We start from the raw sequence: 288,358 nt of genomic DNA on the forward strand, positions 1-288,358 counted from the left end.
ACTAGACTTTGGCAATTTGTAGTAGCAATTCGAGTTTTAGTTCTTTTTTTTGAAAGCAGCTAATGTTTGAACTTGAAACAAAAGATGAAAAAGAAAAAAAACAACATAACAATCACCAAACAAGTTCATTTAGGGTACACACATTAGAACCCTTGATGTTAGCAGAAGCAGCTGTTTGCCTGCAGCTAAATAAGCTCCACCATGAAGGTTCACTCCGGACTAAAGTCAGGTGGATAATAGGGGCGTGGGGCGATGCGCAACACTTACTGAGAAATCCACGGTGCCACTCATTTTGACCCGATGAACTGTCTGGAAAAAAGAAAAAAAAAACGAAAATTAGTTAAAGAACAGTGCAAAGACTATTCTACCATTCAGCTACATTTTTTTGCATCTAAAATAATAGCATTGAAAAATAAATTCAACCAAACGATTTATTTCATTTAGAATTTTTAAAATACATATTTCGATCATTCATCCAATATTCCCTAAATTAACTGACAAAGCAGCTTATTTGCAGAGGCACATATATTAGGCGCAATAGGGTTAAAATGAATCAGTGTCTACAATATTTCGTTTGTGCTCCATTTAAAAGAGCCACCATGCAGTATAAAAATATTGCTATTGATTTTATTCCAAACATTGTCTACAAGCTTCCTACAGTTCATCTCTCGCTGTTCCAATTCAGAAAGGAAACATTTTGATATGTCGCGTATTATTTCCTCCTAATAATCCTTCAGTCTGTCCCTTCGCCACTGAAATCCTGTGCTGAAGGCAGCCTGTCCTAGAAAAGGCTTTGACATGTGTGCTGCTCCTGCAGAACTGGGACCGAGGACGGAAATTTAGGACGGGTCATTTTCAGACAGTAAAACTAAATTTACAAGCATTTTTGGTATTTCCTTGGGCAAAATGTCCTATGAATAGAAATCCCTCGACTTCAACGACGCTGACTTATGGTGAACAGTCAATAAAAAAATCACGACTTTGTCTTCACATTGTAAATAAATTCGCGCTGCGTTCAAAAAGCGATGTAATGGGACTTTATGGTTCTTATTTGGGCTCAGACAAAGGGAAGTCTGTGCTCACCCGGATATGACCTCGGCGGGTTGAATGATGGCAGTGTCAGCTCCACAGGTCAGAGAAAGGAACACAACTGCACAGAACATGGCACTGACATCGGATGTTTAGACAGTTTCACTTTTAATGCAGTGGTAGTGGAGCGTTTTACGCACGAGTGTCTTCAATTAAGCGAGATTTAAAATATATAATAATAATAATAATAATAATAATAATAATAATAATAATAATAATAATAATAATAATAATAATAATAATAATAATAATAATAATAATAATAATAATAATAATACAATATCCCCATGGTTGAAAAATCAAGAAAATAGAATTATTTCGATTAGAATAGCAATGCTGTACGTTCTAGGAAGATGTTAAAATACGCATAAAATTAGTTTCTAATTCAGCAGAAAAGAGAAATTATTCATTCATGCTTTTTTCTGCAGGGAAACAAATCTTTTCATTTTGGATTTTATTTATTTTTTTCTATTTTATTCTGGCACATGATAATTTTCTCCCTCCTCCATCACTTATTATAGCAAAGCTACGGCTTAAAAAAACAGAGGAAAAATAAAGCACAACGTTGGGTATAAGGTGCAATTACAGATGCCCTGGTTTTGGACACGTTGCCCCGACAGTGAATCACCCACACAGCAGCGTGTTACACAGTGCCCCCTATTGAAAGTGCATAATTGATCCTGAACACCTGAAAACAAACCTGCAAACACTTTAAACAGAGCATCCAGATTACATGTTAGAAAATACAAACAGGGTTAAAGCGAGCCAGTCAGTGTTTACATTTCACTGGAACTAAAGCCTGGAGAAGCTTATGATGACAGCTGAATGGAAAACTTTGCCTTATTTATCAACCATATATGCCACTGATGCTGCACCACAGTCAACATGCACATTAACAGATACATACACACTTGTAAGATGAGCTATATTCACTCAAAACCTAACATTAAAATGAGCAAAGCCGTACATTGATTAAGAAAAAAGCAGCGTTTCTAGGTTAAGCTGCTTTCTGAGACATGCGGTCAATTTAAATGATGAGCTTTACAGAGCAACAGAAAATTATTGAGCTTATAAGATCACATCATCAGTCTCCAAACCGATCAATTCAGTAATATCTGCAACGAGGACGAGTTAAAAGGCTGCCACGAGGGTCTGTGCGCAATAAACACACATGTAAATACGGTGCAAGAAACGTGCTTTTTAGTGCAACGTGCCTCCAGATGACTGTGTGTGTGTTTGGATGAAGCCACAACTGAGCTGCAAAGTGCCTTTGAATCAGAGCTGCTCCTTGGCCCAGACATGACCCCATAACAACAGCAGCTCATGAGCACAAACCTCGAGTCAAGGTGAAACAGTGAGATGAAGCATTTTAATCAGCTGCTTTCCTTAATTGTTTGCCTCTTTTTTATGGACGAGTGCAATATTTTAAGCAACAGAACAACAATTTAGCACCGACAGAGCACAAGTCACATTATATTTTCAACACACAGCTGCAAAAATACACGATTTTGGATCAGAGCCACTGCAGGAATTTAGAGGGAATTAAACTAAATAAGATGTTTTACAAATTACATAAAAGTAGATGCGTAAAAGAGTCTGAGTGTGTGTCTGTGTGTGTGTGTGTGTGTTTGAGAGTGAGGCTGGACGCCAGATGATTTTTAGATAGTTCTGGTTGACTTTTCAGTTTTTCCTCAGTCATTTTTTTTCTTCAAATACTTTCTTTCGTCCTGCTCACAGCACAAACATACAAAGCAAACTGTTGAATCAGACGAGCTGCTGCGGCTCGAATCTGTTGCACTGAATTAAATATTCCCTCATATGTATTAAAATACAGCATCAACATGAGGATGACGCTGCGTAAAAACTACTATCGTGACCACAAAATCTCCAATATCGACATGCACTGCAGTATGATTCAGGCTTCAGGCGAACCAAATATGCAACAGCAAATATCTCAGCTTTTTACAATAAATATTTTTCAGATTGCTTTCAAAACATCCATGAACATTCACTATAAATTAACAGCGTTCATTCGGAGGTGTAATCGCTTTAAACAGCCGTGCATTTAAAGTCACACTAACACACAACTAAATATTTTTTTTCGCTATGAAATAAGTGGCAGGCCTGTAGTCAAAGTTAAAAGCAACTTACTGCAGCAGCTCTCAGTCCTCCACACCACCGACTACACAGTCCGGAGAAAGGTACTGCTTCCTCACTGCCACAAAGCCCTTTCTTCCTCCGATAAGGGGAAGCCAGCAGCTGCGAATCCGGACAGTTAAGATTATATATGATGTGTATATATCGAAGGTTTGTCAGCTCTTCCAGGCCATAAAACCCACTTAAATGACACCACGTGCTTCCTATGCACCATTCACAGGCCCTGCTTGGGGCAATTGGCATATGTAACCTTGTAAACTTTAAAATACCCTAAAAGAAAGACATACAAAAAGGGATTGAATACATTGTCCACGCATAGGTTAGGCCTAACAGAGCGCAGAGAAAGTGGACGCTGCGCTGACCGGTTCACATAACCGTCAAGGAAGTTCAATAGGAAGCTATTAGTTTGAGAGGTGAGTTGATTTTTATTTTCTTTAAGTAGTGCTAGAGAGAAATTACCTCATAACCTTGGGCTACACCGGCGTCATACTGCCGCTTGTGCTAAAGCTGCAGTTGAATGCAGATGCCCGGCAAACTGGCATGATTTTATGTCCTGTCTACTGGCAGATAGTGTTGTTTTAACTGCTGCGTAATGATGCCAGGATTGAAGAGCAACGCGATATCATAAAGTGGCCATATGGCAACAGCAGCCATGACGCGTGGGTCTGCGGCCACAGGAAACCCAAAGTTTTGCATCTATGTTGTGTTGTGGGCCAGTGTTATCACAGCCCAGTGTGTCCCTTCCTTTCCTGACAAAACAGGAAGCGGAGTGCGCCTGTGGTGGAGTGGTGGAAAAGGGGCAATAAAGTTTTATGAGGGCCTTAAACTTCAGAGCGCGTTTGTCCGTCAATGAAATCCCGTAGATTCCGAGCCAAGCTACAGAAGCGAGAGCAGCTAAGAAAAGCAAAAAATAAACTCCATTCTTGGAAAAAAAAAAGACGTGCATGCTATAAACAGTTTAATTCTGTAGGCTCGTAGTGCTAAAAATAAAACAGCTGTATTAATCCACTAGCTACTGTCATAAATGGGAAAAAGAAGAAAACAAAATGTGCATCGTGACAGGAAATTTCCTCACTGTTAATGAGACTTTATTGGTTACAATCAACAAAACAGGCCATCTATCAGTTATTCCAGGCCTTGTGTTAACCAGGCACCTTTAGTTTACAAAGGGGAAGAGAAATAGCTCCATTGCACATTACAATATTTTCACATACAGTCACTGAAGTATACATCATGATTTAGATTCACAGAGATTATGACAGACATGGATGAAATCCACTCACAGAGACACATCACACATTCAACAATATCCTAACTGCAACACATTGGAGGGAGATTTGAAAAAAAAAAGAAGTAAAGAGGGTGAGAAGGAACTATTTTCAGTCAGAATTATTATTTTTTGCCTTTGATTTGATTCACTGACCTTAAGGGTTTTCTTACATGGTGATACAGAGCTGGGGATGATGCAGGCTATGCCCAGCCGCCACTATCCTAATTAAGAACATAGATTATTGGTGTATTGTGCAGCTTTTTTTTCCTCCCCTCAGTGCACTGCAGACCAAAGCCTCGCAGCGTGAAGGACCCAGCTCCCCCTCAACCTCTTGTTCCCTTCGTGCAGCAAAGTGAGGTTATCATCGCATGGGCGGCAAATTAATTTAAAAATGTAAACCGATTGATCAAAGTGAGTGATATTCAATACATTAGGTCCCAAACTGCAGCAAGTGACACATAATTGGTGATGAAGCACACAGAGCGGTGTCATGATGTCATTGCTCCTAGCAGTTCATCCGAAGGTCAGGCGGCACTCCAGCACCGTGCAGAGTGGGGCTGAAAACGTGCTGCAATGCACCCCGTTTCACCGGTGCACCTTCTACTCCTTCACTTTGATCTTTGAGTCCTTCTTCCACTTCATTCGTCTGTTCTGGAACCAGATTTTGATCTGCCTCTCGTTTAGACACAGAGTGTGGGCGATCTCTATGCGCCTGCGGCGGCTCAGGTACCGGTTGAAGTGAAACTCTTTCTCCAGCTCCAGAGTCTGGTAGCGGGTGTAACTGGTCCTGGATCTCTTACCCTCCGATTCTAAAGTGGTATTAAAATGAGTTAGCTTTCAGCAGCATTGTAGTGGTAAATAAATAGAAATAATAAGGCTAAAAATTTAATGACATTAAATAAGATCGATGTGTCCATACAATAAGCATTGGAAGCAGGAAAATCTATTAATTTATATCCCCTTTCCACCCTCATTTAAAAGATCAAATATCTTTACATAACCTAATTTAACCTGATATTACTTACAGTGGATTTGTGCAATAAAAATTGATATCAGGCTGATAAGGATGGTTAACTAGATCCTATAAATATCAGTGTAAAACGGAGAGAGGGCCCTCTTCATTCTTTCCCACCAAAACATAAAAAACACTAAATGATGGCTTAATAAATCTTACCGTAATCTGTAAAAATGTGATAACTAATAATATGTGGGCCCTCGTCTAAACACTGGCCTCGGCCTAATAGCGCTGCACAGAGGGGTGATGTGGTGGGAGAATAAACAGATGTGCAAAATGTAAAGATTAGAAAAGTGATGTTTTCCAGATATATTTACGCATTAGCAGGCGTGCTAGGTAAAGCAACAGGCCCGTGCATTTGGATTGAAATGATTTCCCTGCTGTGTGCTGCTGGACATTTGCATATGGAGCAACACTAAACAAGAGCAGCTACTTATTGTTTTGCAGCAAACGTGCTCACTGTCCATGTTGCAGCCTAAATAGTGCAGCAGTGGTTTGAAGGCACGAAGAGGGAGCATGCCTATTCAAATGTTTTAGAGGTGAAAAGTTCATGATTGGGTCAGGGCATTGGTGTTTCCCAGAGTTCAATTTAAGGCTAAAGCTTCTGTCTCAACACAGTCTGATGGAGTAAAAACATGTAGCCTGGCTCGACTAAGACTATAAACGAAGCAAGGCAAAGAAGTACAACTTAACGGTTGAGTTTCGTAATATTATTTCATAGTTTTTATCACAGTTTTGTTCTCTTATCCAATTATACCACCATAAATCACACCACAGATCACCTCTTCACCGTAACAGAGCAGGTTTACGAGCAATGGATGCCTTTGTCATAAAATTTATGACCGCGAGTTTTTATTATTTCCTGCGTTTGGCCTATAAAACTCAAGAGGGACACTGAAACGGGCGAAAAGAAGTGTTGCAGCGTTAAGAGTGAATAAGGGAAAGCATCTTAGCCGCACTTTAGAAAATAGGCAAACTTTACCGTGGTTCATGTGCAGTTTTGTCATCCAGGGATAAATCTGTGGCCGCTGCTCACTGTCCTGACGCTGGCTCACGTTTGTGTTTCGTCTCACCGACTGCGCGTTATCCGCGTTTCTGTCGCTCTCCTGGCTCTTGTTGCCGCCGGATTTTGCGCTCCTCTCCGGGTCCCTGTCCGCCCCTCGTCCTAGCAGCTTGCTGCTGCCGTAGTTGAGCCCGCTTGCGTCCACAGACGAGCTACTGGAGACCATGGTTATCTGTGGTCCTGACGGGAGAGGAGTATCCGTGTTGCCACGCAGGCTAGTTTTCATCTCCTCCCGTTCAACAGAGGTCGTGGGGACGGGACAAGAGAATATCCCGTTCACATTAACACCCTCGTAGCGGCTGGACCTGCGCCCAGAGAGATCGAAACTAAACATAGTGTTAGGAGAAGTTGTCTCGCTTGTTTGCCTGAGACTGGAGATGTCAACATACGAGCTCATTTTCAAACTACCACGGACACTTTAAACTAGACAGGGCTCTGCGGGATGTATGTGGCGGTTATTTCCTTGTTTTTGTTGATCATTGCTTTTCTTTGTTGCCGCTTTTGGAAAATTCAGAGCTGTCTGCACTAAAAAAAATAATCCACAATTTATAGGTGGAGTGCGCTTTGGTATCTTTTTTTAATTCTTGATCCGACGTGCGCTGCCCAAATATGGGGTATTTGTGTGGGATCACGTGCACGTGTTGGCCAGTCATAAATTGGCTTTGATACTCAATGGGGATATTGATGAATAGGAGAAACGTGTCCGGTAAACTTTGAGCTGTTGGTTGTCGAGGACCAGGCAGGGATCTTCTAGCGCAAAAAAGGGGCAGGACAGTAAGACAAGAGCGTCATCTGGTGTCTGGTATGGTGCAGGACGGTCAGGACCGGCCAGAGCTCTCTGCCCTCTGATGCAGCGAGCCAGCCACCAGCCCATAATACTAATAATAATAATAATAATAATAATAATAATAATAATAATAATAATAATAATAATAATAATAATAATAATAATAATAATAATAATAATGGAAATTTCCAACGTTCACTCGGCTAAAATATCTTTACGCACAGAACTTGTGCGTCGCTGGGAGTTTATGTCATGGTAACGCCAAGCGTACGGGAATAATATAGTGTTTAATAAGATACTGGACTGTATCTCATCCCCGTGCACCAAACAATACCAACCAGGAGGTCAACAACTCAATATATAAGAGTTCAAACCTCACTCCAATTAGCAATGTCAATGAACACGTGTGCCCCACTTGGTTTTACAGTATCTTGACCAAAAAAGTCTTTATGACATTAAAAAGTAACTTCCACTCTCACGTAGCCACCAGATTTTGGTGCGTAATTGAGAAACCAGCTTTTACGCATACAATGTGTCCAAAAACACACAAGACGATGGCGAAAGTTTTACAAATATTTTATTCCATGATACACAATTATGACAAAAACATGACTTTGTAACTCTCAAACAAAAGTGAAGAATTACTAGTGTACAAATCTATCTCACAAGGAAGCCTATTGTGTCAAATGATTCAAAATAAAAATAAAAACAAGGAAGAGAGGAGGGGGCTAAGCGCAATTGTATGTTTTGCAGCGTCTATCGAAGCGGCTAAATGCACATAAGTGTTCACTGGATTTACATATTATACTGATACTTTCATTATATACAGGCATTTCACGTGTGTTTTGTGTGTGGACTGGAGACTCTCCGTGCAACTTTGAAGGTTAATGCAGGGCACTTTTTTTTAAATTCTTCTTCTTCTTTTGCGAACAATTCAAGTAGTAGATTATTACTGTGATCAAGTGTCCGGCCGGTTACCTTTTCCTCCCGGGGAATGTGCATGTACAATAATGGGTAAAGTCAGACCAACACTGTATTTAGTGGGTTGATCAAAGAGTTCACAGTGATGGATGGGGTGTAGGGGAGTAAATACACACATTTTCCTGGTATAGGAAATAACGTAGAAATTAATACTTCTTTTTATTTTCACAATACAAGTGTGACATCGCAATAATGTTATTAATAATAAAAAAGAAAGTCAATGCCCCAAATGTCACAAAGGGGGATATACTGTGGTTGAAATAATTCGGATTTCTAAGGCTCAACACTCCTCAACTCAACATGAGATAAAAGTGGGAGAGCTGCGGGGTAGCATCATGCAGTGAAGTCGCTCTCAAGTCCATATAGATTTTTAGGTAGTTATGTTGGGTTTTAATGGTCACCAAGGTGTGTTTTTTTCCCTCTACTCTTCTTTTATTCTTTCTTCTTGTCCTCATCCTTCCCTTCTTCCATTTCGCCATTGCGTTCCTCCTCCTGAGAGGCTCCTGTCTGTTCACTTCCAGTCACCGTGGAGGTCAGGTTGCTCTCTTTCTTCCATTTCATGCGTCGGTTCTGAAACCAGATTTTGATCTGGCGCTCCGTTAAACAAAGCGCGTTGGCGATTTCGATGCGTCTGCGCCTGGTCAGGTAGCGATTGAAATGAAATTCCTTCTCCAGCTCGAGCGTTTGGTAACGAGAGTATATCTGACGTCCTCTGCGTCTGTCTGTCCCGTAGCCGACTCCTGCTGGGATACAAAGTGAAGTCACTAATTTACTCGTGTGCACAACGCGAAGTCAACATAAAAGAGAAAATAAAACATGTCTCTGCCTGTGACTATGCTTCAAGGCGCTTTAGCACAAGTTTGGCTTCGTTGTTAGAATCTTAATTGTAATCTAAACCCACAAAGTTAAATAAACACATTTTATCTGCAAGACAAATCCTCTCTTACAGGCCAGCTTTTGTTTTATCGTCTACAATTATAAAAGCATCTGAATGCAGCTTCTGTCTGAACGCTGCTGATTATCACGACTAAATCATTCTTAAAATGAAAGCTGTTTGTTTGCACATGTAAAGGCCCATCTACAAGTCGAGGGGATACAGTAATGTTTTATGGGGGCCATAAAAAGTAACTTACTCTCTTGGTAAGACATATCGTAAAACTGGCCCATTTCCTTAATTTATTTGTCGTAGTAAAACTCACCGCTGTGTGAGTTCATTCGCTGCATCCACGGGTAGATCGGGATGTTAGTTTTCTGCTCCTGAGCTCCTGCTCTTCCTTGATCCAGACTGTACTCTTGAGCAATGTGGCTTTGTGTATTGAGTCCCATGTTTGTTTGCCTGCAGCTGGGCAGCACGTCTTTGTCTTGAAGAAACACGTTTGATCCATATTCATACTGTGCCCTGCCAGAGCCAAAAACGACATTATCTTGAGGGGAGTAGAAAGGTGCATATATCCGATTCTGGGTCACAGCTGCACCGTACGACGAAAAATGTCTCACTGTGTCATAGGTGGTGGAGTTTAGGGGCACGTTAGGCAAAACATCTTGACCACCGGATAAATGGCAGGAGAGCGACGGGTTTGCGAAATAAGAATTCATACCTTGCTGGTAACCCTCTCTCCAACTCTCCCCACTTCTTTATCGAGTCTCTTTTCAATCTCCTTCTCAGTAAATCTCCTTCCCGTGAGTGTGTGTGTCAACCAACCACACCTTTCTCCAAGGTCTTCTTTTTTTCCCTCGACTTTTCTGCCTCTCTTACTAGACCGTGGGCTACTTTGAGGATTCAATATTATTAATTTCCAATCTCCGGTTAAGACGCACAAACCCGAGTGTTATAGCCGAGGCTTGGCTCGGTGAGAGACAATATGACAATGTCAGCTGACCGTTCTCCACCAATTGAGAGGCAGGAGTTGAGGAGAAACTGTAGCTTTTAGCTCAGAGCTTGAACATTAGTGCTAAATGCCGATAAACACAGCGTAGACTTGGAGTGGCACACTATATACGCAGCTTGGCTGGATGAGAAGTTTTTTTCTTTCTGTATTTGGCTTTAGTTTTAAGAGCATGTGGCGTTTTAAGGAGAAAGCACGATGCAGGATGTGGCCAATGTCATCCAGAATACAGTGATTACATTCAAGGGGAGGATGAAATTGGATTAAAAACACGTGGAATCAGGTCCAAATTTGTCTTAAAAGAGAGCAACTCGGAAACATTTAATCCATTTACGCAGAGAGAATGCAAAAACCTCAACTGAAGTTACTGTGTGAGTGATTGTGTGTGGGTCTGTGTGTGTGTGTCTCTCTCTCTGTGTGTGTGTGTGTGCGTGTGTGTGTGTGTGTCCTGTACTCAGTTTTTATTTCACAACACCACTGCAGACATACATGCTGCAACAACTACAAGCTCCCATCCGCTTCCCTTGTACGAGGATTGAGATATTTTGGCATTTATTTGCTTATCTCAGTCTCTGCTTCCCTAAATACCCCTTAATAAGGTTCCCTTTGAATTATCAGGGCATGTGAGCAATTTCCATGCTTTTGCAGAGAACTGGGGGAGGGTGTAGGTGGTAAGAATGCGTTTATGGTCTCTCTTCTGTGAGGGCAATAAAACAAGTGACGTTCCCCAGCTCACCAACAACTATCTCTGCAGCAAAGCCTCGCAACACAGGCGAGCAATTCTCCCAGGCTCCCCAATGAAAGCACTGATCAGCATGTGGAGGGCAAAGCCAAAAAATAAAAAAAGGGGGGAGGATCGCGCAAAGGTACGGCCGACTTAGTTAAATAATGCGTCTGAGAGGATGACTTTTGCCACCATTTTGAAAAATCTAATCAATTGTGCGAGTGTTCAGCCAAAAAATAATAATGTAAATTCCTCCACAGGCCAGCTGTGGCCGGTGAGCGGCTCAGGTACAGTCAGTCTCTTTAACTCGTCTAACAATAAAATGCACACTTCAGGTGCTTTGTTTTTCAGAACAGAAAAAAAAATGCAGCGTGTTAAAATGCTTATGCAGATGTTCCCCTCGTTCCTTTTTTCTGATCATACTTCAACATTCCTCTGACACACACAGAGGAAACGAGAACCGATAATTATCTGGGCAGCAAATGATGGGTTTGAATATTACTTACTTTGGAGGTGTTTTTGCGCAAATCTAGCAAAACTTAAACTCCTCTCTGAGCGAAATGTTCTGCCTCTAAATCTAGCGTTTGTGATATTCTAAAAGACAGCGTCACCCAGTCTGAGTTTTCTGTCTTCAATATAATTAAATCACTTTTTAAAAGCTTGACGCATTTTATCCCAGCAGCCTTTTATCCTCGGGAAAACGTTTTTAAAGCCAAATGGAATTTTAAACTTTATATGCATGCACTTGGAACTATATTTCACATTATCTTGGCGTTTTGCAACAAGCCATAATAGATACCAATATAATAATCAATGAAGCTATTGAACATGTCTGTGGAGTCGCTGTGCGCTGCAGCAGCCTATTGGTTCGTCACCTCATTGATTTCTTCAATAGAGTGAATACGTGCAGCCTAAACGTGCAACACTGTTTGGTCTGTTGTTTGGGATCCTGAATGGACCATAAAAGAGACAACAACAAAGAGGAGGAAGTAGCTGGTGCTATAAAAGTTTCCCCTTCGTGGCCATATGTGACATCCGCGTCGCACAGATTTGGGGCAAATAAAAGCGCAAAAGTTGCAGCCTGTAAAGTCTCAATATTGCCGCCCTGGGATTGTTTTATCCCTTATCTTCTTGATATTAAGTAACGAATCAGTTGATTAAGACCGACAGCAAACAAATGTTTCAGGAGAGGAGTCCTAAATCCTAAAAAAATAAAAATAACTTCCATCCCTCAGAGTATTTTAATGCCACGCAGAGGTGATTATGTTACTAAAAGCTACATTTTGGAATTATTTTAACTTTAACTGCAACATTAAATTTGAATTATAATATAAATGAGAGCCGAAATGTGATAGATTTGCTGTTTGGTGCGGTTAGTTTCTTCATTTGTCATGCTCACGATGTCAGAAACAGCATGTGCATCGGATTTGTGAAAGCTTTTTGTTTCATTAGAACAATTCCTGTTGTCGTCAGCACGCAGTCGGTGGATTAGAATTTACTCCTCTTAAGAAAGCACTTCAAGTTATTACAATTTATCATAGTGTTTTGCTAAATTAAAATATAATCTGATTACTTGGGTTTCAAAACACGAGATTTTGCCCCCTTTTATTGTTGTTGCTGTTCACACGCACAAGAGAAACACGGCGCTCCGTAAAGTTTAGGTGGTAAATAAAGGCTGAACAGTGAAGCCAATGTGTGGACTGAAGAGGCAGGAATGCAGCGGAGGTTTGTGTCAGTGTGCAGAATTAGAAAGGTCATTCTTTCCCCCGTGTTTTAGTGTTTTATTGCGGCCCGTGAGGCAAATCACATGCACGGCTTTTGATGCACGCAAGGAAGAAGGAGCCGTTTGGTTGCCACGACTTGGAAAAGGACATTATGGCCACCCATGAGTGGAAAAACCAGGAAGGTCTGAGAAGAAAATAATAAATTATTTATAAAAGGCTGGCAAGAAGAAAGGAAATTAATAATTAGGATTAATAATTTATTAATGGATGGTATATGCTCTTAATTTGTAGTAATCCACGGTGATGCGCAATGAGGGCGCAACCTAACCTGTCACCATTATTATTATTATTATTATTATTATTATTATTATTATTATTATTATTATTATTATTATTATTATTATTATTATTATTATTAATATTATTATTATTATTATTATTATTATTATACTATGCAGTGTTGGGTTTAAATTTACGCCTCAGCTCTCATGCTGAAGGCCCAAACTTTCACAGCCTGCTCCCCTGCAACACAAGGGCCCATCCACGAACCCACAGCTTCTCTTCTCCTCGTTTGCCTTCAATAGCCAGCATCACAACATTACTCAGTATTAGTTATAAGGAGACCTTTAAAAAATTCTACATTATCAGCCATGATTAAAAACACAGCGAGGGGAGGCAAAGTCTGGTCAGCCCCTGATGCTTTTTCCTCTCCCCCGCTTTCTAACCTTACTAATAAGGAGTAATTCACATACTAACAATGTAAAGCCCTCTATAAGCACTTTACCATCGCTGGCAAGCCCAATTAATGTCCGGAAGTGTTCGACTTTATGCTCGTTAAGCACTCAGGAAGCTGTTGCCCAATGAGCGCATGTTGATCCACACATCATAAATTATGACCATTAGTAGGCAAAATTTTTTGCCCTGTCGGGATTTGTAAGTGAGGTTCTAAATGTGGTGATGCGGACAGATTCATGACTTCATGGAGTTTTATGCGAACCTATCTCTGGTTTTAAAAACACTGCAGGGCAAAACAATAGACTGTGGTTTTCCCCTCTTATTTTAAACCAAGATTTACCTTACGGCTCAAATGGCATATATTAAATGTTTTTTCTTTCTCTGTCTCTGCAGGCACAGTGTTGGGCAGCAGCGGACACGATCCATTGCAACGGCAATGTTTCATAAGGGAAAAGCAAACAACGTGCCTAACAGTAGGTTATAAGACTTTAAAGGCTTCCACGACGAGGCTTTGCCAGTAATTGTATTTTACAAGATTGAAACGCGGGACTGCTGAGCTGCAGCAGGAGACAGAAACACATCAAACCCCCCTTTTGATTACATAAAACCAGACTTTTTTGTCTCTGCACAGACAATAATAAAACACACACAGGGGGGAGATTTCACCGAGAAGAGCTGTGATAAAAAACAAACGCTTTCAACTTCTAAATGCGCAGAAAGAAAGTACTGCAAACACACACACACACACGCACGCACACAGTCAGTGTTATTTAAGATGTCTTTGGATACTCCTGCAATAGAAACTCTCTGTATATACTTTGTCTTACAGTGCTGGGCCAATTTCGTGTCCTGTCATTTATATTTTATTTTGTACATTCTTGGTTTCTTTTTGGTTTCGAGCCAAACTCGAGTTTCAGTCTCCTCTGTGTGCTGCTGGGAACATTTTGGAACTGATCTGAAAAGTGTTTTGGAGGGTCAAATGTTGAGGGGAGGAAAAAAAAACTAATTCTGTTTGATGCAGCTGTGCAGCATTCCTGCAAAATTCCCTCATGATGTCTAATGCCTGACGTTATTGCTGCTGGTTTGGATGATAATGGTGGATTATCTGTGATTATTTTTATTTCCTTATGATGTAAATAAAATGACGTCCAAACTTCCCCTAAATGTCGTCAGTGATTATGTCACAGAGCAATATATTACACACACATACAATAACAACAACAACAACAAAAAATCACTGCATTTCAAAAGCGACAAAACAAAGATCTCTCGTTCCCCAAACGACAAATCAGACACTCAGAAACACTCCTCGGTGTCAGCTCTGGCAGATACTCGCAGTGTATCAGCTGGGTCAGCTGACATCCGCAGTGAACCGCCGCCGAAAACCAGCAGCCATAAACAACAAGCCTCAACACCCACCCACTTCCACATGCAGCCCTGCTGGTCGCTAGGGGGCACTGCCGGGAGCTACCTCAGTGTACACACTGTAGCCTGTGTGTGTTTGCTGTGTCTGTATGTGCTGAATGTGTGTGTGGCACAGGCGTGAGTGAAATTGCTCATAGATGTTATTCAGGCTATTGGCACAAACACGTGACAACAAGCGTGGAAACAAGACACAATTAGAGCGCATCAGCTGCCTCTCAATGCAATCCGTCACTGGCCGGTCAGAAAGGGCCTGTGAGTGATGAGAAAGTTTACTATCAGAAGGCAATTTATGACACCAGATTGGCACAGCTACCTCTCATATGCTCGGCTAATGTGGGCTAAAGCGCTCAGTGCACACGCAGGTGCTCCAACAGCAGCCAGAGAGGAAATAATGACGAGCGCTCCGGGCATCAGCAGAAGCTTCCCAGGCTACAGGTCAGGTCACAACTGCACAGAATCCCTCAACTTCCACTCGTCACACACACTCACCGCTGTGCATCACTCGTCACATCAGCTCAGCAGAGCACAACCGACACAGAAAGAGTGATAAAGAAGTGTCTTACCTCGGCAGACTGTCCATACTTTGTGGCGTCCAACGCAGCAGCTCGAGGGGTGGGGTGGGGGGTGGAGGGGGTCACCGATGGCGAGAGGGAAATATCAACACAACGCACATCTCCCGTGCTGCCTCGTCCTCACATTCCGTCGACAAGCAGCTCGTGGTGTCTGTTTGCCGGAGAAAGTCTTTTCTTGCAGGCTTGCTTGCTCCTTTTGCCTTCCCAGTCGCGGTTTTATTGCCTCCGGTGGGGGGAATAAACGCAGGCAGCGGCTGGTAGAGGCGGTGACTGTCCCGAAGATCCCTCTGTCAGGAAGTCGGAGATAGAGTGAATATCACAGAGACAAAAATGAGCGTGCAGCATTTTCTTTTTATACATTAGAGTAAAGAAAAATAAAGACGTTTCTACGCCCCAGCAGAGTCTGCTGCTGATACAAGGGAAGGACCAGAGAATAGACAACAGCATAAAGTTCATGTTCATAGAGCGTGTGCCACGTGGCTCGCTGCAGCCAATCGCAGGGAGGATTCAGTCGTAAACTTTTATTACTCAGCTGTAAATTTCTCCCTTTAACAACCAGGAATGTTTGCACCCATCTTTTCCTTTCTTTTTTCCGATTGCACTAAACTAAAAAAGAACGGCCACACGATATTAAGCGCAACGCTCAAATCCCTAATATGTCACCAAATCAGACATGCGTCAAAATATGACAGTTCCCCTGGTGGACAAGCAGTGTGCCATGATGTACCCAAAAGCCAACGAGGAAAAAAGAGGAAATATGAGTGTGTGAGTCAGAAACAGAGGGAGGGGAGACAGACAGAGAAAAGTGGAGAGAGAGAGACGTCTAATTAAGCCTCAATTAGGCTAAACTATACTTCCATATTAGGCCTTGTGTCTCACATGACAGTTAGCAGATGTCAGGTTTGGCTGCTCCACACATCCAGCATCAACTACAGGCTACAGGTGCAATAATAACAATAAAAAACACAGAATTTAACTAATTGCGAACCAATTTTAGTTTGTCTTTTACTTGAAACCAGGTAAGGTGGCCTGCAGAGAGGACACACACACACACACACACACACACACACACACACACACACACACACACACACCAGAGCTACAAACCATATGACAAGCAACATACATACACTGTAAATTTGCTGCAAACTTCCAAACAGCTTTGAGTAACACAGACAAACAAAAAAGGGGAAAGTGACGCATTTGGAAAATATGTGCGTAAATTTTCCATTTTACAAACAAGGAGAACATAAGGCGCTCACTGGGTTTGTAAGACGATTTCTTCAGCTTCATAAAATACACCGTTTTGATATATACGTGTGACAAAATACGAGTAAGAGGCTTCAAGAAGAAGAGAACAACTGAGGACAAATCATTTAATCTGAGCCCAATGCGCAGGGTTTTATCCCGTAAATTCCGCTGGAGGAAAAGCTCTCGTCTTTCTTTAAAAGGAACCTGTCACATGCAGCCCGAGTGACCAATAAAATTACACTTCCACGCACAAATAATCAAAGAAATTTGTGCTACATACTTGGATGAGCGGTGCAGCCTGTCCTCCACACTGAGCCGCCGCGCACGGAGACAGAAGATGCAGGCCCATCTGAGCCGCGTCTTTACACCGCCAATAAAGTTTACAGCAGGTACACTAAACTTTATTGGCAATGTCAACCCTCTGGTAAAAGTACACACGCTCACACACATATAGGGACAATCCCGGGGTGCAGAATAGCTGTGACTTGGGGACACATCCGGAATTTTCTAAAGACTACACGCACTCGAATTGGGAAATAAACACCCAGAATGAAAAGGCTGCGCTCTGGGGCAACATTGCTTCATCCAGGAAAAAAAATAAGACACTCTTTGGGTGTGAAGAGTCATAAAATGCAGACATGCAAGTCTTGACCCTGTTTGTCTTTCTGGTCTGAGTTTAGATTAAGGGAAAAAAAATAATGACAAAAACAGCAGTGTGCAAATTTTTTTAAAAATGCAGGTCAATCCTCGTTTTTACGCTTTAAATTCACATCAAAAGCAGGAAAAAAAGTGATTTCGCCTTTATTCGTTGGGCTTCACTATGCTGCACAATACATATTTTCCTAGTATGTTTATATTTATTGTGTTTAAATTCATTTTACTGAACTGATGTGAATACAACGATTAAAAAAAACAACAATTAATTGAAGAAGCTAATGCAAGTTCGTTCGTTGTTTCCATATTAGTAAAGAACTGACAGCATGACCTTCATTTTACAATGCCTTCATTTTCCAGTGTCTTTCAAATAAATAAATTTTTTTAAAAAATGTTTAAACAAAATTAAAATCTAGAAATTAAACTATATTTACTGGTGGCATAACATTCTCCTAGCACTCACACCTTCTAGCACTCTCCAAGGTGAAGTATTTGCATCTCATATATACATCGAATGGATCACTTGAGTTTATTAAAACAGTTATAACTGAACGGATAAAAAGCAGACAGAGCTTTGAATTATTTAGCTGCCCGACACTGGAATTGCTACATAGAGACACTGCTGCTGCTACGCTGTGTTATTACTACACATGCTGGAGGTAGATCCAATATTACAATAATTAAAGTTGTAAAAACAATCTAAATAAAACGTCTTTTATTGGGGCAAATTTCTGTGAAACTGAAAATTAGGGTTTTTATTATTATTTTGGAAAGGAGGAATCAGATTTCCATAGACTAATACAATCGAATGAGAGCTAGTACTTTACCAACATGGATGCAGTTCTAGAGTTACATTGCAACGTCTGTGCTACTCCAGTGTTCCTCAGATTTTACGCAGCAGCAGCAGCAGCACCTGGGCTGAAGAAGTGGAGACAGAAGGTGTTACTGCACTTGGCCTCCTGTTCGCTTTGATTTCAACGCTCCGATGCGTTCCGGAGGTTCGTCTGGACACTAAGTTTCACACAACACCTTGCATCGTGTGGACAGGATAAAGCCTCCCTCAAGCTTTGCCATTACTTACTCAGATTATTAACACAACGCGCGAGATGTTTGTTCATCTCATCTCAAGCAGCCATCACTCATCCCGAGATTCATTAAGAAAAGCTTCGAGTTCCTCCCTGAAGAGAGGAAGTTTCTTATTAAGAGGATGAATCAAATACGACTCAGGCTTTGGAGAGGACGCATGCTGTGAATGGGATTCGCAGCTTTTCCTTAAAAGGTAAAGGAGATACATCTGCAAACGCGTGCCTGGCGTTTTTTGTTTAATCGAATAAGTTGGAAAAGTTTAAATTGGGTTAACTTTTTAGTCAAGAGATTATTCAATATGCTTGCGCCTTCTCCTGCCCTCCTGCCGCCGCCAGTAAATGTATCGAGCGCATATGGGACGAAAATCAAAGCCTCATCGAAACACCAACATTGTTGCATATTAAGCCATTTCCTCGCTGAATTGTTTTGATTATTTGCAGCAAATGACTTCTGGAAGTGCTGCGGGATGAGAACTGGGGTGTCATATTGAGCTCTGAGTGCTACATTTGAAAATACAACTTGTTAAATAGAGAGAGAAGAAGAAGAAGAAAAAAATCTAGTGGCAAAAGCGCAGCAGCAGAATGTGTTCGATGCTCCATATTTTCACTTCACTTCTGTATGCGCCTTGGTTTTATGTGTGTGAGGGGAGGGGTAATGTTTCCAATAACCGAGGCCGTAATATCAATAAAAAAAAGCAGAAATGATTGTGAGCCATCTTGTTTATTTGTGATTTTACATCAACAATGGCGGGGACACACAATTCCGTCTTTCACAGGAGAAACACCAGGAAACGAGCATATTGTTAACATCAATATATAACAAGACGTACATAAAGATTATATTCAGTGCAAAACAACTACGCTATATCACCAGCACATTAAAATAAAAATTCCCTTACTTTAAAATCGTTGTAATTGTAGCAGGTATTATCATACACAGTAAATGTGCGTTATAGGCAGTTTTAGTTGTTGGGGAAATAGCTTGCGATCAAGTCAGAGCGATGCCACAAGTGTGGAATATAAATTCTGCAAAGGCAAAGCTCTGAGTTTAGGTAGTGCCGTGGTACAATCTCAAAATTGTTCGCTTGGCTTTGAGCTAATTGTCTTCCCAAGACTCACAAATTGTCTTCAACAAGTGTATATTGTATATTGGGTAAATGCTACATACATAACTTAATAATATAAGGTCGATATAGAACACTTTTAAAATTAAAACCATATGAAATCTCTATATTCAGAAATCTCTATTGCAATTTCCCCAGGTTTAGGTAGCATCAAAGGATTTCAAACGATTGCATTTCCCTGGTAATCCTAGAAAAAGATGTCTGAGGAGCTAATGGCTATCTTTGTCTAGGCCATTCACATGAAAACGAGTAAAACAGTAACAGTAACAATTAGAATAATAAAACTTGTGGTTTATACATGGGCTGTGAGCCAATGTAACTGCTGCGATGATGTCTGAACACTCACTACTAAGTTACAGGCCTACATTTCGTTTACAATTTCGGAAAGGCTACTCTGAAATGTTGTTCTTTTTTTAAAATGTAGGCTATAATCTATTTACAACACAGGTCGGCGTTGGTCATGTTTTTGATCTTATTTGGCTACTCTTCTGATACAGTTATTATTAAAAGCAAATTGGTAAAAAATAGCTAAGCCATTTTCCATCTAACATGCGTTTTAATTTACCCTCTCTTTTTATGTTTGCAGGGGTGGAGAGTTCTATGAAAGGAAAACAAAAATCGCTACAAGCGTGTGTAGCCTTCTACAGAAATCCAAATGCGCATCATGTTAGGATAAATCGAGAAGAAGGTGGATTTTTTTTGTCTATTTATGACAGCAATATTGGTGGGATTCCTGTTCCCTCTTGGACAAAATGGAAGGGTGGTCATAAAGTTGACGCTCTCTGCCTTCTTGTGACTCTTCGTCTGTTTATGGGACCTCTCTTTTTTCAGCCATATAACCATAAAAAGGACCATAAAATCACTCCTTGGTCTCCTCTTTCTCTTCCGCTTCTTTCTCCTCTCCCTCTTCCACTTCACCGTCCTCGTTGCCCTCTTCCTCGGCCTCGGCTTCAGCCTCTCCTCTCTGACCCGGAAACTTGTCTTTGTTGTTCTCTTTTTTCCACTTCATCCTTCTGTTCTGAAACCAAATCTTCACCTGCCGCTCGGTGAGGCTCAGGGCGTGGGACACCTCGATCCTCCTCTTGCGCGTCAGGTAAGGGTTGAAGAGAAACTCCTTCTCGAGTTCAAGAGTTTGGTAGCGACTGTAGGTTTGTCTCCCGTTCCGTCTTCCTGGGGCTTGAACGAAATAAAGCCAGAGGTTAGCTGGACTGACCAAGTTCTTCCATAATAAAGAAATATTCATTCTGTATCCACTCCCTTTACGCATTCAGAGTCACATTCACTCCAAAAGAGCGGGGAATCCCTTTTTTAAAGTGGCAACATCTGCACACATTCCAACCACACACACATACAGATCGTTTCTTGCATCAAATCTTTAAAAAAAATAAACTTCTAATTAATTAGTGACAGTCATGTGTGACATTTACAATTCTGTCTAAACACAGCAACTTTGTTTTATCCCCCAAAGAGTTGGGTGAGTGAGATGCTGTGTTTATATTTTTGAGATCAATTATTAATCCAAACAGAACGTGTTCTGAACTTATATTGACGTAAAATTCCTGCAGAGTAATTTTAGTTTAGATTTGACGCACAGACATTGAGAAGTGTGGCTTCCCTCTCTGGCAGTAGGGCCTGTACAAGCCTGACTGTGATTTTCAGTCACACACTCACACACAGAAGAGGAAAATAAGCAGAGAGGGGGAAAATGACAAGAAAAGGAGGAGAGATCAAGCTGAACTGCATCAACAGATGGGGACAGCATAATGATATATCTCCCTCTGTGCAGGTAAAAATGAAGCTTACACCTGTGTGGAGTTAATGTAGCCTGATAGCCTGGACAGAATGATCCTATGAATGGAAGAGCTGATGTACAAAGCCTTTATGATTATGTCTGTATGAGTGTGATCCACACTGGGCCTGTGGGTCAAATTACCCACTAAACCTGGATTGTGAATAATCGGGGGGTAATGTTGTGTTTTCCAAGCTAACCCTCCTCCCTGTCACTCTGCATGTTGCTGCTGCTGCTGCTGTGTGTGACGCCATCATACTTGAAAACTGTGACTTATTCATCACTCCCCCAAGTTTGTGAAATATCTTACGTGAACGATAATTGACTTCAAAGAGCTGGTGTCATGAGCCAGCAACTCGGCGTTTTGAAGGCACTTTTGAAAGACACCACTCAGCCCTGTATGGACATGTGCAGCAGAGTTAACATCAGCCTGCAGTTCAGCTCGTATGTGCCCCATCATGTCCTCTCACTTATTTTGTTTTATACTTTTAAACACATGCATACTGAGCACGCATACACACACACACACACACACACACACACACACACACACACACACACACACACAAAATCACACACACACACAATCACACACAACGTTGACGCGCGCTACACAGCAACACAGAAACACAGAAAGAATATAGGAAATAATTGTATGATTCTGACCGTGGGGTCTCATCCAAGGAAACATAAGACTGGGCGAGGAGTTTTGATTTAAGTGGCCTTGTCCTTCTCCGGGGTTAGAGCTGCTCGACGATTTACAGTCTGGGTATTGCGCTAGGCTTGCGTCTTGCTGGGTACCATAAAGCGTTTGCCTCGGAAGGGCTTCATATCCATAAAATTTCGTTGCGTCTCCGTGGCAAGCCAAAGCGCACGGGTTTTGCTGGTATCCGGGGTTGGAGATCCCCGTGGTCCCGTGGTGGAAAAAGTCCTGCACATGATGGGACGGGTGCTGAAAGCCCGGTGCGGCTGCTCCGGGTCCGTAAACCAGCGTGTGGCTGCGGGCAACGCTTTGTGGAAACCTGCAGTCGTAGTAAGTTGGCTCCAGTGACTCGCTGCCTTTGTATTTAGAAAAAAGAGGGTTAACAAAATAGGAGCTCATGTTTGGTTAGCATCAAGCAGTCGGGCTCTCTCTCGCAGCGGAATATCTCCTTTAGGATGATGGCAGCCTTTTGTTTAGGGTCCCAACTCGCACAGCGCACACAGGCAGACAAACCGGAACTAGGAGAAACGCTGCCCCTTTGGACAATCTACGGCAGCTCACTCTCTCTGAGCCGTTCCTCTCATCGGGTTTCTCTCGCAGTCGTGGGTGTTTTTTTTCTTCCTCGTCGCCCCCCAGGTTTTTTTTTTTTTTTTAAGCAGTCTTAAACCCGGCTCATGGCATGTGTGCTTTTGGGTGTGCTAAGGTTAAAAAGCTGGCTTGCTCGACCGGCACAGTGCACAGACGCTGCTCTTTTCTTTCCTTTTCCTTTTTTTTTTGAAAGCTTCCCACCCAACCACCCCCACCTCAGGCACCCCCACCCTCCTCCTCCAACACCCCCACCCACCCCTTCATCTTTCCATGACCGGTCATACGTGGGCCCTATACATATATATCCACCTTGAGAGGAAGCTTCACTAATCATAACCAACAATCTAAAGAGGCTGTAAACATGATCAATGCTATGTTTATCGGCCCCTAAAAAGACTTAGGTGACCAAAGGAGTTGTGGAATGATAAAAAATAGAATTGTACAGAGACTGTGTAGCATGGTGCGTTTTCACTGTGGATTTATAGTTGAGCTTTTTCACGAAGGTTATGAGGTGTTTAAAAAGCAGGGAAGATTTTTTTCTCTCTTTATAAAGCTGTTGCCCTGTCACTATAACCCTAAAGGTTATAAGCGTTTCTGGAGAACAGTTGACCTTTCATTGGCTCTAGGTCAGCATTGCATTTGGGAGTTCCTGAAGACCAAAGTGTTGTAAAACAAGAGGGGGGGAGAGACACAAAACTAACTGAAGCTATGACATGCCCTCCCAAAAAATAACGAGTTTAAGGCGAAAAACATCCTCCTCGGCGTAATCAAGTAAAAACAAAATAAAAGAAGACTCAACGCGACACGCTTGCGCCAGGCGCTATAAAACACCGACACACGCAAATATAAACACGACCTATGAATACTAGGTGCCACTTACTGACCCCGTAAAACCGACGAGGATAAGCAGTAAATCTCCCCACGTGGAAGAGTTCATAAAATTTAACATTGGATGTTTAGCTGCAATCAACGCGCGCACAATTCCCAGCTCAATACTTGTATGGGCTCTCTCTCTCTCTCCAAATATGCCAGTGTGGTTTTTGTGGGGTTACTGACGTTTTATACACATCATCGTAAAATATGAAAGGCGCACTGGGCGAATTTATAGACCTTTCACACTCTATAAATATGCATATTGCCAATCACTTCTTGGAGACTTTGAACTCCTGCTGGAGCAAACCGACAAGCACAAAGGATACAAACAAGATGGTGACTCTATTTATTAATCCAACTAATTATTATGATCATTGTTGTTATTATTATGAGTATTATTATTGCTGTTGTTAGCATTGTTATTATATGTTTCAATTTGTGTTGCTTTTCCTGCCCATGTTGCTATTTATTGTGTTGCTATTTATTGTTATATTACTGATTGTAGTAGTTGTTTACATTGTTTACAAACTGTTACCAAATAAAGCCTTTACTAAAAGTATGGTTTCTGGCTCTTTATTAATTATGGATTGTGTTGCTTCTTTGTTTTTCATCAACTGCAGTATTTAAATGTTTTTTCTTTTAATTTTAAATCATAAAAAATGAAGCAAGTAAAAGAAAAAAATATGTACACACATTTCACAGAATTATGTATTGTCCCATACGCATGTAAATGGGATAATACATCATGTATCCAGTGTAAATGCAAATATTGTTGTCGTTTTGTTGAAAAGACAAATTATTCCTTTTTTAAACGGGTAGACAATGTGTAGCATTTAAAATTAGCATCCCCTATAATGTATAAAAATACATTCATAAATTCGCAGACAATTAACACGCTTTTTAAAACAAAAAAAACGCGACAAAATTAGACAACAACATAATTAGGATTCTGAAAAATAAAAACACGACATAATGCATCTTGTTTATGCGCACACTCTGCGCACACACAACAACAAGCAGCTCGCTGCATTGCAAAGAGCTGCTCTGTGGCCTATTACACAAAATGCGGTGGTTGACCATATCTGTCATTTTGTCATCGATAGGTTACTCTTCATTCTCCAGCCAAGCCACAGAGCTGTTAAAAAAAGCCCCTGGACGCAGAGACCCTGCTCAAAACGTGGACCAACAGCGTCATCTAGCGTTGAGATGAGTCCCTAAGCATGAATGAATCCACCAATCAGAAAAATACTGCCTGGTGGACAGAACAGTCTCCCCATTTGTCCAAAGCTTCTATGTACGTATCCTGTCCTTTACATTTAAATAAAGCTGAGTTAAAGCAGCTATTCATCACCAAAATCTATAACCACGTGAGTACTTTGTTTTACTGCGTGTTTGAAGTAGTCGCTGTGCAGCATCGTTCCCTGTCATGGCTACTTTTCTAGAAGCGATAAGAGCGTTCTGCAGCACTCACATTTATGCATAATAACTATTGACTTTTTCCTGTCTAATTGTAGGCTAATAGACCACACTCATGTGATGAAGTGCAGGGGGGCTGCGGCAGGCCCATCAGGCAAAAGTAACCCCCCGACCAGTGCGCATGACTCTCCTTTGAACGAGTCCACCACCACCGTCCATTAAAACCATAAAGTAATTTAGCCCAGACGTCTAGCCAGTTAGTCGAGTTTGCTTTGTTCGTCTGCATTTGAGACAAACAGCCGAGCTCCAACAGGGGCTGTAAAAGTGGCATTTTTGTCCGAGCTGAGCGGAAATGCACTGGATTGGGGCTTTGAAATTACAGCATCCTGTCCGTATTGTTTGCCACCACAAAAAGGCAATTTAGGGCCTATCCCAGGAAACAAATGCGAGACATGGGAGATTGTCTTCTCGCTTGAAAACTCAGCTGTTCAAAATTTGTCCCCAGATCTAGTGACCGCCTTGGCAAAAGTATGCAATTAAAAATGTGCAAGATGAATGAGGACGTTTTGAAGTATTAATATTTAAAAACAGGCAGATTCTTGGAAATAGTGCGTAAATGTTTGGGGCATGAACGCATCCAGGGCAGCATGTATTTATTTTTGCTCTTATTGGAATGTTTTGTGAAAATTTTACATGAGCTATGTTGTTGTAGCTCCACATAATTTTATCACAAAACAGCAGAAGGAATTCTAGTTTTTGAAGAAATGTGTTTTATGTAAATAACCAACACGCGGATGTTTGTGTTTATTCTATGTCTGTATTGCTTCTAAAATGCTTAAATGCAAATTGAGATGGCTGGGATTTAATTAAGGCAAATAAGACGCGTATTTATAGCAATCCAAAGCAAAACTGAACCAAAGTTGTCCTGCTAAAGCCTTAAATACGCTGCCAACCTCCAGCTTTCGCAATTATTTGCAGTGGCAAAGCGCATTTGGGCCTTAGCTGTACTTGGAGGAAGGCTAAGCGGCCAAAACATAGTCAGAACTGGAGGAGATTAAATATCAAAAAAATTTTTAAAAATAAATAAAAAAAATAAAAACATCCATCTGTTTGCAACATGTAGCTTAGCCAATAGTGATTTGGTGACTCAATTTCCCTGTGGTTTCTTTAAAGGCAGAGAAAAACTTTCCCTGATTATGAATAATATATTGTTTTTTGGGTACTCTCTCTGTGTAGCCATGTTGCTTCTTAATGCGCTTAATCGCAAACATGTTACCCACAAAGTCACAATGAACACAGAATACAAGCACTTGTGATTATGGTTATATTTGCAGAGGTCTATATCTACACTTTCTAATTAAACTCGAAGGCTACAGTCAAAAAAAAACAAAAACGGGCGCACAAATACAGCAACAACGATCACAAAAATACAAGACAGACGCAGATGTTTCTGTACAAAATACTACACCTGCACAACAACGTACAAAGGAAATAAAACATGAAAGAAAACATTCACATCATAAATTATGGGTTTTGTGAAATTCAAAAGAATTCAAGTATTCTCTTTCCTCGGACAGTTTCACGTATCCAAACTGCGTTTCTTTAATTTTGTCTTACAAAAAAAAACCAAAAACAGAAAAGTATTTAGAAGTGAAAGCAGAATGTAATTATCTCCTTAGAAGTTTTTTTTGAACACTGGACACATGAATGTGCACTAGAAAATTATAATCAGCATCAGTCTCGAAGTTAAATGTGAATACAAAAAAAAGAAATCCAACAAAAAAGTGATAAATATGACGAGTAGAAGGGGGCTCTTCGTGAGTTTTGGTACATCTGTGCTGTCCATGTGACTAGTGGTTATTATGGTTTGTATTTTCTCAACTGCAGTCCACATTATTGTTCTTTGCTGTCGGTCTTTTCTTTGTTCATTTTCTTCATCTTCATTCGCCGATTCTGAAACCAGATTTTGACCTGCCTCTCGGTCAGATTCAGCACCCGAGCGACCTCGTATCGGCGGTCTCTTGTAAGGTACATATTGAACAAAAACTCCTTTTCCAGTTCGAGAGTCTGGTATTTTGTGTAAGGACACCGCTTCTTCCTCGTGGAGCGGGCATGTATCCAATTTGCCACCGGGTTATCTGCAAATAAAAGAAGAAACCATCCTAATAATGAAGTCTGAATAACAACAAGAGGAAACGCTGTGGCATTTTCAAAACAGAAACAATGACAAATGACTCCCACATTAAGGTTTAACCCTTCAAATAAATATGCCTCTGGATTTACTGCAAGCCTTATCAGAAGGTGCCACGTCTAAAAACAATCATACAAACGTTTGGCGTTCAACATTAAAGCTTAACTGACAGAAAACATTTTAAATAAAGATTCTCAAGCCTTACACTCATCCAAGCCTCGACTGATTTGTTTCCTTGTCCCCTTAACTTGTGAGTAACACCGTCGTAAAATACTCAATGCGCTTATTCACTTTATTGGCCCATAAAATGGCCCGTGGTTCAAGCCTTTACAGGTCCGTGGTAAAAGTCGTCGAGTATGTCCCTACATTCCCCAAGTTGGCTGGAAGAGTCATGCGAATTTGTTTTGGACCCAGAGAGGGAAGCAAATTGACATATGCAGGTTATATGTATATAATCTTCTCAGTTATAATGTGGCCGAATTATGCATTTTACTACTTGGGGTCAAACTGAGCCAAAATGTGGCTTTTACCTCACAGGATGGGCCTACATAAAAATATTAGACCTTAAAGTTGCCTTACACGGTTTAATGTGCCGTGTTTAATGGCACGGGGTCAGAATAGAGTGACAAAAATGCACCATGTGGCATTTTACTGATGAATAGTGACTCGTATAAGTTGCTCACTTTCCAGGGAACACCTTGCGTGTTTTAACATGATGAAACATCCATCCAAATTCAACGTCTTTCTGTCGTTTTGAGTCCATGTTTACAGCCCCCGTCTGGTTTTACAGCCCCAATATTAGCCTAGTAGCATTTGTCTTTTGTAGTTCCTAAAGCTTTCCACCTAGCAGAGGCGACTGGGAGCCGAGCTGAAAAAGGCATGGAAGAAATCGCTTATAATCCCACTTTACGCACGGCGTTAAAATGCCTCTAAACGAAAGCAGTTTTACACAGACTTCACTTCCCACCCGCAAAAAAGACCGTAGGAGAGCTTGAACTTACTCGGATCTAGCTCCGGCTTGTCGTCTTTATGTTTCCCTGAAGCCAGGAGCTCCGACTCTGGAGAGGGGATATTCTGCTGCGTCTTGTCCCGCATGTCAGTGGCTGAGCAGTACAGATAATCCGTGTAGGTCCGTCCGCTGGAGCCGAGGCACTCGCCGGCTCTGTGCTCCTGAAAGGCGTCGGGCTTCAGCCCATAATGCCTGCTGTTCCCCGGATAGCCATGGAAAGGCACGGCGCCTGATATCGGCTCCAGCCATGACCGCATATACCTCGAGTCTGTGCCTAAGTGAGGTTGGTGACTGTATGGATGGTAAACCACTGATGATTGAGAGTGTACAGGGGCCCAGGAGGTGGAGAAGACGGGTGCCTTGGGTGCGAAGCTGCAGGAAGGATAGTCAGCACACTCCGGTACTAGGGACGTCGGACGAGGGCCGGCTGGGTGCGAACCGGGCGCCGAGAACCGAGTTGCAGCAAGGACATCCTCGTTTTCATGGTTAATCAAGGAGTCCACATAATAATTACTTATGGGACCCGTGGTCGACATGACGAAGCCTCCCCGACTCTTTTACATGCATCCGATTATTATATGGAGTGTATGTGTACTTTTTTATCTAGCCATAGAACAATCAAGGCAGGTAATTATTTCTCAACGCTTCCCTGGCTGCTATTGGCTGCCTCCGCGACACGTGATTATATTTACCCCCACAAAAATTGTACAGTGGATCAATGCGCCACTTATCCCGGGATACCAAAGCACATTAATCGGATTAACGAATGTGCTCTTTTACTCCTTTTCTCGGACGTTTAGAGGTAACTTTAACAACAGTGTTTCTTTGTAAAGAAATTTTGCATCTCTAGCGCGAGTAGTGGAGCTTTTCTCTCGTCGCACTACAGACCTGCGCACATTACGTCTGAAACCAAGGCACTATTTGATGGTGTAATCAATCTCTGTCTAGCAAAATCTACCGTAGCCTCCATGCTATTGCGATGGATAGTATTACAGCATTCAAGTGTTTATTGAATAGTTGGCTCGTTTTATCTTTATCAAACCTGCAGCACATTTGATAAAGTGAAGCATTTATAACTTCCTCAGGAATGCTGTTTATTTCTGAACAGAGACAGAAACCTTCTCGGTGCATATACAGAGACTACACAGTTGACAGAGAGAAGATCATAATAAGGGATGCAGGACACAGCGATAATAAAGTTTGCACTGTTTTAACGAGGGCAAACCAAACATTTCCTAAATGGGATCTGCAGAGATAGGAGAGGAGGGGATTCAGATTCTTGACAAGCAGCCCACTACAGCGGGCTATATTCGGCTGGTGACCGTTCATAGTTTTATGCACATCAATAAATTTTAACGAGGACCATTTGATTGTTCATAAACGTGTCGTTAATAAGACTGCACCCGAGTTCCTAGCTCGACATAAAAAAAAACCAAACTTCACCACTGGGCTACATGTGAAACAATTCAAGGCCGAAGACAGCAAAGGGGGAAGCATGGCATGCAGAAGTAAAAGGGTTCGTTAAAGGGCTAACTCGATGAAAGCTTTAATAACCAGGATAATGTTACTGTTGTATCCAGTCACTTGAGTTTGCTGTTTTGCCCTGCAATATACTTGAGTAGCTCGACAGTTAGTGAGCTGTGAAACAACCCTGAACTCTTCAGCAAGAGATGCAGCGACACAGCAAATAACACAATGCTATATACGGTGACAAGGAAGTAACCAAAGAAGCCACCAGCGTCACACGGAACGCAATTAGGCATCCATACTGAAAGAGCAATGCATTCGTGCACACTGGGTGAGGTGGATAACAAAAGCTGATGAATTATTAAAGCCCAAAACCTGCAGACGTTTTAAATATGCATAAATGTTTGAGCTCAAGTGTTTTATTTTTGGTGGACTTCAGGCTATTTTGTGTGCGTATTTACGATTCTGTGCGTAATTCCTGGTTGTTGGTTTCAAATACTATTCTTTAATACATTTATTGTGGGCGGGTAGTTTGCAAAATAAGTTGGATTGTGAAAAAAGTTGAATTATTCCAACCTTTAAGAGAAGAAATCTCAATAAGGACGTGTTGAGCTGATAGTTGTCAGGTGCAAAAGTGAAATTGTAGCACTGTAGCCGAACAAACCACATTTTATTGTGCTAGAAATGAGCTGTAAGTGGGCTAAAACTGAAAACCATAAATTCCAAAATAAGAAACGTCAGACTAAGCAAAGAGACGAAAGGCAATATTTTAGAAATAAATCTCAATTTTGCACTGATGGGTACAAATGAGTGTAGTGCGTCTGTAGGAAAATAACTAACAAGCCTTTGCCATCGCCAAATTACAGTGATTAAAGTGGCACTATTTATCCTAGAATAAATTCAGCTTTGGTCAAAATAAATTCTTAGGCATGGACATTAGCTGAGGTAATGTCCATATCTGGGCTTGGTGGAGTAAAACTAAATGTAATCAGTATGCATTAGGTGGTGCCATGCTTGTCCTGGCTGCTGAGTTCAGATTCAACCATGAAATTTAAAAGGCCAGACGTCAGACCTTAACCCGGATAACGCCAAACGGTGTCCTGGTGTGTGCTGATGAATGCGCGAATCTGAGCCGAGTTAAATATTTCCCCACATGTTCACAGGAATAAATCAATTTACTAGATTTACTGTATTCTAAATCAGCTCTCTTTAAAGTTGCTGTTTTCTGCAGGTTGAGGGTTTTACTGTCTGTTTGTTCCACTGTCGCAAATAAAGCTCAAACAAAACGGTGCTCACTGGCCATTTATTACCATAACATATGGTCACATAACCGCATTATATATCCGGTATCGATGTCAACAATAATCCAGTCTGATCATTTATACTGTTTTAGCTGTACGCCTGTGCGCCTGAGTCCACGTGTGCATGTGTGTGTGCGCGTACGTGTGAGACAGACTGTGTGTGTGCCATTAATGAGAAGTAAATAAATTATTTTTACATCTTAGTCACTTGTTTATCTGCCTTAATGTGCTATAATAAAAAGATCACATCACAAAATAATCCTGTGTTGTTATCATTTCTTATTTTTGCAGTCTCTGTCATCTTTATCTGTTCTTCTCTGACACATTTCCAAATAGGCTATTTGAGATGATATTGCCGAGAGGATCCCACTTTGTTGAATTGTAGAATACATTTCAAATATTCTATCTTAGTTCCTCTTTAATACTTGGCCCAAAAACACGGTCTGCGATGGTAAACAGAGTATAATAAGTGTTTCTGTTCGACCATACATGCGCGAATATCCCCAATATACAAATATAATGCTGGTAATTAGTAAATAAACACATTTAAGAGTTCAGACGGAGACTAATTACACCCAGCTACTGGTGTGACTTGCTTTTAGATGCCTCTGCGCTCGTGCATGGAAAAAAATCCATTTTAGCTCTGTGCTCCAAAACTCACACATTTGTCTTCGAGGTTTATACAACATATGACAACCCCAAACCACTGCGAATAACGGAGTCTATATGTTGTGCTCAAATTTAGCTGTAGCTTAGGGTTATGCTGGATCGGCCTGAGCGTCAGAAGCAAAAAATCATGAATCAGTTGTGTTGAAAACAGTAGTGCCAAACACTGATGCTATCTAGTTCAGTATGACGCAAACGACAGGCTAACAGCAGTATGGCGATGCTTACTGGTGTGGACAATGTGGGTTTTGTTTTAGATATAGACCATTTGTGTGCAGCCAGGACTAGTCAGACTGCAATTGAACCCGAAAGAGCAAAAACCTAACAGCGAGACAAATTTCAGCTGTAGCCTGATTTCACCACCCAAGTGCACTGACGCTTCATATTAATTTTCTTCTGCGTAAAAATGCAAATAAACAGACTGTTCAACAAAGGAGCTCTAGTTAGGAGCATCAATTCATCCGCAAGTAACTAAAAGATTCCAGAATGGCAAAATGCTGAGTATACATGTATGAATGGCAGCCTAGGAGACTGATAGACTGCATGTAAATCCTTATTATCATAATAGCAGAGCTCGGCGTGCTGGTTTAGATCAAATTATATTGTGCAGGGTTAAAAAAAAAAAACAAAACAATCTTCATTGACAAGAGAGTTGTTTGCGCTTACTTCAATCAGCACAACTCGTCTGCGCCATTGCTGGGGGGCTGCATAATAAACGAACGACGTACGCAATGCGTTTTAACATGACTTTCTTCTTTAGCACTGTGGTCACAAATTGCAGGCTTCTGCGTAATGCGAAATGGCAGAGGGAGGCACGCTGTTTATTCTATTTATAAGGGTGACACTGAATATAATTATAACCTAAGAGAAACACTTACAACATATGATAACAGCAAATTTGCAAATGAAATTCCAAACTTCTCTCTCTGTCTTTCTCACACACACACACGCACGCACGCACGCACACACACACACACACACATACGCACAGTTCAGTTTCTCCAGATGAGTGGTTTACAATATGCAATATTCGGACAATAATCTCCGTATATGTGGACATTTCTCTGTATATATCACAAGGTTTTTTTAAAAGCCCATGTGCTGAACAGGAAGCACTGCAGACAACAGCTCAAACTCCAAAAATAATCCGTATTTCTCATCCTGTATCAAAGAGTTCTCTGACCAATAATAGCTGCATATACCTGTTTCTTACAATCCAAAATCCAACCAATCCAGACCCTTAGTTCATATTCTAATGAATTCAACTTCCATCTCGTATAAAATGCTCTTTTATTGCAACCACTTTCTCAAATCGCAGTTTTCAGCATTAATTCAGTGAATTATTGCTGATCAATATCGATATTCTCATGGTGAGTATAGGCCATGCGACAATGATATGATGCATTCCCGTAGTATAGCAAAGTTTTATCGTGGACAAAACGGTGAAGTAATTTGTGTGAGATAATTATCACGATCGCTTGAATTTAAAATAAAAAATGTTTTAAATATGGCTTAATGTAAATATTGAAGTTTAGACTGAAAATCCATATAATGACGGACAGCAGTCACTCCAAATTATGAACTGTCATGAAAAAAACTCCCAACAGAAGCCACATTTTGAGTTTCATTCTGCAAACGCTGTACAAAAAAAATCTTCACATTTTGCCATAGAAAGAAAGTTAATGTTCCTCGTCTTCTGAATTTAATCTTTAAGCTCTAAAAAAAGCAGCTCAGAGGTGCTAATTTATCCTGCATCTCACAAGAAAAACCTAATGTGAGCCGAAAAAGACGAGGGGGAAAGGAAAAGCCTTTAGTTAGCATATTTGGTTCATGTCTGATCATGCCAGTGGCAGTAACACTTCTCGAGCTGTCCCAAGGAAGTGGCTGTCTATAGGCTTCAGTTCCTGTGCGCCACTACAAAGTGAAATAAATGACTTTATGTGTATATGGTTTTAGGGTGAATCTGTGCAGCTCTCGGGGCTGTTTCCAGCGCTGTAAAGTCTTTGTCAGTGATGCATTCCAAGGGAGACACTCATTCACTGAGCTGAATGAAAGTGACTTTGGATTCCAGACTGTCTCTTCCAGTGGTACTGCAGCCAAAAGGAGGGGGCTGAGAAAACAAGGGGAGATAGTGACCAGTACAAACACTGGACTCCTTTGCAGAAAAGACGCTGACTGTAGCACAAAAATAAACTATATCATAGATAACGTATTGTTTTTCTTACATAAGATAATCCTTTTGCAAAAGATTTCTATTTGCCCCAATAAGTCTTGGTTTATTTGAATATGTTTACAGTAACAGTAAAGAAATTATTGACTGCGCAAGGAAAAAGATAAATAAAGTTATGGTCGAAACCTGTGATGGTCAATGGTTTACTAGCGTGCAAGAATGGCTTCTAATAATAATAAATGTGCTAGAAATAAATACTAGTTAAAATTAATTATTAAATATAAGTGTTATAAGACAAATATATAAAGCTGAAAGTATTTCAGTTGAAATCTACAGAAGATAAAAGCATTCTAATCTGTAATTTTTATCCGAAACGACAAAATCTTCTTTTCATTGATTTGCCGAGGAGAAAAATAAATCCACTTCAAACTTTGCAATAAAACCACATGAAGAAAAGCTAAAGCGTGTGATAAAAGAGATGAATTTTTTAAGACACAAATAAATCGTGTCTGAGTGATTTTAAATTGGATTTTAAAAACCAAAACAGGCCTCAATCACAAAATGTGGCTTCTAACTGAATGATTTCTGTAACTTCCAGTGCAGATTTTATTTTTTTGTTGAAGTTTCTGGAAACACTCATCTTCAAAGTCAGCATTATTTCACATCATGTAGCCAGTGGTGTGTGTTTTATTATCAGGCGTATTCCCATTGTAAAACTTTACAGCAATTTGGAGATTGCACGGCATTTGGGAATAAAAGCTTTGCAGCAATGGTGCATTAGCAGTCATTAGAAAGAAGACTGCTCAGATCAAATAATGGGAGTGTCAATATGCATCCATTTCCTGCCCCAGACCCAGCTTCATTGGTCAGATGAATTCACGAGACAAATAAGTGACATCTCTCTATCAAAGCCATGCGTGCATCCATGTCATCTCTCCATCTATCAATCCCATGATAACACAGCTGAAAACACGAACTGAAACCGAAGCCGGCAGGCCAGCGATGACAGATGCAACACAACGCAGTCTAAAACTTTACCCCAGGTTGTTTACAACCTATTCTCCTCCTGAGAGCCTCAGAAGGTTTTACAGCCCACCACAAAATAACAGCAAAGAAAGAAAACGTCTCTGTCCAAGGTATTGCAGCTCAGTTCATTTACAATGCCATTTGCGGGGACCTGGGTGACTATAGGGGGTAATTCAGCGGAAATTGTGCCCTTGATGAAGACGAACTGACGTAATCAAGGCAGTTTCTTGTTGCCGAGCCAGGAAGCCAACCCCAACAACATGAAACTACCTAAACCACGCTTCAGCTTCGCGCAAAAGGGGGTTAAAATCCATGGAAAGGAAAAATGCATGCAAAAGCCAAGTGAGGATTAACACTACCCAACACAAAGAGGAAAAGGCGAGTACCAACACATGAAACACACTGTGCTCTGCTAGGCTGCAATCAAGCTACTTTGTTTTAAACACTGCCTGTGCATCTCAGATAGACACGCATGCCTGGACGTGTTTACTCATAAATACCATGTCAATCTAATTTTAGTAGCAATTTTAACCGCAGCATGACACAATAATTTATTCAGCTGTTCAGCAAAGTTGCCTTAAAAAAATCTCAGTTCACAGTCAATATGCAGAATGCCAAAAATAACCAGCAACCAAGCTTATAATTCAAGTGAGAAATAGTAGTAATCAGCTGCAGCAGCTCACTGATTAATACACAACAACTTCATATAAACTATCGACAGGAGCAGGCGTGCACCATGCGTGCCACGAGCTGTCAAATACGCTGCCCTGACATCTGTGGCATGCTTTCCGGAATAGGAAATAAAAAATATTGCAGTCCTACCTTCCTCTTGCATCCTGCAGACGCCTCCCAGGTACGCTTTGTTATCCACGTGTTTGCCTTGTTATTGTTCCTGCGGCCGCCGCGTTCCTCCTTTATCCACCATCTTTCTTATCTCCTGCTCCCATGTAGCTCCATTATCCCGGGTGGAGGCAGGCTGCTCCTTCCAGCCCAGCGCGCCTCGCCTGGATCCTGCACATTGCAGTCTCTGCTGTGTGGATTAGCCCTCCTCCACACACACCTTTAAACGCATCTTTACTGCTGCAGCACATTATATTTGCAGATCATAAAATCCACCCCCAACGCTTTCCAGGGCGAACCTGACATTAGAATTTTATGACCTTGACTTACTGTGGTCACCTGGATAATATTTAAATCAACGTTATGGTCTCTCACTTCTATTAAAACTGCCATGATCTCCTTCTCTCATCCGCAGTCTCTCTCCCTCCCTCTCATTTTCACCACTATGTCAGGGGAAGGACAAAGTTGGTAATACCTTTCCATTTCCTTCCTCCTTTTTTTTTATTGTTTTGGAATCGTTTGCCATGACATAGCTTAAAATCATCTTGTGCATGCACATTACACTGCACGAAAAAAATGCCACAGCAACAGAGACCAGGGAAGAAGCAAGTGGCAAAACATTCATTACAGCTTAGCAAAGTGAAACTGCTCACATGCCACTTGTTATTTATAGACTACTTGAGAATTGCCTCCTCCTTTCCTTTGGATCATGTCATATTATAACTATAATTATATGGTAACACCTCACTGTTCCAGTGCTGCTGCAAGTGTTCACCCAGAAGTTAAGTTTGGTCTGCAAGTTGCACCGTTTTTATAAGGAAGGCACGTTGTGTGTAGCTATGTGTGTGTTTGTGTACATATGAAGAGAAAAATGTATAAATGAATGGCTGATTGGTTTCATTACAAAAATGACACATGCATGTGTGTATCTGTCGTGTCTATGCATATGCATGTGGTAAGTGTGTGTATGTATGCGTGTAAATGTATGTGTGAGTGTGCATATGTGCGGCGATTTAAAAAAAAAAATTCAGGAGTAGTTGTAAACTGCACTGTGCTCCCTTTCTCGGTTCTCCCTGCTGAGCTTTTTGAGCTTCATGCGTCTGTTTTGGAACCAGATCTTGACCTGTCTGTCGGTCAGGTTAATACTCCGGCTGATCTCCAGGCGGCGCTCCCGAGACAGATACATGTTGAACAAGAACTCCTTCTCCAGCTCCAGCGTCTGGTGCTTTGTGTAGGGACACCGCTTCTTCCTTCCACTTTTGGCTTTTAACCAGTTCCCCGTTGTCTTTTCCGCGGATAAGTCACCTACCGGAGAGAGATAAAAACAACAATAAGAAACTGCGGCCAAATCATCACAGTACATTTTTGCGCAGAGATCGTTTGCAGCATTACAACCTGCTTCCTATAGACTGGATGCTGTGTACACACCCATAGAACAAATGCACATTCAACACCGTCCAAGTAGGTTAAAGAACTAGTAGTTTCTAAGTTCAGCTTTACCTGCGTGTGGACTCTTCCTTCTCTTGAACAAAATGAACAAATGCCGAGCATCGCATCTTTTTTGCACCAACTCCTACTGCTTGCAAATTGCTTTTGTGTGATGTAGAACTATAATTGGATCAAATCAAAGTAGGGTGTGTAAGCACTTCTTTTGTCTATGCTGGACCTCAGACTCCCATAAAATTTTATTACCTTTGCACACCGGTGCCAAATGAATTTTTCGGAGGTTCATCTCAAAATAAAAGGGAAGTCTCTGCAGCATAATAACAGACTTTAAAATAAGAAGACAAAGAAGGAAGACATCTCCACAGTAGCAGTAGGAGGGGGGAAAAAATCACACTGCTGCACATTGAGTTAATTTCTTGATTAGCTTGCACACTCTGGGGAATAACACACACACGCACACTCACACACACAGGTTACAGTATACAATAATTACCCTAATGTGAACACAGTGTGGGGCCCACATTTAATCATTACCAAAACATTTAATTCAGTAACATGAGATTAACAGGACACACACACACACACACACACACACACACACACACACACACACACACACACACACACACACACACACACACACACACACACACACACACACACACACACACACACACACACACACACACACACACACACACACACACACACACACACACACACACACACTCCAATTAAATTAAAAATAAAAGAAGCGAATTGGTTATAATGTATGAAGCTATCACCTAAATCCACAAATAACATAATGAAACTAATTTTAAATAAAAGCTAAAGAAAAATATGCATAAATATTAACTGCATAGCTTGAATCAGTTTCTGAGGGGACAGAAATATTATTACTAATAATTCTTGTGTTTAGAGTATGATCAACTGATGGTCATTTTTCCATATAAATTCAGTTTAAGCATTTAATTCAATCGTGCATATTCGTGGTTTCGCTAAACGGATGGGGAAAAAAGGCCAAATTCATTCGCATCAGCCAGCCACTGTCAATGAAAACAAATGCGCTCAAAAGTGGGTTTTCGCTTGAAATAATTACGCAGTAAAAACTCGAGTGGATTATCATGAATTGCGTCGACGCAGAAAAGTGCAAATTTATTATGGAGCTTTCTCAAATTTAATATTTAGAAATGTCTCCTGGCGGCTGTAATATTCGGGGCGCTGTGACCAGAGGTTTTCAACTGGAGCAGCAGCGGAGAATTTAATGTTGGCTCCACACCAGAATTTTGAAGCATAAAACGATGCTGTTGAAAATGGTTAGGTCTCACGATGGAAATGACCCCTGGAAGAGAGAGAGAAAGCGACAGCGTGTGTGTGTGTGTGTGTGTGTGTGTGTGTGTGTGTGTGTGTGTGTGTGTGTATAAACGTGTGTGTGTGAGAGAGAGAGCGTGTTTATTTCAATGATAACTGCCCATCTCACATTCTCAAATTAATGGAAAGGTGTTAAATGCCACGGGCACCATAACCCCCGCTGGGCGAGACTGTCAAAAGCCCATACAGCCCATATGACTGCTATCAAACACAAGCCTGCATTACACCACTGTGACACAAACGCAACGTGCGCAGGCTCAACTTATGAATAATGCACGTGTGGGCTAATTTTATTGAAACTGTCAAACAAATGGTGTGTGTGCGTGTTTGTACTGTATTTCTGCGCAGCATTATGTGTACATGTGTGCATGTGTGAGGAGGAGGGGGATGAGGGGCGTATAATCTACCTTTTAATTCCCCGTCCGAGTTATCTGAACAGCTGTCACTCTTGGCCTTCTCTTCCCTCTTGCTCTGACTCTCATCTGCTTTTGAAACCTCCCTCGTTGTGTCCTGCGCCGATTTACTGCAACTTATTGTCGATTCTGCCGCTGATTCAACAGATGTCGCCAAGTGGGTCAGAGAGAAGCCGGAGGGGAATTGCTGGTCGTCTTGCTGCGGCCTCTCTACGTTGTACACCTGGAAACAGCCGCTGGATGAGGCGGCAGTTTGCTCAGACCGACTGCTATTGTCCCCAAGCCGGATGTAAGTGGCTGACTCTGTTGTCTGCTTCCCCTTATTGCTGTCATCCTGATAGAGGCAACAAAACGCCTCCTCTTTGACGCTGCCCGCTGGAAACGAGCAGGGTTGTAAACACTGGGCAACAGGTTGTTCGTCCCTACTGGTTTTGGAGCCTGGGGTCCACGGAGCCAGCTGTGTTGACAGGTAGGACGCATCCTGGAAGCCGCTGAGCGGCAGAGCGCCCGGAGGAAGCTCGTCTCTTTTGGAGAGGGGAGACGGTCCAACCTTGCCATTGTTTCTCATCACTGAATATCCGTACTCTGCAGCTGAGTGGATGTACATTCCGGGGTTGCTGGAATAACCCTCACCCCTGAAGGAAGATGATCCTCCCATTAAGGAATCCATGAGGAAGTTACCGGGAGCTATGTTGTTCGGACATGACATTTTTGCATGTGGTAACTCAGGAATGGTGTGTTCCACTGCTCTGAACTACGGGATTTCTCCAGGAGAACAAGGACAGTAGGATGCTGACATCTTTTGGAGGGGGGTGCAAAAATATCAGGAACATAATTATGGATGCTCGGAGACATGTCATGTGAGTTTCAGACCAATAGCGGCGTGGAAGTGGCCTTGATGCTCCAGACTGACGTGACGTCAGCGCGGTCAAGTTGGGAAACCTGGAGGCTTTTTGGTGGAGCAAGAGCGCCGCCCAGCGATCATCCACCGGTCACAACAGCAGGCCACACCAGGAAGAACAAAGGACGACTGCTGCTGCGGCAGGGAATTTTTTTGGAAGGGCACTTACTACGCCGTTTTTGAACATTTTAATTCCATTTCAGTTCAAAACTTTAAAATACTTGAGAGAAAATTAACTTAGTCGCCGTTTGACTTGTTTTACGCGCTGTGGAGATGAAGCCATCGAGGATTTGTCAATAGAGTGCATTTTGTGTCAGTTCATTTTCTGTTTTCATCGGTTTGCTTTGTTGTTGCCACAGATTTCGCAGGTAAGCTGTGCGTAGGTGTGTTATTTGTTCGAGAAAACCACTGCAGAAAAGCCAGGACGTGTTTTTACGAGCGGTAAACTGAGGAAAAAACTAGTCTCACTGATGTTGTGAAGTAGCAAAGGAAGTACCATGTTCGTTTTTGCATTTGATCTGTTAAACCTAGAACTGTAGGATATCTCCTGAAGTAATAATGCATTTGTAGAATTACAGTCACCTAAAGTTGATTTTAAATGTGGACACTCAAATTTCGTATTTGCACTTATCTTTATATTACTGCTACTGCAGCAAAACTGCACCAAATTTCAATTCGTTAAATAAAAACAAGTTTATCACGTTATTTGACCAGTTACATAATTTAACTAACTCATGAAACAACACTTGGCTATTTAATTGTTTCTTTTGATGAAATGTGCTACAAAATTTAAACTAGTCGCTGGAATTTGTGCGCAAATGATGGCCTAAAATGATAGTTATTATTGTGGTGTAAAATAAAATGAAAACTAGCACAGTGCTTTTTCTTTTCTGTTTTTCCGGTTAGCACAGAACATCTTACAGCCTAATAAATAATTCATTGCTTACCTGAGCTACTGTTACACACAGTCCTGCATTTATTTCCTGGTATTTCCTGTTGCTTTGCATGTGGTTTCAGTGTGTTATATATTCAACATTAACAGTCTTACTGGCGTTTTTGCTGTTTAGTTGTTAGCGTTTTAAGTGTCAGTCTAAATGTGGCCAGAGGTGTTTAAAAATAAGGCTCTCTCTTCCAAATGAATGTGAGTTTTGTACGTACTTCTGCAGAAAGTTTGTAAAACGTTGATTAGTGTCAAATTTTGTTCTCCACTCCAAACTATTCAGATGTTGAAAGATAATGGAAATGGATTGATAAAATGATGTCAGAAGCAACAACGTAAACAAACACTGTTCTGAAGCTAAAAGCAGCCAATGAAAAAATACTCTACAAAACAGTAACATCAGTGAGGATTAAAAACGTAAGAATTAAATTCGTAGCACATAATTTAAAATCAAAATACTAAGGTTTTAATTATACTTCTACTGCACAAAGTCAAAATGTTGCTTAAAAGGAACGTCTTAGTCGGTGTTTTGGTGAATTGTGCACGTTAATACGGAGAAGTTAGTGTCGAACCCGCATTATTTATTCACTACACAGCCTGTTGTCTTCAGTTGCCATCGTTCGGGTATCAGTGCAGTATTAGGCCTGTGATTTTTGTGTTGCGCGCTTGAACGTTCATTCAGTCCAAATAAAACTGCAGTTACATGAAATAATACAAGCAGTAAATACTCAGAAACTGCAGAAACTTCACAAGATCCTGATTCTCGATGGTCTAATTGTTGTCATTTACTTTAAAATCCACATTTAGTTCTGAATTAGCCGCGTAAGTTTAAATCAAAATAAACTGAACTAAGTCGAAAACTGCTGGGTTTTCTTACATCTAAAATTTAAATTCCTTAAAAAATTATTTAATGTGTGCAAATTTTCTCATTTCCGTAATTTCACAGTTTAAAAGAGCCACATGATCTTGAGTGGGGAATTGATGTTATTTAGTATTCCATAAAACCATGTCGCATCAGCACTTAAACAACTGGAGTCTTGGGCAATTATAAAACTACAAATACGGACTGTGATGGCGTGCGCAAATCTGATTTTCAATGTTTTCAGAAGGCCTGAACATAACAGTGGTTGGGCGCAGTGCACGCCAGCCTGCCGGTCTGCCTGTCTGTCTGTGCAGTTCAGAATCATTTTCAAAGACAAGGCCAACATTTTTCATGAATGCTTGTTTACTGAAATGTCCCTGCGTGCATTTAGAGATGGACAGTGATGTTTCAGGAAGAGACAGAGCCTTTGTTTGTCAGTGATACACTCAACGTAAGTGAAATAAATACCAGAACTAACTTGATCTGTGTTTTTCCTTCTGAAATCCCCAACATTCCTCTTAACTGAAAAGAAAATGTGGATTCTCTTAGCTGCATGCTGTGGATGTTAGAGGAACAGAGAACATGTTGGATTAATGCAACTCATTGGAAGATTCTTATTCGACAAGGAGCTAAATGTTACAGATATTAGGTATTTTCAGACTTGATCATTCCTTAATACACTTGCTGCTTCAAGAAGGGATATATTAACCACGCCTAATGCGGTTACCCCCTTTTTTCACACATCCCAGAAAAACACAAAGAATGCTTTATGACACAGTCACACCTAGCCTGAAGGCTACCACCAAGTCTGCCTACAGCACACAAAAGAGTCATGCACATAAAAGAAAATTAAACATGCACAACTCTGAAAGGAACACAAGGTAATCGCATCTAATAAATGCTAAAAATTGACAAAAGATGCTGAGAACATTCCGGCCTGGTATTTTTCTCCCAGACAGACTTGGCACGTAATGATGTCATATACCTGAAATGGTGAAGAGGAACAGCAGCCTTGCTGGAATGCCACACATCTGACAGAATAACTTTTAGAATGCAGAATGTGTATTAAATGTCACAGTTGGGACAGTGGCGTGCAGACATGACAGCGCCATGGGAAAAATATTGTAATGTCTCACATCGAACGGTGCGAAAATGTGCGTTTTGACACCACAGATTTGACTTGGAAAGATGAAATCTGCAAGAATCACTGCTGAACATAATGACAGAATAGCCTGGAGTGTTCGTCACCACGCAGAACTGCATTATTTTCTGTGACTGTTATTGCTGCATTGGAGTGAAAGGAGCAAACAGAAAAACAACTGTGCTCCACAGTCCAAAGGGCAGGTCATTAAAGCACGTACACCACAATCATCAGCTGCAATTATACTGGAGGCAATATCTGGAGCATTAACAAAAAGGCTATTCAGAAATGGAAGAGTATTTTCTGTGCTTCAATAACAAAATGCTGATTGTTTATTCAGGTCTACGTCTCTCAAGGAAACACGAGTTTAAGATGTTCCAAGACGTCCCTGCAGATATCATGCTGTGCTGCAGACGCCTGGAAAATACGCAAAAAAAGAAGAAGCTCACTTTGAAATGAGGCTTGATTAACATTGTCTCTTTAGCGTGTGCTGTATTTTTGTATGCATTAAACCTTCAAGAATTCCCTCACTGCTGGCTACACACACACACACACACACACACACACACACACACACACACACACACACACACACACACACACACACACACACACACACACACACACACACACACACACACACACACCAACAGTTGACTGTGACTGTATTTTACTACGGTCTTTACACTTGTCTAAACTACAACCAGCGTTGACCACTAAATTATCGTCCAGTTGATTCCAAACCTGGAGGCTGTTCTCATAACACGCACAGGTATGAGGTGTGGAGCGCCGCCGGACAGGCTGCATGGTTGCAGGTCTCCTTAGTGGAGCCGCTGCTGCGCCACAACTAATTTGCTCCTGGCAGCCACTTAAAACTTAAATATCTTTCCAGTTGGATGTGAGAAGGGTTCTGCTTTGTGTCCTATTTCATGCCGCTTGTCCACTCCGTGCGCAATTTACGGTGCCAGAATCATGTAAGTCCTTAATTAAAAAACCAAAGTGACAACCGCCATCAAAGTGCAGCAGTATTCCATTATTAGCACTGACCACCGCGCCCAATACGCACACTCGCTGGCATGGAGAAAACTTTGGATAAATTTTAGGAAGACTCAACAATAAATAAATGACAACATCCACCCCCGCCCTGCAAAAAATAAATAAACAAAATAAAATAGGGAATGTAAATTAAAAGCGTTTTGAGAGTTAGTTGGTTGCAGCAAAAGCAGCAGCTCGTTTTACAGCGACGAACTGTTTTATGGCCCCATAGAACTGGTTAGGTGCTGAGATATGAGTAGAATATTTGTAGTATAAAACCATTCAACAGCCTACGCCTTCATTAGTATTTGTATTAAAAAAAATCAGTAATATCCCCACATTTGTTTCAAAATTAAAGACAAACGCAATAATGATTTATAAATTGTAACTGATTAATGGTTGCCTTTATTGTGCAACAAAATAGCAGGACATGTTGCAAAACAGAAATTTAAAAAAATGAATGAGGGCATGTAAACCTTCAGGATTTTTTTTAAACATTTACACATTTTTTTAAATTCTATGTTTTCTTTTAAGCTGCTGATTTTATTGCAAAGAAACACATGTTTTATAGTGTAATTTTCGTCCCGTTTATATTGTAGTTTGGTTTATAATCTTATAACTGTCAAGTGAAACACACAATCTATTTGTTTATAGCGTAAATGTGACCCAAAATAGAAGAAAAGCAACTGATGGTTGTACAGCACCAAGAGATTGTTTAAAAAATATTGATTATTATGTAGCTGAACTAATTAATGTCCCTGGTGCATTTTAATGGCACCAGGCTATATCTTCTCTCTACCGGTTTCCCCTCATCTACATAAAACACACCGCCATTTTCCTTCCCCACAACACCCAAGTGCAATAAGCCAGACTGACTGAGACCATGGCAGGAACTGCATTCCAGCAGAGTGGACCGTCCTTCTGCCACAGCAAACGCACCAGCAAAGAGGATTTGTCATCTACGACTAATAATATTACTTTGTTGTCACAGAGGCATCCCTGTCAGGAAGCGGTTTTTTAAGATCCCGTAGAGGAAACAAAACAGAGCAGAGGCCGAGAGGCTCTTGGCCCCCGTGTGGCTGATGGACAACATTTGCAGGAGCCTCTGCAGCGCTCTCTGTTAGTGACGTTGGGTGTTGGAGAAGCCTACAAATTACCCACGTCACCGTCCCAGGGCCAAGGTTGGTGGGTGTGGCGAGAGAGGGGCTCCTATAGCCTTGATCTCGGCAAGTATGCATCGTCTTTCTTTTGTCAGAACGGCCCCCTGTCCTTTTTTCCTGATAACACACTAACATATGCAGATTAAACCAGATTTCAGCTCATGCGGATGGCCACGTTTTTCCCGAAGAAATGCGTGAAAAAAGCTCCGATTACATGGATGCAGCCAAAGGGAATTTCCCCCTTCTTTGATTTCCTTTCCTGACATTTAACCATTTGAAGCTCTGATTTAAACCTGAACCATTATCCACCCGTGTCCAGCCTAACCAAAAATACACCAAGCTGATCTCAACGCTTTACTTGTGAATGCAACAGCAGTGCAGTCTAAAAAAAAGTCTGGCCCTTTGTAAAGTCAAGAATCAAAGGGTGGGCTAGATTTCCACACCCATGCAGGTACAAACAGTCATGTTTGCGCTTCCACAGCCCCCCATGACGACAAGCATCCTTCACAGCAACAGCCACACGCCAACACGTTTTCTTTTCTTCGAGAATACAAATCCGGGCCTACAGTTTATACCAACATGTTTTAAAACGTCTCATGCGTGAAAACGTATACATTTTACAAGGACAATAAAGTGTATTTACTGGGCGTGCTAAAGCTGGCAAAGTTACCTGCTGTAGTTTAATGCGAGGGGTCAAAGTTGGTCTCTGTACACATTCCATTTTCTGTTCCCACTCATTCTCATTGGCCCATTCCGCCGCTGCACACATTTCCGGGCTAAAGGGGCTCCTTGATTCCACTTTATTGCAGCGGGTTAAAGGTGAAGGCCTTGACATTATTGAAGTTCAAAGACCACATTTAATTATAAATTGTACTTAATGCACACGTGCAATCATCATGCACATATGTTGAGTGCACGGGAACACATAGGAAATGCACATGCGCTCGCGTAAAAGTACACACACACATTTGGGAGAAAAGAAAAAGGAAACGGCAATTATGATTTCCTTTCCCCTAGCTAGCTGTTGGTACAACTCCTAACACATGGCCCAATTAGTCAACAATTATTTATTCATAACTCATGTGTTGAAATAGGCTGGTTTGGGGTCAGTTTAAAAGGATTATGCTATAATCTGTGTCAGACAGAATTCAATTATATAGACACAATATATATACACACACACATGTATTTTTATATACACATGTATATATAAAAATACACATATTCAATAATTTAATTCTAATTTCTAACATATAAATACACACACATACAGATAGATATTTCCAGTATATATTTTTGGTTTGCCTTTACGCATACCAATGCCCAACTATATACAATAATTCATATATATGTATATTCACGCACTCTCTCTCTCTGGATATACTGGCGGTTTTCCAGCTTACTAAGAGAATGCTGGACATGGAGGACATGACGGTTGCGCGCACCAGAGAGAGAGAGGAGAGGTTGGGGGTCGGTTTGACGTTGCAGACTACACAGACCGAGTTCATGTCGAAACCTCTTGGCAAGATTTCTCTCCCTTCGGACATCCAGTCTTGCTTGTTTACTATTTACTGCGGAAGTGAACGCCATTTCCCCCCGAACAGACGGTGCAATTAAGAGAAAAAATAGCCATTTAGTGCCTCTGTCTTTATGGCAGTGTCTAGACTACAAGAGTGGCGATTCCATTTAGTGGGCACTAAAAGAGGTTATCATTCCACTCTGTTTCTCCACATTTCTAAGATCTGGGCTCTATCTTCGTTTAAAACGTGTGTGAAAATTCAAACATGATCTTTGGGAGTTGTGTAACCTTAAAATAGACAAGTGAAAAAAAAAAAATCTGACAAGTGTAGGCCCGCAATAACGACTACTCCTTAGTTTCACAATCGCCGCCAAATTTACCATGGCAAATGTGTGTATCCTCATGTCGTGGCCTATTAACACAAGTTTAAACTGTGCACGCTATCTATGTAGGCCAACAGTTATAGGCTATACACACATTTATGAGCAGCACCAAAAAGGCGCCTGTGAGAATAAATGCATCGTCAGAAATGGGAATTGTGATTATGGAAGCACAAAAAGCACAAAGTCGTTGACGTTTGCCTATATGTTTCTGTTTATTTCATAGGTATTATGTTAATGATACACAGGCCGACAATCTGCTTCTCCACTCTGGAATTCCAAAGCACCAATGTTTTAAGCAAATAATTTAACGAGTTTTGGTGTTAAAGCTGCTAAAGTTGTATGGGCAGTGTACTGAAAAAAATAGCAGCACAGGATAGGGGAAAGGAAATTCAACATACGCCTATTTACAGTCACGAATGCACATTGCATAGGCTAGCTCTGTACAGGGGGGGTAATACTTCACAGATTGGACGTCACAGTTCTCAATGGCGAAAAAGAAAAATGCAGCCTGGAGATTTTCTGCAAGGTGTTCGTACTCTGGTCGAGAAATAATTAGATAATGATATGCTATATACAAAGACCAGCGGGGGGGATAAGAGCTAAAAGTTGTCTGCGCAATAAGGATTTAAACTGTTTGTTACATTTGATATTTTAACAAATATGTCTATATGAACAGTAGAGTAAACACAATGGGCGAATCGTGATAAATAGAGGGACATATTCAAGAACAGCATATAAATGATTATTCTAACCATGTAGGCCTTTTTGAGGAACAGCTAGAAATTCATCGCCGCCCGTATAGGAGCAATAAGAAAATGGCGACTTCTTCCCATGCAGGCCTATTTCTTCCACTGTCCACTTTAACATTGCACTGTTGGTGATTATGGGCTCCTTTAGAAAAAACGGTTATGCCCACGATTACAATTCAATGAGATAAGAGGAGGCCTTTTAATGCCACCCGTCCAATGACTGTGACACTTTCTGCTCCTGCTCACAATAGTGGGTTTCCAGAGAAATACTGGAGGCGATCTCTGCTCAGCTTCTTCTCTTTCATTCTTCTATTCTGAAACCAGATTTTAACCTGGCGGTCGGTGAGGTTTAGCATTCGGGAAAGCTGAAGCCTTTTCTCTTTGTTGATGTAAACGTTAAAGAAGAATTCCCGCTCCAGCTCTCGAATCTGAAACTTGGAATATGGACACCTCTTCTTCCTTGTTCGAGGAGCGCCTGAAGAAAAAATAAATACAATTTTCAAAAATAAATGGAAATATCAGTAACGCCAAATGAAATCCCAATAATATATATACATTTTTTAAATAAAAATGAGAGACAACGGGAGTGCTGAAATGGCGAGAGGACTGGCTTTAAGAATTCAGTTTCAGTGGCATTAGTAATGATAACATTTCAGTCAACATTCATCAAGCGAAGTAGCTGAGGCTATCAGATAAACCAGTCATAAAGAGTGTTAAATATCCGAATCGCTTGGAGTAAATAATATCAACTTACAGCCTCTAAGTACGTGTTTATCTGTTATAAATATACAACAACAAAAGTATTTCACCGCATTATGTGCGAGACATTCCTCTGGAGCTAAACTAACTATTTACACAATCTTCTGGCAGTGAGCTGTAATGCATCGCCCTTGTCTGCAATGGCCTACGAGGACCTCTGTGGCCCTATAACTTCTTATCAAACAGGTGACGGGGGAAATGGATAGTTTTATTGTTTTTTGTGTGGAACTGGGGCAAACACTAGTCTCAGTTAGCTTGTATCTGCAGCCTAGCTGAGCTGATACAGTGTACATGAGGCTGGACGACAATAATGACCTCTGTGCCTTTCAAATCAAGCACATTAGTATTATTATTTTTCCACTTCATGCTTGTTATTGATACTAACGTCAAAATAAGGCATGCGAGTGTTTAGTGGGCATGCAGGAAATAACAAAACAATGAATTTCAACTTTTAATCAGCGGATTCTGGGGGAATAGTATAATATGCAGAGCCATGCAGGAAGAGGCAAAGCAATCGATTGTGTGATACTTATTCATTTAGTGACTGTTAGGAAATGGAGCCAGCGGCTCTTTTCTGTCTATAGATACACATTCCTAGATAGATCTATCTATACTTCGATAGATGGATAGATAGATGGAAAAGAACGCATTTAACCGTAAAGTGTGTAATACTCTTTGCAGCATGTCTTTTGCGGGCAAAGCCAGTGCTAAAAGACAATTCACAAGACGCCAAAAGCAATGTTCTGCCCAATTGGTTTTTACTCTCGACAGCCCAACGAGAAAATCCCTTAAAATGCCCAACGCAAGTTCATGATCAAAGTTAACATTTGTCACAATAGCTCTCTCTTAAAAATTTCACAGACTCTCACCATAGAGGCGTCTGTGTATAACATCCCCCTTTTTTCAAAGCGCTTTCCCATCGTAAAAATTCTTCTCGTTGCAAGAAAGAGCTTTGTAGGGTTATAATAAAATCCTTTGAATGCTTATAAAACTCCACATAAAATCTGACCGACAAAACACCGGGCTAGTCCCCTTAACCTTCCCCCATTTTACAGCTTCGGTATACCTACTCGAGTGGCTGTTCTTGCTGGCGTTGCCGTCCTTGGTTGTTGCGGAGGAAGAAGTGCATGAGCCTGAATTTGTATGCTCCTCCTCGTCTTCTGGGTCTTTTTCCTGCTCCGAGGCTCCGGGTACCGAGGCTGTGGGCTGCTGCTGTTGTTGCTGCTGCTGTTGGGAGTCGCTTTCCAGCTTCCCCCCCTCGCCCTTTTGTAAACAACTGTCTGACTGATTGTCCGTGCTGCTGCAGTATGCGGTCTCAAAAAAGCGGTCGAAGCCTTGCGGGAGGACGTTGTTTTTCCCCACGCCGGAGTAAAAACCTGTGGAGGGGTGATTGGAGCCCGCGTGGGTGTGATGGTGATGGTGGTGGCTGTACACGCTCTCGTTCTTCATAAGCATTTCTGTCATGGTGGATGGTGGAAGACAGTCCCTATGCACCAGATCCTCTCCCGAGTAGCACGATGCATAATTGCTTCTGTGGTGCCATTTACTGGCGGGGTCCAAGCCGTATGAAACTTCCCGTACCGGCTGCACTTGAGACAGGTTTGTGGAATAAGGGTAGCTGATTTGCCGGGACGGGGCCTGTGGAAGGAACGAGGAGACGGCAGAAAACTCGGGCACGTAGTAGGTGCAGCTGGGGAGGTAGATGTTGGACGCGCAGCCCGTCCTGTCCCCAAACTCGGATGTCCGGTCTTTGCGCGTCTGAGAGCAGAAGTTGCCCAGATTCACCGAGTTAAACATCTTTCTCTCTCTCGTACTCCGTACTATAGATAGATGTTTTGGATACGAGCTGCAGCAGAAGGGAAAAATTTGGGAAGGCGAGATGACGCGCAATCCGTCTAAGTCGCCCCGGAGACACGTGATCGAAAGTAGATATTGTCATATATCAATTTGGAAGAGTTGGATGTGTAGGAGTGGTTGGCTTTAGGTAAGATCGAGGAGGTTCAAACAAATAATTTTCAAACACCACAGGCGCACTAAGAAAACCAGTATCGTTTGCTGCCTTATGACAATTACAGAGATATGCTGTGTGTGTTTATGTTTATGGGCTGCTGGTAGGCTAACTAGACAGCTACAGCTCCTTAAAAAGGCACAGCACAAACTGCAGAGTGCACTCACTGACATGCATTTCATAGTGTTATGGTGTTTAACAGGTAAGAATATTATCATTATTACTACTATTATTATGAATATTAATATTACTATTATTAATACTGCAGTGACTGGGCTATTTCTCTCACAAATTCAACTCCATTGCTACTAATGTTCACGTTTTAATGAAAAAAAAGACAAATTATCATCACTGATGGTGCACACATGCAGCACAATAGAAAACAGCTTACAATAAGGCAGCAATCGCTGAGAATGGAGCCCAAATAAGGTACGAGCCCGTTAAAATGCAATCCCATGAGCTCAGTCATCGTTTCACTATCCACAAAAAGTTCACAAATCACAATAAAAGACACAGAGTGTTCTCCTACAAATCGCTCAAAGGTCAGTTTTACACACTGATTTGTGAAAACAAAAGAGACAGTTTGAGAAAGACTATATGTTTCTGTCCTCCCTTCTTTTTTGATTTTGAACAGCTGTTACACAAGTGTACTGCACGCAGGATTAATAAACAGTGGTGTGAATGTTGCGGGTGATATGTTTAAAAAATCATGCGACATTAGCTCGTCATCCTTTTTATTTAGTTTTTTCTCTTCCTGTGCGTCTCACTAAATGAAAAACTGCTACTTCGGACTGCTGTTGGACGACTGTAATTATGCTGTAAGGTGAAGCTGAACCAACTGTTAGGCAACACAGAAAACGCAGCACGCATGTTGACTGAGCAAACTTGAGTAATCGAGCCACTCTCATTATTTCCTATGACTTTGGATCATTACAGAATCCGTGGAAGGAGAGCTACGCAGCTCAAGATTCTGTTCCTGGAGTTCCTGCAGGCACACAATAACAACTGAAGCCCCTGGATCTCGCATCTCCTTTTGGAGAGAAAATAAGCCTTAATTACATAAACACAAATTCAAAAACATATAATTACCCTCCTCAAATTCTTTGATTGCGTTTTCTTCCTGTTTTGGGTTTGCAAGTGGCAACACCGCCCAGGACATTTACCCTGAAAATATTAACATTGACATGCAGGGGTAAAGTGTGTCCTGTAGGGCTTTGTTGTACATAAAATGGATTTTTCTTTAAGATTAAAAGCAGAGCCTCAATTAGTCGTCTTAGCAACGGTCTACTTATAGACATGCAGACTGGGCCTATTGACCAAGCACTATGAATGTATCCGACATTTCCCCCTAAAACTAAATAAGTCCCAGCTGATGTTCCAAGCTGCTGTGATCATTTTATTTTCTACCACAATGTCGACATTTATCTGTGGGTGACAGACACAGACATGTTCCCCGGACTTTTAAAAAATTGCAATAAAATGAGTGGTTTGCAGAAAAGATGCGCCTGCGTGTGATTTCCTGCGTCATTGTAAACTTTTAATTGTACTGTTGAGGCCCATCTCCGAATCTTTATAGACTAACTGATACTATCACAAGGTGAAATTAATATGATAGCCCATTGTTTATGATTATAGTCTGCTTCCTAAATGTTGCAATAGACTCTCGAATTATTACCCAGTATTCTGAGAACGCTTACACTCTTACACTCACTTGCGGGACACCTGTGTTGTTTAAAAATAATGGAAAACAAAAGTTAGTGTCTTTGGTGATTCCCAACAGCAACTGCAGGGACGAAAACCAGAAGCATCATCAGACAGAGGCATTGGAAATGAGAGTCCATTGCAGGCCTATTTGTGAAAACGTGGCAATGGCATTAGCTTGTTTACTACCCTTACAGACAAAAGGTTGTCTCACATGATGCATCCTGCATCCAAGTACAAAGAAAGCAGACAGCTGTCCAGACACAGCACTTGAATTTGACCACTAAAATCCTCTCTACGTCCACCATAAAACTCCGAATGGCTGTAGTAACGCTAAATCCCTTTGTTCTATAGAAAACTATAAACGTTGAGAATGAGAGGAATTTGGATTTCAGCAACTAGATATTCTGCAACTTAAAAAACGACCTGAGCGACGGATTTTCACGCCGAACGCCCCCAACCCATTTTCTACAATTTCAGTTTAACTGCACATTTAACATATGCAGACATATGAGCCACTCTTAATTAAATAAAAGTTTTAAACTATCTATTTTTGCTTGCATTTAAAGACACCATTTTACTGAAATTAATTAAAATAAGAGAGATTATGCCAAACCGCAAGAGGAGGCAATAAAGTGAGTTTTTTTTGTGCCTTGCAATGCGCAGCTGCTGATGTAATTTTTTGTAGATTAACAGTCGCAGCTATGGAAATATTTGTGTAAACATGCTGGCCTGTAGCCTGTACGGACACATGCTCGACACATGCTGCTGTACTACTGTTGTGCAGTTGCATAACAACAATAATAATTCGCACATCAACATGTCAATGCCTATTTTAACAGTTTGAAATATTTAGCACACTATGTAATTTAGAGACAAAACGCAAGACTTTTATTGGAAGTTTTAGAAAACCTGAAAACGGGCCATATTAATTGGTCTTGCCTGTTATAAAGGGTCTGAATTATGGATACATATGGATACCCTCGTGCCAACATTACTCTAACTAATTAACTCTGAGGAAATAATAATAATAAAAAAACTGGCAAGAAATAAAAACTACAAACTTTTCTTTCAGCAGGCAATAACAGACCCAAGGCAGACAGCCCAATATTGTCAATTCATTTCCTCTTCGTAATCTTTTCAATGATGCGTATTAGCGCGGCATTAATAAATAATGTGAGTGTATGAATAAGCGATGCACTAATAAAATTCAAAAGGTAGGACCGCTGATCAAGACAACAGAAAAAAGAAAACACTTCACAGTGCCCAAGAACAACTGAGGCGTTTAAACCAATGGGAAATTGGACTCTTGGCTGCGTTTAAGCCGGAGTATTTGTTATTATGTGGCAAAATATGACCCGTCAACGTCCATCACTTGGCAATAACCGCTTTCTGAGTGTTTTTAAGCTCTGCCTTTTCTCGCCTTCGTTACGTCCAGACCATCAGTCAAAGAATACGGTTTACAATGTGTTTGTTTGCCTGGATGGGCGACTCGCAACCGAAATTCCGCTAGCAGTAGGACCCAGGAAAGTTTGATTAGGCTGCACCAAATGAGCAGGCTAAGCATATGCACATTTTCGAGCGAAACTGTCTGCATCAGAGTTATCTGCCTCCTAATTCTGTACTATAACGACGCACAGAACGACACAAAAGAAGGTATGTGCAGGGTCAAATATTCTAAGCAACAGTCACAATGTCGTGTTGACTGCTTTGCCATTCCTTGCTTAAACATCACTGTTAAAGCACAAACTTTACGACTGTGTCTGAGGAATTTAAGCTATGTATTGCTACCCAGCACCATAATTACAATGGTTAACCTAAATGTCACCCTCTTGTAAAGGAGAAAACTCTCAAAACTGGCGCTCCTAAATATTACAGTGTTTTTGCCCCTTGTCGATAAATCCTGTGTCAAATTATACAACAATCGCCACAGACACAAACACAACACAAACACACACACACTCTCTCTCTCACACACACACAAACACACACAATAGGCGCAGTTCACCAAGACACTGCTGCACAGTTAGCTGAAGTCAGGGCTAAATGTGGGAAGCCTGTGTAATCATATTACTGTCCCCTCATGGCCTAGATAAGTTTAATTGGATGTAAGTCGGGCAGTTAAACTCGGCTGTATGAGCTGCGAACAGTTTCAAGCAACACTAAAGAGGCCTTGTTTTTTTTATTTTTTTTTTACTGAGATCTCAGTGAATGCACCTAGCGTTAAGCGTTTGTGGTGGCAACAATAGCTCACAAGATAAGATGTGTGTTGCTGTTACATTTAGAGCAATCTCCAGAGTGTATTTCACTTTCAACCACTAGGACATAAAGCTTTCACAACAATGTGTTAACTTTTTTTTTATTAGAAGTATTAAATGATTTCACATCATAAGAAACTGCCTACTATACCGACTCCTGGCTTCAGTCGCTGTGTTATTTAGATGTCCTACAAATACCTGAAAACTCTTTGAGCAGAGGAACAGTAAACACTGATATGTATCTATTTCTGATCAAAATTCTTCATGAGCTAAATAAAGAACATTTCTGTGAGGAAAGTACTCCAGGCTATGGTCCGTCACATGCCGACGTTTAAAAAGGGATATTAGGCACCGCCTTCATTAGACAACCATTACTTGCGGAAATATATATATATATATTTTAAATATATTAATCTTTGTTGTAAATATTTGTAAGAATAGGCCTAATGTATGAAAACAAGCCAGCACTGACTAACTTTCGCAAATAGGCCGTTTTGTCAGATTTTAGACATTACGCACGAGTAAGAATAAAATTAGGCACGGACTGTGAATCATTACGCATTTGTTTGTTTTGAAATTATTAACTTGGAGGTAAAATATTCAATTAGTTTTAACATATTTCAACATAACCTGAGCATGTGCCGTAATATCGAACATATATTTGGCCAGAAGACGGGTTGTACAGGATGTTATTTATTGATTTATTTGTTAAATATCTGATTTAACTATGCTTGTTATGTGCCGAAAAAGTGCTTGATTATTTCCATGCAGAGAAACAATCAGCTAACAGTCTGAAGCGCTGTAATGTGTTGAACATTTATGTAAAGTGAGACAAAGTCGCACTGGTTAGCTGTTTAGGCATCGGGGGTCAATATGTATTATTTTTGTTTGTGCTGCCCTGGCAAAGGAGCGGTTCAGTGTGTGGGCCCAAAATAGAAGCTCCGAGCTTCCCACTACAGACTCAGATATCGTTGAAATGCCTGCTTAAACACTCAGTGCTAATGTTTGCTTTGCCGTCTGTGCTGCAGCTTTCCCTCAGAGCACATATCTTTAAACACAAGAATATTGATGTTAATATAAGATGGGAAAAGCTATACTGTATATGCACTGCGCAGATGCTGACCGAACCTGAACAGGTGACACAGAAATTCCCTTCAAGTATCAAACAGCTTTAAGCAGGTAGCACCGGTTGTGCAGCTCTATGCCGCATACTTGACCTCCACTAGGTGTGTTAAAAGTCGGTTTGAAAAAAGACACTCCTTATCCAAAATACTAATCATTTGTGTATTTGGAAGACAGAGATCGGTGTATTTACTCAAAACACAGCAATTGTACAGCAAAGATTAAATAATACTGTGCAAATATATTGTCCCTATGCTGTCACCTGATTTCCAAAATACAGCATGGAAAGCAGCAATTATGCTAAAATGGAATAAGAAAATAACAAATAAAAGCAGCTGCTGATTTGCTATCGCGACCTCATTCAGTTCTGAAATGTTTTTTATTTTTTCTTTTCTTCTCACCAGAGAGAACTGGTCGAAGAGGAATTCGGCTGTTTTGAGGCTGCAATGTAACCTTCACACCCCGCAATAAGGGTTGTTGTCTGCCCAATGCAATTGAAAAACATTGATAAGAAGGCACGTTTCAGAAAAATGGAGCTCACGGAGAACCCATTTCAAATCATGTCAAAATCAATATATAACAGTTCTGAAAGAACTAAAACGATATGGATCTTTCACGTGAAGCATCCTACCTATCTCTCTTTATCGCATTAACACTGTCCTTTAAAACACACGCATTCACTGGACTCTCACTTACGCACACTCACGCACGTCTACACACTGCACTCCCTCCACATGCACACACACTTTAGTAGGAATAACATTGTTTTCTATTTCTCTAGCCAGCTTTGTACCATAAACGGCAGAGGGGCGGCGGGGGACGTAGACCACATGCCACACAAGTTCTCTGCGAAGGGCACTGTGAAGCTCACTGACCTTTGGGACGCGGAGACAGGCTGCCATAAACAGATTTAGCCAGTCTCAAAGTCAAAAGTGCTCAAGAGCAGTGAAAGACCTATTGTAAAAACCTGCTAAGCGAAATATCCCGAGTTGGTCGGCAAGCTACCTTGTGAATTCTTTTTCAAAATCCCTCCTTTAATCCAGCATGAAACGAATTTTACTAAATTAGAATGCGGCAGGACAAATAAGGGCAAACTAATATTAGCAGGGATCATTTTTAGCTTCGGAGGAGAAGGGATGGCAGGTAAAGGCGTCGTGTTTTGTGGCTTGTTGGGGGTGAAAAACGCTTCCAGCACAACAAAAGGAGAGGCAAAACAAAAGATAGAAATGCCTGAATAAAGAGGGTGCACAAAAAAGTCATACATTACTTCAACTGATAAGTCTGGTTTGAAGTTCAAGTTAAAATTATACGTTCAGCTGGTCGTTGGACGCAGTTCAAAGACCAGACTGCTGTGTTATTAAGCCTAAATAATACCAATAGATTCCCCTCACCAGCCGACAAAATACAAACCTGTTTCTGCTACCATTTAATCATGGCAGCGAACACAACTTGCTGTACTTAAAATTGTTTTGAGGCTCATAATTTGCTCACTCAAAATGCATTTGGGTCAGCAAATTGTGGAAATTCTCGCTGTGAAATGCAATTTACACTTCTGACTGGAGAAATCATGAATCCTGTTTTCCTGTGTTTTTTAATCTATTCTCTCGCCAGATTGTTTCACGCATTTTACAAGCTCAAAAGCATAGCTACCACTGGAGCCTAAGTGTCCACAATTGTTGGCGTCTAAATTCTATCAGAGCATCATGGAAAGAGTTTTCTGAATCCTGTAGACATTGTTTCGAACACAGCTGACCTTGAAGATTTGTTTTACGGATAACAGCAGAGGTAATGCAGCAAAGTAAGGACCGCCGTGGTGCATTTTGCATACGTTATTATCCTCTAACCAATTTAACAAGGCAACACACAAACAAGTTTATCTCCTTTCATGGTCAACAGCGCGTTTGATGACCTGAAAAGACTGGAGCTGTTATGAATAATGTCCTCTCGATGATCAAATAGAATGAACGCAATTTAAGATCTCCTAGTATTATTTCATAGTGTAAGTTAATGTTATACTGCAACAAATACTTGGTACCCATAACTGGTTACACTTTGCATCAGACTGACGCTATTTTGTGATGCGCTGTGAATGCTGTCCTCGGTGCGTAAAAGGGAACATATGAAAACATCACGCTTGCTTTTCTTTTATTACGCTGAGAAAATTATTCAGATTCTGATGCTGGTATGTCGTCTTAAATCCATGTTAAAAATTTTGGAAATCCATGACATGAAAATATTCTTTCAAATCATGTTTTAATCAGATGCGTAAATGTATTTGGAGAGCATTTTTCCAGAAACAGAGCCAGCGTGTGTCATTCATTTATTTATCATTTGTGTTGACGCATATTGAATCTCACAATCAGTTTGAGAAAAATACACTATGAATCAACAAAGGCAATTTTGGAAACCAGCAATTACAGTTAAACTGTTTGTGCTATCAGTAATTTGAAGCATTGTGCCCGATTGGGTAGCAGCGCGTCCAGACGGCCCTCTAAACTCACCTAGATCCTTGCAACGATTATTTTCTATTCATACATGTACTCTCAATACAAAACAAAAATAATTATACATTGCGGTGATGGATGCAGAAGTATGCTATTCGTTGTGTGTTCAGATATTGTCAGCCAAACCTAGAAAGGGTGGTTCTTTGTCGTAAGCATTCACAAACCAGAGGCCTCTGCAGAAACAGCAATGCAGTTTAACTATTATAAAACAGAACAGTGTACTACAGCAAAGCTTTCATCAACCCCAGACATGTCTTGTCAGAAATACACCGAACCTTCTATCTCAAATGCTAAATCCTCAAACAAACAGCAAGAGGACTGGATTAATTAATACAGGCAACGTCATCTGACATTTGTGTATGCATGTGCTGTGATCAACGCACAGCCAAAGTCAGGAATGCCATTCAGTGGGTCGGTTGCAGGAATGGCTGTTCACAGTTCACTGAAAAGGCAACATCTGATCTCAACATTGAGACAGCACAACGGTTTCCAGTGAACATGCTTCACCCAACTGAGACTGGAAGCTGCTGAAGAGAAACGCACTAACGCTTGGTTAATTAGCTGATAGGAAAATACTGCACAGCCCTGTATTGCTTTACACTTCACTGCCAGTAGGGAGAGCCTTGTGGATTTCAGAAATGGTATATTATAAAAGCTGTTGTGTAGTTTGTAACTCTGAATGACATGTGAGAAGGAGTGTTTATCTGATATGTGTGCGTGTATTCATAAACCGTGTTTTGATGTGTGAATGGAGCTTTAACGCGAGCCAGAGGAGAGGATGCACAGGGAACAGGCAGTCCAAAAGGCTCGCCTATATGGAGCACTGGGGTGTAACCCTATTACTGCTTTACAGAGATATTGCGTGTTTAGCTGCGCCGTTATAGGCTTGTAGCATACCGGTGACACTGATTAGGTCGAACTTCAAGAGAAGCCACAGAGGCTGCATGGGGGGGAACAAGCGAAAGGGGATTTTTACTTAAGACTAATGCAGTAGTCGTGTAATTGTGGTGAACTCTATAGAATACTATTCAATCCAAGATGGGGCTGAGAATACGTACCTGGCCGCCATTTTGCACGGTGAGCTACCTATAGCCTTTACCTTTGTATCTGTGGCGGCCATGGTGAAACTAGGCCAGCCTGTGTGGGCTCCTTTTGCTTAGATCTCACAGCATGTACAATTATGTGCCAACAAAACACCCTCTCAAATGCTTCCAAATGTCTCATTAATGTTCAGATCTTTATTTCACTGTGGTGGACACCTGTATTTCTAAAAAAGTGTTACAGGTCACGGCTATTAAAGTAACCCCACCAGTCAGCACTCACAAAGCCTTATTTTGAAGACGCAACCCCTAATAACAGACTGAGGTAACACCAATAAACGTTTCAATATTTTGTTTATTGAAGACCTTACGCATATACATTCATATCATTATTACTTTTACAAGACAAGGTAGCAATCCTTATAAGCGCAAAGAAAGGAATGCAGTGGGGGGCGACATAAAAGAACGATAAACAACTACTACACTGAAAGAGGGTTTCTTTAAATGTCATGAATGGTAAAATAAAATGTAAAAAAAATTACATACCATTTCTTATACCCATTCTTGGCAGTATATAGTTTTGGCCTACATCCCCAACTCTTACAACCACAAATAGGAAATATGGAATGCGATATTGTACAAGACGACCAATAAGAGAAAAGCACTATTACATAGCGATAAGGGCTCCTCAAACAGGATGCAAATACTAACATATGTAATTTCATTTTACAAAGTTATACACGAGTACAAGGTAGGGTAAGGGACAACACTGAGCACATTGCAAGGAGCAAGTACATTAAGTAGGCCTAATAGACCTTCCGTCCTTCCACCCTAATAATAATAATAATAATAATAATACATTCTTTCTAGACGTCTGTGTCAAACCGTTTAGGCTGTTGACTTTTGATTTGTTCAAAAAAAGGGAAAAAAAGTATAAAAAGTCACCTACAGAAAAAGTGGCCCGCAGAACATGACTTATAGCTATTTCACATCAATAACATGCTGCAAACATTTCACTGCTATAGCTTACTCATTATACATGACAGATAATGCACTGCATCGCCCCGAATTAAGGGGGCACATACGTAGGCCTATAATTAAAATCTCTAAATTTCTACATATTTATTTTTATCATAAGCACCATGTTTCAGAAATGCTCTTTCAGGCCTAAAAAACTTACTGTCGCAACTTTAGGCGATTCCCTTCTTTAGTTGAGTAATACTTACAGATAAACTACTGTAGTTATACTGTTGAGTCTTTCCATTACAGATCCTTGTGATCTTTGTTTATTGTGGATTACACGATTCTTTTTTTCACTGTACGTGAAATTTTTAATAGCAGCTCCAAGCCGTTTTCAAACGGTGATCTCACTCAACGAAGAATGAAACCCATGCAGGAATCAGTGGTTGTTGATAAGACAAGTTGAAAGGTAATAAAAGTAACACAAAATACCTTTAGAAACTTGTTTGCACATGGGCCGAGTCATGGCAGTTAATTTTTCAATGCGCAGTCATAAAGATATCATATAGATTAGATTGTGGTTTGAGTCCTCCCTCTCCTCATGCTGACTCCAGACTTCCACGTTTCCTGCCCGTGACCGTGAACGTGCTCACAAACTTGGTGAAAACTATAGAAACGAGATAAAGATTATGCTCCTTTAACGCAACAAATAATGGATGTGGAAGTTAAAGCAACTGAGAGGGAGATTCTTCTTATTCTTCTTTATCAGTTCGTAACTTCAGAGAAAATGTTGCGCGGATGCGCTCCACGCTTCTTTTTCTGATTTTTATTTTTTAAACCCTACTTAACCCCGCTTTATTTTTTTCTGACTAAAAACAAATAACAAAAAGCCCACTGTCACTATGCGTCATCCCAAAAAGATATTTTCTGGCAGACACATTTCGCGTGATCTACACATATGGCGTACAATCTCTTAACAGATCATAAAAATCAACCTACACAGAAAACACATTCTCACAGCTTTTTGTGCGATTATGCCAAACATGAAGGCTCACTGACATATAGAGTGCGCCTTTGGATGACAAAGTGGATTGTTTTGGGCTTTTTCAGCCCGCACCTTTTGAGAAAAAAAAAATATCAGAAAATGGTGTAATAATCGCCTGCAATGTAAAAGATGGATATGAGTGCATGCATTGAAAGAAGACCTAAGGGAGCGTAGAAGGCTTGGCTTTTACTGCCTATTGATTCACCTTCTGCCGCATCTCTAAAAGTAGGCCAAAGCTTGCTCCCTCAGCATGAGTCTCTTCTTCTTCATCCTGCGGTTCTGGAACCAGATCTTGACTTGCTGGTCGCTGAGGTTCAGGCGATCGGAGAGCTCCCTCCGCCGCTGCCTGGTGATGAACTCATTCAGCATGAATTCACCTTCTAGCTCAGCCAGCTGAAGTTTGGAATAAGGTTTGCGCTTCTTTCTGGTCCGAGTGTGCATCGGGTACCACGGGGCACCTGGGAGAGAGGGAGGAGGAGGGGGGCACACAACGGATCAGACACCACAGTTGCAAAATCACGGTCACCTCCAAGGTTATGGTGAACCCACAGGGGCATCAGTGGTCCCTGGCAAGTTGGGGTAATTAATTACAAGACTAAGTTCAGCTAGCATTCTTTTAAACTACATACCGGGGAGCAATTCTATCTAGATAAATATATGTTTTTAAAAAATACTCTAATAACAAAGAATCTCGCTTTTCTAAAGATGTCTGCGGGAGTGGAAATTTAGGCATGATTTCAGTAAATCAGAGAACCTTCATGTATGTTGGAAAACCTTTAATGTAGCATTTCTGCTTTAGACTGAGATAACTGACGCCCCTAGAAGCTGTCACTTCCTCCACAAACAGCCAGACTAGATTTATTTTGCTGTCTGACTGGACATGTCTGATCTCAAATCCAGTATCTGGACAATCGAGACTACTACTGCACTCCAACTTTGGGCAAATTTTGACCAAACATGTTATTTTTAAAAAAGAAATTTCATCCACCTTTATGAAGACCACTACTATAGCGCAGTTTGTGTCACATGAAGTTTTATTGTTGCAGTTAAAGCTGCATTAACGTGATAATTAAGCCGTGCTTGCAAATACCCCTACTTATTTGCGAGTTTCAGAGCATATTAAATGACTCTTGAGTCCACAGCGACAGATATTAATTCTGTTTACGAGTCATTAAAAAGAAAATTCTCTCTGTTCGATGCAGTCAACCAAAGCGACTCACCTCTTTAAATCACTGCACTAATTTGTGTGTACAGAGTGCAACAATAGAGCAGAATCAACCGTTTATGTGCCAGAATAACAGAACCTAGAAATGCGATGACACAATTTATTGTTTATTCAAAAGCTGTAGGCAGTAAGGTTTGCTGAGGTTATCTGTAACTGTACACTGCCACATGGAGCATGGAGTATTTTAGGGCAACCCCTAGCGGCGTTTCTACACCACGCAAGTCTCCTGCAGGCTAAAGGCTGCAAGTTGTGCATCAACATAACGAGCTCTAATGACGGTTTAATACCGCAATTGCACGCTGCATGCAGCTTTCTTAACGTGAATGTGGGTTTCTAATAATTGTGGTTTTAAAATAAAAACAATAGCACTAGCACTCACCTCCGCCTGCGGCTATGTTGCTTGAATGGCTTCCCGGTGACACCAGGGTCTGTGTGTCGCTGGATGAAGGCTTGCTGCCCTCGTTGAGCAGAGAGGAGCTGGAGTCGGACTCCATTGACTGACAGGATGGCGGGTCTTGCGTTAGCTGCTCGGTCCCATAATCATATTTGGAAAAGGCGGCACTGCTGCCAATTCCACTGTGCATCCCGTGGTCAGATGTTAGGGATGATGTGTCTCTCGCCCTATCCTCTCGTTTGAGGCTGCTGCCACCTGAACAGGTCTCTCTGTTCCCGTTGCCGTTGTTGTAATAACATTTACCGTCTTCTGGTCTAGTAATTTCACACGACCGATTGAAGGAAGGGTTAATGGACACGGGGCTGCTAAAGTAGGATTGAGAATATCCATTGCACGGCTCCGAAGGATTCCACGGGAGGGAGCAAACATTGTCCCTTCTCGGGTAGGAGAGAGACGGTAGCCCCGCCAGTTGTCCCCCTGAGGCTCTAAAATTCGGAAAGTAAAATGTGTCTCCAGTGTGGATGTTTACCAAAGGTCCCACAAACCCTGGATTAAGGAGATTATGCTCGCCCATTTCCGCGGGCCCGACCAACAGCTTCTAGTTTATTGCAATCTGACATTTAACATAGTTAAACCTGGAGAGGCGCCTGATTGGTCATCCTCTAACCACGTGGCCAGGCTAACTTCTGCTACACATGGTACCACCCACTTGGTCCATCTCAGACAAAACAAAACATTAACTTCTGCATTACAGAGGTTTATATGCTTTTTAAAAATACCATAAACCTTTTATTAAAAATGTAGAATCTTGTTTTTCTCCACTTGAGCCACGCCGAGTCGAAAAGGAACCCCGGCTGCTTCTCCTTTTACACTGGTGGAACTGTCCATGGCCTCGTTTAATATCTTTATAAGATGGCAAAAGTTTTTTTAAACGCTATTTCTTATGAAAACTATTTTTCTTGAAGGAGAAGGTGCACATGACACCTTGTTTTCTAGCAAATTATGGTTGAATTCCGTGTCATATAAAGCTGTGATGTTCCAATTTTACAAGCTTGTTTTAAGAAAAGACTGATGCTCATTGCCGCACTCTACTCATATTTACAGTAACGGGGTCAGCAGGTTGAAGCCACTGGCTCTGTAAAAGAGGACGATATTCTATAAGGTTACTTTAAGAGGGTATATTTCACATAATATTCTCTAGTACACCTCACATGAACAACTTTAACAGATACCTCCAATAAACGTTCGCAGCCAAACTCTGGTGGGATTGTTATACCTCTCACAATTCTTTTATATGAATTTTACAAGATATCAGAGGGTACTTAACTGATTCAATCAGCCGAAAGTCTCCCTCTCTGCTTTATATCTCGCTAATTAGTTGATTTGTAGATGCAGTTCAGAAAAGACTGAACAAATAAGTAACAGGGCATGATATCGTGTGTTCTGACAAAAACCTCTATTTTCAGGCAAAACAAAAACCTAAACTTTTTTAACATGTCAACTACAGAGCAGTTTATTCGGCACGAAAACTTCACCACAGCATTCAGGTTCTACAAACAGACGCTCCAATTATTTCTAATGTGGCGTTTGGTCATCCAGATACCCTCCAACATATTCTTATGGCTGACTTTTTCATTTCTCTACTGAATACACACTCATTAATATATAAAAAATAGTCATCTTGAAACTTCTACAATTGTTTTAACATACTCTATATAAATCCTGCAACCCCTTCTGCATTCACTTTAAATTCACATTTCACCACCACCGCACTCTCCACTAAGGAAGACGAAATCAATTTGTGGATGTCAAAAGTTTTCAAACCCAAAAGTGGAGATTATTGTAAGTCTCATGCATGCTGATTAAAAAAGTCCAGCATCAATGACAAATAGTCAAACTCATAAAAGACAGAGATTTAGAATAAGAAAGAAAGAAATCCTAAATATGACCAAGCACGCACACACATACGTTGCCGTCAATCCACTCAAGTTCAGACGCACAGTCACGGTGAGTTGAACTTGATGTTGAACTCAAATACTCAATCAAAATACATTTTTTTAAAGTATAAGAAATTACAATCAATAAATGCAAAATATATAACAGCATTATAGGCTGCAGCAACCTGCAGTGAAGGCTTACAGTCCTATTTCATAAATATAATGACAGTATATTTGAAAATGCGCCGGGTTTACCAAACAATCTATCATCCTCCTTAGCCCCAGTAAAAATAATTTCTAACAGTCAAATAAGGATTGAAACAGAATAATTATATCAGTCGATAGCAGTATTATAAATTAAGGATTAAAAGAAATCTGCAGGGTTATAGAAGCTTGCACATGCGTGCTGAATGGCACTAGCTGCGTGCTACAAATTTGCCAATGAAGTGTTATGTGAGAACATTAGCATTCATTTAAACACTGGTTTGGGAACGATTTGCAAGTCAGCCGATATTTGATAGCCGTATCCGTCACTTGTGACCATGTATCCTGTCTATCCCAAAGGCACCAGGCCTTACTCTGGCTCTAAATAGAAAGAAAAATATCAAATGTTTAAACTGGAGAAGCTCTGAGGGATCCGTTGGGGTTTCAGTCTGTCCCTTGGACTCAATGCCTCTCATATCACTGCACATTCTTGCATCTAGTTAGTGAGTCTCGCAATGCAGCACATCAATCCAATATAATATCTTAGGCCTCGGTCTTACGTGGAGCATTTGGGTGTGTTGCTATAATTTCACAGCGTCTGGTGTTATTGCAGCAACAGTTACCAATAGCAAAACATTGCAGTCTGATATTCACAATAAAATGGCCCGGTCGGCCGTCCATAGGGAGTAACGTGCAGGCTGAAGTCGCCACTTTACCTCCGAGAAAGAGGCCATGTGTTGCGCCTCCTGTCCTCGACTCTCCACGCCTCCGATCCATAGCTCACACAAATCCGGATTTCACATTCAAACAATTGCTCGTCTGTTCAGTGCATCTTTAGATCAGGGATGATGTCATATCTCAGCGTGATCAAATAGCCCATAGCTTAAGCAAAACGAAAATCTGCTGGTAAAAAAGAACTTGACAAACCGAGCAGATAGCACTGTCAAGGTCACTGTCTAGTACACTGTCTGCTCGATATTGAAATTAGCCTCCTGGAATCCACTGGTCCTGTCCAGACAGGGCAATAGCCTAAACAAAGAGCTTTTCTTCCCTTTTCTCTCTTTGATTCTCTGCAGGCAGGTTGCCACAGTTATAGCCTTCTGCAACCCCTTTAAAGCTTCCTTCAAGGGGAACCAACCACCAAGGGAAGCCTAAAGAACCCACAAAGGTGGTAACGATTTAGTTGAAAGGTTTGGCTGATCTTTTTCATTTGTTTACAACAACAGACAATATTTATCTACAACACAAATAACAGCATCCACTCTGGAGGCGCTCAGAATAAAATATATATTCACTTGCTTAGTAAGAATAGTTCATATCAATCTGGGAAATACAAAAATTTACTATTTGCTTGTTTTTGTATTTCAAACTAAGCATAAAAATCAAACAAGCAATTATAAAAACTCAATTCAAATAAGTGTTACGCAGAAATGTGCAAATTAAAGACGCAAATCAGCATTTATGGAAGGCGTCATTGTTTGGATACAAATATTTGAACTTGACCGTCACTTTGTATAAAGCTGTCAGTCAATAAACTGACACGATTTGTTTGTACAACAAGAAATTATCACATTTGATTTTATTTATTTTTTTATATATATATATATATATATATATATATATATATATATATATATATATATATATATATATATATATATATATATATATATGTATATATATCTTGCACAACTTTCTTGTTTGTGCGTGTGTATATGGATATGTGTGTGTGTGTGTGTGTGTGTGTGTGTATGGATATGTGTGTGTGTGTGTGTGTGTGTGTGTGTGTATGGATATGTGTGTGTGTGTGTGTATGGATATGTGTGTGTGTGTGTGTGTGTGTGTGTAGTATAATATGCAATCAAGAAATTCGACTGCAACTGCTCCTCTACAAGACTGCTCACGATCAGTAAATTATGAATTGTCATACCAGACTTGGCTCATGCCGTCAGTCAGATGGAACTCAGTTTTGAAGCAATTTAACAGCGCTACTGTCCAAACAGCACAACTTCTAAATGTGTTCAATGTTTTCTCATAGACCTATGTGAAGAGACGTTAACAAATAAATAAGTAAAAGCACTGAAAGTCCAAACAGTGATAGTCTTTGTTGTGTTATTGCTTATGTTGCTGCGACATGTGATTTCCAGATGACCGGACACACTCTAGCAGTGGAGCTAATAAATCACAAAACTATGCACTGACTGCATTAATATAGCACTTAATGTAAACAATATTTCATTAACAAAAAAAAAAACAAAAAAAAAAAAACAAAAAACAACTAAGGCAGCTCGGTAATGCGTGGCTTTTGCGGTAACTTCTACATTTTCTGCAGCACCATTGACAGGCCTTCAACTTTTACTGTTAACAAAAAACTTTTCTATTAAAATGATGAAAACTGTCAGATCCATATTTCTAAAATATCACCCAACGGATTGAAAAAAATAAAACATCCACATCTAAGGTAAAGTCAGAACAGTGCAAAAAAAAAGGAAAGACAAGTTAGTGAGATAAAATAAGCATAAATCTGAGACGGTTGCAGCACTTCCTGATATTTTCCTCTGGTCACCACCAGAGGTTATCAGCCCCCTTTCTCATGTCTCTGGCACACAGCGGCCTGCAGCCTCTGAACACACACAACCCAAAGCAAGGCAACTTTTTTTCTGCATTTCCGAGATAAAATCAGTAGCTGATCAGTTTGTAAAGTATCTAAAGTGTTTTAGTTTGTTTCTTCTAATTTGAAAATATCCTGTCATTTTTTTTTAGTGAGTTAATACTCGGTATTCTCCAGTATTCGTCATTGGAAATGTTAATCCGGACCGTACACTCTGTAATTATTGTGTGACTGCTTATTACGTCAGTGAGGAAAATAATTAACCTTTAGCAAACAGTGAATTGTAGTGCAGAATTTCTTCTATATTTGCGCATAGGATTACTTGCAATTGGGATATTTCTGTATTTGTCCATTCAAATATTTTCTGTTATTTAAAAATAAGGAAAAAAGAGTATGTGTGCGATATGTTCCACTAATTTCAAAAGCAAAATAGTTCATTCAAAATTAACTTTCGATTAAACAAATGTGAATATTCTGCATTTTGGTGTAGGTTAGTCATATTATGTGGCTCGGACGTTAAATACACTGCTGCACAAGTTTGGTAAAATTATAACTTCTCTTAAAATGATACAAAATATCCGGAGTTAAAGTATATGAACAGAAAATCGATATTTTTCTCCAAATGTTGTCGCAGCGGCGCGACTTGTACTTTGAAGAAAACTATTTTTTTTTTTAAATGCACAACGTCCATTGTGTTTATGCAAGTTAGTTTTGTCCGTCTAAATGCACAGCGATTTATTTATTTTTTTTTTTTTTGGAGAGTTAAAAAGTCATAAAACAAAGCGCATGGAGGTCTACCGCCATAGGAGGAAGAAAACAGCCATACCTTTAATCGTTATATTGTGGGCGACGTCGTGTTATTATTTCCTCTGGCTGTGGAGACAGTGTGGCTGCTTGCTGCAGATTACCGGTGTTGGTGTGAGACGTCAAAAGTCCTACCTGTCCTTCGTGGTCAATAACACACACCTCATGATGAAACTATTGGTGGTTCCACAGGCATGGGCCAGAACAAGTGCTTTAAGAGGAACTTCTGCAAAACAACAAAAAAAGAACAGAGCCCAAATGTTAATGCAAATCTCTCAGAGATGGTCAAGAAACGCAGGTCAGAGGATATCGCTACACTTCCCCTTTTTATGTATTTATGGCATGCCATTAAGCCCGGCTGTCTAGACAGGGAAATAACACCTTGTTTGCCTACAAACAAACCGCCAGCATTGGTGTCCAGCCCCCTATTTATTATTCACAATCTGCTGTGATGTCAAGGTCAAAGTGACTGCATAGTCATGGTCAAGGGTAAATTAGGAGACTCAGAACTTTCCACAACGATTGAAAATGCAGGAACCAGACAAACAAAAACTTGAACTCTGACGGCTTGGGATTCTAGGCAACAACCCCAAAAGGTCTGCAGAAGGTGGAAAGAATGACACAACCCAGCCAACGAGTGGCATATAGAGGAATTAAAGCAAAAACACAAAGCGCACACAGTAACTATAGGTTCAGCCACTAATGTTTCGGAAATAGCTACATCACTCTTGGCCAATGTGGAGGTTTCAGGCTTTCAGTAGAATTAAAGAAAAGCACATGAGCAGTTTTAGTCTTTTATTTATTTCATTTTTAAACCCTTACAACTAATCTACATGTGTTAATTCAGATTAAAAGCTAAAATTATAGACGTGAGAAGGGCTTGTTATGAGGACATTTAACTAACTGCAACTTTAATTTCTCTCAGAATAGTCGTGTCTAAACGATTATTTCCACATATTATTTTGCTCTACTCATTTTCGTAAGTGTAGCTTAAGTAGCCCAACAATGAGGCCTTTACATTTTACGACAAAAACCCTCCCACATCTGTGCATACGTAAGGCTATACAAAACATATCCCTAATGCTTGTGAAATTCGTGAGCAACACTATAGAGACCAGATGTGTAACGCTGCTTTGGACAGAATTCCGCATTAAGCGTATGAGCGCATGGGTATCCTTACTATTAATATGAGGTTAGATGAGTACAACAATGAGTGTTTATGCCACCTGACCGCATTAAATACATCCTCAAATTTATTGCACAACTCACCTGTGCTTATTTCATACTGAAAAAGTTGCAGCAGTAAGCGAAATCCAAATTCGTGCAAGACTATACAAGTGTTATGTGTTGCAAAACTCCTTTTACGCAAGCAGATACTTTGCCTATTTAATGCATTCATGTACCATTAGTATCTTAGAGAAGCAAAATGCAGTATGGATAAATGCCTTAAACACACAGACTGTCTGCTTGATGCACTCTTGAAGGTTGCGGATTATTATGTTGCCATTATAAGACCAACAACAACTAATTTGTACCTGCGGATTATGAAAAAGATTAAAAATAATATCGTGTGGTAACACAGTAAATGTTCCTGTGAGAGTGGAGGCATAAAATCCCTTCATTTGCCTTTCGGCCTGTTTTCAACTTTTGTTCTATTTGACTTACTGCCAAGAAAGAGGCAACACATCTTTGGCATGAACGTTGATTAAAACTACGATGAAAGCTGGTGGAACAGACGAGAATTTCTCCACCCCGCCGACTGAGTTTCTCAAAACGGATCAATCTGGAATATCAAATCATGCAAATTTTAATATAATAGTACTGTCTGGAAAGGTGAATTAGTCTAAATATGATAATCATGGTTTTTGTTCTCAGTTTTTAAGTGAAAGTTTGCAAAACGCACGTCGCTGCTCACTAATCATGCGTAATCGCCGCTTGTTGCCAACAAGATGACGACATGATGCCTAATAATTCTTAATCAAACACTTTGTAGCATAAAATCTTCCCTCTTCCATTCGCTGCTGATGTTGTAGAGGCAAGACGACAGCGATGAGAGCTTTTTGCTGCTTAGGGACACCAGCGATGAAAGGAAATGCTGCAAGCAGGACGGTTGATTGATTGAATATTTGAGCATTTTCTTAATCATCATTTATTTATGAAACACGTTACCAGGACGTAATTCAACACCACAATACAGTTCACATACTGCACCAAAGTAGAAATTACAGGCTTCGTACAAGGCGTGTGATCAGCTCCAATGCTACGCTAACAAAGTCAAAAACAAAATAAAACGATTGTGCATTTATGTGTAATACTCACTGACTTTAATGGTTTACAATCATTCCAGTTGCATGACAGAATCCTTCACTGATAAAGGAAAACATACAGGTTTTGGGATATTCCAGTTTACAGTTCCGCCATACTAGATAATATGAATTAAATAATAAAGGCATTGCACTATACAGATTAACAACATAGCAGCCTTTGTTTTACCCCAGGCTTAAGAGAACATGTTCCACAGAGGAACACAGCTTTTGAAATTCAGATGGAATCTTTTTTTTTCTTTTTAAATCAGTCTTTCTCCTGAAAGTCTGCTCTGTGAGTTTCCTGTTGAAGATGATTAAGTCTCAAGTTCAACGTGTCATCACGCCACAACAATTCTTGTCCATATGGCGATTATCTTTCTAAAAATGCCACCAAACGAACTGTCTCCTCCGTTTGATCTCCCCCGTTGCAAGTCTTAGAATCTCAATCTTTTTGAGATTTGGCTTGAAAAAGAAAACAGGAAAACACGCAATACTTGTCTTTGAAATACAGATATCGTTTTAAATATTATATATTTATATATGTACATTCCTATAAAACAAACGTGAAGTGAATTTTCAGTATATTCACAGTTTTGTTTTTAGAGCATTATCTCTAAATTGAAAACTGGGGGCTTGGTGCCATGGTCGTTGGAGTTGGCGATGGAGCTTAAATTAAAAACAAAAAAGAAAGAAAAAGAAACACTCAGCCAAAAATGTTCTTGAGCCAAGATTTTCAATGCAAGAGGTAAATATATGGCATGATGTTTTGGAAGGTTTAAGTTGCAGTTTCAAGGAGATCGCTTATCAAGTGGTGTGCATGTGATTGTTCTTGGATTTACTGACAAATTTCTTCTCCTTGACTCGTCGGTTTTGGAACCAGATGGTAACTTGACGCTCTGAGAGGTTGGTGGCGGCCGAGATGCGCCTTCTCTTGTCTTTGGTGATGAACTTGCTCGCTGCGTACTCTTTCTCCAGCTCCTTCAGCTGCAGCTTGGTGTAGGGGACGCGCTTTTTACGCCCACGACGATAACTGCTGACTTCAGGCTGCAGGGGCACCACATCTGCCAGAAAAATAGGAAATCAAGGAAAATATTAGTCTATGCGCAAAAACAGTGCAATGTTTTACTTCACAAAACCGGCAAAGTGTCTATTTTTGAAGCTAACTGGGAGATGTCTAGTTTGAAATATTGACTTCACTGCACTGAAATAGAAAAGAAAATGTTTTGAAGTAATATAATTATGTTTCTCTTCGCTGTGTGCGTGTGTGTGTGTGTGCGTGTGTGTGTGTGTGTGTGTGTGTGTGTGTGTGTGTGTGTGTGTGTGTGTGTGTGTGTGTGTGGACGGGGGAGGAGGAGATATTTAGTTGAAGTGAGGATCTCAGGTGTGCTGCACCTGACATGTGGGGGGCGTCTCAGCGGGTTCACTAAATGCCACAACATCCATTGTTTGTTTCTGTCAATGAACTATCACTATCAAGTTACAGCATTGTTTCTAGTGGCCAGTGATCATTGTTTTCTCTTGGACTGCATGTCAATACTTAATCTGCTGTTTGATTATCTACAAGCCACTGTAACAAACGCAGTTAACGGTATCTTAGATAAATCTCTCGTTAAGGCGGTTAATTAAACTGCGGGGTAAGGCTGGGTTAAGTATAAACCACATTATGCCTCCATGTGCGTGCAACCCGCCAGTCTGTGAGAAAACACAAATCCATTTCTGACAGCTAAACTGGAGACAGCTGAAACTTGAAGTTTTTAATAATTATTACGTTTTAGGTATACTTCAAATATAAGTTTAGAAAAAAAAACGTCAAAATGTCACTAGAATTAAGCACTATTTTCCCACATGAATGTATTCCAAATCTTTATTTATTTTATTTAAAAATGGCAGTGGGTGTCTTTTTTGTGCAGGAAACTAAAGCTCTGGGATTACACCCTTTCGCCCAAAGTGGGGATGAGTGCAAGGCAGCCAAAATGAAACATGACTGGACAAGTATGGCAATACCTTCAAACAAATAATGGCAAGCTGTGAGACAAGGAGCTTTTTACTCCTGTGTAATTTTAGTCAGAGGTTTCTCCACACTTATTGTTCATATATAGATATGCTTATGGTATCTTAATTTAGGCCAGTTGATATTCAAACCGCTTTGTATTCTTGCTTGTTAATCTTGCATATTAAATATCTCGTTATAAGTAAACTGAGGGTTATTGAATGGAGCTTACTGTTTTTGCATTTGCTTGCATTTTAAAGCAAAGCAGTTGTGTCTGTGTGTGAGAGCGTCAGTTTGTGTCTCATAGATATGGACAGCGCGCACTTGTGTGTTTGGGCACGTGTGCGCGCGTATTTGACGACGTGCCCGTGCTTGCGTGGCTTGCTCTTGTGTATTTGCAATATAAAAAAGGAAGAAGGAAATTAAAATAGCTACAGATTTCACAAAGATAGTAAACCATTGAAGCAAAAGCAGCAGTCCAGTAAACACTCTGTAAACTGCATACTGCTCGGGCTCCTGTGTCCATAATCAGATGTGATGCATGTTGTGTGATAGTAAGCAAAGTAAAAAAAGGCGAGCCTGAATTATCACGTGAATTAAATTTGTGCTGGTGAACCATTTATGTGACATGATGCAAGTCTGCATGTAATGCTAATGTTAAAAATAAATACTGATGTATGCAGAAGGCACACCGCAGGGCGCTGAGATTTATTGGCACAATCCAAACACAGTAGGCTAGCTAAGTCACTATACTGTCACACAGGGGGCAAAGGTATTAGGTGGTGCTCATTTCTATTCTACGTGACAGAAACTGAGTTACATTCATGCAATCATATGACTGTGCAAAGCAAATGCTCAGAATATCTATGAGTTTTTAAAGGGCCATGCAGCTGAAATAGGCTGCTTGAAGTCACGAATGTGAATTCTTATCATTTTTTATGCACACTTTGCAGAAATTTAATGATGATGTGTTTAATGTCAAACTGAGGCATAGTTCTGCACATAATGGAAGAGATCAGTAAAGTGCACAATAACTGACATTTGGATTGACAGATGTGTGTTTATTCAACACATCCAGCTTCAATGATCCCACTTAGTGAGCTGATGAAGAGACTTTTAGCACGATAAGATTAATTTAAAAATAAGCAATAATATATCAGCTGCTTAAGCATATCTGACTACATTTAAATAAGCATCGAAGTGATGACACAGGCACTAAAAGCCTGCGCTGCTGGACTGATATATGAACCAAAGCCTACTTAAAACGCCTCCAAAAAATCATTAGAATTTGTACATACCTGGGAAAGGTGATTTCCAAAGATGACTTGACTGTGTTTGCTCTTTGGAGCAATACACCTGCCCATCCCAGCCATTGGAGAGAGCCCAGTGCTGGTAGCCCTCCATGGGGATCAAGGCGTCGTGCCGTGGTTCAGGGTGGGCACTGATACTGGGCACTACCGACACGTCCAGATATCCAGGAACAGCCTGATATGAGCTGGCGAAACTCGGGTAGAAGGCAAACTCTTTCGCCCTGGTAGACAGTTCTTCCGTGGGCAGCGCTGTGCTGGGCTCGGCATATTTCTCTGCGGGATGGTACGAGCAAGGCTTCTGCTGCAAGTTCACGTTGTGCGAATGAGATAATCTACAGCCGTAATATGGGTTTCCAAAGGGATAACCGTAACTCAAAGACGCGCTGGATGAAGTCTGAGGAGCGGGACACTGCCGGCCGGTGTCTGGAGAGGAAATATCCGAGTAGACGGAGCCCTGGTGGGTCGCTATGGTGCCAGAATGTCGTCCCAGCGCGGGGTGCGACATCAGGTCCCTGCAGTGGGTCGCAGGGCAATTACCGCTCAGTCCCTCCATTGTTTGGCTTTTATTCTGGTTGTTTTCATTCGGGCTTTTTTCATAAACGTACATCAAGGTGTCCGCCCAGCGTGGATGCAGAACCAGCGAAGTCGTCATATCACGGGCTGCCGATGCTTTTTAAAAGTCGACTACTCCAAGACGGACACCTCATTTCCAACTACATTTTACACCACGCGCATGCGCACACGAGGCCCCTGTGTGTCCACTTCATTAAGAATCTGGCACGTGATACGCTAACAAGTCCTACGAGATTGGGCTTGCGAGCAGGGGCAGAGCAGCCCTTTAAAGACCCACTGCTTCACATGCCACCGTTTTTTCCTGCAGAACACCGACTCATATCATTGGCTTAAATCACCTAGACCCACACCCTTAAAGGGGAGTTGGGATACTTGCAAGATTAGGGCAAACGAAAACAACCTGTGAAATTTAGCCGACTTTAGGACTGCCAGAGAATATACCAGCATATGATACATGTCACAGTTGGTACATGGAAAAATAATAATAATAATAAAAAGAAGTATACATTTCTAAGAATATTTTTGCAACGAATTTTCAGCTTGCGTCTTTACGCACTGGTGCACAAACTTTGGGAGCGACATGACCCGGCCGAAGTTTAAATGTAAATGTATAACAATCAGAAATAATATTTAATCTGGAATCACTGCAATGTAAGCAATTTACTGTCTATCATGTAAGAGTATTTTTAAGAAATACAGAGTTGTGCAAACCGTCCAATCTTATCAGGACTCTTATCAGTCCGCTTTTCCTTTAGATCCGTATCTTCCACTGGGTCACTGTGAACATGCTGACAAGAGATTCTGTGACCAAACCATGCTGTGGAGGAGCCTCTTGCTTTCCCAGTAGTTCTTAACCAAGATGTTAATTAATAATTTTGCCTTTCAGGGGTGGAAATTGTGGAACAAATCAGAACTTTTTAGCACGACATGCTAAAGAGGCATTTTAATCAATTTAAAAGAAAAAACTAAAATTTGACACCAACAGCTTGTGAATGTGTGCATGTATGCGTGCGTGTGTGTGTGTGTGTGTGTGTGTGTGTGTGTGTGTGTGTGTGTGTGTGTGTGTGTGTGTGTGTGTGTGTGTGTGTGGTTTAGGATTAGCAAAGTATGTGAATAAGTGTCGTAGCACCTCAGCAGTAGCAGGCACAAGACGAGATGAAAGCTATTCCAGGTAAGACACCGTCATTACAAATTCCATTTCAGTACACAGCAGCTTTAATTAGAAACAAGCACCCACAATGAATGATAGCTTCCCCTTATTTAAATACAGCTATTCCAGAATTACCTTTAGGCAATGCGATATTTTCCTTTTGAATAATCAGGGTTTCTCCCAAAATCTTTTCAAGCGATATAATTTACCACTACAAGAATCCTAATTTTTCTGTTTTTCTCGTGTGCTGAAGGTTCCAGACGAAACTAAGAAAAAAGGGCCGCTTTTAGCTGGACTGTCTGGAGGCTAAGTATCTTATTTAATTAGATCCCGTGGTAGAAATGCCTAACTATTTCCCTCCCTAGAAGTTTTCCTCTGCTATCTGACGCACGTCCTCCTTCAGATTTGAAGTACTGACTATTGATTGAACCTCCTTTCAAAAACAAAACTGTATTTTTAGTTCGTCTTATTTCTGAGCTCTGCAATCACAGCAGTTGTGGAAATCCTCTAGCCTCTCTCTCCTCTGCACCCTTGGAAAAAAACCTTCTAAGTAAATATTTAAAACGTATCCGTATTTTCAACTTTTAAAATATTAACGATGGGTTAGGCTCGCAATGTATTCACAAAGAAGGCTTTTTGTCTGATGCCTATGCAATGAGTCACTCATAAGGCACGCTACAAGCTGCCCACACGAAGGGCGCGTAGTTTATCAGCATTTGTGCACTGCTGAGCTGCTTTAGGAATAATCAGGCCACGGTTGTGTATTTGTAAACAGCACTAAGGAAGCTGGACCCCCATCGGTCCTCGGACAGAGGCTCTTGTTCTTTTGTCTCAAGGAAATTACAACTGCGAAGGGCTCATCCAAGCAGCAGCTGCACGGAAGTCCAAGGTCAAGGTAAAAAAACGCAGACAAACAGGGTCGTAATCAGAGTCTAGACAGACAAGAATGAACTTCACACTAGAGTATGCATGCAAACTAGCTGTTATTTAGAGACCCTCAACTCTAAAATATCTCAGACCCTCAACTCTAAAATGCTGTGTGTGAGAAGGGGAGCAGAACTCCTAGTAGTTGCTTGAGTTTTTATTTCAAAGATCAGGAGTGTGATAGCTTTTGCGCTGCAGGAAAACCCCGGCAACTTCCAAACTAATGTTTTACTTGAGCAAATGAAGTCTTTTTTTGAAATGTATGAATGAAAGTAACTGACTAAGTTTAGTGCAATTTGTTTTCAAGCAGCCCATCCTGCACACTATCTATAAATACATGCATGTTATGCAGATGCACGGATGATGCAGCGTTCGTCAAATAGGAGATAAAGTGCCACAGAGGTAACAGTCTAAAGTGTTAAACAGACAAACAAATACAGAAGATCTGAATAAGTTACATTTTCTGTTGCAATAACCACAGCCCAAATCATAAGATGCGTCGTTCTGCGGTTTTCTCCAAAACTCACACTGAAAATAAGATTTATTATTCTCATTATCATTGTTTCTGGAAAAGACATAAGAATCTAGCAACATAATGAAGTAAAATATTAAACATAGTGGAAACTGAAGACTTCATAAATTAAGTATTTCCATTTCTATTTCGGTTTTGAACGCACTAATACAATGATTACCCAGTTATGGCAGGGAAAGTAATATAATTAGCTTAATATTAAATATGTAATGGTCTGGCGCGTTTCCACAACAGGAAATTATATACCAAGTGTGCCAGCGACGATTTTTAGCCAGGATGTAACATCCGCCCTGCAAATAATGAATGATAATAAAATGTAAAACATATTAAACTTTAACAGTTAACTTTTAGAATTCATTATCTTTCATCAACAGTGGACTGAATGTAGACACACAGGTGGATATACATACATACATACATACATACATACATACATACATACATACATACATACATACATACATACATACATACATACATACATACATACATACATATATATATATACATACATATATATATACTTTTACGCACGTCCGAAGTTTCACATAGCGGGGACATTTTAGATTGAATAGCATCTAAACTACACCATAGTGACATTTAGAAATAAAAAATTTAGCAACCTATAATACGGACATTATTTTCTTACCCCATCCTAAACTTTAACTTCATGGCAGGGATGTTTTTGGTCTCGCTGCGTATTTACCTGTTTATGCACATTTGGAAATCTGAAATTAAATTAATGGAGCAGACCACAATGGAAATATTTAGCTGGGCTTTGATTTTTATTTAGGTACACTACAGTATATTCCATTTCCTAAAACTCGACCAGCAATGCATGAACGAAAGGAAAAAATGCATCAATAACATATAACCACATTACAAATTTAAATGAAACACTGCGAGGTAAAACTGCACCTATGTGGCTTTAGTAAAACACAAATTGTCATCACACACTTGAAGATTTTACCTAAGTATAAAAAAAAGCTACTGCGTCAGTTTTAAGTATTTCAAATGAGTACTTAGAAGTACTCTGCATGCTTTCCTGCACAGTTTGTGGGAGATCGTCAATGCAAAAAAGCGTCTATTTTTACGCACATTTGGAAACGCAACACATATCCAAAGCTAAGTTCAATAATTCCTCCTCACTGTGTTTTCACTTATTCCAGGACCTGTTAACAGAAATAACCATCAAAAGGCCTAACTTGACAACCAGCCATGATGTGTTGCTGCAAATATTTTTGACAAGCAGACATGATGTTCCTCAGACAGGCCCCTGTCAGACGGGAAGAGCGCCTGTCTCCTGCAGAGGTTTGTGGGGGGAGGGGAAAGCATCCTTCCCCATACAACTGCTGCCTACCTGGGGCTTCCGCACTCAACAACTGACTGCATATGCACATGACTGAGCCGACGAATGTTAAGCAAGCAGAATTTGCCTTTACAGCATGTGCAGCCAGCGCCATTTCGATCCTGCAGCACTACGCTCAATGCAACACTATTGCAGCTGATTGTACTCTACCCCCCTCATTTCCAAATATGTCAGGTAAATAACGACAGCAACCAAAGCCTCCAAAGGAAACAGGTGAAATTTTCACATTGGTCACTTTTTTTTTCGTCTTGATCTGTGGAAAAGCCACATTTCTGCAGTGCAGCCGCCCGTCATACTAACTTTGAGACTGAAATCTTTGAGCATTGTTTAATAGGTATCATTCCTGCAATATATTGTCAAACATTATCTCACCGGTATTGGAAGTGATGCAAATCCCCGGGTATTAAAAATCAGTCTTTGAGGAGACGATGTACCGATCCAAGAATGTGTTGACAGCTTGCAGGTAGAGTCTGCACCATGCATCCTGAAATCAGGTTGCGTTTATGTTTACGAGTTTCCAGCCAGCTTCAGGCTTTGCAGAGATTGAACCATTTTATAATCAAAGTAAACCGACCGGTAATTCCGCACTGAACACTGGACTTTGACTGCCAGTCAAAATAACCTAACAGACTCGCGTACTGTAGCACAGGTCATAGTCCTCCTGGTGCTTTTTCACACATTTTAGTAAACTAGCCTTACTTTGGACACGTCGAGTGTATGGACAAATTAAATGGACCAATATCCGACTGCAAACATATATATCATAGTATATCAAGACTGATGGAAGCTGTGCGTGGGAGTCATGAGCTCTTGGTCGGGCACGTTGCAAACACTGCATTATGGCTTGTAGTAATGTAACATTTACATCTGCAAAATAGTGATTTTTTTGGTTCTTTTGGTAATTTATATCATTTATTTTGTCAATGTGCTTATCCACTGACCCGTGTATGTATGCGTTTGAGAGAGTTTCTGTGTGTGTGTGTGTGTGTGTGTGTGTGTGTGTGTGTGTGTGTGTGTGTGTGTGTGCGTGTGTACATAAAAGAAGGTGGGCTGTTGTTCAACAAGCAGGAGAGCAGAGCAGCCCACTGTCATGAAAACATTCCTACAAAAACTAAAATGGTATCTCAATTTGGTACTTTCTCATGCAGGCTGGGTTTAATTTAGGCAGTGATCAGAAATGTTCAGAATCGTGAAATCCAAGACCAGTGAACTTCTATGCCAACCAACGGCCGGGGCTCCAGAAGGCATGTGATTTTTGTCAAGAAAAAAAAATCCAAAGCGTGGTTTAAAATATATAACTAGGGCAGTGATAAACAGAACGAACTGGCAATGCAATAAGTGGGAGCGAGATAATTAAACACAATCGTCCATATGCGTAAATAGATCACTGTGAGCATTTTTGTTTTCTGTTTCAAGTCGCGCCAAGCTCCACAAACCCCCAGTGATCGCATTTCCTATATCTTGCCTGCATATGCATGAGCACATCTCAGAATGCAGGTCCGACACTAATACACAACATTTGTAACAACTAGTGAAAACATACTGCAGGCAAAAGCCTCACGGGTTTCAAAACGCCAATCCACTGCAAAACTGTAATCTGGTTTCAGGAGCTGGAAGCCATGTTTGCCAAGCAAACCGAAATTAGCTTAAGTATTCGTGAAACGACTTACAGTGAATAGAGGACACAAAAGTGTCGAGTTTAGGCCATATGAGGTGTGGGGGGAAATAACCCCCCTTAGACGGACTTTACCCACCAACACCTTCTTATATGATTCTTATAGAGTCTGCATAATCTTGGCGAAGTTAGTATATGAACAGCACTGCACATCTAAGCAGAGGCTGAAAAGAAACCGAATTGAGCGTCTCTGAAAATCTGATATCTCTTCGTGTTGGTCGACGGCTTCTTTTGGATTACAATCACTAACAGGTTTGGGCATCTTTTTATTATTTATCACTGATCATTTACATTATTTACAGTAGTATATCTGCTGTTGAGCAGCAAGGCATGGATATCACCATCTACAATATACTTTAGGCATAATTTACGTTGGATTTGACACGTTCAACCTCATCTAGAGCAGGTAGAAAGGATGGCTGTGGCTAAACCGCAGAATAAAGCAGGCCAGGCGGAGGCGCGCCCAGAGGACACAGGACAGGCTGGCAGACCACCACAGCAGCCAGGCCACAGTGGATTTACAAAATACATCACAGGCTTTGCAGCCTTTATATTTAGGACACTTATCATTCAGCTGTTATACCAATGATTCATCGCTCGACCCTGGCTGCAAAGGATTTCTTAAAATCAGACTTAATAATCTGATGTTCTGCGCGTCGTTTACGCAACACAAAAAAATTTAAAATTCTAGAAAAAGTCCTAAACTGCAATGAAATGGTCAGGAACACAACACCAGTTTATTGACGAGAATTTTAACCGCAAACATTTGTAGAATTTGGAGCAATTTAGATGCCTGGCTACATAAGCATAACCACAGAAATAGATATAAACATCTGGGAGACTGATTTCATAAGTTGAACAGGACAGTTCCTATACAAATGTGAGCAACTTTAGACATGAGATTCTTGCAGCTTTATATGAACTAAGTTGGCAACAGCGGCGCTTGAAATCATCACTCATTACCCACAGTCTCCAAATAAGCTCTGCTAATATAGACCAAATGTTTTTAATACAACGTTTGACACACAATATTTTATTATATATTTGTTTGGCTTATGATACCAAGATATTATCACGAAATGTCGTTTAAAATGTGCTCAAATCTTTGGTGTACAGCTGTTTAAAATGCGTGCTGCGACCATACATTCTTACTTGTCCTGCTGCAGTGCAGAGGATGAACGGGTGAGAATGCAGACAGAATAAATCCACACTTTGACGCGTCTCGTCGGAAGTCCAAGTTCAAGTTAAGAGAGGCGGTCGCTCCATCCGCCCAGACGGCAAAACAAAAGACACACACGTTCATCATTAATCATCTCTCAAAGAGGAAAGCCCTCATCGGCATATTTTAGGTTCACTGAAAGGGGTCCAACCATGTCGATAGTGTGTTTTAATCTTTTTTAAGGTTACATTTGTTGTCAAAAATAGATCTCTGGGAAACTAAGTTTCCTTCCAATCAATATATGTTGGAAAATGCAAAGTTTTCAATGGTTTAATGTGTATGTTCCAGCTGATTATCACGCTGATCAAACCGAACCACTTCAATAATGTGATGTTTTTTAAGGTTATCATATTTTCAATAGGCAACTTTAAGCAAACTGTGGCTGGCCTTTCAGCACCAGAGGAAACAGTATCAAAATAACCTTCAAGGGTATCTTCATAAATATTGAGGCTTGCGTAATAGGCCAGTTTCTACACTACTTGGATTCGTGTTAATGTGCAGTACAGCCTGTAACACCACGCAGCCTGCAAAGTGTTCATATGGAAAATGTGTCACAATGCTGACAGAGGTCCGAGGACACACGCTATGAATGTTTGTGAGCTTAGGACGCCGCTGCATCGCCTTCTGACAAAATGTGCAGGCAATTGTGTTAAATAAAAACTGGTTCTAAAGGCAAACAAAAGGTCAGTGTATAAAAAGAGGAAAATTAAATCACTGTTTTCTGAACAGTGGATCAGAGCATCGCAGATTACATATTTCTTTAGAACAATATAAATACATTTTACACGATTAAGATGTGCATTTTCCTCTGAACCATATATTAATTCAAGCTTTTCAACTGTAATGTGCCATGCAGCTTGGTTATTATTACTATTATTATTATCATTAACCTACTTTCTGTGTCATCACAAAACTTTTGGAATGAACTGTATTACTTGAATTACACCCCAACTGATACACTAGCATTGCTTTACGTAGATTATATTCTGCTGTGCAAAATGTCAACAATGATCCCAGCTATTATCGGTATACGCAAATTGTTTATTTACACAGCCCACCGTGTGAAGCCCACTTTGCTTTAAGACACCAAATAAAAAATCTGGGAAATTTACTGGAAGCGATTTTAAGGACAACAACTTCCTCATCCAGCGTGCAGCAGGTCAACAGCGACAGTGTGGAAAGTCTAAAATCAAATAGGTAGTTGGTTTGGAGGAGCTGCGAACTGGAAAATTATGTCAGCACCTGCTTGTTGTTGGTTAAGTCGTTGTGATGCAGGAAATGTTAAAGTGAAATGGTGCACAGGAAGCCACATTGAATCACACGAACAAGGCAAAAAAGTAAAAGGCACCTAACGTGGCAGGGCTATTAATCTGAATTGTTTCTAAATATCTTATGTAGGAAACATCCACGGCAGTCGGTTGTAGACAGAAGCACCGGGACCACGCTTTATACAGTCATGTTCATGACAGAAAACCGTCAAGCATTCGAAAAAAATAACTACATTGGGATTAAAATATTAGACATTACGTTATTAACGTTTTTTGGTTGAATCGCAATCTAATCCAGCCGATGCACGTTGCTGTGGGTATATGCTTCCATCTTGATTCAGGCAAAATATGAAGAGTTTTAAATAAATGTATGTATGTAAATAAATATATTTTAACTCAAGCCAGACTTTTGAAAACGTTTTGAAGTTCAGAACTTGACGTTTACCACTGATTATGTGAATTCAGCGGGTTTAATTTTGACTTCAATAGCAAAAATCGGACAAAAACATCAGTTTTTACACGAGCTTAGTAATAGGTTTACAGATATAAAGGTTAATTTGAACTATTTTTCCTTGGGTTAAGCTATATTGTGGATCTGGGGCTTCATACATTTAGATAATTCCAAAAAGACGAGTACTTTCATGCAATTTCGACGAGTTGCAGTGAAGCAACGTTGTTTAAAATGAGCAGAGGCATTTGTGTGCATTACTGCACCTATCTGCTATCAATCATATGTGCGACTCACGCAACTATTGGCGCATACCTTGCAGCCTCTGCGTCATACCCTTGAGGTAAAATGAAGTCATTAAACTGTAAATTTTTCCCCAATGTTGTCACGTGCTGTTCTCTTCAGTCATTACAATTCAACCACAACAAAGAACCAATATTAATAATGATTAAAAAACGTATTTACGGAGGAGTTGGAGAGCGAGAAAAGCACAAAGAGCAAATCCAAAATTAGCAGGCATTTGGAGATTTCGATTGGGAAGTCTTTTCAGAGCTCAGAGACTCTTGGTGATTAAAAAATGCAAATGTAGGGAACGCCATTTCCAGCATAAGAAACTAAAAGTAGAATGACTTGCTATATAAAATAAACTGACCTCCTCCAGGTCTGAGCTAAATGCCCTCTGTCATGCGTATTGGGCAACAAATAAACATGGCTATCCTGCAAACTGAAGGGCTTAAGGCTTGAATTGATATCTTTGATTTAATTTAAAACTTCCTCCAGGTCACTAGTTTGATGTAGTGTAACAGAAAAGAGAGTTGAAGGCAAAGCAGGCCTAACCAAAGTGGAATTACATCGTTGATTTTGTGCTGTCGCCTGCTGTCTGAGCGAGTCTACACACTTCATCACAGCTCCTGCGGCTCTCCATTATTTTCCAGCACTCCCTGCAATGGCCTAAACGGGCTGAGACGGATTGATGGGTTAACGACGCAAATTAATCCACAGACCAAAAATCAGCGGTTCACCGGTTCCGGTGTATTGCTCGCATTATAAAGATGAGCAAGGGGAAGTTCAAGTTCAAAGTCCCTGAGCTCAGACAGAGCTGGGTGTGCTCAGGAGAGGACACCCCTCACCTCTATCACCTCGCTCGTAAACCAAAACAGTAGCCGTCTGTATAAGCGAGGTTCAAATCAGATCCTACCGAAAAATAGATTCATCAAAAACTTTTATCTGAGCCGCAAGACAAAAAAAGAAAGAAACTGCGAGTCTGCCGATCGATCTTCCCACAGAGGACTAATGCATTACAAGTCCTGCCCATAACGCGCTTTCTGTAAATAATATTATGTTAAAGAAGTTGGCTGTGGATAAATAATATTCTATATCAACATTGCACTATGTTGAATATTTAACTGAATGTTATTTTTCTGTTGTTTTAAATCTGAACGTCATCAGTAATTCTGGCTGCACTGTGTAATCCTCATGAATCGGACTCAAATAAAGCGAAAAAAATATCGATTATCACACCTGATTCTATTTCAGATTCGATTTTCTTATAAATATTAGTCTAATCTGTCGTCTTTGGCATCGTCTATGAGCAGAAACGTGTGTGAAACTGTCTGAACCGTAAGGTATCCGGTTAATATATATATCATTTCTAATCGGATTTTGAACGCATTAAAAAGAAGCGCACGATTAAACAAAGACAAATTGAGTAATAAGAATATATAAACACCCTATAGAAATTACATACAATTTAAAAATAATAATTAAACTCATATCCTCATTAGATTTAACTTCTGACTTCGTATCCAGGTCCCGTTTGCTCCTTATTTTGTTGTTTAAACTGATGATTTGAACAATCTCTGCATCTTTTGTCGACGTGAATTTTTCCATAAATGAAACGTAAACACAAACCAAATGCAGCCCGAGAAATTTAAGCACTTTAATAAAAATATTCAGGGGAGTAATTGGGTGAAGGAAAAACCACATTCTCACACTATTTCTTCCTGCGTGGGATTTTTATGGAGGAGCCAACAAACTCCAAAAAACTTCGGACGCTGAACTGTGCTACTGGATCACCAGAAAAGTGCATCGGCCCTTTAGAGCTTCAATTAATTTTCGATTTAATTGGATAATTAACGAGTGAAGAGGCTATAAAATAATCCGCATCGCTAAGACATTAAATGCGTCAAAGGGTTTTACATGTTGTTATATGGCAATTATTTGGAGACTAAGACACAGGGAACAAATTAACACGCTATATCAGGCCATCCGACTAATTTTAACCTGTTGACTAATAATGTAGAGAGGAAGGCAATGCAACAAATACAATATGCCAGATATAATATGGAGCCGAGAGAGAGAATGTGAAGAAAAATTAAATCGACTGTTTCAATCATCTGGCCATATATAGTTCAAAATATTTAACATGAGATACTAATATTAATGTTTCATTCCCCGCACTACCTAACAATAGGCAGTAAGGTACAATGTTCCAGGAAAAGTGCATTCATTAACAAATGACAGAAAGGTTTTGATGTTTTCAACCTATTTTTAAAACATCACAAACATTCCAGATGACTCAGATTTTTTATTCAGGAAGTTATTTCTTGTAAAAATGCACATATAGGAAGCAAAAAATGCAAAATGACCAGATGAGTGTATTAATATACATCAAACTCATCTAATATTTTAGTATTTATGGTCATTTCCATCAAAGAACTGAATTTAATGGAAATGATGTAAAGTTTCTATTCAGGACTTTAATAAAGGTTTCAGATTTTCAACAGACTGAACACATAGACACTGTACAGAACCTTAAGCTGGGAAGCAGATAAAATGTTCTAATAAATCATCTAATTTTTCACAGTGCATCCTGGTGGTCCACCAAACACCTCCCTGCATAACTCCGATGTGTAAATGGTTCTCTTAAGCCTGCTTTGACTGTTGTGGAATCCTGGAAAGATCCCAGTGTAGAGAAATTTGTTCATGACCTTGCACAAGGTCAGAGTAAACACAAAAAGACCATTTAGTTTGGTTGAATTTGGCCAAGAATCTGGAGAAGTCATTTCCAAGTGCCAGTTGAGATGTACAGTATTGGAAGCAATTTAATGTTTATCCGTCCAATCTTTCCACATACACTGCCAGTTGCATTCCGAAAACTGCAGATTGAACTGACTGAAAGGCGCTAGCTTTAAAAGCTAAAGAAATTGATCGGGTGGTCGGCTTTAAGCTGGACCCAGATGTGACTTGCAGGCTGCGAGCATCACTGTTTTGAATCAATCAGGAACTGCTGTTGTACAGTGCAGTTGTTTTCAATACATTTCTTTAAGCAGTCAGAATCATTCTATACCTAAAACTGTACTGACTGAAAATAGGATTTTGCAGAAGTTGAGAATTTTGTATGCATAAAGACTCCCTTTGTGACAGCCCTGATCTAGTGTCCCGTCTCTATTTGTGGAGTTTTAAAACACTTTTCACCAAACTGGAGATGCTATGTATGGATAAGACTGGCAGTACTGCAAAACTACTTCTTTTCTTTAATGTAAGTCATCATAATTTAATAATGCAGTAACATAATAATAGCAGAATAACAGTTTCAGTGTAAACAATAAGCAGATTTATGTAAAAATAAAATGCAATGTTAATTGAATTATGATATTATATAATGCAAAATTCTATTACTACACAATTGATTTTCCTGTTTTGCTTTTCATCTCTGAGAAACTCCAGCATTTGGTGCATGTATTGTTTCACATCTACCAGCAATGCAGGATGACAACAACAAAACAATTCGAAGATTCAATAGAGTCCTGTGCAGATTTTAATACTTTGCTTTGTTTTACATAGAGCAAAAATACTGTGTTGTGTTGCAGGTCTAACATCTTTATTTTGTTGATGTATGAAAGTTAGAAATCTGATACAGCCTAAGAAAACAACTGTACACTTTCTGAAATATGTTTAAATGTTAGAGCTTTTTCAGATACAGTGCACTGCACAGTGCACAATGTCTCTGTTATGCCTATTTGTCTGCAGCTTAAATATCTAAACAGTTAGCGACATAATTAGTTATGATTTACATCAGAAATGGTGGAATAACAACAATTATCAAGTATCACAAAAAAGTGTTGGTGTGATATTAGTATTATTTATATTGTCTCTTATTTTTTTCTGCCGCTGAAAATTTACAACTGGATAATACATAAGTGAATGACTGTGACTGTAGATAAGGTGTTTAAAGGAACACCTGCATTGGTTACAAAAATAAACTTTGACTTTGAGATTTTACACAAAGATCTGTGTTTCATTGAACTACAATGTTATATCCACAATTTCTCTTACTGAAATAAAGAAATAATAATCAGATATTTGAATTGTGGCTATAGGCATGGTGGAATGACCGAAAAAAGGACATCAAATTAGACTTTGTTAATTTGATAATTAAATCTTTGCGATAGCTGCACAAACATTACAGACATCACATTTTGAGAACTATATTTAGAGACACACCAGAAGAGATTCCCATAGATTCTCACGGCCACAGGACTACCCCCTCACACATACACATTGACTTGACTGAGCAGTTTGAGGGACATTGATGGGCACTCTGGGTGGACCGTTTTTGTTTATGTATATTTCAGCACATCCTGTCAATGGGACAGGGAAAGTTGTTATCTGCTCGTTCTCATACTGCATGAGGGTATAATAAGAGTTGTTTACAGATTGAAAAAAAAAGTCTCCAGGTGTTCCAAATCTTTGGTGGCATGAAAGGGAAACTCCCGATGAATACTTTAAATAACAAGATAAGATCACATTTTTGGAGATATTCAGTACCATTTCCTGTCAAGCAGTCCTTGTCACAAGTTCTTACATCTTAGAACAAAGCCATACGTCCTCAAAAGCACTTCTCTGCTTTAGCTTTTTCATCATCTCTTTTTTTCTGCATTTAGAAGAGCAGCACAACTATAACATGCTGTATATTTACGTCCTGTAGCCCACATATCATTCATTATATCCAGTTTAAGTTATACTGACAGTTATCATGTACACAGTGTACACTGGCAAACCTGCATATTTTAAGTAAATATGTACAAGCTTGTGAGGCATTCTGTAGACCAAATAAATGCAATTATGTATGCCATCTTGTTCGCATCACTGTAATGTCAGTATGACAAATAAAGGAAATGCATTCCAGTTAAGAATTCAGTTTATTTTTCATTCTTGTCTATGTAAGGTGACATTTTGGTGCAGACAGTTAAACTAGAATCCATCTCTACTTTCAAAATGTGTCTCATACAGCTCTTTTTCTCTACAAGATTTATGCACGACCTACTTTTCATTTTTACAATTTTACTTAGTGTGTTTTACTGTTCAAACTGTTAAATGCCTACCTCCTGCACTATACTGCCACATTATTTTTCTTTTCTATATCTATTATTTACTTATCTCTTATTATTCTAATTAATGTTTATGACAGTAAATCAATATTTGGTTAAAAAAAAATCATTTGCAGTGTCAAAGTCTGCTTCACTAAACAATTCATTTCAAACTCTGGAGTACTTTAAGTCCAGCTGAGTCAGCCTCGCTGACAACAACTTCCAAGTGGCTACAGCAGGTTTTACATACATTTTATGGCTTGAAGACAAATAAATCTTGACCGGTTTTTCTCCCCCTCCTCACCTTACCTTGCAGCCATTACTTCTACGCTTTTGTTTCTTGCTCTGTAAGATGCAGAAGTTAAAATGAGCTTGGAAGTCTGCCCTCTCTGTCACTGATGTCCTGGGGTGTGAGTTTGAACAGTGGTTTTACGAAAAGTAAAGTTTAAGATACTTCTGCTTAAGCTGTAAATTAGGTAATAAAGTATATTGTGCGTGTAGGACTTTAGTTTTGTAGCTACACAGAAAGCTGAGAATGTTATATATAAATATATATATATATATATATATACATACACACACACACACACACACACATATATATATATATATATAAATATAAATATATATATATATATATATATATATATATATATATATATATATATATATATATATATATATATATATACACATATATACATATACATATATTGAATTATCCAAAAATAAATCAATCTTGGAAGTCGGTCTCCAATGAACTAACAGAGGAGAAACTTGGCATCTTGACTAAAGCAAATTAACAATTAATTTTCAACTACAGGAAAGAAATACCCAAAAGAACAAGACATAACATCAATAAAGAGATATAGACTAGAAAAAACTATTTTTAAGTGACCATTTTCTTTACATTTAGTTATACTAAGAGCAATGGAGAAGGTATTTCTAATCAGCACAGAGAAAAACATAAATCAAAATTACTAGCAATATCTGCATTCTTTTGAAAGACCGGCATTGGATAGAAAAATAACTTCATTTACTACCATATATACCACATAAGGTTTCCTTAAAGTATTGAATATGTTTTTACTATGATGTGGTTACCTGCTGGGTGTGGAGTGGAGCTATATGTGGAAGATCTTGGGGCTGTTCAAACACATGGCATCCCAGCTGCCCGTTACTCGGCTGTGACTTCAACAGCAGCAGCAGCTATAAAACAGAATTAAAGTAACATTTAAGGAGAATGCACTAATTTACTAGATTTGTTTCCAGATGCAACTGTTGACAGTGAAACAAAAATATGAGGGCAAACAATGTAAACAAGGTAAAATAAACGACAAGGTATTTTGTTGGTTGGTTTGACGTAACAGATGCCACTGGAAGTAATGTAAAGCAGGGAGGAATGCATAAAACACAACAGCAGCACAATAAATACTAAACAAATAAAGAAAACAAAGGATTTCTGTACCAACAAATAATCTAATATAATAGAATATTCTGCAAATCACCTAGTACATTCTACATAGTACATGGTTATCGACCTAAAAATTGCTTAAGGCGAAAAAATATCATTTACATGGCAGCAAATGTTGAGCATCATAATCCTAAACTCATTCTATGTAGTGGACTATAGCACTGTGGCTGTGTGGTGCCATGCTCATGTATTTCAATTGCGCCTCAACAGTAGGTGGTAACCATGAAGGCCCAACATTATTACGCTTTAGCTAGGCAGCAGAGCGAGTGTCCTCGCCACAGAAAATGACTGACCAAACATTTGTGGCAACTAAAAAACTTTCATTTTTAAAAGGCTTGCTACATTTGGTCACCAATACTTTTGTGACTTCTCCAAAAAGTACGAATTGCTGCAATTTGGATTATTGTGTCACTCCTGATTTCTGCTGTGTTGTTAGAGCTGTATTAAGTGCCTTCACAAACTGGAACACTTTTACTGCGAGACAGCTGAATGAAGTGTCGTCTTGGCGACCGACTGCTGCTGAGTTTTTTTGTCACACTGGTGACGTGGTTCAGTGGAAGGCAATGTCAGGCTGTTGGTCAGTCTACTACTTCAGTCGTGACAGACGTTTTTCAACTACTACAAGATGGAGCACAAAAAAATTTTGCAGACACCCATAGCACCAGGAGGATGAGGCCTACTAACTTTGCTGATCATTTAGTTTCCATCGAGCAGGTTAATATGACTGATTTCTAGAGAAATGTCTCCATCCAGATTGACATATAATCATGGAGTGACAGTCACAGTGGATCTCACGATAGATCCTAATGACCTTGAAGATCATGAGATGTGCCATCTACCACAACAATGAGATGCTTGTCAATTTCGTGCTTTCCTAACTGCCACCTCTATCATTTCCAATTTTTCAGTCTTCTGTGTACCAGTTGCATCCTGGTTACCTTATTAATTTGTCACTGAAGTATTAAATACTATTTTTCTGCTTTAGTTCCAACATCAGTCCCATAACAATAAAACATCATTCTTTAACATCTCATTTGTAGACACATATCCATTTATGGCACATTGGAACTGCCTTCCTGCCTACAAAGCCACTATATATGTAACTGTGCTAAATGTGTGGTATGATTCAACCTCACGACTCCTCAAAGCACAGTGTTGCCATACAGTGACAATAAGGCTAGTTTGTGGATATTTTGTGCATCTATTGAAAATATATTCAGCTACAAAGTTGGTCTATATAGCCATGCAGCGACGAAACTAACGACAGAAGAAAATACGTAAAGATGAGGCAAAGATTAATTAAAGTTAAATTAATTAATTATATCAACCTTTACCTTCACAAGTGTAAGATACAGACTTAAAAAAACAAAGTTTATGAAAAAATGCATAAAAATGTTTACTTGAATAACCTATTAATCGTTTGACAAAATCAAACAGTGACTATTTTGATAATCTTAAAAATGTTGAATTTCTCAAATGTTCAATTTCAATATTTTATAAGAATTAGGATTCAAGATTAAAGAGTTTTTTATTTGTCACGTGCCCATACAGTATGTGCAGTGAAACGCAAAGTTAAAGTTAGAAAAATTAGAAATAGATTTGATATTGGACAAAAATACAGAAAATAATGGTGAATTAATCAATTGTTTTCCATTTTTACCTCATTAATCTTATACAGTAAGGACAGTATATGTATTTTTTTAGGAATTATTCTGAGATGCTCAGAATTTTATCTTAGTGCATTTAATTCTCGTTTTGGCAAATAAACTACATTTGTCAGGACAACACCGACAAGGTGGAAGTCAAAATGTCAACAAGTCCTTACATAGCCTCACCAAAAGCTCATTTTCACAACTATGCTGCTTGAAATGATCAAAGCAAACAGCCTTTTGTATCTAATTCTACAGGAAAGGCGCAAGCCCTACTGTTGAAGTAATACTTTGTAATGGTATTAGGAGACCTATAAAAGTGTCAGAGTCCTGTAAACAGGCAATCAGAGAATGAGCCATGGTCTGTTGCTCTCACAGGCATCCATCACTAAGTAATGAATGTGAAGTCTGAAAAAAATGCAGCTGATGTGATGAGATTGGTCTACATTGTTTGGTATTACTGAACAGTAATGCTTAAATATATTTATTTTGTGTAGTAAATGTGTCCACAAATTTAGTGATTCTGAAAGAGAGACAAATGTACAAAATCCTGTCATGAAATTCAGAAAACAAATCATAATTTTGGAATTTCAGTTTGGATATGAAATGACAAGGAACACATCACATTAATGAAAGCATAGTTATGCTTCTAGGGAACCTTCAATTAAAAATAATCAAAACATGTTTCAAAATTTTGCAGGACTGGCATATTTTATTAGGAATTTTTGGACATTTACGCCTTTGTTTGGTAAGGAAGTGGGAAGTGACAAGAAACAAGGAGAATGTAATGAAATGATCAAACCAGAGATGTTAAAATATCAATATGTAGTATTAGGCCACGAGGATGAGCCCAGTAATGATTATATTAAGAATTCTGTGCAGATGGGGATATTTCATCATCACTGTCATTAGTTAAAACAATTACATCAGTTTTCTTTACAGTAACAGAGACAGCAGGGTCTGTCTTTTGCTCAGTCCATCATTTTGGTCTAAAGTATCTCAACCATTACTGAATACATTAGCATGAAAATTTTCAGTGTCTTGATTTTACTAAATGCACTACTCAATGTTCACCTTTGCATTTTGTGTGAAATATCTTGACACCCACTGGATGGATCACAACAGAATTTGTTGCAAATATTTATGTTCAGAGGAACAAATTCTTATCACTGATTACTATTGGTTCCTCTGTAGTTATATTTTGTTTTTAATAACATATCTCATGTGCTATTAGGTGGTGAAATTTATGGTACCCTGCAAACAAATTGTAATAATCGTGAGTATCACTTCGGTAACCCAAAGTATTTTTGTTTATTACTGTTCATGGGGCGGCTGTGGCTCAGTCCAATGATCAAAGGGTCGGCGGTTCGATTCCCGCTCTGTCCTAGTCATGTGCTGTTGTGTCCTTGGGCAAGACGCTTTACCCACCTTGCCTCCAGTGTGGCCACTCACACTGGTGTATGAATGCGTGTGAATGTTGGTGGTGGTCGGAGGGGTCGAAGGCGTGGATTGGCTGCCACACTTCTGTCAGTCTGCCCCAGGACAGAGAATGTGTGAGTGAATGAATAATGGATCTATTGTACACGCTTTGAGTGTCTAGAAAAGTGCTATATAAATCTAATCCATTTTTATTATTAGAAAAATGTGGTTTGTTATACTGATAAGAAGCTGAAGCTGCTCAAACAACTGCTGAGTCAGACTGCCTGATATGAGGCATTGCTCGCTAAGCAGGACTTGAGCAGGAATGGAGAGCATTCGTGACAAAGTTTCCAACTGTTGTATAACTTGTATAAAAATGTGTACTTCAGAATCTAATATTCAGACAACCCTGTACGTCTGTGTGAGGCTTGTCTCCTTGCTGCAAGAATTAAAGAAACTCTGCTTTGACTTCGATGACTCTGTGTGTCCTTCAGAAAATTTCTCTGACAATTACCAAATACAAGCAGTACTAATAGGATTCCCATCAACCTCAACTGTAGTTTGTATTCAGGGCTAATCCTCAGACACAAAGCTAAGACAGTTAACGTTAAGCCTGTTAAACATGTTAGCCTTTTCATTCTGTCAGTGTTAGCATGCTACTGTGACCACATTGGCCAAAGCGACATTGTGCCCAAATACAGCATCACAGAAACACTAGTATGGCTGTAGACTTAGTCTTTTCCATGAACACGTCGACACGTGACCATTTTATTGGGCAAAACAGATTCTAAAAATCAAGTGCTTTGCTATTATTTGGCAGCAGTTCCACATTCATTTATATGAAGGATTTCTGTGCTTCCTGCTCCTCTGACTCAGTGCCCAGAGCTGCATACTTCCTTTGTCTCCCTGAGATTGCACAGACAGGGTGGTTACGGAAGATACAGCAACCCTTGTAGAAATTGTAGACCATGTAAAATATCTATAATTCTACATAAAGAGATAATGTAGTAACATCCTCATAATTTTGTGTCTCAGATTAAAAACATTTTCAAAACTACTGCAATGTAGAAAAGCAGTGCATTAAAGCAATACTTTAACTCTCTTACAGTATGCTTCCTAGGGTCATCACTCTTCACTGACTGAGAAAGGTATTGCAACAATAAGGGGTGTGCAAACGGTGTTCTGCGTATGCTTTTCTTTTTTGCTGCCGTGTTAATTTCTGCAATCTCTTGTTTTTCAAATGTTAATTACTCAGATCTGTTGAATTTTTCTGAAATTAGCCCAAATTATTTGGCAATCTATTTCTGTATTGCTATAACTGTCGCAATATCTTCAATGTTATGGAGGTGGTAATAAACAACCAACACACCCACATGGGAGGATCTGAGTGAATGTAAATGCACATATACATCAAGGAATCTACAACTTTGTAGAGTCTCGACTATGAACAGGCTTTATATACATGCAAATGAAAGATAAAAGGAACATATATGTAGTACAGCTGTATAGTAATGAGTATGTTTTAGTCAGGAGTCTAGCAGCAGAATTTTCAAGACAATTTAGGCTCTTAATGAACCTTTGAGGAAAGCCACTGAAAAAAAATCACCGACATAACATTAAGACGCAGTTTGTGATTTTGAGGGGAAAAAATGATGCTCTTTTGGTCGACCTTTTGATGTGTGATCCAAACCTTAAACAGTCTAATGCTGCTTTCATACAGAACTTGTGAGTTCCATGGAGCTTGCCATATGAATAGTCGTGTACACTGAATGCTTGGGGTGCAAGAGGTAACATGTGAGTCATTGGAACGCTACTTTTAGGCAACAGCAACATGGACTTGACTGTCTGTGTCTAAAAGCCAGAAAGGCTAACTATTTAGTCAGCAAACAAGTGAGTAACACAATGTAGTGAATGTAAATGCATAAGAAAGAAAGGCATTTGGGAAAATTAACATGTTTCTTTGTCATTATTAAGTTACGAAGAATGAACTTCAATGACCTGGGCCATTTCTGAAAATGTCAGCAAGTGTGTCAAAACTTGTGAACTTGGCAGCGTCAGAAAATTTCCACTTACAAGGTCTTGAATACTATAGGAGGGTGGTCTTCATATAGACATATGGTTGCGTTTACCATTTACACAACAAACATGGTAAACACTACCCCATTTGAAGGCCCATTAAGACAGCACTGAATCTCGCAACTGACGTAAGAGTACATTTTGGGAACGAGAGATTCAGAACTGTGGTTATGGCATCGTTTTTTGGCTGTAGGATAAAGCACAAATAAGTTCTATCTTGCATTATTGATTTTTTTGAAAATTAATAAATGTTATTAACTGCCTACAGCCTAGGAGTAAGTTTAAGAAATGTATTTTATGGTGCTGTACAAACACGTAAAATTGAAAATCAAATACACTATTTGTTAGTTTTCTGGGATGTTGTTTATGAAAGAAAGGTTTAATACAATTACTCAGGCACTAATTGCCAAAACCAGGTTTCAGCAGAGGTCTAACAATGCCATATAGAGAGGAAGAATCCTATTCTCACAGTATTTGTATGCATTTAGATTTTCTGGAACACTACAGCAGAGTCATATTTAAATAAATTAGTCATGTTTGCAGCTCTGTGAGGCTGAACTTAGGCACAAAAATGGTTTGAGCTATATTTTAATGACAGCATGCTTGAGCAGCAAGCTTTAGCGCATGACCATTTGTTAATTATCACCAAGCAAAATACAAATGAAGCTGATTGGAAGTGCAGGTGTTTTCTTATAAACCAAACAACTGATCCCAAGATTGTGCCAGAAGAAATCTGTGACAAATGTAAAATATGTTGACAGTGAACTTAGTGTCAGGGGATCAAAGTCATTAGAACATACAGTAACTTCTGGGAACAATAAATGTATGGACAATAGTTTTCGCACATCTATTCAATACTATTGAGAGATTTCACAGAATAGCTGAAAAACTTTGACCTATGAGTGGTGATAATTGAAACATGGGGACCTTCCACTTCTATGACTATGAATACCTGTTCAAATTTTACATGCCATTCTTTATCTAGTGGAGATAGCTCACTTTGGATTAAAGCAGTCAACCAACAAAAGACAAACTAACATTATCATCACTAGAAGCATGCCACTTGCATGGCTTACAATCCAGAAGGGACTGACCCAAGATCATGTGAGTAACACTCTGTGTAAAAGTCAGTCTTAAATGCATAGATCCAGATAAAATTATTCAGCTGAATGCTTTCAATGGTTTCGGGGATGACTTATATTTTTCGACTTGATGCATTTAATAAGCTTCAGTGTCAATTTAGTGGAATATCCTGACATTTTAGGAAATAGTGACGTGTTAAGTCACACAGTACATCCCATGGCAACTTCTTAAAACATATCTGGACAAACATTCGAACCTCTTTAAAAGACAGCAAATAAAGAAAGGTCACAGACTCAGACAAATTACACATAAAACTGACAGTCTGTAGTTATTAACATATGCTATCGCATGAAACCCAGCTAAGTCGCATGGAAAAACAAAGTACATTATCACATGTTCAAAACCATAAAATTTGAATCATCGATTCATGTTTAGGTGCCTTTGATTAGAACCTCCTTAGGGAGTGACAGGTGTATCCTCTCTTATTGAGAACCTAAAAGTAATTTAAACATGAATGCTTGAGAGACTGGGAAAGGATTGAAGAAAATCTTTAAAGTATTTGAAATAAATCATTTCACTGTAAGGAAAATTATCCACAAATGACTGCCCATTTATCCAGGACTTGCTGCTCCAGCAGATTCAGCCCATGAACAGAGCAATTGGAATAAAAACGTCTCCAAGAACCCCAAAATTTAATCACCCCATCTGCACGTAATTCTTCTAACTGCTGGTGTCAAAGTGCATGTCTGTAATCAGAAAAAGATGGCACAAATTGGACCTGCATGGGAGGCATGCCAGGAAATAACATTTGCTGTCCAAAAAGAACATTAGTGCCAAACAGTTTGCCAATGAAAATATAGGCAAACACCAGGTCTTTTGGAATAACGTGCTCTGGAAAGACGCATCAAAAATAGAGCTGTTTGGCCACAGTAACAGTAGACGTGTTTGGTACAGACCAAAAACAACTTTTCAGGAGGAGAACCTCATACCAACTGTGAAGCATGGTGGTGGAAATGTTATGGTTTGAGGTTGCTTTGCTGCCTCAGGGACTGGGCACAGGGCTCAAAGCAAGGAAAATTTCTGTGCCTGAAATGTGTTCAGGTGTTAGGAGAAAAAATGCAGACAGGAAGCTCACAGAAAGAAGAAAACGAACATGTTTATCATGGAAACTTCAAAAAAAAAGACACAAATTAAAGACGTTAAAGATATATTAAAGACTTGCAAACTTCAGAGCAAAGAAAAAATTGACAAAATACAAATCTAAATTTAGGCAGGGAGGTAAGGTGATATTCTTCCTCAGAAGACAAACGCATGTAGTGTATTTTCTGGCTGAATGTGACACTCATGCTAACGTCAAAGGTCCAACTAAAGAACAGAGCAATGATCCTCTGGACACTGGGAAATCCACTAAGGAATGTCTCAAAAAAAGAAATGAAGGGTTATGGAATGGCCTTGTTCAGGAAAAAGGCCAAACTTATCCCACTGAATGTTGTGGGAGATTTTGAAATGGGCAGTACATGCAAGGAAATCCCCAAATATTTTACAGCTGGCAGAATTTTGTATGGAAGGGTGGTAAAAAAAATGTTCAGCTTTCAAAGACTAGTGGACAGTTATGCAAAGCTCGTACAAGAGGTTATTTCTGCTAAAGGTGACAATACATGCTTCTGAGGCCAGGCGCGTGCTTACTATTTTCCACAGAAAATTATGTTTATTGATATTTTTGTTGGTTATATTGTTTCTTCCTAACACCATTATCTGTAAGTACTGTTTCAAAGAGGACCAAATATTTACTTGACCAAATATATGTCAAGGAGCCAAAAATTAAACTGTAGCTGAGAAATTAACACTTATGTGTCCGGTTAACATATAGCTGGACCAACTAGGCCTGTGACCTTAGCATAAAGATGTTGGTTACTTATTTATGCTATGTTTGTTAAGCAGCTGCTCTCTCCAGCTACATTATGTACAGCATACAAACAAACATGTAGGGATATTGATTTTATTGGTTCATAATCACCATTAAGAAAAAAAATCCAAAATGTCAAACTATCTCACTATTAAATTATTGAGTCTCTGTGTGTGTGTCTGTTCCTTACTTTCTTCAGCAACTGTTCATTCAGTTTGTTTCATACTTGGCTGGTATATTGCTGGGGAACCAAGGAAGTGCAATTGTGAAGTTATTTGGATGTTTTCAGTGACATTGTCAACAGACCTTTGTTGTCCAGTGGTTTTGACACTGCATTCAAAAAAGCTTATAGACTGCAGCTCATTCTAAACCCAAAACACATGCAAAGGTATTACTGCCCTGTGTGATGTTGTTTTGGTGGTGATTAAAAGCGTGTTTACAAATAGTCAAAGCTGTGTTTGATTATTTAGCAAGGGCTTATTCTGCTAGCATTAGCTCTGCTCCTCGTGTTCACATGCACACAGCACAAAGTGCACCCTCATAAGCATCCTCTTTTCAAAAGGTAGCATTACTTGTAGGTGTGCTGTGTATGTGTGTGCACATATGCGTGTGTGCTCAGCTTCATTTTGGTTCATTATTGCCATAACAACACAAGAAAAATCGTATAGAGTAAAAAAAAAAAAAAACGAATATCAATGCAAATTATATCATATCTGGATTGCAGTTTAATCATTACAGCTAAATGTTGACAACCTGAATCTGCTGTCTGATTGCTAACACACACCTTTCCCACTGCGACACATGACTTCAATCACTCTTTCATTCTGCCAGCCACAATCAGCCCATTCCAAATAACCATCTTTAGAACAGGCACTCCACTAGTTCATTTACTTATGTACAGAATTACATACTTGTGTATTGTGAAGTTTGTGCTGTTTCTGTGATATTTTAGTTGTCAGAAACTGGGTTATCAGATAGAGCTATTTTCAGTCCAGGTGTGATTTCACAAAATGCAGTACATTTTATATACACACAATTACCCAAATAAAGCTTTGACGCCATTGTCATTTAATTTAACATGGCTATATAGCAACATGCTAATATACTGTATTTCATAGTATCACAGCTACACTAAAAATAGCCAGATTAGATATGCCAGTTTTTGACACTTAAACAGCCCTTTTAAAGTGGTTTCCCAAATCAACACGTGTAACTGTTCCATTTTTTTATTTTTTTCAGTTTCATATATTGAGGAATTAGCTACATGACAATACTTTGAATTACAACCATTTTTGTGACATTTAACACAAATCACTTTAATAATTTCTTGAAAATCTCCAGTAAAAAAAACTCATCCACAAACAATTTAATCTAAAGCAATTTGGTCTCACTGTGAAGCAAAATGTAAAGTACACCTGCAGTGACTAACAAATTAATCCAATTAGTTAAACAACTGACTGTGATAATCATTTTGAGTAATCTTTATAAATTATCTGAGCTGGAAGTTAAATTTGAATACTTTCCACACACTTCTGTGACAGTTAACTCTGTATTTTTGGGTTCTGAATGGTCTATCTGACAAAATAACAAATCCAAAGACATCACATTGAGCTTTGGGAATTGGGACTGGACACTATTTGCAATTTTCTTGCAATTGTTACTAAATAACTAAACGAGAAATCAAGAAAATAATAATCAAGCCTATCAAAATCCTTCACATTAATCAACAGCAAATATCACTGGAGTCCTACTGTGGGTCAAATCATTCTGAGGTGTAAACCAACAGTTACAAGTTGTATTTAAGAGACAGTCTTTCTTTAGATCCTCAAACACAACATAACAGTAGTGCCATTACATCAAAAGCATGTATCCATCTAAGCCAGACTAAATTATATAGAAGCCAATCAAGCTCTGACAGGTTTTCCCAACAAAGAAACCACACACCAGTCAAACACACACACAAAGCAAGAAGGCTATAAATGCACATAAGAGCACTAACCTCAGCTGCAGCGAAAAGCATAAATCAACAGGATTGATTTCTATGGTTATACTGGGTCACAATATAGACATACAGAAATAAAGATGGAGACAAATAGATGCAGATACATGAACTGATTAAACTTCCCATTTTAAGCTTAACATGCTCAACGTGCATTGCAATGCGTTTTAGTTTCCATACTGAATTTGTAAAAATACCAGGTTTTTCTCAGTCTGACAAGTAATTGTAAAGCAATTGTAGAAGCAGACAGTCATGAAAACTGTAGAATAGTAACAACTCAGGAGCTGTTCCTAGTACAGTTAAGATCTAAAATGTACACTGTGACAAAATATATATAAAAATACAAAATTGAAATGCATACACATACAGTAGATAAAACACATTCTAAAGCAATGGCAGGAGAAATTATTGGCTGATAGGAAGTTAAAAGCTAAATTTGTGAGAAAACACATTTTTGTAAAATGTATATGTAAACATGAAAACATTTTTCAACATGTTGTATTGCCTGTTGGATGCTTTGCATTCTAGTCTTGCAGCTTGAAATGTGTAGTGAAAAGTTGCATATCTTCACTTTTACTGCAAAGATTAATGATAAAGGATGAATTTGTACCTGGAGAAATCTCTTAACAACATTAGTGTTTGGCTGACATACCATGGAATATGTGTTTTAATATGTGTTCCTGTTTAAAATGAGGTGTAACAAAAATTACTATACAAAGTTTAGACTCCAGATTTTGGCTACATTATGAGTATTTATAGATATTTCATGAGCCATAGCTTTTTAGTTTTTTTTCATCACATCGTAACTCAAAAATAAAGGTCTTCTTTACTAGACCATTTACAATCAATAAAGTGGTTTTTTAATCTTGTTCAACAGTCACTTACTGTCAGTTTTTGTATAAAGAACTCAGGCTATAAATATAGGAATCAAATTTACTCCGACCCCTTGTTTTAACTTTAGGTGGGAGATTGTCTGTTTAGTTATGATTGGAAACTGCAAAAGCTGTGAATCAAAATCACTTTCTGTGGTGCATCGTTCTCCACGGCTGTACCTCTAGAGAGTTAACCACTAACGGTCATTTGACAAGGTCTTTAATTCTCTTCATCTAAGCAGTTTTTCCTAGACTCAAGTGGGTTTTCCATGTCTGCATGAGCACACACCCATGTCTGGAGCCTTAATATGTCCCTGTGAATAATTACACAAGTACATGCATATACCATTGTCATAAAATCCTTGCAAAAGGAAAAAAGTATTATTTTTAATCGGACCTCAAAACCCTTTGCTTTGTAGAAAAGAAAGGTGGAGTACAGCATGGCTTCGTGGACTTATTTGGTCATGTGGGTGGAGTTCAAAATGCAAAGCGGAAAAGGATCTAGCTTTTCTTGTCCACTTCTGACCAAATGGAGAAAATATGCCACTGCACAACATGGTGAAGGCCTATCCAGCCCTCTCCAATGATTTTTCCATATTAATTATTTAGAAATGTTTCGTTCCTTTTTTGACACCCGAGAAGGAGTTTAGTCTTACATTCCATGATGTCAAATATGGATACTACGTAATTAGACTTCATATGTTTCCAGTTACACATGCTGATTTCACCTTTTTTCACAACCGCCATCTAACTCCATGACTCCACCACCACTACTAACCACTGCAGAGCAACATGGAAGCCATTAGGTGGCCTCTGAATGAAAAGCCATGTCACTATTTATTTTCTGGCTACAGACTGAATGTCAGTGTCTAAATATTGCAAAGTGTCACAGCGCTTTCAAGTTTCCACAAAAATTGTGAGCACATTTAAAATTAGTCATTAACCTCTGTGGGAAGAGTAGATTTTTGTGGATCCTATGAACATATATGTAATTTAGAGCCACTGTTTGAAAATTCATTAGCTGTTCAGTCACTTCTGATGGATTTAAGCGATATGCAACCTCAAGCAAATATTTATCTCTCAGTAGCTGTTGGTGTTTTGTGTGTGTATTGGAGATTCTGCTTGTCTTAATCATTTTTCCTCATGGCAGGCTTTGCTTAGGTACTGACATCTGGGCATTTATAGTGCTGGCAAGTAATGGCTGCTGGCTGAAGTTTAGCATACTTCAAGCCATACCTTAGAGGGCTAAGCAGGGGTTTGTTCAAATGGACAGATATTCCAGCTCTAATTTGAGCTAAATCCTGACGCAAGGTAACAGTATCCCAGTTTGTACTGAACCGTAAGAAGCAACAATAATATACTCATTGTGAAGAGACTATTTGTTTTAACAGAACCTGTATAAAACTGTACAACTGAATACAACATATTTCAAATGAGCAGCATCTATTTCAGCTCATACAAACATTTCGTCAGAGTTGGTGATTGGTGACAATCCAGACAAGATCTTAACTTTGACCAAGATGGAGTTTATTTTATGCTGGCAGTTGCTCTTAGAATTAAATAAAAAGTCACAGTCACTTTACTCTTTTCTTCAACATGTCGTCAATTACTAGGCCATCTCCACAAGTGTATATTATAACGATGAACGTCTTCATGGCAAGACATAACATTTGACTATAAATATGTCTTGGTCAACACACAAATAAACTGGATTGCCAGTCAAGGACCATATGCAAGTAATTATGAACTCTTTTTTGTGTTTTTTAACAAGAAACTGAGGGAGGCACGGAGAGATAAAGACGCAGACACGACAAGGAGGAGGGATTTCATTCTTTGGTGTAGTTTTACTTACCAGTTAATGCAATGTCCTGAACATGCATTCACAGTCAAAAGAAAATTAAGTTAAGAAACAATGACGATCACTGTAGCCCTACATAAACTATTTAGCAGCATATGTTGCAGCAATCCACAGCTAATCAACATTCATTATTTTGTACACACACCAACAGTGGTCCAAATCTTACTCCACTCAATGAGAACACTTTGTTCTTCTGTTTAATCGCTGGCAGTGAGACTGCCGTGGTCATGAAATGCAGCCAAACATGTCAGAGATGCCCCACAAGGGATAAAAGCAGAACACACTTGCTCTATTTTACGTTTACTTCTGTAGCATTTTGATTTGGATGTCCAACAAATATCCATTCAAACATTAGTGACAATACTACCTCAATTTTGAGACTTTGGTTGCTTATTAAGTTGTCCTTGGTCCTAAGAAACAAAAGACTTAAGGGTCAGCAATAAATCAACGCAGACCTTGTTTCCCCTGGGCTATTCAGCCACTTGGGGTGTAAAACGCTCAAAGGCAATGAACACTTGAAAGTCTGGAGCTGCGGACAGATTCTGCCCAGCAATTATCCTGTCTGCGTGCCTCCTAAACACTGCATACCAGATATGTTTGGGCCTCTTCAGCTTCAGTCCCAGTTATGGAGACACAGATGCTAATGACACCATATTTTTTGAGCTGCAGAGACAGAGGGCCTCTGGCCATCACTTCTAAAACACATGCCACACAGCCTGCACCACCCACACCACACAGACCTGTTATTGATGACCTCTCCTCTTCACTCACTCAGGGTGGTTGCCATTGGCAACAAAGCAGTAAATGCAACTTGTCAAGGTAACATAACTTACTCATAACTGCTCATCAGCTTTCTGCACTTGTCTTGTTAGTCAGGATGAATACCCTATAAAGATGTGTTCATACTCTTGACTTCCCCTGGTAGAGTTGTACTATCTAAAACTATGTTTCTTTTTTGGGATGCTGCCCAGTAAGGAGCAGACTGACAAGCACCTGTCACATGGATTGATGTGTCCAGCTGGTGAGCAAGAGGTGGGCTAAAAGACACAGTAGCTGGGGCAGCACACATCAAGCCTCGTGGCCAAGATGAGAGGGGTGTGGCTGAGACCTGAGCAGAAGGTTTGAAGGTGATAGAAAGATGAGGTAAGATAGAGGAGTGGAAGAGAGGGAGGATTGGCTCATTGAAGGAGAAGGTGACAGTAAGAGATTCTACCTTAGATACCTTCAAGGTGAATCAGTATGACAGAACATTCCCAAGGGTTTACTACTGCAAAGAGGGATAGACAGAGAGGGAGAGACTGAGAATCTCAAGGTGCAAGAGCTCTTTGCAGATGTCCAAATATGCAGTAAATCACTCTGAGGACCTGAGGGTACTCAAATGCTTTTTGACTGAATCTGTCTCCCAGCCCAGCGGCTCCAGAATGACTAAAACATTAACAGGAGTCTTCAGGGTAGCGGCAGTAGCCCACCCATCCCCCACTAGCAACCGCACAATCCCAGGACTGTGCAAGCATAAGGCCAAAACCAAAATGGCCTCCATTCAGATGTTGTCCAAATGCATGTTTTGTTTGAAACTAGGAGAATGCTCAACTGGAAGATAGGTTTGTACGCAAACTATGTATTTAGCAGTGTGTCCCCCTTCCCATGAGTCATAAAGTTGCCCCTGGCATTTGAGTAGAGGGGTCTGTGTGTCGAGTTACAGGTGTTCTTTTTAACACTGCTGCTCAAAAAAAAAGAAAAAAAAAAAGAGACGGTTTATGACTTTTCTGCTATGGAGGGCCAAGGAAACAGCAGTGACACTGGGCTTAAAAAACAAGTTTAAACATAGGATGTAATCACTGTTATAGCACAACAATAACAAATAGGTCTACACATCGTTCTATGCTACTATTCCTCTGCAATCAACACCTTTTCTGCAAATACCCACTGAACATACATACAAAACCTTTCATCACAGCAGTAGTAAAAGCCCTAAGAGGGAGGAAACAAATTACTTGCAAATGAAAACAAATAGCAAAATTTATTTTATTATGTTCTATTATAAACACATAAAGACGCATTACAGTAAATACAAACAATTAAAAAAGTGATAGCTTATAAATCATTAGTGGCTAAGAAACAGTACTTGATTTTTCTTTTGCTTTTTGGTTAGGATTAAAGAAAAAAACAAAACCATTCAGTTAATGTCCAGTAAGAAGTTTAGTGCTGCACCATTATTCAAAAATGCAGTAACATTAATGTATCTATTCTTATTGCTCATAAATAGACCGAGTAGGAAAATGAGTAGTAGTGAAATGAATGAAATTCTTTCTGCAGTTTTATTAGTACAAAATTACAGCTCTACATTTTGAATTCAATGAACTATAGCTGGCAAGCTTACTTTGGAGAGTGAATAAATGTTCTTGTTATGTATGCTGTTTAAACTTTTTGAATGCTTTAACATGAATATGTTATAGTCTGAACATTGCTTTTTTTTATTGTGCTATAGATAATATCATCTTCACTCCATTCATCATTTTGTCTCCTCTGACCTCCAAATGGAAAATGACTGACATGATTTAATGCTAATGAAGTGAACATTAATTGGGAATATAAACCAGTGAGTGCTTACAATTATAACAGAGCTTCACAGAACTATATCCACAATTAAAAATGATTCAAATACATTTAGTAGTTATAATATGAGCAATTATTCATCTAGCATTACACAGATACGCTTAATTTGCAACTTGCTTTAAATATCTTCGGGCATAAGAACAGAAACAGCAGCACTGCCACAAAAACGGAGAAGTGAGGCTCTGCAAAGGCAGAACTGCCTGCGGCTCTCTGCTGCTTTGAGGTGAGTGCTCGCCTGCCCCCTGGCAGATGCAGCTGTCACTGCAGTAACACTTCATCAGGAAGGAAAACCACTCCCTATACCAGAATACCCAAGAAAATGTACTGTGCTTTACACATTCTTCATATTCACCCTCTCATTTATGCCATACCACTGCTAACCCTAACCCTAAGTAGATCATCCATCCATCCATTATCTATACACCGCTTAATCCTCACTAGGGTCGCGGGGTAAGTAGATCATAAGAAATCCAAAATGTTCATCACTTCTTCAAAATGTTTAAACACACTACTCAAAAGAATAATGTTGAATACAAACATATGATACAAAATGATATTCAGAGCTTTGCACAGGGGCAAAGTCTTAAGTGAAGACCAGGTTTTGGCAGTTGCATTTGGCATTGCTAAAGCTGCACATTAAGACAAACTGAAACACAGATTAATCTAAGTGGTCCAAATTATACATTCAAAACATTAAATTAACCAACTGTCATCCAGCAGAGAACAGGTACAGACAATGCACACTATAGACAGCATGAACAGAGAATTTTATTCAGTCTTTGCCCGGAACCAATAAGCATTGATTGCACATTGGGGGGAAATATGCCCACGACTACAGCCTTAAAGCAGCAACACCAATAGACATCAGTGGGTAACATTTCCCATGTCAATCAAACGACAAATGTGAGGCAAAGTAACTGCATGGTAAGGGACATATGATGGAGGACAACACTGCTCACCAAACTTAATGCCTGGTTGTTTTCAAATATTAATCACACTCATAGGGTGGAGAAGCTTAGACAGTTGAACAGTATATCTTTGTGACATTCAATTTTACATAAAGTCTGCATGTTCACTGGTACACTAGCTGTAATGCAGTAAGGTTAGATGTGTTGTTAAACTACCCTCTGTCACAAACAGATGCTGTGTGACTGAACTGCAGAATAGCCCACCTAAACTGACACTAGGAAAATGGGTACTGCATTACAGTACCTCAGTCTAACTAAAGGTGGCAGCACAGCCCCTGACACTGGAATTGGATGACTGTGATCACCACCAGAGAGCATCATTAATGTCTGAACTTGAACCACCAGAACCACAGAGATCCACTTGGTGGATGACCAGCAACTTTGGCGAATGAAGTCGTTTATGTAAATTAACTTCATAAACTTATCAGAACTATGTGGTAAATCAGTAGTCTAATCTATCCATGTCACCATCATGGGTTAGAAATACAGCATTGACATGTTCTCTCCTTAAGAAGTGCTTTGTGCTTTGATAAATGGACACAGGGCACCAAATACTAGAGGGGCCAGTGCAGATAAACATGCATCACTGCACTCATTTCACAGTGCTTAAAGTCTGCTCAGCGCACAATGACATCACTCAACCAGGACCACTGGAGCAGAACCAGAGCCTGTACAGCTATTCAAATTAATTAACAAATGACCTTAGATTAAAGGGGGAGTCACTGATCAGACAATGAAGGAATTTATCAATTCAATATGCTAGGATACTCTCACATGCCTCTGTATCACTTCTCTGTGCTATAAGCCAACATTCTTTTACACTAACGCAAACAAGACACACAGCATGATTTATAAAAACAGCCAAAGGGTTTTGCATAATTTACTTTTGTCTCAACCATTTCAATGAAAACCTGACTTGTATTAAAATGTCTTTGGATATAAAAGCATCACTGGTTGCTTTTCTATTTCAGGAGGAAAATTCCCCAATAAAGAAGCCACCAGGAATCCTGTCACAGTGCTGTCTGATAAAGTGTAAAATAAGCTACAGCCAAGATGGTATTTTCTTTTATTTCAAGAACAGACTATATCTGAACCATCTCAGAGAGACAGGTCAATCTCAAGGTTTGCTAATATAGTCCAATGGACAGGGGATAAATCCCTGCCAGGCAACAAAAAGCAGATCAATAAAGAAAGCATGTAAACAAACCACGGTGTAAATGAAGTTGAGATGGATGGAGAGTGGGGCAGTGCGGGTGACCACAGTGCTTCAAATAAAGCACATTGCCAGGGACTGAAAGAGGAATAAAGGGCAGAAAGCCAGGGGGACCATCAGGGTGGGAGTGCAAATGAGGAGAGGAAGATGCACAGCCATGAAGAAGAAAAAGAAACAGAGAAAGAGGTAGAGAGTGCGTGAGGTGATGGGGGAAGCGAGAAATTGAGGGAGAGAGAAAAACAGTAGTGTAGAAGTGATTTATGGTAGTTGTATAATTTTCTACAATGCTGCCCCCCTTCGCTACAGCTCTCCTTACCTCCTCCATATCCCACCCTCCCAGTAGGGTGTGCTCCTCCTCACTGTCACACCAAGGAACAGTCCCTGGCCACACCAGCCAGTGATTAAGATTCTGCAGTGATGCGACTGCAGCACTTCGCAAATGGAAGACTGGACATAATTTCCCTAAAATGCTGTTTTTTATCACCTATTTCCCCTTCATCAGCTTGCCGCACACGATTGATAGCTGATGGCACCTCTGACAACTTAACGTTTTTATGGCTAGATTTATGGGCTATCTGCTCCTCTCCTTTTACAGCTCAAACTCTGTAAAAATGCTTATTTCTCAGATAAGGAGAGGGAGGGTGTGTGTCTATGTGTATGGAATTGTATCACACCCAGCTAAATGTATGTATGAGAGAGAAGGGCCCAACTCACTGCATTGCAGTCAAGATCCGTGCTAGGCTTCCAGGACTTTATGGCTACTCAGACTGAAATTACCTCTGCATAGCACCATGGATTAAATAATATGTCTCACTTCTTAGATAGTACAACAACTCTCCTCACCTCCTTAGGAGCAAACAAATGCTGTCATCCTCTTTCTAGGAAATAATAAACACTTGCACACTAAAAGACACTACCGTCTATGCAAACAATGTGTATTCATAAAGAGACTCGTCTCTCTCCCAAATACAGGTTTGCAATCGCTTCACTTATTGTTTTTTAACAGGAGGCAAACCTGACACATAATGCTGTAAAACACTAACAATAAAACACATTCACAATCTACCACACAAGAATCTCTAAAACATGTTCACCTTTCTTTCGTTATAGAAAGGCTCATGCCCTGTTAGCATGTATTTGTATGCCAGTTCATTATGTGAAAAAAAAAGTACTAATACAGTATGAGTGCAATTTATCAGTTTTGGGTTAAGACAATGCTAGCTAATTGTAGTGAAGTTAATTTAGGTGAGCTTCAATGGCTGCCAACACATGAATATCTGCATACAAACTACCTTGTTGAGCATTTGTGTGCGTGTGTGTACACACATGCTGGAGCAAATAGGAGGTCTTAAGTGTATTAGGAGGCTGCTGGCCTTATTGGGCTGCAGTGGAAGTGTGACCACTGCAGGTTCTCCACCCTCCCTGGTCAGATTTACAGCCAGTAAGGGCTCCCAGTTACCCTTCTCCTCTCCCCACTGATGAGCCTGGCAGATCCCAGACAGATGCCCCAGGGGACTGGACTGTGACAGGGAATGGGGGAGGGGAGCAACAAGAGAGAGATGTGAAGAAAAGGGAGGAGAGCAAGAGAGGGACAGAGAACCAGTTTGATGAGATCAGTGATTCATAGACACCCAGGAGGACACACCCTGGAATGGGGTAATACCACACATGTTTTAACTAGGCTGGCCCATAATTCATTAGGGTTACCAAGGCTACATGGAGCACCTTAGGAGATAGGCCACAGAAATCATCTCTGCATCTTGTTAGATGCAGCCTATAGCGGGGACATTAATATTCACAGTTGCAATGTGCTCGCCCTGACAGAAGAAGACCAATCTGTTGAGAAGAGAAAATACACATTTGACGTCTGCATATTCCCACATCAAGTCACATGTTGCTCTGCATTTTTTACCTCACTTTTTTTTGTACTGTGTCTGCATCTAAAGGTGTCAGTGGAAATTTTTTGACATGAAATATGGAACTGGAAAAATACTGTTTTAATGTGCTTAAATACAGCAGTCTTCCCATTCAATAAATCCAGCATCAGGCTAACCTTACCCAGAATTTTTAAAAATCTTAACACTGCTAGTACCATTGTGCTTTATACTTCATTACAGGAGATAAATACGCTAATCGATGTGTACTAGGAGCTGCAAGCTGGCCCTCGCTGGCAATTCTGGCAAGAGAATTATACACTATCATCATTGTAAATTAAGATCTTACAATAAAACTGCATCGCATCACAGATCTCAAGACAAGTTAACTCCAGATAAATCCATCCACAGAAATAATGAATCTGGAAATATTGCATTGAAATAATGAGCTCCATTTTAATTTTATAAATTACACAAATGATTTAAACACTTAATCATGTGTTTAAGCTTGTTCTTCTTTCACTGTATATTTCTCTGCTGTACCCGTTTTTCTTACAAATATTGATTTCAGCAAAATTTCTTGATTGAATATATATTAAATATATGTACACATATATGCATTCAAGTTAATGCACGCATTAAAGTAAGAAAGCTTAATTACAACAAGCAAAAATGACCTGTTCTTCACCTAAATTCTGAATGTAAGACTAAGGCACTGTACTGTCACAACAACCATTGGAGGCATTTTCCCATGAGGCGCAGAACAGTTTCCAGTCCTCACTGGAGAGCTTAAATGCTCTAATTATTGCCTGTAACTGCTGTTGCTTTCTCTGTCAGGAGTTTTATAGGGGTTCAATGAACAGGTATGGTTTGCTTGTGGCTTTGGAGGGCGGACACAGCTCACATTGTTTCAATTATATCCAGAGCATTTCAGTAACCAAGTGAGTCAGAGTCCTCATTTCTAGAAGATGATGATATTAAACGAGACCATTACACCCTTACGTAGCAGCTGGGAGGTCTTGTTTGACTATAATATATTGTGGTTTATCATCACCTTATTTCCTAGCACAGCCCTGGTCTGTTGACATGATACTGTGAACTTCTGGACATGTAAAGTATTGACACAAGCACAGAACTACCAGGTAACACTATGACCTCAGAGGAGTCAAAACTCTTCATCATCTAAATACAATTTAATAGAAGTCTATTAATCATATAATGTAAAACATGGTTTCTTCTAAAAGGCCACAAAGTGGTTTATCCATTGAAAAATGGTCTCTTTCTGATTAAGCAATCACATTGCAAGCATAGGCTGCCCAGTTTTCATAAATCACTTCAAACATACATGGCATTTGATTAGAACCCATTAGCAATGAGCAACAGCATGTGTGTATGAAGTGCATGTGGGGAGGCATGTGCATGCGTCTCATCTCACATTTTCCATAGTCTGCTCTTTAGGATGTTCCTCATTAGTGTGAATATTAATGCAACCAGAAAGGGAGGAAGAGGGAAAGAAAAATGTAAAAGGAATTTGAAAGAGCTTTTTAAAGGGGCCATTTCATCAGAATCGTTATTTTTTTGCGGTTCTCTGAAGGCTCATAACTGGCGGTCTATGAAGAGAGACATGCCGCAGTGGGGCTTAATTTAAAACCAGAAAGGTCACTGCACCAGGAAAGGTCCTTGGCTCAGCCAAAAATATAAAATGAGAAGGAGAAAAAGAAAGCAGTGGGGGAGGAGGAGTGGGCCAAGAAAGCGAGCAAAATGAAAGGAGATCAGAGGATGCCGATTGGGAGGGGGGGGACCAGGCAGGAGGAAACACATTCAAGTAATTTAGAAAGACTGTGTTATGGAAGGGAGTACAAAAATGGAAAAATACTGAGGAAAGAGGAAAACAGAGAGGGTAATGAACTGAGCTGCATTTGAACTGGAACAGGTTTTTGTTTACTTTAATGGTGTTTTTGCAAGCAATTTGTTATAATGGTCTACAATTTCAGGAAAAAACACTGCATCCACACACAGTGAAGGATTGCCAATCTGTCCAACAATCTGTGTTGGCAGAAACACAACCCTCCCCAAGCCTTTGCTGAATTAGGCTTCCTATGCTTGGGACTTGACCAGAGTGCTAATGGTCAGATGGGAAATTAGCTTTGCCATATGCAACTCAGCACAAAATAGGTACAACTTTAAAAACTCTATTTCTCTCCAGATCAGCCTGTCTACAAGAGATGATGACACTTGATTTGGCTGAGAAATGCTCGTCATATGTTGGACCCGGCCTTATAACAATAATAAACCACTCAAGTAACCCTCCCCCAACTCTACAGTGCATTCCACAAACTAACTTCCTAGTCTTCAATCACTTGTTTATCTATCAGCTCACTTTAATTGTCCACTGGGTTTTTTTGACTGCACCACATTACATAAAAGCACACAGGAGCCTCATGGCAGCAGCACGACAGCCTCTGATGTAAAGCCCTACGGTTTGCACAGATAAGACGAGTTCAATTTTAATGTTGCTAGCACACCGAGACGCACCAGGCTCACTTGTAAAACAGAATGCCCCCTTCGCTTGTAAATGTAGCAGCCCAAGAGGAGGAAAGAATGGGGGCTGGGCCCGCTGAGGTGGAGCTGAATTAAAAGGAGGAGAGGTATTCCACTTGTCCAACTCCAGCTATCCACCCAATGGATCAATTTTTCTCTCAAATTCCCAATCCATTCCCCATCTCTTTTAAAAACTAATACCCAATTCCAATCACTGCTGCCATAAAGCATATCTTGTAAAAGGTCATAGTGTGACCTCTGAGTTCTCTAAATTGGATGCTGGTTGGCCCACTTTCCCTTGAAATACCGCACAGCCTGATATAAAAGTGCCCTGTACACAATCACATCACCAGTGGGACCGGCATAGAGCCCATCAGTAGGTGTTCATTTTGATGTGAAGTGTCACAGCACAGAGATTTTAACAAGATATTGGTTATCTTTGTTGAGGGAAACAGAAACCAGAACCCAAACATAAACTAGAGCATTGGGGCCCAGGAATTATTCTGGGATAGGTGTATCTGTTTGTGCATGTGTGCTTGCCATAGGCAGCATACCGGTATATAGTGCAGCATCTCTCTGCAGCCAGCCAAGGGAACTGATCAGATGGACGATCAAACACTAATCATTCCCTCACGGCCCATACCGAGTAAAGCTGTCATTAATTTTGCGGAATTACATCAAATCTGAGACATTCTTTATGTGGCCCACGGCCTGTAGACAGTTATACGACAGGGACTGCTGCGCTAAGCAGATGGGGCAGCTTGGCCGTGCATACTAAATACCACCGTCCCCCATTTCTCTATCTCCGCCCTCCCAACACTCTGCCCTCCTTCCAGGCACTCTGCTTCTGCTCCTTCTTTCTTTGTTTTCTACCCTTCTAATGCCTTTCCTTGACTATATGGTCATACAGGTCCACTAATTACATCACTCACCCCACAGTAATGGACATGATTTCCCTCAAACAGCTCATATTGCTTACAGAAAAAAATGGCACTGACTTGTATACTCAGAGTTTTATTCCTACATAAGACACATCATGCATTGATTTAGTGTGATGAGAAAATAAATTGTTTACCGACATAAATCTTTAATGTTTGTCTCTTGGATGTTGACAACTCTAACAGTTTACTTGCCTGCACAACAGAAGGTCATAATCCCATTTGAGGTTTCCTTGGCAACTGATTACTGCTGAAGGCAAGTTGCAATTTATGACTAGTGACACATACCTGCCATTCCCTTTGAATGAGACATGTGGTAAGCTATATTCAGACAAACCACCTCAGGTAATAAAACTGCAGTAGCACTCAGGGGCTATACCATTTTCTTATGTTGAGAGGAATTCCAAGCCAAGCTGCCAGAAATCAGCAGATGACAGGGATTAAATTTGTGTGGAGTAATTCTACAACCGATAAATAAACAGCATGCTCAAGCTTTTGTGCCAGAGCAGTTGACCGTGTTTTTTCTACCTAATGCTTCAAAGTGTAAATATTAGTCCAGCTCTTCCTCAAGAATAAAACTATAAATTCAGTTGGTGTGTGAATGTGCATGTGTGTGCAAGTTTTCAGGGTAGAGGTGGGATGTTATGACAGACAGAGGAGCCATAACAGCAGGCAGCTAGGTCAAGATCAAGCTGTTTCATGGACAATCCACTTTAAGTCTCGGTTCTATTAATGTGAAGCCTCACATTCCTACTCCACAACTATCTTCTAACTTCACACAACTGTGAAACTTGAAAGTCAAGGAAAATCAAGAACTGCTGTAATACTTTTCATTTTTTAAATAACAGTACCAACAAATGACTGTTTTAAAAATGCTATGTAATATTTTTCTGTATACATTTTTTAATATATTTCTTAGGGAGAAAAAAACAAAGCCGAAGCAAGACACTAATTTTGAATCTTGCTAATGATGCATATTTGCAACAAATTTAAATGACGAAATAAAGCATTTAGTTTTTTTCTCCTGGTTCTTAACATCCTAGTCTAAAACACAGATATAAACAATGGCTACTGAATAAGCTAGTCATTGCAGTACAACCTATTTAATTATCCCACTGCGAGAGAGCCACTACTTTCATCACCACTTTGCTCACACAGGCTCAGCACACTATTAATCCACTTAAACACAATTTATAGGGTCTCAACATCGACTGTCCGTCGGCATAAAATTACATGAAGCATCCTTATAGTGTCGTCAACAGACTAAATTAGCCAAACTGGACTTACTAATTGAGAAGGAGTAAAGTACTGTGTGACTGGCTCGACTCATCAATGGGCAGAGATAAATTGCAGGCGACATGGCAAAATGATAACATCAATAACTATAATAACATAAGATGAGCATTATTTAAGCTATGATTGCAAAGGCATAATCTTAAATCTAAATGCTACCTTTAAGTTTCCAATTTTGTCATTTGAGGACTTGTCTTTCTGGGGCTACAGGCAGCTAAGTGGCTTGTGCTGGATGTACTGCCGTGGAGTGTTTTCACCTCCCTTTATTGTAATTTTCATTCTGATTTAAATTTAAATCCATTTACATAATTAGCATTTTTAATTACAAAGGGCAACTCAATATGTTTTTTGTTTAAATATTGATAATTGGACGTTTTGGCCAATTTTTTTAAAAACTATTGCATTTTACTGTAATCTCACTTAATGTCATTATTTTACCCACATCCTGGGTTATTGCCATCTATCTACACAGCCAGTCACATGCACTGCATTTCTGTTGTTATATCTGAAAAATTTTAATTCATGCATGTTCAATTAAAGCAAAGTTGAGTAGATGCAGGCCATAAGTCTCCTAATTCTTCAGTTTCAAATCTTCTAACCTTAATTTAGAAGTATGTTCCGTTTATCTCATATAGGGGAAAAGACCAATAAAAACTGAGATTAGTTCATGAGACTGTGGGATAGTCTCAGGAAGCTAACGAGCATGCACTGTGTTCTAGAGGTTTCAGGGATATGGTCTGTCTGTGATAACCTGAATGCAAAGCATTTGAGTTTCAAAATGGTATACTGCCATCTGCTGGCCAGCACCCTAGCATCATCTTACTCTCGAGTTTGTCCTCCACATTACATGGTACTGTGATCTGTGAAGTCTCTCTTGCACAAATTGCCAAAATGGAGCACTTTCTAAAAGTAGGATTACTGGATTATTTGGAAAATCTTTCTGACTGAAACCCATTCAAATCAGCAAAATGGACTGAGATCAAAAGTGTTACCTCAGCAAAGTTATATAAACAATACAGTAAACTGGAAGAGCCTGACAATTCAAATCAAACATTTCAAAATTAGACAGGTTATGTACAGGTCCAAAATCGATAGCATACTATCATATAAATTGATGACCCTTCACAGTGCACAATGAGCCTTTCATAGGAAATAGCAAATAATGCACGTTTGTTATAACAACTACAATGCAAGCATTTATGAGATGTTTTGCAACCCACGTATTAACTGCAAATGAAAACATCCATTTCCATTTTTCCACCGTTACTCGTTGTTTTCCTAATCATAAACAAGAAACGCTCCTGTCTATTGGCGGACCAGTCGGACAACCAGTAGGTTTCTGCTCTGACGGGCAACCGATGCGAAAAACAACGGCGGCCGATGCGCAGCATCATATTACGATCGGTAGACCTCAGCTGTTCGGCTCTGAGCCTGGGGATTGTAGTTTAAAATGTGCTATTTCAGCGCAGTTTCAGCTACGCGGTGAACAACAGCTCCCATAATGCCGCGGTGGAATTGAGGCTGTCGTGGTTGTGTTTTGCTTTGGGTTTTTTTTGTTATTGTTTCGGGTTATTGGAGCAACTGAGCCCGAGGAGGAAAGAACGGCTGTCGAGGTCGTGTTTTTTTTTGTTGTTTTTCTTGCGGACTGTGAATCAAGCGAGTCGCACACAGACGGCTGGTTTAAAGAGAGGTGAGGGCTGTAAAGGTAAGCGAGACATCGGAGACGACCCGAGATAATGTGCGCAGATGTCTTCTGTAGTTAACAAAGCATTCACCGTGTCATCTGATTTGAACTCGCATCACTTTAACTTACTGAACAATAATTATTAACGCGTACAGGCTCGAGTCTACCTGCGGTGGCTGCAATTGCACGTTTATCTTCTTAAACTTGCATCGACGTATATGACAGTTTTCTCGACATGTGCTGCTGCTGCTGGGCCTCAAGCCTCGTGTCGTGTAATATGAACCTTCGGAAAGCTACTGCATATTTTCTTCACTTATCTCATTGTTCTGTAATATCTACACGAGAATCATTACTCCCTCATATGTTAATTTAGGATGCTTTACTAAAATAGAAAACTCTAAACCTCTGCAATTAAGTTGGATTATGACAGTACCAGAGGAGATAAATATAAAGTATGAGAAAGTCACAGTTAAGTCCAAGTCAGCTTTATTGTCAATTCTTCAATGTGTACATGACATACCAAGAATCGAAATTTCGTTACTCTCTCTTCCTGCAACAGTAGACATTAAATAAACACTTAGAAAATAAGATATTAAAGGGCAAAAAAGAACAAAGGAAGCAAAATTAGAGCCGATCAACAACTAAGAACTAAGAAAAGCAGAACTGAGTGAAATGTAAACATGAGCATAATTAATCCATAATTACAGCACATGTTCACTGTTTGCTGCATGTGTTATTTCTTCTCTTGTGCATCTTTTCTTATCATATATGTCTGTTGATAATTAGTCATTTTCCCTGGGTTACTGGTTGCTTCTTTGACAGGAGGAATTTCTGCCACAACATCCTGCATTTAACATAGTTTGGCACACATGACTTACACTAAAGTTAATATCCTCACAATGCTAAATGAATAAATACTTTTTTTTTGTAAGAAAGCAACGTGGTTAATGACAGGCAGGGATTCCTAAATTCATGGCAAGTATCTGCCAGTGGAATTTGAGCTTCACACATGCTGGAGGCCCCTGACACCTTGCACTGCATGCTTACACGTGACTATCCACAATAGCAAATGATTTCGAAGACGATTGAAATAGCCCTGGCGACAGGCATGTAATATGTCATGTTGCTCAAAGTCCACGCTGTCACCAAGGTTTAGTCCTGGTGTCCTCTCCTCAAGTATGCACTCAGTCAGGGTATCTTCTTACACTGAATAAATATTTACACACTTCTAGCTTGCTCTTGTTTGTTCACTAGCAGTCACCCCTTACCTATTTCCCAATTAGCTCATTTAAATATGTATGTTTCTTTCTTCAACTTGTGTAAATAATCCATTTTTTTAAAAAACACAATTATCAATGCAAGTTTGTTTTTTTGTTTTTTCTTGTAGGTGCAAAGTAGCCTGGCTTTGTTTTGTGTTGCCATGGACAAGGCTTGGCAGGTGGAGTTTAGAAATGTGGGCTGCAGTTACTTCCCTCAGAGCAGAGTTGACTGCCACTACACACTGAGCTCACAGCACAACTGGGTCAACAGTGACTGGATTGGGCTCTTTAAGGTATTGCTACTCTGATGGCTCTCAGAAAATTTTAAAAAATAAAGAGAATATCATCTAGAAGCATATTAACAGTGTCTACGTGCTTTCTTCCTCAGGTGGGATGGTCATCAGTGAAGGACTACCACACCTTTGTTTGGGCACTGGTCCCAGCTGACTATCAAGAGGGCACAGATGTCAACTGCTGTGTGCATTTCCAGGGTACCCATGCTCATATTTTCTAATAGTATTTATTTCCATAGTTACATAAAATCAGTACAGTGCCTAGATCAGCACATAAAACCTTCAGCAGGAGATTGATGTTTCTGTCAAATGAACTGCGCTGTTGTATACAAAAGGCCAGCGACTCATATACTGACTAGAGGAAATGTTTGTTATCTCCATCTTAAAAGCGTACTTCCACAGACGTAAAAGAAAAAATGTCCTATGCAGAAGACAATTATCCCGCTTAGCTTGGTCTCTAACACAGACAGCCTCTGTCATGCCTTGAATTAATTTCTTTAGTAAACAGGAGGTTGAGTAATGAGGATGACAAAGACAATGGCTCCAAGCCTGCTCTGCTGACTGCTGCTGCTCACTGGAGAATACACTGTTCACTTTGTCCTGCATGTCAGGGGCAGCTGATAAGCCTGATTCAGTACGAGGGGCACGTGTGCAGCAGGTGTGGCATTGACCCCCCGTAAAGTGATTTATCACTAACTTAAGCATACTGTCAATGTCATTCTTCATGGGAGGAAGGACATTGGAAGGGAAGTCTGAAGAAACTACTGATGGTTCCTTATCACCAGCGATGCAGTGATTTAAAAAGAAGGTTGCCTCTACACAACCTGAGCCGGTGCTCAGAGTTGAAATACAGCTCATAAACTTTGCCATATGTCATTCTTCCTGTCTTTACTGTGCATTTGTTGTGAAACAGAAATTCCAAGTAAATCACTCTAAACGTGAAGCTAGGGTCTGTGTGAGATAACGATAACATTAGGTTAGCTTAGTTATGGGCTGGATGAAGTCAGATGGTGGCTGGCTGGTGTCTGGTCACAGCACAGGAGGAAGGATGTTTAACCCCATCAGTCCATGTATGGTTTTTATGAAAGTATATAAAAATGAAACAAAGAATCAAGATGTGAACATATAGACTGATATAATTAAATTAGCAAATAAGCAGTTATATAATTATTCTAATAATAACAATAACTTTATTTATATAGCACCTTTCAGAAGAACAATAGCACAATTTTATCCAAATACCAGTTATATTGATAGCAACAACAATGCTAGTAAACTTAAACTTGTGAGAGACAGAATACAAACATAGCGTTGTTAATGCTTGCGTTCTAGCTACAAAAGACAAAACGTTTTTGCGTCATGTCTGTGATTTTTTTAATTGGGTGAAATGAGTAGTGCCGTGCCGTGACGTGTTCGGCCAGTCATTGTACAAACAGCAGAAGTGCCTGAAGCTATTTCAGTATGTTCCATGTATTTAACGTGTATAAAGACCACAGCTAACGAAATGTTCGTGTTTAATGAGCCGTCACTTAACTGGACCTGGCGCTGACAATAACATTTGCTTTGTTTAATGTTATATGTTAAACATGTTCAACCGACAGCAAACAAATGGACAGAAAAGGCGTCAAACTACTTTGAGAGTCACGTCCAAACTTTAGCAGCACCAGTCAAATTTTAACTAGCTAGTTAAGTCGGGTACAGCGCTGCTAGACGACGCGCCGCAAGTTCAGGTATTTTGTGGTCGTTAACAGAAAAAGCACGAAAACAGGAACTCACTTGAGACCAGGCGACCTTCTCAACAGCGTGTCAGGGTGGAGGAAGATTATTTCAGGCCAGTGCAAAGCAAAGCAAACCCATAATTTATCCCAAAGTAGCGTGCGTTAACTCCACGGATGTAACTGCGATCATGACAAATTCCAAAATGGCGGACGACGCCATTTAATTTCTTGCTCACCTGCGCCGATTGACCGTTGTGCTGCCTCTAGTGGCCGGAAGCTACATTGCAACCCTTTTTCACGAAGCAATGTTACTGCAAAAGAACAATAAGCATTTTTTCATCAGACTTTTTTGGCTTGTCACAGTAGGGAAGCTACAGCTGGAATTAATAACGGCTCAATTTTATCAAACGCACCGTATCTATATTTCCTGCCGCCGGGAGGTCTCGCAATCAAAACAACGCGAGAAGAAGTAATTTCATGCGATAGTAAAGTGGCGTTGGATTATGGGAGTTGTTGTTCTCTATTTACGGTATGGTCGTACGTACCTAAGGCAGGCAGAAATTGTGTTCACAGACGAGGTGATGTGTTCAAGGTGTGTTTGTGGTACGTTTAGCAACATGTATTCACGTTTTGTGGGTTTATTATAATAAAATAACCGCGAGTAATGCTGGCTAATGTAGTCCACCCACACAGCTGCTGTAGCTAACCCATCCATCCATTATATATACACCGCTTAATCCTCACTAGGGTCGCGGAGGGGGGCTGGAGCCTATCCCAGCTGACTCGGGCGAAGGCAGGGGACACCCTAGACAGGTCGCCAGTCTGTCGCAGGGCTACATACAGAGACAAACAATCACTCTCACATTCACACCTACGGGCAATTTAGAGTAATCAATTAACCTCTGCATATTTTTGGACTGTGGGAGGAAGCCGGAGTACCCGGAGAAAAGGGGAGAACATGCAAACTCCATGCAGAAAGATCCCGGGAAAGCCGGGACGCGAACCAGGGATCTTCTCGCTGCCAGGCGACAGTGCTAACCACTACACCACTGTGCAGCCCTCTGTAGCTAACCTCATGTGACAAAATATAATACTGTAGTGCTACAAGTAGTCACCAGCTAGCAAAAGAATTGTGAGCAATTCTAACTACAAAATGAAAAAAACAGAGTAACTAGTAGCTAGCTAGATAGTTTGCTGTGGATATGACCCACTGAGAGGCAACCAAAAATAAAATGCACAGCTGTACTCTTAAAATTAGGGTTTTAATATTGTTGGAAACATTTGGGACAGTGTGAGAACATATTCAGACGTACATAAATATAATTGACATAATCGTTTTAGGACATTTTAATGTTACATATTATAATTATGTGGGTCCCACTCAGGCATGACAGTCAACCAGAATGCACAAAAGCAGGACCTGCTCTAAGTTTAATGTAGCCATCATTAATACTCGTGGTTTTTTAATGTGACATATCAAAATGTCTGCTCTGAAAAAGGTCTATGAAGTGAGTTTTTCCCTTCTAAATGTTGTGTCATTTATCAGAGGAATTGAGCAAAATATAATTCAAAATAGCTGTATTTCAGACTTATGCTTTGTAAATACCACATTAACATTTACAGTGACCTAAAAGGTGGTTTGTTCTTCCAAATTTAAAGGTAGTTCAGTTCGTCTATCTAAAGTACCCCTAACTTCCACATAAGCACAATGTGATGCCAGCTCTGAATGAAAATCGTGGTACTTTGAAGCGCAATTATTTTTCTCTGCTAATTAATTTTAAGGTGACATTCTCTTTCTTTTACCTATTTTAGCCTCCTACCTGCCCAAGCCCAGCTCCCAGGAGTATGAGTTTGTATATATTGATGCTAAAGGGGAAGTGTGCTCCCGCAGCTCCATATTCACTTTTTGTGCACCAAAGCCACTTGAGGATCTGGTGACCCTTGAGGAAGAGACCCATGGAGAGGAGGAAGGCACAGACATGCTGCTGGTAGTACCCAGAGCTGAGCTGCTGCAGGTGAGCACAGCAAATGCAGAATAAATTAACTTGATGATGAAATATGACGCGTAGTATGTTTTCAGTTTTGCAAAATTAATGAATGCTGATAAAACTCATATGCTGGAAAATCAATACCGCTGTTTATTGCTGCCACACAGTGCACAATTACTATTATTCATTCACTGCTTGCTTCCTCTGGTCTCTCGTCAGAGTCGACTACAGGAATGTCTGCGAGAGCGTGCTGAGCTGTTGCACGTGCAGGAGGTGGCAAATAAGCAAAGGGAGAAAGAGAAGGACGAGTACAAGAGGGCGAGGGAGGCCTGGGACAGACGACGCAGAGAGCTGGAAAATGATATTGCCAGGCTGCAGGATGAGCTGCAGCAGAGTCTGGAGAAGACTGAGAAAATGGAGAGGAAGCAGAAGGTTGTGTATGGCGCTTAAGCAAACGATAGGCAAAATTTACCTGTTGCTATTTCCATACTCTGCACCCGTGCCTTTATTCTTAGATGAAAGGCTTCTACTTAAACAATATCCTTAAGTATACAATTTTAAGTAACAGAAATTCAGGAAATTGTCTCAGTTATTATATTAAAATAGCTCTCAATAAATATCCTAATAAAAATTCAAAATGCCTCTGCTCTGACAGGAGGAGCAGGCTTTAGGAGAATCCCTAGCCCTGGAGAAAACTGTCTTATTGGATGCAAGGGAGGCCAGTGAAGTGCGGATCAAAGAGCTAGAGGAAGACATCCAAACCCTGACACAGAGAGCTGTGGAAAGAGAGACAGAATTGGACAGGTTTGACATTTTCTTTTCTCCCTTTTCCTTCTTTTAGTTGTATATATGTTCATGTGATTGTCCATAACCAAATCTGTGTATGCAGGATGAAGGAACGAGCCAAGAGAGCTGGAGCTCTGAGAAAAGAAGAGGAGAATGAGAGAAAGAGCCTGCAGGTAGCAACAATCTAAAACATGCCATGCAACGTAATAAAACTTGTGTCTTGGTTGTTCTTGCCTTCTGTTTCTCGATTTCACTTATCCCATCTGGACCATTTAATCACTTTGCATAGACCAAACTGGAACAGACTGAGGGTGAGCTCAAAAGCCTGTCCAAGGAGTTCCAGGGCCTGAGGAACTCCCTCGCTCAGAGAGACACCAGTGTCCTGCAGCTCCAAAATACCATCACCACTCTCACCCAGAAGCTCACCACTGCCCACAGGAAAGAGGTCAGATGCTTCTTTGGTAGTCAGAGGGGAGTGGTTCAAAAGTACCACTGGAGATGAATTTATTGATTCATAGGGAAGCTAAATGAGGCACATATTCACACTATAAATACACATAAGATGTACTAGTAAGCATCTCTTGTTTACCAAAGAATACTTCACTGAAACTCAGGAAGCATTTATTGTTTGTAAATCAGAATTTAAAATTTGCCCTTTCTTAAATATGATAAAAGTATTCGCAACAGACACCAGCATTTATTTGGGGAAAACATGTAAACTTGGTTATTTAGTTGGGTTGTTGTACTTTATTTTGTGAAATAAGCTGATGTATGAGTATATTTCTTAATAAGTATGCTCTCATGTGTAATTTAAAGTGAGTTTTTTGATGGCACACATTAAAAAAACATTGACTTAATTGACTTAAAACATAACTGGCATTTTGAAGCCAGCATTCGTTATTTTCAGGTTTGGTAGAACACATGCAGTAACAGGTACAGTGGTAGAAAAAAGTTTTCAGACTCACCATACATTCGCATGTATACAATACAATAATTTATTAATTAATAATTTTATTAATCCCCGAAGGGAAATTCGATATACTGCAATAAGAATCACTATTAGGTGCACTCTTCAAGTGCAATTTCTTTTAGTACAGTTTCAGCCATCATACTAACGAAATCCTAAAAAGCCATTAAAAACTTAAAATTGATTGGTTCCGTAAAAATAAGAAATTTTGAGTATTGGGTCATTTTGGTAGAATTTAGTTTTGTTAGTTTTTCTTGTAAACAATGAAGAAAAAAATATGATTTGTATTTCTTTGTGTCTGTCTAATGCAGCCACACCTTTTGAAACACAAAAAAAGATTTTTTCACAAATATTTCCTGATAATATTTGAGATTGTGTATGTAACCAGCAAATGCTGTGTTGTTACTTCATGGCCAGACGGAGAGTGAGGCGTCACTGAAGGAGATGCGAAGCCTGCGGGAGCGTCTGCACATGAGTGAGCGTGCAGCAGAGGGCTTAAAGATAGATCTAAGTGCCATGGTAGCCCAGAGGGATCACGGCCAGGCCGAACTGCATCAGGCCCGACTGCAGGCTGCTCAGCTCACCCTTCAGCTGGCAGATTCCAGTCTGGCCCTGAGAGAGGGAAGAGCCCACTGGGCCCAGGAGCGGCAGAATATGCAGCGCAATGCTGAGGTACTGCACTGCTGTAGAACACAGAATCTGGATCATTTAAGAACTTTGGCATATTTGTACGGTGGTAGTGTTAAATTTTTAAATACATGTTACCACATGTTACTGTCCAGATATCCTGGTGATGTTGTTAAATGTCACGAGTTTTAAAGACAACCTCTAATGTCTTCAAAATAAAATGTTCTTGCAGCTCTCCTCTGATATTGTGCATTGCAGCTGTGATGTCAGTTTGAGATTTTACAGTTGGTTCAGCAACTTCACTGCCTGAAGTCAATATGTTGTATGCAAAGTAAATATATGAAACGTGTATTTCACCCTGACAGAAGGACCACGAGCGTCTGGAGAAACTCAATGCAGAGATGCAAAGGATGGAAGAGAGGCTGCAGGAAGAAAGGATGGAGAGAGTGAAGCTGGAGGTTGAGCTTGGAAGAGAAAAAGATTGCAACCGGGTGAGAAAAACAACATTATTTTATGTTTATGTGGCAGATGCTGTTCTGTAAAGTCACAATAAGCATGCTAAAATCTGATAGGGACAAGGAGCAATGTGATAATTACCCCGTTTATTCCCCAATTTGTCACAGAAGTCACACCATTTATGAAGTGGTTCTTATATTCTGTATCCTGCTGTTTTATGATATCTGGCTTGTAGGTTCAGCTGAGTGAAACCCGCAGGGAGCTCCAGGAGCTGAAAGCCAGCCTGAGGGTTGCCCAGAAAGAGAAGGAGCAGCTACTAGCAGAGAAACAGGTTAGAGACGGTGTTTGGTTATCTGCAGCAAAAAAAAAACAAAACAAAAAAAAAAACTTGAATCTTTGCTAACAGAAGGTTGTTCAAAACGAGGAAAACTATATATTTTTTGTGAATAGGTATCCTCATTCTACGCTGTGCGTGTATAGTGCCACAGGGACCGACTCTGAGCCTGATTCATTTCAATTGCTAAAGTCTCAAGGTTTAGCTTTAAAAGTAGTACAAGTTTACTTACAATTTCTACTACTGTCAAGCTTGAGTGCACCTATTAAAAAAGTTTTGTTTTTTTAGACCTTGGTATTAATAATAAATTCATATCCTAAAGCTTACTAATATAACAGGAAGTATACTGGCGTTGTGAATGCCCCAGGTGTTGGGAATCTTCTCTCTGTGTTGTCTTCTTGTTATTGTGCAATATAAATTGTTTATAGTGCAATATAAATTGGTGGATTTCAGTGCTGTTGCTGTTAAAGTGCTTGCAGAGTTTTTTTTGGCGAACCACCATCACATTTGCCAGCTACAGGCAGAGCAGATAGTCTGTGTTTTTAAAATCAGTGTCCGGCTTAATTTTAACACAGGCCATATGGGAGCCTAGCAGCTGGTCTGTGATGCAAAATACCATGATAAATCCAACAATGATTATATATATTATGTTTATGGCATAGTGATAATAATATTTATATAATAACAAATTTGTATATTTACCTTGTAACCGTTTTATGTGGCTTTGGCTTGAAGAAGTCGCACATCATGAGGGTTGTAAGGGTGGTGGCTGCTGAAGCCACGATCAGAGTCCCGCCCTGGTGCATGATATGATGCCTATATTTTCCACTACAGGAGTTGATGGAGTACATCTGTCAGCTGGAGCAGAAGATGGGAACAGCGGCCAGTGCCAAGTGGAGCGCTGCCCCGATTGCATCTACAGGTGAATTGAGCCACACATCAATCTGCTGTATGCCCTGCAGATGCGAACAATAAAAACTGTAACTATCATCCAAGAGCAACACTAAATTTTGTTGAGAATGGCCTGTGTTGTGGGTGACAAGAGCAATACTCGGAGGAAAAGCGGCCATTTTTTCTTCACCATTGTTTCTGTCTGGCAGGGCGCCCTGATAGTGTGTTATCTGACTCCGAGGATGAGAACCCAGAGGCTCTGCAGGTCCTCCATCCACCAAGGCCTCTGGGACACTACAGCCTATGTGAGCAGGTCCAGCCGGACTCCTTGCTGCTTTCCACCCCTCCTCCCTCCCCCAGAGAGGTGGACAGGAGTGCGGTGGTCATCAACCAGCCAGCTCCGCTCTCTTTGCCGCACCAGGCCGGCACTGACACTCTGGCTCACAGCTCTGATTCGGTGAGACGCGCTATCTGAACCACTCAGCGTCATAGTGTAATTATATGTGATGCTGAAAATGAGCTATGTCTTCATGCTGATAGCCATGCACACCAGTTATACATGGGCAGTGGATCGTTTGATATAGACATTATCTCCTGCAAGCAATTAGGCCGCTAGTCTGCAAGATATTAGACTGTAATAGCTGCTGGACAGATATGTGTTAACTGTGTGTGTGTGTGTGCGTTTCACACTCTGGTATTAAGGAGGAGGAATCTGATCCACTTCAGTGCGGAAGGAACAGCTCTGGAGAGGAAACAGCACTTTTGTTGCCTGAGCACATGGACACTGCTCTCAGGTACAATCTCCCACTCATACCGCTAACGCAAATAACTTCCATATACATGTACACACATACTGGAAGTGTTATATAAACACACACAAAGAGGAAAAATAGAGCCATTACTCTCCTATTACTCTTAAGTGTCAAAGGAGTAATGCTCCATAAAAGGTCCCACATATAATTGTTAATGTATGTATTTGCAGTGAATTATACTAGAATAATAAGTAAGTAAAAGTCACTTTGAGAAGTGGTTCCTTTCACCATTGTTGGGAAGTAATTAGGAAGCCCATTTAAATAAATGTTTTAAGGTACTTTAATTTTATGTTACTTTACGCCTCAGTTCTGCTATATTTTAGAGGAAATATTACCAGCCCTGTTGCCTTGTCACCTCTTACCAAAAAGCAGTGTCTCTGCTGGAGCTTCTTGTCACATTTTAGATGTCAATTAGTTGTTACCAGATAAAGATATAAAGAGAGTGAAACATATGTAAAGTGTCCAATATACAAAAAAGCAATTATTAGAGAGACATCTAAAGCATGCACACAAAATTGTACAGGACAAAGTTTTTTTTCTTCCATTATTAATGTCACAACCCCTCAGATTTATCTTATGACCGCTTAGAGGCGACCTGACGCAAAGGTTGGGAATCACTGAGCTAAACTACCCAACTTTATAGCAGTTACAACTCGCTCCACCTCGACCATCTACAACAGTAAAATGCTATTTAGGCATTGATAAATCAGTATTAACAATCTAATAATTTATTAGTCATACTCTAAAATGTTCTCTGCAGAAGCATAATTTATGTATAATGCATACAGCACAAGTTACTTGTTACGGGGGGAGCTGGAGAACCCAAGCGCAGACATAGAGAGACTGGTGGAAATGTGATTTAAGGAAAGGCTTTTATTTTACCAGAGAACAAAAACAATACATAAATGGAAAACTGAACTGGGGGGAAACAAGACTAAACCAAACCACTAACAAACACTATGAATTCAAGAACGGAGGATCACTAAACTAGAACAAACAAAACTAAGCAAAGGAGGGGTACTTACAAAATGGGGGAACTGAACAGAAGGGGTAGGGAAGCAGGCTCAAGAAATCTGGGGTGAACGGAGACGAGACTAGAGCTACTCGCTGGGGACAAAAAACAGGGCTAGCGGGAATCCAAAAGAAGAACTGAGTCCAGGGTGAGGGAAATCCAGTGGAGGTGAAAACAGAGTGCAAAAGCAGGGGGCATGTGGGTCAATGATCCAGCAGGGAGTGAATGAATGAGCAGGGTTTAAATAGTGGAGGTGAGGTGGAGAACAGGTGAATGGTGTGACCTGATTGCTGCAGCTGAAACTCATTGTAGCAATCAGCAAACCAGAGTGCAGGCAGGTGAAGCAGGTGAAGCAGGAGGGAGAGAGACAGGGAGAGAGAGAGAGAGACATGAGGGAGAGGTGACAGACAGAGGGAGCCAGAGAGAGACAGGTCAACACAGAAACAAATCATGACTCAAGGGAGAAAGGAGGAAAAAGAGGAAAAAGGGAAAGAAGGGCAGGGGCTAGAGCAGGATCCTAACATTACTAGAATTTTCAGTGCTGGAATTGTACTTGTACCAGAGTGTATTTACAGCATTATACTAGTACTTTTACTTTGGTAAAAGATCCAAGTTCTTCATCATTGCTGCCCTCCCACTGTTGCACTGATGTTGCATGAAAACAAGAAAGTATTTAATGTCACAGATGATATAACAGTTTCATAAACTGTGGATGTTATAGCCTCTAAAATGCAGAAATAACTACTTGCCAGCACTCAAAATATATTGAAGGATATTCGCCTCAATAAAGGGTGAGGCATCACCAAACAAGTGGCGCTGAGAAGCTCACAGCAAACGGAGCACAGGTGAAGATATAACATTCAAAAATGGAGATTTGCATTACTGAATGCATATGAAAATGAAAATTTCTCCGACGCCAAGGAAGCAAGCAGATATCATCCTGTCATGCTGTCTGGTTTTAAACTCCAGCAACATTGTCATATTTTATGCGCTCATGACTTGATTTGTGTGCACAATCTTTCTCTGCAAAGTAATTAGAGAACAAAGCCTCCATATAAATGCAGTGAAGTAAAAAGTATGACAGTGCTACTGAAATGCAAAAAAGTAGAGGCATAAAGTATCTCAGAATTGAAGTAGTGTATATTTACTTTAAAATTGTGTCAATGTACTCAGCTATTTTCCTTTTGTGGCCTCACAGAAATCGTTTCACACATGCACAGTGATTTCAAAGCTTGCTAATGCACATAGACATATGCAACCAATTATTTATGGTGACGGGGCGACTATGGCTCCAAGATGGAAGTTTTGAATATGTGGTTGTAAAAGAAGTTGAGTCGGGGTGAAGCGGGGGAGGCTGTTTGAGACAGAGTTGGGGCGAGGGAGGAGCGAGATGGGAGGACAAGGGGACAGACAAGTTGACAGCAAGCTGTAGCAATGATTTACCTGAGGGGTGTACCGCAGTCACGGGCCAATTTTCAGCATCATTAAGGCTCTCACTCTCCCACTCACCCACTCCTTCACTTTAACCTCCTCTTTCAACCACACTGTGTGTTTCTTTCAGTTTTTAACACACACACACACTGTCTCTCTCTGCTTTGTGTCTTCCTCCAGTGATCTGGCCGACACCTCGCTATGGTAACCGGTGGACATCAAGCCGCGGCCACAAGAAGTGACAGAAAAAGGAGGAATTTGTCGGTGTTTTTCCGCATTACTTCCAGTAACAAGCACATATACAACTCACCCACTACACAGACAAAAATGTTAATATGCAATTCCATGGTATGTGAGGTGAACCTTAGCTTTTCCCCTTCTAGACTGTTGTGTTAGCGCCCCGACTGTTTTGCCAGTGGTTGCAGGTCAACACCGTGTTTATGACAGACATAAGACCGGTGCACGGTTCGAAGCGGCGGGCTTTTAGGCACCGGGCTCCGGCGTTTGAGAGTTTGCAGGCTGTAGCAGAATGATTTCTGTTGAATCATTGCTATGTCGCGAGCTTTACGATGGATGTTATGTCGTTTTTATGGCATTTGTGATTAGGAGTCATGACAGGCACTGTAATTATGATGTTTTGTGCAGGCCCGGCTCCACTGGAAATCATGGCAAAACTGACTTCCAGCATTAAATTCTACACAGCAGCTTTGAACACTTTTCATGGCAGCATAAAGTAATGATACAGCATCATGCTAAATTATATTGCAGTAATGTAGGTCTATGACATCATATTTCTCCTCCATTTACTCAGAACTAAGATTTGATAAGCACTTTCCTGTATGCATTAGCAGTCGATTGTTGTCATGCAGATGCCGTGAAGGTGATTTAGTGATGCAGATGCTCTGTAAGATGGACAAGCTTTTGAAATAGGAAGCTTATTGAACAGATTGTGCTTAACGCCACACGCAACTTTCTATTTCAGTAACTTCATATCGTCTTTATTATAGAGTTAATGCTCGTAAGCTTTTCACTATAGATCAGCTGCGGTTTTTATTTGTCAGTGAACCTGGATTCTACATTTAATAATGATTGAAATTTACTAGCTGTTCGTTTGGAGATTTAGAATCTGTCTTTATTAAAGTTTATATTGTACAGAAAAGTTAATTCACACTCATGCAGTTCTAAATTTGTGCCTCAAATAATGAAGTAAGAGTCAAACAAAATCATCTTTATAGACGCTGACATCTTCATCGTGATGTTGGTACTTTCCCCTTAGCCCAGTGGCAATGTACTGCCAGAATAGAAACTGCTGCCTACCTTTTAATCAATACTATATGCATTTTTCATGATTTTCTATTTATAATTAACATGGGTTATGCTGCAATTGAGCTATTTTCAGGTTTCATTTCAATTCTGTTTTCACACGACTCTTTGTACGATGTGTAACAAAAGTTTCCCTGCTTGGCTCAGAAAATTCAATAGATACCTTGATGCTTGATTTTATCTGCTGTATTTGCACCCTATTTTTACTATAGAAGAGTTTTTAGATAAAGAGTTGATATATGGATACTTATGTCAGTCGTCTTCTCTCATCATTATCCTAATCATTACCACGGTGTGTTGTGTTTACTCATATTTTATCTACTTGTCATGTTTTTGCTTTCAAATACTCACATGGACTCGACTAAGATTTGATATTTGAGTTATGTCGTGGCAAGTTATCGGTGCTAATGAAAGGGAATGATACCAGCATATTATGTTAGAGGTAGATGTAAGAAATATGCACAAGAAATGGATTTTAATGTTTAAACAGCTTCAGCGGGAACAGGATTATTAAAGTAGCCATGAAAGGAGTAAATGTCTATCTGACCTCGTTTGCCTTGTGTCGCTAGATATGCTGGTGTTACACTACATATACTCTCCATATATAGAAGGTTTTCAAGGAGCCTGGTGTTCTTCCTCAGAAGATAGCACACTAAATGTATTCTCCATAGTCCTCGTTTGTAGTTGTAATCTGACTTTATGTCTTAAGGAAGTTATTTTTTTTGCTGTTCCACTGAGAGCTCCCCGTACGAGTGCTCCTCGTTACGACGCCGTCTCTCGCTGCAATAAAGCTCCAGTGCTTACAGTTTGTTTTGAAGTTGTGTGTGTGAAGGTTATCCCACATGTACGCCTTTGTGTATTTTCTTACCTGTCCTGTAACAGGGGTTTGGGCGGGGTTCTGCATAATAAAAAGGTTTATGTATCCATTATTGGATCTAATGTGTCTTTTTCTGGCCAAAGATTATAGCAATATTTTGATCCTCACATGACATTTCACTGGTAATTAACTATGCCATTTCTTTTCACACGGCGATATAGCCCTATTTTCCCTTTTGGCTCATTGCCTGTTCCGTATACGTTTTCTCATTCTGGATTTTCTCTCCACTCACCTTTGACTCTCCCTCGTTCCCCCCCTGAGGACTGACTTCCTCATCATCTTCATCCCTCTGCCTCCCCACTCCTCCATCGGTCTCCTGCACTCTCTTTTAAGCTCTGCCCCTCTACCACACTCCCTCCATCTTAAGTCTGGGGTGACGATAGCTAATTATAAAATCAATGATGCCGGGCTGCCTAGTTTACAGCCCCCTCTAAAACCTTAACTGGGAAATCACTGTGGGATTGATGACTCCCTCACTCTTTATCTCTTTTAATTAGAAATGTAAAAGATATGAAGACCCAGAGGCCAGAACACATCTCCTAGTTTTTATGACCCCGACGCCTGCCTTCCCAGCGCTCAGCTCCCCTTCCCCAAATCCCCCCCCCACCGTCTCTACCTGGCCTTGTTTATTTCCTCAGCCTCCCTCCTGGCACACCCTCCATTCTCACTCTTGTCACAGATACCTTTACCCGTTTCTTCATCACTTTCTCCATTACCCTCCCTGTAAGATGGCCCGTCTGCCTCTCTGCTCGCACAGGGGAAGGTGTTAAATTTATGGTCTTTGCACTTGAAAACGTTTCTCACCTTCCCTTCACCTCTCCTCTCTCCCCTTGACTGGTTTCCCAACCCTCTATGGATTCACGCCGTATGTAACAAATGACGAACACGTCCTTTTTTTGTCTGTTCTGACCCAAGCTTGATGCACACTGTAAGTGATGTGGTATTTCACATTGTGACCCTGCTCCCAACTTTGTGCAGCCAGCATATGACATACACACCACTCTGGCTTGTATATAGCTTCAGGTGCACATGGAGAGACCCTCCAGTTTTTTATCACGTCAAACCCGAGTCACATGCACCTGCACTCTGCCTTTATCATGCCCTGAGCCCGGGCCTTTCCTCCCTATCTGCTGCCAGGAGCGCTGGGGTTCACTGAGCTTTATCCTCGCGATCGTTCTGAGTGGAGCTGCAGCTTCTGTCGGTCCATTATCTCCCCTGTGTGTTGACTGAGGCACCGCTGCAGTTTGCTCGTGTTCAGAGCAAACTGACGTGCAGCAGGGGTTTAAATATTCAAATGAATTTCTTTGGTATGCCGCTCTCATGACCTACTTTTATGGATTCTTTACTATTTTTGTGAATAATTGATGTCCTGTGGCTGTAAGAATATTACTAGGGAGACTTTTTACCCTTTAAAAATTCATTGTACAGTTGTACCTTTAGGTGTCACATTTCCATGCCTTTTTTTTTTTCCATTTCCAGGGAATATGCCTTCAAATCTCAAGTAATTACTTAATCAAGCATCACTAATGTGTGAGGATTATGTAGAAATCCAACCCCGGCTCCTTTAAATTCCCCCAAGCACACCCATACCCTCCCATGGGTTTCCATGGCAACACCTTCCAAGGGTTCAGTATATGAGGCAATTTGATTGTTCCTTGTAAAATAGTGTATAATGTATGGGCCTTATTTTAATTCCAGTCTGGTGTTATTGATCTGTCTTTAATGATAGTTAATTAAAGCAATCATATAATTGATAGAATCTCATCTCTGTTTATCACCCTCCTCTGATTCTCTCTCTTTGGCTCTCTATTAATAAAAATCAAGGAGAGGCATTAGTATCCCACACTGGTACGCTGAAAAAAGAGGTGTTTACTATCAGTAGCACTTTATTGAGAGGATTCCTGTTCCTGTTCAATCAGGGGAATTTGATCATGTCAGTGACAGTGATGTAGCCATGATAGGCATCGTAACCTTGGTGACCTGAGACAAATATATAGCTCTTGATTTTTTGGTGATCTTTATGAGGCCAATCTGAAAAGGACATCTCAGGCCTTTCTTATTTTATTCATTTACTCATTTCAAATGAAGTTTGCACAACCGTGTTGAGATTTTTTGACATATTCCGACAAATACGTTGACTTCTGGTTGAGTTTAAAGCCCCAACATCCTCCCATATTTCACAGGCCATTAATAAGTTTTGGATCCAAGGGACGTTCTTCTACAAGATCAAATATCACATAAATCCACTCTAATCTGACACCATGTTGGGCCACGTATTCACTGAAAGCATCACTTTCATTTCCCCTGGCAGACTGCTGTGGATGTAGCTCGTATCTAGAGTTGCGACTGATGATTTGTTTCATTATCATCTAATTTGCAGCGTTTTCTGGCTAATCTTTTGGCGTATGAAACATAAAAACTTGTGGAAATGTTCTTACAGCAACTTTACACAGGCAGAGGTGACATCCTCATATGTCCTAATGTGCTTGTCATAGATTTATAAAAGCTGTTTCATGATGTTAGTCAAAAACCTTGCTTATTTTATCCCTATATAATAAGCATTTTGTATCTTTTTTCAATTGTTGTGTGGTGTTGTGGCATCCTTTTCAGCTGCACTTATGTTGTAGACCTTTCTAAAATACACCAAATAAATCACAAGTGATGCATTTACTTTTTAACTTTAACATCACTCCAAGACAAAACCACAAGAAAGAGTAATTCTGTGATAATTTTTTATGCTACCAGCTGCACTCCTCTAACTGCAAAGTGAACAAATCTTAGGAGGAGACCTTTATCTGATGTCCTTGTTCAGCAGGAGGCTGTGATTTATTTGCCTCTGCACCCACAGCTCGCCATGACCCAACAGACCCTGCCCTCATCCTCCATGCAGGGAACACTGCTGCATGCAGCACATCCTGCAGCCATGGTGCAAGAGCTCCCTCTACTGCAGTCTGGTGGTAGTAAATGTTATATAAAATTATTCAGTAAGAGTGCTTTCTTAACCCTTGTGTTGTCTTCGGGTCTAAAATAACTCGGCCACTATATTTAATAGCACAGAAACCCTCTAAATGACCTCTTTTCAGTTTTTCCTCAAGTGAAATTCTTATTATTGTTGTAGGTTATGCATATTGTGGGTGGGAGCAATGATTCAAAAGATGTGAGAAGACTAGTTTAGTTTTGTAGTTTTCCATTCCGTTGTACAGTGTGCAGTACACTGTTGTTTCCCTTCAAAAAAAAATGCATTTCAAGCTTCTTTCTGCACACTTCTGGTACTTTCTTTGGTTATACAAGCACTATCTCTTGCTAAACACGTAATGTTTACACCTATGCACTACTTTTAGCGGCAATAATAGTGATAAAAAACCTCTACTTTAGTAAAGAAAACAGCTATAACATGGGTGATGTAATAAAAACGAGTGGTGGCACCTGATTAAATAGTCTTTCTGCCCTCTGAAGAGGGAAAAACTCAGACATTCACAAATTGTGTGATTCATGGCAGGTTTTTTCTTCATGTAAAATAGATTTTTGGTTGAAAATTCAATGAAGCTGCTCTAGAGGCTCAGTGAATGCAGGATTCAGGAAGTTAAGACAACACGAGGGTTGATCCTTGTGTGAGCAAAACTGACGTGAAATACAAGACAGTGTGAATTAGAAGATGCAATAAAAAGCCCAACAATCTCACAAAAGTAGTTTATTGTGCCTCTTATTGTTTATATGGCTTTTCTTTGTATGACAAGAGTTGACATAAACAGAGGGTAGACAACACCTTGGCCATGTTGAAAGAACAAAAACATAAGAAAACATAATCTCAACATTCTGCCTGCATCGCCGTCACTACATCATGACGGCCCAGCAGAGAGAGAAAGGATGAGGTCATCACACAAGAGTTTTCTGTGTGACAGCACCATGCCGAGGACATCCACCCAATGACCGAAAAACCTGTTAAAGCACTCACACACACATGCACGCCCGCACACACACACACACACACACACACACACACACACACACACACACACACACACACACACACACACACACACACACACGCTTAACAAAAATGAGGAGATCTGCCCATATTCAGAAGATGGGGCCGCTCGCTGCTACAGAAAGAATGTTCATATTGCTTTAAAGAGAGACAGAAAAAACCTCTGTACTGTTTATCAGCCGTGTTTTCCCAGCTGATCGCCCGCTCTGACATTTTGGCAATAAAGAAATGATACATGAGAACACATAATCCTCTGCTCTTTTTCTTCAAAAAAAAAAAAAAAAAAAAGCGAGAATATACACAAGAAGACAAGATGATATAATGGCTTTTGGGATGAGAAGGCAGTTTGCCGCATGGATGCCAGCGTGAATTCAGGCAGGGAGGGTGAAGAAGATGACGATGAAGATGACAATGAAAGTCCGCCCCGCCCCTCTGGAGAGTCAGACTGGCATCCAGGCTGTTTTTCAGACTTGTCACCTTCTATGTATGCACAGAGGAGGGGGGGACGGGGGTTTGAGAATCCACACGTAGTCAAGAATACACACAAATATTGCCTGTTTCTAGCCTGCCTGAAAAGCAGCTAGGGTTTGGTCCTTACTGAAAAGCCCTGAGTCTGATTCCAAAATGTCTTCCATAAGGATTCCTGCTTACGGCTTGCATATGCCTTTAATCGTTGATGCATATGATGCTACTGTGTGTGGATGTTTCTGTATGTGTCGAGTGTGTGTATTTGTCTACTGACATCATCGGGGAGTGCTCTAAGGTCAATTGTATTCAATGTGTTGATGTTTCGTCGTGCTAACGGAGATATCTGCTCACCGACAGCAGCTCTGCTCTTAGCGGGGGAGATGTGCCTTGTGTTGATAGAGGATCACAAAAGTGCTACATATATGGTCAAGTCTAAATCTCTGTCCTGGTCGGCACATCTGCTACCGATGAGCGTAGAGTCAAAGGAGTGTGTGTGTGTGTGTGTTTGTTTTTATGTGTGTATGTGGTGGGTGAGATAGAGGGTGTGTTTTTTAGTGCAAGCGTGAGTGAGCACTCTTGCTGTGAGGATTGCTGGATTTGTAGCTGGAGTCCCTGCCAGTAGTCAAAGCTCACGCTCCAAAGATGACTTTCCTAACTTTGGCACCAAGATACTTACTTCCTGCAATTGACAGCATATGTTGGCTGCAACGACAGCAAAATAGAATAATGCCAATTCCCTGATAACAGAAACTGATTAAGTCACTGCAACAAAACAATAGTCCTCTGCGTTGATTATCATTGACATCCACAGTGAGCCAAAGTGCTCAAAGAAGCCCGAGCTAAGCATATGTAGCTGATAAGGAAGACCCAGCCAGTTCGGATTACCCTTCTTTCCTTCTGAATATCTTCTCAGGAAAGCTCTTCAAAGAAAAAAAAACTTGTCTAAAGGATTCATATATAAAACCAGAATAACAAATAAAAGACAAAATATAATGGTATATAGATATGTATGGACTTACTCATAAACTGAAAAAAGAAAAAAAAATTGAAAACAATATTCAAAAGCAATAACCACAAAAACAAAAGATTAACATATTCAATTTGGTTTTGCCCTGTACTCTTAATTTCTTTTGAGAAATGTGCTTGTTGTAATCCGTCGGAATCAACTGCTCAGTTTCTGATGTGTGGTTGGCCGTTCCCCTATTCAGACATGAACAACAACAGTGGGGAAAAAACAAAGTAACATTTAGCTTTCTCAAAGAGGTCATGTTCTTTTTGTCACGTTAACTTCCCATGTGGCTACGCCAGGAGTTTGTGTGGTTTACTGTCATCTCTCCTTGACTTTAGGTTTCTGCAGTTCGCTCGTCGTTGACCGTGTGGCCTGAGATAGAAGTGTCTGTACACTTAAGGCTCTGCTGTGTTCTGTTGAGAACACAATGATGTGCAGTAAGGAGAGAGGAGGGGGGAGGGGGGAAGGCCAGCATTTTGTTGAGGTGGAAAAGTGAATGAGGTTGTGTTGTGTGTCTGTATGCATATAAGTGTGTGTGTGTGTGTGTGTGTGTGTGTGTGTGTGTGTAGAATCTGTATGTGCTTACGTGTGTCTATGTATGAAATGCACTGTTCACTGCGCCCTCCCAACGAGGCCTTTCCTCGACCCATCTATGTTATCCAAAACCCCCCAGGGCTCCCCGTCACTGTCCGAGCCCCTGTCTCTCTCCTCGTCTCCCACATCGTCGTCGTCGTCTTCGTCCTCCTCTTCCGGCGACGGCTCGCTGCCGTTCTCCGTGGCCCAGCTGTCGTCCTCGTCCTCAGCCTCCTGCTTCAGGACCAGGGCCGGTGGTGGCGGAGGAGGAGGCGGCGGTGGAGGCGGCGGACTATCGTTGGACTCTGTTTGGTCGTCGAAGGCCTCTGGGTTCTCAAGCATCTCCCTGATCAAAGGAGGCATTGGCCCTGGGATCTCCATCTTCAGAGTGATGGCTCTCTCTGCGCCTGGAATCAGAAAGCACGGTGTTAGTAGATAGGTCTTTTTGTAACATAGTTGACATTTTTGCTGTTTTCAGGCCGAAAATCAACATAGCTGCCTACAATCAAACACCACATGGCATTTATACAGAAAGATTCTTCTAAATATTGTATATACAAATGATTAAAATTGTAATTGAAAGTTATTTATAAAGATATTGTAGTAAACCTGTTGACATGCCATAAATCCACACTTGATCACACACTACTTTATATTAAATAACTCAGAAAGCCTTGGAGTCTGGCCAGTCTTTCCTTCAGGAGGAAATGACATCATGTGGAGCAGGTCATGTGATCTGGAATTAACTCGCTTCCTCGAGAGGTGTTTTTGTAATGGGGAACTTAGTTGAAAGAGATTTCTCAGACACAGATACAATTTGTTATTTTCCATATGAAATTTGATATATTGTCAAAAAGGAAATATTTATCATGATTATCTCAACTTAAAAAGAACACAATCAAAACTATTTTTGAATAAGCTCATTTTATTATTGTTTAGCTGATTAGAAGGTGGTTGTTACTGAATTTGTACGGTTATTTAGTTGACATTTTAGTGATATCCAGTTATTTTTTATTAATAACTGTCTGTTTCCATAATAAATAATTATGGGATTTGTAAAGATATGATCATAATGAACATAAAAAACATTTTTTTACTTTTTATAAAAATGTATGCAAGATATATCCCATGGACTCCAGACGTCCCTCAAGTATATATTGACCGAGATAATTAGTTAATTCAATTCAATTCAGATAACTTTATTTGTCCTCAAATAAAGTTATTTGAATTGAATTGAATTAACTCATTTCTCAAAAATGTTGCTGCAATAGAAATAAAGCACAGAAAGACTAAAGCCAGAGATGCCTTACTCTTGCTTCTGCTCTTGTGCACTGTAAATTGATGAGAGGGATGGTTAGAAAATTCATTCTAGTAAAATTCCTCTCTGCATACTGACCCTTCGTACTGATGCCCCTGAGGTCGGTGATCTTCATCAGCATGCGCGGGAACATGTGGGGTTTGTTGGGGCGGCGGCGACGGGCGTAGATCTTCAGAGCCTCAAGTAGAGGCTCCTGCAGCTTATCCACTTTCTGAGGCTCTTCTAGATCCATGCGGTCTGATAAGGAATGCAGAGAAAACATATAAATCTCTGTTTTAACCACAAATACACGTCATCTGTTAATATATATACATATAGTAAAATGCTTTATTACTGTTTGAACTCATGCTTATATATAAATATTCAGATACTTTGCGTTACTAATCCTGTCAAAGCAGCCACACAGTTACTGAAAACCAGATCCACCGCAGCCACTTCCTCTTTACAACTGATTGAATCACTGCGCATGTGAAAGCTGCAGTACCTCCACAGATGAGGCAGATGGCGCTGAGGAGACCGGTTTCTGTGTCATCCATCTCCAGGGGTAGAAGCTGGCCGGCAAAGGCAAACACCAGATCTGTGAGCGGTCCGAAGCCCGCATTGTGCATCTGAGTCCGGTTCAGAGTCAGGCCATCTGAGAAGGTCATAGTGTCCTGTTCTGGAGTGTAGCGTGTGCAGATTCTCAGCATCTACGAATGAAAGGAACAACTTTATGAGCACTGAGGAAAATAAGATGTAAAGGTGAAAACATCTGCAGTAGCTAAACAGATATCAGCTCGAGTTGTCTTGCTGTTTGTGATTATTCTCTCTCCGGCCAACCTTTTAATGCACTACCGCTTCTGACCACCAGATGTCAGTATACCCTTATCTCAGCAGGAACGTTTTTGCTTTTTTTCACTTATTTACAACAGTGAGAGAAGAAGACAGAAGGACAAAATGAAAACAGTGGCTCCTCACCAGTATGTCCAGGCAGGCTGACTTCAGTAGAGTGATTTGATCAGCGATAGTGAGGGTGGTGAAACCTGGCAGCCGCTTGGCAAATTCCACAATCTTGATGATGCATTTGGTGGAGAGCTCGCTGAACTTGTCCCAGAGCCCCAGATCCAGCTGGACACGGTGGTCTGAGCTGGAGTTCTGAACGCACACGCACACACACACACACATACACACACACACACACACACAAAAAACACCCCCACCGTTCAGCATGTTGTAACAGAGGAGGTGTGCAACTCTGTTTGCATGAAGGGTGAGTGTGTACGAGCCTCGCAACGCATTTACATTTTACATCAATCAAGGCAAAAAAAAATCCATTTACATGTTGCATCAATCATTCAGAGGCCACACAGATGGCTTAATGGGGAACTGAATTAGTTAAGCCACCACTATGTTGGGAAAGCTACGGTGAATTTACATCTTTGCATGCAATTGGGGAGCCCTCGGTGACGCAGTAGCTCGGAGAATGTCGCCACACACAGCATGAGTGAACAGCAGCGTAAGATGTGAGTTTATGTGCGGGACTTACGGTGGTGTATTTGCCCAGCTGGCAAAGTGAAGGGAAGGTTTCTTGGTGAGCTTTGCTGACTTTATTGACCAACTCTTCGAGCTCTCCACTTAGCTCATAGCTCTCAGGAAGCACCACCTCCTCCTTCACGTCCTTCTTCTTCTTGTTTCTGTCATTGCGTACCGCTGCATGAAGAAAAGAAAAAACAAATGCAGTTGTTAGAGGAGAGATTCACCGCTACTGTGTACGAAATCCTCAAAACCTTCGACAGAAAGTTCATTTTCGCTCTCTCTGATGACATTTGAAAACATGCTCGGGAATCATGTTTAGTGTCTTTCACCACTGCCAAGGACGTTTTGCATGCAAGTGGAAACCAGAATTCAGCAGCAACAGAAGCTGCTCTTAACAGTATTAACATATTTCCTTTAGCGCGGCACGGACACTGGCTATCTCCTTCTTATCACACGCTCTCTTCCTCGTCGATCTCTCTATCCACTTGACCGGTGCACATGAGCCCGTCCACTCTCTGCCTCCTCTCCCTCCTCCTCCCATACTTTCCTTCCTCTCAGGATATCCAGTAATAGCAGAGGCACAATGTGATCCCGGTCTTAACACACATCCCACACAAACATTACACCCACATGCATGTCCCACGGGCTCTGTGAAGGGCAAGAAACTGCCACTTACACACGGCCGTCCACACACAAGGTCAAAATAAAGAGGGCGCAAAACCGGGTTCTTTTCCATTTCTGCAAACAAGTGTGAACACGATGGCCAGTGCCTTTGTCAAAACTCAAAATCTTGTTTTTTTTCTGTGTTTATGAATGAAAGCAGTGTCTGTGTCGGCCAGAAGGGTGAGGTTTTGTGGTGAAACAGGAAGTCAGATTCATTTTGTGAAGCGATTAGTCATATGATTGGTACAGTGCCTAGCCTCGCCCTGATCACCACCCCTGGCAGGCTCATCATCTGCTTCGGTCTCTCTGCTGCATAGTTTCCCAGAGTCTCCGGCTTAACATTAGGAGATGAATAAGAGAATCTGCAGCCTTATGCGGGAGTCTGTGGACACGTGATCTTGGGTGTGGAAGTGAGTGAGTATTCCGGTTTAAGCCGTGGGTTTCTTGAGTTCTAGAGGGCTCACCTTCCTTGGACATGCCGACCTCGAAGCACTTCTGCAGCCTGCAGTACTGGCAGCGGTTGCGTGTGACCTTGTTAATCTGACAGTTCTTGTCTCGGTGGCAGGTGTACACCATGTTCTTCTGGATACTGCGACGGAAGAAACCCTGGAGCATCAGGAAGCAAGAGACAAAAGGGGAGAGGGCAAGAGAGAGAGTGTGTAATATAGTTATCAAATAAAGGATGTGACATTTAACCATTTCTCTTCCCCATCTGCCTGTCGTTCAGCCCCTTCTTCTGAACTGAATCCGAAATAGAAAATCAAATCTTCTGTTTCACTTGGGCTTTTCTTTTTCTGTCTTTAAAATAATATCACTAGCCTGTGTCACAGATCCTCTACAAGGCTCTCTCCCTCTTCATAGGTAGGTTATCAATCATTCTTGCTCCTGCATTTTTATGGATGTATGTAATAAATCCAGACAAATCCAAGCTCAAATGGACCTGGCAGGTTCTTCTCACCTTGCAGCCCTCACAGGAGCTGACCCCGTAGTGGTACCCTGAGGACTTGTCCTGGCACACAAAGCAGGGCTTGTAGACACGAGGTGGGGGAGGTGGAGATGGAGAACTGGGTACCATCTCCTCTGAGCTGGTGCTTTGGGTCTCCACCGCTGTAGACGAGAAAAAAAAGAAAAAGACAGAGCGCATGAGCACATGATTTGTCACCCATCAATGTTCTACAGCTACTGTTCAGTCTAAAAATGCTACATGTCCACTTGTCTAAGATTTGAATAGTTGAGGGTGTTTAACTGCATTCAGACATGATGTGACAGCTGACAGCAGCTCCTCTCACTTTTCCATTTCGTTTGTGAGGCCACAAAGAGATTCTGAGCAGTGGTTATGTTCACTTGGTAAACATTTTGCCCGAAGCTGGATTGAGATGGATTATCGTATTTTTTAGCTCGTTTCTCTGTGGGACAACATTGATAAGATAAGAGCTAGAAAAAGAAATAGGGTATGAACTAAAGGTAAAGGCTTCTGTTTCCTGGCACCAACTGTGACCACAAAGGACAGGACTTAGGGCCTCAACTGGAAATATTATTGGTAAAGTAAAACAAGGGAAGAATGACTGCCTGACAGCAAAGACAAAACAGTTTTCTACAGCAGTAAGCAATAATGCCGCTGACTGACAGCTTCCCTGATAAGGATAGGTAACAGAGTGAGCTACTGAAGTCAGCAGTCAAAGCTGGCTCTTCCTCATTCCACAGACTGACAACAGCTCATGAAGGCATCTTGCACGCACAGAGTCGGCACATAGGAAACGCACAGGCATGCAAAGCCACTGTGCAGCTCTCCTTCTACCTTTCAGACTTGGACAAAGCTGTGACGTCAGTGCCTTCTCGTGTCACATACTTGCTATGGTACATTACACTTCATTATATTCAGAAAGTGGACCCCATATGGGCTCCTTTGGATGTTCAAGTGTGCGGTGTATGGATTCCATACTTCCCTTGAGAAACATAAGCCGCTGCACACATATAGGACCAGACCCTCATCACACATGCTAGCCTGCACAAACTCACGGACGCACATGTGCCCCCCGGCCCCCTCGCACACACTCACAAACACTTTCACCCTTGGTCACCCTCTAACTTCAACCCCCAACTCTGCATCCCACCACCCCTCGACACACAAACCCTATTTTTCTCTTGTTTCCTGGCCCTAAATTCCTCAGTGCAGCCCTGCCAGGTTTTAACAGAGGCCTAGGCTCGTAAGGCGGCCTATAAAGGCGGTCCCATGGCTGGACTGGAGGCCCCAGCCCGGCTGGCCTGCACTTTATTAGGACTCAGTCACCTTGGGCAGCTATTCACACCACCAGCTGTAGCTCCCAGCCCGTAAAAAAAAGCCAATCATAAAATAAAAAACAGGGAGGCTCTAAAATTCTAACTTTTACTGCCCCCATCTCCCCCCAGCACCTTCAATGGAAAGCACAGAGGGCTTGCCTAAACTTAACCTACAATCCCCCTCCTCCCCTCTCTCACACCCAAGGCTGAGGCAAAAACCACCAGCTTGGCTTTTTACTAGAGAGGGGAGACTTCAAAAAGAAGAAAAAGGGGGCGTAAAAGGAGGAATTTGATAAAAAACAGAGGAAGGAGCGGGAGGGGGGCTTAGGGGCGGTTGGACACAGTTGCTCCTAAGGGCAAGTCTTGTTCAAGACCAAGTTGACCATTACTACCACTTCTGTTACAGCTGCTGTGAAGGGCCTGCTGCTGCCTCATTAATGATAGTAACAGAAATATGTCAGACATTTTTCATTTGCAGCCTGCTGCACAGACATCTGTTTTTCATATGTATTTTTTATATTTGACTCTTCAGAATCTACATTCAAATTCCTCCTTTGAAAGCCTCACTTTGCTGGAGGCAAAGATGTTTTCCATTAGTTTTTAGAGCAATCCCAATGCCAAATGTGAAAATCAATCCAAAACCTGAAGTTTACGCCCCCTGAATGTTTCTACAGCAGATCTCATATCTCCTTGGCCAGAATGTAACAAAGCAGCAGGGTCAGTGGGAGAGCAGAAACCCTCTGAACGTGCCATGAACCACTGTGTTTATGCAATAATAACAGCAGCAAATGAGGCTCCAGTCTGAGCGCTGACAACCCTTTAGAAAAGGACAAACCATATGTGGCGTCAAGTAACGACCACTGACTGACACCGTCTAAATGGATAAAGAAAGCGAGTCAAGGGAGAGAAAGTCCATCCTGGAGAAAACTCGGACAGCGGCGATAGAGAAAATACATCAGGCTCTGTCAACACACTGAAGCTGGTTCCTGCCAGAGAACATGACTCCTGAACCCGCCTCACAGACTGTGCTTTCATTCAGCCTACTCCATCCAAATCCCCTGCACCACTTACCCCAGGGCGCCACAGTGAGAGGGCCCATTCAGGCAGCCACCCTGAGCCCCTTTTCCCAGTCTCTTCAACTCAGCTCATCACTGTTTAGAAAACAAAGCCCTGTGAAATGAGAGGCCCTCCTTATCAGCGCTTCGAGGCCTGGGGCACCATTTGCATGACAATCCGCTGGCCGAGGCCTGTGAGCCGATGACGGACAGATGAGATGAGAGGAATGGGATAGGTGGGTGGCTGCTGTTGTTGAGGGGGAGGAGAAGAGGATAAGAGAGGCAAGAAGAAGGGGTAGTTACGTTATCAGTAGCCACTGTCCGCTTCCTGCTAAGTATCAGTTTACTCCCTAATCCCTTGTTCCAATACTCTCTGTGCACAAGTGGCCCAGCTGCAGTGACCAGACCTAATCCTCCGGTCACATACACACACAGATACTATTCACTGGCTACAAACTATACACACACACACATACACACACACAATCAGCTGCCCCACCAACATTACACTAAAATGCTTCAGCCTGAGTGGGATGTGCAGTACATCATTCTCCACAACCTCATTAGACATGAAATGTAACTGCACACGACAGAAATAGCTGTTTAGCTGAAGGTGACTTCAACTAGGTCAATTACATTAAATTCTAGGTCAAGTCAACCAGGCCAATCGACGTCCCTTTAGGATCAACAGATACAATAGAAGAGGAAAAAAAGAGTATAGGAGGAGATAATAGAGAAAAACAAGGGACTTCCTTGTAACACCGAAGCTGCCTGAGATTCACTCAGCTGGAAAGGGGAGTGTTTCTAATGTATGTGAGCAAAGGCATGACTATGCGGCTCCTGATTTGTGTTGCAACACACTGCTTTTAACTGAGCAGCATATGACATTCTGGCAGTGTAACAAGTATTCTTTCACAATAGCCCTGCAGATTGTGTCTACGTGACTTGTTGGTGCGATTGAATCTTCAGTGGGACCAGAAGTCTAGTCTTGGCATGTGAGAGCGAATCCATGGGCTGTTTCTGACTTAGGACATTGTAAATGCTTGAGCAATTGGCACAGGGACATTTGCAGGTGTTTAGTCCTGTGTTTATGTCATTTGTGTGCAACTCTAGCCAGCAGTGCTGCGCTGTGCTCTATCTGCAGCATATATTTCACTTGCAAATGCAGGACTGTTTGTAACAGTGCGCCAGTGAACTCCAGTGTTCTCTGTTAAAATATCCTCCTGTATTTATGTGTGTGTGTGCAGCTCATTGTGTTCATGCTTTTTTTTTCTGTTTGTGTTAAACAGCAAGCATGGACATGCGGAGCCTTTGTCTCCATCTCTACCTTCATTAAACAGCAGACAAAGCTTGCGTGTTCTCGTCAAACACACCGAGCAGTAAAGAGTGTGAGCCTCTGAGGCGGTGTGGGAGACAAGGGCACACAGTAGGGCTCACTGTGAAAAGAGGGGTGGGTACTGGGCAGACAGTCGTGGCAGAAGGACAGCAGATTGAGAGAGGATGGTGAACAGTGGGCTCGGAGAATTGCTGGCACACTAGGTGGGGCCTTCGAGGGTGCCTTTGGCCCTCTGCACCATGGCAGAGGCTACTGCACCACGGGGTACTGACTGAGTGACCAAAAGGTTTCCATGAAGAAGTGGGATTCATGAAAAAGAGGAAAAGAAAGTACCACACCCATGTCAGTGGTGCCAGTGCATTTCACTCTCCTTCTTTCTGTTTCTCTGCCCACATCTTCCTGCCATCATTTTGAGGCTTCTGCTGCAAGGTCCCACACAACAGGCCTGCTTCCTTCCTCTTTTCAGTACCAGTCTTTCCGGAGGATCTCCGTCATTGCTTTTGTAGCCACTTCTCTGTGTCCCTGCTGCTACACCTTCGTACACGATCTCTCATCTCCCTAAGGTCAAATAATGCTGCTACTCTGTTCAAGCTCTGTTGCACGCTGTTGAGTCACCTGCGAGCTTTCAAGTGGGAGGTCCATCGAATCTCTATTGTGTGAGTTGCACAAGCGCTCACAATGGTATCTGCCTTGAACTGAGAAAGAAATACAGAAAGAAATGGAGAAGTTAAAAAAACTGAGGAAGGTGGGAGGAATTCCTGAGTGTGTTGACAAGGAGGGGGATGCTTTCATTAAAGGTGATGAGCAGCAGCAACGCCTTTCAACAGCTGTCAGAAAGCTCATTACCTGGGCTCCCACCAGCTGACGGACACGCAGGCCTGTAAAGAGGCCCCGCTAAGCTGGCTTTTGAAACAAGGCCTATGAGAAAACAGGGTTGCTGACCAGGAGATGGCTCAGGTTTGAGCAGTGAAAACACACAAAGTTGGCCAGACATTAAGACAGACACACACACGCACGCACACACACACACACACACACACACACACACACACACACACACACACACACACACACACACACACACACACACACACTCCTCCAGGAATTTACACCCTTCCGTCAGAACCAGCAGAATGTCATGAAACAGAGAGAGACACGAACACAGAAATGAATGTTCATTATGTACACATACGATCTGACACATTTGTTGCATAAAAACATGCTGGATTTTGCTCATAGCTGCTGTTAACACTAATAACAAAATTCTGGAGAATGACACAGTGTGATATCGCACATAATCTGATGCCAAAACGCACACGCATACATGCACTTTTATCTATAGCTCCCCCCTGCAAAAAGTGTATAAGCAGAGCAGAGCAGGAAAGGCAGCAGGTGGGATAAGCATGTATCCTCAGGGCACATTTTAAAAAGTGGAATTACCCTTGCAGTCTGGCGGTGCTCTCAAAACACCCTTTCTTCTTTACAGCACCTCATAAAGGGCCTTTTGATATTTTCTTGATGGAGTCGGCCAAGCCAACATTTGGCAGCAGGCACCCCCCCTCCCCTTTTTCCTGCACCACACAACCTTGTCAAGAAACACACAAGTTGGCTTCAAACAGACAAACTTGTCCACCGAGCAGCCTGTCCCCCATGAACCCAGCAAATCAAGTTTCCTTCAAATGTCCTTGAGCAAAACCTGAGGAAGGAGGTACTAAAACGAGAGGAAAACTTGAAGGAAATGTAATTTCAATAAAAGGATTTCAGTTATTGGCCTTTTATGACTCGTGCAGGAAAAAGCAGACAGTCAAGTGCAGATCTGTGGAAAAAATGTGCCCCCTCATCCCTGCGGTGAGCTCCAGCTGACTCTTCATCTGCCCACCAGAAGACAGCGAGGAACACAGCTCACCTCCAGTGACTGGAGCGTGAACCCAGACCTGGCAATCCGGCACAGGCCTGGGCCGTTGATCATGTCAGGAAGACGGTACAACTCACGGGCAGGTGAGGAAGCAGACAGAGAGTGGAGGCAGGCAGACAGGCGAGGTGAGGAGAGAAGAGAAGGGAGAGCAGTCATCGAGGGAAACCCTGAGTCTTTGATCCTCGGGTTGTTTCTCGTCCTCCCAGACTTCCTCTCACCATCTGTAGCCCTGGCTCTCACCTGTCTGTCTCTGGCAAGGCCACTAGCGCTCGTTCAATTGCTATTGCTTCCTCCCCACAACAATAGAAACCTACAAAAGTAGAAGTAGCTCAGCCATGGCTGCAGCCCCGCTCTGTCAGAGGAAGTGAAGGGAAAGGAGGATAACGTAAACAACAACAGTAGTATTCACTCCAGCACACTGGGGAAGCACCGCAGACCAAAGCGTGCAAACACAAACCACTTATTGGAAGGAACAAGCACACCCACAAGTAGTAGCACACAGTTGATTCCTATTCAACATGCAAATATCCATGCCCAAGCGTTGGCACAACTACACAAAGTTTCCTCTTGTTGTTTCTCTATGCCTTACATATACTGCAGCTCAGTCACTGATGGAAAAACATGTTGTTATAGCTGAAGTCTTTTCTGAGTCAAGATATGCATTTACAGCTATGTTTTCCTCCATCTGGTTACTTGGACAGATTTTAATGGCAAAAGCCAAAACAGAGGCTGAGAATAAGATAGACTGATCAGCAGTGGCAGTACGCTAAGGAAATGACTGTGGCTTTCTGACATCTCAGTGATTTGCAATCCATGTGTACATGGTGATTTTTGAAACAATGGCAGTCCCCTTAGACTGGCACAAACACTCTGAGAAACTCCTGCTTTGAGTAGTTCTGTGTCACAGTGATGCATATCAGAGTTTTTCACTTTTGCTTGGCAACCAACCGCCAACAGGTTGCCCAACTGTGTCTGGGTGGAGACAGTCAGAGAACTGACGAGACACTCAGATTGGAGCCATGCTGTGATTCATTTCCGTCGTTGACTGTCACGAAAGGTGTCACAAAAGGAAGTTTGATGCAAGAGTTATAAATGAGGCAACTATGTCACATTTTGACATTTTGACTATAGCCATTCAGCGAACATGAATACATCAGTGAGAAAATAAGCAATGTACATTCAGTCCGTTCCTGTAATAGCAGTGTGCCCTGAATTCATGTAACATTCCTGAACAAGGCATAAATCATCCACAGCAGACCCCAACACATACGCTGGATTGTTTCCTGTCTAACTGGCTGTCTGTCTGTCTGTCTGGTTGGTTTTCTCCATGTGTTTTCTAGCGATCGAGGGATGTTCCTACAGCAGAGCAGAAACTGATAAATCCAGGCCTAATGACAGGATGGCTACAGCCAGCTCTCTCTCAGTCACACTTCATGCTACAGTGAAGACGTGGACATATTATCTGCTGGTTTGTAGCCACTGAAGAGCATGTGCTTTTTTCTGTGTCCATGCATGCCCGGTTGTGAGTGTTTGTCACGTGTGTCAGCGAGAATGCACTTCTTGTGTCAGATTCAGAGCAAAACATTTACTGCCGAGGCCCACTGAAACTGCGAGTTTCTTTAGTAACCTGGTATTTGTTGCTTTTCTGCAGTAATCTGATTTGCATGGAAGAGAGATTATGAAGAAACATATTCAAATAGATACACTTTTGCAGGAGAAACCTCAATTCACAGTTATGTTTTGACTTTGCCGGGTTTTTAGCTGAGATCTTACATGTGCATTTCAAAGAGGCAGCAGAGGGAATGTTTTGCTGTGAAGGCAACGCAATGGGGATGAAAGGAAATATCATTACTAAAACTGTGCATCCTCCAAAATAAATTCAAAATCTGACTAAAACAGAAACAGAAACTAAAATAAATAAGCCAGTTTCCACAGCTTTAGAGTCAACTATTAGGACACTCGTGCACAGAAAAAGGAAAAATTGTGACCTGAGAGTCTTTAAAAATACCACAGCAGGCTGGAAAGAAATCTGATTACTGATCAGCTGTATGTGAAATTCTTAAGACGTGAACGCCTTCTTCTGTTTTTGACACTAACTTCTCCAAATAACCCAGTTTCATGTGAACTTGTAAACATAAACACGCACTGATAGGCATCTGTGAAGTTCTGCGCTGACATTCATCTTCTCCCCGTAAAAAGTCCCAAACTGTCGGCTGAGCACACAATTACAGGCAAGTCCGCTTACACACACCTGTTCCCCCTCAGAGATGAAAAAAAATATGCACAACAGAGACGCTCACGCTGAAATGGGCATGTAGACACACAGGCAAATGGGCTAATGCAAGTATATACAAATGAACTCATGCGCCATTTCCCAAAACTTGGTCATGGCAGTTGCACATACGCACATTGGCAGAATTTGACTAATGTCCAAGGGAAAACAACGCCAACGGGCCTCCCTCCCCGTCCGTCTTCTCCCCCCCTTCCTCGGTCAATTCCTCTTCCATCACTCTCCACCCCTGAGCCCAGATAATAGCTGTACTACACCAGCCGCTCACCACTCCCTGCCAAACACTGTCGGCTGCGTAAACACGGCCCATTCACACACGCATAAGGGGGAGGACACGTCGGGATCGTCTGGGTCTCTAGTCCCGGCTTGGCTGTCCGAGGCCTTCGCTTCTCATAACAGTGAGCCCCTAGCAACACTCGAGCCAAGCTGTCAGTCAATAACACGCTGGTAAGAGAACTGCTCCCTTCCCATTAGGCTCACACATGGCTCCGCGGCTGACGTGCACATGCTCCTATGTATGGTATAAACAAACATACATGTGCAAGGGTACATCACATGCTCACCAGTGAAATAAACTCTCTCAGGTGCACGCATTAGTACGGCACACATGCACACACACTCACAGTTTGCCAATTGCCCACGCCTTTGTACAAGGGAAAATGTGTCTGGCAGAGAAAGAGCTGTTCTCAGTAAACAGCTACAATAGCAGCAGCCAGACATGGGTGTTAGGGTGGGCAGCCACAATACCTCTGTGGCCAGCAAACTATTGTGAAAGAACTTTCAAAACTCCACATTTTTATACTCAGCTAGAGCTCAAACACCGGTGCAAAACTGTTGGCTCGGTTGCCTCATAACAGCCACTTCTATCACGCTGTACTCCACAAATTGTTAGCTGAATAGGATTCCTCGTAGTGTGTCAGAGCCTTGTGAAATACTGCTAGAAAAAGTCACTAACACGGACAAGAGAACACAAACAGCCAGGCTGAGGTGACAGATTCGGCCTCCGCACGGTGGTTGATGAGTTTTATTTACAGTGGTGTGACTGACGCTGCTCGGGGTCTATAAACTGCTATTAGAGCAGAGCTGGATTCCAACACAGGCCTGAGGAATCCAGCCTGGCACATTGTCCATCTCTGGATTTGAAACAGCAGTCTAGGTGCCCAACGCCAGCCAAACAAGACGTGTTAACACAACATACATTGGCCGTATAGGAGTTCGCATACTGACTCCACACACGCAAGCACAGGTTGACACTCTTGTATTTATGCATGAGCAAAACCACGCATGGAAACCGACTTGTGGAAAAAACTTGAAGCAACTGCAAGGGCTGAATCTGTTTATTTATAGGCAGCAGTGACTAACTATTAATGGGCTCAGCTATTAGTGCAGGCCTGAGACAGATCTGTGAACAAGGTGGTGTGATACTGCAACACAAGAAGACCTTATACTGAAAATGGCTTCATGCTCGAAAAATGTTTTCCATGTTGTAATGTAATACTATACAGGAAATATGATATTAAAAAAATATATGGTTACAATGAACTCCTACTAATATGTGTAACAATTATATTTAATGTTACAGATCCATATTCATATCTGTAAGTGCACAGTGAAGATATGAATAAAACAGAAAGCTGTCAGAGCTAGTATTATATACGCCGCAGTAACACTTTAACCCTCTCTATTTAACATTTATAAACCCTTTGAAACATGTATTAAATAGTTTATAATGCACTATAATGTAGTTGTAGATGCAGATCTGACATTTATAGGTGTTTATAAGTGACTTAATGGTTCTCCACACTTTAGTTTTTTTAATACAGTTTGGAATTACAGAACAAAAATACATCACTCTGCTACTGTGCTTTGTACAGTTCATTTCTGTTGGAGTTTCCTACTTCAAACAGCTCATTTACTTGCACTCACATAATCGTTTTCAGATGAAAGTGAAGGTTTTCTCCTCGGTCATGTCAATTGAAACTCCATGACCTTGGACCAGCTTAAGCTTTTAACTTCAGCACATTGTTTTGACTATATCTTGAAGGATCAACAAGATTTATGTGTATATGACAGCGGTGACAATTTCTCATTAAAAGTGCAACCACGGTACTCCAAGTCTCCTTCATTGTCTCTCACGCACACATACACTACGTCCTAACCAAGATACCACTATCTATTCCCAGTCCTGCCCCCTCAGGCATTCTAATCTTTTAATTGAATCTTTTGTAATTATAATGAAATAACTGCGGACTTCTATCAGGGAGAAAATGATCAGGCCAGAATGTGCCAGCGGTCACAGGAAGCTCTTATTTCTCTGCCACTGCTGCTGAGATCTATACCCCCATTTCAATTAGCTCCCCAATTCACATTTGAGCAGCACATTAAGGGAAAACAAAGAGGCGCGTGTGCCTATGGATGTGTGTGTGGCTGCACATGTAGTGACAAATTGCTCGAGCAATCTGGCATGCCAGGCTGCTGCATGTATCGCTTGCGAGCATCACAATTAATATCCAAACAGAGTTCAAAAAAAGATTGTGGTACTGAGTGTATTTTGGTGAGAAAAACACACTTTCCCTTCTTTTGACCCCAGAGAGCTGCAACACGTAATTGCCTCATTCTTCTAAGCAAATGAACATTGACAGAGAGGGGATTGGTCTGCATAGGCTCTCTCAAATGGCTTCCCTGGCAGTTGACTAATTCAGTTCTCATTGACGTATGACTAAATCAGTGTCCATTATCCTTACGTGTGGGGCAGCTCAGATGTAGTACCAGCTCTGTGGCATAAGGCACTTAAGAGCATTACACAAGCCAAGCTGGTTGAAAGGGTCTCCTTTTCAGTGAGCTGACAAGGCCACCACACATGCAGTAGGTCTGACATTGGCCAGGCCGTAGCCTCTGACTAACCTCTGACATTGAGGTCTCCAACTGGTGAACAAAAAAACAGGAAAACTGACCACACACTTTTAAGTCCTCCGATTGTCCCTGGCTAACGGCCAACAGCAGTGACACTTATCACCGCGTGAGATTTACTGCCAAGACAATAGGACATACTCATTTGGTGCAAGATTTAGGGGATCAGATATTTTTTATTGCATTTTCTGCAGGCTGTCAAAGAAATAGGGACAATGTCTAATAAAGACCCATGCTTTTTTGAAATGAACTTCAAAGTGCATCTATGCCAACCAGTCTAACTCTTTATTTATAAAAAGGAAAAAGCAGTTTGACCACAGTAATTCATTGTTTAGCATTGTGCCAGGATCAGGTGACTCTCTCTACAAACACGGTTTGCATTTTGGTGTGCAGAGTGCATGCTTGTGTGAGTGTGACATTAGGAGGCAGACAGGTCCCTCTGTTGTGCAGCTGGGCTGGCTTAATGAGATATCAGACTCAAACATCAATTCATCAGCTTCACTGATGAGGACAATGAGGGGCAACTGCTTCAGTAAAGAGAGGCATTATGGCTCCTTGTGCAGGGATAGGGTGGCCTTGTTTACAAAGGTTATTGGGCACAGAGGGCTTGAAACAGTACACCACAGCAGCCTGCACTTTGCTCTGCTCTGCTAGACTCAGCTCTCTTACCCTCGGGGCAGCCTCTCCGGACATTTAATTTCTTTGATTTTTGTGGACCCAAAAGAAAAATGTACCTCTGGAATCCGGGGGCTTAATTCTTAAATGTGTACATGTGTGTGAATGGGTTAAAAGGAGAGGCCATAGAGGGCCTGATTGATTAAATAAACAAATCTCATCTTGTTATCATCAGGGCTCCCCTCGCTAAGCAGAGCAGGCTGGGCTGGCTGGAGTCCCCTCTGGCCTCAGCCTGCACTGACAGGGCATCTGTCTTCATTAAAGCTCAGCCAGTGTGCATGACGGCCACTGAAATGCTGGTGTCTTCACGATTAATGAAGACAGATGACCCCCCCACCCCCAAGAGGCAGTAAAAAGGAACAAAAAGCAGGAGGATGAACAAACAGACAAATACGAAACGAAAAATGTCCCAGCCACCTTCGAGCAGCTCCCAGAAAACAAGAACAGAGCTGAGCTGTTTATCTCATCACTCCATCTCCTCTTAGATTCTTGATTGTTTTTCCACTGTCATATCTGGCTTGTCTCCCTCCACACTTCTCCCACCAAACCATGCTCACATGCCCCCACTCCTTTTCCATTCTCACACACTCTCTCATGGCAGTAGCAGCCCCCTGGAAGTGTATGGAAATGGACCCCAGTTGTTGTTCAAGTCAAAGCCTTGTCTGATGTCAGAGGCGGCAGAGAAAAAATGAGGTGGACAGAGAAAAACAGAGACGAGATAGCTAGACAGGATATCCCTCAGCTTTCTTAAAACTTTGTACGCATTCTTATTTATTCATCCATTTATCTACTAAATAATTTATCTACTTATTAATTCATGGCTGTTTGGCTCGAGAGGAATATCATTATCCATCTAGTATCCAGAAGCATAAACAAACCTCTGACCTGTGAAGATTGCAGCAGGCTACACAAAACTTTAAACATCTGTGATATTAAGACAGGCCACATTCGTCATTAACCTCTCACGAGAAAAACAGCAAACTTCTGGTGTCAAAGCCGCGCAATGAATGGACGATAAACTAAACAGAGTGTATCCAACACGTCAGAGTGTTTCTCTTCCTGTCACTCAGCAAACCTTTTCCTCTTTCTAGAGTGCAGCACCTGGCAAGGTCAAACTTCAGGTGGTTCACATTGTCACTGAAACTTGACTCCATGGGCTCAAACTCATAAGTCAAGCATGGAAACACAGACAGGCAGACAGAAATACAGTAAAACACAGACACACAGTACAAATGATATCATGGCAGGAGAGAGGAGAGGAGAGGAGAGGAGAGGAGAGGAGAGGAGAGGAGAGGAGAGGAGAGGAGAGGAGAGGAGAGGAGAGGAGAGGAGAGGAGAGGAGAGGAGAGGAGAGGAGAGGAGAGGAGAGGAGAGGAGAGGAGAGGAGAGGAGAGGAGAGGAGAGGAGAGGAGAGGAGAGGAGAGGAGAGGAGAGGAGAGGAGAGGAGAGGAAAGGAAAGGAGACTGTCTGTCCCGGTCTTTTCCTGTTCTGCCCCTGACAGCAGCCCCCTTGGCCGAGCCCTGAGGGGTAAACAAGCCAGCAACCAGAAAGAGAGGGAGTTCAGAGGGAGAGAGAGAGAGGAGGGAGACATGATTGTGTCATACAAGAAGTCCAAACAGGATGCCACTTACACTGAACACTGGCACTGCCCGTCCAGGCGAAGGGGTCCAACCCAGCAAAGAAGGGGCTCGCCTTCCGCAGCATGCATGCACCACGACTGGTGACATCATAGAGCTGGCGGGGGCCCATTCCCAGAGCCTCCATACAGTCGAACATGGTACCCCCCCACCCTCAGCAGAAATCACTACGAGCCCTCAGTCCTGCCTGCGTCCTGCCCCGCTTCCACCGCTCACGTCACTCGCTGAGGCAGTGACAACAACACACAGCAGCAACAGCTATCTGGATTTGCTACCCTCCCTTGCACTTATCTCTTGCTGTCACTCTCTCTGCTGTCCTTTCCTGCCGATGCCGGAGTTTCCCTCTTCTCCCTCTCAGCTGGAATGCAGATCTGGTTCCTGCCTGGCCGAGCTGAGCGTGACTCTGACTCTCCACTCTCCCCCTGCCCTTGGGTGAGCTGCTCCCTGTCTGCTGTAACAGACCTAAATAACAGCCTCTCACAGCACTCGCTGAGCCCCAGACACGGCGGAGTGAACCAACTGCCTCGGCATGACGCTCTGAGAGGGGGTGGAGAGAAACGGAGAGAATGCCAGAGAGGGAGGGACATATAGAGAGAGAGAGAGAGAGAGAGGAACCTGGGAGGGGGAGGGGGCCGTCCAGCAGAGCCTGCGCTGGAGGAAGAGCTGATCTGGATAGAGGACAAAACTTTTATTCCCGTTCTTCCGTTTGATCCACGCTGTTTTTGTGTTTCATATTTCAGCACCAAACGCAAACAAACACAGCCATCCCTCATTCCCCGTCCGCCGTCTCCCATTCAGATCTGTCCCTGTCTGTCTTTACACTGCACCTCCCCCAGTTCCCTGCAGTAAATATGAGCCCCCTTCCCCTCCCTTCTCTGAGCCCCCGTCTCTAATCATAACCATATTAAAGTCCAGCCACTGGCCCGGGTGTGTATGTGTGTGTGTCAGAAAGAGAGCCAGAGACCGGGAGAGAAAGAACATTGTGCTGTGGTTGAACCCAGAAACCAGATGCCAGGGTAAATCCCTCCCTCCTCTCTGTCTGTTTGAGGGAACAGAGGATGGGCAGTTCTTTTCTGTCTCTCCCTCTGGAAGTGCTTTAACAGTGATGAATGAGGGCTGCCTTGCTCAATCCCCGCAGTGCATTTACACAGACAAATACCCCCAATATACAAACACACCATGTGCTTTACGCACTTCTCACAGGTTCACTTGACCTTGTTTTTGATTTATATCCGACGAAACCGCCGCAGAGAAACACAGAGACGCTGTACAAGTAGTCATTGTCATGTAGCTTAAAGTTGAGCAGTCGTTTCATTAAATTCTGCCGGCTTCTTTAACGCTGGCTGCTCTGTGTATCGATAAAAAACAATTCAATTTAAAAGATAGCAGGGCCCTCACAGTGACAGTAAGTAAATCAAAGGAAATCAATAGGTGGTCTGCGGTCAATGAAAAAGCCTGTCACTGGTCCTAACTGTTGCTCAGCAGACGGATAGACTCTGGCTGGGCTAAAGCAAACAGCCCGATACAATGGGAGATATATGATAATAGAATGGCTTTAGTCTATGAGCCCTGCACATTCATCTCCCCCCCCCTGTCAAACCAATACAAGTGGTACAGCCCAGCAGGCAAAAAAGACACCATTTCCTGTCAATCTGTGCTGCTGGCTACACTCTCCATAAACACACAGTGCCCTCCCCTCCCTCCCTCCTCCTCTGTCTAACACTTCACTCTTTTTCCTGTCTCATGAAAGAAACCATGCTTTCACGTTTGGGGCTGTTTTGAAGGATTTTCATTACAATGTTTATTGACCTAAAAGCTATCCCTCCAGTTGAGACTTCTTGTTTATTTTCTTAAACTGGCACAAACACACACATGCAGAGGCAAACACACATGTGGGCTGAAAAGTCGCACGCTCAATCACACACACACAGTCACACATCTAATAGCTCTTTTGTGGCATCAACCGGTAAACAACATCAGTAGTTTTTGTGTTTCTTCATACAGCTGTCAAGTCATAAAAAGAAAGTGCTTTATAACAGCAAGAGTCGAACACTGAGGCTGGATAACAAACTGTTATCTATCAGACATACCGCTGTTAACAACAGTTTGTTGTTAAAAATGGCTTTTTTTCCTCTTTTTCTGCTTCTCCACCCATTTACACAATAATTCAAAAAAAAAGAGAAAAACTCCTGGTCTGGATGCATTTCAGATTAAATCATCTCTGCCCAGAGTCACATTTTTATGATCCACGAGCATTCTTCTCACACTCGTCTTTCGTCTCCTTCCTGTCTTTTTTTTTCTTCCTCACTACTAGTTTCATACGCATCCTGGAAACTAAAAACTGGCTAATCCCCCGGTGCTCAAATGTTCTATGTAACACTAGCGTTGTTTGCCAGGGCTGCGCTGCGGACTGGTGAGCTGCAACACAATCAATTCATAATATCGTGTGCTCACATTTAAAGCACTTTTGTTTTTGGAGATTTATGAGCCCTATTCGATTCCCCTGGTTTTGACATTTCTTTTTTACTGTGTTTGAGACTATAACTCAGACCGCTAACCCCAGGTTCTCCGCTTATTGGCAAACGCTGCTGCGAGGCTGCGAGTCTTCCAAGGCTTCAGTGGGTTTGCAGTTTAGACATCCAATCTACACATACTCCATACTGCTGCTGACCCAGGCTGGTCCCTGCCTTCCCCCCCGTCCCTCCCTTCCCTCCCCTCCCTCCCCTCCCTCCTCCCCTTCCTTCCCCAGCCAGAGAGGTTGAACTCTAGAAGAAACCCCCACTGGGCCACTAACTTTCCCCCCAAACTTATCCTGCCCTCCCTCCTTCTCTGCCTCACTCTCTGGCTCACGAGTCTCTCCATCGCTCTCCTTAATTCTTTTTCCCCCCTCTGTTTCTGCAAATACTCTCCCCATTTCATCAAGTTCCCTATGGCCATTTTTTCCCGACTGCGTGATTTGTTTTAGCTGACAAAGTTCTCGGCTTTTGTTTCTGGTTTTGGAAATGTTTCATTTTCAGTGGCTGCCAACTCACTGGTCATTTTGTGTCAACTCCTGCTTTCAATCTTGTTTGATTCCAGTGATTAGAAAAGATTCGAAGACATATTAAAAATGTCGTCATTTTTCTTTTTTTGGTGTGATTTTGTATTTATGATGCTTCATGTTTTCATCCACAGAGCAGACAGGGATGCTCAGTCAGCTGGACCCGGTTTGGTTATAGCCCCACGTGGACTAGAGCTCAAGAAAATTCCGGCTTTTACTACCGTCTGACACCCTGATGCCGATTACAGATAAGACGTATACAACACATTGTTGCCACTTCCTCTGTATACAGTCATTCAGGTTCCACCACGCAGCGGTGTGTGAGGTAATAAAGACGAGGCTTTGCGCTGAACGCAGCCTGGTGATTCTGAAAGGAATGTAGCTCTTTTCCATTTCTGATGAGAGCATGTGTGCAGTGTGTGGACATGCTGAAACAGATTGCTGGTGATGATAGAGACACTGAACACCAGTCCAGGACGGCCTCCCACTACAGCCAGATTCAGGTTACGCAGAACACACACACTCAAAAACACACTCACAATCTCTACAGCTTTTTGTTTGTTTGTTTGTTTAAACAAAGCAACTCAGTGGCAGAGCTAACAAGTAGGATCCCTGCAACTCAATTTATTTTCAGTCCTTTTGCTTGAAAATAAAAGCAATTTCTCGTTAATGTAATGATGTGTTTTGTTCAGCAGTGACAACAGAGCACAGTCCTTGTGTTCCTCTCATTACATCCATCAGCTGCTCCATCAGCAGCAGGTTTTACACATGTTCAGCTCTGACAAGACATGTAATCTTATCCACTCATCTACCTCTCTCTCACAGTATATCTCTGGAAGATACCTGATGTGTCACTGAGGAGCGATGGTGGGGAAAGTGGGGCATGACTTCACAGCAGCGGTAATGTTCACCTTCGCTCACATGCTGGTCCCACCAAAACGTCTAACAGAGCTACTTTTCACAGCGCTATCACTTTTGGCCATCATTCAGCACAGTCTTTTTCGCTCTGTCTCTTTTCTCTCCCCTCTATCTGCAAAGTCATGACATTTAGCTACCCGTGTTTTGCAGAGGAGAAAAAAAAAGGCAGATCTTTTAGTTGTTTGGCCAAAAATACGAACCCACGCCCTGTTCTCATAGGCCCGCCCTGGGCCCGTGTGCCCGACCCGCTTTTCTCGCCATTGCGCGCAGTTCGTTTTGCACGTGCCCACAAAGGACCGTCAGAAAACAGACCCCTCCCATTTTTAATAGTAGCCTCTTTATCTTAATCTGTCATCATGTCAGAGCTGTTGTGCACTCTGTGTCTCTCTTACCATCAACTTGTGCTGACTTTTCGCCAGGAATGTAGACACACACGACCGTGTGCTATCACCTAATACATGCAAAGTTGCAGCAGGTTTCCAGCACTTAGGGCATATTGGCTCCCACTTGCAGAGAGGGATAATGAGAGGAAATCAAAGTGAAGGCTGAGGAGAACAATAAAGAGAGGAGAGAGTGAAAAGAGCAAAAGAACTCAAGAGCGCATAAGCCAACAAGGTTTAGGTGGATATCATCAGAGGAGCAGATACTCAACTCACTATCATTTTCACTGAAATTCCTCGACCGAGTGCTCAGATTGTCAGGGAAAATGAAGTGGGACTTTCTGTCCATTTTCCCTACTCGTCTATTGAACTACGGCCAGCGCTGGTTGAAAAATAGAAAGGGCAATGTGAGGGGAACTGATATCCAAAAAGGAGAAGAGCGCCTTGGAGAGCTGTCATCTTGAGGCTAGGGGTCGCCTAGGGAGATGAAAGCAGGGATGTCAGACGATGCGGAGCTGTTTATTAAAGCAGAGGAGGCTCCAGTCTCACTGATAGATCAAGGACACAGCCAAACAGCACGGCACAGGCTGTCATCACACACAAGCACACACAAATGGTCCGGTCCCAGCACTGCTAATTTGCTATGTAGATCACAGTCATTGGAGCGGAGATGCCAGCGAGCAGATGGCTCTATAACAGGGCTTTTTTTCCCCTGATTTAGTGATGGCACTCATTGCATTCAACGCTAGGGCAAAACTAAACACTGCAAACATTGTTTAAATGTAATAACTGGATGATCCAATGACTGATGAAGCACAATCTTCCATGATTTAGAAACTGTTGCTGAACTGAGGTTAAATTTGGCTACTGGATATAATTTAGCAGATCCATCCAGGGGGTTTCTTTTATATCACTGTCGGCAATGATTTGGGACTGAGCTTCAACAGTATGACAATTTTAATCTTACTCAGAGAGAAATACAATGAGAAAGTAATGATATAAAGCCTGAGATCAGTATCATCTTACCTTAACAATAGTCAAATCAGAACTGATGAGCATCAAAATGTTCCTCATGCATCATTACCAAATTACAAATGCCTTCTTTGCAATGAAACTCCGGACATCAATATGCTGTTGTCTAATCTATAATGAATAAGACAACATGTTCTTTCATACATTTTCTTCTTTTTTTCTGAGACTCTTCAAAAACTTGATCTGTAATGTTTCCCCCCTACTCCCGGCCCATTGCTCTGCCCCCTGCAATAAATCTTCAAGAGATCACTAAATGTCACCACCAGGATTGCCAGAGGTCAGAGATGGATTGACTCGCTCTCAAGAGCAAACAGAAAAGTGAACACTAAGGTGTCAGGGCTTCCGCAGTTTCAAAAGAGTGGTGACTTCACAGTTTGTAAAGAGCGCACAAGAAGGGCAAAAAAAATATATAGATGAGAGTTTTGCTTTCTGTGTATGTAGGGGAACTTGCGTCTGCATACATACAGTAGATCACTTTCTCTTTCGTCTCCCTCCCTTCTCTCAAATATACAGTATACACACATAAGCAAACATATGTGCACCCGGACAAATCCAAACCTACCCCATCGACAACGTACCCACCTACCTCCATCCAGGCTGGGCTGAAACCAAGCACTTCAACCTTATGAAAATAAATAAAGCAGTACAATGTGCTGTTTGTGCGCTGCTTTGCTTCCAGTGTAGAAGGTTTCACTCTGCTAGTCGACATCCTTCCCTGCTGTCCCTCTCCTCCATTTAATGATTCGCCTTTTACATTCCCTCTCATACCACATTTCCCACCAAAATGGCTCCTTTACGCAACTCCCCGAGCTCCCTAAGCCAACATGACCTCCTTATGTGTGTGTGTGTGTGTGTGTTTAAGAATGCAATGAGTGTTTTTAATTATGTCACTCTGTGTGAGGACATTTTTTTTCTGCCGGAACATTTTGGTCCCGTTCTACAGCCCGCCTGACTAAATGGTTTGTGTGAGTTGTATGTGTTTGTGTGCGCCCACAGAGACACATGCATATATGCTAGGCAGCCAGTATGCTAATGCTGGGGGAGTGTGTGTGTGAATGTGTGTGTGTGTGTGTGTGTGTGTGTGTGTGTGTGTGTGTGTGTGTGTGTGTGTGTGTGTGTGTGTGTGTTGTGTATAAATGCTCAACACACACTATACATGAACAGTTGTTCATCTTGTCTCCACCAGAGGCCCCATTGAGCAGACTCAGGCAGCTTTTACACAGGTTTCAACACGTTATTCATTCCACTCTATTAATACAATGCTTTTAATCTCATCTCACTGTGATACAGCTCAAACACTCACAGCTGAGCCTCTCATGAGTTTTCTGTATATATATCACTCGGCATAACTACAAATTATGGTATGAATGGAAAGTCCGAGCCTAGCAAAGGACTTTAGATTTTGGGCCAGACCATGTGGGCTGAAGGAAATGACCTACTAGCTTTTCAAAACATCCCTGTGGCTGGCTTTGGGGCCAGAGCTCTGGCCCTGATTGGCGAAAGCTTAGAGAGGTGTTTCAGGGCTCAGTGACGATGTTATCACATAGTAAGTGGCCTTAATGGGCTTCCAACTGTTTGTTTGAAGGGCTCCCCTAATGACAGGGATCAACTGATAACAGCCTCTGCTATACACTGCACAGAGAGCCATCAGACCCTCTCACGGATGAGCAGATGCCGTTGTGCATTTATTCAGATGCGTGTAGCAAGGATGGGAGTCCTGCAGCGCAACCACGTGGTCACATGACCTGAAGGCTACAGTGAAGCGCTGTGGTTTTCTGGCTCCACTTCCTCCAAGTTTGTATTAAGAATGAAGAAAAGCCGACTATTCCTGCATGTGCAAACACAGCCGAACCACCCCACCCTCCTCTCTGCTGTCTCTTCCCACCTCTGTGCAAAACAGGTATTTCCAAAGACACTCTGGTGCCAAAACAGAGTGCCGCCATGGGAGGTGCTCCGACAGGTTGGCACAGCACGCACACCCAGTAAAGGTAGGTGTCACCCGGGCTACCTTTGTAACAACATTTACACACACAGCTCTGAACATGGGCAAGAATGCAGCGCCATTGACTGCACACACAAAAACAGAAATATCCATAGTGCTACTCCCTTTATGTGGAAGGTATTTTCTCAGTCTGGCCTACAGACAGGCCTGACAACAATGAGCAGGACTGTTAAGCCAAGTCCTGGAGAAGGAGTAGAAGGAGAAGAAAAGCAGGGCCTGGGGAATGTCCAAACCAAGGCCTTTTGTCTTCCCCATGAACATTTAAGAGAGCGGGGAATGAGACTGCTGTCAGCAAAATGACTTGTAACATTCCTTGTCAAGGGATACACCAATAGGATGTTTTAAAAGCTGATTAAAAAAAACACAGTTTTCCACTGAGCAGCCAAAATTTAGACTGACACTAAGATGTATCTTTGTACAAGAAATGCAGCACAACAGAGGTTTAAAGTTTTTGAAACTTTAAAATTAGTCTATTAATTTATCAGTTGACAGACATGAAATGAATCACTATTTAAACAAAAGAGTCAAAAATAATGTGGTTCAAGCTTCTCCAATGAGGAAATGTGGCTTTTCACAGTCTTTTTTATCATTGTAAACTGAACTTTTGGACTTCTGGACAAGCAAAACAAGTGCTGCATTTTCAATAATCAGTACTTGAGAAAATTATTTACATTTTATGAATCAATAGTGCAGACCTTGATGCAACCGCCTTGAAATGATTAACTGGGTTTTGATACTTTCGTCACAGACAATTTCAATCAAAATCATTACATTAAATGACATAGAACCAAGACAAATATTTAACTTTTCAGCTAATATCAGTTCATTTAGAGGCACTAAACATGAATGTCAACCACCACACATAAAGCCAAGTTGAAGCTAATTGTCACTGTGATCCCGACTTAATCTTTGACCCCAGCCTTGTTTGAGCTCTGACAGAGAGCTTAAACCAAATAACTGCAGTATTTAACCCTTGTGAACGATACTACTGCCAGCGCGGATGTGTCACTACGAGCAGTCATGTATGAGGCCTCGGTGCATGTGGTTGCCTGTGTCTGTTGTTGCTTTCATACTTGTTTTTGTTTTAACTCATGCCAGCATAAAAACCAAAAAGAATCCATCTGTCAGTGCGGTGGGATTTCATTCTGCGTCAGGGGTATGCTTCTAGTTTTTAGATGAAAGAAGTGCTGTTAGTGTGTGTGTTTGTGAGAAAGAGCGAGAGAGAGAGAGAGAGGGAGGGATGAGTGTCTCTGATGGTGTGTTTGCCTGTGTGTTTTTCTTGCAGGGTGTGTTCTTGGATTCCACCACACCAGGACATTACCCCCAGGTGCTCTCTCTCTCTCTCTCTGTCTCTCTCTCGCTCTGGTTCTGTGAAAATACCTTGAGGATTAGGTGGGCAGCAGCAACAAGAAGGGGAGGGGGTGAGGTAGTGATTGACGGCTGAAAAGCTGGAGAGGTGCTCAGGCATGCTGTGGTGGTGGTTGGGGGGGAGAGAAGGGGACACAGGCGGGGAGGGGGGGGTTGACTCTCAAGCTCTGCACTCAGCTGTTGCCACCCACACCCATTATTACCCCTCCACCACCTGCCATCCCTTTAACTGCACCCTGATCAGATTTCAAATAACTCTTGCTTACCTTTACTTCATAACCTCAACAAAAGTCTTTCTCTGTCTGCCTTTCTCTTGCATTGACGTCGTCACCGGCGAGTTAAACTGCAGTGGTTTTATACGAAGATACTCCCTGACCTAGAATCCTGTTGTTGATTAGTGGTTTTGAGGCAAGCAGGTGTTTCGGACGATGAGCAATGTATATGGCGGCGGCGTGTGTCTGATCTGGCTAGTTTTTGCATGACAGAAAAACACTCAGGATTGCCAACAATCTCCTCTTTGTGCTCTGTCCTCCATACATCATCCCAACTCAGCACTTCAGAATACAACAGTGCCCCCTGTGGTCAGTGCTAAAACTACACGTTTGACACTCAAGGAGCAGGCTGTTGTGATTTGAATCCTGCTTCCTTCTTGCCTTTCCTACTACAAATAAGTGTCTGAAACGCCAGAGACTGAGTAGTGTCACTTTTCATACATTTGTTGATACTCAGTGCTTATCACCTCATCTGAAAGAACGTTGCTTTGTCTCTAATTGCAGACTTGTGGGTTGTCTGCCTCACAAAAGCTCTGTGAGAGGTCCACATAAACACACACACACACACAAACCAGTGAAGTCAGAGCCAGAGTTTGTGGTCACAACCACACCATCTACAAGCACCGAGCATATAAGGAAACCACAGGCCCAGAGTAATCATCGTATTGATGAAAGTAGACTTTTTCCTCATGGTTTCTTTGGGGGATTTTTTTTCTTTCTACCGCTCATCCTATATCACAAACAGACCCTAAAGTTTTCCATTTCCACGAAATTACACATAATGAAGTGTAATTTAAGTAGCTGTATTTTCCCCTTTCCAGCACACGTCCAAATTGTTTAATGTGACTTGACTAAAACGAAGGTAATGGCCATATATGTAGTTAGAGCTGAGGGGGAAAATTACACAAGAGAGGGAAGACAAGTCAAATACACACTAATGAAAATGACTTACAGAGAGCGGCCATCTCCTTAGGCAGGTCGGCCCCAAATCTCCCAAACAGGCTGCTGTTGGCCAACAGGTCAAAGGGGGAGTGGCTTCTCATGGAGTTGAATGGGAAGGGGTAGACAGCAGGTGGGAAGCCGGTCATGTGACCCACCTGCTGTTCCCTGTTGGTAGCCATGGTAACAGAGCACCCAGGGGTCCGCAGCAGGCCTCTGGGTGAAGGTACCGGCTCTTGCAACACCTGGAAATCCTCTGTAAAGTTGAAATCCGGGTCCTTTCGACAAGTCTTCGGATGTGTTGAATGTATAAGCAGCAGTAGGGTCTCTGGTTTACTGAAGGACAGCCGGACTCCACTTCAGATGAGTAATCCAGTCACTTTTCTGTGGGAGAGAGGACAAAAACATTTGTTATTTCTTACTAATAAATCACCACATAAAACACAATGTTTCTGATCAGCAAGAACATGATGATACAATCAGTGCTTTATGCTGAGATCCGTTCCGGATTCAACAAACACAATTCACCTCACATCAACTCTGAGTCCTTCTGCACTCTGGGACAGAGAATAGTTTATCCACCGTTTTAATGTAAGAAGGATGTGTAAACTTCATACCAACAGGTATGAGAGAATGGGAGGAAAAGAGGAAGTAACAAAGGAATGGGACGGCGAAAACCATAACAGATAAAGACGTGAGAGAAAAAAGAATGAGTGAGCTGTGAGAGGAAAAGCCAGAAAAACTGGGACTGGGCGAGGGGAAAAGAAAATAAGAAAGAAGTTTGGAAAAAGTTATAACAGGGAAGAGCGGGAGGGAGAGAGGGAGGGAGGAGAAAAAAAAAGAGAGAGGGAGAGAGAGAGAGAGAGAGAGAGAGAGAGAGCTCTTGTTCCTGCAGTTTTGAAGAGCTTCCAGACTTCTACAGTGATTCCAGGCTATGCCATATGATTTAAATCACCAGAACTCTACTATAAAGAGCTCCTCTGTTCCTGCTGCCAGCCTAGCACAGCAGCCTGCCTCTTTGCCTCTTTCCCCCAGGACCAGAGGCCCAGACACGGGGTCCAGAGCACGAAGAAGGGAGAGAGGAGGGGGTCGATGGGTAGGGAAAATGAGATCCACTGATTTCTAACTGCTGCTGTCACTTCCAACTATCTTCTCTTGAGGTCAGGCTCCCATCCCACAGAGTCATTTTGGCTGTAACCTCCTGCAGCCCGCTCGTCACTTTGACTCCACACAGTAGGCATAGACAAGTCAGGCACAAGTGTGGACAAAGCTGCAGTTATTCCCATTGTTGACTCTTAACAGAAGGGAAAAATCTTTTTTGTAAAAAAAAAGATTAGGCCTCCCATTTTCTTTTTCATGTTTTCTTTTTGCCTTTTGCTTCCTTAGTGTGATTTCATGAGTGGGTGGTGTGTGATCAGCTTGTTTTTTATATGTGGCTTTGAAAATGAGCAGAGCCAAGGAATTTGGAACTGCTGTGGCTTGTGAATCTGGGAGAAAAGACGGGGAAAAAATCTTGGTAATGAATTCGGTATAAACAAAGAAATGAGGGGGGGGGGAAAGATCTAAGGCTGAACCGGTGAACTGCTGAACTGAGCGAAAAAGCGCAGAGGAACAGTGACAGGGTCTGGGCACTTGGGGGCACTAGGAGGTGGCGCCATGCCCAGGAAAAAGAGGGAGCGCTTTCCAAGATGCACACATATGCACCACACACTCTGAAACACATACACATGCAATCAAGCACTCAAAAACTCCACACGTCACATGTGTGAGCACCCTCTAACACATACATACATACACACACACACACACACACACACACACACACACATACACACAAACACACACACGCACCTCTCACCCCATGCCTTTTTCCAGGGCTCTGGCTCCCTCCCTGCCTCTCTTTCTGGCTCTTTCTCTTTCAACAGAGCCAGTTAATTACACCCTACTGCTGCAGGCAGCTTCAAACCACCACTAATTTAGAGTTCCATTACAGTAAACTGTTCCACATGTGCATCCAGGGCCCAGGCAGGCTCGGGTGGCCACGTTTCAGGAAGGAGCAGCCGCCGATAGGCACCCACCCCCATCCTGCCAACACAGCCATACTGCCATCTTTCTTCTTCTTCTTCCCTCTCGCTGCATATCTTTACCTTTTCCAGTCATTTCCTCATCAAAACCTCCTTGGGTTTTGTTCCCCCCGCCATTTCTGACCCTCCCCAAGTCTCCTCTCCATAATCATGTCCTTATACCCAATCCTCTCCCCCGACACTGCCTCCCTCCACCCGCACCCCGTCTTTATCCTTCTACTGCTTATACAACTTGTACCATGACCCTGTGCAGCGGTTCCACTATGTGGCTAATGCACAAAAACATCACTAAAGATTTCACAGTGGGCCTAATGGGAGAAGAGGTACAGACTGGAAAAACAAAACTGCCAGCGACGCACAGGCTCATAATGTGCGTGTGTGTGTGTTATGAGTATGTATTTGGCTAGCGTTTGGCCCGTTTGGATATCTGCTTCGTGAACTCAAACTAGGCCCCATAAAGGCAGCACAATTCGTCTGGAAGGGCTGGGAGGGAAAAGGATGAAGAGAAAAAGGTAACTGTGTGAGAAAGAGAGGAATGATTACAGAGAATGCAACTGTACGCACATTACTATTGTATTCTTAAAAGAGGAAGTAAAAGCATATCGATCCAAATATTTGGCATAAAATGAGTTTCAGTCCGAGTGGGGGATTTGCCCACAGTAAAGTGAAGTTTCGCTGTCCTTTCGAGTATATATTGTGAAACAAGTAAAGAAACTGAGAGAAAGAAAGAAAGACACAAAGAAAAGAAGGACTAAAACACAGAGACACAGGCTTTTAAAATAGAACCCAGTAACTTTACGCTCCCCAAACACAATAATGAATTAATAAAAGAGTTGGCGCCAGTGTTTTTTAATGAGTCACATCAGCCCAGCAGCTTTTTACAGAGCCATTTATGTTTTATGTTGGGTCCTGTGGTAGGCTCACTTCGCCAGCCCGTCTGGGGCTATAAGGGGATAAGGGGAATTTGGAGTGACCTCATCCCCTGTTAGCCAGGGCCAAATGGGCATGGAGGGCCTCCCCACTTCCCCTGAGCCTGGGGGGCACACAGGAGGCAGCAGGCGGCCAGGCAGGCAGGGCGCACCAGGGCCAGCGATGGGTGGGTTCACGGCTGCTGCTGCTGCTGCTGGGACTTTCCATCATTGCCTAAGAGGTGCACTGTAGCAGTTTAAATTTACTTTGGTTGTTTCTGTAAATAGTAGTGTCAGACCTCACAGTAGCTCATCATGCTAAAGCAGACTCATGGGTTACACTCGAGGTAATCCATTGATTTTATCAGGACAGGACAGCGTGTAGCAAATGAAATGAACTCAATCAAGCTGGCAATTTGGAGACAGCGGCACAAGATGAGGCACGCTTCTAGACAACGGGATTCTCTTGTTTGCTGAGCAGTTTGGATTTCAACAAAAAAAAAAGATGGAGCAGAATGACAATTCAAGCTAGAGTAAAAAAGACACAGAGAGAGAGAGAGAGAGTGAGAAAGCTGTTCCCACAGATTGAATGTCTGTCAAACAAAGGGTATCAAATCCTCTGTGAGCAAAACAACAATTGTGCCTTAACCGTTGTGACAGAGTGAGGCCCCTCAGGCAATAAGAACTGCAGTCAAACATAACAAATAAATCACGGCATCTCAGGAAGCTCTGCACCACAAAACTGAGAAAAGCAGTTGGGTTTTTTTAGTCAGCAGAAGAAACCACAGGTGATTATTCGGCGCATATGAGCAGGATTCAGGGTGCCACAGCTTTTCTGGTTTGTTTACTGGTGGACGTTTCTTATTCCAGTCAAAGACAACACAAAAGGTATTGACTTGTAATTTCATATTTGTGTGACCATTTGTCTTTGAAGTCAAATTTTCACAGCACATTAACTCATTTGACTACTATTTGTTTCACCTTTCTGAGAGCAAAGTGGGTTCACAAGCTTTTGAACTTGCTAAACTCCCCACAAGGCCAGAAAATACAAATTTTTGCAAAGAATAAAAACATGTCAAACAGCCTGTGCAGAGCAGCAACTCAAAACTTTCACTGTAAGGAGTGATTGTAAATTCACAGGCTCAAGATAAATGAACTGTGCCATGTATGCTGGCGGGGAAAGCATCCTCTTGCTCTTTTTCCACCTCTGACTTGCCCACTCCTGTTCATTTTTTGACAGAAAATTGCACATGTCTTCCAGGCACTGTCTTCCAATTGTCAACATTGCAAAATGATTTATGTTCAGTAACTTTGTAAAGGAAATGACACGAAGCGGAGAGGAATATGTTTCAGTTTTGGTTTGTGGATGAAATCATACCACCACAACAGTTAAACAATGATTTTATTGCCAATGTGTCCTAACTGAATTGACAGACTGGCTTTCTCCATCTGCTCGGCGCAAAAAAATAAACATTTAGTGTCATTATTGCTCCTTAATATGCCCACGCTGAGACATCAGAAACTGTTTATGCACTCGGATAAATGAAAATGCTCTTAGTGAAACATGATCATAAGAGCATTATCTGATCCTGTCGCTGGCGTCAGCAGTATTTTGACTGTAAAAACAATATCCTCAACACTATTATCTGATGCAAAGCTGACAGCCTCCAGTCTTTCAACAAGTGGCTGGCTAATGGCTCTGAAAGAGACACCGAGTGACAGACGGTCCAGTGTTTCCAAACAGACCTGCATTCCTTCACTTAAAACTTGTTTGACATCTGCCTGCGCCTCATCACACAAACACATATTTGGCTCCAGCAACAATGCAAAGAAGCACCTCTGTGTAATCATTTGTCACTTAAAGAAGTATTGTCTTTCAGGAGTGCCACTGGGGAGCGTCATTACACAATGCCTTTCTTTCTATCTATAAATCGTTAAACATTAATACCTAAATCTTTTCTTTTCTTCACTGTATTTTTTCTGTTTAAGTCTAATGTCACATAACAAGCTGTGTGGACTTGCAATAGCGGAGAGAGAGAGAGAGTTATGGAAACAGTGAGAGCTCAGAATGAGACATAAAACACTTTGTGACATGATGAAGTCATCCTGACAGCTTGCTGTTTCCATGATGTGGTAGAGCTCTTTGGAGTACTCAACACAGAGACTTCAGCACTTGGTCAAGCAAAACAAGAAAACACACCACGATGGGAAAAGGCAAAAGACAGACAGATCATTAAGAAACTTTGAGAAAATAGAGAAAGAGCCAGAGAGAGGCTCAGAATAAAGCAAAAGAAAAAAGTTCAAGATGGCAGCAGTGTGAAAAGTACAGTTGGTACTACTAATATGTCTCATGCTGTTATTACTAAACCATTGAGGATCCACACAGGCAGCTATGACGGTGTCTCCCTTCCTCAACTCAGAGTGAAAACAATCCCTTCTCTGTATAAAGTAAAGCATAATGGATGGGTTTCACCGCCGCCGCCTATAGCCGCAGGAGTCAAAGCAACACTCAGACACAAGCAGGCCCAAACACACACACACAAGCGAGCACAGCGACGCAAAACAACACACTTTCACACAAGCTTTACTTTGTGCCAAAAGATCCTTTAATGAGGGCTTGGAAGCAGGCTGAAAATGTAAATCCTCACAATCAGAATGGCACACCTGCAAAAATAGACACAGGAAATGGTGCGCAGATAGCTTCCTTGTTAATTATAGTGTGGTAGGCCAGAGCCCCTCGATTCCCCTAAAACCACCTGTCTAACCCCTCCCCACCACTTGGCCTTAATTGCTATAGAAATTCCAGACAAAGACAGGTATCAACAACTCCCTGATTTACCGCTCAGAGTCATGTCACAAAGAAGGACTGTTAGCAGATTTTGCAATGCAGTAGTTCTCATTGGTCAACTGTGGTTTCACTGATTCCCACTAAACCTAGGATTTATCCACACCTACACACAGCTTTGGCATGTAAAAACTTTGATGGATGGATGGATTCAAACAAATATATTGGTAATTATGTGGATATACATTGCTGTAATTTTATTCTGCGTTCATCTTGTTACGTTGTCCACGTGATCCATGCCAGACATGTCTAAATTTAAGTTAAATACAAATAAAAAGCTAGCATGGTTTTAATAGGATGAGAGAGATTAACTAGTCTATACTTTTGTTCTTTAGTGGTTATTTGTGTGAGCATAAAGTACATTTTACCAGCAAGGATTGTTTATTTGCACAGATAGATGATAGAGTATATGAACATTTATTAAAGAACTTTAAGGCACGTCTTGATGCCTGATGTGTAAATATTCATAACCAAATAAGCGAATGTTTTAAGAGACAACAAAGCATGAGCGCTTTCCACTCATAATCCATGTATTGAGTAATGGCACATACTCATCTGGCGCGTGTAACAGCAAGCACAGATAATAACTGATTCCAAACTGTTGCTGGAGACAAGCAATATGCTGTGACCGTGCACCATGAAGGTAAAGCTGCTCTATATGGACAGCTTGTCCTCGAGTAAAACCCATGGGTGGCTCATTGGAGGAGGAGAGCGGCGTGACATTTCTCTGCCTCTCAGATGAGCTCTGCTTCTTCCACTCCAGATGTCATGGCTCTGTGTCAAACTGATAGACCAGATGACAGCGGAGGGCGGCATTGATATCACTGGTTTTAGAGCAGGCATCCCTTGCTGGGCCCTGTGGCTGTTTTTTCAATTCACTTCAATCACTATCCTTCACACTTGCGTCAGGTCCACCAGGGGAAATAAGCGGCAGACAGCAGGTGCAAACCCAAGGCAGTCAGGCTGAAGTGCTTCACCTACTGACCAGTCACTACTGGGGCAATAAACCAAAACACTGTGAGGAAAAGCTACACTCTGATACCAGGGCCTGATCTTTATCTGATATCCAAATCACACAGCGCCAAGCACACTGTGTTACATGCTTGTAACAAGCGGAACCTGTTAACCTAGCACATATGCCAGCATCAATAAATAATCTTCAGTGACATCCTTCCAGCAACGTGAGCACAACAAATAAACTTCAGAGTAAACTAACAGCAGAGTTGCAGATACACCTCAGTTCACAGGAATCAGCCTTTGCTGTTTAAAACGTGTAAAACAATGCTTCTTTTTTCCAAGTGTTCATATGTTGGTTATAAAAAAACAGGTCAAGGACTGGTGACTCCTCTGGTGAATACACATTCATACACATCAAACACATGCAAGCGTGTACACACTAACACACACACACATATGCTAATAATAAAGAGCTCCACAGGCACTGGGTAACACTTGAAACACTCACTAATAAGCACATATGTGCACACAGGCACATGCAGGCACACACGGTCAAGAATGTTTTCACATAAACTCTGTGTCACTCGCACATTTATAAAGCACAAAGAAGCAAACATACTTGAACACTGCATGCAAACAAACATGTGTGTTAGGACGTTTTAGTGTTTACACATGAAAATCTGGTCGGATTTCGGAACACAATGATTGATTGTCTCAGAGCCACACAAGTGTCTTGCACACTGAGTCTCTGTCTTTAATTAAAACTGTTGAGCCATTCCCAAAAAAGTGTAGACTCTCTTTATTCCTCTCTGGTAAGAGAGAGTGAATAAGGAAAGAAGGAAAACACACATTGACTAAAGTCCTTAATGCTAAGCATAAACTACTCACCAGCTCTCACTTTGATGATGCAGACAGACAGATGAAGTACTTGACAAAATGGTCTGATGAACAGAGCTAGCCAATGAAAAGAAGACGATGTGTGTACGTTCAACAGAGTCCTTCTAACAGCAAAGACAGAGTAGAAGTGAGCTTCTCTCTCTCTCTCTCTCTCTCTCTCTCACTCCCCCTCCTGCACTCTCCTCCTCCTCTCTCTCAGTCGCTACCTCTTAAAATCACTCTTTCACTCCCCAAATACAGGCACACACGCACTCTCTCACTCACTAAGAAATAATTATACTCTGATTCATAAAGCCTTCCTTTGTCACGTGACCCCAACACTTCAAATATACAGCACATTTTTTCACAAGCCACAAAATGCCTGGAGGGAAGAAAAAGGCCCAGAGAGCTTAAGTTTCTGTTTTTAATTCTCTCTCCCTTCTTTGTCTCTTGTGTGAATTATTTTTTTCTCTCCTTCGACTTCTTGGCTGAAGCATCAGTTTATCTACAAACTGTTTGTGCATGTCGAAACGTAGAGCGATGTCGTGATCTTAGATCATTCATGTTTCATCAATAAGTTAAGTAGGTCAAGTTTAATAGGAGAGGATGTTTTAACTATCCTGAACAACACAGATCATCCACTTTGTATTGTTTTCATTTAACACAGACACTGCTTTAACAGCAAGCCAATAGCTTTATGCTTCCAAGAACTTCTAGGTTCACTGAGTCATTTGTCTCCAGTGTGATCAATTTATGGATTGATCGTAACGGACTTCTGCCCTGCCCGTCTGCTCAGTACTGGCACATATTGTGGGTGCTCTCTTTGTGTGGCTCATATTTGTGTTGGGCACTTTGTTCTATGTTTCTGTGACACTATTCCCAGAGCTGTGGCAATTAATCACAACTAATATTACCATTGCTAAAGCGAGTGCAACTGACAGCACTTAATAATAAAAATGGCAAGTATCAGGGCCCTTTTTTTTAAAAAAAACTTTACGCAAGTGTTTGACACAAGAAAATTGATATAATATCTAAAACGTTTTGCACTTACTGAGGATAAAATGAAATGAAAACCAGAATTTGGCATTCACAGCTAACATTTTTTGGGATACACAACATCTGTCAACATACTGCCAAACATTATGCAGTAGAGAATTTGTTTTCAAAAGGGACGATTTAAAAAAAAAAGAAGAACAAAAAGAAGAAGAAGAAGCAGGTATCTGTATCTAAATCACTTCAACTTGTAAATCGAAACTAGCGGTGGCACATGAGCAGGAGGGAAGTCCCAAGTGAGCTGGCAGAGTTGTGCAGCAGCAGCAGCAGAGGCAGCGACAGATCTGGGTGTGCCCCTGAACGTGCCCCTCTCTCCATATGAGATCATATGTTTCAGATCTGTGTTTATGTGTTTGTGGTTCTGGGTGTGTGCCCTGTTTTTCTGAATGTAATGTTTCTCAAGTTGTTTTGGTTATGAGGAGCACCTCAAACCTCAAAACTGGGAGGAGAAGGCACACCTCAACTGGCACCTCAGAAGGCACTTTTACCTCTTCAGATCAACGAAGCTTTCAACAGGAAAAAAAACACGTACAGTGCATACAGTCAGTGTAAATACATGCATGCTTCTTAGCCACTTAAACAAGCAACATCTCGTCTAAACCAAGCAAATGCGGCAAGAATCTTCAGCATAACCAACTTATACATGCACTACTTATTCTGAAACTTCATCTGAAATGATGCCCTTCGGCCTTATTGGCCATGCATCACTTCACATTCGCCCAAATCTCACAGTCTGAAGCAGAATTGCCAAACAATGCAGCATGTGGAATTTGTCTTCTGAGCTACCTGTGCATTTATGGCGGGCTGCCTATTTTGTTAGTAAACCTCAGCGACTGGCCTAATACAGAGATAGATCTTATCCTCAAATACACTGACCCCAATACGTCTCCAGGATAAAGTCAAGCTATCTTAATAAGAGAAAAAAATCCCTGCCTTGCTCTCGTTATTCGCGTGTGCTTCTGATCCATACTGCCACATATGTTCCACAGTAGCCCACTGAACTGTTCCTTTTGGCATTTTTGATGTGGATTTGCCAGTACATAATCAGGGTGAATGAATGGATAAGTATTGAGAGGCACTGTTGCCTTTTTGCAGAAACCCTATATTCAGGAAGCACAGATCTAAGCCATACTGCAAAAGGCCCTTTAGCCGATCCTTATCTCGTTTACATTTGATTTATGTGTTGCTTATGAGGCCACTAAGGCTAATAGAAATCCCTTAACTGTTTACATAGCGGTACTAAATCAGCAGTTGTGTAATATAAAACAAGAAGGTAAACACAGCCATAGGAAGCTTCGAAAACTAACTCCGGCAGTAAGAGTGATGAGAACAGTAAAGTGTGAATTTCAAATCAGTGTGAAGCCATCAGGCTGACTGAAACCGTGCATTTGTGTCAGAATGTGCAGTCAAGTGTATGAAGATAGTCGTGTGTTTTGTCAGCGCACGGGGCATGCTGTGGTCCTTATTAAATTATGACAGTGAGCTTGAGCAGGGGGTGCATTTGAGCGTTGTCCGTGCATGCGCTCTTGCAGCATGCACGTCTGCAGTTGTAACATATGTGTGTGTGTGCATGGATGAGTGTGCGTAGGCAGTAGCAGTGAGAAGGTCAGAGGTTACTAGTGTTTGTGTTTCAGTGTCAGTGAAGTGTGCTCCAGGCAGAGATTTATGATCATTGTGTCTGGGAGGCTGCAGAGTGGGGGATAATGAAGACAGATCAGGGTGCTATCTCTCTCTCTGGGCACCACTGGAAACATGGCCTATGGCCCCCGCCATTCTCGTATCATTAACTTCAGCATGTGACATCATAACGCACTGCCCTGACATCAATCCTAACACAGTGTGCTCTCACAAAAAGCCAAACACACAGAGGCAATTCCTCACAGGAAGTCATCCGGCAAACACAGGCATTGTTCAGTGCATAGCTTTGCAGCTTCTTTGGGTGTGTTTATGAAGATATGAAATATTCATGGAAACATGGTACTCAGTCGTGTGTTTCCACTTTAGATTTGACATATTTGCATTCACAGAGCAACGGAGTCGAGGCCTGGGGCTTGCTGGCAGAGGAAAAGGAGCAAAGGCAGCAAAGGGAAGAGGAAAGGGGGGATGATGGAGGGAGCAAGGGAGGGAGGAAGTGAGGTTAGAAGGGTTAAAGGGAGATGGAGAGAGGGGGGAGGAAAGAGGGGTTGCGAGGCAAAGAGGGGCCGGTGGTGGTACGGGGAATGTGAGAGAAAGAGGTGTGAAATAGAAAGAGGGAGGGAAAGAAAACTGCAGGGTGAGATGGAGAGGATGGGGGGGGTAGATGAGTCGATGGGATTGGTGGAGGGGAGGTGAGAAAGGGTGCAGGGAGCCGGTGCCGCTGGCGGCAGGTTTCAATCAGTAACAAGATGCCTGTAATGAGATCACTATTTCCCCACATTCAGATAGATGTCATATGAAGTTTGGTGCCGCTCTGAGACAGGCAGGGGACGCAGGGCGAACGCACTCAGGAGTCATTTGCACACACACACACACACACACACACACACACACACACACGTGCAGAAACAAATTAGGCACACACACACACACACACACACACACACACACACACACACACACACACACACAGATGTACACTTGCTTGCACTTTCTTGGTCAGAGACTTATACACACATCCTGTGAAATGAAGGACCTCATTCATCCCGCCTGGCAAAGTGTGCTCATTTAGAGTCCAACTGCCTTGAAGTAAAAACATACACAGAGGAATACTATTCACAGGAAAATGAGTTACTCATGGCAAAGCAGAAATGTATGTGTTAAGGACCAAAGGGCATATACCATGATGTGCTCCTCTAACAAAAACAAATGAACACAAAGCTTGGAACAGAGAGTAGAGGGAGCCAAAAGCTGTTTTACTGCTGAAGAAACTGAGGGGAAAAGAGAAGGGGGGGAAAGAGAAAATAAAAAGTGTGTGTGCGCTTTTTTGTGCATATTTTAGGGTGCATTCAGAGGTTGTCGACACAGCTGCCAGCGTGTGTGCCAGCACAAGAGCACTCTGCCTGTTCCCCAACATGTGTGTCCAATGAAAGGTGAACGGCTCTCCTGTCTATACTTTCCTCAAAAATCAGCCATGATGTCACCATGAACCCATCTTGAACCCACCTCTGTCAAAAAGCATTACTCCAGCCCTCCCTCTCTCTGCCTCATTTTCTGTTCCACCTCTCCCTCCTTCACGCTCTGTTCCTGCCTCTCGAATTCTTCAGAGCTCCCATTCTTTTTCTTTCCTCTTTTTCATATTTCCATATTCTTCAACATTTCCCCTCCTCCATCCATGTCTCCTCGTTTTTTTTCCTCTCTCGGTGAAAAACACAAACTTTTTTTTTCGCTGGCAAGCGTGGCCTGATTGAATCACCAAAACGCACAGCGGTTTGCCAAAAATGCCAGGATGTTCTGATTATCATAAACTTTATTTAAGCTGTGGTTTTACAAGAAAAAAAATGCTCAGAGTGCAGGAGGGAAAGGCCAAAAAAATAAAGGCAGGAAAAAAATGAGCGATAGGGGAGAATGCAAATGAAAGAGGGGAGAGGGAAAGAGAGAACAGTGGGGAAGAGAGGGGTGGTGGGGGCAGCGAGAAGGCAGCCAGAGAGCCACATATGGAAGTGATTCTGTAATTACTGCAAATCTGTGAGCTCAAAAGGAAAGGTCTTCTTTTCCATGCCTCCTTCCCTGCACATAAAACTGCCCTTGTGAGAAAGCTGGGCACTAAATACTGCACAGGGAAAGTGAAAAAACAAAGATTTCATGTGCTTTAGCAGTTTGGCATCTGGGCTTGGAGTATAAACATACACATTGTTTAGTGTGTTGAGTTCAAATGCAGATCTACTTTGCTATTTTTTTTAATCTAAGAGTAAAAAAAAACCTCTGCTGATCATGAGGCTAATCCCACACTGTCCACTACTGGAAAATTTTCTGCATTCTTTGCTCATTTGCTTTGCCTTCCTGAGCCTCATCAAGACAAACTGAGAGCTGGAATAAACTCCCTCATCAGACACACACCTTAACTGGCATCACTCACATAAGGCGCACATTCAGACTTAGGTGTGTGTGGGAGGGGGCCGCTGGGTGACAGACAGACAGACCGACAGACAGACAGACAGTAAGACAGACAGTGATGAAGACCGTCTTTTAAGCCCCGGGCGAAGCGGTGCTCTGCAGGTGTGTATGTTGGCAGCGACTTCTGTTCTGCTCAGTCCCCGAACTGTTCCAGCAGCCTGCAATTATCTCGTGCCCTGCCATAACGTGTTCTCATGATGAGTGCGTGATTCTAACACACATAGCCTACAGTAAACACACGCCCGGGGTTGACGCAGTTTCAGCTCCGTTCGGGTTATTCTTAGACACATCCAATTAATCACGACAGGAGATGATTTATGTAAAGTACACAATCCTACCTTCTCCGCCCGAGAACTTTGTGCTCCTCGCTCTTCAGAACGCAAAGCGCGTTCCCCCCGAGAAGTTTGGATCATGGAGAGTGGATGATGGCACGTTCGTGCGCACGCAGAGTTTGCCGTGGAGGAGACCAAACAAAGTCACGGACGGGCTTCACGGGAGTCCGCTTTGGCGTTCGCTCTGCTCCAGAGATCATTTCAGTCATTTGTCAGATTGGGTTTGTTGCCAATCGGTCACCGTGTCGCGGCAGCTCAGGGGCGTTGATGGGAGCGATCGAGCAGCGGCGGATTTCTGACGCTGTGACTCCCCCTAGTGGCGCACAGGAGGAGCGCAGCAGCCACATGGACGCCACAACAAAACAAGCCACTACTTCTATATACGGTACCTTTATATAAGACAATAACGACACAATCTGTCATTGTTACCTGTGAGAAAAAGAAAGTTTATCTACTAATAAAATAGAAAATAAAATTAGTAATAATACTAATAAAATCTCTCTGTTTTTCAGTCAGTTGTCAACAGTGCAATATATTTATCTCTGCCATAGATAGATAGATAGATAGATAGATAGATAGATAGATAGATAGATAGATAGATAGATAGATAGATAGATAGATAGATAGATAGATAGATAGATAGATAGATAGATAGATAGATAGATAGATAGATAGATAGATAGATAGATAGATAGATAGATAGATAGATAGATAGATACATACTTTATTAATCCCCAGGGAAATTCAAGTGTTCAGCAGCTTACCTACAACAACATAAATAACAAAAAGACAGGACAGGCAGGTTAGTAACATTAACATTAAAGGTCAGTATATACTCTGAAAAACTTGCTGTAGAATACTATAAAACAACACTTCTAATTTTAGAATCTATACAAATACTAAATGCAATTAAAATTCAATATGCAATATTTACACATTTCAAGGCACCGTGATTTAAAGTGGTTTAAAGTGAGTTTGAGTATTCATGCTTGTTCTCACTGTCTTATCGGCTCCTTTTGTAAATATATTTATATTTTTTATCTGTCCTATTCGTACTTTGTGCCACAAGAGTTGTTTTTTAATTTCGTTGTACATTGTGTGTGTATAATGATAATAAAAAGCATTCTATTCTATTCTATTCTATTCTATTCTATTCTATTACTGTGATATTGTCATAGTCATCACGGTTATGTTCCAATCATTATCAGCTTTTCAGTGAACTAATTTATTAGATCAGATTCAGCTTTATTTTTACTGCCTTGCATTGGGTACTAGTACTAAAACAATAAAATGCAGTTTAGCATTTAACCAGAAGTGCACAGCAGCAGTAAAATGCATTATTTACAGTATGCTGTATACATTATGTTACAGTATCTAATTACTAGAACAAAAATTATGGGAATAACCAAATGAGTTTTCATAATAATGCCACAAAACAACATTTTGTCATTGTCGAGTAACACTTAGGGTCGACTGACTTGCTTTTTAAGTAAATATATTTTTATCCCTTTTAAAATGTCCAGTTAATCAACTGTTAAGCAACAAAACGCCTGGCTTACAAAACTGATTCAGATTTTTTTTTAAATTTAGGAAAGTACTTTAAAACACCAGTTGATTGATGATATAATTAACTCTATATATGTTATTTTTTTCTAATTATCCTAAACATTTAGGCAATCATACATTTTTCTTATAGCGAAAACTTCAAAGTGTTTTGAACACATTTTTACAGTTTAAACGTGTTTTGGACACATGATTACAAAATCGAAAGTAGATTTTCAAAAAGCAGAACTTTTTGTCAGCAAAAAAAAATGCAACCTTCAGGAGTGACATGCATTTGTGGTTGTGTCCATGCAGAGTGTAGTTTCAGTTTTGTTTTTATAGATAGATAGATAGATAGATAGATAGATAGATAGATAGATAGATAGATAGATAGATAGATAGATAGATAGATAGATAGATAGATAGATAGATAGATAGATAGATAGATAGATAGATAGATAGATAGATAGATAGATAGATAGATAGATAGATAGATAGATAGATAGACAGACATGCAACTTTCACCACAATAAAACCCTAACTATAAACCTATCCATTACAAGGGTCAATATATAATTGAGGGACTTTTGAAGTCCATCAGATATGTCTTGTATGCTTTTATTTTAAAAGTAAAAAAAAGTTTTTATGTTCATTATGATCATGTCTTTACAAATTCCATAATTATTTATTATGGAAACAATCACTTATTAATAAAAATGACTGGATATCACTAAAATGTCAACTAAATAACCATCCCAATTTAATAACAACCACCTTCTAATTAGTTAAACAGTAATACAATTAGTTTATTCAAAAATTGCTTGATGTTCTTTTTATTAAGTTGAGATAATCATGACAGATATTTCTTTTTTGGCAATATATCAAATTTTATGTAGAAAATAACTAATTGTATCTGTGTCTGAGAAATCATTTTCAACTAACTTACCCATTACAAAAACACCTCTCAAGGAAGTATGTTAATTCCAGATCACATGACCTGCTCCACATGATGTCATTTCCTCCTGAAGAAAAGACTGGCCAGACTCCAAGGCTTTCTGAGTTATTTAATATAAAGTAGTGTCTGAGTCAAGTGTGGATTTATGGCATGTCAACAGGTTTACTACAATATCTTTAGAAATAACTTTCAATTTCAATTTTACTCAACTGTATATATAATATTTAGAAGAATCTTTCTGTAAAAATGCCATGTGGTGTTTGGTTATAGGCAGCCATGTTGATTTTAGGGCTGAAAACAGCAAAAATGTCAACTATGATACAAAAAGTATATTGACCCACAAGAGATTTGCTGGGTAATAAGATCACCTTATTAGTTTAGGGCATGGTAAAATAGGGAATAAAAGCCAAAATAAAATATTCAAACTGACAATTTTCGCCTATAATAAAACCCAAACTAAAAACTGATCCATAACAAGACATTTGCTGGGTAATAAGCTCATGGTAAAATAGGGGATAAAAGCCACAACTATTTGTTTAAATACAATCCACTTCAAGTCGAAAATGTAAAGTTCACACATGATAGATAGATAGATAGATAGATAGATAGATAGATAGATAGATAGATAGATAGATAGATAGATAGATAGATAGATAGATAGATAGATAGATAGATAGATAGATAGATAGATAGATAGATAGATAGATAGATAGATAGATAGATAGATAGTGCAATGCTATGAGTTCCCACAGAGGGGCGCTTTCCTCAAACTGTGTATAGTCCCCTATGTTCTACAGTGAACAGTTTATTGCTGACAGAATGTTGCAACTTCTTGGTGCGCCAACAAATTTCAAATTTAGTACAAGTTTTTAAAATACTGTGACACTTGACATCGCCGCATACGTGCGTGCAATTTCAGATATATATATATTTTAAAATAACCACTCATGCACCGCTTTTCTATTTTTCAGGAATCGCAATTCAAACCGAGTGATTGCATGCAGCTCTTCCAACAGCGGTGCCGTTGGCGTGCCACAGGTCCAGTTGCGCATCTACATTTTCCTGCGGCACATGGGCCGTAAACTTGGCACTTGCACGATGTTTGGCATGTCACAGTGTTTACCATCCGTTTGCAGCACGGCTTGTCAAGTAGTCACGGTGAGCCACGCCTATTATCCATGTGCTTCATCCTCCAATCTCTCCATCCCTCTGCACCACACGCTCCGTATTTTGCATAAAATGTGTATCAGTAGGGCAGCGCTCTCCCCGGCACATGCAGAGCGCACATGTAGCGTGGCTTTACTGAACACATACCACGGTCGAATAAGCGCATCAAACTCCCCTCAGCTCCAGATCCCCGCCAATGAAAATGCACAAACGCGTGAAGGAGAGAGAGGGAGAGAACGGACTGCGCGAGATGCAAAGAGTGAGCCAAATCTCACACAAACAGACACAACACAAGTTGGGGCGAGCGGAAAGGCGGTCACATTTCCTACTCACCTGCAAACGTGATTGATGTGGGTGTTTATATCAGTGGGTGTGTATGTCATGCCTGACAGTGTGTTCGCGGATATGCTGACTCCACTTTCTTGGAATTCATGAGAATCGCTTAATCTTCGCTCGTGCAACATCACGCGCGCTCGAGCTGAAGTCCAGCACCCAGAGCGCAGAAGGTACCCAGGTATCCTTGAGGAGACCAGTCTATCTAACTCACCTCTGTCAGAGAAGACGTGACACCTGCACAACTACTCTACAGTTTACCGGGCACAACTTTACGCGCTTTGGACACCTTTTCCATCCCATCACTGCTTCCCATTTCTATTTGGCGCTCTATGGAGCAGGTGCTTTGCGCAAAACAATTTCTTCACTTTCTGGTCTGTCTTAAAAAGACTTTTGCTCCAGCATAGTGACATTCACAGACATCTGTCGTCAAGTTTCTTCAAAGTCTTCAACATCAGCAAGAGAAATGGACAACAGCCCAGGCGGCGGTAAGAATAACTTTATGTTATGTTGATTATGACATAAGATTCAGAACTGATGAACGGATCCTTTCATTCATGCTGCCAGCAATCAATGGAGCAAATCAATTGAACTCTGTATGACTTTAATTCATTGTTTAGACAACAACAAGCTGCTTTTTATTTTATTATATTAAAATTTAAACCTTTAATTATTGCAAAGCAGATAATTCTCCATTTATTTTGAATGACTGTTAACCACTCATTTAGTATTTCTGTCTGTAAATTACTGTAAATTATGTTTGCATCATCATGTGTGCCAACAAGTGCCCAAAATATCACTTTTTGCATTCAAGTTATGGATTTTGCACTCGTTTTCAGCTGTTTGTGACTGCATTGCTGTTGCGCGCAGTTTGCTCTTTTTTCATCTGAGGTTGTTTCTGTGTTGAGTAAAACGCCACTTTACGCAAAAGCTGTCCAGTAGTTGCTGTGCTGCGTTCATATGCCAAAAGCGCTGCGTGTGGACCGCAGCTCCATCTCCAGTGAAGGGCTCGTGGTTGTAGTGAGGCTGACCACTTCCTGTTTCTGTCCATGAAAACAAACTCACGTGGAGCTACAGTACACGGGCTGTCAGTGTAATCATAATCTGTCAGCGCCAGGAGTTTAACTGCATACTAACACTCTGTCATGTCACGGGGGAAATACAAACTTGTGTGTAAAAGGGCGTGTTTGGTGGCTATAATCAAGGCCATCTCTGAAGTGGCTGCACTATCAGAGTCGATAACTGCGAGACTTCTATCCGATAAGTGGCATTAGGCGGCGTTTTTTCGAGGTCAGCCAAAGGTGCACATGTTTCCTGCTTTCCTCTCCTAATTGACAGTGAATCATTTACAACGGAGACGGTCACGTTCCGGCACAGGTGATGGGCGCACTCAGTAAACACACTGAACCCACTCACCGTGTCATGGACTGTTTTACAGAACAAGAGGGGATGTTAAATGAATCATCTAAGATAACAGCTGTAGTATTAGTCAGTCAATAAAGATGAAGACTGAGAAACTTGGCTGTTTTTGAAGGTGTCTTATTGATGTCAGGAGAATAGTAAGTGTTTGTGAAAGAGGCGTTTTTTAAGTGTATTATTTTATAGTTATTTAATTAATATGAACAGATAGATAACTATAGGTATGTGTATTTTTCCCCTCATCAATCCAAATTTCAGTGAATTAACCTAGGTTCACTGAGCTTTAACATTTCAGTAACATCACTGGTATGCATGTGACTTAATTTCATTTTCGAGTTTATTGTAATGAACTAAGCCAAGCTCATAAACATCATACCCATATGCCCCTATTTCCCTCCACATAACACCGGGTTGTGGGTTATGAGGTGGGGCAGGGGGGTTCACATATTAAGCCAAAATACAGAATATGCAGATATCGACTGTGTGACCAGCAGACTAGTAAATATACGGTAGGACAGATCAAGGTCACCTTTAAGAGTTTTTGTGGACTTATTTTTTAGAAATAAACCAAATCAGTGAAAACTATCTGAAAACATGTTGTGCAAATGGATTACAGAATATTGTCCAGAATCGATATTTCTAGAAACTTTATCTCATGTCAAAGATCAGCTGTACTGTAGTGCCAGAACCAAATGTGACACAAATATTCCTCTTTGTCACCAACATTTGCTCTGTAGAAACAGCCTATAGCTGCACCGTTACGTCGCATTCAGTTGGCAGATCATAATCAAATGTGGCTCCGTGACATTTGATAAACAACAGACAAACAAAGTTGCCTGACCAATTTGGCATGCCCTGCTGTCCACTGCATAACTTCATGCTCTGTAGCTGCTCTCACTAAAACTTCCTCCGACACTCCCCTGGTGGAGGTTTTCTGCATTATTCTCAGCATGTTTAAAACTACTACAGCCACCACAAAAATATTCAAACCAACAATTTTCGCCGACAATAAAACCCAAAATAAAAAGTTATCCAAAACAAGAAATTTGCTGGGTAATAAGTCATGATTATTTATTTAAATACACCCCACTTCAGGGTAAAAATGTAAAGGTCACACAGATAGATAGATAGATAGATAGATAGATAGATAGATAGATAGATAGATAGATAGATAGATAGATAGATAGATAGATAGATAGATAGATAGATAGCAATTTTCACCTACAATAAAACGCCAACTATAAAACTATCCATTACAAGGGTCAATATATAATTGAGGAACTTTAAAGTCCATGGCATATATCTTGCATACATTTTATTAAAAGTTTAAAAAAAAATAATGTTTTTTATGTTCATTATGATCATGTCTTTGCAAATTCCATAGTTATTTATTGTGGAAACAATCACTTATTAATAAAAATGATTGGATATCACTAAAATGTCAACTGAATAACCATCTGAATTCAATACCACCTTCTACTTTGCAAAACAATCATAAAAATGTAAAATTCACACATTAGATAGATAGATAGATAGATAGATAGATAGATAGATAGATAGATAGATAGATAGATAGATAGATAGATAGATAGATAGATAGATAGATATGCAATGAAAAGTGTATCCTAATAGTAGGCTTGCCTTACTTTTTCTTTTTTTGAGAACAAGCAGGACACGCCTAATAATAATGACATTACTCACACTGAATGGAAGCAGATCAGAGGGACAAATGACTTGTGTTACAATTTAACTAGTTATTCCCTATCATTATTATTATTACTAATATTATTTTAAACGTTAAACAACAGTCCAAACATGGGCTCCTGAGCTGTGATCCACCACAATTAAGTGATTTAGTGTTAATGAGGTTTTACTATGAGACAATTTACCCAGAACTCAAGGGTCCGGTCACACACTGACACATAGACTTTACCCCAGTGGTTTTGAACTGGATGCAGCGGCTGGCTGACAGTGGGGGCAGCACTGTTACTGCTGCTGCTGCTGCTGCTGCTGCTGCTGCTGCTGCTGCTGCTGCTGCTGCTGCTGCTGCTGCTGCTGCTGCTGCTGCTGCTGCTGGTGGTGCAGTCAGACCACCCCTCCGCATAACATGCTGCTCTATTTAATTTGGCTCTTTAATTATAAGCCCCTGGCGGGCTGTAGGAGCTGTGGCTGCTGGCTAGAGAGCAGCTTCATGTCTTCCCAGCGAAAGCCCCATCAAAAAGCCTCCTCACGTGGCTTCCCTTGCAGAGCCGCGTGCACCGCGTGAGATAGCCGGGCCCTCCTCTCCTCCCTCCCGCCGCTCCGCCGCTCTCACGGAAGCTTCTGTGTTGATGCCGCCTGCGGTGGGGGTGAGGGAGAGCTTGGTCAGTGGGTCAGCGATTCCATGCATTAACTTTCTCTCCCTCTCTCTCTCTAGTCACGTTTCCCCGCCTCATGCATCCGCAGCTTGCATTGAAAGGTTGTTTTTTTCCCTCTCTCTCTCCTAACTTGAATCACAGAGCTCGCAGTGTGTTAGAGGCTGACTCGATTTTTGACTGTGCAACATCTGTCCCTGAATCATCGGTTCAAGACACACATCCGCTTAGGGTGGTGTTTCAGCTGGAACGTGACTCTGCTGTTAACGTGTCTCCCCCCCTCCAAAAAAAGAAAAAAAAAGACACTGAAACAGCAAAATCAGAAACTGGTAAAAATCGCATTAATCCAAAAACGGATCTTTTTTTGCACAACTACAAATCATATTTGGGTGTTTATGAAATATGCTTATGCGCTGTGATAATCTGATACAGCTCGTGTTAATTGCATGAGCCAGAGCTGCTGTGTGATGCCGCACCAGTTTGGAGAGATGCTGGAGGCACATAGACACAATTCCATCGAGTTCCTGCGATATTGACCTACTTACAGAGAGGCCTGAGGTAATGAAGTCTACTGTGAGCACCCAAGCAGCACATTGGGAATGTTCAGTAGCTCTGCATAATTTTCTGTTACAGCACAACAAACAGTGTTCTCAAGATAGCAGCAGCCCTATTTCTAATCTTTCCACCCAAACACCTACAGTGTGCACCTGCTCTCCATGCCCCGCATTATAAGGTGAACAAGTGAAAGTGAGAGACAGAGGACAAGACAGAAACAGTGGAGAGGCTGTCAGTGAAGTGCTCACGTTTCTCTGCCTGCCTCCAGTCCCAGGCAGATTAGTGCTTGCACGGGTAGGCTAAACTTAAGATGGGCAGTGAGGACTGATTGACTCCTCAATTAAAGCTGTCTGTAGTGACCTAAATTGTGACTTGTGCATGCTGGACGCACAGCAATCCTCTTTGCCTGCGTGGGAAATCCCATAGAATATGCAAGGAAAAAAAGGAAGTTTGGTGTAGCTGTAATATCCTGCGTGTTCCGGTATTTATGTAAAATATTGTGGTGGTCTGATGCTAAGTCGTACCACAGGCGATTCTGAATGAGTGACAAATGTGTCAGTGTGGGGGTTTTTTTGGCTGAGGATGCAAAAGTTTTGAGAAAGTGCAAGGTGATGAACTAGTTTAGTAGTGCTGTGATTGGATGGATGAGGCAGCTCTTGTGTGTGCATGTATATATAGAAGTGTTGTGACGTTGCCCATGATGAAGGTCAGAAAGAGCAAAAAGTTGCAATCCAAATATTTTAGCAGTAAGCCAGATAGAATACGGAAGTACTGACAATGTTTTCAAGGCTGCCAATAATACCAGCAGCAATAAATCAGTAGAAATGCTGTCTATCACATGGCAGATTGATTGGGAGTTCCACTGGCACTTTGCACCCTGGATATTTTCTGCAATGCACTTCCTGCAAAGCTCCTCAAAAGCAGAGTGGATTACTAATTGACAGTGTTTACAGCACAGTGGCTCTGAGGGTCATTCATAAACACTACTGTAGCCTACATGTGAGTCTTCAGGTGGACATGCAATGTGTTTGGGTGGAGTGGGGGTTGGGCATCCACTGTCTGCATGTAAGCTCAGGAAGAGGTGAGGCAGGCCTGCTGGATCTGTCTATGGCTCTGGCATGAGTCAACAAATCCACCAACACGTGCTGCTGGAGGGATTATCAAAACATTTGAGCTAAACAAATACCTTGTGCAGCAAAGGGCTACAGGGCAGCACTGGGAAAGGTTTGCTGCACTTAGGCATGATTCCCACAAACTAGGCTGGGCTGGTTAAACCGGTGTGTCATGGCGTGAATTTTGGATGCTGGAGATTGCACGTGCAAATCAATCATGAGTCAAGCTTTGAACTTGACACATTTGTTTAGATTACTTTTAAGGATTGCACTTTGCATATAATTTGTCATTCTAAATGTCATTCTGCTGGACTTGCTCCGCCGAGCAAGTTAAGGCTTTTCTATCGCAAAAACGTGACTCGCATTCTTTAACTGTCGGTGGCGCATGAGCGGCGCTGCAGACTCGGTGCCACCTCACGCTCGGGGAGCTTCCCAGTCAGCGAATGTTTATAAACACAGATCTGACTTCAGATTGTTGTATATTTCAACACGAGACTGCGGATTTGGCTCGGCCAGTAACCGTGTCAGGAGTCCACGCATGTGAGGCGGCGGTCAGGTGTCGTGCTGTTAGCTGGCGCTGGGCACGGTGCCGAGGGAGCGAGGCTATTATTGGAGCGGAGGAGGCAGCAGACCCCGCAGACACGTGAGGTCGTGTCTCAGCTCATCCACAACGCCTGACTAGAAGTGAGAGTGAGAGAGCGAGCGAGCGAGAGAGAGAGAGGCAAAACTTGAGGAACAACTGCAGCTGAACAAAACACTTCCACGTATTAAGCGCCTGAATACTGCATTAGCATGACGCAGGAATTATTTACATTTTTTTTTCTAAACGCAGCGCTCCGTTGGTGCTTCTAGTGGAAGCCTGCCTGCTTTGTTGCTGTGCTACCGGCAGTATTTTTAGCGCCCACTTTATCCGCTTGAGCGCACCATTACGCCTATTACACTCAGTCAGGATGAGGCAACGACGCTGCAAATTCTCAGAGCTGCTCTCTGCTGCCCAGAGGTTGTGCAACATTACATCACATCACATCCACGGCTGGAGAGTAGCTCAACGGTTTCTAAGGAAATGTGGATGACCAACTTGAATTTGCGCTGCACGCATTTCATGCAACCAGCTCACATTAGGGTGTAAGTAGAGCATATAAATAAGTCACCTCCTGTGAACATGTGAATGAAACTGTATGCTTTACTTTGGGGCCTCATGTTAAATTTTAAACACCTGACCGTTCTGAGCTCAGAGATCTGATGCCCCTCCATTCCTTCCCAGCAGGTGGAGGAGTCATCCTGTATGCAGGTTCCTCTGGTAGTTCCAGCCCCAGCCCTGGAAGCCCCTCCAGTGGCTACCAGACACAGTCACCCTCTTCACACTCTCAGCCCTCATCTCCAGAGGAGGTTACCTTCACAGAGATTGGGGCGCTGAAACAGCGAGCAGCTGGATGCAACACTCCTTCCTCCAAACTGGTGTTCCAGTTCCCAGAGGTCTACAATGGACCCTCAGCAGCAGCTACTCCGCAGCATTCCTATGCACACCCCATCGCAGGAAAGAGGCCATGCGGGTTCGCAGGGACTTTCACCAGTTAGTGTTTCCTCACTGTTAATATGCAGAAATATTTACTCTTCCTGCTAATTTTTTGAAGCTCATCTAACCATCTGTTGTTCCTTCTTTAGAAACAGGTGGAATGGTCCTGCTTTGCAAAGTCTGTGGGGACATCGCATCTGGTTTCCACTATGGGGTGCATGCATGTGAGGGTTGCAAGGTAAGGCAGCGATCAGCGAAAATATGTTCAATGTCTTAATAATGTGTTTTTTCTGGTGCAACAGTTTCTTATGATGTCTATATTTGTTGTTTGTTTGTGCCAGGGGTTTTTCCGCCGCAGCATCCAGCAGAACATCAACTACAAGATGTGTGTGAAGAACGAGAACTGTCTGATCATGCGCATGAACCGCAACCGGTGCCAGCACTGCCGCTTCAAGAAATGCCTCTCTGTTGGCATGTCAAGAGATGGTGAGACATCCTGACATATTTTTTAATGAAAGAGACCCTCGTGCAGCTCTGCCAGAATGCCACAGTGCTCTGATTAGCCAAAGCAGCAGGGGAAATGGGCAGCCTGAGAGCGGCCCGGTACTGATATGTAGGTCTGCTTGAAAAATGTAATGCGGGAAGTCTTTTCAGGTCATCATGCCAGTAGCTCAGTCACTCAGTCTATTAGAAGACCTGCACCTGCCTTGTCCTTCCTCTCTACCAATGATTACCATCTGGCTTCGCATCACTCTCTTAAGTTTCCGAGTGTCTTTCTGCTGCCCTTTGCAGCATCCTCCCATAATGCTGTTACCTCTATGCTCTTGCTCAGTACAGCCTCTCCCCCTCCATGTACCCACCATGTTCCCTCAGCTCTCTTACATCTCCCCCTCAGACAGTGATTTATGAGAAGAGGAGCCTTGAAGTCCCCGAAGCTATCTATCATCTGGAAAACTGCAGCAAACACAGGAATTATTTTAGGAAATTGGAACAGGGTCAACTTGATTACCTTGTGTATGCCCACAGAACATCTCACAGCAATTAATAAGGGACAGTGCAACAATTAAGCAAGGGATGCAGAAAACATTGCTGTGACAGAATTTACCAGGCATGATGCTCCTGTCACCCAGTTTTAGCTGTGATAGCTGAGCATTGATTGATCACCCATCATCACGGATTAAGAAAACAGTTGGGCTGACCTAGAAAAACAATACCAAATTGGGCCTATAGTGTACTCATACATCATGACCTACTTGGTGTAGTTTGCCTGTCCTCTTCCTCTCTCTATGGTTTCTGCTTATCTCCACCCTCCAGTACTCTGCATTGCCTAATCTAGTAAAGAGGTTAGTGTTATTTCTGCACGTGCTTGACACTTCTGGTGCACAGAGAAAATTGGGTTCCGAAATGCACCTCGGTAAGAACAGTCAGGTCGACCCTCTTAAAGGAGATTTTTGAGACGTTAAGGACCACAACCTAAAAACCCCTTTTTGCTTTGTTTCAGCCATTACGAAAACAGGAAAACCGCATGCAACTGCCTGCAGCCCGCAATAAATAGTACACCCTGATTTCACAGCAGGCAGCTGTGTGACTTTGGCTCTGCAATACAGGCAAATATTTCAGTCAGTGGCATGGTGGCACACTTTTCTTCCTCTAACCAGAGCATCATTTTTAGAGCAACAGCTCATTAGTCCGCATTTGCTTCTTTTTAACCACGATGAAAAGGATTAATTTCATGCCGCATTATTGGCCGAATCCTCATTAAGGGACCCTGCAGGCAAAGAAAAGATTACTGTATATTTGGTAAACACATGAATACCTACTGCGCATATTGCAGGGCCAAGTAAATCACCTCACTTGAACCTGTGCATTGCCATTATGTTTTTATGCATATTTCTTAAGTTTAACATAAAACTTGCTTAAAAATGTTATCACTGCAATATATTGTCTGCTACACTACAGTAAAGGTAAGATATTCTATACTTGCAGTCTTTGAAGCTGTGCCAGTTCAACTTTCCTACCTTGTCTAACTCTTCCTCAAGCATCATTTCAGACATTACATAGATTTTCAGAAATCTATAGATAGATAGATAGATAGATAGATAGATACTTTATTAATCCAGATCGAAATTCAAAATTAACACCATTTGCCTATCCAACCATTTTTCCCAATTTTAAATGAAATCTTCACCTTAAAAATGAATGTTTTACATTAAGGCAGGCTGGTTCCCACAACGCGACTGCATAAAGTGATTTTTGTCACACACAGTAAAAGCAGTACAAGTACACACGCACTCTTGCTTTGCATGTATCACAGTCTCTCACGTCAGTTCTTTTCATGTTCTCACTACTGTCTCTTCAACTCATTTATGTGCTTCAAGCCCACCTCTCTCATCCCTTTCCTGCTCACTATCTCAGTACCAGTGACATCACGCTCACGTTGCCCCACTGCCCTACTTACAAAAGGAGGGAGTGAGCAGTAGAGGAAGGAGACAGGGGTGGATAGAGGAGAGGATGAGGCAGATGGCAGCAGGAGGTCTATAAATAGTCTCTCCAGCTGATGGTTACTGTGAGAAGGGGGATGGGGATGTGGGTGAGGAGAGGGAAGTTTTCATCTCCTAACTTCCATGATTCTCCTTGAAATCACTCAACACTTTTCTGGTCCTTTTAATACATGTATAAGGAGGTGGAATAGGGATACAGTCTAACCATGCATTGCCAATGAAAAATTACAGTCCTGTGTTTCCTAAATAGCACCGCTGTTTCAGTAGAATACACCTTCATCTTTATCTTCATTTGTCTTAGTTGTTATTAGAGTGCTTTCCTCTATATGATTTGTATCTTGTATGTTTTTAATTTTGCATATGTGAGAACACTAGATCCAAACAAACAAAAAAACAGCACATAATATGTCCAGTGTAAATGTCAATGCTGTAACAAGGATGGGAAGCTCATCTTTTCTCTATTGCCTGTGTCTTCTCCAGCCGTGCGTTTTGGCCGCATCCCTAAGAGAGAGAAGCAGCGACTCCTAGATGAGATGCAGAGCTACATGAACAGCCTAAATGAGTCGGCTGCCATGGACATGGAGTCATCTTCAGTGAGGGAAAATCCCACCAGCACAGATGACAGCAACTCGAAAGAGGCCATCGGGGCCATTTCCAGAGCCTACCGCAACATCTTCACCAGCAACAGCAGCAACCAGGAGAAAGCATCCAAGAGGGCCAACATCCACACCAACAACGACACAACGCCCTTTCCTCAGGATGGCAGTTTTCCTCCAGTCTCATCTCACCCCACCTCTGCCCAGAGTTATCAGTCTTGCCCTGTTGCCCCTGCCACTCTGTGCCCAGCTGCCTCTAATGAAAACCAACCCTCATTTCACAATGTGGACAACAATCGATATTCCAACTTAGTGTCAACAAATCAGAATTACAACCAGTCCAATGCTACACCTCAAAGGAGCATCTCTGCCAATCCCAACGGTTTTCGCAATGCAGGAAGTGCCCACAATCAGCCCTCCTGCCCATGGAAATTAGCTTCAGGAGCTAAAGTGCTGGTAAGTGCAGAAGCTTACCAAGTTAAATCAAGACTTGCGTGTGATATCTTATTTGACCGATACTTAATGATTCATTCTGTTTTTATCTTTCTCAAAGGCCTGTCCTCTCAACGCGTGTCCTGTATCAGGGGCAGAGCGCTCAAGTCAGGAGATATGGGAGTCTTTCTCTCAGTGTTTTACCCCTGCTGTCAAGGAAGTGGTAGAGTTTGCCAAGGGCATCCCAGGATTTCAAGAGCTTAGCCAGCAGGATCAGGTCATGCTGCTAAAATCAGGCACCTTCCAGGTAATGACACACTTTAGTAATTATTTATTTGAATTTCCCTCACACGTCTAAGCATGTAATTGATTTAAGTATTTGTCTTTTTATTTTATTTCTTGTTTATTTAGGTTCTGATGGTGAGGTTCTGCAGCTTGTTCAATGCTAAGGAGCGTACGGTGACCTTCCTGAATGGCCAAACTTACCCCCTGTCCACGCTGCGGGCCTTGGGCATGGGCTCTCTGCTGGATGCAATGTTTGAATTCAGCGAGAAGTTGGGCTCTCTGGGGCTAGAGCCTGATGAAATGGCCCTCTTCATGGCTGTGGTGCTGGTCTCTGCAGGTGAGAGAGTGACAGTTACAAATGCCACAGGGCAGTGACAATATGTTAATAAGCTAATGATGTACTGTGTCAACTACTCACACTGACATCCTCTGCTCCTCAGACCGCTCTGGCATCTCGGACATGTGGGCCGTAGAGCAACTACAGGAGGGTCTGATCCGCGCCCTACGATCGCTGATCACTCGCCGTCGCCCAGATGACACTGCACTCTTCCCTAAACTCCTCCTGCGCCTGCCAGACCTCCGCACCCTCAACAATCTGCACTCCGACAAACTGTTGGCCTTTCGCATTGACCCTTGAGCAGGCCGCTCATTGACAGAACACACAGACGCAAACTGTTTAACACAGAACACACACACACACATATTATCTTCCATGGGCAGGACTTCCTTCAACATTGAGGAACAAGGAATTGTGCAATCTGAGGAGTGTTTCTGAAAAGGATAGATGAGGGCAGTGACCATATTTTTGACTCACTATCGACCTTCATGCAATGTTTTCAGAAAAAACATACACATACAAACTCATGTACACACATAACCCTCAACACCTCTTAAGAGACATTGTTCCTGTAAAAAAAAAAAAAAAAACATTTAAAATCATTGTGTAGAGTTACTATTACTGTTTTGGACAAATCATTTGTGCACTTTGTCATTATATCCAGTGTACTTAAGAATAAAAGCCAGTTCACTTCTGTTTATTCCGGTAGTTGTACAGTATCAACAGACCATCACCAAGCAGCAGCTGAAAGATGCATATTCTAGATTGAAACGGTTATTACTTAGGGACCATTGGTGACAAATGACTATGTGTCAGTTGGTTTTAAAAAAGAAAGGGAACCTGTATATAATACATAGTGAAACCTGAAATAATAAGGCCATTGTGTATCACTATTTCACAAACATACCATCTGCATTAGTACTGGAATGAGACCACTATTTTTATGTGTCACTTGTATACAACAGGATGCATTCAGTCTCTTACTAATTTCTGACTAATCTTCCAGAAAACATGTGGCACACTGGGTTTAAATATGCCACCTTCATAAGTCAATGGCATTATTATTATTTCACAAAAACTTCACGTCTGTGTCACTGTATCGTAATACATCTGGATCGATGGAGAGAGAGCGCTCCATGCACATTGGGTTTTGTAGTTCCTTTGTTTATTTTTTTTTGTTGCTGTAAATATTGTTACTCAAATGTCTATGTATCAATTACTAAACTGATATGATGGTTTGGACATATGAGTTTGGTGTAAAGAAGAATGTATTGACCTTCTTGTATTAAGCTGGGGGGGGGTTCTTGCCAAGGGGGCTTTGCACAGGAGAATGTGTAGTAGGGATTCTCAGACGGCTTAGACACACTTCCTGCTATTTGATGATGTAACCAACCAGCATAATCCCTGAAATCACCAGCACTCGCTCCACATGCACCCTTCCTCTGCCCCAAATGTTTGTCATACAAACACAAGAGATATTTTTGGGTGAGAGATCTAATTTGATTGGTCCTCTTACTGTTAGCTTGTTTGATTATGGCTGATTGAGCGTTGTACATTTTGTAAATTTTTCTTCCTAAATAGAGATTATACAATGATATAAAGTTCAAATTATGTATTATTCCGCTTCTGTCATTTTTTTTGTACATTCATATATTATGCAGTACAGACGATACACACTGTCATTATGTAATTCACTTTGTGTACAGTTAGGATGTGCACATAAGCTCCTTTATGGCTAAAAGACCGAGTTAGCATCCATCTTTAGCTCCTGAGAGCTCCAGTAAAAAGCAAATTGGCTTCTTTTTTTGGTTACTTGGGAGTGAAGAGACCTTCAATAAGCTGTAAGAACCAAAAACAGAAATCCAGTTGCTTTTAATTCAACCTTTTAGGATTACAGTGACTGAGAACGTACACAGACGTCCACCAAGTCCTTTGCACAATGTGTAATATAATGATAAAGTACTTGTTTCAAGAACACATACTTATATATATAAAAAAAAGATAATGAGTAGCTACGTTAATGAATACCAACCTTACACCTGGTCTGTCAAGTTGCAACACGGGATGTGTGAAAGCATGAAACTTTCTCCTCCTCATTAAAAACATCACAAAGTACAGTAAGGTCGCCATCTTGTGGTGAAATAAAGGAAGCCGGATCCCGGAAGCGGATCGGTTGTTTGCTAGCTAGTGCAAACTTGCTATGTCTTCCATTAACACTTAGTTGTTTCAGGCCATCATTTTTCACGTCGTATTATTAATATGGGACCGTTGTCAAACGTGACGGTAAGATATATCATTTAACATTATACAGTAGTGGAAAATAAGAGGGAGGAGAGAGGTTTAGTTTTTACGATTCCCATCCTACTAGCAGGTTAGCTTATAGGCTAGCGTTAGCTAAATAACAGTAGCATGTATCTGTCCGCTGTGAATTAACTACTAGTTTAAGCGAACTAAACTGATTTTAATCAATGTTTCAGTCATCGGCACAGGTTGAACTGACGGCATGTTGCTATATTTATGTAGAGCCGTTGTTGTTGAGTTACCATATTTATTGAGTTCTTAAATTATTAGCAATTAACTCGCTGAACTACTAACTCCTGTGGTTACATAAACGCTCCTCTGTCTGTATTTTAGCCACTTGTTCCCTGTTTGTCTCCACAGTTGCAAAGGAACAAAAAGAAAAGAGCTGGGAACACACCAAGACTTCAGATTTGACTTCAAGCGGGTGTAGTTTTGGCATCATGTTGGTGACAGCCTATCTTGCCGTAATTTCCCTGCTTGCCCTGTGTGTTGGCCTGGAGCTCACAGCACGCCGCCTCACCCCACCTCAGTCCACTCCCACAGCTGTAGCCAACCCTGCTTTCCGTCGCTTCCAGAACATATTCCTCCGGGCATACCTGTTGGCTTTGTGGGCAGACTGGCTCCAGGGTCCTTACCTCTACAAACTTTACAGACACTACAGTTTCCTGGAATCCCAAATAGCCATCTTATATGTGTGTGGACTGGCTTCCTGTGTTCTGTTTGCTCCTTTTTCAGGCTGGCTCCCGCAAGCATTAGGCCGCAGACAGACATGTCTTCTCTTCTGCCTGTCTTACTCTGCTTGTTGTCTCACCAAGCTTTCCAGAGACTATTTTGTTTTGATTGTGGGACGGATCCTGGGGGGTCTGTCCACATCGCTGCTTGCCACCACGTTTGAATCCTGGTACGTGCACCGACATGTAGATGTCCACGATTTTCCCAAGGACTGGATCCCCAGCACCTTCACCAAAGCTGCTACCTGGAACCATGGCCTTGCTGTGGGAGCAGGGCTGATGGCTAACCTACTGGCTGAGTGGCTTCACCTGGGGCCAGTGGCTCCTTTTCTCCTGGCTGTCCCCTGCCTGGGCTGCTGTGGCTGGGTGGTGCTAACAGACTGGGGCAAGGAGGAGGCCGAAGACGGTCCAGAAAGGGACAAACAGACTCTGCGCCTTGGTACTCCAAATGGAGGTGTGGCCCCTTTATCTGCAAAAGTTAGATTCTCACGCAGCTGCCATGAAGGGCTACGCTGCCTGTTATCCGACAAGAGAGTAATGCTGTTGGGTGGAGTTCAGGCCCTGTTTGAAAGTGTTCTTTACATTTTTGTTTTCCTGTGGACTCCAGTACTCGACCCTCATGGACCTCCTTTAGGAATAATCTTCTCTTGCCTGATGGCTGCCAGCATGGTTGGCTCCTTGCTGTACCGCCTAGCCACTTCCACTCGCTACCATCTACAACCCGGCCATGTGCTCTGCGTTGCTGTACTGATGGCCTTCTTCTCTTTTTTCATGCTAACCTTTTCCACTGCCCCAGGACAGCCGAGACCTCACGAGTCCTTCCTGGCCTTCCTGCTGCTGGAACTGGCCAGTGGTCTCTACTTCCCTGCAGTCAGCTTTCTGCAGGGCAGGGTGATCCCAGAGGAGAAGCGAGCTGGTGTGCTGGCCTGGTTCCGGTTGCCTCTGCACCTGCTGGCCTGCCTAGGGCTGCTGGCGCTCCACGGGGAGGTATCAGGAACAGGTGGAGGGGAGGGTGGCAGCGGCACCAGACACATGTTTGGAGGCTGTGCCTTAATGATGCTGGCAGCTCTGATGGCTGTCGTCAGTCTTTTCACCCTTGGCAGAAACGACACAGACCTGAAACTGGAGGGAAGCAGAGGAGAGGGGGAAATGTACTGAGGAGATGGGCCACATATGAGTTTCTGCTCGTCTGTTTTAAATTGTATTATCTCAGTTTTGTCTGACTGAAGATAGGAACCTTGTGTTTGACTGCGGGGGTCTACATTTTGCCAAATGTATCAGTAAGGAAAATCAACAAGGTGTTTTGGGAGATTAAAATTACACAGATTTTTTTTTTTTAAATGTTCGCCATGTTACTTATTTGTTTTTTTTTTTCAGCAAAAGACATTTCTAAGTCATGTCTGTACTGCCATGGTCATACCTTAATTTGTAATTGCTGGAAACTTGGTCAGCTGTGTCCAGACATCCTGTATCATTCCAACAATTATTGCAGATTACATGTTATTGCCTCAATGTGTCTACCTAAAGGGAGATGCCATGTTATGGTCAATCAAATTTATTAATAGAACACTTTACAACAACATAAAAGACCAAAGTGCTTTCCATCAGCATGACAAAACAAAACAATACAATTTGGTTGACAGGATATAATTATTTTCATACTTCTTACAAGAATCACGAATGTTGAAGCTCTGTCAAATGTTTAAAACAGACTCAAATGGACTTGAGTTTACATTTACATGAATCCATATCCAAAGAATTAAGGTCATGGCATGTAGACCAGAATCTGAATGTCACCTCTTAAAGGCTACTTTGATTATTGTATGTAAGCTGTGTACGTTAACCAGGGTCTGTGTGTTTTATTGAAAAGGGCAATCTGCAGTAGGTCAGGTTTACTTGGAATGCTTTTTTCTGCTTCATGTACAAGATACTTTGTCTGTATTTTCTTATCATGTCTCTGTTCTTAACACTTTCAAATAAAAGTGCGCATATTGTCCATAGTGGATATTTACTTGCTCTTTGTGGTATAGGGATGAAAATTTTTACATTGTAGTGTCTATTTCATTTGATCCAAGCATTAAAGTCACACTCTGCAGTTGCCCTAGTTTAAAATACAATATGGATTTTAATGAAAATGAGTTTGAAAGTTAATCAGTGGGATCTTTTAAATGCAAGAGGTATACTTGAATGAACAGAAAACATCTTGACAATCATTAAACCCCTGCTTAAAATCTAGAAATTTCACACATTTTTGCCCCTGTAACCTCCCCTCCTCTCCTGGTTTTGCTGCAGACCAAATTTCCAGATTTCTCTGGACTTCTGTCCCCATAACGCATCATGTAGATATCCGTGCTCCCCATTTCCCCCGATGCTGTGGTACAGTCCCAGCGTTTGTCTATGGCACAGCTTCACCTGGATGCTGCTAGAACATCCCTCCGTGGGTGAGGGAGGGAGGGAGAGAGGAGATGTGAACTGCGTTGTTTTGGGATTACATCACAGCATCGTCAGAGGGAGTCTGAGCAAGCAAGAAGAGCAGCATCAATCCGAGGAGCTGCCTCACAGCTGTCAGTACTCAGCCACACTACAAGAACTGCGTTATCAAACGGAAGGAGACACCAGAACCCAGCTGACTGGTTGGATCCAGACCGAGACGACCTACTGCCAGACGACACACGGGCATCATGACGCAGGGCAAGGTAAGAGCTGCTGGAAAGTTAGGCCAAACACTGTTAATTAAGACTGTTAAAATGCAGTATTTGGAATTTATATGTGGGGCCTACATCATTACATAACAGCGTTAGATCTGCGTGCCTACCCAGTCCCAGTCAAATGCTTAACGGCAGTATTTGGTTGTGAATGCCGCCACATTTAGTCGTTTTTATGAATTGCGACGCGCACTTGTGCGGAGGATTTGAATGACTAGTTTTGCAGCGAAACATTTTTAAAATCCCGCAGTATTCTTACACATATCGAAGCGTTTTAATGTCATTTTAATTCTGTTGTAGTGTCTCTTGTAGCCTGATATATTTCCTGAGCTGTAAAAGCAGGATACTGTTACCTGAGTCGATGCGTCACCACTTGTTTTACGCGTTGCGTCACCATGACAACCGGTTTTATCCCTGTAGCTCTGGTAAAACCTGATACATCCCCGTATGCATCTATGGCGACATACTATACGCTAACCAGTTTGTACCTCACATTTTTCCTAGCTTTGAAGATGAAAATATTGAAATATATAAAAAATATTTTCAGCGATACCTTCTGCTGTTTGTTTATCATACTTTAGAGAACCTGATGCTCTGTGGCCCGAATGTATCAAGAGATGGTATAGGCATAAACCAGAGCTAACTGCACCCTAATTATCAATCTAATCTGTGTTAACCTTGGGCCTCACGATCAACAGATTAGTGGAACTGGCTCTGAACACTGCAAATTAGTTTAAAATGCATTTGCAGGATGTCATTTTGAAGATGATGCTTCTGATGTTGATATTTCAATTGAGATTAGGTTACCACTGCTGTACGTTTGAATATGGACTGAACTTAACCATCTATACATACCTCAAACACTGCATATAATTTGTCCAAAAAAATGAACATTAATATACCATCACACTACTATACATTCATACTGCACACTGTGTATCTAATGTAAATCATTCCCATTGCACTATTCTACTTACTGTAGGCTATAACCTTTCCCCTTTTTAATACACACAGTTTGCACCACTGTACATATTGTATATTATCCATATTCATATTATGCACTTCTGTATATTGTTACTGCTTATACATTAGATGCAATCGGCATTTCATTGCCTTGTATGACAATATAGTTTAAATGTAAATGTAAAGTTTCAGTTCAAGTGAAAGCACTGTCAGGAGAAGGGAAAATGTTAGAGATGGTGAAGCAAGAGATGGAATTTGAAATTTAGATTTGTACTGTATGTTGGTCTGAGAAGTCTAAAAGTAGGCTTAATGTTGAGAAGTGTAAAAAAGCAGCTAAAATCCCTCAAAATGTCAGTTAAACTGACAGTTGGAGGGTATATTTAAAGCAGCGAGTGTGTCCATTTACAAATCAGAATAATGTTATTAAATTAATTATACCAAAAATTACTGCTATGGTAGAAACATACAGTTCAATTATTACAATTCAGATGTCACTACTCCAGTATCTTGAACATTTGCACAGCTCCACTTTGTACAGTAGCCTACAGTACATACAGTTGTACTGCATTAGCAGAAATCAAGTATCGACCAATGTGTCGTCACCATTTATCTGAATATTTAAAATTTTCTGAGATGGTGAAGCTCTTGACAGGATTCACTTGTAATCATCTGGAAAAGTATGACTTTTATATGTCATAGCAGATGTTAACAATGTTTTATTTTCAGGGAATGCATGTATGTGGTATATAAAAGTATTTATATGATAAATTTACACACAATACTTAAAGCATATGCAGCTCCAATACGACTGGAAGTATTTTGCACTCAAATCTGAAAGTTTGAAGTTCAGGTTGAATGTAGGGGATTTTTAAAAAGTACTGATTTGCTCTCTCCTCTACTAAGTAAACGATAACAAGCTGTTAACTTTTTTAAAATCTAATTTATTTCAAGCTGTCACTTGCAAACAAGGCCTCTAATGGCTCCTCCAGTGGACAGGCCTTGGTGCCACCAGCTCCTCCCAGCTATGAGGAAGCCACCGCCGGTATGACCACTTTGTTCTTCCATATTTAATCATAATGATAGTCTGTTATTCTAAACAAATATTTCTGACAGTGTTTATTATGGATTGGGATGGTGTAGTTACCACAAAATCTTAACTGAGTGTGTCCTTTAGGCGTCAGTGCTCCTTGTTACAATGACGTTGAGATGCTCACAGAGTTCACCTGGGATGATCGCAACATCAGGAGGGTTTTCATCCGCAAGGTATCCAAAAGCTTTATCAACAAGACAGCGATTGTAAATTACATTTTGATTGAAATACATTTTACCTCAACTGAGGATTGGTCAACTTTAAAGGTTTTGCTTTTCACTGTTATTCACTTTAACTCACTTTCTTTTAGGTTTATGCCATCTTGATGATCCAGCTTTTGGTCACTCTTGCTATTGTAGCTCTTTTCACATTCTGGTGAGAAATGTTTTTTCAATTTCCGCTTAAGCTGAACAATTTATTTCCTAAAAAAAAAAAAGTACAGGAGTGTGTATTTATTCAAGAATGTGTCTTTTAGTGACCCCGTGAAGGAGTACATTCAAAGCAACCCTGGGTGGTACTGGGCCTCTTAGTAAGTATACAGAGAAACTATTATTTTTGGTTGACGTGTCTTCTGTCTGAACACATATCTAACTCTTATTTCTGTTACAGTGTTGTATTCTTTGTCACTTATCTGACCCTGTCCTGCTGCTCTGCACCAAGGTAAGCTAGAAGTTTTCCAACTGAACAGCAACACATAAAAAAATCAAATAAAATCACCTCAAATATTGAAACGTCCATCTCTCTGCTCCTGCAGGAGACAGTTTCCATGGAATCTGATTCTGCTTGCTGTCTTTGTAAGTAGAAAGCTGACATGTGCCACGTTTTTAATAAATATTACACACTTTGTGCATAGGCTGCGTTTCCTTATCTTTACTAGATGAGCAGTATTTAAAAAAAAAAAACTTTTACATAAAGATTTAGAAATGCAAAAAGTGCATTTATACATTTTTTTGCTCATGTGGACCTTTTACTCTGCAAATTGTCCCAATTAAAGTTTGAAGGGTCTAAAAAACAATTTGTGATTATATTTTATGAAAGCTAATGTTCTCGAGACCAAATGCTGACATTTTAACTTAACTGTCTCATGTGCTGTTACAGACGCTCTCCCTCTCCTACATGACAGGGATGCTGTCCAGGTACATTTTTATTTTGCTCACTGTTGCATGTAACTGTAAAGGTGATTTTCCTTACATTGTCTTCTTAGCCAGAACAGCTTTTGCATTCAAACAAGCGAACAGTGTGTTTTCTTTACAGTATGTATGATGTTAAATTGACCTTACTTATAATATTACATATATTAATAAGAGAATTGAAGCATATCAGACAGTCCAACCTAGTGATCACTTGTACCTGTGTCCAGATAAAGTTTCCACCTGAAACCTTGTAGACTTGTTTGTTCTTGTGGAGACTTTTCCAACTGAAGTGCCATTGAAACAATACAAGCGTATACAATTTTGCTTCTTTTTTAAATAGCTTCTATAACACAAAGTCAGTGGTGATGTGTCTGGGCATCACAGCAGCAGTCTGTCTCCTGGTCACAGTCTTCAGCTTCCAAACTAAGGTGAGAAAAGTGTTTCCCCTCGTGTGCTTTATATTCCATACATGTAGGATTTACAGTTAAAATTATTCAAACATATCACCCTCTCAATATTTTTGATTTAAATATATTTGATTTCATGTGCTTTCTCCAGTTTGATGTGACTTCATGCCAAGGTGTGCTCTTTGTCTTCTGCATGGTGATGTTCATCTCTGGACTGGTGCTGGCTGTTGTCCTTCCTTTTCAATATGTGAGTACGAGCAACCAAAACAAGTAACTGCATCATCTGTGTTACAGGTTGAAGTAGAATGTGCAGGACTTTAAAGATTTTAAGATTTAAAACAATGATAGCAGTGGTCAGAAAGTTGAAACATGCCTATTTATTCAAGGGTTTTTCTTTATTTTTTTACTATTTTCTATATCGTAGAACAATACTGACACATTAAAATGGCAAAAACACATGGAATTATATAGTAAAAAATGTAAAAAACTGCTTTGATAGCAGTTTTTGCACACTCGAGGTTTTTACAACCAGCTTTATGAAGTTGTCACATGGAATCCTCTGCAGCACAGGTTTAGGTTCCAATTTATGAAGCTCAGCTATTTCTTCCTTGCTAATCCACATCAAACAAGATCCAAAGGACCACCTGATAAAGTTAAATTGCTCACTTAAGCTCACGCACAACAAAAATAAGTTGTACAAATGATTTTCCTTTTTCAAATTTTCCAAAATAAGAGTAAACCAGAGGTAAAATAACTGGACGTCATGTCTGAAAGTAATGATGAACTATCATTTCTCTTTACTTAGCTGACTTATGCAATTATATTTGATTACTACAGTGGTTGAATAAAGCTTTTTGCTGTTTGTCAGTGCTATCTTGCCATAACGCAACTGATCAAATTAAGAGACCAAGATATTTCATCAATTTCTTTCAAACAGGGCACACCTGTTAATTAAGAACCATTTCCCGTGATGATCTGATGAAGCTGGTTAAGACGTTTCCAACATTTTGCAAAGCTGTCATCAGGATTCAACACTTTTGCTGCACAGTAGCTTGGTGGTTAGCACTGTTGCCTTGCAGCTAGAAGATCCGGCCTGGGATCTTTCTGCCTGGAGTTTGCATGTTCTCCCTGTGCATGTGTGAGTTTTCTCTGGGTACTCCGGCTTCCTCCCACAGTTCAAAAACATGCTGAGGTTAATAACTCTAAATTGTCTGTAGGTGTGAATGTGAGTGTGTTCTCTTTGTGTAGCCCTGTTATGGACTAGCGACCTGTTCAGGGTGTCTCCTGCCTTCACTCTAAGTCAGCTAGGATAGGCTCCAGCCCCTGTGTGACCTTCATGAAGATAAAGTGGTGTATAGACAAGGAATGGATGGATAGATTTTATCCAAACACTCTTGAATGCGAAGGGATACATCAAATCTAAATGTAATTTCTAGTCTAACAAATATGTCACATGAGACTAACACAGACAGAACTAAAGTTTAGTTAGTCTGTATCCCAGCTGATTTTCCATTGGAGGCATTGGTGGTAATCTGCAGACTGGAATCCCATTTAATCAAGTTGTTTTTTCATATTAGGTACCTTGGTTGGATGCCACATACGCTGCTTTGGGAGCCATACTGTTCACCATGGTGAGAGCAGATCTCAGAGTACCAGATTATTACTGTAGAGTAAAATAAAAGGTGTCTCACTTGCTGTTTTATTATCTGTTGCAGTTTTTGGCATTTGACACCCAGCTCCTTATGGGAAACAAGCGGTACACTATGAGTCCAGAAGAATATGTCTTCGCCACTCTCAACATCTACCTGGATATCATCTACATCTTCTCCTTCTTTCTTCAAATGTTTGGAACTGAACGAGACTAAACACACCATTCAGAGGATGAGGGCTGACTTTATGCAGACATGATAACAGTCTTTTAAAATGTTGGTGATTGTGGTGACACTGTTTCCAGTTATAGCAGCTTTATTTTATGCCTGATCCTGAAGGAGGTGTTGAATACTCTGTGAATCTCATGTACTGCTATACATGCACATCGACATGTATCAATATTCACACCCAACATTTTTGTAATCCTTCCCTCTTCTCCAGCATGTTCGTAAAACCGTGACCCAAACTATGGGTTAGATTATTAGCTTTACCAGCCAGAAACACTCCCTGACCTGTGATCTTTTGTCATTTAATCTAGATAGAACATACCGTGAATGTCCATGTGAAGCTGTATGGTTGTCTCATATCCATGCTTACATTAGTATCACAAATCTCATGCAAACAATAGATGTTGATACTCTTTAGGAGGTATTTGATCTACAGTACATCTTGCATGATTCTTAAAAAAAAGTCCTGTTTATGTCCTTCCATCTTTGGATCATTGTTGTGAGTGTTCATTTAGTGACTGAAAGCACAAGTATAGCTTTAAAATAGCTTAAAAGAATTACATATTTTCCTGTGTTTTCAGTCATGTCCAATGTTGTTTTAATACTGTGAATTACACAAAACTCCTTCAACATGTTTAACAGTTTGGAGGCAGGTGACATTTTTTTCTGGGTTTTGAATGACAATCTAAAGATGTTATCTGTTTAAATTGGAATCTCTACCTTGATTTATTAACATTGAATACTGTACAGTCAGTATGATGATTTATGATCGCTTGAACTATGAAGATTTCAAATATTGTATTCACATTATTGCAGTGTTTATTGTGAGTATGTCATTTGTCTATCATTTGAACCTGTAATCCTGTGATTGTTTAGACTGATTTTTTTCATGACGGATTTAGTTTGAGCAATCGTTGACTGTTGGCATTATAGTTTTTGGTCCTATTAATGTTTAAACTTGGTTTGAACTGGTGACAAATGTTGAATATAAACATAACAGTGCCATAACTGCATGGATTTTCTGTAACTTTTGATAAGGCTTGCATTTGTGGAGGGATTTGAATGCTGTATTTCATGACATCCGAAGTTTATTTTTTTATGATAGAATGATATATTTCAGAAAGTGTGGGATATAAAGTAGAGAACATAATGTTTGAAATGATTTTTTTAATTCTGAAGTGGCCTTGGATTACCATTGTTTGGTTATATTAATGCGGGATTTTATTTTAAGATCACCCTGCATTCTATTGTAGAATTGATGTTGCTGTATTAAATTAAAGGGTGAATGTGTATGAATATGGTCACTGGTTCTCTCTGATTTAATAAATATGTGCTTTAACATCTGTACACTAGCATGAAATTTCATCAGTGTTAGTCGCATGAAACTCCCATGATAAGAACCTCAGGAGAAAGCTGTCAAATTTCAGCACATTCCTCAAATTCAAGTTAGCCAGAAGTCCCCTGCAAGTTTGTCACAGTGTGCATATAGAAAAATGACATTACAGCAAATTTGCAGCTGTATTGCCAAAGGTTAACTACAACTCTGTCGGAAACCATTATTGCCAGAAATGCTATATAGTGGCAAACTTGCTACCAGAAGGTTACGAGATGTTTCATATTAGTGCAAAATTGTGGTGCCAAACCACAAGCAAAAATGTTTGTTAGTGGGGGCGAACTTCCAGTTATTACTATAATGTTGCTGGATATTTGCCAATAGATTCCAACACTGACAAACCTATGGCAACATTATCTAAAAAATGTATGTCTTTGCTCCAAAATAACCACAAATTTGCCCCAAATCTGCCACTAACACTTTTACTTTTGTACAGGTAATGTAAACCACACTTTGTTTTGTATTTTACAGCTTTTGTAAGACAGCTAAATAACAAAAAGTCAATGCCGGCGGATGTGACGCGATATTAAATACTTTCCCCCGTCTGCAATCAACCACTAAATGGTGGAGACACTGGGATTTACAGCATCCAGTTATCCAATCAGAATGCGCAGTGCTAGAACGTCTGGTTCAGCCATGTTGTGGTTTTGAATGAGGAAGAAGCGGGAGATGTTATTCTTCAACGAGTTTATTTTCAATTTATAGCCACGTTGAGAATTTACAAATGAGTTAGGGTGCAACTCAAAATGATAGCCGTTTTTCCGAACGCATTTGTTGCGACTTATCGCATTCCCGTTGGAATTTAAACACACTTTCATAAATTAGCCGTGTAGCTAACAACGTTAGCTAGCACAGTGCTTAGCGTAATGTGCTAGCCAGACAGCTAGCTAATTCTAAGCTAACTAGCTAACGGTTAGTGGTAATATTGGGAAAGTAAATTGATGCTTGCGAGGAGTTTTCGCCTTTGAAGCAGCCTCCGCTAACCTACATCACCCGAATGAAGCGCGTTAGCTTAATTTGGTGTGACTATATTGACAGGTAGACTGAAAGCAGCTTTAGCGATTTATCTTTAAACCAGCGGTGTTTTGACTAAAACTTTTGAGTCATGTTGAATAAAATCTACGAATGGATAGAAACGAGCTTTGCCAATCTTCGCAATGGTGTGCCAGCTGCGGAGCACTCACATGCACATGGGGCTGCGAGAGATGGTCAACTGAGGAGGAAAAGACCATTTGAATGGTACGAGCTGCGATGGTATTATTCCCTCTTGTAACCAGATGCTACTGTTTTTAAAGATACATGGAATTAAACCGTCCTTCGGCATTTAATGAGCCAACGTAACTACCGTTGCTATGGGATAGGCGTTAATTGAATCCTCGGTTATGTAGTTTTTATTTTCACTTTGACGAAATTGATGTCATGTGTCTTTTTTTTCCCCTTAAGTTTGGAAGATGGCCATGAAATCGACCAAGATGACTTAATGATAAAGAAATCACGAATGGGTAATTACAAAATCATTCTCTTTATAATGTGTGAGTATGTGCGTGAATATAGTTAAATCAGTGTTTCATTGTTTAGACCCCTGTCTGTTGGATGTTTTCTGTAGGGGATCTTATTGACACTGTCAAGAGTGCAGCTGAAGGGGTTAAGAGTCATAGTTCCAGTGTGGCTACATGGATGAGGAACAATGTCAGCCCTACTTTGAGAAATATACTGCCTACCTCCCCTGGTCCACCACCTGGAGAGCCTCAGCCCTCAACTTCAGCAGCAGTCTGGACAGGGAGGCCGGTAAGAAATTATTTGTTTGAGGCTTCATTGTAAACACTGTCCAAACACCTTTGACTTTAATTTAAATTTGCTCTATGTGACTTTGGTTTAAGGTTGGTGACCGGAATTCTTTGGGTGAGACGTTTGCTGCCCCCTCACCAACTTTGGAGTGGAAAACATCCAAAACAGGTAAGATTATTGCTTTAAAGCATTGCCAAAGCTTTTGCATTAACTCTCAAATCCATGGGTTATTTTTCAGAAACCTTTGCAGAACTCAGCTTGCTAGGAGCCTTGAAATTATAGAAGTTGCTTAAGCCATATATTGAAATTGTGTTGCTGGTCATGTTTTCAGAAAATTGAATTAACAAAAACATGTATAAACAATGATGTTTCTCATTATTTATGAAACTATTACAGTCAGTTGTAGATGCTGGAAGTAAGAGATTAATAATTCCATGTGGACTAATCAATTTCATATTTATAGTCCCTTATCTTGCACCCAGCCTACTATAAACTTAATAAACTGACACCTATGAACCACAAATTAGTCAGCATAGTAATCGCTGATTAAAGTCACATGTCCACGTTTTGTTATGTTTTATGATTAGAATATAATTCTACACAACTCCACTGCATTGAAATCGATTGCAGATGTGCAAATGTGGCATCTTGAGTATTTTTATGCAAGTTTTTCAGGTGTAGCAGTTCAGATTCTGGACAGACGTCAGACTTTTTAGGTTTTAAAAGTTTTTTTGTTTTTTCTTAAAATCCTTCCTTTCTAGATTTGGTTTTCACAACATTTGAATGGCAACGTTTTACTGTAGAATGCATGCTTGTGAGACGTTATCGTTTCCCAAGTAGGTAATTTGGCTCTGAAAACTACTTGGGTTTACAGTGGTAGTCTTTTATCAGTTGAAGTATCTTTATTAGATGGCATTATCAGGCTGAACTAAGGATGTCATAATACCAGAAACTTGGAAGTTGTTGTGCTTTGTTGTTATTCTATGATTTTAATACCAGTTTTGATACCATAGCAACAAAAAACAAACAATGCAAATGTTGTATTTCAGCATCAAGTCCTTTATTTATTAAAACTTGGGATGGAGGTTTAAAAAACAAGACAACATTGTTGTTTTAAACTATTTAAAAAACACATTTCTACTACAACACCTAGTTGCCTGATATATGAAAACAAACAAATAAAACAAACAAATGCACATAATAAACAGCTTAGGTGTAGTTCATGTGTTAAAAACAACAAAAAACACAAAAAAACAGTGCTACCACAGATGCAGCTGTCACAGTTCAAAAACGGCAACAGTAACATTCCCGGTTGTGAACATTGCCATGATGTGATGGTAATTTAAACTAGCAACTGAAACTCCCACTTTGAACTCTGTGTACAGATCTGGATGTCTGTCTTTAAGATGCTTAGAGAAGTTTGAGGTGTTTCCTCCTTTAAATGCTCTGTGCCATCGATTGCATTCTGGCGTTTGGTCATTTATAACTGGTCCCCGAATAGCGACTCAGACTAATTGGTTATCATCACTGACCTCAGCTACAGCTTTATTTGCACAGCTGTCACAATCCTCCGTTACAAGATTCAGTGATGCTATGACTTAAGCTTGTAAACCAGCTGTGTTGTCATCGCATTACTGTGACAGACTATTATTTGAAGGATACCATTGCCTGAGTGCTATTGTCATTTCAATGAAAAGAATGAACGAATTACACAGGATGTTAAATATTTCTGTGTTGCTGCATGTCTGCCTGAAGTATGCATTTGAGGGTTAAAGTTGCTTCGATCTGTGTATTGTTTGATCTCTTGTAGAAAAGGTAATTAATTTACTGTTTTCTATTTCTGCAATTCTAGAGTGGTTGCGTAATGAGAAATCTGTTGTGGGATCAAAAGTCTGTAGGCGACAAGTGTGTATGAGTCCTACACATCGTGAGGTGCCAAAAACAAATGGACACTCGATCAACTTGCCACCCTCCGTCATCCCCAAACTTCACCCTTCTCCACGACTAGGCAGGCCCCTAAACCTTCGACCATATGGAACTCCAAGGTATTCCCTACATCTTGTTTTCACCTCTAGAAAACAATCAGTTTCATGAGATGATTTTTGTTGCAGGTTTATCATAAACTTAACACTCATCCTACTGCTCATGTGCACAAAGACTGTTTACATATTTGTATCTTTTCAGTATTTTTTATTTAATTTGTACATAGTGTGCCTTTTTCTATTTTTTATATATAGCTGGGAGTCACCAATCGCACTTTCACTGTGTGGAAACACTGACAATAAAGATTCTTGATTCTTGATAATGAGGTGTGAACTATTGTCAGATGATGATTTTTGATGACCAATATGTCTGTAGTTTGTTCGGAGGAGTGGGCACAACAAGCAGCTCCAGCACCAGCATGTATGAAAAGACCTTTCCCATTAAAGTGGTGCAGAGCCCAACACACAGCACCTCATCAGCCCGCTTACACAGGACCAGGCCCCGGTGCACAGCACAAGAGGTCAGACAACAAGAAAATGGGGTGTCATGCGATACCTGATTTCCTTTCATCACTTGTTACATTCAATGGTTCTGTGTTTCTCAGTCGGTCTGTGAGGAGGAGAAGGAAGTCTACAGGCAGCTTCTGACCATGGTCTCTGGTGGTCAGTCTTTCCTTCACAACGGCAGCTCACACACTATTGTGAGGTCACACAGAGATTTGTAAGTATAAACTAATACAAGATATTTTAACACGTTCAAGTTTAATGAAATATGTAGTAGGAAATGAGGGGGCAATGTAAGAGAACTGTCAGAATTAAGGTACAGATTAGTAGAGGGCTCCAAAAGCATAAAAGCTAGGTATTGTATTAATTTATCATTCTGCATAGCCTGGAATGATGCATTTAACAAGTTTTTACATGCATGAAGTCAACAGAAGTTAAAGAAGTGCTGATATTTTCTGGGGCTGCACAGTGGCGTAGTGGTTAGCACTTTGGCCTTGCAGCGAGAAGATCCCCGGTTCGCCCCAAGCCAGCTGGGACAGGCTCCAGCACCCCCGCGACCCTAATGAGGATTGAGCAGTATAAATAATGGATAGAAGGATGGATGATATTTTCTGCCCAGACAATATCAATAATACATAAACAACGGTCCAACTGGTCACACAGCACAATTCAACTAACAGAACATCTAATTTATGCCCCTCTTTACTACTATCAACCTCTTTCTGGAACTTTTAGCAGGTGATGTCTGTGATCTCTGTTCTCTCTCACTGTTCCCTCCTGTGATTCTTTAACTAGCACCAGCTTCCTGACCACCAGCCGCAGACTGCTGCAGTTCTCATCCCCAGCTGGGTCAGCAGCAGAAGGAACTTCAGAGGGTCCCAGCAGCCCCTCCAGCCCCAGAGGGGTATCCAGCCAGTGCTCCAGCAACCTTCCCAGCCCACTGGGGACCTCCAGCAAGCCAGGGATCCAGACATGGTCTTTGGACACGGACCTCAGCTCAAGCAGAGCAGCTACTCTCACATCAATACCTTCTCCATCAGCTCTGCAGGATAACTCCTCTCAGGACACACAGTCGTCAGGTAATATATCTGCATGTACACTTAATAGAACAGTACAAAGCATGAAATATAAGAGAATATTTTCTTGTCTTGCATTTCTTCTTTGATTGTAACCTCTTTGTCTTTTCTTGCAGCTCATGATGGTGACTCTGTAATTATTGTAAATGAACAAAAGGGCAAAAAGCAAGACAACTCCAGGTTAGTATTTGATACCAATCAGGTTTGCTTTTTTGTTCTTCACATTTATTTTAACTGCTAAAACAACAATGAAAAGTACACATAAAGTAATATATTCAAATATATGAAAAAATAGATGAGGAAAGTGGAATGTAGAGTCACAACAGAGGTACACTGACACTCACTGTAACTACACAAACATGGCAGCAGCTGCTTAGGTGATCTAAAAAAAATGTAAAAAGGAAAGATGAGAATATCACTGAGAAAAACTTGCCAAAAGTTTTTTTTTTTTTTTTTTTTTTAATGTTTTTGCTGATTAAACTACACTAAAACAAAAAAAAAATCAAATGGCTAAAATTTGCCTGAAACTAAAACATTTTTCATCAAAAAACTAAAACTAAACTGGGATTAATTTAACACTGTTAATAATGCAAATGACTGGCCAGGACCAGGACTGCACTAGCCTCTGTGTGAGCCAGGGAGGGAGCAAGAGCTTTTGTAGCAGTTTTATGCATTTTAGGGAAATTATCAGACGACCTATTGAACAAGTTTCTTATTGCTGTTGATTAATATTCCATCACTGGCACATATTGCTGTCTTTTGATCATTTAAGTTCTGTTTTATCTGTATACTCAGCAGTATGTTTCTCTATCTTTACAGTGTGCCATGTTTCCAAGCTGAGTTATGGATCAAAGAATTGTAAGTATACTTTAAAGCATTCAGTTATATAGTTGATCTACTTATATTATGTTTGAACAGAGAAAAGGAAAAACATTGATTTTTGTCACTGCAGGACTAGTTTGTATGACTCCCGGGCGAGAAAAAGACGAAGACAGATAGAGGAGCAGGAGGCCCTTGCTGCCCTGCTGCTGCGACAGGTGAGGGCTCCCCACTGAAACCTTTTAGGTTCATTGTTTCTCCTATTATTTTTAATTCACGTGTTGTACAATTTCTGGTTCTCAGCGCCTGTCTGAAGAGGGGCAACGTAGCCAAGATGTGGAGGTCCATGTTCGAGTTCCTTTGGAGAAAGAGGTTCCTTTGAGTCTTGTGATTGAAGAACCGAAACCTTCGGAAGAGAAGCCAGAATTCCCTGAACTCACAGAGGTATGATCATTGGATCTTCAGATTCTTGCCATGTTTGATGTGTATTTATTTAGGTGACCCCCTGCAGTAGACTCACATAAAAGATTGTTTGCTGAAAAAGTAAAGATTCAGTTGAAAGTAAAGAATCTTTAAATGTTTGCCTAACATGTGGTTTGATGTGCATTTGTTGATTTCATTGTGCCTCAAAGTCCCTTCCTTAAGTTTTGAGATCAGACATAGATAAAACATCAGAATTGAGAATGATGCAGAGTGTTACGAGTGCTGGCTAGAGCTGCAGCTATTGATTAATCGAGTTATCGTCTGCCTCTGTCTCATGCACGTTACAGCATCAAAAGCGGAAGTGAGCGCACTGTGCAACAGCAATAACCATCCAGGTGGAACACGGACGGACATCTGAGTTGTGTTGTGCATATATACAGCGCAGATGTCCGTGTTCCACCCGGATGGTTATTGCTGTTGCACAGAGTGCTCACTTCCACTTTTGATGCTGTAACGTGCATGAGACAGAGACAGACGATGACTTGATTTACCGATAGCTGCAGCCCTAGTGCTGGCTGTATCTTTTGTTTCTGCATGTTGTCCGACTAAGTTTTTGTTGTTGTTTTTTTTTTTTTCTTTTTTTTTTTAATCAAATCTATGTAAAGTTTAAGGATGAAGTTATTTCATGTTTTTTCACATGTATGCTGTCACACTCCTGTTCAGGAAATGGAGACCGAGGTAAACAGGGTGCTGAGAGGCGGTAGTCCTCATGAAGTATTAAGTGAAGGATTTGGTCTCAGTCTTACACGTAAAGACCTGCAAACCCTCAACAACCTCAACTGGCTCAATGATGAGGTCAGTACATATTACACACAGATTTTTGAGTACAAATTGTCAGCAGGTGTTAATATTGTACCACATGGGCATTCATTTGCTCATCCAAACATACTAAAAAAAGTATGTGACAGTGATTTTATTTTGCATGTAATAACTATTAGACAACTGTTCTGTAGTGCTGTTTTTCCAGTTAATTCAAATTCTTTCAATCTCTTTTCTCAGGTGATCAACTTTTACATGAACCTGCTGGTTGAGCGCAGCAAGGACCCCAACCTGCCATCAGCCAATACGTTCAACACTTTTTTCTATCCCAAGCTACACAGCAGTGGCTACTCTGCTGTCCGCCGTTGGACCAAAAAGATGGACATATTTTCTAAAGACATCCTGTTGGTTCCTGTCCACTTGGGGGTGCACTGGTGCCTCTCTGTAAGTCCTAAAGACCAGAATAGCATCAAAGTGGCTGACTTGGAGTCATGTTGTATTTTAAAACATTGTTGTACTCTTTTAATCAGGTGGTGGATTTCCGCAAAAAAGCCATCATGTACTTTGATTCTATGGGAGGAAACAATGATGAAGCATGCAAAACATTGTTGTAAGTTTCTGTGTCAGATATATTTGTTTATTCAATGGGATATATATATATATATATATATATATATATATATATATATATATATATATATATATATATATATATATATATATATATATATATATATATATATATATATATATATATATATTTGGGAAGCTAAATATAATTCCTACATGCTGATCTTTATTAGTCATTTAAGTATAATGAAAAAAATATGTTTGTTTCCCCAGTGAATACCTGCAACAGGAAAGTAAGGACAAGAAGGGCAAAGAACTGGATACCTCAGGCTGGACACTGCACAGCAAAAAGCGCAATGTAAGTTGTCGGATTTCTTTGTTTCATTCTGAGTTGTCAAACTAAATGCATTAAGCAATTCTGGATGAGTTTCCATTTTTAGCTGACATTCGAGGTGGGAGCTAATAGTGCCTCCATCCCTGGTCAGCTTGACTGTATTGTGTCTTATTGTAGTGCATCATGGTTACCACTAGATTAATTTTTATCATTATACAGTATATTCAGTTGCACCAGCAGGTAGTTGTAATTCCATAACAAAGTTTTGTCTAAAGTCCTCATTAAGTTCCTGATAACTAACATTAATTTTCAAAGTAGTGATGGAAAAAAAACTAAGGCCCAAAAGTAGAGCTTTTAAAGTCTTGTTCTAGGTGTAGTATTGGGGTTCTGTTGTTTACAATGTTACTTGTGCTGCTGCAACACTTTTTTTACATTTTCACATGAGACAAAAAAAAACTAGGTGAGACCAGGGATGCATCTGAAACATCAACAACATACTGCGGTGTAAAATCTAATGACAATGCTTTTGGAATGTCAAGAACAAAATGTCTCTTGATCCTAGATGCTTGTACTCCAGCCTCACACTGCAGGTTACAGTAGATGCTGCTAGGTGGACATGGTGCCCATAGACAAGAGTGTAACAAACTTTACTTTAAAAGACTGAAATAGGGTGTTCTAATGTCAGAATTGTCCAAGATAAAACCGAGCAACTGCAGTTAGTTGTGTTCATATGACAGCAGGAAGCTAAAGTCATGATTGGGGTTAACATTGATTAAAGTTGGCTTTGTCATTGACTGTATTGCATTTTTTCCTTCACCATTTCAGTCTGTATCTTCCTGCCTGCACCTGCACTTTGATTTTTGAGTCGGACTTCCCTCTTTCCTCAATTTTGGTTCTAAAATAATCAACTACACACCGCTTTATATTTGAAATGCACAATAATGGAATAGTTTGCATCAGACAGGGACAGACTGACAGCCAGGGAAGAAATAAAAGTTCTGCCTTCCACCACTCTGGCTAATGCAGTAGCTGCTGGTGCTGGTTAAAGTCACAGCAAAATGGTGTAAAGATCATTATACACTCACGCAAATGCACCTGCTTGAAATTTTAACTAACACTGTCATATGTGACCATTTAGGTTGCAGTCTGAACCCCTGGTAAATCATTATTAATGATCTGCTGGTTAGTCAAGAGTTTACATTGAACCTTTAAACTTTTGTTAACATGCATTCCTCCTTTGCTCTCAGGAAATCCCACAGCAGATGAATGGTAGCGACTGTGGAATGTTCACATGCAAATATGCAGATTACATTACCAAAGACAAGCCAATCACATTTACACAGGTAATCACAAACCACATCCACAAAAAACTGGTATCCACTAAACGGTCATGAAGACGGCTTAAAAAAAAACGTCTAACCTCTCTTCTTTTATTGACAGAAACACATGCCCTACTTCAGAAGAAGGATGGTTTGGGAGATTGTGAACCATAAGCTGTTGTGATGTCAGGACAACAGCTGTGAACTTGTACATTTGGCTCACAAGTCGTGACGACGGTTGAGCTACATTCACCAAGAGGATCCACTGACAGTCGTCCGTATTCTGGGAAAGACTTGCACACCAGCTCCGATCAGACGGATCAGAAGCCACCAGGAGCACCAATCACTGCCTCTCTGTCTTCTTCAGTCCTTTGTTTTTTGGTGCCCTTATGGAGCATCAGTACAGCAGCTGGAACACTGCGCGTTTTATATTTCCCCAGCCAGAACTGTTTTGAAATAACACTTGTACCGACTTACAAATCATACTCTGAGATGCAATGTTTGTTACACGTTTTTGTTGTTTACGCGAGCATATTGTGCTGCATTGTCATACAGTTTGATGTCAGCATAAGTGTTTGATGCATTGGTAATGTGCAAAGGAAATTGGCTTTACCACTGAAATATGATTACCCACAACATTGACACTTTGAGGCTAAAACCTGTCTGTAGATGGGCATTTCTACTTTATTGTCTGAAGTTTTTTTTTTTTTCGTGGTGTTTTGTTTCTTCATGCAAAAAGGTCTGCAACAAGCAATTACACCTGATTCATCTGTACTATGAGCTCAATTAATTGATTAGTCACTTTGTCTACAATATGACAGAATTGGGAGAAAAGTCACCCCCCCCCCACCCCCGATTCAGTCATCTGCAGCCTGATTGCACAATATGAACATTACACCCAAAACTGATTTTTTTTTTTATATTATTACTAAAATGCACAAAGAATTAAAGTGTGGCATTGCCTCAGAATATGATTTATAATGAAAATGGAATGTTTTACCTTGCCGTTGACTTAAAGTGTAACAACAGTTACACCCTAAAACAGCAGGGTAATAAAGAGTTGCCATTTCCTTCTTATCTGTTAGCCTTGATAAGATTGTTTAAAAAAAAAAAAAAAACAACTAAATGGTCAAAGTCTATTTTATGTATTTCAGAGTCTCTTTTTGTTTGACAGCAACTTTTGGGCATATTCAGTATATTTTGAACTTTGTACATAAGTAAACGTATGCAGCCTACAGTGTAATATACTTTTTTTTTTTTTTTTTTTAAAAAAACAAAACGTATTTCTTATCTATTTTATCTAGATCCAAGTCTGCGTTAGAAAGAAATTGTCATGTATTGTGACAGTTGTTTGTGTTTTACCTCAAAATCAGTTTGATATAAAACGGCCACATTGGATAATTTGATAAACCCAAACAGAACCTGTACGTCTCTTGGCTTGTTTGAAGTGCATTATCTCTTGTACGAGATATAACCTGCAAATGGTTTCTTGTGTAATAAAAAGCACTCAAACCACAGTGGAAAAAAAACATTTATTAAAAAATGGCAAATTCAAAATTAGACCGAGTTTCATAGCTGTGGGGATTTTTTTTTCTATGAAGGAAACAGAAGACCTACATCATGGCACAAATGTTTACTAAGGAGAGGTTTGATGCACAAAAACAGAAGACTTCATGGATGTTGTTGAGTTAGAAACTGTCGCCATGTGTGACAGACTGAATGACCTTCAGCTGAAAGATTTTTCAAATACTTCCAATCCATAATTAGCAGCAAAATGTATTTAGACTGAATCAGCCACTGCTCAGTTTTTCATCAGTATTTTTGGATTAACACAATGGAATGACAACGGAACAGCAGATAGTGATTTAAAGTTCAGACGCTTCTTTGCTTCTATGTTCAGAGTAGTTTCATAAAACATCTGCAGTACAATGAAATCATTTCCAGTCAGAGGTCAAGCCCAACAAAAAAACACTTCACAATCCCTTCCAGTGAAATCTAAGGCATTTCTGTGAAGTTTCATTTTCTACTACAAATGAAAGTTTCATGGAAGAAAAGCAAGTTAGCAAACAGGACGAGGTGAGACACAAAACCATACCATGAAAACTGAAACTGGATGGAAGGGTGACTCACACCTAAAACAACCGGATGATGTCGATGGAAAATAAAACTTGAGCAGACAAGTCAGCAAAGCCTGCCTCTATACACACAAACCAGACCTGCCATCATTTTTTTCATATATTTTTTTTAGAGTTCATACATTTCCCAAGATAATATTAACAACCACATTTTGGTATGAAATAGTTCCCTTTTAATGTAGCAATTTCACTATCAAGTTATGAACCAAGGATGTGTCAGAAAACAAAAAAACAATCCATTTAAAGATAAAAGCCACAAGAGCCAGAATGTATATCTGTGAGGTGATCCTTCGTCATAATGTGAGGTGTCTCTTGGATATCTGTAGTATTGCATTTATAAGGATAATAAATTAATTGCATAGATCATCAGACCTCGGGCGTATTTTCCGAACATTGGACGGAAGAGTTAAAGGATGTGGACACAGTACCAGCTGTGAACAGCCATGAGACCTACTGCAGTTGCTTATTGCCTGTGAACCTTGTACACAAACTGAATCTACATCACTCTGGCAGGATGAGGTAAGTTGAGTTTTTTTTTTTTTTTTTTTTTAAAACATAAATTTCTCTTATGCTGATCCCAACTGTTGTGGGTACAGCTCTGTAACAATGCAACTGAACCGAGCATATATATTTCATCCATGAACAGTTTATAAAGTGCCAACATTTGTGACACAGACGGAACTGAAATGTCTTTTAAAAAATATTAAAGCCTCTTTGACATCAACACTGAAACCAGAACAAGCAAAAAGTATGCAAACGAACAATACAAATAATCACTATTTCAAAAAAAACAACTTCTATTTTGCACTATTTGAAGCACACAACACACTATCAAAAATAAAATCAAAGCTTCTTTGAAAAATAGGATCGTCTTAAAAGTATTAAAATGGAATTTAAAAAAAGAAACCTTTAAATAACAAATGTAAAAAAAAAAACAAAAAAAAAACATGAAGGTGGAAATCAGAGATGCAGAAGAAGATGCAAACACACAGCAATGGCCAGTATTAAAGCTTCTCTATACTGGCCAGAACAATCCACCTAAATAGTGTTTCACCAGTTGATCTCCATGTCTAAGAACTTCATACTTAAATAACAACTAATTTTTTTGCTTCAGAAAATACATTTTTTGGGACTTGGTGGAGAGTCAGCTTCCCCTTTTATAAAAGGGATACGAGAAACATCAGATAACACAGCAACGCATACATCGCTATGTCCAGACCATTTGGTATAATGTAGTTATTAAAACAACTGAAGCTTCTCTTCATGGATAAAAAAGAAAACCAAGAGAAAGCCTGAATAAATTTAATCTCTTATTTACAGGCAGCTATGTGTGAGATGTGATCCCTGTTAAGCAACTTTGGATTTCTTCGGCTCAAAGTGAACCGACTTTCTGATAGTAAAATCTGGAATGCTATAAATCCGTTTATCTCTTTTTAGAGAAATCTGCTCTGTGAGATCTGACACTGATGACCATCATCTGAAAATGTTCCTTGTAGAGTAATCTCCTGATTGTCTGAAGCTTTGTCGAGATTGTTGGAACTATAAATTATTTGAGAGTCAAGTGCCAAAAAAAAAGAAATGAGACCACTACAGGTAAGATCTCATACCTGATAAACTTGCTGCCCCTTCAAGAGAAGCTAATCCAAGTCAGCACCACATCGCTTTACAATGAGTCATCAGCTTTTTGAAGGACTTCAATTTTTTTCTGTATTCAAATATTTTCACCAATCAAAGTAGGACATGTGAAGGTAGATACACACCGAAACAAAGAATTATGTACAAAAAGGCAGGTTCAAAGCCTGAAAGTATCAGACAAAAAAAAAGATGTAAAATCAGCATATCTTACAAAAAAAAGGTCAAAACAAAACAGGACTTAAAATAAAACATGGTGTTGAAATGTTCTTTTCCTGGTTTCATTCTAGCTCCCCGGAGTAGCATTAGAAAAGAATATGAAAACCTGTTAAATGTGTAGTGTGTGTGACTTTTTTTTCTTGACTGTTATCAAAATAGATGCTCCTTGTTCTGTTCCTCCATTTCCCACTGCCTGCTCCCCTCCAGCTTTGCTTGTTTGGAGTAAAAGAGTTCTTTTTAAAATATGAGTTTATAGAAAATATCTTTTTTTTTTTTCTTTTTGAGTGTGTCCTTTCTGCGGAACAGCTCCTGTTCCTCCCGAGTGCCTGGTGCCTTACGTGCAGAGTCACTGTGCTGAGTTTCAGCACTTGGGCCCTTTGAGAATCACTCCGGCTCCATCTGACACGGGGTGACAAGAGCAGCCAATTAGAAACAAGAGCTACAGCTCAGCCTCTTTCTGCAGTCACATCACAGCAAGAAGACAAAATATTTTGGACTAAGATGTATCCAATGCAGAGGCACAGAAAAAAAAAAAGAAAAAAAAGAGACACGAGCAAAGATCAAAACCCACCGCTTCACTTGTTATGCTGGTAGGAGTAGGTTGTGTGTTCTGTGGGCGTCTCTATGGCAACAGGTTGTTGGACGGCACTTTCCTGAGAGAAAGAAGCATGAAGAGTTATCGTTTGGCACAGCATTTTAGTGTTAAACACTAAAAGAGAGGTCATTACCTCAACTGAGATGTTGGTGGCAGGCACTTGGGTGTACTGGGGCATGTAGGTCCCCTGCATAGATGTGTTTGCAGGCATGTACTGGAGGAGAATGGAAATGATAAGTTAGTAAGACACGGCAGCTACAGTGGCAATAACACTGTCAATTAAAACTGTCTCTATATTGGAACGGATTATATTGTTACAGATTCATGTTTTTTCTTTTTTTTTTCACCCAACCAACAATCGCCCCTCCCTCTCCCTCCCCTCCATCATTCCATCCTTGCCCATAGAAACATGAAGATAGATAAAGCAGATAATGTGAAATGATATATACATATACTTAAGATAATAATAAAAATTGAAAGAAAAAAATTGTAAATTATTTTTATAAAAAAGGAGAAAAAAAAGGACAGATAGGAAAAAAAACAAGCATACCTCCAGGCCACTACCACTAAAACTATTACGATCTGCACAGTCACCCAGCATGTAATTCTGAACCTGTCTACATCTATTGGTTATGTTTCTGGGACCCTAGTCTAATGAAATGGACTGCAAAGTTCCAAAATCGATCAGTCAATCACAATTTATTTGTATAGGCCTTTGCAACAGCCCAAAGGGTGACCAAAGTGCTTCACAGTAAAAAAAAAACAAACAAAAAAAAAACCTTAAAAACACTACAGTAACTTAAAAACAGGACAAACAATCACACTCACACTCACACCTACAGGCAAATTTAGAAAAATCAATTAACCTCAGCATATTTTTGGACTGTGGGAGGAAACCCACACATGCACAGGGAGAACATGCAAACTCTATGCAGAAAGATCCTGGGAAGGCCGGGACGCGAACCAGGGATCTTCTAGCTCAGGGGTAGCCAACACGGTGCCCGTGGGCGCCCGGTTGCCCGCAGGGACCATGTGACGTGCCCCCCCCCCTTCTAAAAATAACACTAGTCACCATCAAATTTCTTATAAAAGTTATAGTTGCTGTTCTTTTTAAATCAAAAATACCTACATTAACGCAGATTTTAAATTACAATATTTATTATAATTTTTTTTTTTTTTTTAAAACAAAAATGTCTTCGGTGTAAATGAACATTGACCTTGTCCGAGTCAAAGTGCACTGCGCATGTCAAACCACCACGTCACTCTGCTGCAGCGTCCGGACGCAGACACTTTGGGAAGCTAGACGTGGTTTTTACCCCCAGAACATGACAGAGAAGTGAAAGAGAAAACACTATTTTCACGGTGACTGGGAGGAAGAGTTGTTTTTCACGACAGTGAAAGATAAATGTATGTGTCCTATTTGCGGGGCGACTATTGCGTCGGCAAAGCGGCACAATGTGGAGAGACGCTACTTTAGCCGCTACAAAGCTTCCATGCTAACTAGCCATGCTAACTAGCCACCTGGTAGCACAGAGACTGTATGCGGACTATGGACAGGAAAATCCCGGGACTTAAAGGCAGCTTTGACGTCTCCTACGCTGCGAAAAGTGTTTTCGTGGAGAAAAATGTACCATTAGAAAGGCTTGTTTTAGTGACGACCGGACGGGGCTCCTCCATGACGGGTCGCCATGCAGGCTTCATTGTACGATGCAGAGGTGATCCAGACTTCCCAACATTCCTACATTACCACTGCAGCATTCACCAGCAGGACATATGTATGTACAAAAGTGGCCGGATTTGATCATGTGATGACTCGTGTCGTGAAGATCATAAATGGCTCCAAAGCCAAACAACCAGGACATTGAAGGTGCTGCTGGAGGAGGTGTCAGCTGATCATGGTGACCTGTTACTACACACAGAAACCCCATGGATCAGCAGGGGACCAGTTTTGCAGCGTTTTTTGTCACTGTTGGCCGAAATCAAAGAGTTGATGCAATCCAAAGGGGAAGACACCTTGCTGCTTGAGGACACTGAGTGGATTCTTGACCTGGCATTTTTAACGGACATCACTGAGAAACTGAACCATCTGAACTGTGAGCTGCAAGGTAAAGGTAAGACATGATAAGCTCTGCAATGCCAGGCTTCCCACTAACACACATTTACAGACAAAGAAAGAGGTAACATATGTTGTCATTCAGAACACCGTGCCATTACACAAAAATATGAAAAATAATTTGTTGAAAACATGGAATGATTTGTTGTTATGATTTGTTAAAAATGTTGCAGTGCTGGTGAAAAATGCTGGTGATTAGTACTAATGTGACAGGATTCATTTCAAAATGTGAGAGTTGATTTTTTTTTCTTATGTAACTGATAATTTGTACAGACATGAGACAGAGTTCATGAATTGTTCAAGAATGTTACAAAGGTAGTGGTTTGCACATGATTTGATGACGGTTAATGATTTCCTAAAGATGTTATAAGTGATAATTTGCACAAAAATGTAACTGGTGTGATTTTGAACAAAATGCTGCAAATATGCTGATTCATACAAAAGTGCCAAGAAAGATATTTACCAAAGTTTCAGAGATGGGATACTTCTGACTTTCAAATATTGAAACAGATTTCCATATGTGTGTGTGTTTCCTACCGTCATTGTTGTGGAAATCGTTGTTAATAATTATTGTAAGGAATAATTAACATAAATGTGATCACAGTCTTTTTACATATTATTTTCATCATTATTATTATAGAAGATGATTGCGCAAGTTTGCTATTGAGGAAGTTTGTATCAAACAAGGTGCCCTTCGTACTACTCAGTACCCTTGAAGTTGCTCTCAGGTTCAAAAAGGTTGGTGACCCCTGTTCTAGCTGCAAGGCGACAGTGCTAACCACCACGCCACTATATATGTATATATATATATATATATATATATATATATATATATATATATATATATATATATATATATATATATATATAAAAAAATAAAAATACTTGTTTCATACAGCTGTTCGTTGTTTGTTATACTATGTTGTTTTTGTGGAAGGCCCAACAAAGTTTCATTGCAGAAATACAATGACAACAAACATCCTTGAATCAATGATGGCTCAATACCAAATAATCTACATTCTACTCACTGTGCCGCTGCTGCCCATAGAAAGGTGGCTGAGCTGCTGCGTCAGGGGCCCCATCATGGAAGTTGGCTGGATGGACATGGTGTGGTCCATTCCGGGTGTCAGGACTGCTCCCTGTGCAAAACATTCAATGGTTTTTAGCATCAGGACAAAGGCACTGTTGGTAGGAAACAGAGTCAGAGAGAACATTGACGGCGGTCTGACAGAGTGTGAAGGCAGCAGAATATTAAGAGGTTTCGACTGAGAAGGGGAATAAAGACTAGCAGCAGCTTTAGGATTCAAGATACTCACTGTGGGCGGCATTATGTATGACTGGTGATGTATCCAGGATGGGTTATGTACCTGTGGGGAGACATGTCAAGTAGCGAAAACATGCATGGATCAAAATAGAGAAGCAAACCTAGTGAACTTTCCAAATCAAAGTTGTATGAAAATGTGTCCATACCTGATAGGTGGACACAGGTGAATGCATATATGGGGACAGGGAGGTTGGCCCCATCATCCGATTGGGGGCAATGCTGTAGGGAGAGGAGTAGAACCTGCAGAAATAGAGACACAATAGTATTAATAACCGCAACTAAACCTCACTCCCCGGGCTGTATAAGACAGTAGTAGTACTGACCCGTTCTGTAAGGCTGTGGTGGGGTCATAAGTGAGGGTCATTCCTCCCTAGAGGAAAAAGACAAAAAGTGTGTCATTATGAGGATGAAAACAGCCTAAGCAGAGGTAAAAAAAGAGTTTAAAAACATCATAAACTCACAGTCTCCCCATCTCTTGTCCAGGGCCGACCATATTTTCCTTGGCTCTGACGCTTCTTCTGGCCTCCATCAGCAAATTTACACAGCAAGGGCTCTGATGGCACTGCACCAGGATCAACAGAAGGAAATGTCAGAAAAGATAATATTCAGTCACTCTTTGCATTAGACCTTTTCTTTGGACTGTTAAAAGAATATTGCTCTATCTTTAAAAAATACATCAGCTCAAAGACAAAACTGAAAACTCACCTGGAACTCCAGGTGGAGTCTTGATATATTTTCCATTGAAATGTTGGATGATGGCCTCACATTTCTCTGTCGACTCCATCCTAAAGTCAAAGGTCATGTTCAGTGCTCATTAGACAAGCCATCACTGCTTTCAAGTGTTGTTGCTGGAGATTTTCTACCAGTTATGGCCACCAGAGGGCTCACTCAGCCTGATAAATACTGAATAGAGTCCATGTGTAACTTCAGTGCTGATGTTTGAAATTGAATTTGAAGTTTTCAGTCTTTAACTCGACACATGAGCCTGCATTGTCACAACTCAATTTGATCAAACTGTCCTGCTAAATATCCAAAGCTAATACCTGGCAAAGCCCACTCCTCGGCTGGTCCCATTGGCATCACGGAGGATGCGTGTGGATATGGCCTGGCTGAAGGGCTTCAGCATGTTCTCCAGCTCCTGCTCGTCCATGGACAGCGGCAGGTTGGAGATGTATAAGTTGGTGGGGTCCTGCTCCTGTTGCTGACCAGAGAGAAGCCAGAGGAGAATTCATGAGTGAGGATATATAACCGAATGAGCACTGTGACAGGATCACAGGAGGCCTCCAGAAATCAACAGCCATCAAAATCTGCCGGTAACAGTGTGAGGAAATTCACATTTAACGGGAAGCATGTGGGATGTCTGATATCTGGACAGGAGGCAGGAGGAGGACATTAAACAGAAAGAGAGAAAGGGTGATTTAATTTTGACTTTGTGTGAGAAACTGAGCGGCATGGATGAGACAAAAGAGAAAATATTCTTGCTGGAACTGTCACTTTGAGTCAATTTTATTTCTCAAAACACTAATCTGTACAACACTCAGCACCTTCCATCCTCAGACCTTTGAGTCTCCATCTCTGTCACTTCTACTTTTATTCATCGCCTTTTTTCGTCCTGAAACTCTTCTCTCATCTCCCGTCACTCGTGTGCTATTACCAAAAGGGTAAAAAAATAGGCCATTGTGCGACCAGCCTCTTAGGAGGATTCAGGTAATGTGATATCAAAGCATAATTACATTTCATATGGCTCTCCATCCCTGGATGAGCTAAAACGATTATGCGCTCTCTCTTGATGGAGAGAGAGAGCACAGCATTGACATTTTGGACAAAGACCTTTGGAAACTATCTAAAGAACATCTGAAGCATTGTGCTATCATCCCCCCCACCAGGAAAATATTATCATCCTGTTTCCTAGACCATAGTAATAATATGTCGCTTGCATTCAAGCCGTTATATTCCTGCGGTAATCCTGACCTTGAATGCAGACACAGAGGCTGGCACTGTCGGCTTTTATAAAACCAGAAAAATGATGCAGCTTTCCAAAATCTGAATGTGAAATGATTAGAAAATATACTGAAAAAGATTAATGCAGTGCCTTGGTTTCATTTTATGCTTTATAACAATCTTTTTTCCTCTTTTCTTTGCACCCTGCTCAAACAAATTGAATCTGAACAACAGTATCCTGTAAGATAACCAATCTGCAGCCCCCTCTAACCATTATGCATATTCATTGTCTCGGAGTGCAGATGTGATTAAAAACCTGTAAGTGCAGTGTGAGTTAATTTCCATCCTATGAATAATGCATGTGTAATCGCTGTGACCTGTGATGAAGGTGATTTCTCCTTCACCTTCCTCCTCCCTCACACCAAACTAGCGAAGGAGCTGGAACCCGTGAGGAGCGAGCGTAGAAGACCTACTGTGGATTTTGACTGCGGGTGAGTCAGAGAGAAATCTGACGCAAACGCGAGTCTCGTTGCAAACCCAGCTTGAAGGGGGTGAATGAAATCGAGTTATTTCGTGAGCAAGAAGCTGTATGAATGTCAGTGATCCAGCTTAACGGGAGATCAGCTTTCCCAGGGTGTTGGTGGTGTGTGTGTGTGTGTCATAATCCGGTTGAGGCAAGGCTGCTGAAGTGCATGTGCGAGTGTCAAGTGCGCTGTGTGTGTGTGTGTGTGTGTGTGTGTGTGCTGGTTGTGCGTTGACAGGGCGGGTGACTGGGCACGGTGCCCTGCTGACTGGGGAGCTGCTCAGACACTGAGTCAGATGCCACTAGGGAGAACAGACAGGTCCTTTGTACGTGGAGCTCAGAAAGCAGACCCTGGGACATGCTCCCCAAACACCGTCGCCACTATGGACACACATGTACCTGTGTGCATCTGTGGACTCCTGTTTGTGCATTCTACGGCGCATTAATACCCATAAAGACACTGATTTACACCCGTACAGTGTGCCGCACACATGCACGAATAGACCAACAAACTGAGGGCTTAATTGACTTACATTCATAAAGCCCGGCTCATATGACAACAGACTGAGAAAACATGGGGATAAGGTGAGATAGAGGAAGAGCTGGAGACAGTGAGGGAGTATGAAGCAGATACATCCTCTCCGCTGCAAGGTTAATGACTCATCATTTAATATGACATGAATTAATGAAGTCATTATTTAACTTTTTTGCTGCAACACTGTCGAAATCTACGCTAAATTAAGCTTAGAGCAACGCTGTTAGAAATAAACCAGCCAAACATCTCAAGTTTGGTTCTTACCTTGGCCATCTGAGCCTGAACTCCACCAGCCTTCAGCGCTGTCACTGCCTTCTGAGCCGAGGCTGGACTATCAAAGTCAACAAACCCGTAGCCTGCAGGGAGCAAAACGTACACTGAGACATACACGCTATGACAACGGGACGCATGCATACTGCAGGTGCAAAATTAGAACTTATGAAGCACGAATCTGGTGAAACAGACTACTGGGTTTGGGCTGTGGTTCTCCATGGAGGACAGATGAGGAGTCAAACAACACTGCTTATATTATGTCAAACAACATGCACCTGTGCTTAAATAGGTGCAGTGTGAAGCTTAACACACTGTGTGCACTTGGCAACTGAAAGCAAATACCTTACAAGTGCAATCAAGCTACAGCAGCGATGAGAAACTAGTGCCAAACCTGCGATGTTGTTTCTGTTTTATCTCTTTGTTGCTGATACGCAGTGAAAACATCAAGTGACAAGATAAGACTTTAGTGAATACTTTATCTACTGAGCATTGGCTCTCTGAACCGAACCGGCACAATACAACAGAATATAATCTATGAAGATGAAATGCATTTCTAGCCGTGAGTGAATATTTTTCCCCATTTATATCTGGCAATCAGATAGTAAAAATTACAATTTTTTGTCATTTAAAAATAGTAATAATTTCACATTTTCAAATTTTTTCATTCATGAGCATGCATTTTTTTTGGACAACAGACAAAATATAAAATCCAATCATAAAAGTACCATAGCATCCGATAGGAATAAACTACACATGCTTGCTCAAAGGAAATCCAAGGGAAACTTTGGATTTGATGGGTTTCTCTGTATACTTTTGTAAGGTCTTCACCATGGTATGTAAAGGGCCTTGAGATAGCACTGCACCCAACAGGTACTATGTAAATTAAATTTAACTGAAATAAACTGAACATGAACAACTTTAACAAAAAGTTAAAACATTCAACAAGGCACAGAATTCAAACGTACACTACCATTCAAAATTTTAGGGTCAACCAGGCAATTTCATGCTTTCCATGAAAACTCACGCTGTAATTCATGTGCTAACATAACTGCACAAGGGTTTTCTAATCATCGATTAGCCTTTCAACACCATTAGCTAACACAATGTAGCATTAAAACACAGGAGTGATGGTTGCTGGAAATGTTCCTCTGTACCACTATGTAGGTATTAAATTAAAAATCAGCCATTTCTAGCTATAATAGTCATTTATCACCTTAACTATGTCTCGCCCTGTAAAACCCAAACAGAAAAAAATGAGCAAAAACAATATATAAATAAGAAATAATATATTTGTAACATACATATATATGAATATAAAATCTGTAAAACTCAAATATAGAAAAAATGAGCAAAAATAAGATCAAACTAATAAAAAATACATATGTAACATACATAACATTATATATAAATCTAAGATCTGTAAAACCCAAATACAGAAAAAAATGAGCAGATAGATAGATAGATAGATAGATTAATTTACTGTTATCTTCATTGGAAAAACTGCTCTTCCTTCACAAATAAGGACATTTCTAAGTGACTCCATACTTTTGACCTGGACTGTACGTAGATGGACAGTTAAAATAATATTTATTTGAGTATATTTCCTATTACTTTAGATGCTCTACATTCAAACACAATGTGATTGTCTTATTGTCCTTATTCCTATACAAGCCTTACTATCTTCAAGTGACCCTGGGAATTTTAGTGTTGCCAACCCGAACCTGAATACTGCCTGTGTGTAATGGTGGCTCTCATACAACAAGCTTTTTTGAAAATTCAACATAAACACGACACACTGTCATTTTTCCATATAAACTGATCTTTCAATCCCAGCCTGCTCAACAGTTGCGTATGCCTTCATGGCTCACCTTTGCATTTGTTGGTCGTCTTGTCCAGGATGGCCTTGGTGGACACAATTTTCCCATATCTGCAAAAATAAAAGGTGAGGTTTACACTTCAGGACTGTCCTTGCACTGTACACCAAAAATAATTACTTGTTTACATTCAGTATTAGATGGCGAGGCAGTGCACTTTCTTTCTAAACTTAACACATGTGGTGCGTGATGACTGCATTATAATTCACCTGACACATTCAGTGCAGTGACACTGAATACAATTATACCATCTGATAATAAATTATATGTACAGGGGGATCTTTAAAAGGGGGGTGGGGTGGGGTATATGAAATGAAATTAGAGTAATGTCCTTTGTTTTCTGCACGCTAGAGAGAACTATAGATTTCCCATATCTTTTTCATTCCAGTGCACACACACAGATGTCAATAGGGATCATACCTCAAGGGGAAACATGATGTGACAATTTGGTAAAGATATATGTGTCTGCTGCATTTTCAGGTTGCTTCACAATGAGCTATCGATATGAAAAATCCTGCATGATCTACTCAGCTGCAGATACTGCAGATGCATGGGATAATGCATGACTTGGCCAAATGCTTCTGTGCAGCAGTATCTATCAGTTCCCATCTCTCCAGGCATGTGCATGCAGTGTAATCTGATATGCCTCTCCTTGGCTGTCCTGTCCAATGCTGGCTCGCAGCCACACTCATTCTACTAACCAGCTTCTCTCTAGGCAGCCTTCTGCCCTCCACTGGGTCTTAGTGCCCTCCGCAGTGAGCTCTAGTCTACGTCCAGCGCCACTGCATCACTGCCTCATTTTATCTGGGCTGGAGAAGTCACTTTCAAAATACAGTCTTCATGTAAGGGTTGAGGAATGAGCTGCTAATAGTCATCTGCTCCCAGACTGGAGATGAAATAGTTTGACTTTCACTTTTGATAAAGTCAGTAAATCATTTGCATTTCTTTAAAAAAAAAGCACAGCTTAAGGCTACCTGTGAGAATAGTGCACAATTAATTTTACTAAAATATCCAAGAATTCTTTTGATTTGGACATGACAACAGTACATTCTATTACTGTATACAGTGGTACATATGTCATATGTATAGCATATACAGGAAATATAAATGTAAATGCTAAAGTTTTGACTACACACTAATCTATCTCTCGACCGATCGATACTAAACTACAACTGTTGACTTCATTTCACATTATGGAGTGTATTCCATCTTGCTGTTTAATTACGTCAGTCTACTGAGGGATTTAAGAACCAATTTTTAACATATTTTTAATCGACGACTTTCCCTTCAGACAAAGTCTGCAAATTATTTCTATTTCTTTTAAAAAAGCAGCTTGAGGTTAACTGTGACAATATCTCACGCTTAATTTCACTGAAATATCCAATTATTCTTTGGATTTGGACACTGCAACAGTACACTGAACTACTACATACAATACAGTACATGTTTCCTGTATGCAGTATTTACAGGAAATAAACATATGAATGCTGAAGGATTGACTACACGCTTATCTCAACACAGAGTGATGCAAGAAACCTAAATAACTGATACTAAAACACTATTGTCCACTTAAGTTCAGATAATGGAGTGTACTCCGTTTTGCTGTTTAATTATGTCAGTCTACTGAAGGCTTTAAGAACCACTTTAAAACGTATTTTTAATCAAAGGCTGCCTACAGCATCTAATATCTTGTTCAACTTCTGTCCTCAGTCTTTAGTTTGTCTCTATATCCTACTTAAAAGCATTTTAGGTTGCTAACAATTCTATTTTACAACCCTAACCCTAACCTGTGGCTAAAACTAACAGACACACATTTATTTATGATATCCAAATTTTCTGCAACCCCCATCCAGTGTTGGTTAACTGGATGTCTTCTGTATAATGCATATGACATCCTATATAACATTACTATTTCATGGTGTGTTTCCGATTCTAAGCCATAAGACCCTACCAACTGGTCTCGGTGCACATTCCGACATTGTCTTCCTATATCTGCATGCAGTACCGCTGTGGACAGACAGCAATTACAGGCAGCCTACCACTTCACATGATGACATGTATTAAAGTTGTGAGCTATGCTTGCTGCACACTCGCAGTGGAGTCACTGAATTGTGCTCAGAGGTCTCGATCTTCATGATGCAGAGTGAAAAGAGGGGCTAGAGACTCAGCCATGTGTGAGAAAGCCCGGCCCAATGTCCATCCATGGCCAGCCACCAGAGACAGACCAGGGCAAGAACCGGAGCGGCAGCAAGGCACCCAGAGAGACAACTGCAGGGGCCGGAGATGGAGAAGCAACCCCCATCCCCTCCTCTCATCCCTCACTCCGTACACAGTACATCTCAGAGCTCGTGTACAGCAACTGTGGGTGTGGAGGAGGGGAGCCATGTCCTGACAGTACGCACACTTTTTACTGTCTAAACTTGAGGTGGAAGTCATGGCTGCCTTCCTACGGCTTTGCGTCTTCATCTGCGAGCTTATTTCCTATTAGCTATTATTGGACACGATATCCTCTTTCAGTCCGCTTTGAGTGAAAATTGCATTGGCCTTAACGTGCACTGCTAAAAGGCAAATTTCATGCAGGGATTTTATCTGCTCTGTAAAAGCAGAAATATGAGAACTACCCCCACAGAACACCACCTGACACACAAACCCTGAACTCCATTCACTCCTCCCCCTCCAATTCTCTCCATCCTCCCCCCTACTCCCCCATGCCATTGCCCTTGTTTGTCTTTCCCTTTCCCCTGGGCTCGCCGTTTCCTGTAGGGTTGGGCAGCCTCATGTGAGCCATATCTTCCAGACAGCTGTAAAATAGCAGGCCTCGCCCTCCCTCCCTCCCTCCCTCCCTCTCTCTCTCCCTCCCTCCCTTATTCAATCTCTCAAGCCCCCTTTTTCCCTCCTTTTCTCTCACTCCTCTCCCCGGCTTTTCTGGTTCTCATCACCAGGCTCCAGAATTCAATTAAGTAAAAGCAGATCATTCATCTCAGCCCTACGTGTTTTGATGTCTTCCACTGAGAGGCCTAACAAACATATCAGATGGATTGGATGATGCTGGCGTTTGATGTCTGGCTACATGTTACCCACAACCTAGTTTTCAAAGACACACACTCGCACTGATGAGCGTCACTGTGCGGTATTTATACGTGACTTTAAGTTTCGATGGAGCCTCACTGTCATCACATTGTATTATGTAAAAAGACAGAGGAACAATAACTCATACAGGTTCAATGTTTAAGCAAGAAAGATGAGGAATTAGCGTGAGAGAGGAAGACTAAACATTCTGTACCTAGTTCTTGGAAAGTCTGTGCTTAGCCGTGCCAAACTGAAAGCTGTTAGTTTGCAGCCCCAGTGATTGCTGTTTTTTCCATAAAACCATTATAGCATGAATCCCAAAAGCTCGCAAATGAAAATCTGGCCATCTTCTACACTACAGGAATACCTAAAAAGGTGTGCTTAAGCGCATGTGTGCACAAAGAGGGTATGCAAGAAATCCCTCAACTGTATTCACCCATGTAACCAGAATTTCAGCCAGCAAGTCATCACCCATCACCCTGTTCTATCGTAATCTTCTCTGCTCCTCTAACTGGGCTCCTGCTGGCAGCGGATTGAGATTTATTGGGTGCATGAGCAGACGTTGAAGCAATTGGTTTTTTGGGTGACTTACGGCTGACAGAGTTTGACCAGATCCTGGTCTGTGGTTCCTGGATGGAGGCCACGGATGTAAAGGTTGGTTTTGCTCAGCTGCTCTCCCCCACTGCTGCTGCTGCTGCCATTGCTGATGGTGGTGGTGGTGGTGGTGGTGGTGTTGCTGTTGGGGCTTGGTGGAGCCATCTGATGGTTGGAAGGGGACACATACGTCTGCTGCGGAACAAACGCACAGGCACGGTCACATTTGAAACGGTGTAGTCTTACACAAGGCAAATACTCTTGAAGGCACATGAAATTGGATATGTACGCTGATGTGGGAGCTAACTGGATATGACACAGCAATCCAATCAGAGAGTTAGAGCCAGGACATCAGCAGCCAGGTAATGCTTAATCTGACTTGAAAGGTCAGGTGGGATGAGATGAGATTGATGATATAAACGACAGATATGAAGTAAAGCATTTTTCTTGTGTAAAAGATAAATATGTGATACAATACACATATGAATACCATGTAATTCGTACTATATATCCAAAGAGAAATATCAGAAAGAACAATATGTGAGTTTGTAGCGTGCACAGTGAGCAGAATGTGCAAAAACATGCACATATTAAATGCCATCCTACAGAAAATACTTTTGCATATGATTGCAGTATGTAGATACTGTACTACAGGCCCTCAATGTGCCCTTCAGCAGTGTACAGAATCATACAAATCACAGACTACAAGCTTACACAGATACTTTAAACATTTATAGTCAAACATATCAGCAGCATTGGTCCCTACAAGCAACAAGAAACAATTTAGCTTCTCTGATGTACAGTGCACGGCTTGCTCAGGAGATCAATGAATGGTGGTTCTATGAGTCAATGTTCACTATCAGCCTGCACAAAAATAAAGCATAATTCAGTATTTAATGTGTAACATTCAGTGTTGGCACTACAGTGACATAACATATTTATTGAACAATTGAAATAGATCACACTGAGGATAAATGTCTTGATAGACTCTTTAACTAAGGCAGGGATACTACAAGTCTTGATTCATGAGGGGCAATACACATATTTTTCCTTGTTTGCAAGAAATTTAGAACAGTTTTGTGGCAATACTGACCATACCCTACCTAGTATAATGTTGTTGTCTGTAAACATATTATACATCCATTTGTGAAGACTGATACTCATTGTGGCTTTAAAGCCATGTCTGTACTGTATATCTGATGCACACAGTATACTGTACCTGTTGCTTTGACTGTAACTATTGAGACATACTCTACCCCATTATATATTTAAATATGACGTTCAAACAGACGGACTTTTGAACAGAATAGCATTTCAGAGAGTTGCTAGCGTTTGCAGACATGCAAGATGTAAAAAATTATAGCAAACACAGGTACTATGCTTTGCCTATGTCATGAAGTGAGTGATTGAATAAATGCAAAAACGACTGTGAAACAATAAACCTGAATGGAATTAATGTGGCTGTGTTCCGCACTACTGCAAGGGAGGCTTGTATGTTGTGGGGTGAAGACGGAGCGATTTCATAATTCTAGTTCCTGGTGAGGTCTGTGCCTTATCCAAAGTAAACAGGGCACTATTTCTGCAAAAGAAACTTTCAAATTGGCCTTTTAATAATTGAATTTTTTGGTGTCTTGAGCAGGACAAAGAAAATTCCATTCAGCACTATTGTCTTGGGGGAAATCTCCAAACCTTAATTAGCTGCATGGCTGGATACCACTTTCTATAAACATTAATGAACTGAACTGTTCAGAGAACATATACTTAATGTAAGTCTTAATGACACACATCTTTGCCGCAATTTTACTGAACGTTTGACCTTGGTCCTGCTTCCCTCTCAGTGCTGGAGGAGGAGGAGGAACTGTTTGACTTGTTGGGTTCAACAGGTCAGGTCACTGGGAACAATGGGATTACTTTCAGTGGTGAGCAGTTCCACAAAATTAGGTCTTAATCTGTCACCAAGTCACACCAGAGCATCTAATGTAGTATAACGTAAATGAGGAAAATACCAAGATTTATGAAGCAAATGCATTATTAACTGGCTACTTCTGAATGCATTTACCAACTTATTTGCCGAACATTGCCAAGCATAACACAAGACAGTTTATAATGGTAAATAACAGATGTCTGTTATAGTGGAATTCAACAGCAGAGATGCAAATACTACAGGGCTAAGAACAGTCTTCATCTGTCCAGGTTGTGATCTGACAACTGATGTATGATTTCTTTTTTTAGATGATCCTTCCGACACATGTATCATACTCAGAAAAAGACTCTCATTGCGAGCCTGCAGATCAATCCGCTCACCCCTAATGCTTTGTTGGACACCACAAGGTCACCACTGGGCCATTAGCTTATTAGCAAAGAGGGATAAAGACAGCTGGAATCAAGCTAATTACGACCCGTCTATTTCTGTTTGATGTGCACCAACTAACACTTTACAAATGGTAGAAAATTTAAGAGCACGCTTTAAACTGGGGTTAGAAAGGTCATAAATCTGACTTGAAAGTTTAACCACCCCCTGTGGTTAAAATCAAGTCAACATATGCCGCTGGGCATTTTTTATATGCTGGAAGACATGAAATGAAGGGGAAAAGCTGTCAACACCATGTTTGAGCACTTCCACTTTGACACTGCAGTGTACTGATGAGTCTCAAAAATACAGATTCAGACCTCTAGAGTTTCACATGTAACAAACCTACGGAATCAATCCTGTCAGGTTGCAGGGTGGGACTTTATATATCATTATTCTTATTCAGACTTGGTTTCCAGCTCAAACATATACATCTGAATTACTCAAATAATACAATTTGAAACTGTGTAGCACAGAGTAGTTTTAAAGCTGTAAACAGCGGAGGAGTGGGTGGAGACAGTGGCGGAGACTAAAGATCTGAAGGAGGCGCTGGTGTAGAATTATGCAAATTTTAAATCATAAATATGAGTTTTTAAGCATTTCAGAAATTATCAGATTTGTGAGATGCAAAAACACCCAAACCACGGCTGGGTAGGAACAAAAAATACACAATTCAACCAGTCATTTGCACTCCAACAAACCGCAACCGATCAGCTCCAACTGCACGCATTTTAATTGGTATCACATCACATCAGTCGACACGGAAGTTCTGCTTTTTAAAAAAAAAGAAGTAAAAAGGCATCAAGGTATGGAGACAAAGCCGCTAAATTATTATTATTTTTTTAAATGACATTTATATTATTATTATTACTACAATGTGTTCCCAAGCCATGGAATATAAGCGTAGAATCAACAGGTAATTGTTTTGCTAGTTGGAGGTCTGCCTGTCATGCAAGGCAGCTGGTAGTTTTTCCACCGAGTATTGTTGCATTAAATGTAACTATTACATGTTATTCACAAGTGGCAACCACCGGGGCTGAGAAATGAAGCTACCACAGTGCCAAAAAGTGCAGCTCTTCAAATGGACACTTGAGACTGGCTCCAAAAGCGAGTCAATTCCCAAAGACCTCCCTGTTAAATGTCCAACTTTACAGCAGAATTAAACCAGTTTACAGCCTGATACAAAAAAACACTTCTGGTCTCTACAGAAAATTTCATCCTTCATGACAACTGTGCAGAAAGTAAATTCTTATATATCTCACTTGTTTAAATTGTGCTAAGACTTAAAGCTGTGCATAATTAGGAGCACAGCTACTCAGAGTAACAGGTGGGTATCAAGACAGTAGAGTAGAGTGGTCCGAAGAAGTTGCAGAGCTCCACTTACGCTTCACTCATTCTTGAACTACAGGGGAGTGAAGGCAGTCAGGTACTGCAAAAATGGCAACAGCTGCAAATACAATGCAGTTTCAAACCACTGTTCAGGAAACCTATATAGGACGTCTTTAGATACAGTTTAATCGCTATCTCATATCTCAGTTTGATTAATGATACTTTCACCAGCTAAAACCATGTTGAACATAAAGCTAATTTTACAGAAATGGAATCCATAAAATCCATAGACTGTTAACACGTGAGTTTTTACATGTGAAGTTTTAATTATAGTGTATTTCTAATAACAAGAAAGCCTGTGTATTTGTGTGTTCCCTCTGCACAAAGAAGATGAATTTCAAACCTTCATCTATAGCTAAGCTTAAGTAAAATGACATATTATTGGTGCATGCAAAGTAGAAGTGACAATGATCATATGTGAAATATAAAAACCAGTCTTCCCTAGCAGAAATCCATTTTCCCTTCTGACTAAAAGTGTATTCTGAATCAATGTCTTTCATTACTGATACATTTTATAACATGTAACACAGCGACATCCTCCCTACTACTGCCATGAGTAGCAACACCAGTGACTATTTTGCAAGCTTTCCTGCATCCTCACCAACCAGCTGCCTTATGTTCAAACTGATGTGGAATCAGCCCTCACAACTTGAAGGCTGTCTTTTCAGTCAAGCTGAGAAGATCACAGTGATTCACAGAACCCATTCATCGCAGCCAGCCTCTCTAATCTCCCTCTCTTCTTTAGCATCAATAGTACACTGTTTGTTTTTCCACAATCACAGCCTCTTCCTGCGCTTTCCCTTGCCTTCACTGTAGGCGTCCCACGCTGACTATCAGGAGGGATGCACCTGCAGCGGCTCGGGGAGATAGGATCTGACGGGAGACCGAGTCTGGGCCTGAGCCTGGCTAGCGAGGCCTGTCTAATTGGGATCTGAGCTTGTTAACGGAAAGTGCTAATCCCTCTCATGTGCTCTCCAGTCAGAAGGTAGTGTCTCATTAAGACTGCTCTGCTGGGCTCCTTCTGAGAAAAGGATGGCAGTGTGCAAGCTCCATGCTCCCCATCTGCCTTCACCGCCAGCTCCAGGTGTTTTGCCACCCATGTAAGGTAATGTCCAACGTAATGGTGCAAAAAGAAAATGTGCATGCAGGAGAACTCAAATGCAGTTAGAAAGAGAATGCCAGAAAGTGTGAGAAAAGTCTTAACCCTCGTGTCGTCCTGCGGGTCAAAATTGACCCGTTTTAAAGTTTGAAAATGTGGGGGAAAAAATTATTTTCACAGTGAAACTTCTGATGTCCACATTTTCAACCTTTTTGGGAAATCTTTCAACATTTTTTGGTGGAAGAAAAGAAATGTTAAAAATGTTTCTGAAGAACATTCACACAAAAAATCAACCAAAATCCAGCGAAATTTGCTGGATTTTGGTTGATTTTTTGTGAATGTTCTTAAAGAAAATCTTATAAGTTTTATTGATATATATGTAATCACTTTAGATATTTTTAGGATTTTTTGGAAGATTTTTAGTCATTTTTTGAAAATATTTACAAGAATTTTCTTGCCAAATTTGGGGGATTTTTTTTTAAATAAAACTTTTAAGGGAAACTTTTAAGGAATTATTGGAATTTTCTTCCTGAAGGTTTTGCAAATTTTCAGAAATTTGGGGAATTTTTTTTGCTGAATTTTTGGATAATTTTCAGAAAAGGAAACAATATTTTTTGGTGCCCATAAATGAGGACAACAGGAGGGTTAAATATACATGGCTGGGAATAACGAATTGCATGTTCCCTGAATTAAATTGTGCTCAAAATCTGACCTCATGGCAAGATTTCCTTCCCACTTGTTACACTTCAGTCCACAGTTCCTCACATCACCATCTGTTTACAGCTACATCCATAACAGTGTCATCTCTGAGCATTTTTTACATTCCCCTGCAACGCACAAATGTTTGTGTTTCTCTTCTTGACGTGGACAAGGGGATGTGGGGGGCCATGTGTCGGGTTCAGGATTAGCGTTCAGTAAATTGAACCACATTCCAGTTCTGTGGGAATCGACTCTCCAAAATGCAGGAAATGCACGTCACACAATAATTTACAACTGACGCACAAACTTTATTTTTACGTGAATAACTAATTCCTCCAATATGTCCCTGAGCAACGGATGCTGTTGTTTCAGCATCTCTGCACAGAGCAGCTGGAAATGTACGCAGCGCTCACTTATCCATTACTATCAGTTATAGCTGCAGAGAGATAAATCAAATCCTTGTGTTATTGCTGTAGTTATGCAAGAAGGATAACTACATCAAGTGGTCTACAGCATGGTGCAGAGAGCGGAAGTGTGCTCAGGGCTGCAGCTAAAGACCGATGAGGTGATTAGAGTTGGAGGGAGCATAGGTGATGCCTGTAGGGAGTGCAGGTGACTCAAGGACTTTTTCAGCAGAGAGAGAACAATGAGTGCTGCATGAGGAAGGATGTATGGCTTAAACTCTGTAGGAGTTGCAGACAGAAGAGCCAGATTGATGCTTGAATGCTACATCGCTCTGGCAACACATAATTTGAGCATGTTAGAACGGACTTGTAGAATATGATATCACAGTATTACACATATGCTTCCAATCACCATAAAGTAGCATTGCATTAGTACACAAGTAAACTCAAAGTCATAAACAAAGCAGTTAATCTTTATGCAATGCAACAGTTGTATGGTTTTCAGCTGTGTTGTATCGTAGAGAGAGTCCTACCTGCTTGGTTAAAGAAACCTTAAAAGGTGCAGTGGAAAAGATCATAGTATTACAGGTACGATGTCTTTATATTAAATTTCTGCAGCTGCGGGCAAAAAGAAGGCAAGAAAAACTGCAGAAGGTGGGAAGAACTGAATAAGAAAAAGGTCCCGTGGCTCAAAGGTGAGATCTCCTCGCTGTTCCGTCTCCTGAGTCAATCCAGCTTCATCTCAGCGCTTAAAAAGTCTGTTCTCGACAGAAATCAAGGTATGTGAAACACACAAGGGAGAATGAAAAAAGAGGGAGTTAATCTAAAGCAGAGGAAAAGGAGAAAAGGGGGGGTGTCTCTTAATCCCTTTTCTTTTCTCCGCCCTTTTTCCTCGTAGTAAATGGCACAGACCAGGGGTTACCTCTTGATGCTTGAATTTACAAGTCTCCCCTCTGTGTGACTTTGGCGTGCCAACGATGTGAAATGTGTGGCTTTAAAAAAAAAAAAAAAGTGCATGTCTTCTTTCAAGGAAAAAAGTTTGGAGAGCCCCCTCTTGAACCGAGCACATTGTCTGAATGCAGGATTCCAGGAATTCCAGGTCATTAATCTGAGCAATCTGAATTCCTTCCAGTCGTGAGGCAGGGGGACGGGAATGACGCAGTGAAGGAGGGACTTTTGAGCCAGATGTCAACATTATTATGTATTTTAAACACCAATCAAACCTATTGATTGACACATTCTGGGGATAAAAAGTTAAAAGTTTCTTTTATTTATACATGAACATTATGTGCTTGGAGGTGAATCTATACAGCCTGCACAGAAGAAAAGTGGTTGAAAATGGACAACAATGTCACTCCATGAATTATTAATTTCAGTAATCAATATTTGACCTTATAGAGCTCCATCGGAAGTACGGCTTTGTGTCAGCTGCATGTATGAGCTCTGTAACTTTCCTCTGTCCATACAGTGCCATGCAAACCCTCTGTAATCATTAGTAAGCCTGGAGGGGTGGGGCATATCTGTACGCGTAAAAGAGGAAAAAAAAAAACTTTCATAACTTGTAGTTGATTCATTGAAAACATTCTCCAAACCCCCAATGATTCCTTTTGAAACTCCATTATTTGTCGCTTTTGCTGGCTTATGTGGAGCATTAGGCGCTTGTACAGTGAAATATGTGAGCTGATCTGACTCGGTGGAGGAAGAGAGCAGCGACCGTGTCGGAACAAACGAAAGCAAACTGTAATCGACTGGCAACAATGTAACGGGCCCCGATTTAGTTTAAAGCCGAGAAAGAAGCCCACAAAGTCGAATAAAAACGTTGCTGGCTGTTAAAAGCGTTGCCTGTGATCCACTTTCAAGGACACTGCAGCTTAAAACGGGCTCCGAACCGGGCGGCTCGAAAAACGACGCGGCGAGGATATAAAGGAAGAGTCGGGTTTAAAAAAAAAAAAAAAAGGGTGGAAAGTGTGTTTACCTTCTTGCTGTGTTTGCCGGTGTAGCCGTTGTACGGGCTGATTCCTGTCCTTGGCGGCACGGAGAGCAGCATTTTTTCTTCCGGAGGAGCGGAGAGCCGAGCAGCCAGCTGACGTCAGCCTCGGAGACTGAGCGGGGAGCAGCGGTGGAGGCTGGAAGTCTCTCTGTGCACCGCCTGGACGATCACCGCTCACATCTCACCGCATCTCTCTCACCGTGTCATGTCCACAGCCACGCAACACATCCCCAATTTACCTCAGGAGTTTAAACAGCTGACAGACGGGGTGTAGATGCCAGTCATTCCAGATGCATCCAGATGTATCCAGATATATGACCTCAGTGAGATTTGAAACACAGATTCCAATCTTTGTAACATTACTGTCAAACTAAATGAGCATCAATGGTCCTTTACTACTCTTTCCTGTGTGACTCGCTGTGACCTGATGTAACTCTTACTGTACTGAAAGTACACTGTGAAGAATTTTAAAATTGTTTTACATCCTGGAATCCTCCATGAAGCAGCGGGCAAGGAAACTGAACAGTCATGTATCCATTCTTTTTACCCCTCCTGTTGTCCTCATTTACAGGCACCAAAAAATATTGTTTCCTTGTCTGAAAAAAAAAATACAAAAATTCAGCAAAAAAATTCCCCAAATTTCTGAAAATTTGCAAAATCTTCAGGAAGAAAATTCCAATAATTCCTTAAAAATTTCCCGTAACAGTTTTATTTTTTTAAAAATCTCCCAAATTTGGCAAGAAAATTCTTGTAAATATTTTCAAAACATGCGTAAAAATCTTCCAAAAAATCCTAAAGATATCTAAAGTGATTACATATATATATACACATATTATTACTACTGTTCTATTATTATTTTATTTCTATTACTACGTCTATTGCTACATAAGCTCCTGTAACAATGTGAATTTCCCCTGGCGTGGGGAGAAATAAAGGATTTATCTTATATATCAGTACAACTTCTAATATTTTCTTTAAGAACATTCACAAAAAAATCAACCAAAATCCAGCAAAATTTCCTGGATTTTGGCAGATTTTTTTGTGAATGTTCTTAAAGAAACATTTTTTTTAACACTTCTTTTTTTTCCCCCAAAAAAAATGTTCAAAAATTTCCCAAAAAATGTTGAAAATGTGAAAGTTTTCACTGTGAAAATGTTTTTTTAACATGTATTTTTTTCGGCAAAAAATGTTCAAAAATTTCCCAAAAAATGTTGAAAATGTGGAAGTTTTCACTGTGAAAATATGTTTTTTTTCTCCCACATTTTCAAACTTTAAAACGGGTCAGTTTTGACCCGCAGGACGACACGAGGGTTAATGCAGGGGCACAAGTATTTATTGGTCCAACAAACAGCCTCTACAACAGAATGGATGTCACGAAGCAACCAAGTGCACAATATGTTGGGAAGATTAAGAGTGGGGCTACAGAAAAAAAATCTCATGACAGTATGTCCACCATTTACCTATTTAGTGCCACACATACTCAGTGAATAGAGTTATCCGCACTGCAAGGTCTGACTGGAGTGAAGTTTAGAATATAGATGCCAATCTTTGCAGCATTTCTGCCAGTGTTTTCTAGCAGCTAATGTCAAACGAAATGAGCATCAAGAAGAAGGAGGAGGAGGAACAGACCTTTAATTCTATTTCCTGAGTGACTCACTGTGACCTGATGTAACTTTTACTGTACAAAAATAGATTTTGAAGAATTTTATAATTTGTTTTCCATCCTGAAATCCTCCATGAAGCAGCCTACAAGTACATTCATGACATCTGATGCAGTAAATGTAGAAAACATGTTGTAAATTTCCCCAAAGAGAAATCAATAAAATTCATATTATCTTATCCTCAAACATATCGGCAACATTTTGTTCATTTTTGTTTTAATTCCAGTGTATCCTAGATGTAGATAGTAGCACACTTGTAATGATCCAGTATTGTAAATAATGAAGATTTGAATAAACTATTGTATATTAAATCATCCAAGCCTAATTAATTGTCCCATATTGGATAAATCAAAGTGCCTTCTTTTCTCAGTTTTTGTCATCATTACAGTTTCAAAGACCGACTGTTTTATAAAGACTGAACAATGATATATCCATTCTTTTTACTATAGTTGGTCCAACGTACAGCCTCTCTACACCAGAATGGATGTTATGAAGCAGCCAAGTACACACCATGTTGGGCATATTAAGAGTGTTGTCACAGGAAAAAAAGTCAGAAGACAGCATGTACACCATTTGCATATTTAGTGCCACACAACTGCAATGGTTCTGCACTGCATGGTCTAACTGAAGTGAGCTTTAAAAATACAGATTTTATCTTTGTATCTTTTCAGCCAGTGTTTTCTAGCAGCTAGTGTCAAACTAAATGAGCATCAAGTCACGACTCATCAGACAAAGAGGTGGAATATTCCTTTACTAGTATTTCCTGAGTGGGAAGTGACTCACTGTGACCTGCTATAACTTTTATTGTACTAAAAATAGATATTCAAGATCTTTGAAGTTGTTTTCCATCCTGAAACTCCTCATGAAGCTGCCTACAAGTGAATTCATGTTGTCTGACGTAGTAGATGTTTAAAGCATATCTGCAACCTTATGTTCATTTTTGTTTAAAGGCCAGAATAGCCTAGATGTAGAACGTAGCACAGTGTTAATGAGTAAATACTGGAATGGAGATTTCAGTAAACTATTATGTATTGCATCATCCAGGCTTGAGTGATTGTTCTGTAAAGTTTCAGTTTAAAGTCTCATCATTAAAATTTAAAACACGTTCTTTTTTATGTACACTGAACAAAACTAGATCTGTTTTTTTTTTTAACTCTTTGATGCACAACATGGGTCAAAAGTGACCCATAGTCAATGGAAAATGGGTGGGTCTCTTGACCTTTGTTTGGTTAAACAAAAGGAAACAAGCATTTGCTGGTCCGATCCATGGCATCTCTACAACAGAATGGATGTTAGTAAACAACCAAAAAATGCAATACATTGGAAACAACTATCGGCAGATCAAAGGGGGGGTTAAGACTTGAAATTAAAAGCCAGTGTGTCCTCCATTTGAATCATGTTGCAACACATCTGCGACGCAGAGAGTTAATTAGATTATTCAGAATTCAGTAGTCGATGCTGCTTGTGGAATGTTGTCTGAATCTTCCTGAAGGACTGTTGGACATGTTAGAAGACTGGATCATGTTGTTGGACACATTCATCCAGAGCTGTCTGAAACTGCCCGTTCTCATCCTTTTCTTGTCTTCTGTGGCATCATGCCATTCAAATTAAATTGCATTTTAAGGTGACCTTTTATAGTCACTGGTCAAAGGAGTGTCTGTGTACTGATAGGGCTCTCTGATCATTGCCCTTTAATTAAATGGATGAGAACTGGCCACCAACTGAGTAGCTCAAAAATGTTTGGTGCACAGTTGGCTAAATTTAATCTTATTTAACTTGTCCATTAAGTCAGAAAAAAGGACCCATTGCATGCTGTGTTGAAATGTTTTTTGTTCAGTGTAGTTCTACATCTTTGGGTAAATCAGCCTTCATTTATTTATTCAAGTTCAGCTCCAAAATGTGATTAAAATCCCTCTGGTGTGATGTGTGTCTCCTCAAAAGTAAAAGTCAGTCCACTTGATAGTGACAAGGATAGGAAACCTGATCATAAAAATATGTTGTGTTGCACTAAATGAATGACTATTACATGTAGTTAACAGCTTTATAAGGCTTGCCAGCCATTATCTCTATGTGTTAGGTTACTGTATTTAGATGAAGAATAAAAAAAAGAAAATATTATTGAAATAGTAGAAACATGGATAAAACTGCCAAAAAGGTTTAAATCTTTTATACACTTAATATCTAGCTGTGGCCACAGAGTGTCCGTCAGCTCAGAGTTGGGATAATATCTGTCAATGCAATCAGAAAATCATTTCCCTGCTGTAGTAATTTCTATGACAATAGGAAGCCAATAGTGAAAGTAAGTAGGGTTGATGTAAGTTGGTTGTCAGTTAAAACACTGAAGTAGTACATTCCTGAAAATGTACCTGCTTTTTGTTAATGTCATTGTGTTTTACTTGCCCGTGATACGACCTGAGCTGGAACAGTTCCATGTTTCTGGATCTGATCCAAACTCAAAAATAACTCAACAATAACTGTCTGAGTAACTTTTGTTATACGTCCCTGTGTGATTTTTATCAGTTATCCTGCTTTTCACAGCTCTTAACTCACCATACGAATAAAAAAAAATGTTTATATCAACAGAAGTTGCCTGGCAACTAAATCCCCTTCCTCTTTTGCTGTGTCTTGTGTACCCTGACTGATTAGCCCTCAAGTGTGCAGAAAACATATGCAATTGTTCACTCAGCCATGTAGTTTGTTCTTTCCAGTCATGGCATTTGCATAATACATCCTCAACTACAGAATCCAGAGGACAGAGGACAGAGTCCATATACTTATGTTGATCTACATGCACAAGGGATTTCATCCAGATTTCATCATGACGGTCTAGTCAGACAGACGGGAGAGGCTCAGCTGAATTCATAATCTCTCTGCCTCTCTGTCGCTGTCTCCCAAATGCATGCATGCACATGACGTCAAAACTTGATGCATTGGTTGCATTTGCATAAAAATAACATCTTTGGCGTAGTCATCATTCTCTCCAAAAAGGATATTGACGCTTTTTGGACCGTACCATTTTCAGACCACAATTAGGTCGCCCTGCGTGGTTCACTCCCCCTCTTTAAATCTATGCAACGTTTTGATATGTGTGTGCAAGTGCTCAGCCAGATGGGCTGTGAGTTCCACTGAGCTCAAGGACAGTTTGGGGAGTGACTCAGTCAGCAGAGTGCCCGAGCCAGCCAACACACACTGTGAGTTCACCAGTACCGGGAATAAAGGGGCCTGCTGGAAGCTGGGGGCTTGGGGATAGAGTTTCCTCTGCTGACAGAAAAAAAAATGATTCAATTTAATAGAATTTTGATGATCAAGCAGTTTAATCTGGACCAGGTTAGTGTTGAAGTATGTTTCCTGGTGAAACAGCCTTAATACTTCATAAAATAACATCTGCATCATCTACAAACCTCCTGTGAAAATGTCATTTTGAACTCTGGCTCTTGCTGGTGGGCTCTGTGGGGGTAGGGTTGCAGAAGGGGGAGAAGTGAGTGATGGGGGGGTTTGGAGAACACAGGCTGCTGGTGCATGCTCTGCATTCCTCAGGTGTTGTCAGCATAGCTTGCTCAGTAATTACCTCTCTGTGAAAACATGCACAAAGCCACACTTTACTAGAAAACCAAAGGGCAGCAACCAGGAAAAGCTGTTTGGGGAAGACGTCAGAGACAGATGGGAGTGCGTTTATATGTACATTTCGGCATGATAGACGCTGGAATAGTTATATTTAAATGCATAAATACTCTAAAGTGAAAATGTCATGCATGCTGAATGGCTACAGATGCAGATTGTAGCTGTGTGAGAGTAGCTTCACTTATGCAGCAATCCATCTTACCTCAAGGATATGGTCAGATTGGGTACTGATTGTAGCCAAGCAGAGCCTGGCATGTAAATATATTGGTGAAATGCAGATGTAAAGCTGCAAAGACAGCAGTGAGCCTTCACACACACACACAGTTTTTACTAACTTTGCATACAGGGAGTTGGGTTCTGTCATCCTCCCTCTGCATGGTGGATTTCATCATTTCTTTTTTCTAGTGAGATGTCATCACTTTCATCACTGACACTACGGTACACTGTGAAAGAAAAAGCAGGTTCTGCCTGTCTGGGAACGCTCCTCTCCCCCCTCTCCTCTGCCCTCCCTCCTTTACCCCCGTTCTGTCTCCTCGGCTGCCTCGCTAAGAGCTGAGGGATTGTGTGCAGATGTGCCTGGAGAGAGGCCAGCCTCCTCTGCCCTGGGAGAACATGTGGTCTGGGAGTGTTTATGCTGGCACTCTTTCAAGCTGTCTCCCACACAGCATGCTGGTGTCTGTCTGTCCTGGATAACAATGCTCGACCCTCTTCCCACAAAAGCGGCATTCTCAGGTTGAGGTGACACCAGCAGTCATGTTGGTTCACTGCGTTGACAACCAGCAGAGACGGTCTGTAAACGGAAAGTGAGACAAATTTGCAGAAGTTTTCCAGTGAACTTGAAAAGGAGCATTATTGAAATGCAAGGCTGCAAAAAAGAAAAAGGGAACTTAAAGTACTGCTATGCTATTTCTCCCCTAACTTTGTGTTTATATTCTGTTTCTTGGAGTGAAATATGCTTAAACAGATATCCAGACACTTCAGGCATGTTTTTCACAGATTCTTCACATACTTCACATTCTTCCCTGTGATTCAGGCTCTGGGTAAACATCTGTAAGCTGAAAACCCCTGAAAGGAATGCTTAGTCTTAACACTAGAGGCAACAAAATTGCTGTCAGTTTGTGCAGCGGGAAATACACACCTGTTGTATTAGTAGCTGACTGAAAAACCAACAGAAAAAGGGACACACACGCACACTGCGCCATATCATACACTTGCAGAAACAGTAACTTATTAACATTTCAAGCACAAATTGGCTACAGAAGTGGCAAATATCCTCTTATGTTTTCTTTGTAACCAAATGCCTCTTTGATCAAAGGTTTCACAGAAGGTGTATTTTGTAAAATTTACCAAATATTGCATCAAATTGCAGGATTCCTTTTAGTTTGTTGGCAAAGTGATACACAGCCCATTTGCCTCTCTATATTGTAAGGATTCAGTGCCCCCTGCAGGTTTAAATTGTCTACAAGAGTGTAAAATCATCTATTCACAACTAAAAACATCAATTTCACAAAGATTATGTGCTGTTTATGCAAAGCTATTATTATATGCTATTTTGTTTGCAATGTGCAGGATGTATTAATAAGACAAATCTTTATTTTTTACTAAAACAAAAACCCGGAATCAGTTTAAATATCATAGGTCACCTACATATTATTCTAAGTGCTTTGTTTCCTGCTTAATTCACTTTTAATGTCATTTGCAGATCAAAAAAATACCCCTTGAGATTACTGGAAACATCTGTGGCCTCATTTCTGACTAAAATTGTAATTTTCTTTTAAAATAGATGCGAATAATAGTGTAGGTGGGACATTTGACGGAATTAAATTGATGTTTTTAAAAAATATTTTCATTTAATTCAACCAAATACAAGAATTTTTATGTAAATACATATTCATTTTACTGCTCCAGCTCATCAAAAAAACACGCAGCAACGTTCACTTTATAAGAATTATAATCAATTCTCATGCTTGTGCACCAGTAGGGGGCAGGATTTAGTGAGGAATACAGAAGTTGGAGACCATCACTGTCCATTGCACTGTCATCTCATGTTTTTAGATTTTGGTATGTAAACTAAATGCAAATCTGTACAATGAGACGACACAATTGATGGTTAAAAGGTAGCATTTGATCATTTATAATGTTTTAAGATTAAATGACTCTTAATTAATCCCAACAGTGGGAAAATTTGCATTTTTACAGCAGCTAAGATTAAAAAAAAAATTCAAAATATATATGTAATCTAAAAATAATTGTTATACCAATATTTACACGTCAGTGGTACTGCACAGATTTTTTGATGAAGCAAAAAAATCCTTGTATCTCTATCATTATAAACAAAGTTTGCTCCTGTACTACCCAAGGAAAAAAATAGTGTTTTCTCTTAATAGCTCTTAAAGATTAAGCATCAAGATTATTTTCTCTTACAGCTGTTCATGTGTAATATTATCATGTTCACCACTGGGTATTTCTGCCAAAAACATTGTTTAACTGCAAAAACAGAACTGTGTGTACATTATCTTCCTTGCCATACATGTATATATGTAAATTCATCATATCACATGTGTACATATCTATATGTAAACTCACCATATCATAATATCATAACTGTACTTATCCAGATATAGATTCATCATGTCTGATATATTGTCTGTGAGATCTTTTGTTTAACCTTTCAAGACCCGAGCTTTGGTTGGGCTTGCATTTTTGGATTTCTTCTAGTTATCTGAGATAAGGAGTAACCAATAAATATAATAATTGGATAATGTATAATATTGATTATTATATTTATATTATATTTAAATTGATATTGTTATTATTGTTGTATTTTTTTATTATTATAATTATTATAGATATTATTTTAATTATAATTATTATGAAAAGTACACTCTTTTTGAAAAAAAAGTCCATATATGTTGACGTCAGGTCCTATGAGGTTAATTGTTATATCTTTACAATAATAATAATAATAATAATAATAATAATAATAATAATTATTATTATTATTATTATTATTATTATTATTATTATTATTATTATTATTATTATTATTATTATTATTATTATTATTACAATATTTTTTTCTCTTATTGTGCTTTTTTCTGCTTTGTCTGTATCCAACTGCTTTAACGTGAATTTCCATAGTGAGGGATCAATAAAATGTATCCTTATTTTCCATGAAGTTGGGGCCAGCCTGATTGTAAATGGTAGGGAACATACTTAAAAGCAAGTGTTGTGTTCAACGGGCTGAAATGTTATCTTTAATTTTGTGTAGAAATCTGTAGAGAAATATTGAGCCAACATGGCAGACCTCGGAGCCCCAGTTGCAGCTCCACCTCTCTCTCTCTCTCCCACCTCCACTGTTCACGAAAAAGCCCGTGAAATAGGAGAAAAGGAGGTGTGTTGGAGCATGCGCAGAGAGGTGGTCGTCGTTTAGTTATCCCATATTTGAGGAGTCGGGCGTTACGTCACGGGCTCGTCCACGGTGCTGCTGGGGCTTGAGCGATTGACCGTCCACTCATGCAGGCACAAGCACGGGGAGACACGGGCGCACCGACGGCGACAAAAACGCGTTCACCTCTTCAATTCCCTCTCCCGCTTCGCCACGGAATGAGCTGAGCGGAGCCGGGCGGCTGCAGGGGCTTCTTCTGTTCCGACTGGACGATCCCGGTGTGGCATGGTGTGGTGAAAGCACGGAGCCCACCGACACGCAGAAGCTTTCCTCCCCCTCTGTGCATCATGTTTGGATGCCGATAATCAATTAGAAATATACATGAGTGCGCTGCTGCATCGCCTATAGCCTCGCCGGGCTGTAGCCACACTCCTTTGATCTGTGCAGAAGCCCCCTGCGTGTGAAGCGGCCACCGTGCGGGGCTGAGAGGGTGCAGCCGGGCGGACAATCGCGCACCCGGACCCGCTGAGGAAGAAGGGGTTCGGATGAGGTGCTCGATCGGACTGTTTGGTTCCAGAAATCCAGCCAACTTTTCGTCTATTCCCTTCTAACAGCGGTGCCGTCGGAGGGGGGGCATTGCTCCGGAGATGGCGATGAGGTTGCTCTACTTGGGATTTCTACTCTGCTCGGGGATCGTGTCTCCTAACGGTGCAACCGTAGGTAAGAAGCCTGTTGTTGTGTTATCTTGCATTGTGATACTCGGGGAACGCATGAGCCACTTTTAACCCCCCCCCTCTTTCCTTGCAAATGCATCAGGGCCCAGAGTTGGAGGCAGGAAAAAATGGGCTCATGATAACACATTGGCTCCTTCACGGGCAAACATCGATCATGATGGAAAAGCCTTGAAATCGGAGAAAGCACCGCACAAATATTGCTGTTTTTCAGCCTCAAAAAATGTGTCTGCGTTGTGTAGCAGGGCTCCAGTGTGAGCAGACAGTGTGAGAGGGCCTCCCTGTGAGGATAGCGCACACTGGGGTTATTCACTGCCGGAATATTCAGCAGGTAAAAGGCAACACATGCTTGAGCGACCTATTTAAAACAAACAAAACAAACAAACAAACAAACAAAAAACAAAACTGCATCATATCTGATTGACTGCCACAAAAACAGTAAACAACTCCTCATTCTGTGCATGGCTCAGCTGATAGCCACCATTCAAGCCAAACCTGCTGCTGCTTCTTCTAATTCACAAAAAACCCCATAATCAGCACACTTGACTTCCATATCAAACCTGCGGGATCCGCTTGGTTCAGATCAGCTTTCATGTTTGTTTTCAGTTACTTGGCGCAGATGAAAACAACAGTTGTCTGCTGGCTCTTTATGGCGCGGCTTGTCCCTACGTGCAGCGTCAGTTTACTGCCTGGGAATTACGGTTTATTGGTGACAGCTAGGTAGCTCCTGTCTCGCACTGATGTGAAGAATCGTGCACGGAGCTCCCCGATTGTCGAAATCCCCGAGTGCAATAATGAGGCATCAAATGCACCATTGCTTTTGTGACAGTGCAGTGCAGACCTGTTGATTTTTACTGTAGGGAAGGAGAAAAATCGCACGTTTCTTTACATTTTCTCTTCATCTCATCTCATCTGCACTCACATGAATGCTTAAAAACTCATGCACTAGAACTGATGCCAAGTCCAGCTGTGACCTGACTGCACTGGATGAATGTATGTAGTGTCAATCTGAAGTGACACATGAAAAAAGTCTCCATTCTTGCCTCGTACAAAAACAAAAATCGAGGACAGCTTTGTGTGGGAAGATCTTATATAAGTTTCATTAGAGTTTAGTGGAGGGAGAGCCATAGCTGAGGTTACATACAGGAGAGGGGAAGCTCCTCCCTCCCCTCCTCCTCCTCCATCAGTATGTAACATCTGGACACAGGGAGACCATTAATCCAACTTAGACGCAACTGAAAGGGTGGGTGGGAGGGTAGGCTGAAGAGCTCGGGGTGAGGGAGGGTGAAAAAAAAAAAAAACTTCACCAAGAGTCAAGTCTTGGAGTTGACACATAGTTACATCACAGAGAGTCTTGGATGGAAGCGATGGGATGTATGTGAGTTATGTCATTAGTAACAGCTGATTTACCAGCGTCCCATTGGAGGATCAGAGGGAGGGGAAGAGACTGGATACCAAAGATTAAGTTAATTAATGGATAGATCTCTTCGATATTGATCTTTAAAGTTGAAAAGAGTTTATTATTTTTGGTGCTTCATCTTTCAGACTGCCAAAATGTATTCCAGCACAATGCTTGGAGCCTTCTAGATCTTGTGAAGTCTTGAGAGAATATAAGTAAACCTGCACGCAATTTAAACTGAAGCTAGTTTCTGATGTATGATTGCGAAACATCTCGGTAATAATGGAAAAATAGACCAGTCACAATTCATAAAGCCCAAAGAGAGACATTCAGATTGATTTTTAGTTCCATCTATCGACTTAAAACCTAGATCTGTTCATTTAACACTACATCAGCAGTATAAAAAGCAGCAAATTTTAACATTTGAGAAGCTGGAAAATGAAACATTTTGCACTTTATTTCCAAAACTAATAACTGAATGAGAGATGACTGGATGAGTCATTCATTAGACATTTCACTGGCAGTCCTTGTGATCACAATATTACAAAACTGTAAAGTTTCTGCTTCTTCATTGTGAGGATTGGATGTTTTTCTCTGTATGTGATGCTTGTTGTAATAAAATGAGTATCATTGGGTTTTTTATAATAAAAAAAAAAGTAATTTGAAGGCAGCAATTCGGCATTGGCAAGATTGCAGTTAGGTATTTTTGCGATTTTCTGGCAATTTATTGACCAAATGATTGATCGAAGAACAATTTGGAAAATTAAATGACAATGAAAATGATTCCAAGTTGCAACCCTAATCGATTAAAGTTGTTGCTGATTAAGTGGTAGACGGTTGATTAACCCTTTGATGCCTACATGGGTCAAAAGTGAACCAAATCCATTGGAAAATGGGTATCTCCTGACCGACACTGTGCATCAAAGGGTTAAACAATCTACCTATTGTTTCAGCTATACCTGACATTACAGTCACTGTTACAGGGAGTCAAATGGGTTGTCATTTCAGCAGTTTGATTTCAACTCTTAGCTTAGAAAACTGTTTTTCATTTGGTTTTGAATTGCACACATACCACATTTCAAGAAGCTAAATGGTCCAACGTGGTGTGCCTTGGATCTCTACATACAGTTTGAAAGTATCCTGAGCGTGCATATACAATCTCAGCAACCTTCAGAGGGCGAAGAATCCCGTTGGTGAAATGTTTAAATGTGGGTCAGGGGCTAAAAAGGTTGAATTCCTGAGGAGTCCACACTCTGTTTGCCTGACCCTTTTAATGGGACCTTTTCCTCAGAACTGTCACTGGAAACATCTGCTGGAAAAATTCAGCATCCTTCATACAAATTCAACAGATAATAGAACTCGGATTGCTCTCTTCAGCCTTTCCAAGTGGAGGTCACTGGGGAGTGGTTATTGTAACTCTACACCTGAGGCTGTCTGTTGACTGCAAACTTATCAGGTGGCACAGATTATCCCCAAAATGATTTTCTGCCATTGAAAATCTTCACACACACCAAAAAGCAATAGGATTAAAAGAAATATTTGCAGTGAAATACAACCAGGTGTCCGGTCTCGATACATTCTTTGGCTTGTGTGTTATATTTTATATAAAGCTTATGTGCAGGTGTTTTGCATTTTGCTCCTCTGAACCGAATGAAAATATTCATGAAATGATGATAGCAGACGGTGGTATTCTTGACTGCAGTCGGCGGAAAGATCCCCTTTTTATCCCTCCACTTCCTGCACTGCATTGCAATCAACTGTGACTAGAAGGTAAAACCAGATTAACATAAATGTCTTCAGTGTTGTTGCCCACATACTGAAGGCGTGAGACCGCAGTGTTTGTTGACTGTGAATAGCAGGGGTGTACTGTAATTGGTGTTTTCTGCAAGCTACATCACTGTTTATCCTGTTTAGCTCCTAAGACCCCAAAAGGAATGGATTGGCTTTAACCAAATAGAGTGTGTGGGTTTGTGTTAATTCCGCTCTGTAAGATTCGTTGGGTTTTTGATTAAATCAGGCCCTCTAGGCTTTTTAGTTTCCGTTTCTTTCCAGTGTTAATATGGTGACGTCTCTGAGAAATTCGATTTTTTTTTTATTTGAACACGCAGAACATGAACAAAACACATTTTAGTAATAAAGATAAAGCTGTTCAAACGTTGCAAAGCCTAGAAGCTTTTGCTTTACGTCTGGTAGAGCTGTGAGAAGACTGGGTTTTGTTGCTCCTGTTTTATGTGATGGTGAACTCAACACTTGATGCTTGGAGGTGGCCACCCAGGAGAGTTTCAGCTGCAGATCTTTGTGTGATGGTCTTGTTGTCTTCACCAGCTCACGCACACGTGTGCTCAGATGTCGGCAGTGTTGCTAACTTCGTGCTTGACTGGAGAATTGATTGATCTCAGGGACTCTTGGCTGCTTTCATACCTGGTCAGAGGAGAGGATCAGATACATGGAGATAAGATTTCAATTTCATGGCCTGCTGCAATGTGTGAAAGGTGTTTACGTTGATCAGAGTCACGGTGCTTGGTCTCACTGGATTGTAAGTGCACGTGTAACAAACTTTATGGTGTTAGTTGCAAGATATTGACACAAGTCAGTGTAAACAGTACTTATATCTAAGGGAATAGAAACATCAGAAAAAAATCACTGAGGATTGTCAAGTGCTATTCAAAATTTGGAAAGTATTTGGACCAGGAGTTCAGTAAACTCTTGTATTGCTTACAAAAAACTTCAAAAATTTGCTTATCACCTAGGAAAATATCACTGCTTTTGAGATCCAAATTATATATTATATCAATTTCAGGGATTTTGTCATATTGTTGTAGATATCAATTTCATTTCTATGGATGGGCATGGATAGACTTCTCTGAATAATAATAATGATCATGATCATTAGAATCATAGTTGTGACAAAAATAATCATAATTTTGTGTATTTAGTCCTTTTTAAAGAGGAGAAAATGTCCCCTCTGTGGGATTTAAGGTTATGAAGGTTTAAGGTTTAATCTGTCTAATCTATCTTTTTAAACCATTTACAAAGCATTTTACATACCATTTAAAAAGACAAGCAACTGTTCAAGGATATCACAGTAAAAGACAACGAAAGATGCTAATACAAGCTGTGAAATCAATAAAAACAAGTGTAAAATAGGGAGTTTTTGAAAGTAAGACAATGTGTTAACTCTTCCAGAAGGTCATTCCACAACTGAGGGGCCCAAAAATAAAAGGTTCAGTCACCTTTACTTTTAAAGTTTGGGGAAGGAATGGGTCAGCGTGACCTACCAAAGGATCTCAAGTTGCATTTCAGCTTGTAGGAGGTCAGAAGGTCGGCCGTATATTCTGGCGCTAACCCTGTACAAGCCTTAAAATGATCATTAGAATTTAAACGTCTATTCTTAAACAGCCTGGAAGCCGGTGAAGTGAGTTGCTTTTGTTCTCTCCTGTTGGGCCAAGTTATGAGTCTGGCTGTAGCAATTTGAATTAGTTTAGGTTTATTAAGGTTTTGTTGTGTGAGACAAGAGCAGAGTGTATTGTAGTAGTATAACTGCAATGGAATGAATGCATTAATTACTGTTTGCAAGTTCTTGAAACATAAAAATAACCAAAGTTTTGAAAGTTTTGATATTAACGATGGTTAGCAGTGTCAGTAGGAAGGCCACCAAGTGATAACATGTTTATAAATGGGAAAAACTACTCTAAATATAAAGCTGAAATGTCCACCATTTTATAAAATGTGTTTTTTCACAGAAATTCACTGAAAATGCTATGATAATTGGTGTCAAATGCTGCAGACTGATCCCACAGGAATAAAACATTAGTTACGACCAGATGATTCAAAATCCCAACAAGTGTAGTTTCTGTGTTGTGACCTACCCTTGTTACCATTCATAAAAGGAATTTACCTACTCTACTACGATTATTTTCTGGGAACGTTGCAAGAAATAACAGTTTAGAGATTGGACTAAAATGATCAAGAATATCTTGGCATATTGTTTTAAAGGAGAGGTTGTCCTGCTGCTTTTATAAAAGTCAAAGTCCAGATGACATTGAAAAGTTGAATACTGTCACCAGAAACTGACAAGTTATGAGAAGGGTTTCTGTCAGAAAGTTTGTAGGAATTGTGTCAAGAAAGCAACAAGAGAGTTCTTCACTTAGGCAAAGGTTTTAGTTACATTCTCAATTGTTCATTTTTCCAAGGAGGTTGTGGCCTTTTCTTAAAATACAATGGCCCATAACCAGTTAGATGAACTCTGTGGTTCCCAAGAAAACAACCAAGACTGAAAACATTACTCTGCTTGTCATTGTCCACAGATGCTATGTAGAAGTGAAGTAAGTGGAAAAAAGCTGAGTTGTTGGGACAATCATTCTCTGCACACTTTAATTTACCAGTACAAACTGTTCATTAGATGAGTTAAGTCTTCCATGCTGGCACTGTGGCATCAGCTGCTTTCTCAGATGGCCTAAAGAACATCCACGACAAGTTGGCATCTTTTATTTCATAGTCAAGTTTCATGATCTCACCACTCAACAAAGAGGTCATCTGTTAAGATGTGAAGTGGATGACAGCTCATTTGTGTATTGTTTATGAGTCATTCCTAGCAATTATTGAACCAGTAACATTCCTCCCTCCTGCCTCCTTTAGAGTGAGTCTAATGAGGGATTCATAGTGATCCACACACTAAATCACGCAAACAACCATCCTTCAGCTCAAGCAAATATTCTTGTTTAGGAAAATGGTGAATTTATTCCCCTTCCTACCCTTTTGCTGGCAGCTTCAAAGGACAGGAGCAAGCCCACATTTACAATCATCTGAGTCGCACTGAATGCCTCAATTTATGTGGTCCGGCCTTCATTTTGTGGCTCCCATGTTCTGTTTTCATAACAGCCGAATCTGGGTTGACTTTTCCCCACACAGAGCTGCGCTATGCGGAGACTACAGGGTCAGTGTGAAGACCTCTGCTTCAGCGGCATCATGAGCCCATTTCCATTTATCTTTCATGCCCATCAATCACACTCACTCAATGTAAGTCTTTTTACGGCACTGCATTTTACTGCTTTTGCCTGTGACGTCCTGCAGAGCCTCATCAGGTTACCTCCGAGGTCAAAGCTGAACCTTTTTGTTGTGCAATGACACAAAAACAAGGCTTTCAGGCACTAGAGTAGGCACTCACTCAAACTCAGTCTTCTGCTGTTTATGCACGTTCAAGCTCTTTGAACATGGCTGTTGCGTTTTAGAACGTGAATAGCCTATGGATATTATATGAGCACCGTGAGTTGGGTTTAAGTGCCTTGATGCCTGGCTGTGACTTGGCTTGCACAAAGCTAAGTGGTTGTTTCCACTGGATGGGCAGTGCACAGTGTGACCATTGAAGAAGTTGTTTCAAAGGCTGCGGCGGTTGCTAAATTAGGGCCTTACATTAGACCGTGTTTATTACACTTTTATCCATTCTTGCATATTAGAGTGTCCTGTACATTCAACCCTCTTACACCTAAAAGGCTCTTATTTTGGTAAAAAACAAACAAGCCTCCATCTGAATAATTAAAACAGTGCACAGATTTCGAATAACAACTTCTCTCTGCCCTCATTCTGCTCCCCGTGGTCCGTGTTTGGTTTTAATTGTTAGTTGAAATGCTTGGATTCTAGCTTTGAAATCCTGCTAAACTGAGCACAGAGAAATCGCTTCAAACTTGACCTCAGGGTTCTAATTACACACTGTAGTCGAGTTGCTTTTCCTTTTTTCTCCACCCCCTGAAAGACCCGCATTTCACAATCCTGGGCCAGAAGGGCAGAAGTGATGGTTGACGGGAAACAGTCCAGGTTTCATTCTTACTTTCTCATGTCACTGTCATTGCACCCAGCAAGGCCAGAATCCCATTTATTTATTCATTCAAGTCATTTCACTTTCCCATTCGTACTGTTATCTTTTAACAGCATTTAATAGAATCCATGCTCTATTGCTCAGCCTCAAAATTATGCACAAGGGCATTGGGCTGGGTTGAATATGTGCTCAGTGTTCAAGGCTTGTGCTTGTGAGACAAAAAAGTAAATTTCATATATCAAATTGTTTGGCGAACATTCGAGTTGAGTCTGTGTGTTTGTAGAGGACACTCATTGTGATGATAGTGTGGTGTTTTTTTTTTTAACTAAACCAAACTTGCAGTACATATCACAGCCAAATGGAACCATCTCTCACACTTTGTATATTAACTCTCTGGCAGTCTGGCAGCAGAGAAGAGACCGAGCAACAAGTACTTTTCCCTTGATTTCAAAAGCCCGAGCTGTGTGGTTTCTTTTAAAAACCTAGCTGTTCGTCTGTAACGGATTGTCTTTTTCAGGCAAAGCTATACACATGAAACCAATTAGAAGGTGCTGGAATGTGCTGCATGGATCTGGAGTTGATCTGTAGAGAACGGATGGCCATATTGAGGCAGACAGATCTGGGTGGAGGTGGGGAAAGTGGGTCATTGTTGCGTCCCAGCCGGTGATGGTGTCTGGAGGCCTCCATCATTTTGGCTGCAGAATCGGTGCCACAACACTATTTACTCACCACCTCATCCTGTCCCATCCCACAGTGTCTCTTTTGACCTTTGAGATTGCTTTCAATTTTTTTTAGGTTACATAAAAAACAAAATAACACTTAAATTCCTTTGTGCACATGAAGGGAAAGTTTTGTTCCTTTTATTTCAGGGGGGAAGTTTCTATAAGAGTCGGGGCTCTGTGTACATTTATGCATTTGCTCATTCGCTCGTGTTTAATGCCTTTTGCCATGCACAGTGCTTGGGGGAAATTCAGAGCGCTCTGTTTAAACAGTGCAGAGCTCCAGTGGGCCTGCATAAGGAAATACAGTGTGTGCTCCATACAACTGGCAGTATGCTCAAAGTCAAACCACGTCAGCCAACTGGAGCCCAGGCATCCACATACCAGGAAGTAACTCGGTGATTTATGGCATTATGTGTATGTCAACTCGGGATTTAAACATTTGTTCAGTAAATCTTTTAATGACAACACCACGGAGGAGCTTGTAAGTCAGTTTAGCTCCTCTTTGGCAATCACGCTTAGCCCATTATTCTCCCCTCAGAGCACCAAAAAAGGGCAAGTGTACTTGTTGAATTATAGCAATTAAAAAAATAAATCCCATGTCTCTGCTTCATGCTACTCATTCCATGTAGAGTTAGGTTTCATTGGCCCAGCTCATGACTTCACAATGACTTCTCAATTTGACATTATAATGAGGAAAGAAAGTAGAATTACAGTCTGATTTCTAAGTTTGGCACAAACCTCCCCATTTAGTGTCCTTGAATTTGTCCTTCTCCAAGTAAGAGCTTGGAATCCATTGGAGGAGAAAAATAATTATTTGAGTAGAAACACTAGTCCCATTTCTGGACAAATACTCAAGACATTTTCGCAGAGTACTGGACTCCATTTTTGGGCTTATCGTTGTCTCAATGACTTTCTCAGCGTTCATATTTAATGCCTTTACCATATCGCTCTCCCGTAAAGATATTTTAAATGATATACACTTCCAGGGCAACAGATTGTAACTGCATCAGGGTGACGGAGACACACATTTATTTATTTTTTTTGCGGAAGACAGCTGTTTTTAGAACATGCTTCAGGAAAGACAGCCAAATAAAGATTTTTGTGCATGGTGCAGCTTCTGTTCAGGAATAGATTTTCCAATAGCACTTTCAAAGTTGCTGTAACTGAACAATGGTGTGAAACTCAAAACTCCTGAGGGTTTCGATTAAGGCTGCAAAACTTTGTTTTCTCGTGTTTCTCTCTAATTAGGTGCATTTTTGCGCTAATAGACATCCACAGGATGGTTGTTTTTGTCAAGTATCTGAATGTGGAAGGGATGTGTTTTTCATGTCTGATCTTTTTAAAGTTGCACGCAACAGAAGGGGAAGTTATTATTTTTATTTATCTTTTTAAATCTGATAATCCTCTTGTTTTGTGATTAGGATATTTTACTGCTGTGGGATTTCCTACCATTTAGTCACAGCAGCGTGATCAAGTTGCCATTCAGCTGTGGCAGGAAATGCTTCACTTGGAATGGTATTATCAGGCGAGAACTCTTTTGGAAGCGAGCACACTGGGCTTAAACGAGTTCATGTAAGCAGAGTATGTACCTTGATTCAATGGGATTGGTGTTTGCTGCCGGTCCGGTCCCAGGAGACTAAATAAAGGCCTTTCTTATCCGCTTTTGTAGGTAGAAAGGACATGAATGCTCTAACATCATGGCCTGATTTGGACCCCCCAAAAATTGTCAGCATTTTGGCAGTAACTTTGGAAAAACAGTGACTTTGCAGACTGAATTAACAATTCGCATCTCTGTTTGGGATATTTCAGTGGGCTTTGAAAGAGGAGTGCTGAAGGGGAGGGCTGCCAGTCTTTGCCCCAGTCTCCAACCCCTCCTCAGCCACAACCTCCAATTAGGCTTAGAGGTTCTCCCCTCTGCGGTCGTTTCATGCTGGTGTGTAAAGCGATGATAAAATTAGAACCCACAATGTTTTATTTCCAGTTTTATGCCCACTCATAGGGAACAACTGGTTCAGCCCAGCTGGTTCACACAGGGACCAGAGAGTCTGAGGGAATGCCTTCACATAGCAGAGGGTTCAATGCTTTCAGTCATTGCAGCTCAGGGCCCAGTCAGTATGGCTGCTGCTGTGCTTGTAGGCTGTTGAGGCAGATTAAATGGCAACATATAAGGACGGGCAAATCCTGTGTATTTACCACCAGCCCATATGCACCAGGACATTGGTAAACTGAAAGGAGACAAATCTAACAAGTTGGCCTGAGGCCAGTTTGTCTCCTTCTCATTCCTCCACCGAGGGGTTGGGTGTGTGCATGTTGTCTTTACTGAGTCAGTGGTCTTGTCCATGCCTCTACAGCTCTCTGTCTCACTCTCAAATTTTACATCCTGTCATATCTTTATGACATTTAATAGACTCTGGGGCATGACGTCTCTAAGCTAAGTGTAAATCTTATCCTCTTCTATCACTTGATTTCTTTTTTCTAAGTCTTGCTCCTGCCATTGTGTAAACAGTGGACTGGGGCTATAGCCGTGCATTTTAAAATCCAGCCCTCTCTTATTCTTAATCTCCTCGAGTATCACGGTGTTGTTCATATTATGATAATACTGTGATTTGATCCCTGCAACCCTTTAGCTTCTAATTGTATCCACAAAAACATGACACTCACACGTCCTATTGTGTTACTTACACATACACTTCGCTGTCGGATGAAAAAAGACCAGGGGCTAAACCCCTTAGTCTGACAGTCAAAGGGAACGTGATTGCAATGATACACTAGCCTCATGCTCTCTTGTGATTTCAGTCACATCCCAGCCCTCTTGCGGTGCACCCCACCACCACCCACCCCAAACACCTCCCTGCCTGCCAAGTACATAGGGAGGCAAGTCATCCAGGGCGAGCGAGGGCTCAGTCTCTGCAGAGAATCACAATGAGACCTTTGGTGCTGTCCTTCCCAGAGCAGTGCTGCACAACAGTACAGTAACAGCAGCCTGCTCGCTCAAATTGGCCATTGTGGTCTGCTTTTCATTGTGTGTGACATTTTTGACGATTCACATAAAAGAAAGCATTTCCCCTGTTTATATCTGGCAACCTATTTTCATTCCTCTGTATACTGAGGGGAAAAGGTGGACTTAGAATTTCAGTTTTCTCCACATCTGTTTTTGAATGAAGATGAAAATGTACTCTCTTAGTAGTATTTTTTCTTTTTTTTCTTATAATTTGTTCCATTTAAACAGCCACATAAACTGAATTACAAAAAAAAAAACTAAGCTCCTGGTGATATGTAGCCTTGCGTTCCTTATAGATGAATAGAATTCCACTTATGGGTGCTTCAAGCTTTTAAACCTAATCTTTTAAAGTTTTAAAGAGATCCAGCCAGTTTTCATTCAGTCTGCTTTCTACTGGAAAAATAGCCCGTGTGAAAATTGATAAGGTAATAGCTTTTCAATGCGGCCAGCAGGGTAATTCAGTTTGCCGCCCAGCTGAATTGTGGTAGAGACAGAAATCTCAAGGAAAAAGGAAAAACAAGGAAATGAAACTTAAACTATCTTTATTGCTAGATACCACTTGAAGTAAGTGAGAAAATGTGTTTCCTCTTTTGTCATTTGGATGAAATGACCCCAAGAATCAATTTCCAAATAAGCGGCAAATTTGGCGCTGACAGGCTGATGCGGCGCCGTGAAGGTAGAGCTCCATTTGAACAGGTTTTTCTCCGAGTTAAAGCTTGTCAGCGGTGTCAGAGCGCTGATGGGTCGTGAGCGTTGCTGTGGTGCTGCTCGCCTGTGGTACACCTCAACAATCTGTGCTGACTGGCTGCCCAGAACTACCATGCTCTGCAGTTTCCCATGGGTCAGATGGTGATTGAATGCCCAGTTATGTCTTAGCTGTGACACATGAAAGAGCCTCTGTGGTGAGAGTTGAAAAACACCTTAAGGGCAATAAAAAAAAAGCAGAAAGAAATTAGACGTCCGTAAGGAAGGGAAACAACAAACAAACCCAGAACTACAAGGCACCACTGTTTATAAACTTGTAGAGGAGTTTTGTTTTTTCTGTGCCTGTTGGTCTTTTGATACAAAAACATCATTGTAAACTTGGGTTGACCCTTCCATGTTGCTTTGCCCCTCTGAGGTAAAGATCTATGCTGCTTGAAGTTGGAAATTTCCTATGTAGATTCTGCACGGAGGAGAATGGCTGTTGAAAACTGCTGAGCAACAGAAGCACAGCAAATTTAATAAAACGTTTACTTTCATGGTGAAATTTCTTCGACTGGTGGCATGAGGCTTTCTTTTTTTTAAAAAGTGTATTTGTGATTTGAAAGCATTTCCAGACGCAGTGGCTTTTTCTTGATGACACATCAGCTTTTCCCTGCTTTTTTTTTTTCCAGCTCCCAAACTTGATGACCAGCCCAAGACTTGCAGCTCTAAGCAGTTTGTATGTAAGGACCAAGTGACCTGCATCTCCAAAGGTTGGCGCTGCGATGGGGAGAAGGACTGTCCAGATGGCTCGGACGAATCACCAGATATCTGTAAGTGTGCCCACGTGAAACGCTACTAAGTCTGTCTCCCAGCAGGCGTCAGTCTTCAGCTCTCGTGTTCTCTCCAAGCTGTTCAAGGCAACGAGGCTTATTACTAGTTTCACTCAGCTTTTGTCGTGAAATATTCAACAATATTTAAAAATATATTTTTCTATGCATCATGTCATCGCAGTTTTCTTCCTCCACATGATGCTACAAGGCATCCGAATGAAATTACTACCTGTAAATGGCTCGAAGAGACAACAGCGCACTGTTCAGACACTTTAATTTGGGCCAGAGTGAGGAGGCAGGTTATGCCCTTTCTGCAAAGGACGCTGCTCGGCTGAATTATGGCTCTTAGTGTTTAGTCTGCATGTTCGGGGATGTGTCTGCTCTTGTCTGGACTCTTGCGGGATCTGTGCAGTCGCAGAGAGTCTTGTCCCAACTACTCGCATCTGTCAGCCTCCCTATCCATAAACCATGCTGGTAAAAGCCTTCCTTCTGTTTATATGCATTCACTAATGGTGATTTTACTGTCTGCATGCGCCACACCTTACATCTGTCATGCCACAAGTATTCTCGCTGTAGTCTGGCACGCAGAGACAAGCAGCTGACACCCAGCGTTAAGGGGCTCGTTATTGTGGGTGAGACACAATTAAGTATTAACACACAACACCAGGGACTGAAAAAATGTGCGAAAGCTGAGATGCATTTTGATGCTGCGGTCACTGATGCATGCAATGCAAAATGTGAGTGTTGAAATGGAGAAAGTTAAATTACTTGGAGTAATCTGCCTTCCATTTCTGAATTAAGTACTGAAATGATTTGAAGATAAACTTTTAAACATTTTGCAAATCAGACCTAAAAGATATCGGTGAAGCTGATCAGAAAATTGTAAACCGCTGACCTCTTTCTTACAGTAAGTTTAGCTAAAGTTATTGGACAGGATTTTTTTTGGAGGAAATAAAATGATCAGTTTGATTTGTATATAACAGCAATCGCAGGAAAACACAGAACTTGAGGAATTTTACGTAAGTGTGCCCCAACTGATTTATCCAAGCAAGCCATGGCCATACAGTTTCTTCCCTTTTCTGCTAAGCAATTGAACTGAGTGAATTTTCTATAGCACTTATGTAATTTAGTGACACAGACAATGGTGTGATTCATCTTCTGCAGGGAGGGATGGAGACCCGTGTTTCACCAGAACATCAAGATATGTTCTGCTCAATTACCTGCTTTCCATGGGCTCTGCTCTGTCGTTTTACCTTTAGTTAAGGCGCTCCTCCGTTCGTGTTAGTTTTTTGATTCGGTCGTAATAAATTCTTACTGCAATTAATGCACTTTCTCCCTGCACAGCGCCACGTGTTTGCAGTCTAACAAGCACAGTCAGAGGCAAGGCACTTTTTAAGTATCACAATGAAAGGCAGCCAGACTGTGATTTTATCCACAGTCGTTTAGTTGATCCATCCATTAAATCTGAGTAGTGTTTAGACTGGAGGGCTGCAGATAAAGCTACAGAGTGAATGGGCCCGAGCCAGCATAGATGGAGACAGGAGGGCTTGGAGGAGTATCGTTCTGGAGGTTATTTAAAATCCTCCTCTGACTCAGAGGAATGGAAAAGTCTTTTTCTCTGTATCCTGGCTTTTCCATTCATGGGGCGAAACAGTTTGCAGGTCATCGGCCCGCTTACTCCCCTACTGGACAGCATCATGAGAGGCAATCTAGCCAGCGAGCTGTAAACAAGGCTGCTCGCGGCTGAGCCTTTGTGGGAACCGTAGATATAAAAGCAGGCTTTGATCCGTCTTAAAGGGGGACTAAAATCTGGATCCGCTGCATTAGTTTTTTTGCTGATGCAGTTTTTTATTTTGAAAAGTTCAAGGTATCATCTGTTCACCCACTGCTTTGTTTTTATCAGCTGCAAAGTTTACAAAGGGAGTTGAACTTTCACTTTAAAAGCTATGTTTATGTCAGTCAGAAAATTCCAAGAAATTCCCTGCTTTCTTGACTTTTGTTCCAACATGCCCCCAAACCACGGTCTAATTTTGTGTGTTAATGTTGATGTGAAATAGAGGGGCGCATGATGCTATAATTATGACATTATATAGAGTTTAAGTTAATTACTAACTGCAGACTCGGTTTGCAAAGATATACTGGGAGAGATATGGCAGGACAAAGGCATTTTTCCTCTTTTCTTCCTCCTTCCACTCCTCTGTTGCTCTTACCCGGCCCACCCCCCTCCTTCTTGGCTGTACTCTTGTCCTGTTGTGGGATTGCCCCACAGTCTGGCTGTCCTGTAAATCATAGACTGTGTCACTGCAGGCGCTGCTTGCAGCCAACACGGAGCTTTGGTTCTTGAACAGACTTCTACATGATTTGAAAAGCGTGCAACAAAAGAATCTGTTTTATTCCACTCACCCTAAGGCTCAAATGTCATCATGAAAACCACACAACTGTAGCCAGTTTGGTTGAAGCACAGGCTATTTTTTTCCTCGTGCCGTGAATGCCACCTGTTTTGTTTACGATGATCGTGAATTCACTCACTGTCAGAGTGCTGGGTGTTGTAAATGTGTGCCTTTTGTCTGGATCTTTGATGTACACTTCTAGTATCCAAACTGCAACTAAGAGTGCTCTTCAGTATCGTACTGTCTGGAGGTCTAATTGCCTGTCGTTTCCAAATCGTTCATCTAGGTTGTAATTACGTTGAGGAGCTAAAGACAGACTTCTGCCACAGTGGTGGGGTTGTAACGTTGCATCTCATGAGGCCTTGACATGGTGAGGTTGAGGTTGATTCCGTGGGGTAAATGTGTTATGTTAGCATCCTCTTCCTGTTTGCTTGTTTCATTAAAAGGGGCCTTGCAGCAGAGCGATGGGACAGTTCATGTATGAATGCACGTTTTCATGGATTTGCATGACTTGTCACTATAAATGGACCAGCAGAGATTTGGACAGATTGCCAGCTGTAGGGCTGTCATAGTCGTCAGACCCCCGGTGTGCATCTCCCTCTCGTAGCCCCCAGTGCACAGATAGCCATCAGCAGGCTGCCTGTACAGACTTCTGTCTGCAGGTGTGACCCTGTCGTCCTCTCCCAGGGACTGCACTGACTCCCCCTCACTGCTCTGCTTCAGCTGCCTTCAGACAAGCCATTTCACCTCAATTACATCCAGGCTTAGGGCTCAGGAAGTGGTTGACATGGGCCCTTAGGACTGGAAGTTTATGCTCGGTGTATCTCAGCAATGGTGCTTCGTGCCGGCCTAATGCTTTTTTTTAATGCTTCTGTAGGTAGTTGTTGTAGGTTGTCAGAATGATCTCTATCTGGCAGAGATAAAGTGTGATGGAGATGGGTTGCTCATAATATTTTGCCAGGATTTTGTTGCAGAAGGTAAGCAGACCGTGTCTGCATGAGATGTGGGTCAAGAGATGTGGTTTCTGGGTTGTATTGTGTACATGTAGGCAGTATTTAGTTGGGTGTATGTTTGTGCACACAGCTCTATTTTAGAGCTTGTTTCTTAGACTGCAGTGGTTTATCTACAGCAGGTTAGAACCAAATCCACTGAAACTTGTAGCACTAACAGGGTTCTCCGACACTCACTAGTTTTGCTGTTTCAGATCAGTGTCACATCAGCAGTTTTTTATTTTTCAGTTTTTGTAGAGATATGAAAAGAGCTGTAATGATGACTTGACGTTTAACAACAATAACTGGCAAAAACTTTTGGAGCTGATTTTTAGTGCATTCCTCCAGTAAAATCTTTTTAGTGCTTTTAACTTTTGACAACCACAGCTTCAATTTTCTAAACCATGTTGCTTACAGTTTTCTCTGGATGCTGTCATTGAAATAAAAAGTGCTGTGCTGTAGCTTTGATTTCATTTCCCAGCTCTCAAAAAAAACACTGACTCCTTCTGTCTGTATGTCGAGTCTGTATGCAATTATGATGCTTGCGTGAACCAGCGACTGGGAACAGATGTTTGAATAAGCATGTAAGCACTTTCTCCGTCACAAGAAGCATTTGCCATAAAGGAATCCCTTTCAGCATCAGAAAAAAACCTTATGCAACAATTGTCTGTGCCTAATTCCCTGTTAGACATTTAACCACTGATTTAGCATGAAAATGTCCACTGGATGACTATAAAGCAGGGGGTGAAATGCATCTCAGTCATGCAAATACGCTGCCCCATCCAGTGTTAGCCCCCTCCATTCAGGGAGAGAAAATGAGCTGATTACTCAAAGTAGTTAACAGTTGCAAATAACAAGCCAATCCCTGTACTCACACTGTCAAGTTGTCATTAAAGTGGTCTCCACTGGCTTGTAGAGGTAATATATGCTGTTTATAGACACATACACATGTTGATTTGTTTTCTTTGTTGAAGCTAGAAAGTAATTTTGAGGGGATATCCCCTGGAATGCAGCTTCATAATGAAAGCGAGGGACCCTAGCCTGAAGAGGCTAAAGATATTTAATATAACTATAACCAAATCTGGACCCACAAAATCAGACACACACTCCTTATCTTGAAACGTTCCTATCTGTAAACATACTATTTCATGAGAGGACAATTTGCTCCTACTGCTCCAGTGGAAACTCCTTCAAATAGTTTGTTTGCTGTGCACGATACTGTAAGTACCTCCAAACACGCAACCATGCCGTGTCCCTTGGCCCACACACACTCCAGCCCATGCTGGTGCATGCCGTGACCCGGGGCTGGCCTGGTATGGAGGTCTGACGGGCAGATTGAGTTATCATCTCCGTGCAGCTGCAGGCGTTCGTGGGCCACACAACAAGGTTATCTGTCCATCTCTTGCCCTTGAGCCCCCCTCTGGACGCTCGCCAGCTTGGTCCTTTGCCTTTGCCCATCTGACTGTCATGCCTCAGCAGCCTCTCCAGGACAACCGAGTAGAGCCGGCTGCTGAGGTGCCGGTGGGCTGGGATGGAGTGATCGGGAGAAGGAGTGTTTCTACAGAAAAAGGCCTTTTGTATCGGGGAAAATGAGCAGATTAGCATTTAGGCTGAGGAGGAAAATGGAAATGGCTTTGTACGGCTCTGATCCACTTTCTATAGAAGCAGCCTTTTACAGTGAAGCCGGCCTATCGTCTGTCATGTCGCTGGAGTTGCAGGGGGCACCAGGCAGGGGCAAGAGGGTCTGCAGTGGCAGTGGTTAACACACTGCTTCCACAGAGGAAGGAGCAAAGCCCTGTAAATCCCTCTGGTCTGTGGCCCTGAGCCCTCCTCAGCTTCACCAGCCTATCAACAGACCACGAACAGAGCGCTTTCTCACGCCATGCAGGCACCACTTCCCTTTCTCTGCTGTCTCCTCCACACCCTGTCTCCGTCTCTCCATCTTTCTTTATTTCCTGCGTCCCTTTGTCATCCTGTGTGTCAAACGGAAAAAAACTAGACTCAAGTCATCTCTGCTGCTCATATCTCATCTCCAGCCTTTTCTCTTGTCTGCAGAGGTGACTTAGTTTGCTGGCATGCTATGGGTAAATGTTTTATACCGTGATGTCTGATGTTTTTGAAGCTAAACACCAAACTGTATTAGTCTGTGGCAGCGCATTTAATAGACTGAAATGTTTGAACAAGCAGGTATGCAGATTTAGTAGCTTTGTACTGCTGTTTTACTGAGAGAATTCAGCTTTAAGTAATGCTCCACCCAAGCTTGAAAGTGACTGTAAAATGTTTACAGCTTTTTACGACACTGGATCTAATTGGATCAAATTAAGGTCAGTTGATTATCATGGTTTTCCTGGTTTAAAGTTTCTGTGGCGGGAAATGAAACCTTAAAAATGTGTAAAGAATTTTTCCAAACTATTTGTGGCCATAATTTAAATCTCACTACGATTGAATCCTGGGCTTGGTATGTGAAAAACACATTGGTTTAAGTGGAAATTGCTAAATTAATTTCAGACTTTTTGCACCGTTTCTTGGACGATATTGCGACATGGAAGCAATGTGTTTGTTCAGATTGTGGCACAGTGAAGACACAGATTGTATCCATCTATACAAGAGCTTTTAAATGTGTTTTGATCCTTTATCCACTGTGAAGCCAAACTTTTTGCAGCCATTTCTAAGCCTACAAGGATGAGTTTGATGCTCATGCTTCGGCTAGATTACCACAGTATAATCCAATTATAGCAATTTGTAGGTACCATTTAATGTTTTCTTATTATTGTAAAGGTATTTTGCGGTTCATCAGTCCACCAGTGAGAGCCCTGTGTGCTGTAGGTCCCTCAGCAGGGTTTAGCATAACCTCGTGCTTGTTGTTCATGCTGCTGTAAAGTGTGATTCCAAAGCGGGCCAGAGTCAGTCGGTGGGCAGGCCTGCTTGTCACCCGCACAACATATTAATTTGAGCTGACAGCAGACTTTATGGGAGTCAGTCAGGGGCTGCCATGGAACCCAAAGAGCAGGAAGAAACGCAAGCTTTTATGCTCGGGACAAAAGATCGACAGGGGATCTAAATTTAAGGTCATTGCATAACTACAGGGACTGAGGGGTGGGGGAGGGTTGCACGCAGAGCTTGAGGTGTTGGAGGGAAGAACGCATTAGGAGAGGCCGTCTTTCAACTCCCATATCTAGTGTCCATCAGACAAGCTTAATGGAACCCGCTGCATGCAAGGAATAACTGCATTCTGCTTGAAGGTGACACAGGTAGTGATGCATTGACTAAAAATCTACACTGCGCTCAGGGGAGATGTGTAATATTGTGTTTGCACAAAGTCATATTTCTCTCCAAAGGCTGCATGCTGCAATGAGAGTTTCAGTGAAGCCCAACATAAGTTCTGTATTATGACTCATAGTTTAGAATGTTTTAATCGTGATGAGCCCAAGTGCTTATTTCTTGTGTATGGGACTCGTAGAGAGAGTTTGAGAGAGAGAGCGATCATGTGGCAGACTGGAAAAAAGGTTTTCACAATTAAGATCCCGAAGGACACAGCAAGGATATGCTAATTTAGCTGTTAGCAGATCACATAGTTTAGTGCAATAATATAATCATTCGTTCAGGCCCAAAACACAGCTATTCATAATGTGCGTCGTTGAGGTGGCAAATAAATTATATGACATACAAGCATGTGAATAAACAGTAGAAGAAACTAGAGATTCTAACGCAAGGTGAGAGTTAAGAAAATATTGCTGTGGTAAAAACACGCTCAGTGCTGATCTCTCAGTCAATATATAAATTAACCTCTGGCTTATTGTAGAATAGTTCATGATGTTACAGAATGTGTTTTCTCAAGCAAATCATTAATTTGATTACTTACTTCCTAACTAAAGAGTTCACTACAACCCAAATAAACAAGTAACCTGTGTCACCTCTTATTACTGAGAGTATATGAGCCTGAAGACTGAAGTTCCAACTGATCATAAGAAGATAAAATACTAGGATCAAAAGACAATGGCAGCAAGAAAAAGGGGTAAAATCAGAAAATATATTCTAATGGCCAAAGTTTTAAAGGCAGCTTTCACATTGTAGCATACAATTATGTAAATGCAGCAGTTCTTCTCTCAGCATTTAGGTTAAAGGAGTGTGCATGGGGATATGACAGCTATAGAATCTATACAGCCAGTATCTTCTGGGATTTTTTTCATATTCACTCATACAATTTATAGTTTTCATTGCCTGCAGCATCACAGATCTTCTATCTTTCAGTTCAGAAAAGGCACTGGAGACATGATGAACTAGTTTACATACTGTTGCCTCTCTGACACCATGTAAATCCCCAGTTTGAAAATGAAAGGTGCAAAAAAAAAAGTGATCAGCACTTGAATGAGTGGCCTTTCTGTGTGAGATATTCATTGAAGGCTAAATCAAAACCATCTGAGAGAACCAGTTTACACAATCTGTTTTAAAAGCTACTAACTGTACACTTGGCTGGGAAACTTGTTTTAAGATTAACAACGTTTTGAGCAGAATGCTGTGAAGTAGTCCAAACTAGAATGGAATCAGTCCAAATTCCTGTTGGGATGTTATTTATATTGAGGCATTCGAGGTTGGCGAGGCAACAGAACCTTTAAAAGACAAATTGATCAAGGTTTGGTGTTTTTGGAAAGGTAGGAAAAGAAGGTTGAACAACTGCAAACTTGCAAAAACAATGGAGTAGAGGGGCTTGGTGCAAGACACCACCTTGTGTCGACTCTAATTACAACAAAGTGGTCCACACACTATTAGAACAGTCACTAAAAGAGATGTTTTAGCTTCAGCACCTAATGAAACGTGTCCTGAATTGTCTAAGGAGCAGCTACAGAACTGTATTGAAATACAATGTAAATTTAAATTTATGCAATGTGTGTGAAGAGACAGAAAAAGTTCCGCTGCTTTCTTGCAGTTTTCTGTATGATGATGCACAAAATGTGTGCTGCCAATATAAGGGGATCTTTTTGTAATACACTGCCAACAACTTCCCAAACTGGAGCAGGGAGTACAGAGTTCGCCTCCATTGTCCCTCCTGCAAAGTTATTTAATCCACCATATTGTCCTTTCTATTTAGTTTTCTGCCACTGCTCCCTATTCAGCTCCTGCCAAGGTATTACTGTGTTGTGGAACTCAAACAATTCTTCCTGACTGTTGTGTATTGCTGGCAGTTGTTAGTGTGTTTCCAAAAACGTATTCAGCTTGCAGCCTGGACAGTGGAATAGTTAGGGACGTGTGCTTTAGAAGAGTTTGTTGTGGGTGTGATGGCGAGTAGAGATTAGGTCTCTCTGTGGAGTGTAACCTGGTTCCTGGTTTAGTTTAGCAGGATACACAGTCACCGTATCTGCTCAACATCTCATGATATATGCTCACAAGGTGCATAGCTGCAAAGACAAATGTTTCTGCAGTGGGTATCATTCAGATGACTTTCAGTCTGACTTGCCTTTTATACTCCCCTGAAAACTGTTGACAGATGCTAAATCCTTGGCAGGGGTTTCATTTCCAGAGTACATGGCAGTTTATTCCTGGTACTGCAGTTTATGTAAAAATCCCCATGTTGGCAGTTTATTGAATGTAAATCAGGCTTGGCTTAGAGGCTGAGGCTGTAGGAGGGCTGCTAATATGCCAGCACCCCCCAGACGGGAGAGCGACTCCTCTTCTTCCTAAGCCACATGTATTAGGAGCTAATTCTCTGTTCGAACGTGGCACATTTTCCACACAGGCAGCTGTGGTGGGATCATTATGGAAGCTCGTGTCACTTTAAGGCACTTGTTTTAACTGAGTTAGGTTTTATGTTCTGTATGTGGTTACTAATCTCTTGGATGGATAGAGAGGACTCAGAGGGAATGCTTGTGGTTTTCCTCAGGGAATGCCGACATGCAGGCAAATGTTCTCGCTTCCTTGTGTAAGTTTTTAAGAACATCGTTTTGAGTCATTGAATGGCGTTTCTTTTTTTTTTAATAAGCATGCATTTTTGGGTTAGACATGCCAAGAGAAGTATTTTCACTTCTCAACTTGATATGCAAAATGGAAAGATATAGCACAGTGTGCATCATGCCAAGTCAATTCAGTTACATTTTCATTGCCCCCAATTTTCTCGGCAGGCTTTATAGGCTGTAAAAATACAGCATGACACCCTCTATACTCAAACCCTCAATTCAGATAAGAATAAACGCCGTGTGGATAAAAGCAGATTTGAGGGTCAAACGAACTGCATTGTGGCTGCAACAGCTGCTTAATATTCAGCGACTGAAGACTTTATGCATGCAAAGTTGTGAAGGAGACATCTGAAGCAGGTTTGCAGCACATTCAGACACCATCCTCTCAAAGCCTCTCCCAGCACCACGCATAACCCGCAGAACTCTACAGATCGTTTCCTGTGAACGAGGTGAACTTTATTTTCTCTGCTTCGAGTGTTTTTCTAAAATGGGTCAGCAGATGTTAGAAAGAAAGAAAGAAAGAAAGAGAAAGAGAAAGAGAAAGAGAGAGGTGGAGGAGGAGGAGGAAGAAGAAGAAAAACAGCCAAGGCAAACTGTTTGCTCTGCAGTGTGGGCTGTGAGGACAGATAGAGAAGAGTGGGAGAGAGTGAGGGGAAGAGACTGCATCTACTGTATGTTCTGGTCTGACACTGGAAAAAAAAAAAAAAACACTGTGCTTTTTCTGGACCAGAGGACATTGTGTCCTTTGCCCTCTGCACCCCTACAGATGCAGTATTTCAATTACTTTTTGTCATTTCCTTCCTTCAATATCTGCCAACTGATCACATCTGCAGACCACATTTAACAGTGTTCCTTTTGGACACGTTGATGGTATACAGTCACTACATGTGTGCACATATGGTAATCGTACATCATATTTGGCTCTATGTCTCTGACAAAAGTTACCACAGAGCCCTTTATCTCACAGCAGTCAGCTAGAATTATACATTTCTGTGTGGGGTTTAACCTGTTCTCTGTGGTGGTTCCGGGCCATGAAGATTGGCAGCAAATTAACCCTGGGTCCTTTCCCCATTAAGAGAAGAAAATAAAGTGTTTGACTTTGTATTGATGTGATTCTTATCTCAAAGTGCTTCTTTAAGCTAAAGCCCTCCATCTGGATAAGGTTTACTTGAAGCTGCTGTATCTATACAGCTCTTTTGATATGGATCACTCTTGATAATGATCAGTTTTTTGGTGATTTTTGAACTGGAGAAATCCAGGAAGAAGGAAAATCAACTTGCCAGTGCTCTCTCATTGAAGAACAGAACTATGTAATGGTCTCTATGGACTAGAACTTCCTGTTACTTATCAGCTGGCATGTACATAATGTTGGACAGTTTATTACCAGTCCCTCTCTACTCAACATACAGGATGATCTTGTGGGTGATTTACTTAAGTTGACTATAAGAGCAAAGTCATGAACTTGGACCTGATTCAAGTGATGGAGAAGAAAAATTATATTACCACGGTCTGAGAGATGATCTGAAGAGTAGATTTAAAAGAGCTTAAGATATATTTTTTAATGAATTCCTAAATTATCTGTTTGCCTTCTGTAAACATGAGTTGACCCAACATTGAGGAGTAGTTGAGAATTACATGGGCAATGTTTCATCTTACTAGACTCAGAGTCTAGTCAAAAGGACATAAAAACCAAGCTGTATCTCCATAAAGCAGTATGAGAGACAAATGGTCACATGTGTTGTATGTTGTTCTGCTGCTGACTATGTATTGTTGTTATCCATGTTGTATTTCTTCTTCCTATTTTTGCACAAGAGGTTAGGTTCTCACAGAGACTGTTCGATCAAATAAATATTATAAGAAGATTTGAATAAAAAAATGTTATTATTTAATTGTTGTGCTTTAAAGTATGTTACCTTTTTGTTGATCTTCATTGAGGTCGTTGCATTTTTGATAGGGTTTAACCCTTTGATGCGCAACATGGGTCAAGAGACAGCTATATTCCATTGAATATGGGTCACTTTTGACCCATGCTGTGCATCAAAGGGTTAAAGGCTAATGGGCCCACTGTTAGGAATTTAGTTTCACTTGTTTTCACAGTCTAAACTGTAAAATGCACTCATAGGTTCTGTTTTGAACTGTACATACTGCTCTCTACTTTTGTGTGTGCTTATATATGTGTTCCTTGTTTTCCAGGTTCACACAACAGGGTGAACCAGTGTCCTGTCAATGAACACGGCTGCCTGGACCTGGATGTGTGTATCCATATGAGCAAATTGTGCGATGGAGTCCCTGACTGCTCTGACGGCTGGGATGAAGGGCCTCACTGCAGAGGTAATAGACACACAAAAGCACACTCGTACATTTTCTAACCTCCATTTTCTGCAAAACACACAGATGGCATCATCATTTTCTCTATCATCTCTGTCACACAAGGGAGCATTGCCCTTTGTTGTAGGTCAAAATTGACCAGCCAGCTTCTATTGTGAAGAAAAAGGCCATCTCCTTGTCTTCCCATCCCCAACTATAATCTCTATCAAATAATCTCCTCTATTAGGTCCTTTAATGTGTCCGCCTGCTTCTGGGTTGTGCAATTACAATGGAATTTCTCTTTCTGGGGGAAAAAGTCATTAATTTATCAATCAGCCCAGCCATGAGGCAGTTTCCCCCCAATCCCTGCAAGAATAATGAGCATTCAGCCCAGATGCTGCCGAAGACGAATCCCATCAAATCCTCCGCTATTAATTAGAGACAACAGAAGAACGAGTGATGGGACATATTGAGTCCATAGTGTGCGTCTTTGTTGCCGCTGACAAAGGAGCAAACACTGGCTGCCTTGAGAGGATTGCCTCAGTATTCAGCAAGGCAGCCCTCAGATACAGCTGTCTGAGATTCAGCCTGGTGTATAGCTGCAATGATTCATCTTGAAATACCTGTTTTCAAAAGAAATCTGCTGCATACAGCTTTGAGTCTGTTTGTTTTTATTATTTTACTATTCATTTCCTGGAATACACTTAATCAGATATTTACTATCAACACTGAATTCTCAGTAGGCCAAAGTTTAATCAGGGGTGTGTGTGCCAAGTTCGCAAACATTAATGGTAATCTTGATTCAGCTTACCTCTTCTGGTAATATTAAAATATGAACCAAAGCTTCTACTGTTTACCTGCGATAGTAAACTTGAGTCATAGACCTTTTTAGTTCCTTATTCAGTTTGTTGTGGATTTCACGTCTGTGTACCCATTTATATGTTTTATCTACTAAATCAGTTTATAGCTTTATGTATTCATTGTCAGTGTTTTATTATGGTTGTACTTCAAATTGAAGTATAACGCAAAGCAGTTTTCTTATCAGACTGCCCCAGATAAATAATCTATAAACCATCTACCTAGCGTTGAGTGATTGGAATAAAAAGTTGTCGTGAATTAGTCACAACTTGAAGTGCGATTAGTTTAGACCAGAAGAGCAGGAGTGCTGTTGGGCTGATGTAGTTGCACAGAGTGGGTGAAAGTGTTAGTATCCCACACGTTTGGTCATCACTGCAAGACAAGCCTTTTATGCAACACTGCCATGATGTCATGCAGCCGCAACATGCACTGCCTGTCCAAGAGGACACAAGTCCAGCTGTTTGCAGCAAAGCAGCGGTCAACACACACCAGCGCCTACATGCTCATGCGCCTTTTAATGCAAGTACGCGTGCACACGTGCACACAGATATGCACTCACACAGTCACATTCTTGCAAATACACCCGAACACACCCATTACCCGGCATACAAACACACCAGCAGTGTGTCCAGAACTTTTGCCATTGCTATTTGTGAACCCACCTCTTTTCAGGGAAAGGCTTTCACAGGCATCCTAGTGTTTGCTTGTACAAACTGCTGGGTTGTGCAAGTATACCTGCGCGCTGCTGTCTGAAAGCGCACTTTGTCAGTCAGTGTGTCAAAGTAATTCTGCCAGAGTTGTTGACAAGACTGGTTAGAAAGGGGAGTGTAGCAAGGTAGGTCAGCCTGGAATTTTATCTGGCTGAAATAAATCTCCTCTGTCTTTTCATAGTGTGTGGCAAGACTTGGAATAATGTAGCATACTTTGTATAAAGGTATGATAATGTGTGGTGAGGTTGATTCTGCTGATACGGTTACAAGGTTCAGATATAGCACTTAATCCGACACTTTATTTGTCACTTGATTTTGTACAAAAGTAAATTCAATTACAACATACAGTATACAGCAAAACAATGCACCTCTTTGCAATGTAGTTTATTTTATTTTGTATTGCAGTATGGTCATATCATATCATCCCAAACCATAAAATTTTCACTGCTATTCTTGCACTGCTGCATCTTTGTACTTCTTTAAACTTATTTTTACAAGCCCCTTTATATTGTGTTTTTTACAGTGTGCCAGTACTGTACTTATTCATTTTTCATTTCTCATCCCTGTAAATATTAATATTATTAGTATTTTATTATTATTTTATTACTATTCCTATGTTTGTTGCTAAATAAGCTTGCTCTAATGATGTGAATTTTCCCTGGCGTGGGGAGAAATAAAGGATTATCTTATCTTAAATTTTGAATTACTTATCAATAATTGCAGTGTTTCCAAGTATTTCCTCTTATGAACAATGAAAAACAAATACTTTGTAATGAGTATAGTGAACATACAATCCCCAGAGTAGAAACTCAAGGCCACAAAAGTAATTACACCTGTGATGACAGACACACTACTTAAAAACACCTGAGTCCAGCTGCGTTTTCCAATTAGCCTATTTGCATGAATTCAGTTATGATAAACAACAGAACCCTTCTCAGTTTTGGAATTATGGCCTGTGCTTATCTGTAAATCTGCACCTTGGCTCCATGGAAAAGAATTGCCAAAGAATTTGAAAGAATCTGACTTTGAGACTTAACAAGGAAGATCGATGTAATCTTGGGAGCACATTCTTTGGTTAGATGAGACCAAGATCATTTCAACTGGCTCTGATCTGGTTCAGCGTGTTTGGCGTGAACCTAGCCAGCCTGCCACAATGAATTCATAATCCTAACAGTGAAGCACAGAGCTGGGAGTGTAATGATGTAGCGCTGCTTGAGTGTGAAAGTGTTGCACAGATGACATTCATGGATAGTGTTTGTGGATATAAACACTGACTCAAAAGATGATACAGATTCTCCAGAAGCTTTGGCAGAAGAACAATATCCAAAGCACAATGCCAAAATCACAAAAGAGATTTCTAAAGAAATAAATAGTGAAAACTCTGACCTGGACAAGTATGTTACTTGACTTGAATCCAATAGAAGACCTTTGCAGTTTTTAAATAGAAAGGTGGAGCAACACAGCACCTCCAGCAAAGAGTGGCTGCCTCTAGAGAACATTTCTTTTCAAAAAGGCAAGCATATGTAGTGTTCAAAAAATAAGGGATTTGAATCATTCATATTAGATTGATATTGCTCAGGGATGTACTTGCTTATTATTTGGTCAAAAAATATATATCTTTTGTTTTAGAGGCCTGATTACTTAAATGCAACTTTAATAGACTGTTTCAGAAGTTCTGATGTTTTGTGGTCAAATGGGTGAAAGTTGAGCCTTTTCATTGATCTGCAGCCCTGTGTTTGTCCTTTCTCTGTCATTCTGAGGGTGATGAGACTTCACTTTGGAGACAAGGCTTTAGACTTTCCTCCTTCAGACGAGACTGATTGATAGGGAAGAAAAATGGGGTCATGGCAGGACTCCTGTGAGCTTCTGTCTTTTCCTTGATGCCTCACAGAAAACCCTGATTATTGCAGCGGTCCGATGCTATTGCTTATTCACAGGCTTTCATTGTCCTTCATGTCCCGCTAACTGTGGAATGAGAACTGGTCATCGGCTACTTGAGGCTGCCTGTGGAAAGAGCACATTACCATCTTTATTCATGACTGGGTCTTGACCTAAATGAGTTTATTGACTGGGGTTACAAGAGTTGTCTTGCATGATGAGGCCTGTTTTACTGCTTTACCTGTCACTGTATGTAGACACACCAGTGTTGTAAACTGTTGTATATTTCTTAACTCATTATAGGCAGCAGATTAAAGAAATTTTAAGCATTGATGTTTTTTTTTTTTCCCCCAGAAAGTTACACTGCCATGTGTCTGCTTGGGAATGTTTGGTGCCACGGTGTGTGTACTTTGTGAGACTATTTGTACGTTTGTGTTTGAGTATTTGTGTGAGTTCAGATTTAGACATCTGGGCAGCATGCTGCCACTGTTTGGGAATAAGTTGGCTACTGTTTGCTCATTACTCAAGCTGCTGGCCTGTGTGTGTTTGCAAATGGTTACTTTGCCCCCTTTGATTGTGAACGCTGCAAACAACAGCCAAGGAATATTCTTTGTGCTTCCATTTGCTTTGCCCTCCTGCCCACTTGAAGCATTTTCTTGCATCCCGGCATTGCTAGTTTTATATAAGTGCTAGCTTTTCCCACCAACTAATGTCATCTATGTGCTAGACTGCAACAGTGAAACCCAATAATCACAAAGTAGATTTACAATGGAGCAGCTGAATTGTTTCCGATGCTGCCTTAATTTGTGTTTAATTGAGCTTGGTGACTTTCTAAACTTTAATAACAATCACATTCTCAAAGTTGCAGATGATGAGTTTCAATCCAAATACTTCATACTATGATATACAGTGCTGGAACACAACTTAATTACATGAAAATTGTGCATATCCATATTTTTAAAAAATCCAATATAGACCCAGATGAACTGTGTAAAATTGGGAGGGAAAAAAGTGGTTGCCATAGAAACAACCCGATCAGAGAAATGTGGGGAATGGCGGCTCATGCGGGCAAATTCAAAAACATACTTCAGTTACGTTAGGAATACATACTTGAAGTAGAAATGAGGTAATTTGATGGCACCACGTAGAAAAACAGTAGGCTCCTGTCAGCGGTGCTTATTCTGCTAAGGCATGTGTAAACTTGTTTCCAGACAGGGAGAGCACAAAGGTAGGAATGTCCTGTGAATTGCCTCTCTTTGAAAATGTCACACACTGGAATAGCCTGTTTATACAGTTTTGTTGAATTGTTGCTTTCATTTATGGATGATGGATGTAGAAACGGACAGATAGGCTTTATTTAATTTAAGTTGGATTTGAATACAGACAGGAGAGATGATAGTTTTAAGTAGTGAGATTTATGAAATCACTCAGTTCGACTGTTTTGTTGCATAATTACATGCATACAGTTCTCTGCCTCATTCAACCTGTATCTTGTTGTGCCTATCCTGTCAGCTTTCATAAATTTCTCCATGGACTTGTGAAGGCCAAGCCTAAAAAACTCCCCCAATATTGCAGTTGTGTTTATGCTAATCGCTACCATTTGCTATTTTTTTGTCCGTATTTTGTTTGTGTGGGTTGTCTAGTGTTTTAGTCATCGGTCTTTTCAGTGGTAACCTTTTCTTTAGTTAATGTGAAGATCTCACCTCACATTTGCAGGGTGTTGTTGCAACCTCAGAGCGATGCGACTGAAGCTTGTGGTTTCATTCCCATACATACTTAATATTTCCAGTCTGGTGCTCTGAATCACTGATGTGTATTCAAGTCTGCACATAAGTATTTTGACATCAAGTCGCTACTTGTAGTTTAAAAAAATTCTGATTAAACTCAGTCTAATGATCCTTTTCATTCATTTATTCAACCTGTTTTTAAAATTGGAGCATGGTATTGATGAAACCTGGACAAATGGATGAATAAAAACATTATATAGAAGTAAGAATAGTTAAATAATAAAACCATTAGGAGTATTTAGACCATTTAAACTGACTACAAGAAGCACAGCTGTAGGTAAAATACGGCAAAGTTAAAAACCCTAAAATGCTCCTGGGATAAAAATGAATCAAGCTTTATGTTGCTCTGCAGGTTATTCCAGGTTGCAGGTGCACGGTGAATAAAACTGGATTTTCCAAGCTCAAAAAAAACTGCCGGCACCTGCAACGTAATCCAGTCGTTTGAGCGTGTTTGGTAAGCACCCAGGGTAATTGGCAAACAGCTTCATACTTCATACGTTTACTCCCTGCTTCCCTTTAAAGAATTATAGATGAGTGAAACTGAGGGTTGCCATCCATGCGGTAACAGGATCAATGGCTTTTCCATGCTTGTTCAGGACTGAAGCCTTATGGTGTGTCACTGTGTGATTTGTTTGCTTCGTTCATTAACCCCTGTTCAAACGTCTGACACGCTGCTGTTGCTTGTTTTCCTGTAGCTGAAGCTTTCTAACTTCATATCCTTAAGCCCTTTGTGTACTCATCTCCACCTCTTCTTTCTTGTTTTTTTTTCCTCCGTTCTTCTGGTCTGCTGTTGTTTTCTATGCTACTGTTCAGTTTATATCTCCAAGTCTTTCCTGTGCACCTCTTCTCCTCATTATCACACAGCTACAGAAGCTCTCTGAGTTAAGATCAGACAAAAGGTTTCCCATCCAGAACCCTATTTTTGACTTTCACAGAGAAAAATGATATTATTTCTTAAGAATAAGTCAAAAAAGGGAATCAAAGTTGGCTCTAAGCAATATTTTTCTTTCGCTTACCTTCTAGGTGCGTTTTTGATGCATTTTAAGTCAAGTTCAAATCCAAGTCTGTCAATAGTATGAACCCTTGAAATTGACTTTTTTTTTAATCAAAAAAAAAGATTTAATTTTGTAATTGTAATAGAACTTATTTAAGAAAAAACAAACAGAATGGATGTGAGTTAACTTACTCTGTGATATTTGCATGTATCGGCCACCCATAGTTAGACACTCAGGTACAAAATGGAGCAAAGTGACCGTGGACAGAGATGCATATTGTTGGTATTTCAGCTCTCTAGTTGCCTGTGGTCTCACACTGTGTGAGGCTTGGTGAATGGATTCGATATGGGCCACAATGTTTGCTGGGGGACTCTTCCTTTCACCGGGGCCACAACAAAGGAGTCATTATGGCCCAGAGTGCCACAGGCTTTATATAATAAGGGCCCTTCACTAGTCCAGTTTCCGCTCCTCACTGCCATACTACCACTAGCTACTGTACACACAGTGTGTCCGTGACCAATCACCCTTGTTTCTTGGACGCTAAGATAAATTTCACTGGAGAAACCTCTTTTCTTTCATTATTTATTTGTGGTTTTGTTGTATCTGTGGCTGCACTTTTTAGATGATTAAATGAGAGTGTTTCTGAAGAGGTTTATAGTAAAGTTTCGCTCTTTAGATTTGCATGTTTCCATTTAAGAGTTGCTTCTGGCAGCATGAAGCATGTTCAGCATATTCAGAATGTCTTTTTGTTATCCTCACTCAACCCAACAATAGCAGTTTTCTGAACCTGGCTTTGTGCGCTCTCGCATAAAAGGGGCAGCGTTGGCACCAGATGACCAATGAACACGTTTAGAAGTGCATATTCCTTGCAAGAAGAACGAACTATAATCCTATACCAATATTAGACCTTTTAAAATATAATGCAGGCTTAAAGCAACTCAGCTGTTGCAACCAAAGTCAGAAAGGGAAGCTGAAAAAAAAAACAAAAAAAAAACCAGACTGTATGAATGCATATTTAATAGGATTATCAATACCGCTGTTCATTGTGTGTAAATTGCTTAAATTTAGGTTCCTCATTCAACAGTCAATTTAATCATCATCATGGAACCCAAAAATTGTATAACAAACTTACAGAAGTAATTAGTTTATGCTACTCGCAAGAAAGCTAATTTAAAGAATAAAATAATTTTCATGGTAATGTGGAGGATGAATCCAGTAATCTCATATTCTCATTCTAATGATCACGTGAGACAGCTTTAACTTTCCTTTTTCTACTCCAGGGAGCAAATAAAGAACAAATATAAAACCATAATTAAATATTTGGTCAACAGGCTTATTCCAAATCTTATAAGGTCAACATTCATGCTATAAGGCTTCAGGGTTTTAGTCTGCTTGTGTTTCAGGATTGTATCAGTGTGAAGCAATGAAATGGCTTTGAAATCACTTGCAGCTTTAAAAGCGTTCAACTTTCTCTATCTCATCAATCTCGGTTGAATTTTCCTGGAATGGTGATGTTATTTTTCACGAGAACTTATCAGTCATTAGGTGTTTTTTTAGTACATGTTGGTCCGTTATCTTAGCTGGTTAGGTGTTCAGCAGAAATTACCACAACGTGAACCACTGTCATAGTCTAGAAAACTCAGAATTAAACCTGAAGAGAACCTCGCTAACCTCAAATCCCACCTTATGGTACAGGCCTCTGACTCTCATTTAAATGTGGCTTAAAGAATTCAGACTAGTATGTTGTCATCAGTCTAAAATAAGCATGTTAATTCAGAGTGATGTTATATTGAATTTATCTCACACAACCTAAATGACAGATTCAAACCATGATCGGAAGTTGTTTGACTGGCTACAGATCTGTGGAGAACTTTTTTTGTAAAAATATGACTCTTAAGTAATAAACATATTCTTGCTGTGAAAACTACCACTTGTAAATCAGAATCTCTTAGTTGAATTCATGTATTTTTGCTTCTACCTCAAACACCTCCTAATCTGCTTTTCTTTTTTAAAATTATTTTACAAATATTAGTTGTTTTTCCTCATATACAAGCATAGGCAGTTAAAGTGGGGTAATTATACCAATAGCTTATAATGATTTCTTAATAACCTGCATGTTATCATCTGAAATCATTATTATATCGACATTCTTTTATTAGGTCTCTAAGAAAGGGAGCCGTTTGTGTCTGAATATTTGTTTGCATTTAGGATTCTCCATAAAACACTTTGGTCATGATCCAGCTAACTGTCACTAAATTTGCACTTTCGCAAGTTTCCATGTGAGGCCTTGTCACTCTAAGAACAACTTCGGCTACATTTTATAACAGTTTTGACGAACCAAGGAAGTTTCTACTCCATGTCCGTTTAACATTTACCTTGGAGCTTTAAGGAGTAGATGAATAGAGGCTATAGGTCTGCAGCACGATAATATAAGCTTGTCATATCAACATAAATCTACGTATATGAGATAAAAAAGTAACAGAGTTTTGTTAAGAATATAGAAATCTGTACATGATCTGGATCATATGTCTGTGTCCCTAATGCAGTCTAAGTTCTTCCTTGAGTTGCTCTCTATATGCTGCATCACATTTAATTAAGCTCTGGGTGAGGACACACACAGTGAAGGTCACAGGCCTGTTTATGGTGGATGCACACATCTAAGTAATGAGTAGAAGTCATACAGTTTCAAAGCACTATCGCTTTCTGAAGTGTATTTATTTTTCTGTAGTGTCAGATGACTGCCACTAGCTGACACATTATCATATCAGTGTATGACACACGCTCGGCTCCATTTGTCTCCTTGACTCGACACACACATCCCCGTGCACACCCAACAGAGGACACGATGAGAGGATGTGTGGATTCCCCCTCTTTCATTTCCTGCCAAAAGGATGCGTCCTTGAGTTCCCTCTGGGGGTGGGAAAGAAGAGGCCCTCTAATGTGTGCACGCTCACATCACCCTGTCTGCACATACGAATCCACATGCATGCACGTGTGTGACCCTCACTCTCTCTCACACACACACACACACACACACACACACACACACACACATGCAGTCACACAATCCTGTCTGATCTCCACTGAGACACCAGATAGGATGGATAATGTTAGTGTGGCTTTGTAAAGATTGCACTGGGATCATACCCACTATCCGTGTTAGTATTTGTGCATCTGCAGTATTTAACTCTGTGTTTTTCTTCTGATTCAGAACAAGCACATGACTGTGCCTCCCATGGGTGCCAGGTTCACTGTGCGGTGACTCATGATGGGCCTCGGTGCTACTGTAGACATGGTTACGAGGTTGCTGCAGATGGAAAGACATGTAAAGGTGGGTGGCTGTTTGGTAAATGTATTCTGTTTGGCCAAAGTAAAACAGAAACCAATCATCTGATTACTGCGACTTTGTGTTTGCTGATTGTAATCTGTGCGGGGCAGCATGTGGAGAAGATTAGGAATTTTTATCCAAACATTTGCCTTTAGAGAGGAGATAAATGTATGTCACAGGGTTTGGTAGTAAATCTGCTTTTTACTATCTGATGTGTTTTGTTTTTGTAATCTATTATTTGTTATTTAATAGGAACAGCACATGCTTCTTATATTTTATCACTGACTGTGTTTCTTAAAGCAATCTTTTGTGTCTCCTGGTAGATTTCAATGAGTGCAGCGTGTACGGGACGTGCAGTCAGACGTGCACAAACACTGATGGCAGCTACATCTGTGGCTGTGTGGAGGGCTACCTGCTGCAGCCAGACAACCGCTCCTGTAAAGCCAAAAATGGTGAGAAAAGACTCTCAAAAACAGACCAACAAGAGTGGATTTGTTTCTCTGTTGGTCACATCTGCATTGTGTTTCACTTTTGTGTTTTACAAGCTTGTTTACTGTGGAGATTTCACAGACGTGTAAGGAATATATGGGTCAATGTATAATTGAGGGACTTTTTAAGTCCATGGTATATTTCTTGCATACATTTTTATTAAAAGTAGAAAAAAAACAATGTTTTTTTATGTTCATTATGATCATGTCTTTACAAATTCCATAATTATTTATTATGGAAACAATCACTTATTAATAAAAAATTACTGGATATCACTAAAGTGTCAACCACATAAACGTCCAACTTCAATAACAACCACCTTCTAATTAGCTAAACAATAATAAAATGAGCTCATTCAAAAAATGTTTTAATTGTGTTCTTTTTATTAAGTTGAGATAATCATGACAGATATTTCTTTTTTGGAAATATCTCAAATTTTATATGGAAAATAACTAATTGCATCTGTGTCCAAGAAATCACTTTCAACTAAGTTCCTCATTACAAAAACACCTCTCAAGGAAGTGTGTTAATTCCAGATCACATGACCTGCTCCACATGATGTCATTTCCTCCTGAAGAAAAGACTGGCCAGACTCCAAGGCTTTCTGAGTTATTTAATATAAAGTAGTGTGTGAGTCAAGTGTGGATTTATCGCATTTCAACAGGTTTACTACAATATCTTTATATATAAATATATATATATATATATATATATATATATATATATATATATATATATATATATATATATATATATATATATATAAATATATATATATATGGCCATGTTGATTTTAGGCCTGAAAACAGCAAAAATGTCAACTATGATACCTGTCAGCTATGTTACAAAAAGTCACACAATTTTATATTGACCCGTATGACCTTTGACCCTTCCTCACCTCCTCCTCAAATCTTTTCTCCCACGTTTTCCCCCACCTCTCCACTCTGTTCACCCGACACAGAGCCAGTGGATCGTCTGCCCGTTCTGTTGATTGCCAACCTCCACGACATCCGATGCACCACCCTGAGCGGCTCGACGTCGCGGCTCCCGTCCATCACCACCAAGCAGACGATGGCTATGGACTTCATCTACGCCGAGGAGACCGTCTGCTGGATAGATATGGGCGATACACCTGCTGCCACCCAGCTCAAGTGTGCCAGCATCCAAGACCTGAAGCCTGCCAGCAACATCCGCACCATCAACATCTCTCTCAGCTTGCACCGTGAGTAGCAGAGAAATGTCATCTGACTGTGACGGAAATGAAGGAGCAGTTTGTTTCTAGAAATAGTTTTTTTATTGGACACACTATTTGGGAAAAACTGTCATACATTGAAGGGGGGACATTGCTAGAGAAAGAGAAATGACTGCCTTGCATAGAAGCACTCAAGCGGCACTCAGGTAATCAGTTCAAGCTGTCCGCTCACTGTTTGTGAAATTTACATACTCCGCCTCAGGAGTCAAATGGTCAATTCTGTATTTCCTAGCTTAGACTAATGTTAGATGTGAAGCAATACGGCCTTGTCTCCGAAAGCTGCTCATACAAGCATAAAGTGCCAAGTGGAAATGCTGAGTCCAGCTTTATTTTTCAAAAGGTTTGTCTTTTAAGAACAGGGGCAGCCTGACACGCCGCTAAATCATCCTATAGAAGCCGTACGTGTGTAGCTACATTACAGTGATATAATACGTACAAGGCTACCAATATGCCTTCAGGCGGAAGTTTGCACATTTCTTGACAGGCAAACAGTAACCTGCTGTGGAGCTTGATTTATGTACTGACTCTGCATGGTGATTCACAAGCTTGGAAACGTGTTTTTCCACTGCTTTTGTTTGATGCATGTGTGCATGTAATCGGATGTGTCATCTCCCTCATCTCCATGTCATCGGTTTCCGATACAGTGGCATTTGGCTTTAGGTTTTCCCAGCAAATACAAAATCCTCTCTGCCTGTTTTTTTTCTTCTAAAGTACTGTACATTTTGTCCTAGAATGTTTGGTGGCTAGATAGCACATGTTTGTGTGTGTTGATAAATGATGACAAGTCTGGCTTGTGGACGTAGCGTCTCCCATGAACCTTGTCTCAACACACAGGCTTCTCTTCATCTCTTGGGCAACGCTCAGACAGACGCACACGGACCAACATACACAGCGTGTGATTACTTCCCCGCGAGAGTCTTAGTCATATAATACTGACATGATTTATCTCTGATTACGAGCCTGACAGGGTTTGTTTTTATTCGCCTGGCTGACAGAGCCGTTACTCTCTAAGAATGGGGGCAGAAATGTAGACAAAACATAAAAAGCAAGGGCGTGGGTTTTGTGTGCGCGTGTGTGCATACGTTCGTGCATGTCGGGAAGCTTTCCCTTGAGAATTGGCCCCAGGCGTGGAACAGCAGACGTGGGGAAAACAAGAGGAGCTGCCGGTTGTGTAGACCCTGAAATGTGGGATGTGAAACCTGTGATGTGATTAGAGGTGCCTTGGCTCATATCCACTTCAAATGAAGCTTGTGTAACTGCTGTCACTGCTGACAGCTCAGGCTGGGAAGCTCAGAGACCTCAGTGTCCTAAAATGGGGTCTTTCTAGTTGATTGATTGAGTCCTGAGAGTTCCACCTTTTCTGTATTGTGTTGACCTGCTACTGTGGCTTCTGCATTTACTGCTCTGTTCAGGCCTGTTTTCTTGAAAGTATAACTCTACACAGCTGAGCTATAACAGAAAATATGTTTTGTAGAGGTGTAAATCACAGCTTTATCTATGTAATTGGGAATATATTCAATATTTTTGCCCAAAAATATCCGATCTTGGTGCATTGTTGCAATCATTGTTAAACTGTTGATGGCTATGTTTAGTTCTGGTTAAGGAAAGATTGTAGACTGGTTTATTGGCAGAAAAAGCCGTCTTCAGACCTTCATCAAAATCCTTTGTTTCGTAAACCACACCACAGACGGAAATGTGGACGCCAACCCCAGTCTCCTGTTGTTGCAGTTCTGCTTTGTATTCCTGCCATCACCCCTCAACCATCTTCTGCCAACTCAGATGCAGCTCATAAATGTGGCATTTCCTTAAAAGAAAAAGTTGCCTGTGAACATAATGCAGCCGGCGATTACAATGCGCCTGAGCATAATTGGGGGAAAAGCAATTTAGCTGTATTTGAGTATAATTTCCAGGAGACAGAGTTGCTCTTTTAAGTGGTCTGAGGGGTAAATTGGGGTGAGAGGTGGGAGGCAAGACAGACCCTGAGAGAAAGACTGAAGCATGGGGGACGATCAAACGAGAGAGGGAGAAGGTAGTGATTTGCTGTACCTTGGAGGTGTGTGTTTGTGTGTGTGTGTGTGTGTATGCGAGTGGTCATGCAGATGGTATTTACATTCCTCGGTTGGGTTATATCAGTCTGAACAGCCTCTACATTCCTCTCTGGTCCTGTCCAGTCAGGTCACTTTAACGTGCTCATGGCTGAGGCCACATCAACCCAAATACCTTTGACTCATGCACCCGTTACTTAGTTACATATTACCTTTTATGAATTGGGATTTTTCACTCTTTTCTGCACACGTTTCCCCCTATGCGCTGTCCCATTTGCGTAACTGCTTATTGTGTTTTTTTTATTGCTCCATTTTGTTCTTTTGATGACCTAGTTTTATTACAACTAGCATCCTGAGATAAGAGAGAATAAACTTCCCCTCATTTCTGTGGGTGAGAGTTGAGTTCATTTGGAGACGGAAGTTTCAAATTCTGATCGGAAAATTGGTGCCAACATTGTGTCCGTGTCTGTTCTGTTATTGTTCCATAACGAGCAGGGCTCAGGTGTGCTAGTAAAAGTAAGCGGGGCAGACCTGGGGATAGGTGCAGGGTTTGGAGCAGGGTTCACACAAACAGCGTGATTTATAGCTTCTGGGAGCCTGAGAGAGCCGAGCAGATAAGTAGACGAGGGTTCCAGATGTGGCTTTCTCTGTTTGCATGTGTGATTCCCTGACTGGGAAGATAAAAGGGGAGCCGTCCCATCCTCTCCACCCTCAGAGCGGAACTCCACAGCAGGGACCAGCACGTTTCCCCATGTCTGTCTGTCCGTCGTTCAGTCTTCCTCCCTCCTCTTAGCATGGTGAGGTTTTTTTCCCCTGAATACATCAGTGCATAAAGGCTCTTTGTAAATATGTTTCAAGACTTTAACATAACCCTCCTGTTGTCTTCATTTACGAGCACTAAAAAATATTCTTTCCTTGTCTGAAAAAATCCAACAATTGAGCAAAAAAAAATAAATTCCCCAAATTTCTAAAAATTTGCAAAACCTTCAGGAAATAAATTCCAATAATTCCTTAAAAATTTCCCTCAAAATTTTATTAAAAAACAAAAAAAATCCCCCAAATTTGGCAAGAAAATTCTTTTAAATATTTTCAAAAAATTAGTAAAAATCTTCCAAAAAAATCTAAAGTGATTATATATCAGGAAAACTTCTATTTCCTTGAAGAACATTCACATAAAAATCACCCAAAATCCAGGGAAATTCACTGGATTTTGGTTGATTTTTTTTGTGAATGTTCTTAAGAAACATTTTTAACATTTCTTTTTTTCCACCAAAAAATATTCAAAGATTTCCCAAAAATGTTGAAAATGTGGACATCAGAAGTTTCACTGTGAAAATACATTTTTTTTCCACATTTTCAAACTTTAAAAGGGGTCAATTTTGACCCGCAGGACGACACAAGGGTTAAGCTTATAGCGTCATAGAGGAAAAAAAAATCATCTAAAGCTTCCTGTTTCGCTGCAAAAAATCCCATTGTTTTTCCCCCAGATGTTGATTTGCATAGTTAAAACAAGCCTTCCCATATGATGCATCATTTTCTGAGCTGTCGTCTGCATCCAAAGAGCACAACCATTCTCTCTAAAGGAGCTACTTTTTGTCCCCATACTGCCATCAGACCTTCCTATCTAGCCAATAACCTCTTTTCACCTGTTGCATTATTGACATAACTGTTAGGATTTACTGCCTCTTAAATAGAGGTCATATGTCAGATCCCGATGGAAAATCATAATTGCTGAACTCCAAAAGCTGTGCCCTTGAGAGGTCAAAGAGGTTTTTGCGCAGATTAATAGGATCTTCTTGGTACAGAGAGGATTATCGAAGCCGGATGATGACGATTCTTTTCAGCTTTTCAACCAACATGTAAATACTTGCGCTGACAAGCAAATAGAAGAAACAACATTAAAGTACAAATTCTGGTTAAGCTCCTCATGAGTGTAAGCGCCGCTGTGTGACTGATTTGAACAACCAAACAGGCTGCGGCCCTGTATATAAATACTTGTGCTTGTTGGGTGGAAAGCGTGTTTGCTGTTGCCAGTAAGACTCCCACAGTTTCTTCAGTGTAGTGTGAGCTGGTAGGTGTTACAGGCAGGAAGAGAAAAGGGTTTGTGAGGGCAGGGTGGTTAGATGAGAAGAAAGGGGTGGGTTCATTCAGTTTCCCAGCAAACTTTCCACTTACCAGAAGCTGCATGAGGTAAGACGTCAACAGACTGGCTGGCTCTCTTGGATAAGGGGTTCTACTAGTTGTAGGTGGTT

At 40.9% G+C, this 288,358-nt stretch overlaps 16 protein-coding genes and 2 long non-coding RNA genes across 32 annotated transcripts in view; 6 read left to right on the plus strand and 12 right to left on the minus strand.

The window, feature by feature from the left end:
* Positions 1–262: 262 nt before the first annotated feature.
* On the minus strand, positions 263–39,639 carry hoxc10a (homeobox C10a). Of its 2 annotated transcripts, XM_055012806.1 has the most exons (5): positions 38,806–39,543; positions 35,564–36,886; positions 15,420–15,715; positions 3,241–3,348; positions 266–309 (listed from the first exon to the last, which is right to left on the minus strand). In XM_055012806.1, exons 1-2 carry the CDS (start codon positions 39,518–39,520, stop codon positions 36,609–36,611), a joined length of 993 nt encoding a protein of 330 aa, XP_054868781.1. In that variant the 5' UTR covers positions 39,521–39,543; the 3' UTR covers positions 266–309; positions 3,241–3,348; positions 15,420–15,715; positions 35,564–36,608. The 2 variants fall into 2 exon arrangements, with proteins under 2 accessions (XP_035812905.2, XP_054868781.1); XM_035957012.2 differs by lacking the exon at positions 3,241–3,348 and having other exon boundaries at positions 263–309; positions 38,806–39,639.
* hoxc5a (homeobox C5a) lies at positions 4,303–7,350 on the minus strand. The gene is made up of 2 exons (XM_023289675.3): positions 6,514–7,350; positions 4,303–5,325 (listed from the first exon to the last, which is right to left on the minus strand). The coding sequence occupies exons 1-2, from the start codon at positions 6,989–6,991 to the stop codon at positions 5,117–5,119; spliced, it is 687 nt and encodes a 228-aa protein (XP_023145443.2). The 5' UTR covers positions 6,992–7,350; the 3' UTR covers positions 4,303–5,116.
* On the minus strand, positions 7,942–13,009 carry hoxc6a (homeobox C6a). 2 transcript variants are annotated; one of them, XM_023289673.3, is made up of 2 exons: positions 9,562–13,009; positions 7,942–9,105 (listed from the first exon to the last, which is right to left on the minus strand). In XM_023289673.3, exons 1-2 carry the CDS (start codon positions 9,956–9,958, stop codon positions 8,795–8,797), a joined length of 708 nt encoding a protein of 235 aa, XP_023145441.1. In that variant the 5' UTR covers positions 9,959–13,009; the 3' UTR covers positions 7,942–8,794. The 2 variants fall into 2 exon arrangements, with proteins under 2 accessions (XP_023145441.1, XP_023145442.1); XM_023289674.3 differs by having other exon boundaries at positions 7,942–9,102; positions 9,562–13,007.
* Positions 19,121–22,790, minus strand: hoxc8a (homeobox C8a). Its single transcript, XM_023289672.3, has 2 exons — positions 21,998–22,790; positions 19,121–20,718 (listed from the first exon to the last, which is right to left on the minus strand). The coding sequence occupies exons 1-2, from the start codon at positions 22,431–22,433 to the stop codon at positions 20,402–20,404; spliced, it is 753 nt and encodes a 250-aa protein (XP_023145440.1). The 5' UTR covers positions 22,434–22,790; the 3' UTR covers positions 19,121–20,401.
* hoxc9a (homeobox C9a) lies at positions 26,217–28,770 on the minus strand. The gene is made up of 2 exons (XM_023289670.3): positions 28,104–28,770; positions 26,217–27,049 (listed from the first exon to the last, which is right to left on the minus strand). Exons 1-2 carry the CDS (start codon positions 28,645–28,647, stop codon positions 26,805–26,807), a joined length of 789 nt encoding a protein of 262 aa, XP_023145438.1. The 5' UTR covers positions 28,648–28,770; the 3' UTR covers positions 26,217–26,804.
* Positions 39,640–46,939: 7,300 nt separating the features above from the next.
* Positions 46,940–50,241, minus strand: hoxc11a (homeobox C11a). The gene is made up of 2 exons (XM_023289665.3): positions 49,331–50,241; positions 46,940–47,976 (listed from the first exon to the last, which is right to left on the minus strand). Exons 1-2 carry the CDS (start codon positions 50,055–50,057, stop codon positions 47,744–47,746), a joined length of 960 nt encoding a protein of 319 aa, XP_023145433.2. The 5' UTR covers positions 50,058–50,241; the 3' UTR covers positions 46,940–47,743.
* Positions 50,242–59,230: 8,989 nt separating this feature from the next.
* hoxc12a (homeobox C12a) lies at positions 59,231–63,195 on the minus strand. The gene is made up of 2 exons (XM_023289669.3): positions 62,503–63,195; positions 59,231–61,356 (listed from the first exon to the last, which is right to left on the minus strand). Exons 1-2 carry the CDS (start codon positions 63,089–63,091, stop codon positions 61,118–61,120), a joined length of 828 nt encoding a protein of 275 aa, XP_023145437.1. The 5' UTR covers positions 63,092–63,195; the 3' UTR covers positions 59,231–61,117.
* Positions 63,196–68,099: 4,904 nt separating this feature from the next.
* Positions 68,100–119,125, minus strand: LOC129349490 (uncharacterized). The gene is made up of 3 exons (XR_008602515.1): positions 119,001–119,125; positions 89,314–89,418; positions 68,100–68,299 (listed from the first exon to the last, which is right to left on the minus strand). It is a non-coding gene; the product is annotated as an uncharacterized LOC129349490 (long non-coding RNA).
* Positions 70,188–74,486, minus strand: hoxc13a (homeobox C13a). The gene is made up of 2 exons (XM_023289667.3): positions 73,668–74,486; positions 70,188–71,440 (listed from the first exon to the last, which is right to left on the minus strand). The coding sequence occupies exons 1-2, from the start codon at positions 74,329–74,331 to the stop codon at positions 71,184–71,186; spliced, it is 921 nt and encodes a 306-aa protein (XP_023145435.1). The 5' UTR covers positions 74,332–74,486; the 3' UTR covers positions 70,188–71,183.
* Positions 115,506–130,498, plus strand: calcoco1a (calcium binding and coiled-coil domain 1a). 2 transcript variants are annotated; one of them, XM_023289664.3, is made up of 15 exons: positions 115,506–115,693; positions 117,060–117,224; positions 117,320–117,422; positions 120,755–120,957; positions 121,150–121,362; positions 121,586–121,734; positions 121,820–121,889; positions 122,006–122,161; positions 123,101–123,355; positions 123,676–123,801; positions 124,002–124,097; positions 124,935–125,022; positions 125,201–125,448; positions 125,694–125,785; positions 128,427–130,498. In XM_023289664.3, the coding sequence occupies exons 2-15, from the start codon at positions 117,093–117,095 to the stop codon at positions 128,452–128,454; spliced, it is 1,959 nt and encodes a 652-aa protein (XP_023145432.2). In that variant the 5' UTR covers positions 115,506–115,693; positions 117,060–117,092; the 3' UTR covers positions 128,455–130,498. The 2 variants fall into 2 exon arrangements, with proteins under 2 accessions (XP_023145432.2, XP_035812904.2); XM_035957011.2 differs by having other exon boundaries at positions 115,506–115,678.
* Positions 130,499–134,122: 3,624 nt separating this feature from the next.
* On the minus strand, positions 134,123–177,327 carry rarga (retinoic acid receptor gamma a). 4 transcript variants are annotated; one of them, XM_023289678.3, is made up of 9 exons: positions 177,183–177,327; positions 164,043–164,413; positions 140,939–141,087; positions 140,445–140,586; positions 139,328–139,491; positions 138,760–138,936; positions 138,287–138,491; positions 137,881–138,039; positions 134,123–136,891 (listed from the first exon to the last, which is right to left on the minus strand). In XM_023289678.3, exons 2-9 carry the CDS (start codon positions 164,209–164,211, stop codon positions 136,524–136,526), a joined length of 1,533 nt encoding a protein of 510 aa, XP_023145446.1. In that variant the 5' UTR covers positions 164,212–164,413; positions 177,183–177,327; the 3' UTR covers positions 134,123–136,523. The 4 variants fall into 4 exon arrangements, with proteins under 4 accessions (XP_023145446.1, XP_023145445.1, XP_035812901.1 ...); XM_023289677.3 differs by lacking the exon at positions 177,183–177,327 and adding an exon at positions 171,712–171,871; XM_035957008.2 differs by lacking the exon at positions 177,183–177,327 and adding an exon at positions 164,558–164,577.
* A 99-nt stretch (positions 177,328–177,426) lies between these two features.
* nr1d4a (nuclear receptor subfamily 1, group D, member 4a) lies at positions 177,427–193,898 on the plus strand. Of its 2 annotated transcripts, XM_023289685.3 has the most exons (9): positions 177,427–177,561; positions 180,645–181,661; positions 187,878–188,186; positions 188,279–188,367; positions 188,471–188,615; positions 191,111–191,682; positions 191,780–191,965; positions 192,070–192,280; positions 192,384–193,898. In XM_023289685.3, the coding sequence occupies exons 2-9, from the start codon at positions 181,640–181,642 to the stop codon at positions 192,578–192,580; spliced, it is 1,731 nt and encodes a 576-aa protein (XP_023145453.1). In that variant the 5' UTR covers positions 177,427–177,561; positions 180,645–181,639; the 3' UTR covers positions 192,581–193,898. The 2 variants fall into 2 exon arrangements, with proteins under 2 accessions (XP_023145453.1, XP_054868657.1); XM_055012682.1 differs by having other exon boundaries at positions 177,533–181,661; positions 187,881–188,186.
* On the minus strand, positions 182,777–192,500 carry LOC129349465 (uncharacterized). Its single transcript, XR_008602476.1, has 3 exons — positions 192,362–192,500; positions 192,145–192,274; positions 182,777–184,929 (listed from the first exon to the last, which is right to left on the minus strand). It is a non-coding gene; the product is annotated as an uncharacterized LOC129349465 (long non-coding RNA).
* Positions 193,899–194,430: 532 nt separating the features above from the next.
* On the plus strand, positions 194,431–197,308 carry mfsd5 (major facilitator superfamily domain containing 5). Its single transcript, XM_023289686.3, has 2 exons — positions 194,431–194,563; positions 194,942–197,308. The coding sequence occupies exon 2, from the start codon at positions 195,022–195,024 to the stop codon at positions 196,468–196,470; it is 1,449 nt and encodes a 482-aa protein (XP_023145454.2). The 5' UTR covers positions 194,431–194,563; positions 194,942–195,021; the 3' UTR covers positions 196,471–197,308.
* Positions 197,309–197,755: 447 nt separating this feature from the next.
* Positions 197,756–204,783, plus strand: LOC111581500 (protein lifeguard 2-like). The gene is made up of 12 exons (XM_023289683.3): positions 197,756–198,008; positions 199,932–200,022; positions 200,155–200,243; positions 200,381–200,445; positions 200,546–200,599; positions 200,680–200,730; positions 200,825–200,864; positions 201,169–201,206; positions 201,544–201,631; positions 201,762–201,857; positions 203,188–203,241; positions 203,326–204,783. The coding sequence occupies exons 1-12, from the start codon at positions 197,994–197,996 to the stop codon at positions 203,473–203,475; spliced, it is 831 nt and encodes a 276-aa protein (XP_023145451.1). The 5' UTR covers positions 197,756–197,993; the 3' UTR covers positions 203,476–204,783.
* Positions 204,784–205,505: 722 nt separating this feature from the next.
* Positions 205,506–215,653, plus strand: senp1 (SUMO specific peptidase 1). The gene is made up of 18 exons (XM_023289680.3): positions 205,506–206,119; positions 206,324–206,382; positions 206,487–206,668; positions 206,761–206,836; positions 208,521–208,713; positions 209,027–209,171; positions 209,256–209,371; positions 209,950–210,233; positions 210,347–210,410; positions 211,050–211,088; positions 211,183–211,267; positions 211,353–211,493; positions 212,196–212,327; positions 212,532–212,735; positions 212,822–212,901; positions 213,135–213,219; positions 214,443–214,538; positions 214,636–215,653. Exons 1-18 carry the CDS (start codon positions 205,986–205,988, stop codon positions 214,696–214,698), a joined length of 2,178 nt encoding a protein of 725 aa, XP_023145448.1. The 5' UTR covers positions 205,506–205,985; the 3' UTR covers positions 214,699–215,653.
* A 379-nt stretch (positions 215,654–216,032) lies between these two features.
* Positions 216,033–239,446, minus strand: rbms2b (RNA binding motif, single stranded interacting protein 2b). 6 transcript variants are annotated; one of them, XM_055013011.1, is made up of 14 exons: positions 239,258–239,440; positions 231,340–231,533; positions 227,673–227,731; positions 225,796–225,887; positions 223,576–223,733; positions 223,238–223,317; positions 222,994–223,094; positions 222,856–222,902; positions 222,679–222,772; positions 222,525–222,575; positions 222,237–222,347; positions 219,229–219,309; positions 219,072–219,153; positions 216,033–218,899 (listed from the first exon to the last, which is right to left on the minus strand). In XM_055013011.1, the coding sequence occupies exons 1-13, from the start codon at positions 239,327–239,329 to the stop codon at positions 219,076–219,078; spliced, it is 1,218 nt and encodes a 405-aa protein (XP_054868986.1). In that variant the 5' UTR covers positions 239,330–239,440; the 3' UTR covers positions 216,033–218,899; positions 219,072–219,075. The 6 variants fall into 6 exon arrangements, with proteins under 6 accessions (XP_054868986.1, XP_054868985.1, XP_054868982.1 ...); XM_055013010.1 differs by having other exon boundaries at positions 231,340–231,536; positions 239,258–239,435; XM_055013007.1 differs by having other exon boundaries at positions 219,072–219,309; positions 239,258–239,446.
* An 8,576-nt stretch (positions 239,447–248,022) lies between these two features.
* lrp1ab (low density lipoprotein receptor-related protein 1Ab) overlaps positions 248,023–288,358 on the plus strand; it is a 93,263-nt gene continuing 52,927 nt past the window's right edge. For 2 of the 3 annotated variants that reach the window (XM_023269442.3, XM_023269441.3), the window contains exons 1-6: positions 248,024–248,662; positions 260,987–261,127; positions 272,651–272,788; positions 282,204–282,323; positions 282,644–282,772; positions 283,771–284,031. In XM_023269442.3, coding sequence (XP_023125210.2) covers positions 248,590–248,662; positions 260,987–261,127; positions 272,651–272,788; positions 282,204–282,323; positions 282,644–282,772; positions 283,771–284,031 — 862 coding nt within the window. In that variant the 5' untranslated portion in view covers positions 248,024–248,589. Of the gene's footprint in view, positions 248,663–260,986; positions 261,128–272,650; positions 272,789–282,203; positions 282,324–282,643; positions 282,773–283,770; positions 284,032–288,358 lie in introns of all 3 variants that reach the window. The other variant, XM_035947771.2, reaches the window with a different exon arrangement.

This window comes from Amphiprion ocellaris, chromosome 8 (assembly GCF_022539595.1).
Source record: "Amphiprion ocellaris isolate individual 3 ecotype Okinawa chromosome 8, ASM2253959v1, whole genome shotgun sequence".
NCBI classification, from domain to species: Eukaryota; Metazoa; Chordata; class Actinopteri; family Pomacentridae; genus Amphiprion; species Amphiprion ocellaris.

Excerpts from the sequence above, each read along its gene's own strand:
- rbms2b (XM_055013006.1), bottom strand. The coding sequence starts at position 239,329 with ATGCTGCTCTCCGTGCCGCCAAGGACAGGAATCAGCCCGTACAACGGC. Across the intron at positions 231,537-239,257 it reads CCGGCAAACACAGCAAGAAG|CAGACGTATGTGTCCCCTTC; the intron begins GTAAACACACTT and ends TTTGTTCCGCAG. Across the intron at positions 222,576-222,678 it reads CACCTGTGTCCACCTATCAG|GTACATAACCCATCCTGGAT; the intron begins GTATGGACACAT and ends GTCTCCCCACAG.
- hoxc10a (XM_035957012.2), bottom strand. The coding sequence starts at position 39,520 with ATGTCATGTCCGAACAACATAGCTCCCGGTAACTTCCTCATGGATTCC. Across the intron at positions 36,887-38,805 it reads CTCGGACGGGGAATTAAAAG|GTGACTTATCCGCGGAAAAG; the intron begins GTAGATTATACG and ends TCTCTCCGGTAG.
- hoxc13a (XM_023289667.3), bottom strand. The coding sequence starts at position 74,331 with ATGACGACTTCGCTGGTTCTGCATCCACGCTGGGCGGACACCTTGATG. Across the intron at positions 71,441-73,667 it reads TTGGAAATCACCTTTCCCAG|ATGTGGTGCCCCTGCAGCCT; the intron begins GTATGTACAAAT and ends TTTTTCTGGCAG.
- nr1d4a (XM_023289685.3), top strand. The coding sequence starts at position 181,640 with ATGGACAACAGCCCAGGCGGCG. Across the intron at positions 191,683-191,779 it reads CTTCAGGAGCTAAAGTGCTG|GCCTGTCCTCTCAACGCGTG; the intron begins GTAAGTGCAGAA and ends TCTTTCTCAAAG. Across the intron at positions 192,281-192,383 it reads TGTGGTGCTGGTCTCTGCAG|ACCGCTCTGGCATCTCGGAC; the intron begins GTGAGAGAGTGA and ends TCTGCTCCTCAG.
- hoxc8a (XM_023289672.3), bottom strand. The coding sequence starts at position 22,433 with ATGAGCTCCTATTTTGTTAACCCTCTTTTTTCTAAATACAAAGGCAGC. Across the intron at positions 20,719-21,997 it reads TCCTTGGATGAGACCCCACG|CCCCAGGAAGACGGAACGGG; the intron begins GTCAGAATCATA and ends ATTTCGTTCAAG.
- LOC111581500 (XM_023289683.3), top strand. Across the intron at positions 200,731-200,824 it reads TCCTGCTGCTCTGCACCAAG|GAGACAGTTTCCATGGAATC; the intron begins GTAAGCTAGAAG and ends CTGCTCCTGCAG. Across the intron at positions 200,865-201,168 it reads TGATTCTGCTTGCTGTCTTT|ACGCTCTCCCTCTCCTACAT; the intron begins GTAAGTAGAAAG and ends GTGCTGTTACAG.
- hoxc9a (XM_023289670.3), bottom strand. The coding sequence starts at position 28,647 with ATGTCGACCACGGGTCCCATAAGTAATTATTATGTGGACTCCTTGATT. Across the intron at positions 27,050-28,103 it reads CAAGCCGGAGCTAGATCCGA|ATAACCCGGTGGCAAATTGG; the intron begins GTAAGTTCAAGC and ends TTTTATTTGCAG.
- senp1 (XM_023289680.3), top strand. The coding sequence starts at position 205,986 with ATGTTGAATAAAATCTACGAATGGATAGAAACGAGCTTTGCCAATCTT. Across the intron at positions 212,328-212,531 it reads TCAACTGGCTCAATGATGAG|GTGATCAACTTTTACATGAA; the intron begins GTCAGTACATAT and ends CTCTTTTCTCAG. Across the intron at positions 213,220-214,442 it reads TGCACAGCAAAAAGCGCAAT|GAAATCCCACAGCAGATGAA; the intron begins GTAAGTTGTCGG and ends CTTTGCTCTCAG.
- mfsd5 (XM_023289686.3), top strand. The coding sequence starts at position 195,022 with ATGTTGGTGACAGCCTATCTTGCCGTAATTTCCCTGCTTGCCCTGTGT.
- hoxc11a (XM_023289665.3), bottom strand. The coding sequence starts at position 50,057 with ATGTTTAACTCGGTGAATCTGGGCAACTTCTGCTCTCAGACGCGCAAA. Across the intron at positions 47,977-49,330 it reads CAGCAAGAACAGCCACTCGA|GCGCTCCTCGAACAAGGAAG; the intron begins GTAGGTATACCG and ends TTTTTTCTTCAG.
- hoxc12a (XM_023289669.3), bottom strand. The coding sequence starts at position 63,091 with ATGGGCGAGCATAATCTCCTTAATCCAGGGTTTGTGGGACCTTTGGTA. Across the intron at positions 61,357-62,502 it reads CAACATAGCCGCAGGCGGAG|GTGCCCCGTGGTACCCGATG; the intron begins GTGAGTGCTAGT and ends CCTCTCTCCCAG.
- calcoco1a (XM_023289664.3), top strand. The coding sequence starts at position 117,093 with ATGGACAAGGCTTGGCAGGTGGAGTTTAGAAATGTGGGCTGCAGTTAC. Across the intron at positions 117,423-120,754 it reads CTGCTGTGTGCATTTCCAGG|CCTCCTACCTGCCCAAGCCC; the intron begins GTACCCATGCTC and ends TACCTATTTTAG. Across the intron at positions 123,356-123,675 it reads ATATGCAGCGCAATGCTGAG|AAGGACCACGAGCGTCTGGA; the intron begins GTACTGCACTGC and ends TCACCCTGACAG.
- hoxc5a (XM_023289675.3), bottom strand. The coding sequence starts at position 6,991 with ATGAGCTCGTATGTTGACATCTCCAGTCTCAGGCAAACAAGCGAGACA. Across the intron at positions 5,326-6,513 it reads AAAACTGCACATGAACCACG|AATCGGAGGGTAAGAGATCC; the intron begins GTAAAGTTTGCC and ends ATACCACTTTAG.
- rarga (XM_023289678.3), bottom strand. The coding sequence starts at position 164,211 with ATGGCTACCAACAGGGAACAGCAGGTGGGTCACATGACCGGCTTCCCA. Across the intron at positions 139,492-140,444 it reads GGTCGGCATGTCCAAGGAAG|CGGTACGCAATGACAGAAAC; the intron begins GTGAGCCCTCTA and ends TTCTTCATGCAG. Across the intron at positions 138,937-139,327 it reads AGCTGGGCAAATACACCACC|AACTCCAGCTCAGACCACCG; the intron begins GTAAGTCCCGCA and ends GTGTGCGTTCAG.
- hoxc6a (XM_023289673.3), bottom strand. The coding sequence starts at position 9,958 with ATGAATTCTTATTTCGCAAACCCGTCGCTCTCCTGCCATTTATCCGGT. Across the intron at positions 9,106-9,561 it reads GCGAATGAACTCACACAGCG|CAGGAGTCGGCTACGGGACA; the intron begins GTGAGTTTTACT and ends TTTGTATCCCAG.